This window comes from Notechis scutatus, chromosome 1, assembly GCF_049901735.1.
Source record: "Notechis scutatus isolate UNSWTSFEM ecotype Mainland chromosome 1, rNotScu1.2, whole genome shotgun sequence".
Taxonomy (NCBI): Eukaryota; Metazoa; Chordata; class Lepidosauria; order Squamata; family Elapidae; genus Notechis; species Notechis scutatus.
The window spans coordinates 258,702,710-258,966,577 of record NC_142009.1 but is presented as its reverse complement, the minus strand read 5'-3'; the positions used below and the strand labels follow the sequence as shown (position 1 = coordinate 258,966,577).

Genomic DNA, 263,868 nt, shown 5'->3' with positions numbered 1-263,868 from the left:
TCATAAACATAGCATTTCCCCCCTAACTTTTGCCTTTGGGAAAATAAACTTTTACTGAGCCCGTCAACAGGATACTTGTAGAAATCCCTACAGCTACTGCTGCTTGCTAAGTAGCAAGTGTACAGGTGAAACTCAAAAAATTAGAATATTGTGGAAAAGTTCATTTATTTCAGTAATGCAACTTAAAAGATGAAACTACTATATGAGACTTACTCATTACACACAAACCAAGGTAGTTAAAGCCATGATGTGTTATAATTGTGATGATTATGGCTTACAGCTCATGAAAACCCCAAATCCACAATCTCAGAAAATTAGAATTTTACATGCAATCAATAAAACAAGGATTGTACATAGAACAATATCGGACCTCTGAAAAGTATAAGCATGCATATGTACTCAGTACTTTGTTTGAGCCCCTTTTGCAGCAATTACTGCCTCAATGCAGCGTGGCATGGAAGCTATCAGCCTGTGGCACTGCTGAGGTGTTATGGAAGATCAGGATGCTTCAATAGCGACCTTCAGCTCTTCTGCATTGTTCGGTTTCATGTCTTGCATCTTTCTCTTGGCAATGCCCCATAGATTCTCTCTATGGGGTTCAGGTCAGGCGAGTTTGCTGGTCAATCAAGCACAGTAATCCCATGGTCATTGAACCAGGCTTTGGTGCTTTTGGCAGTGTGGGCAGGTGCCAAGTCCTGCTGGAAAATGAAGTCAGCATCCCCATAAAGCTCATCTGCGGAAGGAAGCATGAAGTGCTCCAAAATCTTCTGGTAGATGGCTGCATTGACCCTGGACTTAATGAAGCACAGTGGACCAACACCAGCAGATGACATGGCTCCCTAAATCAACACGGACTGTGGAAACTTCACACTGGACTTCAAGCATCTTGCAGTGTGTGCCTCTCCATTCTTCCTCCAGACTCTGGGTCCTTGGTTTCCAAATGAGATGCAAAAGTTGCTCTCATCACTTTGGACCACTGAGCAACAGACCAGGTCTGTTTTTCTTTAGCCCAGGTAAGATGCTTCTGACATTTGTTGTTCAAGAGCGGCTTGACAAGAAAAATGTGAGACTGAGAGACCATTTAAAGGCCCAGGATCCCTTTGCAGGTGTTATGGCTTAATTAGCTGATTAGAGTGGGACACTTTGAGCCTAGAATATTGAACCTTTTCACAATATTTTAATTTTCTGAGATTGGGGATTTGGGGTTTTCATGAGCTGTAAGCCATAATCATCTCAATTATGACACATCATGGCTTGAACTATCTTGCTTTGCATGTAATGAGTCTGTCTCATATATTAGGTTCACCTTTTAAATTGCATTACCAAAATAAATGAACTTTTGCACGATATTCTAATTTTTCAAGTTTCACCTGTAGATTGTACTAAAGGAATATATGCTAGTTACCAGCTAGGAGGCTAGAGTGTGATAACCTAGAGATTAGATGAGAAAATAAATGAAGGGGATGGGGGAATAGTACTACTACTAAAGAAATAAAAATTTAATAAACCAAAATAAGTTATTCCAGGCATTAGCAGCATGAGAGAACACATGAAGAGAAGACCAGGACTCTCTCAGAAAAGGAGGAAAAATAAGAAATGAGCAATGGAACAGAAAATTGTGTGACTTAAAACAATTCAATGGCTACAGTGTATTTTAGGCCATAGCTTGTACAAAATTAACTCCTCTTATTTATGTACCAAATAATAGCTATATTCTGTTCCATGAAAGAACATTGATAATTTTCTAGTAGAAGCTTTCACGGATTGAGCTTCAATCAGGTTCAGGCACAACAACCAATCAGAAACCAGTTCTCACCAAGCTGCACCAATTGGAAACCAGCTTGACTAAAGACCAATAGTAACAGATACCCGGCTATAAATACAGGAGCCCAATCAATCCTTATTCAGTTGCTTGTGTTTTGCATAGTGGACAACCTTGCCTCTAAAGATGCCAGCCACCGTTGCTGGCAAAATGTCAGGAATTCTGTCCAGCCTACAGTCACTAACTCTGAAGCTTAACATTGCCCAATAATAATTATTTTTAAAGAAGAAATTGAACTCTGACAGAATCTTACTGTCCTGTCTTTCTGTTAAAAGAACAGACATCTCCTTCCAGAAACCATTTTTGAATAATCCAGGCAACAAATAATCCAGTATTATTTGTAATATAAATAACCCTGTTTGTAAATGGATAAATTCTAAATGTCTATAGTTTAACAATGTTAATTTCTTTAAACCTTACTATTTGGGAAATGGCATTTGTAATTATTGTACCTTAAATATCCAAAGCTCATTAATAAATGTGTGAAGCCTAGAATATAGGAGAAAAAAAAATCATTGCCAAATTGGATAGCATTCATATTTGAATACTGTCATGGATAATGGAAATGAACCAGTTCAGTTGCAATACTGTTGTGGATTTGACCAACGCAATGGAATTACATCTACATACAGTACATGTAGTGGGATTCCTCAGGATTCTTTCTTGGGCCCAGTGCTCCTGAACATCTTCATAAATTATCTAGATGAGGGGTCTGAATAGGTATTTATAATATTTGCAGATGACATTAAGCTGGGCGGAACTGCAGCACTTTGGAAGATAGACTCAGAATTCAAAGGGACCTTGACAGACTTGAGCATTTGACCCTATTCAACAAAATGCAGTTCAGTGGTAAGAAAAGTAAGATCCTGTACTTAGACAGGAAAAACCAAATACTGTACACAATGGACAACACCTGCCCAACAGGTAGTACCTGTAAGTGGAATCTAGGTGTCTTAGTGGAACATTGCTTAAGCATGAGCCAGCCGTGTGCTGCAACTGCCAAAAAAAAAAGCCAATGCAATCCTAAACTACATCAAAGGAAGAATAGCATAAAGAACACAAGTAGTACTGCACTAGTAAGGTCACACTTGGAATACTGTATGCAGTTCTGGTCACCACGATACAAAAAATATGCTGAGGCCCTAGAAAGAATGCAGAGAGAGCAACAAAGATTATAAAGGATCTGGAAGCTAAACCTTATGATGAATAGCTGAGGGAAATGGGTATGTTTAGCCTAGCAGACTGAAGGCTTGGCATGACAGAAGAGCTGCCTTCTAATACTTAAAGGGCTGTCACAGGGAAGGGAGAGTCAATTTATTCAAAGCACCCGAGGGCAGGACAAGAAACAATGGGTGGAAGCTAGTCAGAGAATAATCCAACCTAGAATTAAGGAGAAATTTCCTGATTGTGAGAACAATTAGTCAATGGAACAGTTTGCCTCCTTAAGTTGTGAGTACTTTGGAGTTGTGAGTATTAGTGGTTTTCAACCATTTGTTTAGAGTGGAATAAGAACTCTTGCCTAGGGCAAACAGTTGTATAGAAGATCTCCAAGGTCTATTCCAGCCCTATGATTCTGGCACTGCATACACTGTATTAGTTCAAGCATAATAGGCCCAAGTAAAGCTTTGTTTGATCAAAATGCATCTCCTGAAAGGGCCTCAAGAATTTCTTACAGAATGTTCTTTAGGGCTACCAGCAGTTGGTTATTTTTAAATCACAGCCCAGAATTAGTCCCTAAGAAGAAATACTGTTATTTTTCTTCACTGTGGCCTGCCTGCCTACCCAAGAAATGTCAGAATGCAAGAACTGATAACAATTAGAACTTATAGCAAGGATAACCATGAGTTGCTCACTTGTTGTCTGCCTGCCTTCTGGATGATAGTAGAGTTTGGACTTAGGACCCAATTCTCATTACTGCTCTGGGGGGAAAAAAACAGTCATAGTAATGATGTCATCACTTGCTTACTCAGCCACACTTTCCACTCCTTTGTGAAAGGGAACTGATAAAAGGAGACATATCAATTACTGACAGATATTTTTTTATTCGGATGCTGCTCTTATCCTTCCAGCTAAAAATGCAGCAAGGATGTGCGGAAGCTGCCAATGCTGATAAAGAGGTGATGAGAGACTAGGGTGAAGAGCAGTGGATCTTGCTCAAAGACCCCATGAAAACTGAATGGGAGAGAATCCCAATAGTACTACCATAGATGGCTATATGAGTAAATATGAGTAAAAGAATAACAATGTCCTAATTGCATCAGTTGATCAAAACGTAGGCTTTCACTTTCATCAGTGAGGCTTATAGTTTTAAAAAGGGCAAGAATGCATCCCTCCATTTTTTGTACCTGTGTGTATTTAGTGGGGTTATGTAAAAAGGGTGCTTTGAAGTAGGTGAAAGTTCTTGGATTGAGATCACAGTGCCAAGATGTTATATACTCGATATACTTAAAGGCCAACATTTTTGCACTGGAAACTTAGGGGGGAAGCCACTCAATTGTTCTAGTTTTGCAGTAAGATATAAGAACCGCTTTTCCCACAAAGAAGAACAGCACTCCTGAAAGAAAGTGGGCCTAGGAACATCAGGAGAAAAATAAATAATAATAATAAAAAAAACCCTGAGATTTCAGGAAGCTACACAGATGGGAATAGTGGATGAAAGGAATGAGTCTACAGTTGCTGTATAGAATGAGATGTTATCAGGAGAACAACTTCAGGCTATTGTGATCCAAAGGAAAGATAAAGAGAGCTCATAAAAAAGCCAGCAGGGTGAATAAGGAGCTGTCGGATGTCCTGAAAACCAAAAAGGAAGTGAACAGGAAACAGCAGGACATACGATTACCAAAGTCCATAGGGAAAAGCTTTTGTCATAATTTCACTTGAAATTTTGCTTGTGCAAATTTACTTGTTTGGAACTCCTTCAAAATTCAAAAAAGTTCATCTTTCTTAGACTCTATATGCTGCTATTAATTACTGGAGAAATTAATTAATTATTTCAGTTTTGAGGCTACCTGACTCCATAGTGACTCATTTAAAAATTTAAATGGAATTTAAAGAAACCCAACATACATATATAAGAAAGAATGCAGATGATTACAACCAAAAACCAAAGTGGCTCAGCCACCATCCTAGCTCAAGATAGGGGAAAACAACTAGGTCAGTAACAAGTTGCAGACAAGTCAACAAGGAAGGAGCAATGTGGAACTCTGGCTAGTACATATGTACAGGCAGATCCAAAAGCTTTTTATAATAGCAAGTAAGTGTTTTATTTATTTGTTTATATAGCTGCCCATCTCACAAAACAGCTTTTATTAACTTCTAGCATGTCAAATCACAAAAAGAAGCCTGCAATAATTTAATTTTGATCAGTACATTTTGGAGAGTCAAAGTAATGCCACCAGATTCTAGCAGGTCATGGAATAATTATGGAGTATTCCAGAGTGTTCCTCTTACTTTTTTAGGATAACATGTATTTATTTGTACGACACTGGTTTCCGTCCTATTCCTAGCTGTAAGTATTGCAGTCTGCCCAGAAGTTGAAGTTTCATTTGAATGCATGATAATTCAGGTCTTAGCTAGATTTCCTGGATAAGCTGCAACCACAGCCTGTGGTGGCAGGAATATTTTTTCTAAACCTCTGGTTCTGAAAAGAGGTATTTTTGACAAGTACAGTTACAAAGTAACAGTTACAGTTGACAAGTGAAGTTCCAATCTTCAGAGTACTGTAAATAATTTTATTGTAAATCTAATTGTAATATTAGATTAGATGACTAGAAGCTCCTTTAAGTAGGGGACAAGATGAGTAAGCTCTTGCAAAGCTATTCACCTCACTGCAATTGGTGTATTTATTTGTATTTAAAAAACCAAAGGGTACCATTGGTTTCAACCCGATAGGATCTGTTTCAGAATACCCAGGCACGGAGGCAGAAAAGCTTAGTGCTGCACTGTGCAACGTCATTTCCAGAATCCTGGATATTGATTTTCCAAGCTTCTCCCAAAGAAATTTCTTGCATTATTAGGCTTGAACTTCAGTTAAACACTTTGCTATGTATTAATTGTACACAGAACTGGATTTTTCTCTTTGAACACAAGAGGAACTAAAACCTAGGCTGCACATGGGCTTATTAAAGTGTTTATGTGATAAAAAGGAATCATAGCCAAGAATTCTCTTCTGCAGTTAACAATGTGATATACTGCACTGCAAACAGCCTTAAGGGGCCAGACAGCACATAGTATTTAATGTAACATTTGTAGACATGTACCTACATTACAATTCTCATGTACAAACATGCTGTTTGATCAAAAAATTTAGTTTACAAGTGTTCACACGAAGAAGGCATTTCCAAGTATTTATTGTCAAATACTGTCCATTTATCATTGAGATGATGATTTCAAATAAAGGTAGAAAAAGACATTGCAGTATTTGATCAGTGATCATCACATTTCCACCACAGGCTTTGTAAATTTAGTATGTAGACATATGAAATGAAGAGTTTGAAAAGTATGATTGAGATGTGATACCCAGTGAGATTGGGTAACATATTAAAAAGATCACACATTCAGTTATTGATGGAATCAAAGATATGAAGGATTCTTATGCTTCTCTGAAAATACAGACAGAGGATCTGAAGAAACTGAACACTGCTTTCCCATACTTCAGAATTGTCCCATCTGAGATTGCAGGGCTGTATTCCGCCATGAAGTTCCCAAATAGTCTTCAAATTACCATTACTCACTGAATTGTAATTTTTCATGTGACAGAAGTTGAAAAAAACATTTTCATTATCATCATCATCATCCTATTGTTATGTCTGCAGGTGCAGGGTCCACTTTTTGGATCAACGAATGCCATCTTGCATGTTCAAACAGCATCTGGGTTATGCCTGCATTTTGACAGATATGGCTATAGATCCATTGGTTGCGATAAAAAGACTGACCGACTGGCTTGTTGCCTGGGCCTGACATTGGTTTGGTCTGTGTTCAGCTCAACACCACCCTGACGGTTGGGCAGTATCCAGTGGCAACCATTAGAAAGAGCAGACCTCACTGCTAATATTTTCACTTACATTTATTTCATTTATTTTATTTGTCAATCGCTTACAAGGTAATATGTATCAATATAAACATGAATAAGAATACAGAAAATAGGTACGAATAAATGGGGACAATAGGACAGGGACAGTAGGCACAATTGTGCACTTATACACGCTCCTTACAGACCTCTTAGGAATGGGGTGAGATCAATAGTGGATAGTTTGAAGTTAAAGGAGTGGGGTTAGAGGATGTAACAACAGAGTCAGGTAGTGCATTCCAGGCATTGACCAGTCTGTTGCTGAAGTTGTACTTTCTGCAATCAAGTTTGGAGCGGTTTACATTGAGTTTGAATCTGTTATGTGCTCTTGTATTGTTGTGGTTGAAGCTGAAGTAGTCATTGCCTGGTAGGACATTGTAGCAGATAATTTTGTGTGCTTAAATCTAACCATAGGCAGCGTAGTTCAAGGTTGTCCAAGCCCAAAATCTCAAGCCTGGTGATATAGGGTATTCTGTTGCGAGCAGAGGAGTGTAGTACTCTTCTTGTGAAATACTTCTGGACTCATTCAATTGTATTAATGTCCAATATACAGTGCAGATTCCAGACTGGTGAGCCGTATTTGAGTATTGGTCTAGCAAAAGTTTTGTATGCGCTAGTTAGCAATTCAATAAATTCAATATTTATGTATGTTCATGTACATACAGTATCTGTTGTGTGCTCTTGTATTGTTGCGGTTGAAGCTGAAGTAGTCATTGACTGGTAGGACATTGTAGCAGATAATTTTGTGTACTATGCTTAGGTCCAACCGTAGGTGGTGTAGTTCAAGGTTGTCCCAGCCCAAAATTTCAAGCCTGGTGATATAGGGTATTCTGTTGCAAGCAGAGGATGTATGTTCATGTACATACAGTACATGAACAGAAATTAACCACAATCCCAGCCATATTCATTGTCTTTGTCTCCCTGTAGAATAGATCAACAATAGATTGTTGAGTTGCACCTAAATTTAATGCCATTATTCTGTGGATAGACAATAATGTATATTGGTTAGCAGATTGTAAAATTTCAAGGCCACCGAAATTATGGAGCTCAATAGGATGATTTTTTATTAGACATTCTCTCTCAGCCAAACTCACTTTGTACCTTGTTTGGATATGAGGAGACCCCCATGTAAAATGGACTTGATTTCTCAGAGAAAAAAAAGATGTAAATGCAATGAATAAATAATCCCATGTCTTTAAAATGTCATTGCTAATGTTACACTGCACCAATCAGATAGAATCAGAAACCTATACCTGAAGTATATTTAAAATAATTAGACATACCTAAACTATGCATTTTTTATTATATTGATGTGGGGGAAGGTTCACAACTTAGAGCTATCTTTGTATCTTGCCTGTCACAAAACATGGAAAGATACTTTGCCATGTTTGGATTTCTGTGTGCTTTATTAGCAATCAAAGCTTTGCCTTAAGAAAAGGAGGGGAGCACAATGAGGAGCTAAAGTATGTTAATTGTCTAATTATGTAAAAACTGGTTTAAGCAGGAATTGTGTATAGCATAACACTTAATATAAAAACCGTCCATTGAAATGTGAGAGGTATAGAAGAAGGCATGGCAATGAATAATTAGTATGTAGTGTTCCATCGTATAGGGATTTTTAAATTAATTTCCTATTGCAGATATTCAGTTAGGTGTGGGTTTTGACAGGTTTTTTGTTTTTTTTACTTCTAGCCTTCAGCTCAAAACTGTGGTTTTTCCTCTTGGTAGGATTTGTGTGCTTTAAATTGTGGTGTAATAGAACAGCTATTCAGCCAGCCAAGTTTTTCTAACATCTACAACTAGAGAAATTGCTTCCTATTATGTTATTGCGGAAAGAACATAACATGACTGCAAGTTTCTCCCTAAGAAAGGTGAGCAATGCATCCTTAGAACTACAGTCAACAATACTATAAATAAGTGCTTTTCTGCTTGGACATCCAAGCTTCATTCATCCTCCTGGGTGACAGAAGTTTTAAATTGTTAATTAGTGCCATTTTAGCTTAGCCTAACAATTCTGACTCCCTTGTTTAGTTCTTAGAAGCTGTATGAAGTGGTTGTTCCAGTAACTGACCAGGCAGCCTATACATTGAATAAATTATAATTATTTGTTCAGTTTATCTGCTACCTTTTCCCTACCGTGTTTCTCATATAATAAGGCCGGGTCTTATTTTTTTTTGAGCCCTGAAAAAATGGCTAGGCCGTCTTTTCGGGGGTGACTTAATTCCCCACCTTGCATCTTCAGGCGGGCGGGCAGCGACAGCTTGGATGTTGACCTTGGCGTTGGTGGGGCACTTAGTATCGGGGTCAACGCAGGCAGCACCATATCCGGGTGTGCAACAAAAGTACTTCCTAACGGCAAGCCCCCCCACCATTCCCCCCCATTTCGCATGTTTTAATATAGGCCTTAATTTGGGGGGGAGGGGCTTAATTTCATTTCATGCCTATAAAACATGCTGGGACTTCCTATTGGGGGAGGCCGTATTGTTGGAGAAACAGGTTGGTGCTCAAAGCAGGGTCACAGAACAACCACTACTCCAGTTTTCAAAGCACCCTATTGAGACGAAAGTCATTCCAGATCATGATCACCCTGTTATTAGACTTCCCTCTCAAATACTTCCCTATCCAGGCTCTCAAAGAATATTAAAATATCTAAACTTGATCTGAGGATGCTATGACAACCATATATGATTTATTTTATATTTGAGGTACCTCCTACCGTGTTTTAGATTAGCGACCCTCAACCTTTTGGGCACCAGTTCTGTGGAGAGAGGTTTTTCTGTGGACCAAAGGGGGCACGGTTTCATTTGCTGCCTGTATCCTGCAGATAGGGTTTTGTTTTCAACAGCCTGGTTGCTGGCATGCCATGGACCGCTGCCGGTCCACGGATCAGGGTTGGGAGACATTTTAGATAATCTTTACTTGGACTAGGACTTAAAGCTAGCACCCAGTTCTCCCCAACACGGAGCCCCCAGAATATCAGCAATTATTGGGCATGTTTCAGTGTTGATAGGTTTGGAAAGAGTTAATTCTAAATCATGTCTACAGCTATGTGGGATTATAGAAGTATTCACCATTTTCTGCAGATGGAGAATGGGACCTTGCTGAAGTAATTTTTAAGACTTTAGTACTTTTTTTTTTTTTTAAAACAAGTTTTATTAAAAGTTTCAACAACAAACAAATCATTACATATTAAATCTTTCCCTGTCTTTCTACAATAATTTCCCCAATATTCTCATAAAACACAAACAAACACAAACAAACATAAAAAAATCTTTTAGTAAAGTACCTTGGCCCCAGTAACCTCTCTTTGCATGGGCTAAAATAATAGCGCATATCACTCTTCACAATTCTATCTTATTTAATCCATCTTAATTAAATCATTAAATTTGTATCTTTTGCCCATTCATTATCCCTCTATCTCTTCTTATAATAAAAGAATTTCTCCTGAAATCACTAATCAGAGTATGATGCCTTTCTATCCTCCCCTAAGTTAGTAAAATTAAAATTCAACATAACAAATACCCAATTTGGTTCTGCTTGGTACATTCTATCCACCAAAAATGTTTAAATACATTGTATCCTCCTTTCCTTCGATATTTTATTACATTTCAAAAATCAATCATTATTAAATCAATCATTATTAAAAACTTCAACATTTCAATTTTAAACTTCAACATTTTAATTTCTTATTAAATCTTAAACCATTCTAATTTACTATTTCAAATATAAATGTTACAATACCATCTTCTGTACCTTAGCAGAATCTTTCTTACAGAAATTTATATTTCATCCTTTGTCTCTAAAAAAATCCCTCTTCTCCCATCCAATTTTAAAGCTTTGAGGCTTTTCTCCGCCTTTCCCCTTTCTTTCTTCCCCCACCAAATCTTCCTACCCCCTTCTTCTTCTAACCTCTGCCTTGCTGGGATCCCTTCTCTGTTGTGTTCCCTTTTTCTCTTGTTTGTTATCATTATATTTATTTTGCATCATATTTTTCTCTTTCTCAAATGTTTTTTTAAATCTTAAGTCCTTCATTTTCCTTGCTCTCTTCCTTCCTTCTTCCTTAGATAAGTTTTGGGATTCACTGAAGATGGCGTCTTCGTCTCTTTCTTGTTGTTCTTCTTCTGTTTCCATCTGTTCCATTGTCTGTTGGTAATTGACCAGCGCCATTTCTAGAAATAGAAAAGCTTTTTCCATGCCATCTTTGCAGGCTGCTTTTGTTTGCTCATATTCATCCCTCAGGTCTTCAAAAGGAAAGCCATTATAAATAAATCTTTTCTTTTCTTTATTCCTCTTCCTTCTTACACCAACCAAATATTCCGAGAGAAAGGCAAAACAATCCCAAAATCCACAATCCTCAATAAATCCAAGCAAGCCAAAATTCCCCCTTCCTCTTCCAGGGTGGTATCAAACAAATAAAAAAAAAGAGTCCAAATCTATATTTTAAAGCCTTATTGAGATTATATTTCTGTCCTCAAGTCTTCAAGGCATCTCCTCCAACAAGATCCAAATTTATATATTTTCTTTATCCTCTCCCTTCCGGCTTAATTCCGTCGGGGAGGAGAGTAAACTTTCCTTCAGCACCTCAAAATAGCCGCTTTTTTTTTTTCTCTTGTGGAAAAAATCATCAAAAACCATCTTTTCCAGGAATTAAATTAGATAAATCTCAAAGCCCTGGGTCAACCAAGAAGAACTTTCACTTTCAATAACTTTCTCTTCTTCCTCCTGCGCATACTTGCCCGGCTGTCAACTTCTTTGTGGCGGCCATTACGGACCGCCGCTGCACCGTCCTGGTAAAAGGGGTTCTGCCGGCCAGGAGGGGTCTGCAACACCCCAAACCCTTCCTCCGGATCCCCTTACCTTCAGCTACCCCTGCAGGGCAGCCTTGCTCCGCACCCGTCCGGTCGGAGCCCCAAAACGGCTAGCGCGGCAGGGATCGCGCAGCTTCGCGAATCCCTACCGCCGCGAAGCCGACAAACGGAAACTCCAAAGACTTTAGTACTTGAAAGTACTGTACAGTTGAAAAATTAATAGAACAGGCTTGTAGACCCTTCCAGCCTTTAATTCTTTACAGAAATATATTTTAATTTCTATCATATTAAGTAGATCCTAACAGTTTACTTTTGCCCATTCAAGTGCCTTTTGGATAAAAGTCCCCCCCCCCCCCCCACATGGGATTACACCATATTTTCAAAGAGCTCTTTATTAGTTATTTTCTTTCCCAGCTTATCCTATGTTTCTACATTTCCAAGGTTCTGTTTTGCTATCTTTTTTTTTTTAAAGCACAAAGCAGTTGGCAAGGGTTATACTTGTCTGTGCTAGCATGGAGGGATGTGGCTTTGGCAGAAGAAGAACACGTTGCCTGAGGTTCCTTAGGTTTGTTTTAAAATTTTCAATGGAGAAAATTTGGCTGTGGAAGCACAGTTCCAAGAGGTTGGTTTTGTATAACCAAGTCCAATCAGGGATATAAGGTAAAAATAGTCAAGACAACACAAGCATGCGATCAAAAATTCACCCCTTTTTATTACCTATGTGCAATGCATATAAATAGGGGCAGAATTTTCAAGGTTGAGGCTGCTATCTTCCCTTTTTTGGCTCGCCTCCAAAGACACTCCTACATCCAATTACAGGTTATCATAAATGTAATTATAGCACAGCTGTGCTTTTTTAAAAATCTAACTCAAAGAACATTATTAATTGGGAGGAGACAGTGGTTAAGATTGCTTTTGTATAAAATGAAGCCATTGAGATACCATAGATATAGCATGCTGCACATAAAATAGAGTGTGCTGTTTGATCTAAGTTATATAGACATAAAGCAGGACCCCTGGAATATTTGATAACTGCACAGAGAAAGTCCCACGTTGAAAATTACAATGTGAGTCAGGGCCCCACAGAATCTTTTTGTTGCTCCAGTGCGATCCAAAGTGGGTAAGGCCCACAAATTGATGACCATTTGTTTGATATTTTGCAAGATTCTTTGGATAATTGAATTGATAACACAACCACTTTAAGATTTGTACCCATGATTTCACTCTACTCAGATGCTCCAACTCTATCCAGTTTGGGATTATGCAAAATCTGATACATCAATTTAGAGGACCAAAGTTGTTTTGTAGATTTATTTATATTTATTCATCACATTTCTACAATGCCCATCTCACCTAAGTGACTCATGTTTTCATGAGGAAACAGCTTAAGACCATGTCCCACTGTTAGCTATTAGCATATGGTAGCTTGAAAAGAGTCCATATTATTTTTTATTATTACTTTTCACAACTGAAAATTAAGCTGTTACAGGCCATTGCATTCTGAGTTACTGGAAAATACATGAGCCTATTAAGATGAACATAAGAAAGATACAGGAATATTTCTTATGTTCATCTTAATAGGCTCATGAATTAACTGTCTATGTTTATATAGAAACTTAAAGGCATGCAAAATTAGGAAAATCTTTAAAGTAGAACTTTGCAAATTTGACTACAAAAATTTGGTAAACTATTATGTGAAAGCAAAATGTTAAAATGTTTTCCTGTGTCACTTTGCTGCCATCTAATGAGCATTCATTTCTGCAGCCCAGGCACTAGTTGAGGGCCACCTTATCTTTAAAATTATTTGTTGGACATGAGCGTTGGGTACAGTCCAAAACCAGTGAAATCATTTTTGCTTTTCATTCTGCCATCTGCTCTTCTCTTGGTCTTCTTCCTTCCAATAGCAAGGAATGCAGGGGAAAAGGAAAATGATTCTCTCAGGGTCTAAGTTAATAAGGCCTTCTGAGCTAAGTACACACTTAGGCTGCCTAATGCTGATATGAAACTTAAATTGAAAAAGATTCTATCAGACATTATTGTATTTTTTTAAATATCTAATTTACACAGTACATTTAAATTATTGAAAACTAATATAAGTAGCTCATCTGTAATAACTCCAAACTGTACCGTCAGTAGAAATTATATTCCTACATACTGCAAGAGGAACAAGAAGCTATTTATGATGCAGAAATAAGATTTTGCCTTCTTGTTCCTTATTACATACTATCAGCCCATCCACAGCTTAGAAAATAGAAATGAAGGCAAAACTATAAAATCCCATGTATACTTTTGGCTGGCTCTGATTTTAAATTGCCAAGAAACCCAAGAAATTCAGACAAGGCACATTTTATTTCTTCACACTTGTTGCAAGGAAAGCCCTGGCTGTGTTCCCATCTAAATATATGAAATGGACTTGTCTGCTTTTCCCAAGCTATTGCCCTCTACATGAATGGGGACTGCAATTTCAAAAGATCTCCAGTCATATTGATTAGGATTTGTAGCCCTAACATATCTGAAAGGGACCAAACCAAACAGATAAGAACTGGCTCAAATTGTGTTGAAATTTGATTCTTATAAGAGTCTTGCTGAGATCTGGCTTGTAGTTAGCCTTTAATAGTAAATCACTTAGGCAGCTGAATTCAATTGAATTAAAATTCAATGTAATATAAATTCCCATTATTTTCCAGGGCAGATAAACAGTCTTCTTTTGTGAATCCTTAATTCAATGCCAGCCCAATCTCTTCTGACTGATCCTGACTTTCAATTTCTTTCACAGCTTCTTCAACATAATCTGCTGCTAAATTCATTCGACAGTTCCTGAGAGCTTTTATTATATCCTCCACCTTTGCTCCCTTTCCTTTTGATTTTTGCCATTCTACAAGTGATTGCATCAATTGTTCTTCCAAATTGTAGGGATTAGCAACCATAATCTTTTCTAATTTGGCATCTGAAATTCCAAGTGTTCGAGCAAGCGTTTTCCAGTTTCTTCCAACATGTTCACATATGACTTCAAATGCTCTCTTCAGTTTATCTAGAAAGAAAAGCATACTATAAAATAGATGAATTGCAGTGGGACACTTATGCATCATTTATGTATCAGTGTTATCCCTTCCTTGTCCTTCTCCAAAATTCTTGTTGCTTAGGGGTTCAACATTTATTCAGATTGGAATAAGGTCCATATTACCCATTACCATCCAAATGAAGTATGATATACAAATTCCGCTTAATTTTTGACAGTCTCGGTGTCCTATTCTAAGACAGCAGGTATGTTCTGGGGAATTGTTAGGAATCTTTAACACCTTTTCAGGGGGCCTGTGAAGTCAAATATATACGTATTTTTAAAGTTCTGTTTCAGTTTCTAATATGGTAAATATCGATAGCTATAACCCACATTGCTTGCCCCAGCTTCTGCCCACCTAGCAGTTTAAAAGAATGCAAATGCAAGTAGATAAATAGGTACCACTTTGGTGGGGAGTTAACAGCATTCTGTGTGCCTTTGACTATAGTCATGCTGGCAACATCACCACATAAGTGTCCTCAGACAACACTGGCTCCCTCAGGTGGGGCATGGATATCAGAAACATTATGGGGCTATTCATGTCATCTTCTACAAGCTTTCTGGGAATCTCAGAAATTTTGTTCTTAATCAACACTCTTCAATCGTCTTTCCTGATTTGGCAACCTCCTGGGAGATTAGTCCAAATTAAACAAGTGAGATTCATTATAGAACTTCCACAGGTTAATGATTTTAAATTTATTACATGTAGTCCTTGATTTATTTCTAGTCATAATTAATGTCAGTCTTAAGTTGGGTCACCCATGTGATTGACCGGTTTTATTTCTGTAGCAATCACTAAGCGAATGCTGCAGTTGTTAAGGAAACCAATGGTTCGCAGTGGGCCTGGTTTTGCCAAAAACTGGAAGTAAACACTGTTGTTCAACATGATGTGACGGGACAATGCAAATGGCTGTAAATACAGCCTGATTGATGAGCACCTGGTGTGATCACATGACTGCAGGGGAGGCAGTAACCATTGGAACGTCTAATTTGAGTCGTAAATGTGCCCAGGGAGGTCCATTATAACTGTGAATGGTCGCAATGTGATCAGTATTAAATCAAGGACTACCTGTATTAGCTGCTCCCTCCAAAAGCTGAAACCTATTACTCAAAAGGTTCCGTTACATTTTTAAAAATATAAAACTCCTGAGAAGGATTGAGCAAGATGCAAGGGGCAATTATTCAATAATATTCTTTCTCCTATGTCTGTCTTCTCTCCTGCAGTTACCTGAGGGGCAAGACAACTCTGGGCAAGGGAAGGTGGGATGAGATGCCAAGAACCAACAGTTAATATGGAGCAGCTTGTTTGTGTAGAAAGTTAGCACCCATCCCTCTCTTAGAAGAATGCAATATTTTGATAAATATTAAAATAAGGCAGAATATTATATTTTCCTGGATGAGAAAAATTGAGAAACATGTTTTTTTAGAGGGAGAAAGCAGCCCCCACTTTTCTTAATAGCTCTCAGCAGATGTCAGCACTTAAGAGCTTATTGAAAGAAGCCTAGTATCTAGGTAGCTCTATTCATAGGCAAAAATTCCCAGCAGCAAGGTCTAAACAAAGGTAGGATTAGCCCTCAGCCACAATAGGAATTGCCCAATCCCTTTCATTGCATCACAGTCCAAACTTCAACCAAACTTAGCTCAGACAAACACCTAGGATTTGTACGTTGCCAATAGAGCCAGCTATGACCGCTACATAACCCCTATATGGCCCCATGGGAATCTGACAACAGCCAATAGAACACATGTTCTTGAACAGGAAGCTCAAGTGCAAAGCCCAAGAGAAGGTATAAATATCCCCCACTCTCAACTCCATGTGGTCAACTGCTCCAATAAATGGACCCTCTTTCCAATCAGCCTCCAGCCTCCATTTTGTCTCCTGTGACTTTCTCCTGGCTTGGAACTGAACTGATGGATTTTCCTTCCAACACTTGCATAGAAGCAAGGTACCTTTTGAACAAGGCACCTTAGACTTACACATTCCACGGAGTATTCCTGATTCTTATATTTCACAAAAATAACCCCAAAGTGTCCTGTAGCACCTATAGAGCCACCTTAATGGCCTGAGTATTTACCAAAAAGTAAATCCCCTCATAGCCAGTGGGATACCTTGCAAACTAACATATGGAGATCTGCAGCCCTGCCTCTCCAAGGACCAAGGCACCTTTTTTTTTTCCAGATCAAAAAGAAAAAAGAGCAGCCTACATTTCTGTTTATCATCTGGCTGATGATCTGGATCACCATCCGCTGTTTTGATGTACTGCTCCAGCTGGGTTAGTAGATCTTCTCTGTGCAGACATGTAAGCATGTGTCTCAAAGCCCCCACATCATTGTACGCAATTTTTTCCTGTTCCAGGAGAATCGTGAAGAGCTCGTTGCCACTGCTCACATCTTCCAGTTTTTTTTTACCAATATGGCTCCTGCAAAGAAATTTGAGATCTTTGAGCTCCGCGGGCGACAAGGCCCTTGAAATCGAGTGCAGCAAATCCAAAAAGGGATCCATTGCTGGAAACCTAGAAAGAATACAGGGAAGGTTCAGAAGTTTTTGTCCAGAGTCAAACTTCAGGCAGTTTTTTTTTTTTTTAAATTTCTCTCTCTTTAATGCCGATTTCCCCCTTTTTCCGGAATCTGCAACTTCTGGCTATCACAACTCCTGGCCAAGCAGAATCCTAAAACGAAAACTACAAGTTCTTGGAAAAACTTCTGCGCGACTACTTGTTTTTTTAGGCGAAACCGCGTCTTTCCCTCCAGCCAACTAGCCTGCAGACTTCTCCAATGCATCCGGTTCGAGCTTTAATAACATGTTCTTTTTTTTTTTGGACTTTTCTAAAGTGCTCCAGCTAACATTTCGCGCGACCCCAACTAGATAGGCTCAATTTAAGAATCTGGATCTTTTTAAAAGAAAAAGAAAAACCTTGAGACTTACTTCCTGCTTCCCTGCGACTTTGCCGCTCTCAGGCGTCACAAGAGGAAAAGGCTGCACCTCCGGAGTGCGCTCCACCCCCGCGTCTTTCTCCAGGGACGGCTCCGGAAGGTGGCGATGCTGCCCAGCTTTTCCCACCAATCCGTTAAATCCGCTCACGGTTTGATTCCTCAGGCGTTGGCGGTGTTGCAGACGTGCAGAAGAGCGGAGATAAACAGGTTGCTTTTAATTGTTAAATAGGAGTATTAACATGTTTTTAAAAAAGGACTTGATGTCGCCTGAAGTCTGGTCTAAAGTATTTCTCTTTTATTAAAGAGCCCGCATAAACTCCTCCGTTACTATGACGAATCTTTAAAGAAGAGCATTTCCGAGTCGCCGTTTGTGTTCTTAATTCCCCTCCATTTTTACTGAAAGATTATTTAATCTTTATCCTTTACTGGAGCTCGGCAGATGTTTCCAGGTGAGTTTTGAGGACGAAATGGTGACGGTGGTTTTGGGGGTAGAAAATGGTACCCTTTGAGATCGACAGCTTCTAGTATTCTCAGTCAGAACACAAGGCAAAAGTTGAAGTTCCTTTAAGCTGAGCTCGATTCTTGGGGACTTCCTGGACCCACATCAGTATCAGCAGGTATACAGCATCAGGACCAGAGGTGGTATTCAGCAGAGAACCCTTAGTGGAAATTTTAAGTAGTTCAGAGAACTGGCAAATATCACCTCTGACTTGCCTTGCCTCCATCTATTCTCTGCCTCTCAGAGAATAAAACGGAGCTGGAAAGCAGGTTAGTGGGCTAGGGGGTGGGGGAATGGGATTTTATTTATTTTATTTATTTTGATTTGTCAATCGCTTACAAGATAATAGGTATAAGTATATACATAGTTATGAATGCATGAAATGGGTACATATAAGAAAAATAAAACAATAGGACAGGGACGGTAGGCACGTTGGTGCGCTTATGCATGCCCCCTACAGACCTCTTAGGAAAGGGTCAATAGTAGACAGTAAAAAAAATATGGAACGCTTCATGAATTTGCGTGTCATCCTTGCGCAGGGGCCATGCTAATCTTCTCTGTATCATTCCAATTTTAGTATATGTGCTGCCGAAGCGAGCACTGTGCTGCCTAAGGTTATTTTGCAGTAACCTTCCCCCTGGAGTGGGGTGGGAAGATTTTACAGTATCCTTCCCCTGCCACACCCACCAAGCCATGCCCACAGTAAAAAAATTTGAATCCATTACTGATCAGGACAATAATGGTGCCATTGGATTCTTTGTTTTCTCAGTTTCATAGTCTAGCTAGCACATTGCTTCTCAACCCCAGCAACTTGAAGTTGTGTGGTCTTCATCTCTCAGATTTCTGCAGCCAGCATGCTGGCTGGCAAATCCTGGGAGTTGAAGTCCAAACAAATTCAAGTTGGTGAGGTTGAACAACAATTGGTCTAGCTCTTACTGCCTCCCTTGGACTTAAGAACACAAGATAACTGTAGGGCGAGGCAAGAAACTTGAAAAATCATATGGTCTCCAAGTATAAACCAGATTTTTTTTTAGGTTGACCACATTCTGTTTGTTTATACAACAGATATTTCAGTATTTGCCATAGTATAGGACCTCAAGGTACTAACAATTGTTACCATCCAAGATGTATGAGTAATCCTAATCCATTCTACATTAGAAATACAAGTAGGTGTTAACACGAGATTCCCTCCCAGGCATATTTAAAAAAACACAAACAAAAAACAGAACAAAACAAAGAGACTTGTAGGCATCTTCTGAGCTGCATGAAGAATTTTCTCTGCAAATTATGCTGTGGCTATTCCTGTTCTTGTAGAAGGAACTAGAATGAAAATACTGGTGCAGCCTTTCATGGTGAGTGTCAATCCAGTGGTGATAAGCTTCTGGGCTAATAGGCCATGATGTAATTATCTGATACAATTTCCACAGTATCATTTTGAAGCTACTTTAATTGCTTATTTACCAGATTTCCAGTATTTCAATTAAGTCTCTCTAGGCTAAATTCAACTTGATCTCCATAATATGTACCTACAATTATCTTGTAAATATTTATTATAATTGGATTCTAAAGGATTGTTAGCATATACTAGATGAAGAGAGAACATTTGACCCCAGATCCAAATTCAGCTCAGATCAAAAAGATTATCCTTCCCCCAGATGGGAAACTGGTCATGTTCCAGATGTTGAAGAACTAGAGTTTACAGAATTCTTCCCACTGACGATGCTGGGCAGCTCAGCCAGAAACTCTATGTTAGGATAAATCATTGAAGAAGCAATGCACCCAAGGCGGCTTCATCTGTCAAGAATATGTAAGATGTACTTGTTGAAGAGCACTTGACTTGCTGGAGAAAGTAAACAGGATGTAATGAAGGGGATCTTAAACTGGTTGGAAAGCAAGTCTGGTTTTCAAGAAAAGTAGCCTGTCCTTTATGAAGTGGTATCTGCTGAAATCCAGGAGAGGGAGCTCATCAAGTTAGAAATGAAAGGAAAATTGTGCCTCTCACTAGAAATAGCTGCAAACACATTGGTGCATGGAAGAAATGGAATTATCATGCCAGGGCACATGACCTCATGTTCTCTACTTGGATGGCAGCCTAGTCAAAATCAGTTGAAAGACATAATAAGGGAGACCAAAGGCCCTAAAGTTACCCATCAGCAAAAAGCATTTGCACAGCAGAAAAAAGGGATAGCAGTTAATTAAAGTGAGAAGTCAAGCGTTTAAATTAATGTTTGTCTACATGATGACATGTATTAATATATTAATTATTACAATAACTCTGTGGATGGAATTCCTTCTTTTTCTGGTGTACATTAGTGGCAACTTTGGTTGAGATTAGATGGCACCAGTTGTTTTTTTTAATAAGTTGCATGTATTTCCTAACAAGGAAGAGCTTTTTAAGAGGAAAGCTCTCCATCCTGGAAACAGGTTTAAGATGCTTTTTAAAATATAGTGCTGCTGACCAAGCAACTTACAATAGGCAGTTGGATGAATCTATGCTTTCTTGAATGTTTTTCCTTTTGAAAAAAGTTCGGGAGGGAGAGAGAGAGAGAGAGAGAGAGAGAGAGAGAGAGAGGGAGGTGCAAGTTTAAGTGATAAAATCTTCAGTAATAAATTGAGATGCATTGAGATTTGTGTACTGGCTACTGTTTTATTCCTTCCTTTGTGCAAAACAAAATAAAGGAGGAAGCCACAGTCATCCATATTTTCCCAGGTATGTGAAACAACAGCTGTATATGTAAAGAAATCACAGCTACTACTGAACTAGAAGTCTGGAAAATCCCCTAATTCTGAATATAGGGTGGGTTCTGTTATATGCTGTTATGCTGTCAAATTCTAACTTGGTACACTTTCTCTGTCATGAGTCATCTCAGGAAGTGCAAACATTTTTGCTTTGTTAACATTCTGTATACAAGGGAGCAGCCTTGCCCATTCCCAGAGAGTGTGTTATCTTCAGTTCTATCCAAACATTGTACAGGATATGACTATATGATTACTCATACTTATCCAGAATAATAATACATTAAAATTAATGCTATACTTCTGTCCCATTCTCCCTACTTTTTTTTAAAAAAATATTGCTCTCTGTTTTAGCAACACCAACTTTCATATTGAAGCTCAAACATAAGCCTCCTCTGTATACAAAGTGCATGCCAAGCATGTATTGCCATTTGCCAAATTCTCAAAATATACATGGTCACCTACTAATATTACCAACAGTGCAGTATGACTATACACATAACTTTGAAGCATGAAAATGCATTGCTAGGTGAACGTTACAACACTAGATAAGCCAAAGGAGTAACTTTTATTGCATAGCTTTAGACTGTATATCTTGCCTTACCTCATGGCAAGCAACATTTAGCTAACAGTGTAGCTAATTTTCTTTTCATTAACTTTATTTTGAAGAGCATTCCATCTGCTCAGCCATAAAAAGAGGTAGTTCAGAGTAGGAAACCTGATGCTTTTCATCCAGATGCTTTGGGCTTCAAATCTCATCCATTCCAGCTAGCACACATTCTGTTATATGGGTGTTTGGTGCTTGTGATACGTTAGTAGGAAAACGCCAGGAACTCTATTGTATATATTCCATGTTCATGTAGCTACTGTTATAACCATCATGGTTATAGCAATAACATTTTAAGCAAGGTGCTGGTGCAGTTAGTTACATTTATCAGCATGTGACTCTCCAGATACATTGGCCTATTTCTGTCTTGCCAGATGGAGGAATTACTTGCCTTCTTTGCCGCAGCACCAACCCTTTAGATCAGGCCTGTCAAACTCCTGGTCCGTAGGCCGGATGCATCACACGCTGGGCATGCCCGGTTTAGCGAAGGGGGAAAAAGTCTTGATACGTCACGTGACACCGCTATGATGCCGTGAGTTTGACACCCCTGCTTTAGAACAGCTGGTGGGCCGCGAGAAAATTTCGGTGGGCCACAGAGAAATGTCCCCCCCCCAGCACCCCCCCAAAGCAATTAATCCAGGCTGTGCAGAAACACAAGGCTGCACCACCCACATGGCCCGTGGGAACCTTCCCCATCCACTCACTCCTTACCTGACAAACTTGCCTCTAAATTGCTATTTTTCCTTTTTCCAACCATCAGCTGTTCTGTGCCGGGAGATTTAGATTAGCTAGGAAGCAGGAAATTATTTGATTTCTTGCTTTCTAGCTAGTCTTTAGATCTTCAGCTCTGCTTTTAAGTACAGCCGAACCTCCCTTAGGACTGAAGGTTCTATTATTCAGTGCAGACTCACAGCAAGCAAATTTTGTGTGACAGACTCAGGTAGCCGATGGCAGATAGATAGATCAATGAATGATTCGGTGAGCAACTCAATCTGCCTGCCTGCTTTGCCTAATTTTGGGTAAAAGTTGCTCTTTTTTTAATAAAAAAATTCAATATTTATATAAATATTTATAATTTACATACAAGCCATGCCCAGCCAGTCACATGACCACCAAGCCACACACACACACAAATTAGGCCAAGCCCACAGAACCGGTTAGTGGTTCCTGGGATTTAAAATTATGAATTTGGTCCAAACTGAGGTCCAAAAGTTTGGCGACCCCTGTTCCAGATGAAAAGAAGTAACAGTGAATGAAGGCATAAATACTGTATATGTGTCCCAGGATAATGACACAAAATTGAATTTGAGTTGGTCACCAGGAGACCAGAAATTTACTCTTCCGACTTTCTAAGAAGTAACAATATTCTCAACACTTATTGAAATACTGAAACATAAAACCCTTTCAATTGACATGTTACATATCTTAACTTCCACACCATTCTCCTCTCCTCTTCAAATGAATGCAGAATGGCATTTTGTTAGAAAGTTTAAATGAGTATTAGTTATAGAAATAAATATTCAACAAAAAAACCCAGAGCTTTAGTATGCATTTACTTTTCTTTTTTAAAAAAAGAGTCCATGAAAAGGAACATTATATAATTTTCTAGATACAACATTATATACAAAATCCTTTTTCAAAAAATGCAGTACAAAAGAAACTATAAAAGAGTCATAAGCAATTATTTTTAATGATCTCAAAAAATGAACATTTCTAAGTATATAGTTCTTATTTTTATAGGAATGTCAATACTATGCCAACATTTTAAGATAATGTTTTATGTTCCTTTTAGTTTCAGATCCTCCCTCTGACTAATTCGGGTTATCCATGTCAACTTCATGTTCATCACCTATGAAATGAACCTAACGTTTTTTGTACAGTACATTCTTCCTAATTTCTAGTGAAACTAATTGAGATATAATAGTTCAGTATAAATTATACCTGAATATATATTAGTTAGGAAGACTAATAGTAATAGAAAAACCAGAGAAGGATTAATTGGTAGTTATGAAAAGAAGTAACTACATCCTACCTTACCATTTTCTTGATTTCCATTTTCTTCATGCCCATTTACAACCACAATCTGTTTACAATTGTAATTTGCTTTCCTCTAAAGTTTTTTTTATTTTGTTTTGGCTAATGAAGAGAAATGAAACTGGTTCCTGTCTTAATACTGAATGTTCTCAGCTGCTCTAATGTTGCATAAAGCTGTGTTTACAAACAGAATTGGTGACAAAATTCCTAATCAAGAATGAGTTCTGATTTTCATTTTTCCTCTTCAAAAACATACGTTAGTAGAACTGCAACAGTGCTTCAGATATGAAGGAGAAAAAAGTGTGAATGCTTATGTAACCACATCTGTAACTTCATAAAGCAGCTATGACTTTCTCTGGCTTGTGTAGTTGTCCTCTACCATTGCAATGCAATTCAAAATTTATTGGACCAGTGGATTTTGCAGATAAGTGGTACATGCATGCTACATGCATGTACGCTCTTAAGAACCTTTCCTCTTCCAAATTCTAAGCACTACTATTTTGCAAGTAGTCTGCTCTGTTCCATTTTTTGGGGGGAGGGGGGGTTATTTTTGTTTTAAATAATTCTCAGTAGTACTTTTTTATACATTGCTTCAAAAAAGTTGGGTAATTGAATTCATAATTAAACCAAGAATTATATAATTGGTGGTTTGCAAGTTTGGCTTTTGTTGAAAATAAACTTATCCTGAGTTTGTGATTAGTGAGTCTGTGGGTATGTTTGGTAGCGGGGGAGATTGAACAGGAGCTCTAAATGCAGGGATAGAAACTATAATTTGTGTATCTATATCTGTATGGACAAATGTTTATTTACATTAGAAAATATATGAACTTTACTGAAGCCTGGAACATATTAAGCTTTAAATCCTTGTATATGGCATCACATCTAACACAAAACATTTTTTACTATTGCAAGAGGAAACAAACCTCCCATCTGCATCAAATAACAAAAAGAAGTGTGAATTTTCATCCACAATATCCAGTATCTTTGGCAGTTGAAATTCACTGGATGCTTGCATATTTAAATCCAAATTCGTGCATACAGGTCAGTATATAAACATAAATTGTTTTACTTGGTATAAGGCTCTTAGCACAGCTAAAACACATTTATTGGATGATGTCAAATATTTTCTTCCATGGATTCTACATCAAGAAAGGTAGACAAGGCTGATTACATTTGGGCTAATATGACTTTAAAATAAGTGCAGTTCAATTTACAAGAAGCAGTTATAAACAAAAGGTAAGCCCTTTATTCAGAATAATCTTTGGCAAGAGTGTTATGTATGGACAAAATTTCATTAACATAATACATTTTCACTTACAGAGAATCTTGGATAAATTATATTTAAAGAGAATTGAATTCATTCATTATATTAAAACTAATAAATATTTTATAATGGAAATTTTATGTTAAATAAATTTGCAACAAACTATTAAAACTGAAATATAACAGTCTTGGGCATTTGCTTTTTGAATAAACCACGCAGTAGGCTTACTTGTAATATACAGATAGTTCTCGACTTACAACTGTTCATTTAGTGATCGTTCAAAGTTACATCACTGAAACAGTGACTTATGACTGGTTTTCACACAACTGTTGCAGCATCCCACTGTCATGTGATCAAAATTCAGACACTTGGCAACTGAGTCACATTTATGATGATTGTTATGTCCTAGGATCATGCGATTACTTTTTGCAACTTTCTAACAAGCAAAGTCAATGGGTAAGATTCACCTTAACAACTGTGTGACTAACTTTAACAGCTACAATGATTCACTTAACAACTGTGTTAAGAAAAGTAGCAAAATGGGGCAAAACTCACTTAACAAATATCTCGTTTAGCAACATAAATGTTGGGCTCAATTGTGGCTGTAAGTCGAGAACTACCTGTACTTCCAAACTAGATTGGTCATCTGTACTACATGACTAATTCGTTATATTTTATGATGTCCTTATATTGCGGCAAGTTGTTACTTAAAATCATGCATTCATGAAATCTGCATGGCTAAAGTGACAGACTCTTGCACAGGTTTTACTTTTGGGGAAATGTAGGTAAGACTGAACGGATGGGATTGTCAAGGAACACATACACAGCGCTGGTATCTATAATTCTGATTTTGATTTCACACATCTTCATTGGCTTATCTCTCTTTAAACCATATGTTTTCAGCAATTAAATACCTTGCTCCTAGGTTCCTGGACCTTGATGGGACAGTGTCCACAAATACTAAGGCTACAACCTAGATTTTAATGTTGAAAAAGCCCAAATCCAAAAATCATCCCAGAAGATAGCAATAGCAATCCACTTCAGTACTGCTGCAAGAAAGCCTCATAGTGTCAAAGCCGACACTAGACACTGATTGTGACTTCAAGGATGCTCTGCTTTTTATCCTAAGCAAAGGGATTGATATATTAGCTGCAACTGAATGGTCTTCCAGGTTTTGGGTTTATAATCCAGATCAGCCTCTTGGATTACCTTGGAAGGAAGGTTGTCATGGTCCTTGGCTGCTTAGACCTGTCAATGTTGCAGTTTGTTCTCAAAAGTTTGGCAAAACTAGAGTATGTGAAGATTGCGTAGTGACCATTAATTGATTTTCCCTATTCCTTCATTTCTCAAATGCGATGCTTGCCGTCAAATGTCTAATAGATACTGCTGGACCTTCAGCATGAATGAAGAAGCAAATACTGCATGCTGATTTTTATCAGGAAGACAATGAAGGTTGAACAACTTTATATATCTGTCCATGAAACACCTGCATCTCATCAACATTTTCAACAATGTAGCATATCTGAAAAATTCTGAATACAAAAAGCATATATATACTTTTATACATAATGAAAGTCATACAACTTCTCAGTTGGAACTATTTTAAAGAGACAAGGACAAACTATGAAACATACAAACATGACTGTCAGACCTGATGAGAGCCATATCATGTATAAATTGGTTCATATTTGCCCTCCATATCAATAGGTAAGGCTCTGTGGATTCCTTCTTCTATCTTGGTTTGCTGATATAAAGGCAATTTTTTAAAGTGAAAATTGGCTTGGAGGACTATCTTTACCAGGATATTATTCCTGTTTTGGCTGGACTTTGATATTCTCAGAACTGCATTACAATATGCTGTTATGGCAAGTCTTAGGATTCACTGACATACAGTAATTGGATTGCTGTTCATAGGTTCCATGACTTCCCAGGAAAAAAAATTGTTATATCAAAATCTGTGTTGTATTTGTTTTCTGTTTAGGACTTTGACTTGCTGGTTTTCTATAACATTCATTTCTACCACTGCCTCCTTGGATTGTTCTACTGCTTTCTAAGATTGTAAACTGCTCCTCCATTACCCTTTCAAAGCAGGCTTAGTGCGAATTAAAATATTTAGCTATTTGAAGAGAAAAAATAAAGCTAGGCTTCATTAGACGTCCATACTATTCACCTTTTCATTGTCATTTCTGGATGCCTAGCAACTAGTGATGAGCACAGGAGAACCTTCCTTTGAAGAGAACTGAAATGCTTCTTAATTCTACTAACCCTTTTCACTTTCTCATTTTTAATCTTATTTAAAAAAAAATAACTTAAAAAAACTCCAAGAATAAAATGCCATTTATTTGACTGTTACCATAATTTAACATCACTAGTGGATCATACCTGGCACCTTCAAGATACTTCCCTGTAATTTACTAGCAATGTGTAAAAGTAATAACTACATTGTTGTATATCTGCTATATTAATTTCCTGTATGGCCTCTGAACAATTGCACCAACTGATTAATATTTTACTATTCATTTATTAATCTATTCTCAGTAGATGGTATAATCTCTTTTAAAAGACATAATTTGGTAATAGTGGATTGTGTGGCACCATATTTACTTTTTTTCTGTTCTGAACTTGCTTCTGATCAATTTTCATAAAACGACTCTAGTATTATGAGATTAAAAAATTGCACAGCTCTGTACTGGCTCCATGATACTCATATCTTATAACCTCTATAATATGATACCTACTAAGAAAGAAAAAGAAAGAAAGAAAGAAAAAGAAAGAAGAAAGAAAGAAAGAAAAAAGAAAGAAAGAAAAAAGAAAGAAAGAAAGAAAGAAAGAAAGAAAGAAAGAAAGAAAGAAAGAGGAAGGAAGGCCCACATTTCACTGGAATGGTGCTCAAATGAACTCTGACCATTTCAATATGAAAGAAAGCAAGACAAATGAATCAGACCTGCAAAGGCAGAGAAGTTGTAAATTTGGAAAAGAATAATATTTAGCTGCCTCGCCAAATTACTTAATATACCGGCTCATGAGAGATTATGAGCTACAATAGCCCTATGATCAGTGAAATGACAGAATCACATTAATTGTTTTAGAAAGATGTAATGTCCTTAAATATAATATGTAGGCTTTACTAGCAGAGGTGACATAGAACCGTAATTGGAAATACATATATTTAATGTGTTCCTTCAACAACTAAAATTCCAGGTTTGTGGTGGGCAGTGCAATTTGCTAGTATTTTTGTGTGTGTGTTTTTGTGTGTGCTCTTAACTCAGGACACTTTTTCTTCAAAGGTCCTTCAGTGTTTGGGGAAATTGTGCTGATGCCTCTTGCTCTTTAGAATCCCCCTCTGGAATGTGCACTAGACACTTTGAATTAGTAAACTAAATGCCCCTCCATAAATTGTTTATCTTTCATAGAAGAAGATATGAAAGACAGTACAGTTATTTGCTCTCATTAATGAGACTAAGATTACAGTGATTTCAGTCTGACCATTCTATTCATAAGAGTAAATGAAATGAAGATGGAAGTGATGAATTGAGGCAAGAATCTCAAATGGAAAACAAAATAATCTTGCTCCCACATTCACTTTGGAGAAAATTCAGGTTATTCAACATATCATCAAGGAAATTCAACAGGATTTCTGCTTGTAAAAAAGTCGGCAGATTCAAGTCAGACCTTGGTTGCCACAGCTTTGCAAAAAGCACTCCACAGTATAGTATTTATTATTATTATTATTCGCATATTGCAAGACCCCAGATGTAGCTTATTAGGAATGGGGGACTTATTATTCCAATAGTTGTAGTTTGGTTCATACATTTTATCCTATTTTAATAAATACGCTAATATAAAATTCTCAGAGAAGAGTCTACAGAATCCTATCTCCTTTTAAAAAATAAAACAGTGACAGCTCTAAGCTAACTATGCAAGTTACCTATCTATTTATATATATAAAAAAATCCCTGCATTATTTTTGTGCAAAAAAGGAAACAAAATTAAAAAAAGAAAACTTGTCAGAAATAGAATATGGTCCTTTCTGTTCGTAAGAACATTATTTCTCACATAGATATAAGCGAAACAGTCGCATATGCTTAAACATGCACCAGGTTGTTAAAGTATGAAGTTCTATCATGTAAATATTGGCTGCTTTGTGAATGGAATGCCCCAGTGTAAAACATCGACTTCTTCTATACCTCAACATGGCATGAGTGACAGGAAGATACACTCCCTCTATGGCTCATTGATGACCTGGGACTGTGACTGTTACAATTTTCACCTCTCCTTTGATCCTTGTCTCTCCAGTTTTCTAGCAGCTGCAGCTTTCCTTGCTCTTCTTTCATGAAGACTTCTACCATGAGAACTTTCTCCTTGTGAATCTGCTGACTAATGTCTTTGGGAATGTCTGGAATAATCCAGTCAACAAAGTCACTCATAAACATAACCAAATTCTGAAAAATAAAAACAAAAGAGAAAAGGTTAACCAAGGCAAAATTATGGTCTGACTAAAAAAAATTCTTTAAAAAAAAAAAGAATATATCAATATATCAATTCTTTTTAAAAAAAGAATATATCAATAGTTTATTAAGAATTCACATATATTTGGGATTCCTAAGAATGTATCGGTACAATGCATAGACTGCTTAATTCCAGAGATCATGTACAGTAGTCCTCAATTTAGGATCATAATTGAGCCAGAAATTTTGGTCATAAGTGGCGACAGTCATAAATTCGGTGATCACACAACCATGATGAATTTCGCAACCGTTTTTTGCAGCAGTTATTAAGCAAACATGGTTGTGAAATGAACGCATTGGCCATAAAGTGAATTCCATGGTTGTTAAACAAAGCCATTGTTCATTAGGAGGCTTATTTGGTTTTTTTTTGCTGGAAATTGGAAGTAAACATTGATTCCTGGGGAAAATAGAACTCACTGTCACGTGAGCTTGGAATGCTGCAAATGGCCATAAATGTGGGTTTGTTTCTGAGCACCCAAAATGTCATCACATAACCATGGGGAGGGTTTGGGGGGGGGGACGCACAGATGTCAGAATACTGAATCCTGGTTGTAAGTGGCTTACGAATGAAGGCGAACATATCTGTCCCAGGATAATGCTGCAGGATCTATTCTGGATCAGTCATCAGGGCCAGAGGTTTTGTCTTCAGAGTTTTGGGACTTGTGCTGGAGGCCATCTTTAGGGAACTGCTAGAGAGAGAAGTTCCCTGAGGATGGGCTCCAGCACAAGTCCAAAAGTTTGGAAGGCAAAACCTCTGGTCCCAGTGACTGACCCAGATTGGATCCTGTAAGTTGCTTTTTCAGTATCTGCTATAACTATTATTAAGAGAGCAGTTTATTTCAAATACAATATATTTCCTTTCCTTTTTCTTATTTCATGCCTACTGTTTTTACATTTTTTCCTATACTCTATATAACAGTTTACCCTAAAATGGGACAGTGTAATGAATATATATATATATATGAATCCGCATGAAACATAAAATTGTGTTCCACAGTAGTCAAACTGATCCCAAGATTAGAACTGAATGATAATGAGCACTAACTATACACTACTGTACTTCATGAAACTAAGATATATTGTAATATATCTTCATAATGTACATACTCACTTATCTCAAGGGCCCTGACAAAACAGGAGTGAATGGAATTCCCTGGTGTCAACTCTAAAATTAATTGTTGTTAATCCTGCTTTCCTGTAAACAACTTTTTAATGTGATATATTACTAAAGTTATTCTATAGTTGAGAAAATTACAACAGTCAGCTATGTTTTTTTTTTTTATCTGAGAGCTGATGCACGTATAGACAATGAAATAAATACTTGGTGTAAGAAGATTAAAACATTAGAAAAAAAAAGTATCAGAGGGTCTTCTTGAATGCAAGCCTAAAAATCTATTCAAAAATAAATCCCATAACATTCTCTATATCTAGGAATACACAGAAGTGGTATTCAGCAGTTCTGACCAGTTCTGGAGAACTGGTAGTGGAAATTTTGAGTAGTTAGGGGAACCGGCAAATACTACCTCTGACTGGCCCCGCCCCCATCTATTTTCTGCCTCCAGAGTCCCTGCTGATTGACTGGGTCTTTTTTTGTTGCCCTGCACAGGAGAACGGAGCTGGAAAGCAGGTTAGTGGGGTGGGGAGGGAATGGGAATGCAGTAATTTTCCTCCAGGAGTGGGGAGGGAATGGAGATTTTACAGTATCCTTCCTCTGCCACGCCCACCAAGCCACACCATGCCCACTAAGCCATGCCCACAGAACTGGTAGTAAAAAAAAAATTGAATCCCACCACTGGAAATACACCCCTGAAATGCAATCCTTGAGAGGGCATTCCAGCTATATCAGATGCACCCCAGCAAGAGAGAGGAGGAGAGAGCTTTCTTTAAAATTTGGAACACCTGATTTTAAAGTATGTTCCTCCAAAGCCAATTCTTATTTACCATTAGAAATTAGGCACCTGACGAGACATCCTAAGAGGGGATTGCAAATTCTGCAGGATTCTGGAAATGGTTCTTCAATAGCACCAATATAATTCAGCAGTGTGCAGCAGCAGCCAAAAAAGCTAATGCAATCCTAAATTGCCTTAACAGAGGGATACAATTGAGATCAAATGAGGTACTAATACCACTCCATAAAGCCTTAGTAAGACCACACTGAGAGCACTGCATCCAGTTTTGGTCACCACACTATAAAAAAGACGTTGAGACTCTAGAAAAAGTACAGAGAAGAGCAACCAGAATGATTAGGGGCCTGGAGACTAAAACATACGAAGAACGGTTACAGGAACTGGGCATGACTGGGCATGGCATGACTGGGCATGGCTAGTCTAGTGAAGAGAAGGACCAGGGGAGACATGATAGCAGTCTTCCAATATTTGAGGGGCTGCCACAGGGAGGAAGGGGTCAAGCTATTTTCTAAAGCGCCTGTAGGTCAGACAAGGAATAATGGATGGAAACTGAACAAGGAGAGATTTAACCTGGAAATAAGGAGAAACTTTCTGACAGTGAGAACAATCAACCAATGGAATGGCTTGCCCTTGGAAGTTGTGGGAGCGCCATCACTTGAGACTTTCAAGAAGAGATTAGACTGCCATTTGTCAGAAATGGTGTAGGGTCTCCCACTTGGGCGGGGGGGGGGGGGTTGGACTAGACTGACCTATAAGGTTCCTTCCAACTCTGATGATCTACTATCTGCTATCTGTTAATTCAGGCAGCGTGCTAAGATAAATATTACAGCTGGGCGAGTCTAATACAGCTGGGCAAGTCTAATTCCCAGATTGAATAAAAGTGGAATACTTTGAACTTATTCTATTTGTTTCTGCTTATCTCACTTAGGCTAATCAAATACTAACATTGTCTTCTGTGGTTTTAGTTGTCTCAACAGTTTTACTAGAATTTTGTTTTATTTATCAGCAACATCATTTAGTTCTGAAGGAGTTGAAACATTCTTTTCATCATTCAAGACCATTCTTACATACTGTTACAAGAGACAACAAAAGGGAACAGCTGATTCCTCATATGGGCAGTCTTCACTCATCTGCTGGTATTCTGGTATACTCACTTGAGAGTCTCTGTGTGCAATGCAACAATTTCTGCCACAGTACAAATCTTGAAGTGCAGTATTTTCATAAAATGTACAATATAATTTTTATTTTACTGTAAATTTTACTGTAAATACTTTTTGTGCAAGAGTACCGGTGTGAAATTTGAAAAAGTTGTTGATACCTGCTAGGCAAACATGATATGGACATGGTATTTTTCAAATACTGTTAGATATCATCATCTCCTAAAAACACTATTTCATGCATTCATTTTATTGTGATATAATTTCTAGAAAAAGGACAAATTTTGATTATACTTTACCTGAAACACTATTACAAATGCTAATCTTGCTGCAAGCACAGCCCAAAAATCTTTTGCAATATCATATTTATTTTCAGACCATGGAGGTTCTCTATAATCTTTGTATCTGAAAAACAGATTAGAATTGAGAATCAGAAGGTTCTGAGAATAAAGTATCAGTTCATATCAAATTCTATCTATCTATCATCATCTATCATCTTTAACTAAAATCAGTGTGTCAGTTGCTACATTGAGTTTACTGCTGACATGTTGAAAATATAGTTATGCTAATTTCTTTTGCTTTATCAGAATAACATGTTAGTGAATTGCTATATTTCCATGTACTTTGTTGAAGTGACAGGATGCTCTATGTGTTTTGCATAACGTATTTGAGAAAAATGTGAAATCATATTAAAGAAGCAAGCTATCGCAGAGTCTAGAAAAGGAAACATTGACTGAAAATCTTCCTCAGACAAAGGATTGGCCTGCTGTATAGCAGACAAGTATGCAGCCATTTAGTAATACTTGAATGGAAGGACCTAGATAGAAGAATGCCATGAATATTATATGTAAGGATATTACAGTGCAGTGAAACAAGCCTTGGGCAGCCTGCCTAGGGCAGAGACAGCAAACTCATGGTCTTTCATCTCCCAGTAGTCCCAGTAGAATAGCCAATGATACAGATATTGGGGGTTGTAGTTCAGAGGCATCCTAAAAGAATATCAGTTCCCTTCCCAAGGCTGATTGGATAAGTAAGCAGGAAGGAGAATGAAGTCGAAAAAGTGTCTTAATACAAACTTTAAGTAGTATGGTTTAATTTAAAATAATAGGGAAGGTATATGAAAAGAGGTTACACTGGAATTTGGGGTGCAAAGTGCATAATTTCTGAGTATCAAGAAAGCAATTTTGTGGCTTTCAAAATTAGATTCATACAAGATATGGAGGAAATACATTAGAGCAATTCAGAGCTTTATTGTAACATATACGAAACTGAGCAAGTTTACGTGACAGTAATTAATGAATTAGTGAGATTTTATCTCTGGTTTATTTAGAGGTCCAGCCACATTTCAATCTTTGGACTGAAGACAAATCATGGTTTACAAAGTTTTGGCATATAAAGGTCTGCATTTAGGCACGTTTGGAGTGTGATATTTATAATATTTGAAAAATTCAAATAATCTAATAGGGCTGGATATGTTTTTTCAACAGGGTTCTTCTCAATATGCATATGAATCATTACAGCAGCTATGTCTTTTCTTAGCTATTGAAAGTTATCTCTGATGCTATTTCCATATGCATGAAATACTCTTTTGAGGAATTAGTATGGAAATTAGAAGCAGAGGGGAATAAACAGCAGCGACAGCTTTCCATTAAAAAAAATCCTATTGTAATATTGTGGATTTCTGCCAAAGGAATATTAGATTAAGGAGCATGTGGCTACTGGGTTTTTAAAGATTCATATCTGCTAATATGCTTGATTCATTAATGAGATGATTTAGGATAGCTTTATTTTATTGTGTGTATGTACTGTATGTGTGCGTGTGAGAGAGACATATGTTGGCAGAGAGTAGATCAAAACTAATCATAATGGTACTTTTGTGGTTCTAGACCAATGGTCCTCAAACTTAGCAACTTTAAAGAGATGTGGATTTTAACTTCCAAAATTCCTCAACCAATCATGCAGGCTGAGGGATTCTGGGAGTTGAAGTCCTCAAGTCTTAAAGTTGGCAAGTTTGGAGATCCCTGGTCTAGACAGTAGCTCAAAAAAACTGTAATGGAAAAGAATTTGTCTTTTCAAAACGGGGTTCTTCTGGCTCAATTTCTGTGCCTTTGAAATTACATAATTGGAGGGGGGAATGGTGATGTCATAGAAGCAGGGTGGGTGGGAGAAAGGCAGCTTTATCTACAGAAAGTTGGCATTTTTCAATACATACAGCCTAGAATAAACACACCAAAAATTAAAAGAGATTTGATGAGATGCACGACAAACAAATATCCTAGGCATAGTCTAGGCAAAGTTGTTTCAAAGAAATGTCATTATATACCTGCATATTTGCACTGGATAGCCAAGCTCCATATCATCTTTTGGAGCAGTTCCTCCTTGAAAATTGCTGACATTAAAATAGGATAGTGTATGGTTCACGAAGCCATGCATGGTGCCACTCTCACTGTACATATACAGGTACACGAGGCGTGGAATGAAGTCAGATGTGAATGAGATCACAAATGCCTAAGCCATAAAAGTAAAGAATGAGTGCAGATATTCAAGCCACACTTAATTACATAAGCAGACTCAATCGTCTCCTCCCCCAACAGGGATTGACATGAATCAGGCTGGTTCTAACCGTATCATCAGATCAGCAGGCTAATGGTTTTCTTTGCACCATGGTGGTTTGATATTCAATCTTTAAAAGTGCAGCAAATTGAGAATGAATAGCTGAAATTGACTGGGAAGCTAACATCAGGTGGGAAAATGGTTATAGGTATTTCAGCACTAATATTCTTTTAATTGCAAATTTCTTTCAGATAACAGCCCCAAGTTTGCCCTGTTGCCATGCACAATATTTTTGTTATACACATGCTCCCCCCCATCAATAAACAAACAGTGTCTGGGGCACTGATGTTGCTTTTGTTATCCTGCATGCTGGAGGCAATTTTGAATCACTTTGCATTCATTGTTTTGGAATTGTGCGCTTTTTGTGCAAATGCTCCATTTAGATGTTTCATCAAATGCACAAAACTTGACAAATAGTGGATAGTTTTATTTGGATCCAGCAATTTAATATTTTTTTTATCTTTCACAATTAAAATAAATCTTACACAAAACGTTTAGCTGTTGTTTGCAGGGCAGATACCATATCAGAAGAGAGTAGAAAGCTTAATATTTAGAATTACAGTGGATCTTTTCCATATGGATCCACAGAATTGCACAATTTAATGGGCTGTAGGTTTTCCCAGTGATGCTTAAGGCAGTTTGGGGGTCTTTATTGGGCATGTGATATTATTTCATTTTCTCCTTTTTTTAGCTGAAAATTGTGCTGCCAAAATTTGGCCATTTGGCTTCTCTGTCATTTTCTGTGGGGTGATTTCAGAGCTACAGATTAGATGCCTGCTAGTTGCTCTCTTTTGTTTTAGGAAATGTCTTCATGTCGTCAACACCTAAAAACCAATTCCAACTTCCCCTTTTGACCTAATAGAAAAAAGACAAAGAATGCCATGCTTAACAAGCCTAGCAGCAGAAGAAGAGAAGAATTAATGTTGGCATTCAGAAGTGAGAAAGCTACAGTCTGGAAACACAATGGACAGACAGTGAAGGATTGGCAGGTCTTGGGGCCGTACTGCCCCAGAGTTGTTCTAGACCATACAGGAAATAGGAAATGAAGTCAAGGGATAAAGGAAAAGAAGGTAATGGATAGAAAAGATGGGCCTCTTGCCAAAAGAGAGGAAGCTGGAGCCATCTGAGAGGAAAAGTAAAAGATAGAGGCACAGCCATCTGGGAAATGTAGCTGAGGTTAGCCCAAGTGTCAGCCCATCTTTATGGTTGCTTTTCCAGGCATATTCACACTTTCCTACTTTAGCCATTGCAGAATAAACCTTTAAAATAGTTGAGTAGAAATGAGAATTTTGTGTTCATATACTATTTACAGAAAAAAAATACTTACATTTATGATCACAGCCAATTTTCCTACCCCTCTGAGGATATTATACCATATCCCTGAGAAAAGACAAGCAAGCTATTCAAGAGTATTATCGCAAATACTGATCGTAGAATCCCAGACTTGGAAAGGACTATCAAAGTCATCTAGGCCCGGATTTTTCCAACTCTGTTCCACAGAACCCCTAAGGTGGCATGAGAACTGGGGGTTCTGTGAGAGAGCAGAGAGGCAAATGTAAAATTATACTTGAATGCAGCCAGTCTTCTATTCTTATAACTTTGTCCTTTGATCAGAGATTCCAGGGTCTTTTTTCCCCACTGTTAAAGGATCTCTAACAGATGAATTTCCAGCTTCTGTTTCAAAACCATTAAAAAGGAGAACTCACCATGTCAAGAGGAAACCTTTTGAATTGACTGATAACTGATACAGTCAAGAAGTTTCTCCTCATAGCTAGCCTGAATCCCTTTCTTGTAGTTTTAACAGAAGAACAGAGTTGGAAGGAACCTTGGAGGTCCTCAAGTCCAACCTCCTGCTCAGGCAGGCTCACGGATTCTTCTTTTTGGGCAATAAATAATACGCCCATTCCTTCTCCAATGTGACAACCCAGATAGTTGAAAAGTGTTATCGTATCTCTCGTCAGCTGTCTCTTTAATAGGATACATATATTTATATCATTTAATTGGAATAATAATTCAATCCTAATTGGGCTTGGTTTCTAAATCAATCATTATCTCGGTAACCTCCTTTGAACTTCCTCCCAGTTTGTCATTGCCTTTTTTGAACAATGGTGCCCAGAACTTTTTAACACTCTTAAAAGTGGGTCCTCAACTTACAACAGTTCATTTAGTGACCATTTGAAGTTACAACGGATTTGAAAAAAGTGACATGTTCCATTTTTTCAACCATTGCAGCACCCCCATGGTCACATGATCAAAATTCAGATGCTTGGGAACTGACTCATATTTATGATGATTGCAGTGTCCTGGGGTCACGTGATCACCTTCTAACAAGCAAAGTCAATGGGGAAGCCAGATTCAATTAACAACCATGTTACTAACTTAACAACTTCAGTGATTCACTTAACAACTGTAGTAAGGAAAGTCATAAAATGGGGCAAAACTCACTTAAATGTTTCACCTAAAAACAGAAATGTTGGACTCAATTGTGGTCATAAGTTGAGGACTACCTGTAATTGCTTCCTAGGATCTGGGCTGTTAATGCATACATCACCAATAACATCATATACAATGAATAATTTAGATATTATAAATAAATAATAGCAATGATATTATCTGTTTTTTTCATCCTTTCTTTACTTCAATGTTCGAAGCAAAAGATATTTCCTTTAATATCTACTCAGTTTGTCAATTCATTTATTTCTAGATAATATTCCTTCATTTCTACATTCCATTCTATGGGGTAACGTGGAACTTCTTGTCATTTTTCCCCCCATCTCTTTTCGGAGTTTCAGTTCTGCCTTTTGAGAATCTTTTACTGTTTGAACAGGTTAATGGATGCATAGAAGGATGATTCGGTCCTGCTAGCAAATGATGAATTTGATACAACCCTATGTTTGTGCTTTTCATTTAAGTCTTTAGCCTATTGAAGGGTTGGGAGTAAAACCTAGTAACAGTGAGGTTTAGAATGCTTTTCCTAAGGATGTCAAATGGACCTTTTCTCTATACCTGATGGCATGAAGTGAAACTCTTAAGGAGAAACAAAATTTTGTTCAATTTTTCATGCTATTTACACTGATTATTCAAACATCTATAATTAATTACATTGCTTTAGTAAAAAATAAAAGCAGGATAGAAATCAAGAGAAGAATAATATAGCTTTCCTAGCTGTTGAGGTCAGACTACCACAAATAAAGAACACCAGCTGGTATTCAGTAGAGGTTCTGCTTGAGCAGAGAGTGGTTATCTTGCACAAACCAGGACACTCGATTTTCTGCTTTCTAACCAATATTTATAAATTATAGATATTGTATAAATAATTACTAACTTACCTATATCTTTAGCTCTCACTGCAACTGGCCTCCTAAGCTCAGTGACAAATTTCTTTGCATCCAGACGTATCTCAATGATATTGTTGAGCAATGCAAACAAGGGAGCCAATGGGAAGGATGCAACAAACAGGGTTACAAAACCAAACTGGATTACTGAAAATTTAAAAAGAAACTACTGTCAATTACCAATTTTACTCCTGTAGAATTTGCTTTCCAAAAGACAACCTCCCTGCAAATCAGCGAATGCACACTACGCACAAATTATATGTATTTTCTTAAGTGTTTGATCTGTTATACTATTTGCTACTGGTTATTTTATATAAATGTTTTGAGCATTTTTGGACAACATTTCTTTTATTTAACTCCAGGCTGCTCTCACTTTTTACAATTCTCCCACCCAAACTTCCACTAAACTATGAATCCACATATATTCCTAACACAAGAGAAAAGAATGCATTTCATGTAATGGAGGTAAGTCCATGAAAAGGTGGAACCTTGTACATTTTTTTTTTACTTTTAATCAGTTACAAGATTCTTTGTTGTCTTTGCTTTATACTGTATTGTATTGATTTACTTTATTTAATTCATATAATTGCTCAACTCACATACAGTACGTGACTCTGGGCAGCCCATATATTTAAAATAGCAAAAATTATCAAAACCACAAAACCATTAAAAACAATTTGAGCAATTAAAAGGCATAAGCAGAAAACACAGGAGATTCAATCTAAATGTTACACACAATACAACTGTTTTGTGGGCTCCATATTCCCATGGAATCCCCAGGCCCCAAGACAAAATCAAATTTTCAGAAGTCCATTAGGGTCAATCTCACTTCAGGGGAGATGTTGTCCCAAAGACTGGATGTCATGGCTCTCTTCCTAGTTCTGCTCAAATGAAGCTCCTTAGCAAGTGGGACCTTCCTTATGCCAGGCCTGATGAGACTGGTAAATGTAACCGGGAAGAGACAGTCCCTCAAATAACCCATTCCCATGTAGATGTCTATGGAGATTCTCAGTCATCCAGATCATGATTGTCCCAAAGATGCTTTTTTCAAGAGGCAATTGAACTTTCTGGTTTTTCTTTGAAGGTGTTTTACTTCTCATCCAAGAAGAACAGCCCTCTCTCAATGGAGGAGGATGGATACGACATCATCTGTTTCCAGTTTACAACACAGTCCTTTCAACAGTTCCAATAAGGCTCCACACAATTTCCACCACTCAGATGACCCTGATGACATAGACAAACCTCCAGGTGGCCTCAACAATTCTGTAAAAGAATGCAAATGACCAGCTGTTTGCAAGGAGTATAAATCCTTCCATTTCCACCATCCAGTCAGAGCTGAAGAAGCTTCTTGCATGAGAAGTGAAACGTCTTCAAAGAAAAACCAGAAAGTCCAGTTGCCTCTTGAAAAAACACCTTTGAGACATCCCCCATATAGGGCTTTGAAGGTCATAACCAGCACTTTGTATTGAACTCAGAAGCAAACTGGCAGCCAATGTAGCTCTCAGAGCACAGGTGTAACATGCACCAATCCAGTGGCACAAATAACTGCATGGGGTGCTGCATTTCTGCAGCACTTGAAACTTCTAAATGCTCTTCAAAGGCTGCTTGTAGAGCATTACTGTAATCTAGTCGGGATTGGATTAAGTATATGAGAGCTGCACTTTCTGATCAAGGTTACTCCTCTGGAAATTATATGTATCAAATAATAGAAACTTCTTAAAGGGATAACATGTCTTTTATTATTGAATCATTTATTATATGAAAAAAGAACTCAAAAAAGAAAGAACTAGAAAACATAATAACAGTCAGGCTGGATAAATCAATCAATTCTGAATGTCTATGGAGATTCTGAGCTGAAGAAGCTTCTTGGATGAGAAATGTCTTCAAAGAAAAACCAGAAAGTCTAGTTGCCTCTTGAAAAAGCACATTTGGGGCATCCATTTTGAATGGATAATAAAATATTGAATGGATAAAACTCTGGTTCATTGCAGAACAGGTAATCAGCTGGGAAATCCCACTTTAAATAACGGTAGTTTAAGTCTTACTCATTTCCATGTATTCTGGAGTAAGTCCTGCAAAAGGTTCCAGATTATAATCTATTTCATAACGCTGTTTTTTCTTCATATGCTCTTCATAATCTACAGGATTTTGTCGTTTCAGCTTCAAGTACCTTATAAATTTTTTCATTTTCCTATCAAGAATGAGGAAAAGTAATTGCTTTAGATGTCTTATATGTTTTGTAAAAAAAAAAAAATTAGAGATTTGGTTTCCCATTTTAATAAGTTCCTTGATAAAGCAAATTCCCAAATTTTTTGTAGCTGAATGACAGACTTCTATTTTGAGTTCTCTAGTATCCGAAATGGTATTTAAAAAGTCCTGTGAAAATGCCCAAAACTTTTCATATGCACCTCATCACAGTTTTTATGTCATTTCCACTATGACAAAGGTTTTCCTGAAGTTCTTTTCTGTTTAAAGCAAATTATGTTAGTTCACAGGAACAAAAGGCTTTCTAGCTCTATTGGGAAAATAAGAGCTCCAAATGTCTGAAAATTTCTGGCAAAGTAAATGAAGAATAAACAAATTTATTTACTGTCTCCTAAAGACACATGAAGACTTAATTATACTGGTCTATTATAATCTCTATCAGCCTCTACAATCCTGATCAGATCTTCGAAAGTGTGGCCACTGAATAACCATGAAGACTTTATTCTTTGTACTTGATACTAATTTGAGTATTTTGTCCCATTCTATTTATCTACTAATAAGTTGGTTGAACTTGGCCCCACTGTAGATTCATAATTCTTATTTATTAAGTAACATAATACAACACTTTGGGAAAACACTGCTGAAATGCAGACTATAAGATTTACTGATAAGGAAAATAACCCTGAATTTAAGATAATTCACCTTTCAAGGAAAATGGAACAAAATAAATAAAGCAAAAAACAAAAATTCCCTTATCTGTCTCTTTATAATATTCTCAATGAATATAATAGAGCTTAATTATTTTAGAAATAAATTATTTGCAGAGAAAAAATAGTCCTTCAGATAAGAACAAAATGTATTGAATTAATGAAACAAATAATATAGTAACAAAATGAATGTTTTTAAATTTTGGTGTATCCTCAGTCTAACATTTTCTTGCATTGCATGGATGTCAAGAAAAAATATACTTAATTTATCAAGAGATGATATGCAAGCATTTTGAGAAGTTAGCTAATATTTTCTTATTCCTTACTACTTACGGGATGCCAATTTCAAAAAGATTATTCTGAATCAGCTGTTTCCCCAACATTATAATGCTAAGTTGTATACACAATTCCATCAGGCAACCACCAGGAGCACACTAAAAAAAGGGAAAAACAAAATAAAAAAACTGGGGACATCCATATACCCCAACAGAATGTTCATAGCTGTTTTCTAGACACATGAACAAAATAAGGTACAGTTACCTCTTCCATTCGAAGAGAACGAAAAATGTAGACATAATCTCCTGGGCGTCCAACAAATCTAGACAATTTGGAAACAACGGTTAGAATTTGTGTTACAGACACAATCTTTCAGACACTTCCTGCAGTATTTTACGTGCCTCTAAAATCATTCTACAAAGATACACAATGTACAATGGATGATTAATTTAGTTTCAGAAAAAAATACAGAAAAGTAAATCTAGCTATCAGGAATATATTCACTTTTATCAACACAAACATTATCAGTGACATTTTTCAAAGAAGTAATTTGCCTTAGAGCTGGGTTAATTAATGTTAAATATGATTAAAGGAAAGAATAATAAATATCTTGTGGACATGATGAGGAAAATCCAATTAATTCATTTATTGGATGAAATCCTTTCTGTCAGTGAATGGCATTCAAAAATTTGCTACTTCCAGTATCTGTTTGCAGTTCTGGACACTGTTTAGTAGCTGACCTAAGAGCCCTCAGAATTTCAAGAGAAAAAATGCATGGGAGTGTATCAGTAAGACTGCTTTCCCCAACTTTTTCTTTGCTTGTGGAAACCTTCATTGTGGTATTTTCAATAATATTCCTCAACTTGATGATGCCAAACAGTAAAGCTGAAGTCTGCCATTTATTTCTGAAAATGCTTCTATCTGTAACAACTTAAAACAGCGTGAACATCTGCTGAGTAAGCACTCACATTTTAACCAATGAATATGTATTTTGCCTTGGTATTTAGCAATATCCCTTCCTAATGTACACCTATAAGCCAACCATGTTTCTGTTGTGCCCAGAAAAAGTGCTCCTAACAGAAACATAACCAACATTACACTTTGGAAAATGACCATGCTAGCATAATTAATTCAGTTAATCTTTATGATTTTAATACTTGGAGCAGGAGGTATAGCCTGGGGAACTCAAGTAACAATCCCTCTAAAGAGGCTGTCCTTGTTTGAATAAGAGCTCTGGAACAGCATAAAATACTAGTGAAGCAATTAATTAATCTATGCAACTTACCGGCCCTTGAAGAAAGCAACGTAGAAAATGGGGGTGTAAGCATTAACAAATTTCAGAAGGAAGGCCTTGAAGATAAGTCGTTCTTCAAAACTTTTGTCTGTTTTTGGAACCTCTGAGGTAAATGAGATTAATGAAAAGTGACTGGAAGATTAATCTAAAGTACTAAATATTATACAGATAGTCCTTGTTTTAGGACCACAATTGAGCCCCAAATTTTTGTTCCTAAGCAAGATAAGTGAATACTGTACCATTTTATGCAAACACATGAAATGCCTGAATTGATAAGTGAATTGCTGCAGGTGTTAAGTTAATAACACAATTGTTAAGTGAATCTGGCCTCTCCATTGATTTTGCCTCTCAGAAGGTCACAATAGGTGATCACACGTCCCTGGGACATTGCAACCATCGTGAATACATGCCAGTTGCTAAGCATCTGAATTTTGATCATGTGATCATGGGAATGCTGCAACGATCACAAGTGTAAAAAATGGTCATAAGTCACTTTTTTCCCCAATGCCATTGTAACTTCAAACAGTTACTAAACGAATAGTTGCACATCAATGACTACTGTACAGGCTGATATTTATGGCACTGAATATAGAGTCTAGTCTTCATAGAAAAGGTGGAACTAGAAAATCTATTATACTTGGTAATTACTTAGAATAATGTGATCAGAGCTGATACACTACAGTTGTCCCTACAATGTGGTATGTATAATGTCAATCTGGCTTGATTACAAGATTACTAGAAAAGTATTTCAGATTTTTTTCCCTTTCAATAAGGAAATGCATATTGAGATGTGTCTTGACCCCTCTATTTTTTACTTCTTGATTTGTATTCTTAAAGTAAGCAGTGACTGGAAATGAAGATAAATTGTGTTATTTGGTTTGTTTGTTTTTAAATTGGTTCGCCAAGGTGACAAGACTCTAAACGAATTTAAATAATTTCCACACTTAAAATTAAACTGAATATTAGTTACTGAAAGATGTGAATGCCTTAATGCCAAGAATGCTTTTATGTTATTATCTCAGGATTTGTTCCTATGTAATTTTGCTTGCAGAGTCAAAGCTGAATCATTAAGACAGATCATTTAATGAAATCATAATTCTAAGTCAAATAATAGGAGGATATGTACCTACCAATCTGAGTCAGCCATCTAGCTATGCAGCCATATACTTCATCCAAGATTATTATTACCACCAGATTAATAATTACTGCAGTGGCTGTGACAGTCACTCTAACATTCGACCTGCCTCCTGGAGAGGAGCTGATGGCTAAAGCTGCTGCAGTGGAGATTCGGTATATAATAACCCCAAAAACAATAGCAAATGTCAGTCCAATCTGAAAAGGACATAACCAGTTATCAAACAATTAGGTTCACAATATTACTATTACCTGACGTAGTTCGTATGGAAATATTTCAATCACTTGTGCCAATTATAATATTATAAAAGCATGCTCCCATATGATTTACAGGGAAACGGTTATAATCCACATATAATCCAAAACTAAATATTTCTATATAGTAGTGTAGTTAAACTATACTACTAAAGAAAAATATCAGCGATAAAGTTAAACACAATATAGTTAGAATAATTAAGAAAATAGCATAAAATAATGATTATGAATTTTGCTTATGGTTTCATTCACTATTATCCATTTAGTAAAAACCCTGCAATTATATTAATAGACTTATAGAATTGGAAGAAAACTTGGAGGCTTCCGAAGTTCAATTTTCTACCTAAGGCAGGAATCTTCACCTTCAGACCATCCCAGCCAAGTGGTTGCCCATCTTTATTTGAGAATATTTAGTGATAGGGCACCCATGATTATGCTTCCACCTATTGGTTCTGAGAACCACACCATCTTCCTGTGACAGTCCTTCTGTATTGGACTGGAAGTATGGAAGGCTGTCAAGTGCCTTTAGCCTTCTGTTCTTTAGACGAAATAATATCTAGATGTTCATATTGTTAGACTGCAGATCCTCTCCAAATTTATTTGCTCTTCACTACACTTTTTCTACTTGCATTGTGATGATCAAAACTGAAAGAAATATTCTATGTGTGGTATACCAATGCACTATAAAGTGGAACTATAACCTCTTGTAATCTTCACATTATACTTTTGTTGATGCACCCAACATTACATTAGCTTTCTTGGTAGCTGCAGCATGCTGCTGACTGATGTTCAATCTTTGGTGTACCAAGATACTTTCTCTTTCTACCAAGTACTACTGTTGAGCCTATCTTTTACATGTACATCTTTTTCCCCCCTATCTAAATGCAGAATCCTGTGTTTCTTGACATGGAGCTATATTTGTTGGAAAAAGCCCAATATTTAAGTCTTGAGCCTGTCTTTTCAGCCTGTCTTCTGAGCTGTTAGCAATCCTCCCAGATTTGTGTCATCCTCAGATTTGCTGAGCATCTCTCCTTTCCCTTTATTGAACTCGTTTATAAAAATGAATAGAGACCACGTGCTGGGTACAGTTGTGCAACCAACTGCAAATCCATATAGGGAGGGCACCATCCATCCCACATCATTCCATTTTATGAGGAAGGAGGTTATGGCCAATTTTATCAAATGCCTCATTAAGTCTGGTATACCACATCCACAAGCATTCTTTTGGTCTACTAATCTAATCATTTTGGTTTTTTTTAAAGCAGTATAATTTTTAAAATCTGACATAACCTATTTTTAATAAACCTAGCAAACTCTAGTAATCATCTTCTTGCAAACCCCTGCTTAATGATCTGACTTATGATTTTCCCAGGAACTGTTGTCAAGGTAATATCAATTCAACAAAGCAATATAATGTCTTATGTTGCTCCCCTTAATTAGTTTTAAATTCTTGTGAAATTTCAGTAATTTGATAACCTTTTTGTGGACTCTAAACTCCTCTTTAGAGATTAGGTTTCGCAAAATATGGTGTTCAAATAGCACAGTTATAGGGGCACAGATATGTGAGAAAGAAAATACAAGTACAACATTGCAAGCTTTATTATTATTCATTATAGAGTTACAGTTTTTAAATGTATTATTTGAAAAGCACAAGCTGATTAATTAATTTTTGCACCATTTAATAGAACTCTCCCTAAACTGGCACCATGCAAATGTACTGGAAGTTAAGAAATTTGCACTTCCAATGCAGAAGATGGGAAAATGAGAGGAATTAGGAAAAGTTAAATATAACTCCAAAACTAGATAATACTTACCATGAAAATAATGCTCACAAAATTTGTGAAGTATGCTGGGAAACGATCTTTCCATGTCAGTTTTTCTTTTTCAGTCTAGCACACAAAAGAAGAATAACACAAAGCAATTCATTATAGCAATTAAATAAATTGCCTTTTTGATTCTTGCTTGTTATCCAAATTTAAATAGGCAAGACCACAATTAAAGTGCAAAGACACATAAACAGAAGTAAACATTCTAAAAAGAGTAAACAAGTGTCAGTCAATTGACAGGCTTTCATCAAGCTACAGCTAGGCCAGGCAGTCTGCAAATTACTTCAAACAGAACAAATTTGTGGATGAGGCTATATGAGGCTATATGCAGTAGTAACAATTTGGGCAATGGGATTCTTATTTGTTCTTTTTCATTTTGCAGACCCATCATCAATTGTGGAGTTTTCCCAGCTCTTTCATGTAGGAGAGAAATGCAAGGACAAGTAGAGGGTAAAGTGGTAGGGGAACATTTGCTAATGCATAATTGTTGTTTTTTTTATGTGGGACAGATGCAGTCTTAAGGCCAAGCAGCTTCTTCAAACCAGTTCTCTGGAAGGGCTGTCAAAACATATTTAGCCCAAACTAATTTTGGAAACTGGTCCGGTTTCCTTCAGACAATGTTTAGATTGTTTTTCAAAAATGTAATGTAATTTTCCATTTAGAGTAAAGTATTATTAGAATATTTCCTGAAAGCTTGATTTATATCTAAGTCATCACTGACAGGAATGATAGAATGACAGTGAAAGCAAGTAAATTATTAGCAGCATCCACTCTGCTTTTCCCATGTGAACACAAAGTAGCTGTTCTCTCAAAGATAGTAAAGTTTAGGGACACTGGAGTCTGGCAAGCATGAAAACTGGCACATATTGTATTATGTATTTTTCAAAAGACATATGGGCCAAAGAACATGGACTGCAACCACATAAAATATGATGATGGAATTGTATTTGCAAAGTCACAAAGAAGAAAAGATGCCAATGATATGAAACCTGAACTAATAGTATAGTCAGTTTCATGCTTTCTAAACCGGATTTGTCTGCCACATAGTTTTGTCTGATCTCTTCTGTACCTTTAAGGGGGTTATAAAGGAGAGAATAGAGACATCCTGTTGATTCTCTTCTTCATCCCATTAACCTATTGTAAACTTAAATTAATGAAAGTGAGAAAAGGGGAACGAATTGAGAGCTGAGTGGTTGTATATATGTCGGAATCATTTCTGAGTACAGTATTAGTATTCTGTTTGTTCATAATGGCTTTTAATTTTTAGTATGTTTCCATGCCACCCAAATCCCTTTTTATGAGATGGGTGGCTATCTATATTTGCTAAATAAATATGTTCATGGTTCATTGGGTGACCAATTTATTTTTATATACACCATCTTTAGGATCACTTTGTATGTATGTAATATTAAGGATTAGGAAATGATAATGTACAACTCCCTAAAGCTCCTATAAGAAAAATAAGCACTTTTTTGACAGGTATTGATGAAAAGGTGATTAAAAAACTGTATGGATATTTATTAGAAATTAAGCTAGAAGAAGAACAAGTCAAAGAAACAATGATTGTTTGGGGGAAAAATTTTGGATATGGGATTGATTTAGAGAAATGGCAAAAATTGTGGTCTCAAAACTATAAAATGACAACGTCAACAGCATATAAAGAAAAATTGTATAAGATGTTTTACAGGTGGCACTTCCCCCAAACAAGAATAGCAAGAATGTTCAAGAATAAATCTGAAAAATGTTGGAAATGTCATCAGATATCTGGTTCATATTACCATATGTGGTGGACGTGTGCGGATGCTAAAAGATATTGGACTAAAATCCACTCGTGGTTGGAAAAAATGACAAAAAAACACATAGACTTGAAACCAGAGATATTTTTGTTGGGAATTTTACCTGAAATATATAGTAAGGAATTGAAGTATTTGATTGTAAATGTATTAACAGCAGCTAGGATTGTATTTGCTAAAAACTGGAAAAATGAGAAAATACCATTGCAGGAGGAAGTTATTAATGGAATGTGCGGAAATGAGTAGATTGACATTTGAAATCAGAGAACAAGAAGATAAACAATTTTATTAGATTTGGGATTTATTTTATCAATAGTTAGACAATAAAACATGGTAATGAAATATGTAGATTTTTAGAATATAAGGAATATATAAAGATGTATTATTTTTATCATAACTACAATATAATTATAGGATAGGTTTGGGATGATAATATGAATTGTCATAAAATAAATCAAGTAAAATATGGATTATTTTGTAAAACATGAATGAATAATAGTGTAGTCAAATGATTGATTAACGATATTAATGTACTTAGTAATATTTGATTGACAATATGAGAACATATACAATGAAATTGCAAGTGATGACTATGAAGTGGATGCACAAAACAATTTGTAAACCAACCGACACACTGTATGTATATATGTGAAGATGGCTTGATATTTTTATGTTGTGTTTGTCTATGTTTGTCTAAAAAAACAATAAAACTTTTTTTCAAAAAGAAAAAAGAAAGAAAGAAAAATAAGCACTTAATGTTACATGCGCATCACATGCATGTTTTTCCTTTCTCTCATTCTCTCTCTCAAAAAAAAAAGGAAGCCAGGAAACCCCATCAAGCATAAGACATGTGCAGTGTTGTAAAAGCTGCACATCAACCAGTATGAAAGATCAACCATGCAGTGTCATTCCAAATAAAAACCCACCTCAACAAGAGTGATCAAGACAGAAGAAGGGGAAAGCCATATATGTGAATATTACAAAATAAACAAAAGAAAATTGTGTTTTATAGATATTCAGATTCAGAAAATTTCCACAAATGGTAATGAAATGTACCAATTTCATCCCAGCCATGACTCTCTTAACTCTTTGTCGCCATTTGTTAGCTGCCTCTTCTGGCAATTGCTGGCCCTTCTGATGGCATTTGAAGGAAACAGAAAAGGATAATCCAATATGGTTGTTACAAAGCACTGACTTATATGGAAATGAATAAATCTCTAAATAGAATATGTATATGGTAGAATTTAAAAACAAATAAAAGATGCCTATGTGTTGATGTTAAATTTTCTGACAATATAAATAATTATAAAATAGAAAATTCAAAGTAAAACCAGAGAAAAATAACCACAATTAACTGGCAAATTAAAAACAATAGTGGCTACATATCGTGTGAGCATTTTATATCTACATTATTATGTAAAACAGCTGATAGATCATAATGGAAAAAATATATCTGATTGCTAAGAATAAAAAAGGACTAGATATCATAAAAACAATTGATGTTATTTAACTTTCTCAGCCATGATCTGGGTTAACAATGAATAATAGGATGACTGTGTTTGCAGGTGAAACAAATTATTTAGAACAAGGAAATGGAAAGCAAAATGTAAAGAAATCCAGAAAAATCAGTCCATTTCCTCTTACTGCCCACTATCCTTTTTGAGATACATTGAGTTTAGCATACTTTAATATGAATAACTCAACCAATAGCAACACTGGCTTTTTAAAACCGGACTTTCTATATAAATTTCTAAGATTGAAGTGTTTCACCATTTTTGCATACTGTTTTTTTTTAACATCGATTAGCTGATTAGTTATATCAGCCTAGTCCCCCTCAGTCAATTATGTAGTTACATTTTTTTTTTACTCCAAAGTTGTCCCATTCATTATTTATTCACAATTATTTGTATTTATCAGTTTGTTGCCCATTTCTACGTTTGAAAATATCATTTTGGATTTCATCCTAACTAGTCTGGAGAAGCCCACAAACTCAGTTGCTTTCGTATTACTTTCTACTTCCTGTTTGTTTTTTTGAAAGAAATTCTTTCCTTTTATAACACAGTACAACTTTCTATATTTACACTAGAGTATTTGGATAGCATTTTTGTCTAAAAAGATTGACTTTAATTACCCTGGCCTATCTTTGTTGTATTGGGTTCTTCCTTATATTTACTTAGCAGTAGACCTCACTGATTGCTCTTTCATGCCTCCAATTCTTCACAGGGTAGCCAAATCAGTTCTGGATATGATTTTTATCTAGGCAGTTGAATCTTAAATAAAACTGCTGACACTGATATATCTTATATAGCAATAACGGAAAAAATAAAGCATATGTTATACAGAAAATTGGATACAAAATGGCTATTTTGTCTCAACCTATTAGAACCCAGGGTTGCATAGTAAATGGGTGATTGAAAAACATTTTATTTCATTTATCCTCAAAGAGCCAAATTATAAAATATTCTATCACAAAATGTAATTATGATAACCCTCAACCTGGATAATTTCAACAGAGCAACCTAAAACAATTCTATTCAGTATAATCACAATGGTTATTACCTGTATTATAGGTATGAGAACTTGTGGAGAAATTTGTCCTAATTTGCACTTTCCAAACCTATGAATGATCCAGATTATTATACTGTAATCCTTCAGATTTTTCATTCTCTGAATGTTGTCATATAATTTTCCAACTCTTATGTGCCTACACTTTATTCACAATTATGAATATGCATTTTCAATCAGAGGGGATTTTTTTCAAGTGTTCACAAACTGACATAGGAATGAGACCCAACAAATAGTACCTGAAAAACTGAAAGAGATAAATTCACATGATCCTAATCAAGGCAATATGTTTCTGAATAGAAGACATCCTCTAATTTAGCCTTTTGAAAACTGAAGATATCCAGATAGAGAGGTCTTAACTTCAGTTTCCAGAATTCCTCAGCTAGTCTGGCTATTTCTTTTGGTCAAACAAATGGCAACTTCAAATCTCAACAAATAAATGCTCTGTCTTACATATTGGTAAAAAAAAATCAGAAAATAAAATACAAGCTGAATAGACAAGACCTTGTTGATGATCCAAGCTCTGTAAAGGACCTTGGAATACTCATCTCTAATGATCTAAGTGCTAGAGCCCACCGTAACTACATAGCCAAAAAGACATTAAGAGTTGTTAACCTAATCCTACATAGCTTTTTCTCTGGTAATATCACACTACTAACTAGAGCATACAAAACATTTGCTAGACCAATATTCGAATACAGCTCATCAATCTGGAACCCACATTACGTATCTGATATTAGCACAGTTGAGAAAGTCCAGAAATATTTCACAAGAAGAGTTCTCCACTCCTCTACTTGTTGCAGAATATACCTTATGCCACCAGACTTGAAAATCTAGACCTAGAAAACCTTGAATTACGCTGTCTTCGGTCTAATCTAAGTATGGTATATAAAATCATACATTGCAATGACTTACCTGTCAATGAATACTTCAGCTTCAACCATAACAACACAAGAGCAAACAATAGATACAAACTCAAGGTTAACTGCACCAAACTTGATTGCAGGAAATACGACTTCAGCAACAGAGTGGTCAATGTCTGGAATACTCTACCTGACTCTGTGGTTTCTTCCTCAAACCCCAAAAACTTTAACCTTAGACTGTCTACTATTGACCTCACCCCTTTCCTAAGAGGCCTGTAGGGGGCGTGCATAAGCGCATCAACATGCCTACCGTCCCTGTCCTATTGTTTCTTTTATTTTTCTTCCATGTACCCATTTCATGTATTCATAACTATGTATATACTTATACTTATTATCTTGTAAGCAATTGACAAATCAAAGTAAATGAATAAAATTTCTGACAAATCTGGGAGTTGAAGTCCATTCATATGGAGAAGGGCCAGACTGAAGAAGATTGCTGCTGTCACCTGTTAAACTACTAAAAGAACAAATATTGGACCATATTGGTTTCAGTTTGATGAAACATTCTTTCCTGTTTCAAGATGTAATTAAATTCAGTACCTTAGAAATATGGTTCAGAATAATAATTGCCCAGTGTTTTGTGCTACTTTGCCATAAAACGGAATTAAGTTCAATAACTAAAAGTTATGTGATCATCTCGTTCAAAGAACGTATCCACTGTACCATTGGGTTGCTGCTCCAGAACTTTCACAAGAATCACAATTCTAAATGTTTTTACATTCTGACAATAAAAATCTAAATTATGTCTTCAAAATTAGAGTAATGCAGAGTCAGTCATTTATTCAAAGTCAGCGTAATCGTGAAAATTAATATTTTAAAAAATTAGTCCCTGGTATTTTCATAATTGTACTGACTTTGAACAAATGTCTGAATACTCTGTATTATTCCATAGCAGTTTCGAAGCTAACTGCATTTCTTTTCTCTTAATATTTCATTTCTTGATATTCAGTAACAATATCAGAATAGTAATCACTTACAATGAATAATATAAATGTGAAGAATCTTTGCTATGATTTTTTAAAACAAATGTACTTAATTTTTATTACATAAATTTTTAAAACAAAAATATTTTGTTATCTTACCTCTTTATTTCTGTATTCTTTCTTGAGAGATTTTTCTAATACTTTTGCTTCATACTCAGCTCTTGGGTGATCCTGTAAATAAGTCATACATACAGGGAACCATGAGACCTATTAGATATCAATTCAAATTATTATAACGAATCTGAGTAAAGTTCTGCTATAACTTAATTTAAAGTCTTCCTTCCTTCCTCTGAAAATATTGTAGCTTAAGACTATGTGTTCTCTTTATTTTAATGGTGAAGATGCTGCTACATTGAAGTTCTTTCACCAATAGACATAGTAATTTGGGTAGTGTCACAGCCTTGTACCCATTTTCTATAGCAGCAAAAAACTTCAGATTCACAATATGCTGGTTTGCATTGTTTGTATATATGTTAAGTCTTAGCAGGTGACAGCATGTGTCTGATCTTGTCTAGGTCTGGAAGCTAAGCAGGATCAGGCCTGATAAGTGTTTGGATAGGTAATAAGGGAACTTTTGGATTGAGTACTAGAACATGAGATTGAAGAAAACATTCTAGAATACAAAGGCAAATCCTTTAGTTACTGTTGCCAAGACAACTACATGGACATGTTCATGAAATTATCAACTATCAACTGAAAAGAGGCTTCATTTTGTAATCTGTTTTAAACCTGAATGGCCTTTCTGGGCATTGCAAAGAGGCCATATTTGAACAGACAGCATGTTATATATGAGGCAAAGGGTTGACACTACGTTGTTCTGGGTTTAAATGTGCAGTTAAGAGATTCTCCTCTCTATATGAATTTGATCTTAACAAAAAAGGTAATTTCAATTCCATTAATTAAAATTAATAATTTGTAATTTCAGTTTAGTCAGACATACAGAGAAAATGTGTGGAAAAGAATCAGAAATGAAAAGAATGAAATTGGTGAAAGATTTAGAGATTATTTTTAAAAGTGCATTGGACTGAGATTGAATGGATATGGAAAAGCCCTATTTGAGGATATTATAAAAGAGGAAAGAATAATTTGCATTGGAAATTCTGAAGACAGACATGCTGGGGAAAAATGAGAGGAGATTGAAATGCATCTTTCACTCCTAGATAGAAATTATATAAAAAAATAAAACAAAACAAAAATGCCAAACCTTGACTGCCTCCTTCAGGAAACCATAAAAAACACAAAAAACATAAAAATTAAAATTACTTCACTGTTGCAAACTGTATTCCTGATACAATTATTTTAATTTGTGTGAATGTAGGCACTGCATAAAAATTAGGGGTACATCCATGGGGTGTAGGATGGGTTGGTCTTCTGTTGTGTTTATTTCATGGAAATATCAGCATGAAAACACACAGTTACTCAACATCCAGAAAGACTGAATAGTATGATGGCCCAGAACTGATGGTATCAAGCAACTGAACACGTGGAGCGCATTGTTCTCTTACATAATTATTATTGGGATAACAACTTCAAATAACCCTCATATGGCAGTATTCAGACATATTAGAGATTCATTTCTTCACTAGGATTTGAGTGCATACTCAAGTGCTTTGATCGCAGGACTGAATTAAGATGAATATGTTAAGTGAAGAATAAAATACATTCTATTATCAGCAGTTGTCTCAGGTCACTGCTATTGCTACAGGGAACACTGAACATAATCCTGAAAGGTATTTCCTACTACCAGGATACAGTTAATCCTTCCGACAGCTAACAACAAGGTACCAAAAATAAAAGAACAGTTGTCTTATGGTGTCAATGATACCATCCTAGCACTGAGATTTCAACTTTAACGTGTCATTTGTGTTAATGCTTTGGGTCAAAGATCAAATGAATCATAGATGTAGACCAATTAACTGCTGTTGGAGTTTTTTTTAATGAAATCAGTTGTAAAATTTAATATTGGAATGAGACACATGTATTTCTGCTCGAAAAAATAATAATTTTAATTAATTGAGCAACCCTCTTCATAGGTTATACATATTTGTAAAACAACTTTAAAAATGCCCATAATTGTCACTGAAAAAGGGAGAGGTCCTTTTCACTGACACACACATGTGCAACATTAAAAACTGATCAGCTTAATTTTCTCCAGTATGTGTTTATGAAAATATTCAAGATTAACCGATTAATCCATTAAAAGTAAATAATATTAATTCAATATAATTAGCTATGACTTATATGATTTATACTTATAGCCAATTTGGTGCTATAAACTGGGAGACTGTGAATTCAAGTCACGCCTTAAGCATGGAAATGACCTTGAGCCAGTCACTCTCTCTCAGCTCAAGCTACCTCACAGGGTTGTTGTAGTAGGGGAAATTGGAGGAGGAAGGAGTATGTATGTTTGCCACCTTAAGCTACTAATAATGTAATAAATGTGGGATACAAATAAAATACATAAATACTATTAGAAGAGAGGGTGAATGGACTTGACCAGTCCATTCTTTGCCACAGGTTTTTTATAAGCAAAACCTATTCATCAGTTTTAGAGCTTCTAATAGAAGAAGCAGTTTCTGTAGACGGTTTGAGAGGTAGGCCTTTTTCCTAGTGGCTATGTAGTCTCAACATAAAATTAGAAAACATAAACTTGATGTGGGTAGGAGATTGTGGAAGTGGAACAATTGTTGCAAGAGAACGAATGGTTATTCATATTCAAGACTCTATCTTGTCTTCTTTTCCTATAACAGTAATACTTTTAGTCTTCTTTTTAATAAATATATTGTATAGCCCTAAGATTGAATATGAACAAAATCTACCTAATCTATCAAAGAGATCCAGGGCTTTCTACTTATGATAGCATATTTTAAATTTGTCAGGTCAAATGTGTATTTGTAAATAAAAATTTACAATTAAAACTGAATGGCTCCTTTTAATTTAAACAGTATTGTAAACACAAATACCCACAAACTATTTCCTGGGAATCTTAAATTTCAAATAGAATTGGGAAATAAAACATTTTTAAAATGTAAAGACAGACATTTCCCCTTTTAAAATATAAATTAATAGTTCCAGTCTCCACTCAATACGCCAGCCAGAAGCAATATTTAATTTTGAACTCACAGAGAATATATTTGCTCATTGTAAACTTCTATAATCATGACAACTGTATCTTTAAAACTGAACAAATTATGAGTATGTTCACATTTTATAGTTTCTACATCAAGGGAATAATTCTTGAGCTATATATGTTTTAATGACTACATTACTAGGTGTAATCTTATTTCTCCAGCCAAGGCTTCAGGCTTCCATGGTAACAAGACTGAAACTAACACACCCTTCCCAAATTTAGAAATGGTTATGTGCAGGATTTTCCATTCCAATGGTCACTAGCTGAAAATTAAAGATCATTTAGCTAAAGTAACTACCAATGAAACAGCATATAAAAGAATTAACATACTTCTTCTTCTTCAAAACCAGTAAGATCCCATTTGTAATTCAGACGCATCTGTTTTCTCTTCCAGTGTTCCATAAAGGTAGCAGCTGCATAGTTGGAAGGCAAGAAAAAAGGAAGAAGGAAATGATCTCTATCCATCATTTAGTTGTTGCTACTGATCTTAATCTGCACTATTTTCCATTCTGTGAAAATATAAACCCCAAAGTGAAATTGCTTATAACTCAGCCAATTTTAAGACAATGAGAAATATTAATAATTGATTTGAGTCAGTTATTAGAAATTTTAAAAATGATCCAGGCTTCAGACTTTTGCACATCTACAAATATAAAAAAACCAACCATCACTGCAGGCAATTCTACCAGAGCTGATTATAGCTTATTTGGCTTTAATATAAGAGCAGAAATAAATGACAGAATGAGAAATCAATAATTAGAGTGCTCTCTCTTTTGTTCATAGATTAAAATGCAATTTTGGAACAGAAGAAGTCCATTTGGATTGAGATCCTAACACTGAGGAAATTGATTTTTTTTATTCATTCCATTTATAATTTGCCCTTCAAAAATCTTTAAGGTGGTTTAAAACCACCTTTAAAACCACAAGCAAAACAAAATAAGATAAAAATCTATATCCCTGTATAAAACTATAAAGCAAGCATAATACAAAAACAAACCAAAAAATGGACACAAAAATAAAAACAAGAGGAAAATAAAATTGGCTTGTTTTACTTGAAATATCAATACAGTAGTGTTACCAGAGTTTCTCTGGGAAGGACATTCCAAAAAGGGCGTATATAGCAGACCTTTAATACTGCATTGCTTTTTCAATTGGGATTACTCTCAGAAACTATTCCTCTGAAGAATAAAACTTTGGAAAGGAAAGTTATGTCTACACAATAAATTTCCATTAGATCTGAATCAGTCACTACTAAATGCTTTTGATTTAAAGAAACACGAATGATTATTCCACAGATGTCTGGCCTTCATCTACTTTTAAGATTTTGGTTAAATACTCAAGGAAAGCATGGCTTTGGTTTCTCTGTAATTTCCTGTTTACTGACTTGCAACTGTTCCATATCTATAAAGAGGAATTATAGTGGGAGAATACCTTTCCAAAATCATCAATCAACAAATTAGCTAATGATAAAAAATACAGTCAGAATTTGGACTAAAAGTGAGAGGCTGAAGTGTACCTTCTGCTTATCATGACAGGAGAAGAGCTTGTGCAGTGTTTCAGGAGTATACTGCACCTTGATATAAATTTTTATAGCAGTTTTGAAGATTATTCAGTTACCTTACACAAATCAGTAGTATCATGCTAGAGAACCACACCATGGTTTATATTCTTGGTATACCCCCGCTCCCCTCAGTTTCCCTGAAAAAGCTACTTAGAATTTATTTTCTTGGGTAAAAACCCCCTTTGGAACTGAGCAGTTGAATCAAGAATACAGTGAATCAGAAGCTGCAATATTATTTGGGGGCCTTAGGGTATTTATACCTGAACTCTTATCCAACTCTTGCTAGGAGATCTGCTTGAGCAAACTTATTTTAACTCCCTGCACTTCTATCTAGTTCAGTTTGGTTTATTAGTTACAGGGCAATATATATACATGAGGAGCTGAAGTTGGTAACTGAAATGGGATCCAGAAAGCAGCTACATTTTAATTTTCAGCAGGAAAACTATTATAAAACAGGAAATTGTGACAAATTACACTACACACAGCTTGTTTAAAAACACCATACCCAACATTATAGAATGTCTTTGGGACATGGATGTGAATAATGGGAACAAACCCATGGTATACAGTAAATAAATGTGAAATAAGAAATAAGCATGCAGAGAAAAGCTAACCAACCTCATGAGAGTAAATCTGAAGTAACTATGAATAGATATGATCAATACACTATACTCAACAAACCACCAGACTTGGAAAATGAGAGGAATCAGACAAGGTCTCCATGTATCTTAACTGTATGGCAACTCCATGTATCTTAATGGGAGTTTGCAATTTGTTTTTTTTTAGAATGAATAATTTCTATTTTGGTCTTATCCAGTATTCTTAATCAGTTTTGTATATCTTGTATGTAAGTTTAAATATTCCTTCATAATATCAATATTATATACACAGTATAAGCTTCTTTGAAGAAACTATACAACTTGCAAGTTACTTTTTAGTTCTATGCTTACATGGTGTATGATGTAAAAAACAAACTACCTGCCCCACTTCCAGCTCCTATTCTATCAAAGTTCCTATCAATGCCATCTGTTTATAAAACAAGGAAAAAATGCAGCATTATTTCCTATGCTTACAGGAACACCTCAGGCAGCAGGGAAACATTGCTAAAATGTGAAAGAACTGGAAGCCAAAAGCTGTGCAGCATCTTGTAACATCTCTTAGAGCGTTATTCAGACCACAATCTTAAACTTCTGGCACATAATTCAGTGGTATAATATTTGCTTTCCAAACTATCAGACAGAGTCCTGTTTGGATTTGAGAGGTGGAACAGCCTGAGGTATATAAGACAGCATTCTATGTCTGCTTACCATTGCAGTAGAAATGGCAGGATAGAGGGGTTGCTTGACAATATGCTTCCAGGCCCTCTTCCTCAGCAATTCTATTTTCTTGCCTGTCTTTTCCACTCCATTTACTCCATGTTCCCTGTTTCCTATTTATCTCCTATTCTAGTAGCTGCACCATAAAAGAAAGTCCGGATGGACTGGCCAGTTCAGACCAGACTGTCATCCCCCATTGGTCAGCATCTTTTCCCCTTAGTCTGCTAATCAAAACTGAGGAAATATATGCATTCAAAATGGTGTTTAGCTATAGCCTTGACCATCTAGCCATTTATTGCACAGTACACCTGCTGGCATCCTGTTCCTTTAGAATTTGTGTGGCTTATTATGCATGTCTAATTTATCTTCCAGTAGTTCTGAATTGGATCTGGAAATATACTGTTACAGCACATGGAGCACAGCTGATATATGTGTTGTTCTAGAAACACACATAACTGCCTATGCCGCTGTATTTTGCACCAGCTGAAATTTCCAGATACTCTTCAAGGGCTGCCCCATGTAGTGCACATTACAATAATCCAATTGGGAGATGGCTAAGGCATGAGTGATCATAACAAGCCAAAAGTCACCAGGTTGAGTTGGATGGTTATAGAAATTGAATAAATAAATAAATAAATAAAAATAAAATATGTAATATGATTTATTTGATATAATATAAAGGAACAAAAATGGTGTGGTAAACAATAGATTGAAAAGAAGGGAGTGAAGAAGGAAGACAGGGTAAGAAGTATCATTTCCTGTTCCCCTATGAGGAAAACAGAAAAAAAATAAAATACTTTATGGCCAAGTGTGATTGGACACATAAGGAATTTGTCTTGGTGTAAATAATCTCGGTATACATAAAAGAAAAGATACATTCATCAAGAGTCGAGAATCATAAGGTACGACACTTAATGATAGTCATAGGGTACAATAAGCAATCAAATCATACTAGGAAACAGTCAATATAAATTGTAAGAATACAAGCAACAAAGTTACAGTCATACAGTCACCAGTGGGAGGGGATGGGTGATAGGGAGTGATGAGAAGATTAACAGTAATAGTAGTGCAGAATACTACTTGTAATAGTTGAACAGTGTTGAGGGAATTATTTGTTTAGCAGAGTGATGGCTTTCGGGGGAAAACTGCTCTTGTGTCTAGTTGTTCTGGTGTGCAGTGCTCTATAGCGTTGTTTTGAGGGAAGGAGTTGAAACAGTTTACGTCCAGGATGTGAAGGGTCTGCAAATATTTTCACAGCCCTCTTTTTGACTCGTACAGTATACAGGTCCTCGATTGAAGGTAGTAATTGTTATTTCTGCAGTCCTAATTATCCTCTGAAGTCTGTGTCTGTCCTGTTGGGTTGCAGAACCAAACCAGACAGTTATAGAGGCGCAAATAATAGGAAGAAAAGCTCAGTAAAGAGAAAAGACTAAGTAAGTGAATTTTGATATTTTTCCATGATGATTTGCCATTCCTCTGCTTATGTTAACAACTTTCTAAACATGTTTAGTGCAAGATACGTGGCACTATCTTTTAAATCTAATTTTGATTCTAATTTTATTTCAAAATAATCTTGTCATTTAAATGTCTTTAAGAAGATCCAGAAGAGACAAGTTGCAGATAATGTATTCTGACAGGATATATCTGATAATGGGAATATTAATTTGCAATAGTAGTATGTGAGATTAAAACAAAATTAATACAGGTAGTCCTTATTTAGCAACCATTTGCAATTATGATAGTGATGAAAGATTAACTTTGTGACCAAACCTCACATTTATGATCTTATCAGGTTTGTAAAGTAAAGGAAAACTGAAATAAGTTCAAAGCTGTGGCGGCAATGATATATCCTAATGCTTTAGACTTAAATAAAATAGTTAAATATAAAGAATTTTAGACGAGCAAGGAGAATTAAAATCAAACCAAGAATTGAAGATACAAGGAATAGAGATAGATTGGTGGCCATATCTACAAATCCAAACAAGATATAAGAAAGATATAGAGCAATATGGGATATACAACAGGAATTAGATAAAATATTACAGGGACAGAGGAAAAAATGACTACTAAAATGTATAATTATCTCTTAAGATTTTGAATGGAAGAAGAAGCAGTAAAGGAGACCATGATTTGGGCAAAAAACTTTGGCTATAGCATTGATTTGGAAGATTGGGAAAATTATGGCAAATAAATTACAAATTAACATTATCAGCAGCCTATAAAGAGAACTTGTATAAAATGTTCTGGCACGTACCTCTGGCAAGGTTGGCTAAAATGTTCCCTAACAGATCGGCAAATTGTTGGAAGTGTGATCATGAACAGGGAACTTTTTTCCATATGTGGTGGACTTGCCCTAAAGCTAAGAAATATTGGCTCAAAATTAAGAATTGGCTAGAAGAAATTGCAAAACAAAAAATTAAATTGAAACCAGAAACATTTTTACTGAGTATATTAAGAGATAAAATTGGCAAAAAAAATCAATATATCATACTTCATATAATAACTGCGGCAAGAATTGCCTACGTCCAGAATTGGAAATGTGATAATATTCCTTCCGACACCATGATAATAAAAAAAGTTTTAGAATGCGCAGAGATGGATAGGTTATCGATGGAATTGAAAGAGAGAGAGAGGAAATAGAGTACCATGAAATTTGGAACCTATGGTATAACTGGTAGACGTAAAGTGGATAGATGAAAGAAGGATAGGAGTTTTGGTAAGATGAAATAATAATGTGTATAACTATGTAAATAATTATGTAAATAAATATGTGAATATATGCCTTAAATTGAATATAGAAATAACGGTAACAATACTTAGTAATAACCTACACATTTAGAAATATGTCAATGTATGAACACGCTGTAATGAGTGGAAATGTGTTAATTGTGAAAATATGCTCAATAAAGAATATTTTTTTAAAAAATAGATTATTTTGAAAAAAAATTCAAAAAATGTTGTTCACATTTATTCCCAAATTTATTCCCAAATTTAGAATTAAGGTCACTTTCACATTCAGATTTATAATGTCTTTTAGCATCATCAAGTTATTACCATGTGAATATATCTGTAATCAGTAGGGTCTTTATAACCATAATGGCTTTATGACATAATAAACCACTATATATAATTAGGGTAAATTGGTATGAGTCAGACTGTATCAGTACTATCTAAATGATGAATAGTAGTGGCTTTCCAAGGCTTCAGCAGCTTTTTCTGAATTGTATTTGGACACAATGAAATATATAACTATGTCGCAGAAACATCCTTTTGCAAGCCAAACCTGTGACTAACAACATATGTAAATACACAAAAGAAGAAACCATGAATGTCATAGAAAGGCTGCCTCACATGCAATGATGCTTTTCTTAGGAAAGACATGTTCAAGTAATATTTGAAGATCACCTGTGTGGAAATTGTAGCGCACTTTATAGAAAAGTATTTCTTGCTTCATTTTTTGAAATTCAGCTTGAATATGCCATATTTGGGAATGGTGCTTCATACAACGATTCCATGCATTAGATTCTGATCCTGACAATCAGCTTAGTGCAAATATGAACACATGTTTTCCTGTCATGAATTTTGCAGGAGCTCATATGAGTCACTCTGCTGAAATTCTTTGCAGTGGATTCCCTCTTCTGAAATTATAGCTTACTTCTTTGGCCTAAATTTATACCACAATTCCTGAGGCAAAGAAAATTGTAGAGAGCTGCATTAATGTTGGTTTGTGCATAGGGTAAAACAGAAGCATGTCCAATTTCCCTCCTAAGAGTTATATACAAGTTTTACAAAATTTCATGCCCAAAGCGGGCCTGAATGACACATCTGATTTTGAAGTGCCTACATCTGTAGGCAATTATCTTATAGTGTCTTCTTCTGAAGGATGAATATTTATGAAATACAATAATCAGGGGAAGAATCTAAAGAGAAATCTCTCTTTTTCTCCCTCCCTCTCTGTTCTAGTTTATCTTGGAAACAAATAAGGGGTGATACTGAATAGGCATTCCTCCTCAGAAAAAGGAGCGCAATAATTTCCAGTAATCTCCTCTGCAGACCTTATACGATTTCCTGTGACTGATACTTTCCAGCAATAGAAAAACATGAGTTGCATCCACCCACAGTTTTAACATAGTATTTGTCAGAGGGTAAGAGAAAACAGTCACACAATAAAAACAGGAGAGTATGTGAAGAAAGATTTTTCTCCTGTACTAGTTTTTGATGAGGAAGATCACAAGAAATATTTATTTATTTATTTTATTTTTATTTATTTTTGTCAATTGCTTACAAGATAATAGGTATAAGTAAAAACATAGTTATGAATATGTGGATACATATAAGAAAAATAAAAAAAAGAAACAATAGGACAGGGACGGTAGGCATGTTGGTGCGCTTATGCACAGACCTCTTAGGAAAGGGGTGAGGTCAATAGTAGACAGGTTAAAGTTTTTGGGGTTTGGGGAAGAAACCAGAGTCAGGTAGAGTATTCCAGACATTGCCCACTCTGTTGCTGAAGTCGTATTTCCTGCAATCAAGTTTGGTGCTATTAACCTTGAGTTTGTATCTATTGTTTGCTCTTGTGTTGTTATGGTTGAAGCTGAAGTATTCATTGACCAGTAGGACATTTCAATGTATGATTTTATATACTATACTTAGATCGGATCGAAGGCAGCGTAGTTGTAAGTTTTCTAGGTCTAGAATTTTGAGTCGGGTGGCATAAGGTATTCTGCAATAAGTAGAGGAGTTGAGAACTCTTCTTGTGAAATATTTCTGGACTTTCTCAATTGTGTTAATATCAGATACGTAATGTGGATTCCAGACTGATGAGCTATATTCGAGTATTGGTCTAGCAAATATTTTGTATGCTCTAGTTATTAGTGTAATATTACCAGAGAAAAGGCTACGTAAGATTAGGTTAACAACTCTTAATGCCTTTTTGGTTATTTAGTTACAGTGGGCTCTAGCACTTAGGTCATTAGAGATGAGTACTCCAAGATCCCTGATAGAGTTTGGATCATCAACAAAGGCTTGACTATTCAGCCTGTATTTTATTTTCTGATTTTTTTTGCCAATATGTAGGACAGAGCATTTATTGTTGAGATTTGAAGTTGCCATTTGCTTGACCATTCTAATACACAGTCAAGGTCTTTTTGAAGGGTAGCAGTATTGTCGGTGGTGTTGAATAGCTTTACATCATCAGCGAAGAGAACACAGTTGCTCTTGATATGATCACAGAGGTCATTTATGTAGAGTATGAAAAGAGTTGGTCCTAGAACACTGCCTTGGGGGACACCACTTTTGACAGGTACAGGATTTGATAGGACGCTCACAATTTTGACCATTTGTTGTCTGTTTGACAGGAATGCCTCTCTCCAGTTATGCAGGTGTCCAGAGATACCGTAAGATTTTAGTTTTAGAAGTAGCTTGTCATGTACCACTGAATCAAAGGCTTTACAGAAGTCTATGTAGATTGCATCTATTGCTTTGCCCTTATTGAGTTGTGTAGTCCATATGTTTTTGAAGTGTATGAGTTGCAGATTACATGATAGTTTTTTCCTGAAACCAAATTGTTTATTACAGAGTAGGTTGTTTGTTTCTAAGTGGAGGATGATGGATTGGTTAATAATTGATTCCATGACTTTACAGGTGATGTAGCATAAAGAGATTGGTCTGTAATTTTCAACTAGGCTGGGGTCTCCCTTTTTGAAGATGGGGATGACCGTGGCTTGTGACCATAGTTTTGGCAAGGAGCTGGTCCTGAAAGATTTTTCAAAGATTATGCTTAGAGATTCGGCTATGGCAGTGGATAGCTTTTTTAAGAAGTAGGCACATATTCTATCCGGTCCAATAGATAGAGATGGTTTTAGATTGCGTAGTGCTTTTTCAACATTGTCTTCTGTAAAATCAATATGTATTAGATCATTGTAGTTGTCTGTGGTTCGACTAGGAAATACTGGGCATGATCCATTGCTGTTTACAAATACTGAGCCAAAGAATGTGTTAAAGAGGTTGGCTTTAATAGTGTTGTCGTTGCAGTCTTTACCATTAGGTCCTTTCAGAGGTGGGATGGACCTTGAGTCTTTTAGTTTGTTGTTTACAAAATTGTAGAAAACTCGGGTGGAATTGGTCATAGAAGTTTTTCTTCTTGTTTAATGTGATAATTGGTGCATTCAGTTTTTATTTGGTGGCATAAATTTTTGTATCGGCTTTTGAAATTGGCAACGTGACCAGATTTGTTTTTCTGCCAAAGTGATTTCTTTTTGGATTGAAGCTTCCTTATTGTTATGGGTAATTTGTTTTTTTCTGGTTTTGGCCGTTGTCAATGGTACATATAGTTTGATGACTCTTTTGACTTCAAGTAAAAATATTTTGTAATGTTCTACAGTATTGCATCCAGTGAATAGAAATTGCCAATCAAGGGATGAGAGATTGTTGTTTATAAGATCATAGTTGCCTTTTTTGAAGTTATAATTGGGGATTCCGTTGTTATTAGAGTTATATACAATGAATAGGCTCAGTGTATATATGGCTACTGGTGAGCAAGATCAGAAAAAAAAATAGTTGTTTTACAGTGTTTGTGTTGGACGGCTACCTTTTGGTGTCTGAACATTTGCCTGATTGTATCACTCATACCTAGCTCTTCTGGCCCGTAAGAATTACATTTGCTATCTTTAGTCAGCCTGCACTGTGCCTTAGTAAAAAAAAAATTGAGAAAGATTTGGGGGGGAGGGGAATTAAAGTAAAAAAAAAGTTTTAGCCCAAAACTGAGATGAAAATAAAACAGAAATGGATCCATAAGACTACCTGGAAATAATCTGTTCGTTCTCGTTTAAGCATCTTGTCCCAGATGAAAGACTACATTTAACTACAATTGATATTAGATGAAATATTAAACTTAGAATCTAGAGATCATGGACAAATATACTACAAGTCAGAATTCATAAATATTTCTATGAAAGTATTCTGCATAGGAACTACATTGAACATGTCCCTCATAGTTTTATTTCTTCTTCCATCAATTTGGCATCTTCCAGACATGTTGATATGGCCAATATTCAATCTCACAGCTGGGTAGCTCCATGTTTTCATGTAGGATTGCCTAGTAGAACTGCTATGGAAAGTACTTAAATCAATACGATAAGCACAAAATCAGAAAATACTGCCGAACCTTTCTGCTCCTATGTCCTAACAACTGGTATGCGGCACCATATGATTTGATGCTGGAAATAATAAACAACTATCATAATGGCTGTAGCCAATGACAGAGTTGGAATGTACCTTTACTATGTACAAACATTCACATCCAGGGGTGGGATTCAATTTTTTTAACAACCGGTTCTGTGGGCGTGGCTTACTCACTCACATCAAGGCACGCATCTCCTCACCTGGCCTCTCATGACTGTGGGGATGCTGCAACAGTTGTAAGTGTGAAAAATGGTCAAAAGTCACTTTTTTCAGTGCCATTGTAACTTTGAATGGTCACTCCACACAAGCAAAGTACCAGCAAAGGAGGGGGGAAAATACTCCAGAGAAGTTCCTGAGACAGGAAGTCTAGTCCTGCCAAGAATGTAATAAGGGTTAACGGAGAGGCAGTTTTTGTAAGGAACACCAGAATGTTTCCTTCCTGACTTCCTTACAGGATTAGGCCAGTAATTTCTTCTAACAACCAGTTCTCCAAACTGCTTAGAATGTTAACAACCGGTTCTAGCGAATAGGTGCGAACTGGTAGAATCCCACCCCTGTTCACATCCCAGAACACCTTACATCTCAGTAATATGCAAATATCCACCATTGAAACACTTGGATATTTTACCAGAATTTAAGTCTCCCAAATTCATGAGTAAAGAAACTTTTAATTTTTAAAAATTGTGTTTTTCCCCCCAAATCATTTTGCATGATTTTCTATTGCTACAGCATCTCAATTCTTCACAAAAAGGAGATGCCTTCAAAACTGAAAGGGCACCTTGAGTGATATAAACAGTATCTTACTGTTAATGCCCTTAAGTAAGTTTAACTATGATTCAGTGTTGTAGTCTTCTGATCAGATCAAGACCAAGTCTGCAAACAGATATTGTTGACATGCTATACAATCCCTAAGCAGTTTTGTGCCAAGTGCTTCACTTTGTATTCATCCAAGCAACTTTCTGAATTTTAACTTTCAGTTCAGAACATAAATGTAAATGTGACAGTTTTATAACAGAAAGACCAAAAAGGGACAGCACAGATAATTAACTGTTGATGACACATTGTCCTACTTGTTCTCCATGTAAGAAAAGTTAAACTCAAAGTCAAATGAAAACTTCAAGCATGTTCCAAAATGATATAAGCATTCTTACCCCAGAGAGCCATGAAGACTGAGAAGAAGACAGTGGCTGGATTATCAAAAAGATGGCTAGCCCGAGCAGTGGCACAAGCAGAGCTCAATTTCCAATAGCTACATGTTCTGTCACATAAGGGACACATGGTGATATTGTTTCTCTCGTCACACATCTCCATGCTGAGGAAAAGTAAGCAGTAAATGAAAGGTGAACATATCCTTTCCTTTGCTTTCTACTGAAACCCTGTTGTGAAATATATACACTGGATATGACTTGAATCTAAGCATATTTATCCAATCTTAATTATTTTAGAGTCATTGTATTACAGCCTCAGCTGCGTGGCATTCACATTATAAATGTAAGTTAAATTTAAAAGGACAGCAGCCAAATGCCATCATGGATTCCTGACAACTGAAAAAAAGCAGATTAAACAATTGGGCTTATTACCCTGGGACATTCTTCTGCACTTAACACTTGGGCATTCTGAGTACTTTTATATTGGTATAATCACTTGGGCTATGCTTTTTTATACTCTATTACTTCATGAGACTGCAGTAGTGCAGTGCACTAAGACTGTCTACTCAGATCTTTTGAAATATAATCCAGTCTTCTAATCACAGAAATATAGTGGTCTAATACTGTATCAAAGGATCACTATCCATTTTTAAACTATGACAGAGTGATTTGAAGCAGGCTGCAGAATCATGCATTCCTGGATTCTCCTTGATCTTTCTCTTCTCTTTCCTTTCCAGCATAAATTATTACTATATTTGTATTATTCATATTTAGCACTAGCTGGTGTTAGTTTTCATCAGGAATTCCTCCCTGTCTGAACAAGGTAAACTGTCTGAACAAGGTAAACTGTCTGAAATAAGAAAGGTTGACGCATGCACATGATCTATGTCATCAGCAAACTAAACTTCATGGTTTGTAATAAGTTTTAGTCAATATGAATAAACTGTAAATAAAACTGTCATTTATCTAGACAAATCTGAATGGTTTGTTTATCTAATCCATCAATTGATGTTTTCACCAGATCATTTCCAGTTACAACAATGTATTTATTTAATGAATTTATATATCACTTTCTTCATCAAATGGTACTCTGATCATGATTAACATTTAAAAAAACCTAGCAGGGTCAAATCTGGTTAATATCAGAGAGAACATGTCCATTAATCATCAGGAATAAAACTTGTCTCAAAGGGAGTCTTTAATTAAATGTATTTCAGAGTTGTGTAATTCTATTTTAATAAATTTAACTTCTTGTGACATTAAATACAGGCCTCAGACTGAAATTATAGTTGATGATACAGTTTGTACAGGTCTGAACACATTAATGTATTTTCTTCAAATCTATTTGATTATTACATTAATATGCTATTATTTTAGGACATTTTTATGGCTGTGCACTTTATGTATTATACTTCATGGCTGTGTTAACATTTTTGGCTAGTGATTTAGATAGTTATGCAAACAAGGTGGGAGTTGTTTTTGGGTGGAATGGTGGGACCTTGAAGACAGTTTTTAAATTTATGTTAAGCTTATTGCACGTTATATGCCATGGTTTCCATGTGTCACAATGATCAGGAATTGTACATTTCAACATTAGCAGTCATAGGAGACTCTGGGAGCTGCAAAGACTGGGCTCAATGACCATAGGTTGACATTTTTCTTTTAAGATAATTCTTACAAGGAGTTTCACAAAATTCAAACAGTGTAAGAGCAGAACATCACAGAGCAACCCCCACTTGCATTGTTCGGAGCTTTGGGGATAAGTCTAGGTTGTAGGAGTCAGTAAAATTAAACAATTTAAAATAATGTATTCCTGAATTCTGTTTATTGGAAAAGATACCGAGTTCTTTTTTTCCCTTCACATATTTTTCAATAATTTTGGAATGCAAGTACTTCATCCATTCCTTTTTATTTATCTAAGTGAAACACAAAAAAATCTTAAGTCTTTCTGCTTAGAGTTTGCTTGTAACTTTTATCACAAAGTTTCATGATGGCTTCCAACTCGTAAATGTATGTTTTGAATTGCAATGCTTAATTAAGCAGTAAAAGTGTCACTTTGATATAGTGGCTTAAGGCAGCAGGCTAGAAACCAATAGATCCTAAGTTCAAGCTTGCCTTAGGCACAAAGCCAGCTGACTTTGAGCCAGTCACCCTCACTCAGCCTGAAGAAGAAAGCAGTTGTCTGAAAATGTTGCAAGGAAACTGCAAGATCTATCTGTCTGTCTTTCTGTCTGTCTGTCTATCATCAATCGATCTATCTATTGATCTATCACTGTCCCTTCCCACAAAAGCTATTTGGCAGTCAAATGGATTAGGGATGAACAGCAATTCCTCCTCAATTTTTAGATGTCCACTTTGCACCATAGCTACTCTGCTGGCTTGTGCTTCCTTATGTAGTGAGAGCAACAGCAATGGATAACTTCATATGACAAATCTTTTCTGCCACAAATAATCCTACAAATAGTTTTTGAAAAAAGAAATAGCTGATATGTGGGTTTTTATTGCTTATCATTTTGGGCTCCATGGATGCCAACTAAGATACTGAACACCCAACACTAAATTATACATGAAAAGGGCAGACTGTGGATATGTCAGTCCCAACAACAGAAGAATGGATAGGAAAAATGGTGGAGCTAGCAAAGATGGCAAAGTTGACTATTTTAATTGGAGAAAAGAATATGTCTGGTTTTGTTTCTATTTGGAAACTACTTCTGCACTCTATACTCAAGACTGAAAAATAAATTAACCTTTGGACTTTTGCTGATTAGTATAATTTGTTATCATAGAAATGGCCAGTACTTGTTAAATTGGTAAAATGAAAAGTTGAAGCTGTAATTATATTTTGTGCTTTATTGGTGCTGAAAAGAGTTGGAAAGCAATGCCCCCACCATTCCCTTATACTTCTCTTTCCCCTTTCTTTCCCTTTCCCATTTTCTTATTATCTTTATTTTCATTTGTATTTTACAACATGAGAATCTCAATACAATTCTGGAAAAAATGGCAGACTGTGCTCTGTTTCTATACACAGAAATGTATAGGCTGAAATGAAATGAAATGAAAGAGGCTGTAAGTACAGGTCCATTATAAAGTGGACTATACAGTGAAATCCCTGTTTTCATCCAGTTAAGAAGAGGCACTTGCAAATCATTTTGTGGCTCTGAGTATACTGAGAAATGAGAATTGATTGGAGCATAAATGTTATAAAGCATTTAGTTTTTGATTTTACTTATTGTACAATATTGTACTTATTTGCATTAGCCTTATATCAGAAACTTTATTATATCTCTGCAACCAAGAAAACTGAATCCTGGGGAAATGCTGACACCTAAGTTCTCATTATTTATAAGCAAAACTCATGGATGTAACAATAAGATCCTGAATTCAAAAATGAATATTGTAAGTTGTGAATATATATAAGAGTATGGTTGCAGAAGGTAAAGTATTAGCTTTCGTCAAAATCATTTAGGATATTTTTCATCATACTGAACATAAGTGAAAAATATGGTTTTGTACAAAGTGCAAATAATTATGTATGCATATTTTACCTTGGTATATTCTCATCAACAGTTGCACAACCATAAAGGAACACGATAATTCCCACAATAGAAGCTGGAATGAGCATTTGTGTATAAACTCCCAGCCAGGCAAAATATAGTCCAATCTTTTCACCAAAGTACTTCCTGAAATAAATTATATGAAGAAAACACTGTATAATGTATCATGGCAAACGTAGCATGGCTAAATTTATGAATTAGACAGCAGGGCTGACTTTGAATGAGGAAATAAATCCTGTTGATTAGCCAAAATGCATTTCCTCTTGGAGAATTCATGTCCACATGCCATTTGGAACAGGTCCAGGACAAAAACACCAAGTAAATACTCCACTCTTGCTTATTAAGTAGCTTTACCTTTCTGTTTCAATAGTTATACTTGGCACTGTTTCGTAGAGGGAACCAGAAGCATACTCACTTTGTGAAACTTGGGACAGGAAAAAAATGGATATTGGTTTAATGGTCCCATAAACAACCTTTCTGATCTTGTGCTATGAATGACTTTATAAGTGATAGCCATCACCTTGAATTGTATCTGGAAGCCTATTGGGAATTAGCACCACTTGCAAAGCTATGGTGTTACATGGGTGTACTTTAGTGTATCCATTATTACATGAGCTGCTGCATTCCAAATTAATTGTGACTTCCACATAGTCTTTATTAGTAGAGCAAAAGTCTGCAGACTTTTGAAACTGGGAAACTGGGAAAGAGCTATCTGCAATTCTAGACACTTACTGTTGTCCAGTGTATACTAAGCATCCTGAACTTGGTATCTTCCAGTTGTGTTGGGAAAACTAGCCTGGAATTTTCTGACCAGAAGATTCAATACATTTAGAGACCATTAAATTCAGGAGAGTTTGTATAGACCACAATGTTCTAGATCAGTATTTCTCAGATTTGACAATTATAGGATATGTGGACTTCAACTTCCAGAATCTCCCCATCAGCATGAAGTCTGCACATCTTAAAGTTGCCAAGTTTAAGAAACACTGTTCTAGATGGGTCAATGGTTTGATTCAATATAAAACAAACCGTTATGGCAGAGGCTCCCAAGCTTCTTCAGTTCATAGTATCTTTTAATATCTTGGTAATAGTTTCATCCCTACACCAAAAGAAATACTTAACAGTTCTGTTTGTTAAGGAGTTACTATAGGTCCAAATTTAAAGTACCACATGGAAGTGCCCTGGTACATTTGCTATGGAAGTTGCTTTTTAATGAAATTCAAGAAAAAAATTCCAAAGTAAATAAACAATATTATTTAATAGCAAGGGTTATAAGGGAAAGTACCCTCCACAGAAAATAGGTGAAATTTTTTGAGACACGTATTGTTCTGGAAACATGAGAACTATTCATATTGGAATTGGTTTATAATATCGCTTTGAAATTATTTTTACCTGATTTTGTTTCCAACTAAGATCCATGCATTTTAGTATATTTGTTAAAGAAGCAAAAAACAAAACAAAAACAAACAAATGAACAACCTCCCCCCAAATCCACCCCAAACTGCACTGTTAAAATGGTTTAAAATCATTGCTTGGTAAATCTGGGGGAAAACAGAGGACTATAGTATGACCAGTGCAATATGAAATTTTATCCTAAACTTAAATATGCTTTATTTTTTGGGGATCTGTTTTTCAGAGGCCACTTTTCATAAGCCGATGACTAGCTATATGAAAGTCACAGCTTTCTGAATACTGTAGCAGGCTACAACTGTTACCCAAAAGCTGTAATCTGCTACTATTAATGCACATATACAAACACATAATAAGTATTTAAAGTAAGAGACAAGTAAGGAGTTATCACTGTTTCTTACCTGACTAAGTCAATTGGTTGATATTTATAAAATACTCCATAACTTGCCCATTCTTCACACAGGAGCTAGAAAAGAAATTTAAACAGAAAATGAAAACTGGAAACAAGTAATTTCTTATTTCAATTCTACTGCTTAGTTCTCAATGTCTTAGTGTCATTATATTTTAATTTTTTATGTTCCACCAATATATTCAGCTTGCATTAAAAATTGATTATGTCTGTGGTTTGGCTCATGGTCATATTCTTGTATTCGTTTATAGAAAAACTAATAAACAGAGAGTAGTGAGATGCAACTGGGGTACTAAAGCTGGGATTGCTAAGAAAGCCAATACCAGAAAAACTCTTAATAGATGTGGATGATGTGTTCATTCTTTTATTCATGAATCTTTATGATGCAGAATATATGCAGTTACTAAGCTAATGTGAGATCCAGTTTGTTGTAGTGGTTAAGAACACCAGGCGAGAAACTAGGAGATCATGAGTTCTATTCCTTCTTCGGCATGAAACCTTGGGTCAGTTACTTTCTCTCAGCTCTAGGAAACAGGCGCTAACCACTTCTGAAAAACTTTGACAAAATCTTGCCGAGAGATTAAATTAGATTAAGGTGTTACTTTGCTATTCACTTTCTTTGCTTTTCTTCAGTGCATAGTCATAAAAAGAAGACAATAAGCCATATATTTAGAATGTTTCTGACATTACATTAACTATTCATGATTAAATACATCCAGTAAAATAATTTAAGATAACGTTATTTTTCAGAGGCTACAGAAAGTCTTAATTTTACATTAGGATGGATACCTCTATTTAAAAAAGTGAGGATGTGGCAGGGCAGTTCTGAACTTAGATCAAAGGTTCTTTCAGGGATAACTACCTCCAATCCTTCTTCAGAGCTTATTGTCGGAATTTTATATGCCACTAAATAACTTTTGAATTCTGATCTGGGGCCAATATGCTTAACTCTAGATTCAATAACTCATACATTTTGAAAAATCCTTTTTATTTTTAGAACTGGTTTCATTTAAACATTTGTACTGATAACAATATGCATGTTGGACTATTCATCCACCAGCAACTCTATTTTCATTCACAGCATACTTTCATGACAGCTGAACTGAATTTTTTATACTATGGAAAATGGTGTAAGATGCTATTAACAACTCAAATATGAAAAGTCCCTGAATGATGAATACATCATGGGAAAACAAGAATGGAAAAGGAATGTGATGAATTTTCTGGGAGATGGTGGTAGTGAAAGTGACTAGGGATTAGGAGCCTAAAAGGTGATTGTGATTATATGAAATCTTGCACCTAATGGAGCTGTACATGTTTTGATGCCTCTTGGAACATGTGCAAATGAAGCTGTTGCATGAAATGGTCCAAGTCTGCATTGTTCCCCCATTTGATGATGTAGCTAACCATGAGATCAGAAATACACATGGTCACATAATTAAGTTAAAACCCCTCTGGACTGAGGTGGAATAGAAAATGATCCCCTCCCCAATGAAATTCTATAATAGTAAGGTGGCCAAGCTTTTTTTAAAAAAAATAATAATCCAGAACCATTTGTTCTTTAGCATAAAAACAGATACATTTGTATTGAAATATGATTTTCCTAAAGCTCTCTAGTAGATCCAGATATCTACCTTCTTATCTGAGTGCTTTACAATCTGAGCTTATTTTATTGTAATAAGATGGCAGGTGTTCCCGATGTTGTTTTTCTATTGTGCATCTCTCCACCATCCTGCAATTTCCCTGGGTACCTGCCTTTCCTTGGAATTGAACACCAGGTAGCGGATTGCTGTAGAGATAATTATATAGTGCAAAACAGGACACCCATTTGCACCACTTATCCACACAGAACTAAATCAAGTGATAGCACTCTACACTTTACTTATCAGGATTTGCCTTGGAAAACAAAAACAAAATCCATTTCTTTTCCATTAGTATTGATAAAAACGGCAGCAAAAAGAAGCACGTTTAGTGCAGAACTATATTTTCTTAAAATAAAAATGTAATGTTATTGCTAGCTTTCGTAACACAAATAATCAATTGTATGAGGGGCCACTATTTCATATAAGGATGATACTGTTGTGTTAATTACCATGACAGGAGAAGTGGCCTTAAGTTACTTGAGTTTTGTTTAATATACCAATCTCCAACATTTCTACTATTAAAATGGTTTCTTTTTGCATTTCCCATCCACTTATTATGTGATTGACAGTATGTATGTGCAGAATATGTCAAGTTTGACGACTGAAGCTTCCAGGAAGTGTGCAACTGGAAATAGATAACTAGGTTTTCATAAAAGCTTTGGCTACTCAACTTGGATATTGCTTATTGTCCAAATATTAGGGGAGTTATTATTGCACCTCTTAGTAAATACAACCAGATACACAAGCTCTAAGAGAAACAATTATGTGCCTGCAGCACTTCAACCTTTTAAAACCAAATTGATAAGTCTTGCTGTATAGCATATGGAGTTCTGCTAATTAACAGTGCTATGCCAGAAACAGTTCAGTGCAAATTCCTGAGGTCTCTGCTCTGAGTTCCTCTTATTGTTGCAAATGCACTTCTTTAGATCTTGGACTTTCACTTAAAAGTTCTGTCTTAAACAAACCTATCCAATTTGTACTAATAGACCAATTAGTTCTAATCCAACTTGTACTAACAGACCAATTAGTTCTAATCCAACTTGTACTAATAGACCAATACAATTCCCCACAGAAGAAGTAAGTAACATCCAGCGCAGTCTGTTATGTGCTTATCCTCACAATCCTTATCTATGCTGAGCTTAGCCAAAACCTGGAGTAAGATCAACCAGAGAATGTTTATAACGTCAACATCATGCCCATTGTTCTCTGATGCTATAAATTAATTTATGTGTTTGTATACTTATTTCATGAAGCTTAGTTTAAATCACATTTCCTTGTGTGTGTGTGTGTGTGTTTGTGTGTGTATCATGTTGATCCATTTGATTTAAATATATATATGAGATATATTTGATATATATTTTACATATTGATATAATGATAGCTGTCTTCCAGTAGCTGAGGAGCAGTCAAGAGGGTTGATTGCACCAGAAGACAAGACAAGAAGCAACAGGTAGAAACTCATTAAAGAGAGATCCAACCTGGGACTAAGGAGAAATTTCCTGAAAGTGAAAGCAATTAACCAGTGGAATAGCCAGCCTTCTGGTATTGTGAATGGCCATCACTGGTTTTCAAGAAAAGATTGGATATTGTGTGGGATGGTATAAAAAATCCTGCCTAGCCCTATGATATAATTCTAAATGATATACAAAGGGATAGATTCACAATAAGCCTAGCACCTTTACTACTATGAGTTCAGGTAATCCCTTTCACCACATTCTTTTAGATATGCTTGTGTCGTTACAGAGGTGGGTACTCACAGTCTTACTTAAGTGCTCTGCCTTCAATGGTATTCACTGGGAGATTCAATAATATTCCTATTCAAAATGATTATGTGAAAATTGAGACAGTTGCATGCACCCCTTTGAAAAGTCAGTCCTTGAGGGATGGAGCTAATATATCCTCACCTCTCAAATTATCATAGTATCAAACTAGTCACGACAGGCAACTATGTGATTCCTATTAAATACCCAATATTGTGAAGTCTCTAAGAAAGTGACCAAATTCTTGCCACAACAGTGGCAGTCAGAACCTGTTGGAGCTGAACAGAGGCCTATTTAGTTTTTGCTGTGAATAAGTGTATATGACTGCATATTGATTTTCCTTTCTTGTTTTTTTGATCTGCGATTGTAAATTCTTCAATAAATCATATCTGCCTCTATCAACAGAGGACGTCCTGTCACAGCTACTACAAGAATTTAAAAGAGCACTTCTAAATACCTCTGCCTTTCTATAAAATATTGGCAACTGTCTATATCACAACACATGATTCTTAAAGTTGACACTTGAACATGCTTCTGTTCCCCTATATCAACTTACTTTTCTGTCATTTGGCTCAACATATTCACCTTCATAATCACCCTTTAAGAAAAGAAAAATGATGTTATTCCACAAGGAATACCCAAATCTGGAATATATTTTATTTGCATCTAGCAATCCTTCCCACAAAAAATGTAATAATGATCCAAAGGTTCAGAATCAGTGAACAATATATTTCATTCTAAATTTTCTGATTGAGTAGATATACTGTATCCCTAAGAACCTAAGATTTGTGTTATGAAAATGTAAGTTATTTTTTAAAGTTTGTGTTAACATTCATTTTTCAAGCATGACATTGACTAAATTGTCACTTTTAAACAAAACATTTTATTTATTTGCTTATTTATTTATTTAAATTATAATACTGCCCATCTCCCTTATAAGGTGACTCTGGATTTTAATATTATGATCATAAACATCCATCATAGAAATGTATATTATTCATGACTAAGAATCTACCAGAATTGAGAACTACCTGCACTTTTATATTGTATTTTGTATATAAAAAGTCACCAAAGAGTGCCATGCATGCAAAAACATAAACATCATTTAATATGTAACTAGAATAAAAAATAAATTGAATGGTTAATATATTTTCCTATTCTATCCATCATCCAAATCTTTATAAGCATAAAAAGATATTAGATATAGTTAAATCAGAAGATAGATAGGTAAGTAGAATATATACTTCTTGAAGGCAGAAAATCAAAGTGAGTATTTGCTGAGTTGGTTATTTGCTGAATTGACTGTATAGCTCTATTTCATGAAAAATGAAAAGAAATTCAGTTTGGGACTAAACCCATAACAAGTTGGCAGATTCTTAAACAAACTGCTAATTTTTAATCTAAATGTACAGCTGGCTGGCTCATGAAATACTGAAGATGTTTAGCATAGTGTCATTCATATCTAATGCATAAGGGATTCTTGTTATCGTGTTCTAGAAACACAAAATATATTTCAAGACTACTTACATCATGCAAGGGATATGCAGCACTGTAAACATTATTGGCAAGTAGACTGGTGATCCCTGAAAAAACAAGAAGAAATAACCTACTTATATTACCACAACTGAATTCTCTCAAGTAATTCCCTCACTTTCCATCTGTGGAGATTTCCCTCTCAAAACTTCAATAATTTTATTAAAGAATGAATCTTGGCCCATTTCATTTGATTCCATATCTTTTAACTGTATGGACTATAAAGTGGATTGATATCAAGAAAAGGAAATTTATAGAGAATCAGAAATCATGATTTTCAAATCAAGACAGGAAGCCAATGAACTTCAAATTAATCAGTATAATAACTTACCTACCTTGAATCTTTAAATTGGATTTGAAAAGCAAGGCCACAGATTTGGAAGGGTAGCAAAAGGCGAGATTGTAAGAAAGAGAAAGCTTGGATTGATCATTGGGGACAGGACGCATCCCCACGCACATCCTCATGCAAACCATACACACACACTCACACAGAGAGTTTTAAAATCAGATTTAAGCTTGATTAGAGAAGCTATTTGGAAAGCCTTTGGAAAGGCCTTGGCATCATACTTACCATATTTATCACATTTTCGTCTTTTATTTAAAAGGGTAGTGTCCTTCTTTCTTCCCTCTCCTTTCCCTGTTTACACATTTGTCTATTAGTTATATAATTGAGCAATTACAATGCTTGTGCAATGGGAGACTCTGGGAAATGTATATAATTCCTTCAGAGGAATCATCTTTAGTTTGGAATTAAATAATGTCAGAGTATATTGATTAGACACACTGGGAGATGCTGAGATTTTGTAGTGAATGAAGAATGTACTTTGATAAAGCTGATCATAGTCCAGCTGTCTATACATTTTTGAAACCTATATTTTATTCCCAAATGTGTTTTTTTTTTTCATTACAGCAGCCAACATTAAAGTAGCAGCTTTCTAATATGGGAATCCTAACAAACTTTGAAGGGATTATGTTACCTAAGAATATACGCTTGAGGTTCCTGATATCCTATTTTGAACACTGGCTTTAATCTAATCAGTAAAACATACAAAAAATAAAAAAAATTAAACAAAGCACTGGGCAGGAATACAAAAGGGTATACCATTGTTTGTTAAATAGTATTTTGAGAAAATGTTTTCAGTTTCCTTAAAAACCAAAATTTATCTTAACAAACAGGTTACTTCACTATAATAATTATTTCTTCTTAATGCAACATTATAACATTTCCAGTTGTATTTTGTGCTAGTTTCCCATTGATTATTGTTGCCAAATGTTCTGGAAGGCATTTATGTGCAATGGTTGGTTTTCTCCTGATAATAATCTAACAATTGGGATATTTCCACAAAGAGTTTACTAGGAATACCAAAACTTTGCCTTTGCTTTTTAAAAAAGTGAAATGATCAGTGCAACTGATTTTGATATTATTTAGAGAATTGCAATAAAAAAAGGAGAACTTATGCATGTACAAGTTAGTCTATTATCAATATTAGCAGCAACCTTGATGAATTTCCCTCTCTAAATCATCTGCCAATATATAGTTGTAATATTTAAAATGGCAAAGTCAAACAGAACTCCCTGGTCATGAAATAATCAGTTTTATTTTCTCAAGCATTTTAGTATATTCTTCTATTTGTGGCTCTAAGTGGCAAATTTAAAACTGGTTCTCTAAAATGACAAAGATTAGCTGCTTCACTTTTAAATGGGGTAATTCTCAGAAGCCTAGATCCTATTGTAAAAAAAAAAAAAATTGAAAAGCCAACCCTGCTCATTTGTTAAACATCATGAGCATAACAACACTACCTGCAGCACCCAGAAGCTGTAACTAAATTCTTCCATGGAGCCTTAAAAGCTTGAAACTATACACCGATATTTTGACTAGAGATTGGCCAAGTACCAACAACAGTCCAAACAAATGGCAGGAAACATTTGTTGGTATAGTATAATTTTCCTCTTTCACTACTGAAGCTGCTGGTTCATTCATTTGAGGGGAAAATATTAATTATTTGAAAACAGAATCCTGGAGGTGTCTTAGGTCAGTTTGGAGATAATGAGCTTCAGAGACCACATTTCACATCCATACATTTTACAGTATCTTGATGCATTCAAAGTAACTTATCATTTTTTCTAACTAATAATTCCTATTATTATTTATGTTAACAGACTGCAAGCATTCACAGTTTTTGATATAAATACATTCCAGGAGATGTAAGATCCATTTACATGCAATCTACTTTGTTAAAATTAGGGGTTTTCCTATATACATATCTGGTGAAAGGAGGTCCTTTATTAATGTAACCATGCCTATTAACTTAGCTTATAAATTATAATCATAATCACAAACTGCTTGGTAAATGCTAGGAAACAGCTTTCTGCTAAGAACTCCTTGATCTTGATTTTTTCATGCTGCAGAAAATATCCTTTTTCAAAGATACCATCCAAGATTTAAAAAGTGTGGGTTGATTCCCATATTCAACAGGTTCAGTAAATGACTGCAATGATATCAGAAAGTGATCTACTACACTCCATAACTCAAAATACACTTCCTGGTCTGTGTAGTATTTGGATATAATCCAAAAAATCTGGAGACCATCCGGTTGAGAAATGGTATCCTAGATGAACCAAACTACTTCAACACATGCCTGTAGCAATCCATGATATGTGTAAAATGTAATTTGGAACATATGTAGACACACCTGTCAGAAAATAGAGGAACAATCTCCTTTTCTTTAACTGCATGGTAGAAAAACTGTTTGGCTTAAGGTGCTCTCAACAAGTACACACATTTGGCCCTTTGAATCTAAATTGCTGTACAGCCCTTTGCCTCCAATTCATTAACAATTTTATAATTTTATTGCAATAAATCAACACCACAGTAGAGAGCCTAGTTGATCTAGTGTATGGGTATCAAACTCGCAGCATCACATTGCCACCATGTGAAGTTTTGCAATGTTTTTCCCCTTCACGGAGTGAGATGGGCGTGACGCATCTGGCCTGTTTGCTACCAGTTTGACACCCCTGATCTAGTGTTAAACCACCAGGCTAGAAAACAGGAGATTGGGAGTTCAAGTCCCACCTTAGCCATGAAAGCCAGGTTGGGTGACTTTGGGCAACCCTCTCTCAGCTGAACCCACCTCACAAAGTTATTGTGGGGAAAACAGGAGGCGAAAGGTGTGTTGGATATATTTGCTGCTTTTAGTTATTTGTCAAAATAATAAAGAAGGGATCCAAATAAATACAATTTTTAAAAAATCAACTCTACAGCTTCCCTTAATGATGTATCTAATGTCATATGCATTTATGCACAGACATGTCTCTAGGTATTTCCTGCAAAGTGTTCACAGCAGCTTACTATGGAAGAAAAACTGCCAAACACACAGAAAATCAGAATGTAATGCCTTGAAATTATGAAATTAATTACTCAGCAAATGTAAATAATGGTTCGTGCTAGGGCTGATTAGTGCTTCAGGTGTGGGGTAAAGGATACAGCTATCCTGACCTTATTTTAAAAAAATATTGTTGTGAAAATTATGTTTTATGAAAAGCTTTGGATTCAAAGAGAAAAATGCCTTCCGGCATGCATGAGTACAAATGCAGCATCTTTTTACAACTGTTTAAACCAAAAGTAACATCTACTGGGATCACACTAAAGCTGAAGAGGGCAGTCACCCAGCCTCAGGAAAAGTTGCGCCTCTTTTAAGGAGCTACAGACAGGTTCCACAAGTTCTTAAATGCCTTTTGCTTTGAATCTGAAGCGTTGCATAGTCTTCATTTTCACAACAGTACACTGAATTAAAAACACTGTTTAATGGGGCCACATAATTAATGAACTCTTTAGAATGCAAGGAATAGAGCTGACACAATGTTCTTGAATGAGATGTAAATATTGTATATGATTTAATTCAGCATGTGTGCTCAGATTTAAGATTTTTCTTTGCTAATTCATTATGTCCTTAGTTTAAAAGATTTTTTTAAATTATAGTTCTTTTTATGATAAACAATAAACTGTCCCATAATATATTTTAAGGATCAGTCCATTTATATCCAAATACACAAGTAGCAGTGATATGTTGATGACATGACATACTTTACACCAGAATTGATACAATCAACTTGATTTGCCTTTAGTTTTCAAAAAACAGTGAATTGCTGGTGTTTTTTTTTTTTGCCAATACATGTATTTATATATGAATAGCATTAATTCAATTTCCCTTTTTGAAGTAAATTCTTTACTGATAAAGAGCTCGTTTACAAAGTGCAAATTAAAATAACGTAATACTGAAATTTAAAAAGAAAAGTCACATACTGAAACTAAATTACAGTCCCCAAATCTGGGTTGCAAAAATCCAAAAAGCCAATATATTAGAATAAATGCCTCTTTGCTTCCATCAGGTAGATTTTTTATAGGTTAGATCTAGAAGCTTTCCCCATACTTTCTAGGGTTAGGGAAGACAAATGACATTTGCTTCTAAGTAAACATGGAAAGGAATACAATACATGTATTTTATATGACAGAAACAAATCCAACAATCTTTGGCATTGATTCTCATAAATAAAATTTATATTAACAGACATCTGTAAGCAATGATTATATCTATAAGAAATTGTTTTATTTATCAACATCTTGTATATATGTTATGAGCTAAAATCATTTCACAAAACATCTTTAAGCAGGTCATCTACTGCATATTGCATCCAGCTTTTTATGTAAAGGTGTAAAACTTACAATCTCTTAAAATACAACCTAAAAACATTCTGAAAGCTAGACTAATTTGAAATTAAATAAATTTTCTTACCCATGCTATATTTTGCTTTGGTGCATGTAGTTCTTTTCAGTATTTCATAAACCTATAGGGAAAATGTTTAATAAACATTAGAGAACAAGTAGCTGCTTTGGAAATGGGAAATAAAATAATACTGAACAAATGCAATTCTGAAGCAAGCAAAATATTAAAAATGTAAAATTCCTATTATGAAAAACAATTATTTTGTACAACTTTGAGAAATACCATTATTATAAGCTATTCCTTTTTTCCTAGGGTTAGAATGTTACGATGTTTCCACAGTATCAATAAATAATTAAATGGGTTGCTATTTGATTATTATTAGATTACTTGCTCATATTGCAGAAGCATCCTATTAACATTTGAAATAATTTTAAACATTGCTGTGACTTTTACATCTGACTATAGGTTTCAGGGGCTAATAGTGCTTGTCTCAACACATAATGCAAACATCACCTATTTATCAATTAGATTTAATGCTAATGTTGGGTGGAGTAATATGTTTCCTTCATTCATTTGTATTCATTCAGTTGGGCTACAAAAATCAAAATAATCAAAGAGATTTAGAAAACTCTAACTATGGTACCGTATTTGCCGGCGTATAAGGCGACTTTTTTGCCCTGAAAAACATGCCTCCAAGTGGGGGGGTCGTCTTATACGCCGGGAGGACTCCGACTCCCACTTCGAGCTTGAGTTGCAGGCGGGAGGGAGGCTGGGGGGGAAGCGGTGTGTTTGTGTGTGTGTGTGTGTGTGTGTGTGTGTGTGTGTGGCGGGTGTCACTCGCCACGCGCTGCGCAACCTTTCCCCTCTTCCTTCCTTAGCGGTGTGGGGAGGAGAGGATTCGAAGATCCTCACGTGCGGCGTACTTTTCTTTTTCTTTTTTTCTTTTTGCACGCAGATTTTGCATGCGGGCAGCTGTAGGTTAAGGATGGGGGAGCCCCCGGGTGGGTTATCAGGTTTTACGGTGCTTTCAACATGTGCGAACGGTGGGAGAGCGGAGAAGAGAGCGAGCGAGCGCCCGCTGTGTGAAATCCTGCCGTCAAAGCAACACTGGGGAGGCAGGGTATAAATTTACCAGGTTAATGTAGCAATGGTGATTAATGCCCAGAACATTGTTTGCGGGTATTGGGGTGTGTGTGTGTGTGTGGTGGTGGTGAGGAGAGGTTGTCCTTTGAATGCAGAAAAGTAGGTGTGACCTTGTGTAGGAAAATAAAGAGATCCTTTTTAGCGTGTTTGGCTTCTTTGCCTCCCTCGTTCGTTTTGACGTGGAGATAATGGCCTTCGGGCGGGAGGGGAAGAAACGGTAGCTGGATCATTTCAAATTTCACTTACTCTCCTGCCTCACTTCAATATGTCTGAGCGACTCCAGATACTGGAAGACTTTTGAATGAAAGTGTTACCTCCATTTTTTTTTTAAAGAGGGCCACTTGGGGAAAAAAAAAGATTCTAAGGAATTCCTTGTTTCTTGATTAAAGAGAAGGCATTGAATATACTGTTCCTTGGCAGCCTTTTCAGTGTCCGGGTTTTTGGTGTGTGTGTGTGTGTGAGAGAGAGAGAGAGAGAGAGAGAGAGATCAGCTGTATTGAGAAGAGAACGTTTCCTGTGTTCTCATTTTATTTACAACATATTTTACGCTTAATGGTAAGCAATGAAAAATATTTTTAAAACTCATTTCTAAACTCCATAGCTATTTGCATATTCTTGGTTCAAAATTGGATTAGCTCATTTCAAAATTGTCCAAAGCAGAAAAGTGCGTCAAAAAAAAAAAAAAAGTGCAAAAGTGGAAGGTGTGTGGAAGAGGGGGTAGTCTTATACGGCGAGTATATAACAAACTCTATATTTTGAGTGGAAATGTTGGGGGGTCGTCTTATACGCCCAGTCGTCTTATACGCCGGCAAATACGGTAGTTCAGATTTTTGCAGCCCAACTGCTGCATTTCTGCAACTACATTTTACTCCCCTTCTTTGCAAACATTGTTAGTTAAACAGATGGGACACTAGAAAAATTATTTCCAAAGAAAATTGAAATAATTTCAGAAATATCTATTTTGGGGGAGGTTAGACAATCCAAGTCGCTAGCTTTTGCATCAGCAGTGAAGTCTGTCCTGCAGAAAGTCTGCCACATTCATTAGCATCTTTGTGATAAACAATTACAAGAAAGAAAATTTATATCAGTATCACCTCATTTTGTTCCGTATAAATGTAGATAATATAACCAGGAAATGCCGTGTTTTTTAAAACTAGGCACAGCAAATTGAATCAAATATGCATTGGTCAAGTGTCTGTAAAAAAAAACAGTCTGTAATGACTGTTTTCAATATAAATGAAAGTATTGACTAATAAGATACAATTGGTACAAGCCCCACACGACATATATAATTCATTCATATATTTATGATTGCAACTCTTCTGAAAGGAAGATTTAAATTATTATAAAACATCAAAACCTTTCCAATCTAATGAGTCACAAAGTGACATATATAATCTCCAGGGCTTAAAAACAATGTCACGTCTTTTTTCTATTTTGTTTTCCTTAATTAAGTCTTATTTGTTAAATGGATGGTACACAGCTGTATTCCCAAGTCATGGAAACCAATTAAAAAAAACTTACCACCTTTCCTCACTTTTCTAATTTGCGGGGAGGGGGGAGCATTCTGGACCAAAAAGAATACTGACAGAATAATCCAACTAATAGTTCAGAAAACAATGGATAGGATTGCAGTTCACAGAGATTTTTTTGGAATGCAGAGTTGTAAAAAAAATTGTATGAAATTGAACAATTAAAAACAACTTTATAAATGTTAACATGTGGCATTAGACAGTGGGGAAAGTGTATTCTTATTAGGTCATTTGCAAGCTATCTCTCTTATATCCTTCTGGGCTGTGAGTATGATTGTCAATTGTAGATTGACTGTACAGTTGTACAACCTGTGATTGTACTTCAAAATATCTCAGTAGCAACACTTTGTCCATCTTCAACTTTCTATTTCTTAAGAAATTAAAATAACACATTCACAATTTCTTTCCTTTTCCTTCCCTTCCTGAAATTTATAAGCTAGCCCTTGATGTATCTCAGAAGGTTTTCTGAGTTAAATGAAATAAAATCTATGTAGAAATAATTGTGTCTTCCCCAATGTGGAAAGATATATGGAAAAATCAATTCTCATACATTATATATGATAAAAACAGTCATTCATTAGCAATATAAACTCTTCATAGCTAAACTAAAAAAAACCTTTTTAAACATAGTTTTTAATAAAATACATTTGTTAATAGTATTAGCTGGCTTGTTTAGTCAAAATAAATGGGAAGAAAACAGGGGACAAAACAAACCAGCAATAGAATATTCTGTTCTTCAGATAAGAAAAGTGAGAGTTGGAAGCAGAATTTATTATGGTATTTGGTATAAGATTACTGATGACAGTTTAGCATATGGAAGAAGATACAGGAAGTACAAAAGGCAATAACATTCCTCATGCAATTTATACAGACTCCTTAGTGCTATAAAACTGACAAAAGGAATCTACTACAAGCTGAATACTAATCCATAGCAACTTTGCTCTGGGTATTGGAGCTTCTTCATAATGCAAATGTTCCAGTTAAACATAAACTATATCACTTTAAAGCAAGATACACCACATGCTGAGAAAGAGCCAGACTGCTACTAAATCTGGCATCCCTTCAGAGCTATTCTCCAGGGCATTTAAAAGTTGATGTTGGCCTATACCAAGTAGGAACTGTCAATTTTTTTTTGGTTCTCAACAAGTGGAGAGAAGTCAACATATGAGGCAAGCATTCCTAATTTTTTCTTGTATCTTCTTCAGAAAAAAATATCTGGGTTCTGAAAAATTATTTTTGGTAAAAGAATTACTGTTGAAGCTGTTTATGAAATCCTTTTGCATATTAAACAGTCCCATTCAAGTCAAAAATTGATTTGCCCCACAACTGAAAAACCAGTAGGCCCGGGATGGGGAACCTTTTATGGCTCACTCAGGAATTCTGGGAGTTGAAGTCAGGGGTGGGATTCAAAAATTTTAATAACTGGTTCTGTGGGCGTGGCTTAGATGGTGGGCGTGGCTTGGTGGTCATGTGACTGGGTGGACATGGCTTGGTAGTCATGTTATTGGCTGGGTGTGGCCAACTCAATATCACTCACATCGAGGCACACATCTCCTCATCTAGCCTTTCATGACTGTGGGGATGCTGCAACAGTCATAAGTGTGAAAAATGGTCATAAGTCACTTTTTGCAGTGCCATTGTAACTTTGAATGGTCACTCCACACAAGCAAAGTACCAGCAAAGGAGGGGAAAAAAACTCCAGAGACATTCCTGAGACAGGAAGTCTAGTCCTGCCAAGAATGTAATAAGGGTTAACGGAGAGGCAGTTTCTGTAAGCAACACCAGAATGTTTCCTTCCTGACTTCCTTACAGGATTAGGCCAGTAATTTCTGCTAACAACCGGTTCTCCGAACTGCTTAGATTGTTAACAACCGGTTCTAGAGAATAGGTGCGAACTGATAGAATCCCACCCCTGGTTGAAGTCCATAAGTGATAGAAGAGCCAAGTTTCCCTACCCCTGCCCTAGAGGACTGTCATCATTAGCTAATCAGAAGCCTGCCTTCATAGTTAATGCTTAACTACAACCTTAAGAGGCAAGCTCAAACCAAAGTTAGATTCTAGCTAGTCATTTTTTAATTGTCAGTGTGTCTTCAGCCATTATACAAAGCTATTAATTAACAAACCGTTACATCATTTGTGTCATGGAATGACAGCCAATGGCAACAATCCATATCTATATCACCAAGAGGAGAGTTTCTATACATCCAGTTCCATGACTATCTAAGTTTATTACTGATTAACATTACAAATTCTGCTTGGAACTACTTTTCTATGCATAGAAAATTATTCCATTGAATTATTCCTTTTTCAGGGAGTGAAAACTTTCAGGGAGTGATTTATACGATGATGTGTTTGATAGCATTTGTTACTTTATATTTCACACTAATTCAACCTAGAGAAATGGAGTTGAATTTGTTTAATATGTACAGTGTACTAAACTATTTTTCTGCAACATACTGTGACATCGTATTAGGCAAAATGCAAAACAGCTGTATTACATTGAACTAACAATATTTCTATATACAGCTTTAAGAGATGAGAAAGCAGGGAAGACCGCTCTCCTTTACCTTCCTATTCTGTTGGGAACCATAAGCTCTTAATTGGAGCAGCCTTCACTTATGTTACAGGATTTTTTGTGAAGAAAACTAAGTTTTTCAGTTGTGGGAATTATTTGTATTAGCAGAACTAGTAGACACTTTCCTACTATCTTGAAGTTCCTTCAGATGTCCTCAGAATTTATTCCCAAAGTCTTCCCAATTCTCTAGAACTGACTTTGGTGGCACCTACAATGGGAAAAGTGGAAAAGAAAGCTTTCCTGCGTGAGCAGCTATGCGCATTCAGGCATACTTTAGTCCTAGATATTTATCCTGCTTTATGACATCAACATGTTTTGCAACATTTCCCAGTGATATATTGCATGTTTATATATTAATAAAATGTCTTAAGACATTTTAAAAATCAATTATTCACCATTACCTTTTCTTCATTTTTCTGGTTTCTAAAAAAATATTTGTTTTGGATTTTTGTGTAATTATTATTATTTTGTTTTGTTTTTTTGTATTATCATATATGTTTGAATTGATTATTTTTCTTTTTTTAAGATTAAAAAAATAAAATATGTATTTTTACGTTGACATAGATATGCAGAACATTTTCTGAATCGAGAATCATAATGCAAAAGAATAGCGGCCTGAGACAAGAACTCAATTTTATTTTATTTCATTTACATTTAATTAACATTAAACAGTTTTACTCTATACTCACATATTTAATGAGTTTCCTCTTCTACCACATTAAAAATTAAGATATGGAGAGATGCATGAGTCAGATTATTCACTTCTGATGTAGATTTTTCATATAGTGAATTATATAGAAATAATGAAAGCAGCTAAAGAGGAATACTATCTTACTCTAATATTTTATAAATACTATGGTACTTACTATGGTACTCCTAGTTTTGCTATCAAAAAAGGAGTCTTTATCAGAGAGGTCAAACCTGTGATAGTAGAGAAGGAAAAGAAAAAATTTTAAAAAAAAATGTAAAGCAATATACAACAGAATCATATTATTTGGTCAAAACTTTACTTCAACAAGTCTTCAGAAAGTTGCTACTCTTCTTTTGAAGAAGAGTTCGAAAGTTTCAGCTATTAACATATACCCAACACATTGCATGTAGAATGTTATGTTCAATATCAACTACTCTTGCTGCTTTCATAGACTTGTGGCTTGAGCCTACAATTCTGAAATGGCTCTCTGCTGATGATCATATCAAAACATTGCTTTTCAAGAAAAAATGTACAGTAGAATCATAAGGGGGTACCCTGTAATTACATTCCTATTACTAAAAGTCATATTCAACTGAGAAATATCATGTAATGATTGCTAAACTGAATACTGTCACATGGAGACCAAATTAGAATATAAAAAATGTCCTGCTGGATCAAATCACTGATCCATCTAGTCCAGCAGTCAATTTTTATAATGCCCAACATCTGCACAAGGAAGCCCACTAGTCTCCCAGTGGAAGTTCATATACTTTAATTCACTGCATGTTGTTTTTCCTTGTAATACAACTTTTATTAACTTTTATCAGATTGCTTTTCTCATGATTTGTATTGTATTCTGCTTGTGGTAAAGAGATTACAAGGCAGACTTGGCCATAGAATGTGATGCCGCTTAGATGCTTTCTCCCTTGAACCACTTTTGGGAAAGTATGGCATACATCCCAATGGATTTTTAATAAAGAAAAAGTAGCCACATAAGACATCTACCATTCTTTTATTAGTCATAGCTTTGGGAATCCAACTATTTGTTGCATCAAGCTTTTTTATGTCTTTAGAAGTAAGCCTGATTGGATTCAGTTGGCTTATTTCCCAATCAGTCAGGACAGAACTACAGCCTGAAACTGGAATCCTACATCTGTTTACTTGGGGGCATTGCTTGAACTCAGTGGGATTTAACTTGCACATGGGTGTAGGATTATTTTGTAAGTCCCTAAGGAAATTCATCATGACAAAAATCTTCCATGAGTTAGGCAAGATCCTGTTTATTTGGGGAAAAAATGATAAATTTAGTGCAAATTGTATTCAAACACAAGCCTACACATTTCTATTAATATTCACATATTTGAGCCTAGTGCTATTCCCAGGGGTCAATTCTGTTTGTTGTAAATGACATTAACTAAAACCAATGAACTTTAGCTTACAAGTGTTGCTTCTCCCTTGAGAAAGGATAGGAAAGTCGTTTCACTGTCTGATGCTTATGTTCTGCCACTTTAGGTTGAATGGGTTCTGTTATTTTTTGGATTACAGAATTGATCTTTTTCAAAAGTCCATGAGGTTGATGAATTTGATACACCTAAGGATTTAAAAAAAAATCTTCATTTAAATCATTTGTAGAACATATCATGTCTTTAAAAAAATTAAAACGTTTACTCAGGATAATTAAAATTATGGGTAGTGGTGTCCAAATGTTGAAATGAAAGGTCAAGTAAAGCTAGGACCATAGGAATATGAATTGTATGCAATCATGGCTCTAATAATGACAGAATGGGCTTCAATAACAGAAATTAGATGATAATTTCCATATTATATAAACTTTCAGTAAGCAAAGAAAAAAAGGAAAAAAAGAAAAGCAAATTTTTGTATATAATATATCCCCTATTACATTATACAAAATTCTACTTCCAGCACCTTGTCCTTGCTAATTTGGATCATATTACTTTCATTTTTCTGGCCAAGGAGACTCAATTCCTTCTGATCTCCTTAATTCAGATTTTCTATAAATGATGGACGGGTTACTTTAAATTTGGAAATATAATTAAAATAAATAACATGTTAAATAGAACTTGATCAGATACTGTTACAAAATTCAAGCCTAATGTTTAATTTTAGTTTTACTTAAAATAAATTACTTTGTACTATAAGGCTGTCTCTTCTTCCATTAGAGATATTTCCCTGCAGAGTCTGGATTCTGCACTTAGTATGTCATTAAATATTGATCCATTTCTCAATTTTGCACCCTGAACAGGTACAGACACATCTTTCAAAAGCTTAATATTCAATCATATAATATTCCATGGTGACAATGGGCTTTTAGAATTGTACTTCAAATATTCATTAGAAATTAAAGCTAGATTCTACTAATTCTTTTATGCTTGTAATTCACATATCCATGTCTATGTATAGAATCATAATTTCACCATAATATAGCCATTAAAATAATTCAACTTCTCAAACTTTCTGTAACAAGAGAAGTATTTGACTGAAAACACAGAAATAATCTCGTTTATATAGACCTACATTAAAATTTCCACAGTAGAGACACAGACCAGAATGTTTTAAACAACAGTTTGTTGTGCCTACTGCTCAGACTCAGATGTAACCCAGACTCACAGGAAAATGTCTCCAATGGAGGAAGAAACAGCGTTAGAGAACAAAGTAATTTATTTTAAGCAAAACTAAAATTAAACATTAGGCTTGAATTTTGTAACTAACTGTATATGATCAAGTTCTATTTATCATGTTATTTATTTTAATTATATTTCCAAATTTAAAGTAACACAAAGCTGTAATAGACAGTTTCACTCATTACACTAAACCCCAAACCTATTAGGTTTGAACTAGAGAGTTAAGTAAACTCACTGAAATCAATGGGATTTAAATAATGATACGTTAGTCATGAATTCAGTAAATTTATTATTACTATGATGATCCATCCTATCCTCTCACAGGATCCTTAGAATTGTAGTCTCATAAACTATGTCTAGGAAAGAAGAAATTTAGCAAAGTTAAGCCATACACAGATTTATGTCTGTAGAATAGCTAATGGCCTTGTTTGCTTTAGTTTGGTCATATTTTTTAAAATCTACTTCATTTAGTATGTAGAAATTTCTTTTTCTTGAGATTTTTCTCAAGCAATGAATTGCCATTCTAAAGATTGTCTTGCTGAGCATCTGACATAAAATTTAACATTTTTGACAACACATATGCACGTTGAAGGCAATAGTGCTTTTATCTGTGGTGTAAGATCAGAAAAAAAAAAAGATAACACTCATTTAATTGTCGAAGACTCTTGGCTACCTTGTATTTCCCAAATATTTTAGACTATTATTCTACAGTATAAATCATATCCAATATGGTTAATAGTCAGAGAAAATTCTAGTTGCACATTGTTAATATCAGTGAAATTAGTATTCTAGGATGGGCTGAGTAGGGTGGCTGATGGCAATAGAAAAAAACCTGTAACTGAATCAAAACAGGCAGCCTCTCTTATGCATGATTTTTAGAAAGACATGTGATAAATATTTATAAGATTAACTACAAAATGGCACCACCTATGTCTACATATCTTTTAAGGAACACATTTCTGCAGTGCAGTGCAATTAACATGCATAAACATTTATATCTTGCAGCATTACAATTCATACATTGCTCTATAAATTGTGTCACAAACTGTACCAAGAGTTTTAGTTAAATATTCTGCTTCTCTTACAGGCAGACAATTTTAATTTATGAAGAGTCTATGAAAAGAAGTTAATGTCATGTCATTTAATTGTTTAGACCTCCTGATGTTAAAGAATATTAAAACTAACCTTTTTTGTAGGCATCTTCAGTTTCATAAACTCTGCTTCGCGGCATAAAACATTCCAAGGAGCATGAATTTTTATAAATCCAAGACCATGAATTTTTGTCTTTAAAAAACAGACAGAAAAATAAACATTTAAACCAAATAAACACACAATGCCATTTGTTCAATTTCATTTATATTGCCCTGCAAGTTTTTCTTCTTTAAAAGGAGAACATAATGATTATAGGGCAAATAAAAGAAGGCTGATGGAAGATATATAGACCAGTTAAAACATTTTGGTGGAAGTAAACACAACTCAGTTTAAATAATATGCCTTAAATAAAGCTCTAGAAATCAAGACTAACATTAAATGGTACTCTTTTCAAATGAAATACTGCTACTATAAAAAGTTATTGACCTAAATCTATCAGTTGAACATGGCAATATGACAATTCACCAGAAACAGTTGGCTACAATTTATTACTCATTTACCCTTTTCAGAGGTCCCACTCATTGTAATTGTGAAATTTCAAACTAATTAATATCTTCAAATTCCTTGTCTAATTGACAAGATCATTGTTTTAATATTAATTATTTCAGATACATCAGACCCTCTTATCATTCAAAGTATTAGTGCTAATGGATTTCCTGGGCCATCCAGATTTTCTTTTTTAAGACAATTTTCCAAAGTCTGTGCAAGTTAACCCTTCTAAGACAGGGGTTCCCAACCTGGGGTGCTCGCACCCCCTGGGGGTGCGAGACAATATCCCAGGGGGTGCGAGAAAAGTCCAGGTAAATAAAAGGATATTGGCTATATGTTGGCATTTTTATTTATTATTTATTTCAGGGGGTGCGAGGTTCGAGTGAAATTTCTTTAGGGGTGCAGGGCGAAAAAAAGGTTGGGAACCACTGTTCTAAGAAGAAAAGTTCCAGAGCTAAGATCTCTTCTGTCTTTGATTTAATTGCCATTATTGCTGTGCTGGTTTATACAAGCATAAAAGCTTGTTTTCATATTGCTGCTCTGAACACCTGCTTACAAGAAATACATTACTCAAGAGACATAAGTAGCTGCCAATCTCAATATGGCAGAGCTTCAAAAACATGTAAGGTATTAGCTTACTTCATGGAGGAGAATTTAATTAATTTAATATATGCTTTCCTTGAAACAAGCTTTTACTTTTATCCAATATTAAGGTCAGCAATAAGGTTTCAGTGACAGCCAACCACACAATTGCAAGAAATTATTTTGCCACATATGCCATTTTATCTTCCTGTGAACATCACCAGACATTTGTTTATGTTTTTGATGTTACATGTTGCTGATTAGTGTCTTACCATATAATTTGATTCATGCTTACTTGGAAGACAGTCTCACTGAATTCAATGGCTTAATTCAATCTTATAGATTCAGACTTATACTCAAGAAGTTACTAAAGGATTATAGTACTGAACTCTAAATGCTCTAAGTTTTTCCTGGGATTAGGTCCTATGGAATACAGTAGGACTTACATTGAAATATATATTCAGTTGTACAACTGGTATATCAAATGCCTTCAAATAAACTATTTATTTAACTCATATAAATTGTAGTTAACTACACAATTAACACTGTGCAGTTCCAATTATACACCAAAACTAAAAAAAGTCATAATACATTACTAAAGATGACTGCTCATACGTTACACTGAATTCACTGAAGATTCTTTCTATGTAAGCATTTATAAAATAATGCAACTTTATAAATAATCTCTTAATGTTATATTCAAAGAAGTAGGTTATTTCTTTTTAAACTATTCTTATAATTATTTATTTATTAAATATTATTAGTATTGCCTTCAAGTCAAGTTTTGACTCCTAGTAACTGCCTGGATAAATCTCTGCATTTTTCTTAACAAGTTTTTACAAAAGTGGTTTTTCACATTCCTGGGCTGTGAGAGTGATTTACATAGGGTCTGGACTGATTATAAAAAAGGTTTTGATTCATTGATTAATTGTTATACTGTTGGGCCATCATATGTTTGGAAACAACTGATATCAATAAAAAATTAGAATGTTTATAGAAAAAGTAATGGAACAGTGAAAGCCAGAATTGGTGGTTGGAAGTGAAAAAGACAGGCTTGTCAACATTAGGAGAATGTCTTCTATGGTGACATATTACCACCCTTTTTATTTGCTATGATCCCACTTTCACTGATTTTGAGAAAAACAAATATTGGTCAAAAATGCTAATAAAATCTCACATTTGTTTTACATAGATGATCTGAAACTTTATGGAAAAGCAGAAACTGAAATACAGTTATTAATGAACATTATAAGACTTTTTAGCACAATGGTATTTGGCCTAGAGAAATGTGCAGTAGCAATAAATAGAGGTAAAATCACAAATACAAATATAAATTAAATGAATGGCTAAATCATCAGGAGCCATCAGGATGGAGACTACAAGTATCTGGGCCATTTACAGTTGGATAACATCAAGCATGCACGAGTTAAAAATGTGATTAGTAAAAGATACATCCAAAAAATAAGAACATTGCTAAAGACAAAATTAAATGATGGAAACACCTTCAAAGCTTTTAATTAATGTATTTATTTAAACATTTATATAGCTGCCCATTTTATACCAAACTCTGGGCAGCTCCCAATCAAGAATTAAAACAACATAAAAACCATATGTTGAAACTATTAAAACCATAAACATTAAAAACAAAAACCTGGCATCAAGACAAGCTACCAATACCAACATGTAGTTACCAATACCCAGGCCACAACTGTCATACGATACAATGCTAGAATTATTAACTAGTTGCAAGTTGAACTAGATAGTTTGAACTGAAAAACAAGAAAACTGATCACTATTCATTATACATTAAATCCCCATAGTGATATTGACACATTACAGCTGCCTACAAAAGTGGAAGCAAGGTTTACTTCAAGTCAAATACACTTTTGCAGAAGAAAAGCATGCACTACACTAATTACATAAAAAACAGGCAAGAATGAGCATTGATGCAAGATAAAAATTGGAACTCATTGAATGCGCAGGAAACAAGACATGAATACCAAAATATTATGAAAATACAAGGAGAATACTGGCATGGAAAAATATTACATGGTCCATTTGTACAAAAGATTAAGGGGAAAGTGAATTAAGATAACCCCTAGCAACGGCTGACAACTGAAACAGTCAAGAAAAGAAACTGAAGGCTTGATTTTGTCTGCTCAAGAGCAAGTTATCTGAACTAATGTAGAGGGAATCTCTAAGCTACACCAACAACTTGCTCATGTATTTGAAAGTCTTGCTGCTTATAGTCAGCTAGACCAAAATAGATAACTGATTATCGATTAATTGATGTTTTAATTTAGCTAGCAGACATATTAGGCTAGCAAAATACTGTGTTCCAAATACAGCTTTTTTTCTGAAACAGATATATCACACTGAATAATCAAAGGTTCATATAACTTTCACCCAATATAAAATTAAAAGATTTTTACTATTCACTTTTCCCTTAGTACATCGGAAGTCTGGCATGATAATTATTCTGATGTCAGGTAAATTAGAGTCACTCCCATTGAAATACAGATGCCTAGTTTTTCTATTTTAATTACCCTGGCACTATTTCATTTATATCTCAATTATTAATCAAGATGTTTTATTTAACAGCTATATTGTACTACCAATTTCTAGTCACAACCTAATTCCATTTTGGAACCCAGCTTTTAATTTAGAATATTTGCTAAAAGGTTCCCATCAATAAAGAGAAGCTACAATAGTGGTATCAATATTTCTTTTTCACAGAGATTTGGAATTCCTATAATCTTTAAAAACGACATGAAGTCTTTAATCCTTTTGAACACAGTTTTCCTTAAACATAGGAAAATGTTACTACACAATTATAAATACAGATGAATCTTTTTGTTTAAAATTGTCTGCCCTATTCCTGTACACAATGCGATGCTAATGTGTTGTTTAAAAGGAAGCAAAATGTCAATCAGTATCTTTCATATGTGAAAACTTACACTGTTGAACAGATACAGTATGTTACCAAACCAATCACTTATTGGTTTGGGTTGGAAAATATAACTTACATTTCTTCATTCTCACAGTAGGACAACCTTTTTCTAAATTTGTGGAATTTAAGATGTGATTCTAAATGCCTTTGGAGTTCTTGTCATACTTCTAGGGTCATTTATATTTTATATTTATTTATAACATTTATTAGGTGCATATTTTACCATAACTCTGGAAGGCTTACAGTCATTAAAATATGTCTATACATACACATTAAAATATAAATAAACTAAAATCAAATGTGGGAAGAGTGGGGGCAGTGTGGGAGGAGATGGGATCTGTTGTTATTCGATCAACCACCTTATTGTGCTGTTCCCCCATTGGGGCCGCAAGCCAATTGGCAGAGCTACATTTTTAGGTCCTTATGAAAGGATAAGAGGGTTGGGGCCAACCTTACATGATGGGGGGGAGATGTTCCAGGGGGCAGCAGCCACAGCAGAGTAGGCTCTCCTGAACTCCACCGGCCAGAATAATTGGGCTGACAGGATCCATAGCATGCCTCTTCTACTAGCACGAGTGGGACAGATCAATCCCAATGGGGTGAGACCATCCCTCAAGTAACCTGCATAGGATAGATTTATATCTACAACAGCATCAGTTTTTTAAACTATATTTGAAAGAAAGTGTGTTTAATTAATTTGTTTACCTGTAACACTTAAATCATTCTTAGAGCTCTTCATGTTTAAAACTACTTTTCAGTCCATAAGATTTAATTCAATGATGTACAGAACAAAACAATGAGGTTCATTTTATATCTTCCATATAAGGCCAGATCATATGATCAAAATCAATAAGTTGGGGATATGGTTTGAGTAAGCTTAAGAACATAGGACTTAATCAATATGTGTTTGAACGTTTGTTAGTAACACAGCTCTCAAAGACACAGCTTTTGTCATGAAATGACAAAAACTTTTATTTAATGTAAAGGCATTTCTATCAATGATGGAATGTCTCTCTGTCTCTCTCTCTCCCTCCCTCCCTCTCCCACACACCCCAAACTTTTGACAGGGCATTATCACAGTATACATATGGCCACATGAGTGGACTAGTTGTATTGGATATCAAGGCTTGTATAAAATAGGGAAATCCTATAGGAATAGTATAATAGTTTATTATAAGAAAGAATTTATAGTAATCTAAATTAGTTGAAGTCCTAAAGGAAAGGAAACGAATTTGGCAAGATTAGGCAGATTTTCAGAGACAACTTGTAAAAGTGTGTATTTCTTCAGGCATTCTACTGGGATTAGAGTGTACTGGAATATTTCTACAAAACCCTAGGCCTTGGTCTTATTTTAGTCAATATGACTCTTGTTTTTTAGTTACTCATCTTCACCCTTGCGTGACTATCCTTGCAAAAGGCCACTGGCAGAGAGGGACACATCCCTTTGGGAAATAATACTGTCAAGTCAAAATATACTTCCGTGGGAATCTCTCTACTTGTTTATTTTGGAACCCTGCCCCTTGAAGAAAAGCATATTCTCCCACCTATTTATCTCTCTATTGTACAGATTCATACATGGGCTGAAACGACTATGAGCTAAGGTGAATTCTTCTGAATACAACATTAGAATCCTTCAATATTGCCCTTTATTTGTGTTATTCTTTCAGAACTAATTTTTTTGTACAGATAGAATAGTAGTTCCATTGAAATGGGTACCTATCTTAAAATATTATATCATGATATCACTGTAAGTTGTGGCTTTGTCCCCAAATTCAAAGTTATCCAGGGAAACTAATGCAGAGATATATATTCAGACCAACAGAAGAAATACCTTTTTTCTGAATGTAATTAAACTGCCCTCCTATGAAGAAAGACTACACTAACCGAGCCTCCTTAGCTTTGAGTAAGAGCCAGTTGGTATAATGGTTCCAGGCTAGAAACCAAGAGACCGTGAGTTCTAGTCCAGGCTTAGGCACAAAGCCAACTGAGTGATCTTGGTCCAGTCACTTTCTTCAGCCCTAGGGAGAAGGCAATGGGAAACCACTTCTGAAAAACCTTGCCAAGAAAACTACAGGGATTTGTCCAGGCAATCTCTGTGAATTAGACACAATTCAACAGAAAGAAAGAAAAAAGGTAAAAGAAAGTAAGAACATGATAGTTATATATAAATTCATTCATGTCCATAGATAATAGGCAGAGAAGAAACTTTCCTCATTATTACAATTTTAGAAGTTTAAGGTATCAATACAAGCAGTTTCAGAACCAACAAAGGAAAATACCACAGCACAAACTGTGGAATTGGTTACCAGTATTTGTAATGGTAGCCAATTTCTGCCATTTTAAAAGAGGACAGAAGAGGTTGATGAAAGAATAGGCTACTAACATTGATAGGCTCTTTAACCTTATGAATTGTAGACAGTTTACTATATGCAATGGTGGTTAACAAATGATGGGGATCTCTATACTCCAGTCCAGCTTTATGAATTTTCCAAATGCATCTAGTTGGCCATGAAACATTAGACTACCTGGACTTATGATTTGATCTACAAGTGTCTTTCCTATGTTCTTATCTCTTTAAAATTGGAACTCAGAATATGTAATATAACAAACATTTAAAAAAATAACTTTTTATAGCCTACTTAGAACCTTTTATATTTTATACCCAATACAACCCTGTGAACTGTTGCAGAACCTGAATATGAGGGGAATCTGCATTCAGTAAATTTAGTATTGTTTCTTTTCCCAAGCTTATTAAATATATTATGAAAGGTATATAGTATTACATACCATGAATGATACACAAGGCACTGTCACTACTGTTGTCCCATCTGGATATGGACCATATGTATTGTTTCTACTTCCTTCCACTTCTTTTTGTAAGCAAGCCGAAAACATTGTTATTTATTTTGGCAATGACATTGTGGTGAACTAACCACATTCATTTGTATGCATATGTTTTGATATCTTTTTGTATTGCTTTAGATCATACATTGCATTTTAAATTCTATATAAGAAATGTTAATATTGTACAATGTGGGGATATGCATATCATAATTGGGAGAATAAAAATATTGTAAATGAACAAAGTGATTAGATTCTGTCTTCTTATATATTGGAGTTAACATGGGTTTCAAATGAAAAGCAGTACAGTACTCCTCAACATTATGAAGCATTATATTTGATTTATATATTTGGTAAAAAAAAATTATAACCACCATCTGCCCAAGTGCCCAAATTAGTTGTCCCAGATATAAATAGATTATGCCTCATTTCATAATTTAATCTCTTTCCCATAACACATGGATTTAGTTGTACCACCAGAAATTCCTACCATTTCTGAGAAAAACAGCTTAATTACCATTATTTAGCTTTTTTCTTCTTTTAACGGACATACCACATTTTGACTAATTTCTTTGATGAGTTAGGAGATACCTTTAAAATTTATGAATTCATTGTTCTTTACTCAAACTCTAAATACTTGCATGTCTAAATGTTGCAATGCTAGGCGTCCTAAAAGATATTGAGACTAATTCCTGGTAACTACATGGACAAGTCTATGTACATATTTTGACAAATAGTCAAATGCCATTTGACAACTTTTTCCTGCTTCTGTTGGGATTTTCCCATCAAACTTCAGCCAGCTTGGCCCTGTTTAGCCTTTTCTAGATCAATCACAGTTACCTAATGGCTCCTACCTGGTCCATTGTTGGCTGAATGCTAATAACATTCAATAGCTGGACAGTATATATTATTCCATTATATTTTGATAGAAGACTTGAAAAAGCTTAAGGTAACTAATCAGTTTCTCATTTTATAAAATGATCACTTGAGATGTGATTATTTGAAATGAAAGCCATATGCCCTTATACAGGTTTGTTAAATATAATGGCTCTAATAATATACAGTGGTGTTCAATTTGCATTTTTGTGTAATCAGTTTTAAGAGGAAATCCATTATATACTGTGTTTCCCTGTAAATAAGACATATCCCAAAAATAAGCCCTGTACCTTGGTAAATATAAAATATGGATGCTGAAGGCCACATGAAAAAAATATATTAAAGACTAGTTTCCAAGTATGTTAGAAAAAAATATGCTTAATTGCACGGGAACCTATGAAAGCTTTGAGATTCTCATGAACTTTTCAGCAATCAATCAATATACTAATAATTTTTGTACGCACAGTAAAAGAAAAGAAAAAAGAGTAATTACATCTTCATCTCTTTCCAACTCAAGGCCAGTCTGCATAAGGTTGCTTTCATATTCTTCTCTACGGAATCTCTTGTCATCTTCATGATAATCTATGTGAGGTGCACTTTCATCCATGCTAAGCTGCCCTCCTTTTCCAGGAAGTGGTTTATCTTGCTTAACGCTCCGAGGTCCCAAATCATTGAAATGGATTCGCCGAGTGAGTGTCCTACTAAATGAAGATTTCTTGTAGTGGTAAACGAGAATATAATCCACTTTTCTTTTGCCATCTCTAAAAAAAAGTCCATATTTGCAGTTGGCATCTGGATCTTGTGAGAATGAATTTAATAGCTGTAAATGAAATAAAAGAGATTAAAATAAACGTTGGCATTAGACATGAAAATACTTAAGGATTAAATAGTTATTTTCGGACACAGCAAAAATCACCAATTACAATCTTGCCAGACTGTAAATTTACAAAACACTGCTCTTTAACATTTAACTTTGTTGATGGGTCAGGGACCTGAAATGGTAAATAAAGAACAAACAAATAATAAGCCATCTGAGGTAACAGATGACTTCACTCATTTGTTTTGCACAGTAAACTGGCTTTGTGAAATCTCTGTATGTTAAGATCTCAAGATACTGCATCCTGAAAATCATTAGCTGATTTTCAACTAGAGATACAGATCGTGTTAAGAGCTTTGGGTTTTTTGTTTAATAGTGTCTTAAACATGTGTTGAGATCACATGCTTTACTCTACAAAGAATATTTGTCTTTTTACTACTGACAAATACATTAATATTGCATCCAAATACTTGTCACTTTTCTTCATCATCTGGAAAAGAGATCAGTTTTAATAGAGACTGAAAGAAACCAGCTGGTCATACAGCTCAGCCAAAAAGATCCATGGACTTCGGCCAGTAAGGGACCAAGGTTCAATTTTTTGCTTTATTCGTGATTCTTTCTCATGGAAAATTAAAATGGAAATACAACTGTCATCCTACCCCCTGCAGTTTCGTGATAACTAGAAGTAGTATTGCAATTAAAGTTTGCATTTTTCAAAAGATACGTGCTCTTTAAAAATAGGTTTCTGAGTAGAAAAATGTAAGGGTTATGAAATCCCAATTTATCTTCCATTAAAAGTATTTGTTGCTTTTTTGTAGATCATGATTAAGGAAGCCATGGCTTAGTGTAATGTATGGGCACATTTAATGTGGATAAACTAAGTTTACTCAGAGATGTACAGCACGATGTGCATCTGATTTACAATCCCTAAAACAATTATGACACTTAGGATTGTTATTTTATCCCCTCAAACTCTCAAACTAAAATGTAGGTCACATGATAGAACTTCTAAACAGAAGATAGCTTTCAAAATGCTGAAGTATCAAGTTCTACATAAATAGATGCACCTGTAAAGACTTTCGCAACTCACTACATTAGGAAAATTTGATACCTTAGAATCACCATATGACTAAAAAAGATTGAGTTACTTTGGGCAGTGAAAACTCATGCTGATGTTTCAGATTGGGAATGCCACTTATAAACCTACTTATCCTTAATTAAACAAAGTATTTCAAATCATTACTTTATTAGACTGTAAGAAAAAAGAAAACCATCAATGCTTCCAAGTTTGCATGTGTGGTCTTTCTCCAGAGACCACTTTCTATAAATTGGACTGAGGCATAAAAAACAGATGCTTCCTTTTTAAGGGAAAAAAGTTTAATCCATCTTTTTTTTTATACTTTTTGACAAAGATACCCTGGCCTTTTGAGTCTGTGAAGTGTTTTTGTTTAAGAACTATAGTAAGTTTTAGTATATAAATTTTAGCTAAAGTGACTAAAATGCCTTTAAAATCTGGAGTAATAGAATTAGTTGGGTTTTTAAGATTATGCTGATTCACGATGGAAGACTGCATATAGACAATTAAATTTTTTTGGTGATCTATTATAGATTTCAACTTTGTTTCTTTGCTATTTATTTCTTCTGTTTTTGTACTGTAGGGATCATATAGAACAGTTTTAAAGATTTTTAATCTTTTTATTCAGGGTGTGTGCCTGCCTCTCCCTCTCTCCCTCCTTCTCTCTCTCTCCATACACACACACACACACACACACACACACACACCACATAAACACAATTTACTTTTCCATTCATTATCACTGACAATGTTTAATTAGCTTTTTGTTACATGTTTTTGTATTGCTTTCATGTCATGTTTTCTTATTTATTTATGGCAGTAAGAAACCCAGGCAGATTTCTCCACTGGAAAATCATGGTTGTTTCAAGTCATCTAATACTCTTTCAAAGTATTAAATCAAACTTGTGTTCAGTTCATAGTTTTGCAATTTATAAAAAATTAAATAAGGGCACAAGATTTTATTGAATGCAAGTTGGTTCTTTTTCAGCTACATTGTTTCATCCAATTCCCTATTGCTTGTAAGAATTGTCTAGGGGTATAACAATATCAAATCTAACAAACATTGTACTCCAGCCACAATTGGAGTATACTGATTAGTTTTTAATAACTTTTTTATGTCCCTAACTAGCGTACCACAGTACAATTTGGACTTCCAAATACTTTGAATCAATAGAAAAATGTTACTTCCATATTTGGCTCAATGAATCATTCGTGTAATCCTTTCAAAGAGCTGTTCCCCACACTGTTAATTATAAATTACCATGGCATTCACAATTTCCAATGCTTACATATACCACCCATTCTGACCAAATCTTGTAGATACAGGAATATATTTTTTCCCCTTTAATGTTTGCATCATGAGAGAGAGACATGGAAGGGTGCAATTATACAACCTAATTGCAACATGTGCCTCTAAAAATATTTTTTCCAGATTATTACATTATGTTGTTGTTACACTGATTTCAAAATTTTATTGGAAACCCCAAAGTTAGTTTTGAAACAAAACCTTTGTCCTTAAAAAGAACATATAAAGCCTGAATGCATGTGCATTCAGTTATTCTTGCCAAATGCCATGTAAATTCACCAACTGATAAGTAATTATTAATGGAAAGGGTACAAATATTTTCTCTCTACCATTCTGAAAGGCAATTCAAGTTCTATGACTTTGCAAGTCATAGTTCTTCTAAGTTCTTCTCTTAATGGGATATTTAGATGTTCTATCAAGAAATAAAACATTGTGTTCAAATTTGCTTAACCTATTATCTTTTTTATTCTTAATTATATTAGTTTACCCAATCACAAGACCTTATCCTATTTAATAGCAAGGTTTTTTAACCATGCCATTTGTACTGTTATAACTTTGTCTTCCCTGCATATATGGATTTCTAAGCCTATTAACTTCATTCTTTTATTTGTATTTGTTTGATTTATGTCTCCGTTTTTTTTCTAGGACTACATGGCACTCCTTTCTCCAGCTTTTTTATTGCTCCAATACTTTAATTGCTATTTCTTGAAAGCTTTGCCATTCTATTTGATATGTTAAAATTTGATTTTTAAACAAGGAACTTTGAAAATTGATTATATATACAGAATTGGCTCATGATTACATTAAGATTGTCACTTTGTTTCTAATCATAAGTTGCAAAATAAGCAGAAGTTCACAGGTTCATAACTTACCACCATTACTATCACAAAATATATGTGCCAATAAAAATTATTGCCTTTGATATTCTCAATCTTTAAAGCAACATAGCTTAATTTAAAAATTCAAATTAGACTTCCCTTTGCATGTGTGTAGGTTAAATACGACTAACAATTTAATTTTGATAAATAGTCACATATTTTTGAGGATTGCATTAATGTAAATATTAAAAAATCAATAAGATTAGCCTTACTTTGAAAAGTTATACAAAGTGGGTACTTAAAAGATACAACTGAGATCAGGGAAAAAATCAGAAACTATATTATTTCTGTAATGCAATTTAGATGCAAAATACTTACCTACATATTTTATGTTTATGCATATGTATGTGTTTATATGTGTGTATACACAGAACAATTGTAAACACACACACACAGAGATGCCTGTCTTTTTCCCCAAACGGTTCTTCAGAATGATGCTGTTCCAAAGAGAAACTTTTCATTCTTATTTTTTATAAATGACCAAAAAGCTATGCCACTAACACCAAAGCCCTGCCTTTGGAAGGAAGAGAATACTGTGAGCTGTACAACATCAGCCACGAAATTGCACGGCACTAGGGAAATTAAGCTGCATTACCTAAGTAGCTCCAGAACACACAGACCAGCTGAGCAAGCGGCTCTTCTACTCACCGTACTTTCCGTGCGAACATAGCCGATGTCTTCAATAGCTCTGATGTTGATGATATGGATTCCCTTCTCCTCAGCAGGTAATGTGGAGTATTTCTCATTCATCCTCATTGTTGTTTCATTAGAAGCATCTCTGAAATTTTCTGGGAGAAACTCCACCCCATGAAATGAACCGTCAGGGTCTAAAGAAAAGAGAAACAGCTTAGCTTAGAGCTTTTCATGACATCTCTTTTCCAGCTGGAACATGTCCAGGTCTGCCTCTCCCCCTATCTTTTGTTTTCTGAAAGGACCTCCCCTATCTTCTCTCCCTTATGCTCCCCGGCTCTACTCTGAACACTTGTATGCTTTGCCCAGGTTCCTTCTTGGCATTGGCTCAGCTAATCAGCACGGTAGAAAAGATTCTGTGTCACAATATAGATGCTGCCAGACTCTTTAGACTGCAGTAGCAGCTGAATGAATTGAATGTCTAATTAATTGTTTCACAAACAGCCATTACAAATTCATTGTCCTCAACACACAAACAAATAATAGTAGCATATAAGCAGAACAAAACAGAGACCCACACGGAATATGCTGCATGCTTACTTACCTACACAGCCATACCGTATCAATAATGTTATAGTCAGAACACGAATTGAGTCAATTCTGTCAATTGTAAAGAATTATGAAATTTGAAACAATGACAATCTGCCAGTGTATACACCTGAGCCCCTTCTGTTACAAGTGTTAACAATGTAAGATGTAAAGCAGAACAAACATAATGAATGGGAAATCATAAAAATATGATATGTACTTATTTATGATATGGTTTAACCTACAAAAGTGTAATAGGGATGCATTATAATACAGCTCATTTTTCTCAGTTGTCAGTATGTTACACTAAAACAATACCTCTATTGTGAATTTTTTTTGAGATTGCCATCACTCCTTTAGTCACTATATGCAGTGGTGGGATTCCATTTTTTTTAAACTAACAGTTCTGTGGGCCTGGCTTGGTGGGCTTGGCTTGGTGGGTGTGGCTTGGCGGGCATGGGCATGCTTGGTGGGCATGGCATGGGAAGGATATTGTAAAATCTCCATTCCACTCCACTCCACGGGTAGGATACTGTAAAATCCCATTCCCTCCCCACCCCACTAACTTGCTTTCAGCTCCGTTCTCCAGTGCACAGCAACAAAAGAAGACCCAGCTGATCAGCTGGGACTCGGGAGGTAGAGAATAGATGGGGGTGGAGCCAGTCGGAGGTGGTATTTGCAAGTTCTCCGAACTACTCAAAATTCCCACTATGGGTTCTACAGAACCTGCTAAATACCACCTCTGACTATATGAGGGTAACAGGGTGATTCAAAGCTCTTCACACCTCAAGTAATCTATAATCCTGAATCTTACATTAAGAATGATCTAATGGTCTAATGAAGATGGTATTTTAAAAGATCCAGAGAAGATTAGACATGCATAACTTGCTTCTCAAATTATTTTTCCCCATGAAGTACAATGTTTGGATCACTGCCAGGCAAACTATCATGCAACTACTGGCAGCACATTGACTCTGTATCAGAATGGCCAAACAAATGGCAACTTCAAATCTCAACAAATAAATGCTCTGTCCTACATATTGGCAAAAAATAATAATCAGAAAATAAAATACAAGGCTGAATAGTCAAGACCTTGTTGATGAACCAAACTCTGTCAAGGATCTTGGAGTACTCATCTCTAATGATCTAAGTGCTAGAGCCCACTGTAACTACATAGCCAAAAAGGCATTAAGAGTTGTAAACCTAATCCTGCGTAACTTTTTCTCCGGTAATATCACTCTACTAACTAGAGCATACAAAACATTTGCTAGACCAATACTCAAATACAGCTCATCAGTCTGGAACCCACATTACGGATCTGATATTAACACAGTTGAGAAAGTTCAGAAATATTTCACAAGAAGAGTTCTCCACTCCTCTACTCGTTGCAGAATACCTTATGCCACCAGACTCGAAATTCTAAACCTAGAAAACCTAGAACTATGCCGCCTTCGGTCCGGTCTAACTATAGTATATAAAATCATACATTGCAATGTCCTACCTGTCAATGAATACTTCAGCTTCAACCATAGCAACACTAGAGCAAACAATAGATACAAACTGAAGGTTAATCGCACCAAACTTTATTGCAGGAAATACGACTTCAGCAACAGAGTGGTCAATGTCTGGAATACTCTACCTGACTCTGTGATTTCTTCTCCAAACCCTAAAAACTTTAACCTTAGACTGTCTACTATTGACCTCACCCCTTTCCTAAGAGGTCTGTAGGGGGCGTGCATAAGCGCACCAATGTGCCTACCGTCCCTGTCCTATTGTTTCTTATATTTTTTATTTTTCTTACATGTATTCATAACTATGTTTTTACTTATACCTATTATCTTGTAAGCAATTGACAAAAATAAATAAATAAAAACTTTCCTTTATGATATGCTATGAGGAACTATATTTGGGACCTTCTTGTAGGCACATGATAGAATGCTCTGCAACAGTGGGTTGCAGAATCTTCATTCTAACACCTGTTGAATTGATACAGCATCAAAAAAATTCATGACAATCTATGAATCCAATCTGCCACAAATAAAAATATATGACTAGAACACTAATTGAAACTTTTTTAAAATTGCGACTGTAACTGGAGCTGATGTCTATTTTTGAATCAGCACATTATAGTTTTAAAATTCTGGAAAAAAATATTGCTTGAGCAAAATATTACATAAAACACAGTCAGCTGTGTTGAGCTGTTCCCAACTATCTCAGAGATCTTGCGAAGCTTGATAGTAATGGCTCAACAATTAATAAAATTGAGACGATCGGGTCAAGAATAAGTTTTTTTTCCCTTCTAACTGGAAAGGGTAAATCTCTGTGTGCTGTATCAAACCCCACTTTGAAAAAGCAGATAGGACCAACCTCCTAAAAGTTGGATACTGAGGCTAGTTGCAAAACTTTCGGGGCAGGGATAGCCTGACATCAGTTCTCTGTGCTCTACTGACCTCTTGGCTGGATTTCTGCCATGAGTTATATGTGGGGCTATTTTGGAAGTTTTTGAAACTTCAGATAGTCTAAAATAGAATTGTAATATTATTAACTGGAGCTGGTCTAACCCATATTATGATATTAAGTCAGTGCTCTGCCAATTGCATTGGCTTTCTCGCTCCCTTTTTTCCCCAGGCCCAATTTAAGACTGTAGTGTGAATTTTTAAAGAACTGAGTGGCTTATGGCCAAAATAGCTCAAGAAATGTTCCTTCTTATGAACTAGCCTGATTAATTAAATGCAGGAGATTTATACAATTTTATAAGGAGGATGTTTGTGGAATTCTTGAAAGAGAAGAACCTTTATTCTAAATATTCCCAGGTGTGATGACCCAGGGTGGGATACAAAACAAACACAGTCACAGAAAACAGGTGAAGTTTGGTTCCAAGCTCGGAATATCTTTGACGGAAGACAAAAACTCCCACACAGTTACACGAAGAAGGAAAAAAGCAACATAAACCAGGCAAGATAAGGGCTGGAGGATGTCCACAGATAACACACACTGGGAAAGACGCCAAACTCAGAGAGGAATTACAGTTTCAACTCAGATATTTACATGATTTGTTTCCAGCATTTGCCAGTACGCAGGTCCAAACTCTTATTCAGTTTTCACACCTGCAGCCCATGAAGAGGATCAAGGCCCTCTCCTCCCAAGGAGACCATGTCTCTCTCTTATCCTCTCCTCCCTGCATGCCCTAGGATGGATAGGGGATGGGCCTGAGTCCTCCTCTGACTGCTCAGCCGACCTCTGCCCTTCCCCAGCCTCCTCCACAACCTCCGGAGCCATACTTCCACTCCCTGTCGGCTGTTCCTCTTCTTCCTCAGAGTCAGTCTCCACCAGGGGCATGACACCAGATCTGCAGAAGTAATCAACTTGTTTCCTTGAGTTCATACTTTTAATATAATATGAATACATAAAACAAATTAACTGAATAATTTGCAGTTTCATAGGTACGTAATTTGTGCAGGAAGCTATTAACCCATAATTTGTATCCACAATTATTTTACACCAGAACAATCTATATTTAAACAAACTGATAATAAAATATACAAATTTTCCCTACTGGTAATTTGTTTAGATAACTCTGAAACTAAACTGTGAACCAAAGCAAGTTCACCCTCCGGCAGAGAAACCAAACCATTTCTTCTTCTAGATCTATTATACTTTGGCTTGAAAGTAATAGATAACAGATAACGGATAATCAGAGTTGGAAGGCACCTTGTAGGTCAGTCTAGTCCAACCCCCCCGCCCAAGCAGGAGACCCTACACCATTTCTGACAAATGGCAGTCCAATCTCTTCTTGAAAGTCTCAAGTGATGGCGCTCCCACAACTTCCAAGTGCAAGGTGCTCCATTGATTGATTGTTCTCACTGTCAGAAAGGTTCTCCTTATTTCCAGGAGGTATTTCTGACAGTGACAGCTCTCCCTCTGTCCCTTCCTCCCCCTCTCCTATCAGCAACAGAAGAGAATCAATTACAAATGCTTTCTGGATTGGTTCCATAAAACAAATGTAAAAGCTGACCTGTGACCCCTGTTGGAAAGATGTAAAGAGACAGCTATGCTTGCACATACTTGCTTCCGAACTTTATCTGGTGTAATATTGGTGCATTATTATTGGGTTAAATTGGAGGTCTACGGTTGTCCCTAATTCCAATGAACATGCAAACAACATGATGAATCATGATCCAGGTGCATATTTAGTTATTTATCTTAAATACAACACAGAAATAATGGCCAGGGGAACATATATAACCTCCACCTTGGTATTGCATTTGGTTGGAATAAATTATATTTGTATTAATATGAAGAAATTTTAATCATAACAAGATTATGTGGGTTAACTCAAATAAAGTATCATCCCAACCAAATCCTTTCAGAATCAACTCCAAAAAGCTGCATATACAAATTTTTGAGAATAAACTCATTTGGGATTAAGAACGTATAATTGGATTGCTTGACTGCTATCCTAGAGATACTTGAAGAGAAGATAATAAGACCATGTGTACTGAAAGTTCAGACATTATGATAATTAAGAAGTGTTTTTGAACAAGGTGTAAAAATGAATTGGTTTTCATATTTGCAAATACAATCTAGATTTGATAAAGATTTTAAAACAGAAGGTGTCTATGATAAATTGACTGATTTAGATAAAATTTTGATGGATACTGATGAAAAGGTAATTAAAAAAAATTATGGACCTTTATTAGAATTTAAATTGGAGGAAGAACAAGTTAAAGAAATGATGATTTCTTGGGGGGAAAATTCTGGATATGGGATTGATTTAGAGAAATGGCAAAAATTGTGGTCTCAAAATTATAAAATGACAATATCAACTGCATTAAAAAAATTGTATAAGATGTTTTACAGGTGGCATCTACCCCTGACGAGAATTGCGAGAATGTTTAAGAACAAATCGGATAAATGTTGGAAATGTCATCAGATACCTGGTTCATATTACCATGTGTGGTGGACATACTTGGATGCAAAAAGATATTGAACTAAAATCCACACATGGTTGGAAAAAACGATAAAACAACACATGGACTTGAAACCAGAGATATTTTTATTGGGAATTATACCGGAAATATACAACAAAGAACTGAAATATTTGATTGTAAATGTTTTAACAGCGATTAGAATTGTATTTGCTAAGAATTGGAAAAATGAAAAAATACCTATGCAGGAAGAAGTTATTAAGAAAATTATGGAATTTTTGAGAATAAACTCATTTGGGAATAAGAACATATAATTGGATTGCTTGACTGCTATCCTAGAGATACTTGAAGAGAAGATAATAAGACCATGTGTACTGAAAGTTCAGACATTATGATAACTAAGAAGTGTTTTCATTGTTGCTTCACTATGTATGTAGAAAGATCTACTACTGAAGACTTAAAGAAATCTTACCAGTAAATTCTTTGTACCTGAGCTTATTCCAGAATTACAGTTAAACTGACTGGAATTAACAAGAATTGTGATCTGTTTGGAGAATATTGTATTGTATTTTGAATAAATTAAATGTTAATTTCAATATTACAGTAACTTTTTAAATTGGACATGTTACTTAATTCACAATTAAACACAATTATTTTATGTATAAAATGTCTTTCTAAAACTTCTAGATTAATCATTTTGTTTTCTCAATCAAATTTTGATAATAATGTGTTACTTTAGAATACAGCAGTGCCAAAGAGATAATGACCAGTAGTTGTCTGTTACAAATGCACACACACAAACACACACATACTGTATATAGATTCTTAACATTCTTTAGTATTCTTAATTGGTAAAATTGTACAAAGAGTAGATGCAAGTAAGTAAACTATAAACCTTTCATTCAATAATTATATAGTGAAACATTGTAAGATTAAGTGAATTTCTGGAACCACACAGGAAATTTTTGTTAGACAAGTATTTGGTCAATCCGTGAACACTAAATCCATCATTTTAATATCTCTACTTCCCCTTTTCTAACTTACTTTATGTTCCATAAATATCACAAATATTGTAAAATAAATAGTGTAGTTTGGACTGCATATGTGCTTGTTCCATCAAAACCAACTAAAATTGCTATTGGCTGATCCTTCCTCATTGTTGTCAGCCATTCAGTCATATCCAACCCATGGCCACTCAATGGATCAGCACTCTCCATGATTCTCTGCCATGGTCATCCTGGTGTCTTTCTTTATAGTGTCTAGACAATAGGTACAAAAGTGGCCCCTTTTTTCCGCTGATCACTCTCAGCATGAATGACTTTTCGAATGAGTCAGCTTGCATAACATGATCAAAGTAGGACAGCCTCTGTTTGGTAATCTTAGTTTCAAGTGATATTGAAGTGATCCTTCCTATGCTTATTGAAAGAGCCTGAGTCACATTACTCAGAAAGTAGGCCTTAAAAGAAGGGTTATTTTACCCTCAGCAAAAATCCTTTTGTCATCATCTGTACATGACAAAATGAAGAGACATTATTCTTTCTCTGAACAAAGTAATTCCATTGTCATTCAATTTTTCTGATAGGAATTGGTTCTCACAAATGTTTCAGTAGAACAAAGTATATGATTGACGAGAAAGAGAAAGAATTTTGATGAGGCCCTGAAGAAAAGATGGCTAACCTGGTGAGCCTGATTAAGCCTACAAGCTAGAGCAGAGGTATCAAACTCAAGACCCGCAGGCCGGATCTGGGCCCTGGGGTGTTTAGATCTGGCCTGCAGGGCAGCCCTGGAAACTGCGAAGGACAACTTTAGCTTTTGTTTCACAACTTCAATAAGTGTAGCTCACTAGGTAGCGAGAACAGCAGCAAGAAATTACTACTGTGAGTCATAACACAGGGATTATATTTACTAATATTATATGATGACAGTTGGCATAGCATCCTTCTTAGAGATCACTCAGCAACAATAGTCACTTTCAGATTATAATTCATGATTGAATATCTTAATTTTTTTATATAATTAAAAGTAGGAAGTCATAAGCAAGCATGTGAAAGTAAAATAGCAAAGATATATGATCTCTGTAGTGGTAATCATTTTATAAATGTCCTCCTCATTAAGACAGTATGTGGATAAGACATAGAAATTAGAGATTAGAGAGATAAAATAGAGATTAGAATAGCTCTCCTCAATCAGCTTGGCTGCAGAAAGCTGATAGAAAGCCAATCATATTGTCTATTGAATATAAACTGCATGTACAAATGTATTAATAATACATTATTTATAAGTATTTGCAAATATTTTTAAGTATGCTCTGAAGAAACAAGAGATATTAAATTAAGTTGGAAGTAGAATAATATTTCCTCAGAGATTTATAGAACACCCACCATAATGATGTTTCAAAAATGTTTGAAAACCTTGCTGTCCTCCAGGCTTTGGGTATGGTAGATGTTGAGCTCCTGTGGATTGTTTTTATTGTTATGTATGGTTTTCCCTTCTGGACAAATACGATGTGTTCCATAATTTTTATTGTTCTTTGCTTTTAAAGAAAACTGCTTTTTAGTAAGGTGGCCTCTAAACTCTAGAAATAAATAACTAGACCCTTTAACCCCAGGCTTTCTCCCTGAAGCAGGTAAGAGATTATAAGATTTCTTCATGCATATGCTTGGAAATACTTTGATGCTTAGACTATGATGCACCTTCAATTTAAACATCAGGGAATAAAAACAGATGATGCAGAATAATTGCTGTTTCCTATTAAGTTATTCCTATGCATGTTATTTGTTTAGACTTCCAAAGATTTTGCTTCAGTTCTTCACCAATATGCTAATATCTAAATTGAAGGTTGCCAACCTGATGTCCATCAGATTTGAACATACCTGTCCAAATAACAAAATTAACATTTAAGGATTATAGAAGTTTATTCATTCAATTTATATAGTTGCCCATTTCAACAATGAGTCTCAAGAGTTGCAGTGCAGTATACACAGACACACAGATACACATTTTTCTGTCTCAACAAATGCATCTGAAACTGGGGAGACATAAAAGTATCAGGTTATCTACCATGGTCTGAACTGGGTGCCCTTTGCACCAACTCATCTACAATAAAAATCCTTCTCTTGATGTTCCCAGCAACAATGACCCACACAATCTCCAAAATTCCAATTGTATCCATTGGCCTAAAATATTAGGCTCTAAACTTTTCCTTGAGAGAATATGTGTCTTCCTATTTTGTCCATCATATGCCTTTTCCAATTTCCTTTTTCTAATTCACATTATATAGCTCATGCTAGTTGCTCTAATTAACTTCTTATATAAAGTTGTGATCCCTGAAATGTTCCATTTTCATTGAATAGTCTTTCACAATTTGCATCTCTCTAGAAATCCATGCCAGAATAGCCATCAACTGTATTGGCAGGTAGTCTAAAAATTATAATTCTAAACATCTGGAAGTCTGCACTAAACTGAGTATGGGAATGTAGGCCTGTTATAAAATCTGAAGAGAATTCTGAATTTAAAAGATGGATGAAAAAATGTTCATTAAAAGCATCAAAGTAAATGTGTATTTTTTGTACCTTCCAACAAACAAATAGAAACACATATGAGAGAACAATAAACAATCCAGGATATACAATTGGGACGAATAGCTATGGCAGGCAGAGTAGATTGCTTCATTTCAATGGCAGTGAACACATAAACTCTGGACTTATATATATGAAATCCAGATGTCCTCTTTGTCCTTACTTTTCTAATGTAACCAGCAACTTGCATCATTTAAATGCAACTTTACCCACAAATGCAAATTTTTCTTTGCTTAAAAAATGATAAAGTAACCATAAAAAGAAATTAAACAATCTCCTTAAGATAAACTACCAGGAAAACTGTAATAAGGCCTGCCTCTTGTCAAAAGTTATTAGGGAACAAATGTGACAGACTTGTTTGCAAAAAGACATCACTTGTACATAGGACATATTTAAGGCCTGTCAGTGATTTTCCTCTGTTGATAGGCCTGCTTATTCTTAAATATACACATCCTTTTATATTTGAATTAATCTAGTGCATTGCACAGAACAGTGATTTATTTGTTGAATGAAATAACATGGCTTTCCAGTACCTAAATTTGAGCCCCTGCACATTACAATCTTTTGTTTACTGAGATTATAAAAGACTAAGGTCTTAAACTAAAACCACTCTCCTTATATTATTTTTCCTTTTACATAAGAACTAAAGTCAATAAGGCTTTGCAAATCAATGTATACAAAAATAGGATTGTTTCACCTAAAAAAAAAAGTTTGTTTGATTGATATGTCTAAAGTAGTTATTCTTAACGAGCCTAAGTAACACTACTGATCAAACAATTGCATCCATGTGACAGTGAAGACAGCCATAAAATATTGGTAGTAAAGGAAAAAATCTCAAGTTTTCCAATATAAACCAATCCTGCAAAAGATAAACTAGTATTTTACCTCTTCCATGGCACTGACGATCTAAGAACCACTATTTGTTAATTAGATCAACCTTCTCCACTTTGTTGCCTGTCTGCCCTCATATTGGCTGGGAATTGTAGGAGTTGAAACCCACCACATCTCCAGGAAATCAGGGGGCAGAAATTCCAGCATTTTGTTTCTAACAGCAGCTAGCTAGTCTAGCAAGGCATGACAGAGGTTCTCTTTTGATTGTACCATCAACTGTGTAATCAAAATTTGGTTGATTTTGAAAGCACAAAATTCTTACCACAGTGGATAAACACTCCCTTGCAAGTGCATTTTGTTTGCTCTAAAATTACTAACAGTCAAATTTACTCAAAGTCCTAATAATTTTGCAGCTTGTGGGAGTGGGCGTGGCCAGCATGTGACACATCCAGCCCGTGGGCCAGGAGTTTGACAGCCCTGGTCTAGCCAGTTTATACAATAGTTAAGGTGCCAGCCCATAAACTGGCAGTATGTGAATTCTAGTCCTACTTAGGCACAAAGCCAGCTGTGTAACCTTGGTCCAATCACTTTCTCTTAGTCTTAGGAATGTGGCAAATTGCTCCTGAAAAACCTTAGGAAAACTGCAGGGACTTGTCCAGGCAGTCTCCAAGAACTGGACACAATTAAGCGGAAGAAGAAAAAAAGCTAAACATATGACATATCTGGTAAACTGAAAACATCTGAACATGGGAAGACAGTGAGATGAAGTTGCTCTGTACTATAATTAAAAAGGAAATTGTGCCAAATGAAAAGTTTACTGGAGAAAAAATGTTTTTGACATTCCTCATGGGACTGACCTCAATTGTGAATATTCTTTTGCAAAGCTCCTACAATTGGGTACCTAAGCATAAAATTTTTAAGAATCCCAATTTTATAAAGAGAGGAAAAATAATATCTTAATGCAATCGTTAGGATAAGCAAAGAACTTGGTATAATCCTATCTATCCCATTTCAAAAGAATTCATGTGAATTAACAGAGAAAGGCTAAAACCACAGGATTTTGCTATCAATGCCATCAGGAGAGAAATTTTAGTAAAACCTCTTTTTTTTTGCAGTTTGTGGGGAAAAAGGGTGTGCTTTATTAATATTTGCAAAATATTTGAATATGGCAAACTGTTTCCTTTTTGTCTCATTTCACGAATTAACTTTCCTCATAATACTGAGAACTATCTCAAGAAACACATAAGTAAATTTATTTTTAATATCTATAGTAGTATCTGCTAATCAGATCCTAAGTTAAGCCACTGTTAGAAAAGAAAAGATTAAAATTAGCTATTCGTTCAGTTCCTATATAATAAAGAGATTAGGGAACTCTGAGAGTTGAATTCAAATCTCCCACCAAAATCCCATTTTGATGATATGTAAACACATTCTTAAATTTGTGTTTTCCCTTTTTTAACTCATTTCCCCTTATACAAGTAGTTCATTATTTCCCCCGCTTCATTCTAGCTCTAAAACAAACCACAGTTCACAATTTTATAGGAACAAGCAAATTCTGATTTCCTTAAAACCTGAATTATAAGCAGAAACGAACTGCCTTCCAATCCTGATTCACAATGGAAATGAAAATCAAGGATAAATTATGTTTGATAGAAACCAAGGAGGGGAAAAGGGAAATGCAAGCTCAAAGATTCTCAAGACTCATTCATATACAAGTGTTAATTTGATATTATGTTCTAAGCTAGATCTATGTATTTGACTTTGAGCTAAAACTTGGGTTAAAGTATACAGTATATTAGAATAAAAGCAGAACAGAGAAGCCAGCTGACTGTTCAAATGCAAATATTACACTGCATATTAATATTTTAAATAAGTATGCCCATCTTACAACATTATCAAACAAAATTATGCATAATCATAAAAAATCAATGACATGATTGATCCCAAACATTATTTATTTGCACAACAATAGCAATAGCACTTAGACTTATATACCACTTCATAGTGCTTTACAGACCTTTCTAAGCTGTTTACAGAGGCAGCACATTTCCCCTAACAATCTGGGTCCTCATTTTACCGACTTCGGAAAAATGGAAGGCTGAGATAACGTTGAGCCAGTCAGGACTGAACTGCTGGCAGTCAGCAGAATTATCCTGCAATACTGCATTCTAACCACTGTGCCACAACAGCTCGCCACCACAAAACTGCCTGATGTAATTGCCATATTTTTAGGCACTTTTTAAACAAGTGCAGTTCTTGTGAATCAGACATACCACAACTAATATTAGGTACACCTAGTAATATATACTTCTCTGCTTACTATATTGCTTAAAGAGATTTACAAATCTTCATGTCTACATTGTTCACAATCATTTTCACATATCTAGATTCACTATTCACAATATTAATGCATATTGAGCTACACCTTAATTTTAAAAGCAAATTCTGAATTTGCAGAATATTGATTTTTCAGCAGAGATCCTGAAAATCAGGATGAGTAAGGCAATGGAATATATGGACTAAAAATTGACTTAACACATTAGCAGGCACCTTCAGCCAGGGCAGACTATTTTACAATGTTTTCTTTCTTTAACTCTACATGGTAGGCGCACACAATCAACACATATAAATTGTATATAGTACTGTATTCTATCATTTTAATGTCTGGCTTTTTAGTTTCCTTTAGAAAAGTTCATTCTAGCCAAGCAGATGCACTAAAATAATGAAACTGCTCCAAATCCTATTCATGTTCCGGACAGACTACAAACTTCCATTCCCCTGTTTATACAAACATGCATATCCTTTTTGAGCATGTGTCACTGTTTTATCTCCATTTCTGTTAAAAATAAAATATGAAGTCTTCCAAAGTAGTGGTAAGGAAAAGATAGAAAACACGGAAATAGTTGTACTTTTACATGAAGTCAAGAAGAAAACTTGAAAGCATGCATGTCTAAATGAAAGAATAAATCCATTAATTAATAAACCTGCTATTTAGGAGAAAAAATGCCAGAATATGATTTCAACTAAATTTAGCCTGATATGGACAGATCTCTCCAAAGTAATATCCTGCAGGCATGTCAGTCATGTTATCAGAGAATTCTGCAAATTGTAGTCCAACATACCTGGAGACCCAGGCTTGGGAAAGACTAAACAAAAAAATTCAAGTTCTTTTTTTTTTTTTTTTGCTTTTACTGAATCTTGTGAACTCAGAGTATGAAAATTGAAATTTCATGACAGATGAAAGGATTGTTATGTTCAGAAATATAGTGGTTGGCATCATTTAGCTTAGCCATTTCAATAATGACATTTTATATTTGAATCTCCTGCCCCCAGCAATTCAAGATGCAGCTCGTTAAAATTTTACATTTACTGCCAAATGAATCTACTTTTAATTTTCTGTTACATTTGTTATTTTAAAAATGCCTATTAAAAAAAATATCCATTTATCACATTGTGGGACTTAGATACAGGGAGAAGATAAATGCATTTTAATACTGTTGAATAAATAAATCATTAAGTTAAGCCAAGAAACTAAGTCAGTGAAGAAAACAGTGTAGAGGATACACAATATTCAATGTACTACCAAGATGGTTGTATGTTAGCAACAGAGTTTTAATGCACAGCTGAGTTAAAAAAAATCAAGGCTCAGTTGAAAAACTAATATGAATTTCAATACCTGTCACTGGAAAAATGAGACAACCTCCTTTCCTGAATTTTATCTTATACCTTTGAGATTAAAATAAGAGAAGCTTCCAGGTTGAATTGTACCTGCCTTGATTTTTCTGGAAGAATATGGCACTGTATACATTAGTGCAAATTGGCAGTGGTTGACCAAGAAAGGAATTTGGAGTCATGGTAGACAGATTTATGAAAATGCCAATAAGTATGTACTTTTTAAAAAAATGCAGTTTGCATATTTGGAATAAAAGGGACTGGAAATATAATTGCTGATATGATACCCTTATATAAATCTATGGTCCAATCGTATTTGGAAGATTGTGTAAGTTCTGGTCACCACATCTTTAAAAAGTTATACATATTGTGCAGAAGTAAAAAAATAATAAAGACAAAATCAACATTATTAGGTTCTTGGAACAGCTGCTCCATTAAAAATACTACAACAATTAGAACTTTTTAGCTTGAAATTAAGGAGGAAATGGAAGACATAACAGAAGGCATTGATAATAGGGAGGAAATTTCCTCATTCACAATGTTAGAATTTGTAATCATTCTTTAAAATTAAATGCAGATAGATTCAGGAAATGTTTTCACTCAGCATAGATTTAAACCCTGGAATTTTCTTCTAAACAGTTGTGGAATTGTCCCAACTGGTTGGCTTTAAAAGAGACCAAATGCCTTCGGTTGGCCATGGTGAGACATAGAATCCTGGATTTCATGGGCCTATGGCTTTAGCCAGGAGACCTCATCATATATCCTTGATGGAATTAAGTAACAGAAGGATTGAACAAATAATGAAGAATTGTAAAGAAAATGAACAACTACACGTTATCCTTGGCTTATAACAGGGCACTTAGTAACCATTCAAAGGTACAATGGCACTGAAAAAAGTGATTTATAAACATTTTTCAAACTTATGACCATTGCAGCATCATCATGGTCCTGTGATTTACATTCAAATGCTTGACAATTGATGCATGTTTATGACAGTTGCAGTGTCCTATGATCACGTGATCACTGTTTACAACCTTCTGACAAGCAAAGTCAATGGGGAAACCGAATTCACTTAATAATCGTGTTATTAATTTAGGAACTGCAGTGATTCACTTAACATATATGGCAAGGAAAGTCATAAAACGGGGCAAAACTCAACAAATTTCTCAGCAATATCAATTTTGGACTCAATTGTTGTCATAAGTTGAGGACTACCTGTATTTCAAAGATGAGAGGTTATGGCAGAGAGTGAGTATTTAGGTGCTTTCTTTTCTGTATTATTCAGATGATCATCCTCTTCAAAGGTTCTAAAACTTAGTTGCAAAGAGAGAAAAGTATCAAACGTATTAACTTATTAAAAACCCAGTCAAGGTAAAAAGTAGGAAAGGACGCTATTAAAAAATACTTTCCAAAGCTCCTGCTAGTTTCATCTAGCATCCTTAACTCCTGAACTGCAGCAAAGTTGAGTTGAAAGTAAAGAGTTGACATTGAAGATGAAAAGGGGACAGCAGTGCTCTGAGAATGGTGCTTTCCAAGACAGATGGAAGGGGGACATCTTTTTCTGATCATATCAAGAATTTCAGTGGGCTTCTAGCCACCAGTTTCCTCCTGAATAAGCAGGAATCAATAATGCAAAAATGGGGGTGGGTTGGCTTAAAATCATTTTTCTAATTTTATCTGTACCCTATTCTTTTATATAAACTGTTCCCTTTTCAAACAAAGGAGATTTTTCTTGCCAGGACAGTCCTCATATTTTGCAAGAAATAATGAATGCTAAATGGGATTGCTTTTAAAAGACAACTTCAAAACTACTGCCATCGCCTATTAAGCACTGTCTGTCATTAAAAAAGTTGTTACTTGGAATCAGGCCTTAAAATGAGCTGATATTTTTTTTATCCTCAACACTTTTGAATATCTAAAACATTGCTTTTCCCCTGGCAATGTTGCAGTTGCTTGTTTTCACCAATATGCCTATCCTACTTGAAGAATGACATCTGCATTAATAAAGCTGACAAACCTGGATTTGCAGAAATCTGTACAAATGCTAGATAGCAGGAGAGAGCAACAGAAAGTAACAGTCCCTTGCACATGCATCAAATGCTTTATAATTTATTACTGAAAAATGTATTTTTCAAATAAATAAATAAATAAATTTTAAAAATGGACCGATTTAAATCATGACAACTATATGATGGATGCTTACACTTTTTCTATTGGTGAATACATAAGAGTTCCAAGTTGTCTTGTATTCTCACAATTCAACATGCACACAATATTATTTCTGCTATTGTGCTATGCTAACATCTTTTGATGCAAGTTTTTGAAATATGTTTTTGAGAGAGGGAGGGAGGGAGGGAGGGAGGGAGAGAGAGGGCTTACATCATCTTCCAAATGAAGTGCTTTGACTCACCTCTCATGGTAAAATGCATTAAGCTCAGGCCCAACCACTTGCCAAATATCATTATTGATAAGGGTAACAAATGTAAAGTAAAGTAATGCATAAATCTTCTCCCATGCTGACATCAGCACAAATTGCTGGAAACAGGTTAGACATTCATCTGACATTCTGCTTGCCTGTTAAAAAGCCACATCTCTTTTCTACATTAAAATGCTGTTGGAGGTTGCCACATTATTAAGTGTTAAGGCCTAGAGTTTATTTCTGCATTTCTATTACTTAGTGTTGAACTCAGAAGTTCACAGAACATGTTTTGAAAGATTAGGTCATACCTTTTACATTCATACTTCCATACCTCCAACATATATAATGTTATTTAGTTAATGGAAACGTGTCAAATTTCTAGAAAATATTTCTCTTTTTAAAGTTGTGAACCTAAAAAGAAAGGGAATCCTGAATTATTATTTTTTTCAAATTTGGGTGAAACCTGAAATAGGTATGCTAACCGGCTTTCATTAGGAAGACTGTTGGTTCTTAAGATTGAGTAGTCTGTTAAGAATTAATAACTAGGAGTTAGTTGAAAATATTCCTCTGCATTTAAAAAAGATACCTAAGAAAACCTGGGGGATTTACTGTGACGTCCCTGCCTCCAATTTAAAAATCTTTCACAGAAAGAAAAATGAGTAAGTAGTTTGTTACTTGAACAGAGCAGAAAGAAAGTAAGAACACCTTGGAGTCTCAGTAAAGACCAAATGTGGACTTGTAGCTTTGGTCTCAGTAAAGACCAAATGTGGACTTGTAGCTTTGAGTATATTTTCATTCAAGCACATTTTAAGAACTGCAAAAACATAAAAGTGCTTTAAAGCCCTAAATCCTAGCTGATTCTAGCAGGACACTCATTTCTTCTAGGGAATTCTAAAATCCACAGAAATGCATAAACAGGTCATAGTTCAGTGCTTTCTCAATTGTGATGTTCATACTCTGAAACTACCCACTTCTCCTGAAGGCTAAGTTCACTTCCTTTTTGGTAATATTTCAACATCTAGTTAAGGGAAAACCCACCCAGACTCCTGCTTCCTGAACGTATGTCTGCATATCTCTATCTAAATTTCAGTGTCCTTCTACAGCTGAGACCGCTCAAGGATGGGTAAAAAAGCTAGACCCAGGGAAGTGATGTTTATCCTTAATATTCTGTCTCAAAATGTGGCAGGAAACAGAAAGCAACATTGATGGACAGCCTGAAATGATGTCCTTTGTGCTGGTAACTCTGTGATTCCAATTTTGCTGGTTTCTTATGGGTTTCAGCCTTCAATCTGATTGCTTATCTCTTTACCTATTTCTTAGTCCACTTCTGGCTTGTTTGGGACCCAGAAATTCCAGCCTCCACAGCCATTTTTTTTCTTTTTGAATGGTTTAAAGCCTTGAAATTGACTAGTCCATGCCTCATTTAATGTGTGCAACTGAAAGTATAATTGTGTTTAGTTCTTGTATTTATGTAACCTGCTAGGTAGAATTCCTTTCCATTCCTATTGTTCCCATGAAGGAGCTACCTGATTACTACTTCTCCTCACATTACATTCTTAGGGTAGTCTTCAGCCCCACATCAACCCACAGAACTTCTCCAAGTTCCAATTCTTTAGCTGGACTTACCCAGGGGCTGCATCTTGGCTAGTCAGATCCTGACTAACCACCAGATGGCACTCAAGCAATTAAAAAAAGGTACTCATTGCTGCCACCCTGAAATCAGTAGGTAGAACAACTGACCAATCAATCAACAGTTTTAAGTTTGGGTTGTTGTTTTTTTTAAAGTTCATTGATTGACCCTACAGAAAACTCAATTCTTTTTTTCAAAGAAAAATTAAAATGCAGTCTGTAATCAGAGAATTGTGCATGGCAAATGAAGGAGGGTTTTCACATGCTGGATAGGATCTGGATGGAACTGGATTTTTACTGAGGGAACCACCAATCATCACCCTTAAAATATGCTAAAACTTTCTGGAAGCATTTGAGCAGAAACTCATTCCAACTGTGCAGCAAGGATTATCTTGTATGGGTAGCAACATTTCAGATATTGGCTTTAGGGTGGAAGGGAAAACTAGTAAAGTAGATACACAGATGTATTGCTTTAAAATCCTCATCATTTACTAAGCGGTGTTGCTTCTTGTTACATATCGTGAAACTTGATGCTATATGCTGGTTTCATAGCATTCATTTTAAGCTTGATATAAATAAAATTATATCTCATTAGCTACTCTATTTTGTGGGAGAGAGGTTTGGAATATAAAGAGTTAAATAAATAACATAAACTAAAAATAAGTCATAATCCTCAAGCTTTCTTCCTCCCAAAGAAAACAAAAAACAATGAAGCATTGGCCTGGAACTTGTCACAGAAAGGGAAAGTAGCAAAACAAAACAAATTCAGAAGACAGCATAATCAGTATAGCCAGCAGTTAATTCACACTGAAATTTTCTCAATTTTCTTCAATGAGTTGCTTTTCCAGTCCATTAGTACTCCCTAAAATTATTCTTAATTAAAGTTTCTCTGCAGAAAAGAGAAACAGATTATTTTATTTAGAAAATAAGATAACCCAGCTTATAAGGCCATGGCCAATGTTACGGTTCTGCAAAGAAAATATTAACATAATTATTTCATAAGAAACAGATTCCTAAATAGAGATTTTAGCAGACTAAAGTGCACAGACACGGTGCATACCATTCATACCAGATAACCTGAAGGGTCTGTATTGCAGACAGTCCATAAAGGAATTCATGGATGGAAAGGATAAGAATTCTTATTTATCTTATAAGACACACAAGGTCAGAGAGAGCACAGGAAAGCTGTATATACTTCTAGGAGAGATGGACAAAAATTCTTTAATCCCTTGACTGCATACAGGAGATTCCTGAGTTCTCTATAATATTAACATGATAATCATCGCTATGGAAGTTATTTCTTCGGATAATTCAATCACTATATTTTCCATCAGTGTCTTGTTCTGAGATTCTATCTAAACTATTCTACTCAAAAGAATAGTTAAAACTGTATCGATGTAGACACATCCTATCTTTAAAAGCAAAACCATATACAAGATAATCCATTTCCATTTATCTTATAGTTTTATGGTTATCAGAGGTTCTCCAGCAATTATGTGTTCTCTAAATCAGGGGTCGCCAACCTTTTGGACCTCAGGGACCACCAAACGCATAATTCTAACCAGTTCTCTGGGCGTGGCCTAATTTGTAGCTGTGGCTTGGTGGTCATGTGACTGGCTGGGCATGGCTTATATGTAAATATTACAAATATTTATGTAAATATTGAATTTTTTATAAAAAAGAGCAACTTTTACCCAAAACCAGGCAAAGCAGGCAGGCAGATTGAGTTGCTCACAGAATCATTCAGTGATCTATCTATCTATCTGCCATTGGCTAGCTCAGTCTGTCACATAAAATTTGCTTGCAAGCAAATTCATAAAATTTGCTAGCAACACACTCACAAAAGTAACTCACAACACGCCATGTATGTAAATATTGATTCTTTTTATATAAAAAGAACAACTTTTACCCAAAATCAGGCAAAGCAGGCAGGCAGATTGAATTGTTCACAGAATCATTCATTGATCAATCTATCTACCATTGGCTACCTGAGTCTGTCACATAAAATTTGCTTTCCGTAAGTCTGCACTGAATAATAGAACCTTCAGTCCTAAGGGAGTTTTGGCTGTGCTTAAAAGCAGAGCCGAAGATCTAAAGACTAGCTAGAAAGCAAGAAATCCAACCATTTCCTGCTTCCTAGCTAATCTAAATCTCCCGGCACAGCAGAACAAATGATGGTCGGGAAAAGGAAAAATAGCAATTTAGCAGGCAAGTTTCCCTGGTAAGGAGTGAGTGGGAGGGGAGGGTTCCCGCAGGCCATGTGGGCAGTGCAGCCTTGTGTTTCTGCGCAGCCTGGATTAATTGCTTTGGGGGTGCTCTGGGGGTGAGATTTCTCTGCAGCCCACGAAAATTTTCTCGCGGCCCACCAGTGGGCCACGGCCCACCTGTTGGCAACCGCTGCTCTAAATAGCTGAGCTTCAATAAAAGTATTCCAAATATTGCTTTTGGGTGAAATGAAAGAGGAGGACAGGGAAGAGCATTATAACAAGAGCCTTTTCTCCCAAACCCTAACCCTATATATATAAGCAGAAGTTAGGAGAGATGTGCAGAAACTTGAAAAATGCCTTTATTCAAGCACGGACACAGAATCGCACTTCCTTCCTTCAGAGCCGCAACTGCTACATGAGAAAAGTGAAAATGAGAAAGTTCTTATTAATTTAATGAGAAACCTGTTCCCTATTACATACTTCATGTCACCAGTTATGTATTGTGATACACGAGTTTTCTTAAGCTGAAAAAAAGTCTTACTGCGAGCATGACCAACTGGACTCAATTATATTCTTTGCTGGAGCTCATAAAACAAGTAGGGAAACAGCAGTTGTAAGCCTGGTGGTTACTTAGACCTTTGGATTCTACAATAGCTCATAAGAAAAAAATAAACTGCTATATGAGTATTTAAGATTGATTTCCTAGAAATATCATTAAGAATATAACTTCTAAAACTATTAGTTATACCAGGCCTTCATTTATTCTACATTATTATTTTATTTAGAATTCACTTTTCTCCTGTGGAATTAATCACTATTTAATTACCCCAGAAGTAAAGTATAGCATGTATTGTTTTAGAAAGATATGCCATATCTGATATATCCTTCACAATTAATTAATTTGTCTTAATGACCTATCCATTAAGCACATTAAAATTATAGACTGTATTAATTATATTTGTTTCTAATTTATGGTGATTTTATTGCCTTTTGTGTACCTTTGCATTCTACTGTGCATTTATTGCAGGGGTGTCAAATTCACGGGCAGCGGGCTGGGTGCATCATGTGCTGGCCACGCCCACCATCAGTTTAGCAAAAGGGAAAAAAGTTGTGATACGTCACATTGTCATAACAAGTTTGACACACCTGATCTACTGGATAAAATTATTAATATAATTTGATTTCAGGTTATTACTCTAAAAGAATGCCATTAAGTTTCCATTTTTCCTGCTGGTCAAAAATGAGTGATAGCCTCGGTTTAAAATTTAGCAAAGCATGGAATGTGGGAATAAGCTACATTCTTATTTACTGACACTATAATCTGGTCTAATTAGCACTGATACATGTATGCTTTGATTTTTATTTCAATTTAAAGAATGGAAGATAAAGAACTAATCTGTATCTGAATCATTTCACCATAGTACAACAGGAACTCTAATCTTACATAATCAGGATATTACAAATACAACTGGTAGAAATAAGTATGCCAAATACGAATTTAGCATCAAACAAATTCACTATCATCACTAACACATATCCTGTACCAACCAGACACTCCAGGGATGTAAGAAAGATATACCACTATACATCATGGAACAAAAATGTCAAAGTCATATGAATATTTCCAAGATAGGACAAACCCATCAGGTCCATGAGAAGGCATGTGCTAGGTGTCCCATCCAGTAAGGAATGTCATCTGACAGTATCCAAGAGGAGGGCCTTTTTGCCACTGTATCCACTCTGGTCCTGTCCTTATTTGGCCATCTGGAAAGGCTTGAAGATGGCTTGCCCGGGATCCTGCAGTTGTTGTATTGTCAGCATGTTGGATTGCAGATTTTTTAACATGCCTTTAAAAATAGGTTTTACTGTTTTATTATTTTTGTTGTTACAATTTTGTTTGTTTATACTGATTTTATTTTTTTAATGCTGCGATTTACTCAGTCATGTATGTGAGATGGGCAGCCATATAAATTCAACAAACAAATACATGAATATTTGAGCATCCTTCTCAGCTGCTTGCAACCCTCTACAGGGAGTTGCAGCTCTCATTTTGAGAACCCCTAGTCTACAGAACTGGTATGCTTATTCTATTTGACCTAACAAAATAAAATAAAATAAAGTTTCCTAATTTGGCATCCTCCATTTGTGAACTCCAACTTTTGACATTCCCACACCTTGGTCCTTCTGGCTGGAAACTCTAAAGTCCCTAGTCCAACTCAGGCACAAGGAGGGCATAAGTTAGGGAAAAGCCCTTCAGAGAAACGTTTATTGACATTAATTAGTGTTGTATTTTTTTGGCTGCACACTGAAATACAGACTACAGAAACTCCTTCACTTTGTTTAGGTCAAAGAGAAAGTCCTGTGCCAATGGCTATATTAAGCACATTTCACTAATGAAAAAAAAAGAGTAAAATAGACATGATGCTGAACACACTATTAAAAACAACATCAGCTTTATTTTTAATGGAATTGCAAACATAAGGCTGAGGGGTGGACAGAGGCAGGGTTTAAGTCAGTTATCCTCTGTGGCAATTTGACAATACTTGGACATAGTAAAGGGGATGTCCTATTGGCACCACCTGAACTTATTTCTTAAGGTTACAGCTACAAAAGGATGAGATTTTATTTAGGATCATAGCTGGGAAGAGAGGCATTCCTCCTTCCTTCTTTACTGGAGTTTGAAAAATATTGCTCCCTTTATTTCTATTAAATACAAAACATTTTTACAAGAAACATGTTTATTTCAGTCCTAGTCAACAGTCATCCAACTAATAGCCAATCAGAATCAGGGCTGTTATTAGATACATTAATTTTTTAAAATAATTTATTTTTTTCAAAAACCTCATGGGGTCATGAAGGGCTAGAGGGTAAATTTATCTTTTAACCTTTTCCAATTCTCCATGAAAATAAGTAGCTAAAATCTGCTATCTTCCTTCTTTGACAGCGATAGAATTTTGTGGGTATGGGGTAAAAGGAAGCCCATGCTAGTAACTTAGAACAGAAGCCCCTAATCCTTTGGGCAGCAGGAACTGGTTCCGTGGAGAGAGGTTTTCCCCGCAGACCAGAGTGGGCACGGTTTCATGTGCTGCCTGCAATCCACAGGTGGAGCTTCATTTGTTTGTGTGGCCTGGTTTCTGGCATGCCGTGGCCTGATACTAGTCCATGGACCCGGGGTTTGGGACCCCTGACTTAGAATATATTCTGGCCATTCCTTTTTTACACTTGATGATTTTGGAGCATAAAGTCTTGAGCTTGGAATTTGATGAAAGCATTACAAGGAGAAGAATGCTACAGATAACTGAATCTACCAGTGTAAACAGAGATTGAGAGATTATCTGGACGGGGGGGAAAGCCAGGAGAACATCAAATTTCAATTTCTTTGTGAGTCAAGTTTTCTTTAGTATGATATATCATGAACCATAAGCACTGGAAAACAAACCATTTATTATTTCCACATTATCAATCTCTGCTTATGAATATGACAGAAACAAACGGTGTTGCTGTAGGTCTCTTAGAACAGGGGTTGCCAACCTTTTGGACCTCAGGGACCATCAAACTCATAATTTTAAATCCCGCGGACCACTAATATGAATTTTGACAATGGCTTGTTGACGTTGGTGGGAAAGTCAGTCTCATATTCCAGAGCTGCAGAAGTCACAGGACTGGCCCTTTGGTCATCCCAGAGCAGCTGCTCCTCCACCGGGGTGCACCGGCCTGCCATGGACTGGAGGAGCTGCTCCAGGATGACCAAAGGGCCAGTCATGTGACTACTGAAGCTCTGGAATATGGGACCGACTTTCCCACCAACATCAGCAAGCCACCCTGGGACGGATTTCCCTCCCCCGCCGTTAGCCTGACCTTCCAGTTCCAGCTTGCATGGCTCTACTCAAGGTAAGGTTTGCACTCTGCCAAAGGGTGGGGGCTAGCGGGTGGGCGGGCTATGTGGGTGGTGCAGCCATGTGTTCCCGCACAGCTTGGATTAATTGCTTTGGGGGAACATTTCTCTGTGGACCACCAAAATTTTCTCACGGACCACCAGTGGTCCCTAGCCCACTGGTTGGCGACCACTGTCTTAGCATAAGCATTATGGTTCTGGAAAGGATGCTCTAGGACAGGGGTCCCCAACCGCCGGTCCGCGGACGGTACCGGGCGCGGAACAAGCCTTACCGGGCCGCTGGTTGCTGGGCGCCGCCATCTTTTTGGAAAGCTCACCGGAGCGCTGTTTCGTCATAAAGATGGCGGCGCCAGCGCTTCGATGAGCTTTTCGGGTAGAAAGCCATTTCTACCGAAAAAGCTCACCAGAAGCGCTGGCGCCGCCATCTTTTATGAACAGCTCGCTCGGTGACATCCACCGGAAGCGCCTTTTCGTCATAAAAAGATGGCGGCGCCCAGTTGAACTGCCTTGATACCGGGCATGCGCGCCAGCTGATGTCGGAACCGGGCGGCGGCGTCGAAAAGGTTGGGGATCCCTGCTCTAGGAGCTATTTTCCTTTATAGCCAAGGTCAAGAAATAGTCATGGTAGGGACACTGGGAAAGCCCTTGATTGTAATAGGGCAAAGTAACACAATTTGAAAGTTCATTAGGGAAACTCTTTCCTCTAAACCCCACACATCCTGGACATAAACTGTTTCAACTCCTCCTCTTGAGATGCTGCTATAGAACACTGCATGCCAAAACTCTTTCCCTCATACCATCACACTGCTGAACATTTAATTCCCACACTACTATCTTTTGTCTAAGGATATTACCCATGTAGTATGATTTATTACTATTATCCTTCTAATCTGTTCTATTACCTTCTCTTATTGGTATCTTATGATTATATTACTCTGTTGTTTGTATGTACACTTAGAGCTTATGCACATAAGACAAATTCCTGTGTCCAATCACACTTGCCCAATAAAGTATTCTGTTCTAGTCTATTCTTGTAAAGTTGGTACCCTAATTGTTGAATCAATGATTGGTTGTTTCTCCTCAGTGTTGGGCGATGTTGTTTTGAAATGTTCCACAATAGTCTTACTTTATTTCTTATCTATCAAATCAAATCAACCTTTATTACAGTCAAATACCAATATAAAGAAGTGAGGGAAGAAGAAATTTAAAAATATAAAAATACAATAATAATATAACATAAATCTAAAAGAAGGGCTAAAAACAATAATGAACATAAAAAACACGGCCAACTAAATCTACTTAATGATATAATAAATCTTATACAAAACATTATAATAATGATCTAAATACTCATTAAAACTGATTTGTACAACCCTGGCAACACTGCATGTTGTAGCAGAGTTGGTAACTGAGAGCAGCATGGAATTTTGCACCCTAGATAGTTATGCAATAATGGTAAAATGAGACCAATACAAATGTTTGTGTAATATAGGGACAGGAGAAATACATCTTGGGTTGTAATGGTTCACATATGTAAAGTATTATTTCAGAAACAGATTAGGAACTTGTGTCTTTGCTCCTTGTTAGTTTTGCTGTGGCATTCTACAAACACCTTTACTCTGGTTGCTGTTTAACATCCATATGAAAAATAACTGTGTGGTCTTAAGATTTTGAACATCATCATCAACATACAGCTTACTACAACACCCAACTCTATTTTATTTGAGTCAGATAAATACAAATAAGATTGATGCTTGAATACAACTGTGGGGTGGATGATGGAGAGCAGAGGCATTTTCAAATAATTACTGGTCTACTGATAGTGTGAAATAAATTTTAATGAGTACTATATTGTGTGTGCGTGTGCGCCTGCCCATGCATTCATGTTTTTAATATAACATTTGAATAAATTGTACCCCCACCCCCAAATTAATACATATCAATCACACTGTTTCCTTTCAGGGTAAGCAATGTTATGTAAAGCAGAGAAAAAGTGTCATGATTCTGAGTAATGCTCCCAACCAATTCAAGACTCTGAGGCCTTGGCTTCCTCAAAAATCCTGTTTATTGAGTACATCATATTGGCACGGTGAAATGTGAAACTAATGGTGAGTAAGTTTTGCGGGTTTGGCATAAAGAATAGATACTGTCGAACCCCCTTGTGTCACAGGTCATGTTAGCCAACCAAGCAGGTGATGAACTTCTCAGCACTCCCTCCTGCCGTTGCTATGGTACGTTGATCTGGCCTTGGTTCTCAGGATCCTTATTGTTACTATGTCTGGCACATCGGAGGAAAACATCCTACATTCCAGAAGTCCCCCTCCCTCTCCATAGGTATGGCAACTAAGAAACGAAGCAAGAAAAATATGGCTTCAGCTAGAGTCGTTTCGAGAGTTGACAATAAGAAAGAATAAGTAAGATAAAAAGAAAGGGAAATATCAACACTATTCACTCTATCTCTTCATAATGTTTTATCATTGAAAACCCATTCTCCTACCACATCACTTCATAAATGTTTTTTGTTGTTGAAAGTTCTCCTTTGTCTTTTTTTTTTTTTTTTTTGAGAATCACATAAATTCCTTCCAATCACATATTATGATGTCTTCTGCATTTCAACCCATTCATTCTTCCTTCACAATTTTCCTTTTCAATACTGGGTATGCAGATAGCTATCTGTATAAGCAAACTATCTCTTCTTTTGCATTGATCACCTACTCTTTAAGTAAGCCCACTGTCATTCTTCCCTTAACTTTTCTTGTTCCACCACACATGCACTTCTGAGAGGTATTCTATTCCCACTGCATTCAATTTGGCATTACCAATTCTCACTCACAAAATAAACCAAAACCCATTCTTTTACATATAGACATTTTAGCTTCTTTCAACTCCTTGCAACAGATCACATGCAACCTACTTACTTTATTACTATTGTTTGTATGTCTTAACATTTCTCCATCTATTTTTCTATCCTTAGTAAACATTCTATCAAAATTCACACATTTGTCTATATATCTATCTATCTAACTGAACACCTCTGCTCTGTCTTGCAAATAGCCTTATGAAGTGTTTGAAAATTACTGGTAGATTTCATTCATTCATTCATTCATTCATTGTCTATAGAGGTCCATCTCATCCAATGGATGAGTGACTCTATATAGCATATAGTTCTAAAACTATAAAAACAATAACATTTAAAACAATAAAATAAACAAAAAAGAATATATGCAGCAGTTGATAGTTTACCAATTAACAGTAAACCCAAGAAATGGGGTCCTTAACACATTTAAGGCCCCTTATCAACTTTCATGTAGCAAACTACAGAATTTATATCATTCTCTGGAAGAGACTCTGATTTCTAATTAATATATAAAGTTAATGATATATATGTCTGTCTGCCAGCTTCAAGGATAAAAGTAGGGGTCTAATTAAATTAAAGTAGTTATTAATCTTTAGTCAGTACTGATTAATGGTTAACACGAGGTACTTAATCATTTCAGTATGTGCTGCAAATAGCTATCTGTACACCCAGTATAGAATCGGAATAAAGATAATAAAGCTATAGACTTATCCTGGAAGTTCTAATTCAGGGTAGAACTGGATAATTTTTAATCTTAGAAAATATCTCATACAAAGAAAGTTAGAGGAAATGAATGTGATATCATTTTAAATTCATACTTTTTTCATCCCATTCTAAAGGAACATTTCACTATTAACAGTATCATAAAAACCATAGGCATGGTTCTGAAAATAACTGGCTGTTAGGTCTGGTTTCTGAAGTTGGACTCAGGGGAAAAGTTGGTTCTGCTACTTCTGTATCATTTTACAACTTGCACAGCAATGTCCTTCCTCAGCTAACTTGATCTCATTTCTGGATTGGTATTGGACTCTGAATGGCTTCGGTGTAACTTTCCTGTGACCGAGTTCAGAGATTGTGAACAGCTCAACAAATGAGGCTGGCCTTATGCTGTATAGGTTTTGTTTCTTGACTCAGAGCAGATACAATGTGATCCAAGGATGGGGAACATTAACATCTGTTCACTGCTGTAGAACTAAGCTGTGCCTTCTTCTTCAATAGCAGGAAGGAACCTATTTGATTGATTCATCCTGGATTCTAATAATTCCACTAACAGATCCGAAAGGGAATTTTCTGAACCAATACAGTTCTGTTGAGGCCATGATTACTTGAAAACTTGGCAAGGGCAGCCTTTACTTGCTTACTAATTCAGGAAAGCTCAATGATTTCTTCAGAAAATCCAGGTCAAAAAGTGGAAAGGTGGGAAGTGAGATCAGGGCAAAGCAATAGACGCAATCTACATAGATTTCTGTAAACCCTTTGATTCAGTGACAAACTACTCCTAAAACTACACGACAAACTACTCCTAAAACTAAAATCTTATGATATCTATGGACACCTGCATAACTGGATAGAAGCATTCCTGTCAAACAGACAACAAATGGTCAAAATTGGGAGCGTCCTATCAAATTTTGTACCTGTCAACAGTGGTGTCTCCCAAGGCAGTGTTCTAGGACCAACTCTTTTCATACTCTACATAAATGACCTCTGTGATCATATCAAGAGCAACTGTGTTCTCTTCGCTGATGATGTAAAGCTATTCAACACCACCAGGCATGATATTCCCCTCTGAAAAAAAACCTGAAAAGTAGCCAGGAGTGCCTTTTCCTTCTGACCTCGCCCTCCTCCCCAAATCTAATCATCCCCCCCAACGCCGACAGGACCCTGGAGGCACCGGATCCTAATTGTCAACGGTGGGAAGGGAGTAAAAAAAAAAAGGAAAAAAATTCAGAATTGTTAATCAAGGGAGCTCCGGTTCCAGTTGCCGCTCAAGCTTTTTTTTTTTTCCCTCCGCGCGACTTCCCACAGGGGAATTTTCCGGTAAATGAACATTGCTTTCACTCTCCGGAGGGAGCTGCAGCCGTCTGGCTCTTTCCACACCTCCGCATCCCCGGTGGCAACATACAGTCATCCTTGCACCTTAGCTGAATAGCTCTGACCATTCACAACAAAGTCACACTTATCTCCGGGGAGACACACTCCATTAGAAGAAAAAGAAAGAGAAAGAGGCAAAACTTTGCAACGAGGTTCGCTTCCTTCCCACATTTGCTCCTGCATCTCCACTGCCCGCCCTGCGTGCGCTCTTTCGGGGCCAGCCAAAAGAGACCCCGTGCCGCGCACCAAGAAATTGCACACACAACACCAACACATACACACCCTTCCTTTCCAGCCGGTGGGTGGTCGGTCCGAACTGGGCAGCCGCTTCCCTGCTCCTGACTCAGGGGGCCTCCAAGGGGAGGGGAAGGAGGAGGAGAAGGGGGGGAGGGGGGGCAATGAAAAATTGGAATTCCGATTTTAGTCGGAAGAATATCATGTATGCACCACAGACAATACTGCTACCCTTCAAAAAGACCTCGACTATGTATCAGAATGGTCAAACAAATGGCAACTTCAAATCTCAACAAATAAATGCTGTTTTACATATTGGCAAAAAAAATCAGAAAATAAAATACAGGCTGAATAGTCAAGACCTTGTTGATGATCCAAACTCTGTCAAGGATGTTGGAGTACTCATCTCTAATGATCTAAGTGCTAGAGCCCACTTTAACTACATAGCCAAAAAGGCATTAAGTGTTGTTAGCCTGCCTAATCTTACGTAGCTTTTTCTCTGGTAATATTACACTACTAACTAAAGCATTCAAAACATTTGCTAGACCAATATTCGAATACAGCTCATCAGTCTAGAACCCACATTACATATCTGATATTAACACAGTTGAGAAAGTCCAGAAATATTTCACAAGAAGAGTTCTGCACTCCTCTACTTGTTGCAGAATACCTTATGCCATCAGACTTGAAATTCTAGACCTAGAAAACCTAGAACTATGCCGTCTTGGGTCCGATCTAAGTATAGTATATAAAATCATATATTGCAATGTCCTACCTGTCAATGAATACTTCAGCTTTAACCATAACAATACAAGAGCAAACAATAGATATAAACTCAAGGTTAATCGCACCAAACTTGATTGCAGGAAATACGACTTCAGCAACAGAGTGGTCAATGTCTGGAATACTCTACCTGACTCTGTGGTTTCTTCCCCAAACCCTAAAACCGTTCACCTTAGACTTTCTACTATTGACCTCACCCCTTTCCTAAGAGGTCTGTAGGGGGCGTACATAAGTGCACCAACATACCTAACATCCCTGTCCTATTGTTTCTTTTATTTTTCTTATATGTATCCATGTATTCATAACTATGTTTTTACTTATACCTATTATCTTGTAAGCAATTGACAAACCAAATAAAATAAAATAAAAAAATAAAAAATAAAGAACTATAAAGCAGCAATATTTGTCTTCTCTCATGTAATCCTCTGATTGCTGCCGACTTTCCATTTTTAGAGTTCTTCAGACACTATCAGAGAAAGGATAAGCTGGAGGAATGTGCCAAGCCACTGTGGAGAATTTTCAGCGCATCTTGAGGATAAAATGTTTTGAGTTGACTTGGAATTAGATGACAGCTAGGCAAGTCCAAGAAAGATGATTTTGCAAAATTGTTCCTTCAAGGACAAAGGCAGAGTCCTTGAAACCACCAGTCTTTCCATCTGTGGACTATACCCCTGGTCCTATCGGTTGGTAAAAGCCACTACGGTGATAATGGGTCACTAGCAGAGGTGCTAATTCAACCGGTTCGCACCTATTCGGGCAAACTGGTAGCAGTTATTTGGCATGGGTCGCCAAACTGGTGGAAATCCCTGGCTGGCCACGGTCGCCCGGTCGCTCACTTGCGATCACTCTCCTAGCTTTCTGTTCCCCTCTTTCTCCCCGGGGAAAAGGAAGAAAGGCATGGACGCTGCAAGTATCACTTTTCCCATGTGAGTTAAAGTGTCTGGAGTGAGAAAGAGTGCAGAGAGAGGATGGGGGTGAATCGAGCCTTGGAGCACTTTTGCAACGTAAAAGAAATGCATTTTGGAAGCAGGTCCTTTAAAAATTTCTCCAAGGATTCCCCATGGACATTGCAAGTATAGCTTTCCCCTTGTGAGTTAAAGTGCTGGAGTGAGAAGGAGTGCGGTCTGACAGAGGGGTGGGGGAATCCACTCAAGCCTTGGAGAAATTTAAAGGAGCTGCTTCCAAAATGCTTGTCTGTTAAGTGCTCTGTGTGTGTTTGTGTGTGTGTATGAAAGAAAGAAAGAAAGAAAGAAAGAAAGAAAGAAAGAAAGAAAGAAAGAAAGAAAGAAAGAAAGAAAGAAAGAAAGAAAGAAAGAAAGAAAGAAAGAAAGAAAGAGGAAGGTAGAGAAAGAAAGAAAAAAATAGGAAGTGAGAGAGATAAAACTTTGTGCTATTATTTTTAATTGTTCCATTATTTATCATGTGTTAATATTTTACATTGTCCCTACACCTAGCGTGATTTTTCTGCCTTTCTTTTGCCCAGGGCTACCACATATTTTTCAGGGTTTACATGCATTCAATGTCAATAGTCCAGAGCATAAAATACACATGTGTTTAACAAGAGTTGAAAGGGACCTTGGAGGTCTTCTAGTCCAACCCCCAGCTCAGGCAAGAAAACTGAGGATGCCAAACTCTGAGTAGAAACCCTGGGCAAGGTGTCAGAATAATACTTAGAAAGGACCTTGGGGTGAACCCTATGCCATTTCAGAGAAATGGCTGTTCAGTCTTTTCTCAAAAACTTCCAGTGATTGAGCACCCAGAACTTCTGGAGACAGGCAGTTCTACTGGTTAATTGTTCTCACTGTCAGGAAGTTTCTCCTTAGTTTTAGGTTGCTTCTCTCTTTGTTCAGTTTCCATCCATTGCTTCTTGTTAGCATTTTGCTTCTTTGGAAAATACATTGTCCTCCTTTCTTTGTGGCAGTCCCTTAAAAGCCTGTTGCCTATCATACTCTTGAGTAAAGCATAATAATAAAACCAACTTATTTTTGGATTCCAAGGTCTGAGTCTTGTAATTTCCTGCAACATTTATGGCGACTCCGCCAGGACTCAGAGCGATATTTCACTGAGGACAGCACGGACCGACCGGTGCCCAACCTGGGCCGTCTCACTGACCCTTCAGCCAGAAGGGGCAGATGGCACTATAGGGGTATCTGGTGGACAACCGACCAATCCAAGAACCTAAATGGAATCAAAAATAAGTCACGAAATAACACCAGCTGGGAAGAAGATGCCTTCAGGCAATTATAAGTATTGGGGAAGTGCAGACCCACTTGTTTTGAGAGTGGAAGAGGGGGCCTGATCACCCCCCTGGGCCCGGAATCAGTGAATCCTAACTAGGCCCTAGTATTGTGTGGGTGGTTAAGCCATTGCAGTTCCTGTTGGTGACCGTTGGAATGTCCGGCATCACAGGTCAGTGGCAGTGTCTAGAAATGGGTGGTGGAGGAAGTGTCCCCTGGACACCTCTTCAGTGTATGCTGAGGAATTTTAAGAAGGGAACCCCGAAAGCAGTTTTAATCTAGACATCATTTCAAAAGTCCACCAAATTGTTACTTACCCAGATAATGGTCACCCAGATCAATACCAGTATATTGACCAGTGGCAAGTAGTAGTAAAACAAAATCCTGAATGGCTTCGCAAATGCTGAGTCGAACTCATGAGGGTCTACATGGCCCAAATGAATAGAAATCCCAGATCTCAGATCAAGGCGAGTCAGATTAAAATCAAACCTGTCTTGAAAACTGAACCCTATGAAGAAGATATTGCCCCCCCCCCCCCAAAAAAATGTTGATGATGGCAATAATCAAGTTCCCAGGGCAGGAGCGCAGGGAATACAAAAGGAAATGCCAAAAACAGATCAAGGGGTTAGGCCTAAGGAACCTCTTCAGCCCCCAATGAACCCTTGGTCTGAATGAAGACAGGGGGCATCTAGATTTGTAGTTACTAAGTTGTTGGCTCCCCTTTTCTGGTGATGTTATAAATATACAAGGGGTTGATGGCTCTGTAAATTGCCACCCCTTTCTAAAGCCCCTGAGATGTTCCCTGAACAGAAGGGACATTGAACATCAATTCCGATACATTTCCCAAGTGTCCCATTCCCTTATTGGGTTGGGACATGTTATGCAAAATGAGGGCAACTTTGTCATTTGAGGAAGATAAAATGGCGCTAGTCATGAGGCATTCTCCAAATGAGATGTGGCAAGTAATGGTGGCCCAAGAGGTTTGAGTCCTCGATATTTGGCAGGAGTTGGATGTGCAGCAATTATGGGCAGAAGATAATCCGCCAGGATAGGCAGTGCACCATGCACCACTAGTCATTCAAGTGAAGCCTCTGGCAGTACCTGTTCATCTCCAGCAGAGAAGTTACCCTCGCCCCATTGCACAAGCAATTCAAGACAAAGAGGAGGGGAAGTTACACAAGATGGGGAATCTCAACAAGAATGGGGAATTCTTGTAGTTGTTGCAGCTAACTTTCTTGCTGCAGGAGGTGGAGCGAACCCTTAGGGGTGACTCTAACACGTAAGGGCGTGAAAATACCCATTAGAGCAGTTATTGAGCCAGTGGAGTGAGGAAAACCTACTCCCCTGGACTAAAAGTTTACAGTAAGTAAGAACAGAATGATAAATTTGTGCATTCAAAAATGGCAAAATACATAATTGAGGGACCACAATACAGGTGGGATCATCTGGGGGAAACAAGCAAATGTTGGTTGGGTAAATTAGAACAATACTTAATCAAGAGACCTACCTTAAAAAAAAATTGAAATACCGCATCTTAAACCCTGGTATTTCGTAAACTGGGAAATACCTGAGCTCACAGCAGATAGTAAAATGCTTTTGGCTAAAGAAGAAGAACCGCAAATCTCCTTAAGGACTGGGAAACAGGTAAGGTTGGTGTTATATTTGGAAACGGCATAGGAATGTTTATCTGGAACTGGTAAGATTAGGGCCGTGTTCTCCATGGAGCCCATTGACATTAAGCTGGCCACACCCACTCAGTCACGTGACCAAGCCATGTCTACCCAGTCACATGACCCCCAAGCCATGCCCACAGTCACATGACCACCAAGCCACACCCACCAAATAAGCCACGCCCACAGAACTGGTAGTAAATATTTTTGAATTCCACCACTGGTCACTAGGTCAGAATGGTGGTAAATGCATCCATAAAAGTACTGCCATATTTGAAAGAGGCAATTGTTTGTCCCATCCTTAAAAAGACATCACTCAATCCAGGTGTTTTGGGTAACTATCAATCTGTTTTTAATGTTCCATTTTGTTAAGAAGGTGGTGGGCCCATAGATATGGAGAGCCCCAAAGAAAAATATTATTTGAATCTGTTTAAATTGGATTCAGGCTGGATATGGCAACTAGATCACAGTGCTTAATTTTGTGGATATCCCTTGGTAAGACCAGGATAAAGGGATATGCCCATTTGGTTCTATTTGACCTGTCAGGTCTTCAGTACTATAAATCATGATACCATTCTGGTCTACCTCTGGGGTTGAGAGTTGGCATACTGCAATGATCCTTCCTCTGGAAATCAATTTCAGTCAGTGATAGTGATTGGAATGTGGTCTAGGCTATAAAACCCTCCATTACAGAATGCTACATGTCTACTCTTTCACTTTGTGTAGATTAACATCTACACAAAGTCACTAGATGTTATCCACCAGAATAGGGTGAACTATCATCAATATTCAGATAATACTCATTTATATATCTTGATCATGTGCTGAACAGGAGATGCAATCAATGTATATCAGTGCCCAGAGGCTATGCAGAATGAGCCAAGGTGGCACAGTGGTTAGAGTGCAGTATTACAGGCTATTTCTGCGGAGTGCCAGCAATTTGGCAGTTCAAATCTTACGAGGCTCAAGGTTGACTCAGCCTTCCATCCTTCCGAGGTGGGTAAAATGAGGACCCAAATTTTGGGGGGCAATATGCTGACTCTATAAACCAGGGGTCATTAACCTTTTGGACCTCAGGGACCACCAAACTCATAATTTTAAATCTTGGGGATCACTAATATGAATTTTGACTGAGGGTGGTTTGATGACATTGGTGGGTGGGAGAGAGATCTGATCTAACCTCTCTCCCTCCCTCCCTCCCCCCCTCTCACACACAAACACACAGAGGCAGGGGTGGGATTCAAATTTCTTAACAACTGGTTCTGTGGGCATGGCCTAATTTGTGGGTGTGGCTTGGTGGTCATGTGACTGCCTGGGCATGGCTTATATGTAAATATTATAAATATTTATATAATTATATTTTTATAAAAAAAGAGCAACTTTTACCCAAAATCAGGCAAAACAGACGGGCAGATTGAGTTGCTCACAGAATCACAGATACATTCAGAGACCTGTGAGATCGGCTACTGAGCCTGTCACATAAAATTTGCTTGCAAGCAAACTCACAAAATTAATTCACAACACACCATGTATGTAAATATTGATTTTTTTATTAAAAAAAAGAGAGAGCAACTTTTATCCAAAATCAGGCAAAGTAGGCAGGCAGATTGAGTTGCTCACAGAATCACAGATTCATTCAGAGATCTATCTATCTGCCATCAGCTAGTTGAGTCTGCACTGCTTCAGTCCTAAGGAAGATTAAAAGCTTAAAAGCAAAGCCGAAGGTCTAAAGATTAGCTAGAACGCAAGAAATCCAATGATTTCCTGCTTTCTAGCTCATCTAAATCTCCTGGCACAGAACAACAGCTGATGGTTGGAAAAAGGAAAAATAGCAATTTAGCAGGCAAGTTTGCCAGGTAAGGAGTGAGTGGGCAGGGAGGGTTCCCGCAGGCCATGTGGGCAGCATAACCTTGTGTTCCTACGCAGCCTGGATTAATTGCATTGGGTGGTGCTCTGGGGGAATGACATTGCTCTGCGAACCACCAAAATTTTCTCGCAGACCACCAGTGGGCCGCGGCCCACCAGTTGGCGACTGCTGCTATAAACCACTTAGACAGTGCTGTAAAGCAGTATATAAGTCTAAGTGCTATTGCTATAGATAGGAAAAAACAGACTCTGGGGCATTCTCAGCCTGACAGAATAGCAATAGATTCAGAAAACAATTGATATCAATTATATTTCATTTTTGGTTCTGTACAGGGTCATGTTGACTTATAATTTCAGAGTCCTCTTGGACTCTCATCTCTTTGTCAAATAGCAGCTATGGTTAGAGTGGCTTTCAAACTTCCATATTATGTGCTAGTTACAACCATTCATAGATCAGGAGATCCTACCTTTATCACCTCTTAACTGCAGTACTCCAACCCAGCTGCTTTTTATATCATGATGTCTATTCATTAAGTGAGGCAGCCAAATGATTGCCACACTTGCACTTATTCTTCGTGTCACCAATGCAGTCATTAACCTCCAGTGATCGTATTGGGGAAACAGAGCAGGCCACTCTGCATTTCAGCCTCCTTGGTGGCCATGTGGCTCTGTCACAGAAGTGTGTACCATTTTGGGAGCAACTTCAATGAATTGTAGCCCCTCCAAAATGGTGCCTGCGTCCAAGTTGTGACCTCAATGAATTGCAACCTCAATGAATTGTAGCTGTGTAGAAAGGCTGCGTGGCAGAGCAGCTGCTTCCAGGAGATCCACAGTACCACAAAAAGTAAGTGGCCGATTGCTGATGGGGTGTGTGTAGAGATGGGTATGGGACTCAATAGGATAGGGAGCAGGCCCAAGGGCTGCAGAGACCCAGTGGGATGGGTTGGAGGTGGGTGGGGGGAAATAACAGCCCTGCAATCAGTCATAAAGGCAGGACGATTGCCAAGGGCCCAAATTTTGACTATGGGAATGCTGCTGTGGCCATAACTTGGGCATCTCTTGCTTTTTGCACAGAGTTCAATCAGAATCTCTGCTGTTTAAAAGTAAAAATTATCCCTTCCAACTTGTCCCAACTAAATGGAATCTTCTGTTTAAGTTTAACATTTTCTCTTACACAGTATTCTAATTGGAATCTCTTTAAGTACAATTCCATCTGTGTTATCAAATCTCAGCTTAGTATTGAAATGCTGCTACAAAAATTGATCTTTAGTCTTCTTCCGGGCAAACTGCACAAAGACATCCCTTGGAACATTTCCTAATTTTGCAACTCTTGTATTAATCCTCTAAATCTTACTGACCTCTGTCTAATTGTCATTTTCCTCCCAATCCAGAAAATTCAGACAGAGGTTTAATAATCTTTTCTCTGATATTCTCTCCATGTTCTTCTGGAACTGCTTTAAATCTTAAAAGATTTTTTTTTCTCTCAGTTCCAGTAATGCCAAATTGGCAATTATGTCTCCACTTCTCTATTTATAACTTTTTTCTTACCTTCCAAAACTTTCATACTGTTATTAATTCATTTTAGATCTTCAGCCAATTGTTCTACAGATTCTTCATTCTTCTTCTTTTATATCCCATTTTATTTCTGCAAATGCTACAATTTCTTGTTAAAACATCCAAATTATTGGCAGCCATTACAGTAATCTTGCCAAATTCCTCAACATTTTTGCAATCTAGTAAAATGACCTTATCTGGAAGTTGTTCTACTGAACCTCACCTTCCTTCTCCTAATTTTGGTACTTTTTTTTATAGTGGCCACTATGAGAAAGTATGTTAATTACAAGGGTGAAAGCAAGAGGGAAGTTCCTCCTTTTTGTTCTATTTTTTCTATCTTTAACACCCAATTTAGTCCAATTAATTCTCTATAGTTACACTCCCACAGTTTGGCTGATATTACCCTTATCTTCTTGTTCTGTAAAATTCACCAATTATCTTTTTCCTTACTAATAAACAATCAGCATTCCATAAGAAGGTCTGTTCAGTTTGTCTAATTATTTGTCTAAATAATTTGTCTAAATTTTACAGTTCTGAAAGACGGTTCCATATATATAAAAGAAAGCTTCTGTTTTCTAAAATTATGATGCCCTTTAACCTAATAAAGGACATATTAATTTATTCGGATCACAATGTTCTTAAACTTTTTGTTTCTAAATACAAATTTTAACATAGTATCTTTTTCTCTTTTTTATTCCATAACATCTTTTTATTCTTACCTTCTCTTTATATTGTGGTGTTTAAGAAAGTGAGAGGTTTTTTTTACTAGTCATATATCCATAAATGCTGCACAGCAGTCCTGAGTGCATTGATATTCCCTTGTCTCTCAAATCACTCAACTCATGAAATTCAAGAAACTTAATTCCTTTCATCTCCTCACAAGGAGCAGCTATCAACAGTGTAAGTGGCTTGATCTCTTCTTCCTCTGGAGGAATCTGTCTCCTGGCTGCCTATTTCAGTGGTTCTGTCCCAGTTCTGTTCACAAGGATAACTTATCTGCCAAAGGTCCTTACCAGAAAGCCCTTATATGGAACTCTTTTAATAACGGTTATGAAAAACTCAGAGCTTTTCTAGCAGCTGTCCAACTAATGAGAATATTAATTATTGGGTCTTTTTGCACACAGCCTTAAAATAATGGTAGGCAACACTGTGCCCTCCTAATATTTTAGATGTCAATGCACATAAACTCCAGCCAGCATTGCCAAAGGAAATGATGAATTATGGTTCAAAATTATCTACCCATACTGCAAAACCCAAGTTCAGCAGTAAGGGGATAGATTGAAACTCCTGTGGGTTTTTTTTAAAATTCACCTTTCTGTCCTTGCAGAGTTCCCCCCTGCAGCCATGAGATGAAAAGTCTAAGCTTTACTTCTATTTTCAGTCTAATTTAGTAGTTGTCTCAATTTATTGGATTTATTGTGATTTCAGGCCACACGTCCATGTCCAAAACCCCAAATTCTCCTGAGTACAATGCTGTACTGCTGGGTAACTTCATGCCTGCTATGGGAAAAAACAACATGTTAGAGCTGCTGTTACAGGGTATTGTTGCAATGTCTACTGCAGTAATGGTACTTTGGTACCAAAAATGGTAGTTTATAATAAAACATGGTTGCAAGCTGGCTAACCTTTCTTTTTCAACAATAGAAAAAAAAATGAATTGTGGATTTTGAGAAGTTTTTGAGAAGAATGACATTCAACACATTTCCCATTCCTGCCCATCAAACACAATTAGGCCTTTAACTTGCTCTGAATTAGGATTAGAAGTCACAACTACTGATGGGGCAAATACAGGAATGCAGGTTCCTTAGAAACATGATAACATTTGTTATTGCTTCCCTGGCCTGCTCCCAACCAGTATGTCACACATATTCTGAAACTTCTCAAGGAAACAGGAGGATCAACATAAACTAGGGCTAGAAATAACATTCTAGTTTGTCTCACAGGGTAACATGCCTATGACTCTGAAGGATTATGACAGAGCAGGAAAGTAGTCATCTCATTTATCGTTTCAGTGAAACCACAAACTCATGAAAAAGAATTCCTGTGACTCAGAGGGACACAATCACCATATTCTAGAACAGTTTCCTGACTCTTTAATACATCTAAGTGGTTTACAAAAATCCCACTAAATGCAATGTTTTTTCATGTCTCCATGGCAGGACCAAAGCTATAGCTCAGCACTTACTAAATTAGCCTTCCCAAACCTGGTGTCCTACAAAAGAGGACACTAATGATTGCTGGCTGGGAATTATGGGAGTTCAAGGATACCAGATTCAGACATTTGTGCCATATGTTGTCTTATATTTCAGAACACACTGTACACCACAAATCAGAACATTGCCAATACTGACTACTAGAAACAAATAAGATGAGTGGCAAACAAGTCTAATAATAAGTAAATAAAGAAACAGGGCATCAGTAGTCTTTCCAGTTGTTAGACTCCCGGCTACCTACCATTACTAGCTAGCATAATTAATTACTGTATTTCCTATAGTCCGACAAATTTTGGAAGGTCATTATTTCTCTGTTTGCAGATACCAGGTGTAAGTGATCACTATCAAAAGAAATACTAAAAATCTGAAATTAGTTCGTTCTATGTCCTACGCAGATAAAAATGATACAAAATGTGCTCATTTCAAGATTTTGTGTTGATTCTTCAATGAACAAAAATTACCTTTCTTCTTTCTTACAGATTATGCAGTTGTTGGGTGATTTACAAGGTTAGAACAACAACAACAAATATTCCAATTCTCAATTTGAGACAAAAAATATGTAGAATGGACCTTTCAATGAAATGCATTCCCACCCCCCACTTTTATCATATATTCTCTGTAGCTTTTTCAAAATACTATATATAAGGATAGGTATTACATCCTCCGCCCCTTCTGCAATTAGAAAACATTTTCTTTTCTATGATAAAGAACCATAAGTCATATAGATGGGATCATGGGGAAGTCAGTAAGTATTGATAATAAAGATTGGAACAGAGTAAGATATTCATATTATCAGAGCAAGCATCAAGCCTATCTCTGGATCTAATAATTTATGTAACCCATATTTATGAATATTCATAGAAAGCAATTAAGTTGTTTTGTGTTGTTTAAAATATATCTACAGACCTTTCAGTAATGGTCTTTATGCCATGGTACTTGGCTAACAGTGAATGCTACACAACTATTCTGTAGAACCAAATCTAGATCTTTTAAAATGTACATATTCTATTAGCTAGGAAAAATACATCTCTTCTCTTTTGGAGTATATCCTACATGTTTAACACATAATATATAATTCTATGTGGTTTGGGTTACAAGTACTTAGTTGCTTATTTGATGTTCTACAGATCTGTTGATGCATATGACTAGTTCTCTGTACCTTGTACCCATTGGACCAAATATTAATAATTAACGCCCTTCTAGCTGACTTGTCTTTTTCAACAAAACCTCTATCTCTTGTGTTAAATTTTGATAAGGGCCTTTTTCACACCGACAATCAGAGTTATAACTACTATCCCAAAAAGTGCCAGTGAGCAAACCACAGCTGATTCATATCAGGCTAATTTTCTTAAGTGCCCCTTGTCTGCACTTTCCTCTCCTCTAGCCTGAGAGATTTGATGAGCATACAGCGATACTTTTAGATGTGGGCTGAACTCCAATTTAATATTTGGCTGCTTTAATAAACAGCTTCAGGATACTGGTGGCACTTCATTTTACAGAAGGAAGTAAAGAATAGGATTCCCCATTCTATTCTTAGAATCAAACAGCCAGATTTGGCCTCTTGATTACAAAGCAAGGAATGTATAAATGGTGTCATTCTAAATTTACATTTCATTTGTATACAGTTCAGCTGGCCAGTTGCGTTTCTGCATATTCCAAGTTAACTACTGAGTTTTGAAAAATCCTGGAAAGAAACTAGAACTGCACAATGATTATCACGTGTTGTGCAGCTCTGAAAAACATAAGAGATATCAAAGGATGATTAAAATGTGAATGTGCCATCTTTATCAATTAATTATGGGGAATATGGACTCAGTTCTAAGATTCAGTTTTCTTTTACTTTAAAAAATTCAGTATCTTCTCAATAGCCCCTCATCTTGGCTTCACCAGAAGTATTTTGCCATCCTATTATGAATGAAATTCATGATGATCTCATTACTTTTTACTTCTTTAACAAATAACCATCACAGAATTTTACCCATGTACAGGTAAAATTACTTACACACACACGCACACAGAGAGAGAGAGAGAGACAGAGAGAGAGAGAGAGAGAGATCAGTTCCTATTATCAGTAGCTAAGTCCCACGTTCATTTTATACAGTTATAAAGGAAGTTGGAGCACAATTCCCTGAACACTGAACACCACAAATAATGACTATGTAATCATTAGTAAATACATATGCAACCATGCTAAATAATCAGCAGAAATATAGTTAGTGCCATTCATATTTATGACAGCTGTTATTTGCATGGTGACGTTTCAAATAACATTCATACGCGAATGGACAGAAATGCATCTGAAAACATTCCTTTTGTGGGTCATAGGCGCAATAGAAACCAATTAACCAGAGAATCGTCCTCGAGGACGTAAGCTGAGCATCTAATGCTTGTCCGATATTAAAACCCCAAATTCATTTAAAAAAAGAAAAAGCAAAACTGGCAGGACTACAACGCAATGCCATCCTATTCCACTTATGGGGAAGGTCCAGATGTTTTCGATGGGAGGGTTTTTGATCGCTCGCACCCCGAGAAGAATAACTAAAGCTAAAAGAGAGACCGTACAGGTCCCTGCTGTTGCTGCCGCCGCTGAAGCCCAAGCTCTACACTTCCTTCCCAAAGGAAACGAGTTAACACTTACATGACGCGCGGGCCATTCTGTGGAGGTGAATCCCATCCTCATCCATCTCGAGGCGGCTGAACTGAAAACTTGGGAGTAGAGAAAGAGACGCGTCCTGGATATATATAATATATATATATATATTTCCCCCTCCTTAGTTTGGTTCCCTTTTCTCCCGCCGGGTGCGTTTTATTCAAGACAGCTCACAACCGCATGGCAGGCAGCAAGCATAACTTGCCAAGAAGCAGTTTAATAGTTCACGCTCGGGAATCCATTTCCCCGAGGCAGCCCGAAGGTAGGGATTGGAGGGGGGGGGGGAGCGGCAAGCGGGAAAACGGGGCGTTCCGCCTCAGAAGGCGAAATTCTGCAAGGCGAGATTCCGCTGCTTTACCCCCGGACACGTGCGCGCGCACCAGGCGCCTACGAGTATAACCTTGATTGCCTGGGAGCCGGCGGTTTGAAACTGAGACGGGTCCCGAGATAGGAGGAACTCCCTGGCGTAGAGAGAGGTGGGGTGGGAATGGCTTTTAAAATAGCCACGCCGCTACTGCGATCGCGGAGACTGGGAAAGGAGCCAGCCCTCCACGCGATTTTCTGCCGGGGAGGAGGAAAAGCGGCGGCAGCGGCGAAACTGGACGACCTTCCACTGGGAAATGGGAGCGGGAGCCGGAGCTGTTAGCGCTTTAGTTGGTGCGGCTGGACCCTCTGCCTTTCTCCTCCTCCTCCTCCTCCTCATGGTTGTAAGCCATGCCCTTCTAGGACGGCCGCCAATGCAAACGTTGCGAACTCTTTGCTTAAAGGAGGGCGGGAAAAGAGGGGTGGAGGCGGAGAGCTGCTGCCCGTTTTCCTGGTACCGTCTCGCGAAAAGAAAAAGAAAATAAAAATCCCAGCTCTTTAAGCACGCCAGTCCCATTTAGGCTCCGATGACTCGGAGACAACGCCTTTGGGTAAAACTTTGCTTCTCTCACATCTACGCTTAGCGGTCTCGAAGTGCGGACTTGGACCTCACGAAATTTTGAGTGGCCCAGAGACGGGGGGAATCCGACTCAGCCTTTTCTTCCTTTGCCAAAATCCCGATTTGCGGAGCTGTTTTGAAGCGTGCCCAAAGAAATCTCTAAAGGCAAATGCCTGAAGGAACGTTTGCACGCTTCAGTTAGATACACTCTAACCATCTGACCAAAAAAACAAAACAAAAACCCCATCATATTGAATCCTTGCTATTTCCCCCACGCCCACCCACCCCCATAATAACACTATGTTTAGACTTACAATCTCCTCTCACAGTTAGCTTCCATTTGCCTTGCTTTTAGTTGTTTCTTTTCCCTTCCCCCCTTTTGTTAGGTGTTCTTCTATGCCTTCTGGTACCAACCTTGCCTCCCTTGAATAAATGGACTTACAGGATCCCAGCTATCTCTACTGATAGCCGCATGGACATTGGGCTAATAGAGAAAGTGTTTGAAAAAGATTCCATGGATACCTAGAGGCTACAGAGCATAACACAGTAGCCGGTGGAATTTTTGATCCTTCTCCAGCCTCCCGGATGAAATGATGCTATTCTGGCTTTGAGGAAATTAAAATGGCAGCGTCTACCCGCAGTCACCTATTATTTATTTCAGAGTTTCTCCTACTCCCGTGGTGCAGTAAAGGTCATCCAGAGGATCCAGTAAAATGGAAAGAGAGGAAACTCCTTTTGTCTCATTGGGACAAGGAATAAACAAGCAGGTTCTCATTTCCAAGGAGAGCTTCTTCAAGACTTGGCATTTTGGCATTAATAGATATGAGAGAAACTGAAGGAAAGCACTAATGGCATTGCACAGAACAAGACTATAGAGATTTGATGTTTGTCAGCATAATCCCCTTTAGATGCATTGATACAACAATTCCTGGAAATCTCAGCCAGCGAAAGAAATCTAGGGCTTGTAAGCTTTTGGAAGAGGTTGTTGCATAAGAATGAAACAGAATGCTTTGGCCTTACAATAAACCCTGTTTGAATGCCCAGAGAACTAGTGTGGACTATTTCAACATGTGTGAATGTATCCTGAATGTTCTACATGAGGGAATTGCACCCATACATTTTCTAAGTGACAGGTTAGTGCTTATGATCATAGATATTGTAGGACAGTGATGGCTAACCTTTTTGGCATCCCAAAGTGTAAGCGTGCCCAAAGCATAAGTGTGCACGTGCATCCCCAAAATGCAATGCGAGTGCATTCTCTGTGCATGCACCCCACCCCCGTGCATGTGTGGCAGAGACCCAAGGACCAGCTGGCCGGCACGAGGCATGCGCAGCGGAGCTGAGCTGGGGTGACAGCTCGTTTTCCCACAGAGAGGGCTCTACGTGCCACCTCTGGCACACATGCCATAGGTTCGCCATCACAGTTACAGGAGGAACAAGACTCAAGATAAGGACAAAAGGTTATCAGAGCATTCAAGCTACCAGGACACTGTGTAACAGACCCCAAAGTCACATTTTGAAGACCAGGGACGTTAACTCTACCACTGAGTAAGACCGTTGCTAAATTATGCATCAAAAGATTTTAGACTATCTCAAAAAGTCTTAACCAAACATAATGGATTTTACCAGTTTGCAGTTGTTAATTGATAAGGTACTTATAATCTGTCTCTCAGATAACCAGTATCTGCATAGCTAACCTGTCTTCCTCTCCCACCCCTCAATTAAATCTAACATCGGTCCAGTCACTCTTTGTATCTGGTGAAGTGGGCTGAAGCTCACAAAACCCGATATTGTTTCATAAAATTTGTTAGTTGGAAAAGGTGCTGCCAGACTTCTGATTGTCATTGTTGTGTTTCTTTCGTATATTATTTCACCATTTTGTTTTTATCACTTGGGCTCAAAACCCACACAGCATAAGATTGGCATATTACCTCTGTTCAAGGGGGATTTATTATTTCAAGGGGTGTTTGCAGATGAACCGAAGAAAATTACACCTGTTAGTTTTAGAGAAACTCAACTCAAAAGTGGGATAAGGGATCTTCGTATCTTCGTGGCTTGGATAAGCTAATAGGTATTATATGGTCAGTGTTTTAAAGTATTTTGGTTTCACAGTATAAGTGACTTCTGTTGAGATGGTCGAAACTGCACATTAAACCTGAGACAGGTGTAGCGGTTAAGGTGTTGGACTAAAATCAGGAGATTATGAGTTCTAGTTCTGCCTTAGGCATGAAAAATTGGCTGGGTGACTTTGGGACAGTCATTTTCTCATTCAGCCTATCCCTAGCTCCAGCCATAAGCTGGTTAGTCAATTCTTATTGCAATCAGTGGTTCAACACTGGATTAATCTGAAGAAAGCTGATCCTGCATCAACACTGGATTAATCTGAAGAAAGTTGATCCTGCACTTGCAAAAAATAAAAATAAAAAATCCTAGGAAGAGAAAAAACCTTCAGTCCAATTCGTCACATAGGCTTGTTATTGTAGAGAAAATGGAAAGTGAAAGGAGTATTGGTGTATTTGCTATTTTGAGCTGTAAATGAAAAAAAAAAAGGTGAGATAAAAATATAAATAAGCCCTCCGTTTTTTGAAAAAAATATTAATTAGCACTAATTTATTTATTCTTTCAAAAAAGCTACCCAAGGCATGATCTGGACATATGCACAAGGAATGGGATTTAATATTTTCTTCCCTTGCAATTTTTTGACACCAATCTGCAATTAGCTGCTGTTTAATTCAACATAAAAATCTCTGAAGGGCTGAAAAAGTTGAATAAGCTTTCATATGATACAATGTTTTGCTAAATTGAAGAAGGTCTGTGAGCAAGTTTTATCTTGACTAAGTTTTTTATATGAGCTTTAATGATAATGCTGCAAAACATCTCTGTTCTAAATGGATGTAAATCTGATGCTTATAAAGTAAGCCTTTAAATTATTGTTTATCATTTTTAAAATTTCAGGTTATCATAATCCTAGAAGGTCAGACCTACTCTTTACTTCACATCCATTTCACATCCGTGCAGTCCATAGAGATCAATAGATGAAATATACTTGTTTTGTGACTTTTGAATATAGTTAAGGGTATACCATTTTAACAGGACAACTATTATATTCATGGATATTCAGAATCCCAGCAGTTTCAAGTATGGATTTTACTCTAAACTATATGGCTTTTCACAAAAGCTGGATTTGTTTTTCTCTTGCTTAACTAGGTAAAAAAAAATGATAATGTCCTGGTCATTATATTTAGAGCAGGGGTGTCAAACTGGCGGCCCACAGGCAGGATGTGTCACACGCAGACCACACCCACCCAGCTCCACGAATGGGTAAAGCATAGTGAAACGTCATGTGATGCCGCAAGTCAATCAACCCATGATTTAGAGGCTGAGGGATAATAAAAGAAGCCGTGCTGATATCAATTTGCAATTTGCATTAGGGAGTAACTTACTAAGTCTGAAGTACTTAAAGGGAAGGGGGAAAAGAAAGGGAGAACTTTGGCAGCTTCTGATATTTTGTTAGTGCAAAAGCTGTTCAGTAAAGTGAAATCCAGCTAGGTTGGATCACAGAACAGCGAGCAATTAAGGCACCTGGCTAGAAGTTGGGAGGCTGAGTTTTTGTCTTGCCTTAGGCATGAAAACTGATTGGGTGACTTTGGGCCAGTCACTCTCAGCTCAACTCACCTTACAGGGTTATTGTTATCGGGGCAATGGAAGAAGGAAGGAATATTAGGTATGTTTGTTACCCTGAGTTATTTATAAAAATAATACACATGGGATGTGTGTGTGTATACTAAACAAAATAACGAAACAGCAGAGTACATTCCTTTAGTTTCCAGTGTTATCAAATCATCAGGAGAGAATCGGGAGGCTCCTGAAAGCAGATCAAAGTGTGTGAGAGCTACAGGGAAAGAAGGGAATATCCAATTGAAGAATCCCAAGCTCTATTTTTACCAAAGGATAAGCAATATAATTTTCTTTTTTAGGAGTTTTGTGTTCTGTCTTTAAGGCTTAATCTACTTTAGCTAATCAATAAGGTGGATCAGATGGCTGAATAAACAAGTGGGGGGAAGAATAACAAACCACTTAAGCAACCAACCCCCCCTCCATAATACACTTTATTTAAAGTGCATTTCAAGATATTGTCCTTATTAAGTAAGGCAGTCTTTACAATTACAACAAAGGAGCCTAACTTGTGTCTGCTTGGTTTTTTAAAAGCAATATCTCCAACTCTATTTCAATACAGAGTAGCTTCTCCTACACAATTGTTTCCTCTTCAAACCTGCCTCTAATTTATTTTTTAACTTACTGATATATTTCATCTTTCTCCCAGGTTTATAGGTAGTATCCATAGTTTTCTCCAATCCATCTCTCCTTTTCATCACCACTAATGGGATAGGCAAGTATTAAGAGAATGGTTTTCCAAAATCTGCAAACAAACTAAACGGCCAAATTTGAACCCAATCCTTTGTCTCCATTCCCTTCCCTATCTCAAAATTGTGTAGTAAGCCTGGTTTTCTTCATGCTTCTGCCCTCGCTGTGTAAAAACCTGATAATTTCAAAGAACTGAAATATGTCAGGCTGTTCTGCAAATGCCCTGGAGTCTCTCCACTCCAGATTGGCTGCAACATTAAAAGAGAATGAGTGAGAGAGAAATCCCTTACAGTAACGACGCCTTTTTGTGCATCATAAAACTCGAGGAATGACATCCACAGATAAATATAATAAATTAAGACGAGACTACCTTAAACAAAGCGATTGCAGGGAGAACTGACCTTGGGCATTTGAGCAACGGTGTGCCCCTGAATGATAGCAGCAGCTGACATGCGCAGGAAGAATTCCGCATTAAAGGTCACCAATATACGATGCCAGCAGACTGCAAAAGAAAAGACATCAGCTACTGAAAAACCACAGGCTGCCAGCCCAGGAGAGAGGAGAGGTTGAGTTTTGAACCACATCCTGCGTGCTCTAGGGAGCCAAGATCATGCTCCATTCCTCTACCATTAAGGACTGTTACAAACGAAGTGTAGTTAAAAGACGTTCTTAAGAAGCTCTACAGAGCAAAATGTTGAGTTCTCCTTGCTCTTTCCAAAGTGAAGTGGATGGTTAGAAGTGGAGGGTTGATTGATGTTGATTTAAAGGAAATAACTTTAAACTTTGGTTTAAAGTTGAACCATAATAACTTTGGTTCTTAAAAAAAAACAAAAAAAAACCCTCCCTGCCTCTTTTTGTAGAGTATTGTGTGATTATTTGCTCACCTGACTTAAGTTTGGTTTTTCTTTTTCTCATTTTTCCATAAACGGCTAAGCTGCTCTGCAGGAGGTGGTCTTGTTAAATACATTGGCACTTCTTGAGCTCTCAAAAGTCTAAACAGACAGTCAACAAGGCTGCAACACACAGAATTCACTCATACAAAAACCAAGCAACTCTTGTTAAGTCAGAGATTCAATGATGTATTCTCTTGGACCCATCTTGGCAGCCAGTGTCTCTAATGTGCTCATTGCTTACAATGCATAGGTCTGACGTAATTTAACTATTATTAGTATAGACGCAGTTTCTATTACCACCATTACTATTTGTTTTTTAAAGAGAAGTGATCAAGAGTACCAAAATGAAAGAAGCCAATATTGGAAATCATTTTTTGAATATGGTAGTATGTATATTCAATCAATCAATTGATCATAAAATGGAAAAATCTAACGCAAGTAATATTTTCAGATGGGAAAAAGCACTCAGATGTCATGGAGTTTTGCTCTAGATATCAAGAATAGAAATAATCTTTTAGACAAGATGGGCGGCACAGAAATCAAACAAACAGAGAAATAAATGTTGGGCTGTTCCTCACTACCCATGTTTGAACAAGCAGGATTAGCATAGGATTTGACTTTTGATTCATGGGGATGAAAGTGATACTATATGGAAACAGCAGAAAAAAAGATACTGCCAGGAAATACTTGTACCAAAGCTGAGTGCAAGAGGGATCACAGCCTTGTCACACAATCAGAGTAAGGACGTTCTTGATTGCTGAATGAGTCCATCTCTAATAGCATATAATGCCTTCCCCCTTTTCTTTCCTACTCTGCTCAGTTTTTGGACCTTGAGTTATGAGAGAGCCTGCTTTGTTTAATCACTGCATAGAAACTCATTGTTTTATGGTTTGTAAAATTGAAAAAAATAATATATTGACTGTAACCTAGAAAAACACTTCTTTTGTATTCATACATGCACAGAGAGATGAAGTGGAATATGAACATTTCCCAATTAAAGGACAGAAGAAACAGAAATATTAACCATAGTGGATCAGGAGCACAGAATTAACTTCTGTTTTCCTTCCTCTGTGAAAAGCAGCATCTAAAATTCTGGATGTGTAAATAACAAGTTTTTTTTTCCTTGTGCAGCTTGCGGTCATCAGAATGGTCTTCCCTTTGACAAGATACTACTACTTCAGCTTTAACCTTCATCTGAAATACAGTGCTGACTACACCTTCTTTTTCCATAAGGATGGGAAGTGGGGAAGCATTTCACTCCATTATAAATTCCTCTAAAATCTGAAATGAGACAACCCAGAAAACATGCACCAAGAACTAAGCCAGAGAAGGAAACTTTAAAATAGCTGATACCAGAGTTAGTATTAGAAATACTTGGCAGATGTTTCTACTGAGGCTGTCAATATTTGACAACATGGCAAATTCTCTGAAGAAAAGAGCTTGAATATGGTTAACAATTTATAGCAATAGCACTTAGACTTATATACCTCTTCACTGTGCTTTACAGCCCTCTCTAGGCAGTTTACAGTCAGCATATTGCCCCCAACAATCTGAGTTCTTATATTAGTTTGTTTGGATCCCATCTTTATTATTTTGACAAATAACTCAAGTGGTGAACATATCCAACATACCACCCTCCTCCTATTTTCAAGAACAACCCTATGAGATGAGTTGGACCAGGGCTGTCAAACTTGTGACCCCCGGGCCAGACGTGTCATGTCACGCCCGGTTTAGTAAAGGGGAAAAAAGTCACGATACGTCACATGAAGACAGTATGATGACGTGAGTTTGACACCTCTGAGTTGGACTAAGAGACAGTGACTGGCCCAGAATCACCCACCTGGCTTTCATGGCTAAGATGGGACTTGAACTCGTATATAGTTAATTTTTCATGTTCATAGTTTTTTTAAGATGCATTTTTCTTTAAAAGGGAACAGTAATTGGTAAAATTGTATATAAAAGGCAGTTCTTAAGAATATATACATGAGATGTATTCTAAAGAATTTTTTCAATAAAATATGGAGGACAAAATATTTGCAAAAGGGTAAATGAGTCAAGCTTTATTTTAACACTCATCATTCAATTACTATAAATTGTGTAGTTCACTGTGCAAATATGAATTTAGATAAGTTTTCAAAATGCTCATTATTTACTTTATTAGAGCCTGAGTACAGGATGTTCTAGATGTATGATAAATTGGATCCTGGCTTTTGTGTATGTGGGTGGGTTTTTCCCCCTCCTTGTACAAGTGAACTGAGGCAAAAGTAAGGTTGCCTTTTCAAAGCAAAGGATCCTTTTGTCAGCCTAAATCCCTGCCTGACGGAATGCATGGCAAATAAAATATCATACACAATAAATGAAATTACTTTAGAGAAGCTTTTTTACATCATTTACTGAACTATTAAGAACAATCTTTAAAAGCCATTGTGCTCAAAAACAAATGTTTTAATTCAAAACCAAAGCTTTGCTAATCTTCTAAAGCTAAATTGTGGCCGAGACTTTTCCGAATTTAGTTCTGCTCTTTCAGAACATGGCCTTTTACAATTTCCCTTTCAGAATAACAAAAAACAAAAACCCAGAATGACAGAGTTGGAAAGACTTTGGCGGTCTTTTAATCCAACCAATTCTGCACAAGCAGAAGATTCTATGCCAACCCAGGCTCCGAAAAACTGCCCTTGGAGATTGGGGGTGGCCTTCTCAACACAGGTCACTGTAACATAAAGGGGAAATTGATAAAAAAAAATATTGGGGCCTATGTGCTCGCACGGGTTTTGCCTTTCTATTGGTACAAGCATCATTCCCAAACATAATCTTGTCTCCTTAGTCATACTTTAGTCGTTTTGCCTCTCTTCAGCTGTATTGGAGATTTGGAGAATAGTAGGTACTGAGTTCGGCCATAATGCAGTTAGTCCTTGACTTACGACCACAACTGAGCCCAAGATTTCTGTTAGGTGAGACATTTGTTCAAATGAGGTTTTCCCCCTTTTACAACCTTTCTTGCCACAGTTGTTAAATGAATCACTGCATTGTTAAGATAGTAACATGGTTGTTAAGTGAATCTGGCTTCTCCATTGATTTTGCTTGTCAGAAGGTTGCAAAAGGAGATCACAAGACCCCAGGACACTGCAGCGGTCATAAGTATGAATCAGTTGCCAAACATCTGAATTTTGATCACATGATCACGGGAATGCTTCAAACTGTGAAAAATGGTCATAAGTCACTTTTTTCAGTGTTGTAACTTTGAATGGTCACTAAATGAGCTGTTGTAAGTTATGCACTACAATTAAAAGGAAATATAATTTTTCCTTGATGTGGCACCACTGCAAACTGAAATCACTTTGAGCTTTCTACATAGTGGGAAATATTAATAAATTAGTTAAATCTAACCTAAACATTCTCATTAATCTGAATATTGGGCATACACTGATGATTCTAAGGGGGATACAAACATATATTTTACAGAATTATATTTAGGATGCTACTTATTACCTTTTTAGGGCACAGAATCCTAGTGGACTCATGAATAAAAACACCTTCAAGAAAAGATCTAAGTAAGTTTCATTTGTTTTCAGATAAATGCATATATATGAAAAAATAAGAATACATGCATACATGCAAACATACATACATGCATACATAAAGTACTGCATTATTGGAGTGCAGGGTATAAGTTATTGAAACAATAATCTATACTGAATACCTACCCTTTCCTGGATATTCTCCACTTACCACTTTTCTAAAACAAACTTTTTGAAAATTTGTTGTATGAGTCAAAGAATAATAAGCCCAACCACCCAATCACCATAAGAGAAATGACAGTGATTAAAAGGTACAATGTGAAGTGCTAATATCATTCTGTTCAGAGTTCTGGAAAATTAACAAACAGTTACAAGAATGGGTAAGTATTCAAATCAAATACAGTAGTCACAATTAATTATTTTTCAAGCACATATTACACTGACATGAAATTATAATAAGCTGTTCAGTACATTTAATCTCTTCTAGGGATGTCTGAAAGGTATGTTAAACAAAATCAAGATGGCAGCCATCAAAGTCCTGTCTGTTTTTTGTTTTGTTTTGTGCATCACAATGTACATAAGAAATAGGCAGGGCTTTGACCTTGCCATCATAGTCACCATCTTGACTTTTTTTTAACCCAGTAGACATCTGTGATCTCTTGTATATTGAAAGAGTTTCTTAGATTAGTCTATTAGGAATTCCATCAAGAATGTGTACTGTCCATAAATTGAAAACTGCCATCCATGGTAAGCCTTATAGTACATTAACAAACCAAGCTTTATATATGCATTTCTGGTTTGCTTTTCCATCTGGAAAAGTAGTTTACTTTATATGGTATAAGAAACGTCACAGGTTGTGACATTTTCTTACAGCACTTTACCTCTTACGATCTTAAAAATAGGGAAATACTGGGAAATGTTATCTTAATATTGTCTGGATTGTTATCTAGGACAAATAAGCATTAAACCTATGCTCTGTCATAACTGTTGTTATTTGTATATTTGTATTATTGTTTGAAAATTCCTTATTTGGGAACTGGTAAGTTATATTCTCATTTTCTACCCTAGTAATCAAATTTTCCTCATTGTATTATTGAAAGGTGCCAAAATGCCATTCTTTCGAGGATTCAATTTTCCCGCTGGGAGAGCTCTGGCACAAGGATACAGACAACTGCTTGAAAGCTGGTTCTTTTTATTTTTCAGGAAGGCGGGGGACAGCGAGAAGTCTGCGTTCCTGGGCTAGCTAGCTTCTTATGGTAAGTCCCTGGTTTTTTATACCCTTTTCTCCCTTTGTAAGTTGATTTTGTGTGAATGTTTGTATTTGTGCTTAATGTTTCAAATTCTGTTTAAGTTTGTCTTTATTCTCACCGGAGGGCAAACTCCGCAGGGTGCAGAAGGCAAACTCCGTGGGGTGGCCAGATTGTATTATTGGTTTTCTCTAATCTTTTAGCTTTAAGATAGTTTTTCATATTTGTTCTGTGGCAATCTCCTGTCTGTCCCTTTTGTAATTTATATTTTGTGTCTTTTGTCTGTTTGTTTTGCTTATTTGGTATGTCCTGTGTTTGTAAGGGTTTTCTAAATTATCTGTTTCCTTTTCCTATTTGTCTAGTTTTCTTAATTACTTAGGCTTTTATTTACAGGGATTCTTTAATACCATTTTTATTTGATTCCTTTTCCTATGTAAGTTTTTTTTTTATGGCTGACCTGATGTTCCCCTTGGGCTTTTCCTGTTTTTGTGACACTACTGTCTTCGTGAAGTTCCCTTTCCACAGTATAAACTTGTATGTTGAAAATACAAAAAAATCCAAAATACAAGTATTCTAATAGAAGTACAATATGTTATGTTGGTCTTTTCCCTCTCTCTCTTTATCTTTACACATCAATAGTGGAAATGACCAGCTCATAGTCATCCAGGAAACTTCATAGCTGAGTATGGATTTAAACCTAGATTTCTAGAATCATCGTTCAACGTATTGATGTAAACTTATTACTTGGATTAAAGTATTGCTTGTGTGTATTGGCCCAGGCCCTTCCTTCACCCACTATATATAAAATGATATATACAAATGGGTGCTAAAAAATAAAAATGATAATGCAACTTAGCAATGAAATATTATTTAGGAGCCACACAGCTGAGAAGTTTTGGAGGTCATCCTAAAATATTCAGAGGGCTGTCCTTTTTTAGAATGTCCTGGAAGCTTTTTCTGTGGGCGAGGCACAGGTAACTAGTAATCAGCTCTGGTTATCTGTGGTTTAGATAGAGTTATAAATGAGGACTGTGTCTTGGTCAGATCCACACCCAATTCTTTTTAAAAAGAAATCTCCATAGCAGTAACAAAGAAAGCACAATGACTCAAGTACTATTTCTGACTCATAATCCTTCAGGAACCCTCCTTAATTTCTTCATGGTTACCCTAAGACACTGTCTGCCTGCCAAGTAGGTGGAAATAACTTTCTTATCATTTTGCAATCTTATTCTTTACTAATATCTTCAAAGGTGAACAGCTCATAATGTAAAATGTATGAGAGAAACAGAGAGATATAATCTAATTGGAAAACCAAGTGGGAACATGCAAACTGTTCCCTATGCAAACTGTTCCATGCATGGAGCAACCAGTTTCAGGTGATCCTTCTCTAGACTGAACTACGTCTGATATAGGCTTAAACCTAATACAGGAGCATTTGGGATGGATCTGAAATGTGTGTTCTATTCAGAAGCATTGAATACAGAAATCAGGAAAAAGAAACCCAAAGCCATCACTGGTGGTAGTGTTGGTACATGGAGGGAGCTAAAGAGGTGGTAGGGAAAGGAAATTATTGTGAAGGAAGTTGAGTTCCCTTTTGAAAAAACCACCTCTGAGACAAACATAACCTGGATGTTTGAGAATTTCCATGGGTTTTCTGTGGTCAGTCTTGTCTGTGTCATTGTTAAAATCATCAACTGGACTTTTCCTTTTTGAAGAACACTTATAATTTCAACCCTGAAGATTCGTAATTGCTTGTTTATTTCTTTATGGCCTGGCTGTGGTATGGGTTCAAGTCAGGTTATATTATCCTCAGCAGGCTAACTTCTCTGTCTTGTCAGCAGTTTGAACTTTTAAAACTTTTCTTTCTAGAACCTAATCTGTAAATCCCCAACTTCCCTTGACATGTCTGATATCTAAATAAAGCAATTGAGATGCTTCCACTCGCAATATTTGAAGTGCCCTTCTGGCTGTTAGAATTAAAATAACACTAAGAGAGACCCATCTTAAAAAGCTACAACAAAGGTCTTCTTCTGATACGATCTCAGCCACACTAGCTCTATGACTTTCTTCTTTTCCTCCCCACCTCACTGATGTATATACCATAGTCGTGACCATAGTGGTGAAACATCATTTGACATCCTTCCCCAACAGAATAAATTCATATGGATATTTTGTAAGATGATATAGAATATGTGCAGGATTTCAGGAAAGTATTTCAGCTGAGAAACAGCTATTAGTGTTTTATTGATTTTTACAGGCATAATAAATATTTAATGCCTATATTCTTTTGTCTTCTCTCTTTAATAGTTCCTTTGAGTTGTAAGAACCTTTTAATATATGAATATTCAGCAAATACATGTACTTTAGTTTGGCTTTAAGAACACAAGACAATGCACCCTTACAACAGTATGTCCAATGTTGTATTAAATTTGCATTAAAAATCCCAAAGAAATGTAATTGATGATCAAAAGTGATGTTTTTCATACGTAAATGTACCTAACAATTGTTGCTATATAAAAGGCTGCTATAAAATAAGATCACAGTTCAATATCTGAAAGACTGTATTGGCCATAGGTTGGTAGCCCACAAGCTAGGCGTGGCCTTCACAGGTCTCTAATGTGATAAATTCAGATGTCTGAGCTGTTTACCAAAACCCTTTACTGGTAAATTTTGCTGCCATTTAAATAAAGATACTTGCTAGGATTTAATAACATGACCAATTAACCAAGTAGGAACAGGTATAGTCCTTTATTAAAAATTCATCAAGTTGCATGCACATTATTTAGTTTTATATTGCCTTTCCTAGCACGTTGCTTCCAAAATTCATTGAGCAGGAGTCAGAGTAAATTGGTCATAATTAAGTAATGGACCTTGAAATAGTCATTAAAATTCATTCTCATTGATTTTGATGGCATTTCTGACAAGTCAGAAATGGATAATTGATGTAACATAAACAAACATTTTTTTTAAAAAAATGCAGCATTAAAAGAAAATAGCAGAACTAAGAAACAATAATATCACAATTCAACCTGATGGTAGGTTAAGTTAAAGCCTTTAAAAAAACAACCCACAAAAGTGATAAGTAAATATGTTCCTTATTCACTTAAAAAAAACATGGCATTTTAATCCTAAATCATATACAATTCTGCATAGTTGTGAAAATGTGACACAGTTACCCAGACACATATCTCAGCTATTCAGTTCGTTGCAGTGTGGTTAACTTTGAAAGGGTCACATACAGGAGTGACCTGTTCTTTGCACCACCTTATCAAAGTAAATCACAACCTGTTGGCAGACTGGAATGGGAGAACACAGTTTGCACAAGAAGTGAGAAGATGGCATACAGGAGCAGAGAGTTAATTTTTTCTCACGGTTCCAATCCCCTAATATTATCGACATTGTTAGAAAAGGCAAAAGAGGCTGCATGAGAGTGTACAGATATACATCATATACACATGCTTAGGATAATGAGGGAAGACTGTATGTATGACTGTAGGTAAGGGCTGTGGCAACTCTAAAACAGGCATAGGAATGCTTCTATGTAATGTTTCTATGGAACGCTTTTGAATGTAGAACATATTAGACCTGCCATGTCCCTGACAGCATAGCCTTATTCCATTGCCTATTCTGGCTATAGCATAGCCACTAGCAGGTGTCATTCATAGCAAAAAGGTCAAGGGCCAAGCAAACATAGGCACTTAATGATTGCCCTGTGACTATGTGAAGTTGTAGCAGTGTTGAAAAAGTAACTTGAAAGCTGTTTCTCGCATTAATAACTGTCACAGCATCTCTGTGATCATAGGATTGAGCTTGGGTACCAATGAGGGTTGACGACTGTTGCAGCATCTCATACTCATAGTTGCCATTGGCATGCTTCATAGCTAGCTTCCAACAAGCAGAGTCAATGGAGAAGCTGGCAATAAAATATCAAGGCGCAGTCGCATGAGGTCATGCTTAATTATTGCAAAATTTTTATGTTAATGACAACAAAGGAAACAAAGTCATAAGTCCTTCATGATCACATGGTGTTTCCTTTAAAGACCATACCGCTTAGTGATGGAGTTGCCAGTCTCATTTGTGAACATTAACCAAGAACTACTGCAGGTTTCCAGTTAGTTTTGTAAGTATTCTCAGCAAGCTGGCCAACTCATGATTGAAGACAAGTTTCTGAATAAAGTCCAGGTTGAGTTCAGGACAGGGTGAGCTATTATAGACCTTGATCTAGTACTGCACCATCTAGTGGGGGAAAAATCTAACCAAGTTGTCATCTTTCTTGATTTAAAGGTGGCTTTTACTCAATTCCCAGGGTAGATGGGTTCTTAGCAAAGCTAACCACTCTACAGGTTGTCCTCATTTAGTGATTGCCCCTTTTAGCAACTGTTCCCAGTTATGACAATTTACAACCAATCTTGCATTTACTACCCTTGCAGTTCTACAAAGCAAAGGAAAGCTGAAATAAGATCATAAGCATCATTGTGATTTCACTTAGTGACCGCTTCACTTAATGAATGAGCTGCCCATCCCAATTGTGAGGACTACCTGTAATTGATTGAAGGTTTCCAGTTTGGATAATTAAAAACACTCACACATAGGTTAAATGCATTCTGTGACATATTTCTGCATCAATCCCAACTGAAAAAAGAAAGAAGGATGTGCAATTTATTCATTTGTTAAATTTATCTGCCACATATCTCACTGTGGGACCCCTCTAGGCAGCTTACAACAACAAAAAGGAAGTGTAAACAGAGCAGAAGGAACAATAAAATAAACAATGAAAAGGAGCACAATGAGAATACATCAATATGATAACAATTGTCCCTTCTATTTATTGTTTATAAATTCCCTAACTCAAGCCCTGATGGTATAGTTCTATTCCATATAACACTAAAGTTGAGTTACACTATAACACAAGTATTTGCTTTTACCAACTGACTGGCCAGCAACACTCATCACTGGAAAATAAGCAATGATCTCACAGAACAAACTAAGGCCTTCAAATACCTGAGAATTATTTTCTAGTCCTCTGCTTCCTGGAGGGAAACAAAGCAAAACGTCATTGATGGGATCCAAAAAATTGTTAATACAATTCTGTATCTGCTGGCAGCAGAGGTAACAATTATATACCCATCACTATTCACACCCACAAGTCCAGTTGGTCTACTGGTTAAGAAAGCAGGATAGAAACTGACTGTTGACCTTGAACCAGAGTAATTCTCTCTCAGCCCAACTCACCTCACAAGTTTGTTGCTATTGTTGTGGAGAAAATAAGGGGAGGGATGTGTGTTGGATATATTGACTGTCTTGCGTTATTTGTAGAAATAATAAAGGCAGGATATAAATAAATAAATAGAATGACGTATACTTATCAAGACTGACACATTCTCAAAGCCATCAAATTCAAACTTTTGAGTTCCTCAGTATGCATCTCTAACTCTTTAGTGTGATTGGAACCAGAAATAACTTCTACTGTGTCCCATATTGAGACTGTCACCTTAAATGCTAGTCCAAACTGATCTCTAACCTGAGATTTCTCATCTTCTTGACACAACTGGATACAGTATTGGATGAACGGTATTGAATTGGACCTTAGAAGACACAGTCGGTCAACTTAATATTTTATTTCATTGGAGGTGGGAATTAATTTGGAATTGAAACAGTTCTCATAATTATTCAAGTTCCATTCCCTTCTCCCCTTTAAGATTTGGGATGGGATTAATGTTACTATTACTTTATGCTAGCTATATCAGATAGCATTCTACTTGGTGAGACTCAATAACTTGCCTTCAGAGTTACTGGAAGTGAGATTTCGTTCAGGACTAAACTTGTCCTGCTGGCTGGGTGACCTTAAGAATCACCCATGGTTTATTCTGCTGCCCTTTCCACATGGGTTAGAGTTCAGAGCTGTTAGTCCCCTGCTGCTAAACTGTTCTGGAAGATCAGGTTATGTAAGAGTTGGTTCCCAGACTGATAGAATTGCCATTATGTAAACAGCCAGCTGCAAGCTTCCCTGTTGGTACAGAAGGGACCTGCCTCCCCATGAGATCATAGGAAGGCTGTTAAAAAGAAAATTGGAATGCCTTTGCCCAAAGATACATTGGTTCCAGATGGGAAATAATTTAGTTGTTGAAATTCTTGTAATCCCATTTCATTTATTTTGATGAATCTTGTTAAAGAGAACTCTGTGAAAATTATGCTGGGCAAGGAATCAAGGTCTGTTTTAGGCAGCTGTCCCAAAACCTGACAGATGAGAAGAAAATGCTATGGCTTTTGATGGAGAAGCACGCGGACTCTTCTACAATGTAGCTAAATTTTGTGTTTTTGCTGCTCACTACACGGAGGCTAATAGTTAAGATTTCTCACCTCCCCATTTAAACACATACCTCTCCTGTACCCTGGAAGAACTTGATCTGTACAGCCTGTGTTTGTGAATTTTTATAACTTTTATTCCTTTTATATTTCATGTCCTGCAGTACATCTGTGTATGTGTATATATTCCTTTGGGACATGAATCATTTTATGAGGTTGATTAACTGTAATAAATGTTAATTAACCCTCAGGTACTACAACAAATAATTCAGGAAGATGAAAACTCTTCCAGTCATTCACATCTTTCATATTCATCAAGAGTAAGAATTCTCAAATTCAACAGAGAGGGTACAGAGGAATATTTTTAGAGAGAGTTTTCCACAATCAGGACATCACCATGGAGAAGGCCTGGCCACCACCTGCCCAGAGCAGCTAAGAGCTGGAATAAGACTTCTGAGAATTTTCTGAAGGGACATGTGGAAGAAGCCCGCTCTTTCTGTCATTTAGAATTACACAGTAAATATCTGAGTCCCATAATTGGAGCCTTCTAAGGAGTATCCATCTATCCTCTAAAGACAGGGTGAAATGAACAGTTTATGCTCTCTACCATCTCTAGCAGATCTTTCTTCCTGCCAGAATGCAATTGCTTTCTCTCACACTCGTTGTTAAGTGCCAAAATACACATGATGTGGGAGTCCCATGATTTCATCTCCTGATATTTTTGTTTTGATTTGAAAATAGCTGAGAGCCACTGTCAGTGAGAGAGATATTTAGATTAGCCATTTTGTGGAGGGCAGGGTTATAAAACTCCCCCCTCCAAAATAGAATTGCTACTCCAAAGAAATGTAAGGATCTTTAACAACCACTGACTTTAAAATATTTGACTATGCAACGGTGTTGCAGAGATGGGTTTTTGAGTTCTGACTGAGATTTTCAGTGAAAACAGTCTTTTACAAAATCTGGCAAACAAACACGGTGTTTTTAATTTTGCTACATAAGAAATGAGGTTGTGCTACATAGAAATAAGGTTGTGGAATGCTGTAGTTATCATTGGGAATAATGTTTCATGGAAATATGAATGAGGCACCTGTCTAAGACTCTGTAAAGCAGCCTACATGTATTTCCAGGATTTCATGATGTAGTAACTTTAATGAGTTGTAAGCAGTGTGGCATTTCTTGCCTTTGCATATTCCAAAGCACCTCCTCAAAATCAAAACTGAACTACTGCACTAATAAAGACTATAATATGCACTTTTTAAAAATAAAAACAAACATATAAATACATATTTGTATATTTCTTGTCATAGTGCCAGATTTGGAGAGAAAGAAGTTGCTAAACGTTGGATTGTATGAAACACAAGGGGGAGCTATTGAGAAGCTGATTATTCTCAGCTTCATCAGATAATGCTTCTACTAAGGCTACCACTTTAAAGGGGTCAACGAGGCAATAACATTAAAAGTGATGGGGACTTTGGTTTGTTCTCTAATTTTATATGAACTGATAAAAAAATCCACATTACATGCTTCATGTGAAGTATATGAGCAAATAATGAAGTCACAATAAGTTTCTCAATCCAGTAACCAATGAAACCAAATAGACACAAACCCACATTGGTCTGCAGGGGAATGTAGCAGAGGTGGTATTCAGCAGGTTCTGACCAGTTCTGGAGAACCAGTAGCAGAACCGGCAAATACCACCTCTGACTGGAGATTTTACAGTATTCTTCCCCTGCCACGCATACCAAGCCACGCCCACAGAACCGGTAGTAAAAATATTTGAATACCACCACTGGAATGTAATCACAACTACCTAAAGAATAAGGAACTAAGTGTTCATTTCTATACATGGAATGAATTTCTCCTACAAAATTCACACATGCTCCTCCTAGTCTAGTAGAAACCAGCCACTTCAAGAAGAAACTCTGAAATGGGATTGTATATTCATTTAGATTGGATTTTATCATTAGGTTTTTCAGGGCTGTATTTGCCATATATTTCTTTAACTCCCATCACAAAGCACAGTTTGTAGACAGAAAAGGATTACTGCAATCTTAGACAGGAGAATTAGACTGGCCATTGGATCTAACCATGTAATCATAGTGCTTCTGCTGAACTCCAACTCCAATAGTCTTGATAATACCATAGCACAATCAGAATTTGTTTTTGTATATATAATACTATTAACATATTGGCAAAATTTTACTTGTGGTATACTTTCCAAAATTATTGAATTATGCATACAGCATAAGCAAAAGTTATCATACTACATAAATATTATACAAAGCTATAACCCTATTTATACTTATATTCCTCATCATGTCCAGGCAGGAGGAACTAGTGGAAACCATGAGTTAATTGAAGAACCCTTGTTGTTATTGCTGTACTACAACCCTGACAACACTCAACTGGAGAGACTTGTGCAAACAATATACACTTATAATTCAAGAATCGTGAGACACTACCCAGGAATTTTTGTATACTAGAACTGAAAAAAATTCTATTCCTTCCAAACAAACATCTACTTGTAGTTCTCCCAAGCTTTATTCATTTCAGCAGCATTATGTTTTCATGTAGATGGGTAGGTATATCACTTTATATGTACAATCATTTTGCTGCTGCAGCTTTTAAACAACTGGGAATCAGAAGACCAGTAATGACCTACTGGAAATCATTAAGAGACCTAAGCAATAAGTCCAAGATCCACCCACCACTTGGTACCTAAAAGCTCTTCCCTACTGGGCAAGCTGTTTGCATCAAGTTCATAATCAGATAAGTATCCCCTGAGCTCCTATTTATAAATGGTGTTGAGCCAAGCCCATTATATTTTTCTGGTTCCTTGCTGGTTTATGTGAAATCAGAGCACAGCTGGTCTTTTCATTTGCAATACAGCAGTTTGGTAGAACTTGGACTCTTTCCTTTTCCCAATGAGGGCAACTGTTGCCTCATCTAGCTTCCTAGCTCTTAGCTTTATGTCCTGTTTCTAATGCCTGTATGTATTTCTCTGTCCTCCTTTCAGCTGTCCAAACAGCGTGCAAACATACAAATGCTGATATGCTTTCATGGGGATGTCATTTTTATTTAATGTTTTTAAAGCAGTGCTCGCTACCTAGAATTATGATGTTAAGATGAGAGGCCATATCAATTGAAATGAGTGCATAAATTCCACCTTCCTACCTTCCAAGATGATTTTAAGAGGAAAGGCAGTTTTGTAAGCTGTGTAGGTTTTTTTTCCTTAGCAAGAACTTAGCTTTTCCCCTCCCCCACATTTTTACAAGCAACCAGTGATGCATAATATAAGCTACAAATGTCAAAGGCAGAGAGAGCCTAGCGATTTATTTTATTTCTGTTTTTTCAGGATCTATAGTAACCCACCAGATAGAGTGGGTGGGGGTGTATGTGTGACAGGATTTTTCCTGCTCTCTCTTATTGGTCTGTTGAAAAAAAAAAGACAAACACTGATTGGCTCAAAGTGTGGACTTCTCAATATTTTGAGATTCCTAAAATTTAGATGAACAAAGCTCATCTTGAAATTGCTTTAGGAAGAGAATGGAATGCCCTAAAAGTTGCAATTACAATTTCAAATATAATGTAAGAAGCCTCTCTTGCTTTGCTTAGGACACATTAGCACATTTGCAGTTTTTTTCAGTGTTAAATGTTGTAGTTATGTGTGTCTTGCTGACCAATCTGGATCATTTCACAATTAGGCAATTCCTCACAAACACACCCACAAGCCTTATTTTCTCCAACTTTCTTGGAAACGAACAAAAAAAAGGAAAGGAAAGATTGATATCACTACAGGGGACAATAAGAATGGAATGGACAAAAGACAGAACAAAAGAGAATTCAGATTAAGTGCATTCACACAACCCACATTTCTTTGTTCATCTCAATCTACCTTTTTAAAAACTTTTGATTTCTGCCCTCTTTCTACAGGTCTTGGAGCTTTCCATGATTGGCCGAGTAAACTCAGGCAAACTGCCATATAATAATAGCCTGAGTTAAGAAGCTATTACGCAGATGCATTAAATTTTCCATAGGATTAATATACCTATTCACTAAAGAGATTCAAACAAGAACTGCAGCAAAACAAAGCTTCCAATCCTGAAAAACGCCGAGCCCGCTTTTTCTATCAATGCCATGATCTCATTGTCATAACCCCTGCACCTCCAAAATTTTATTTATTTATTTTTATTTATTTATTTGATTTGCCAATTGTTTACAAGATAATAAGTATAAGTGTATACATAGTTGTGAATACATGAAATGGGTACATATAAGAAAAATAAAAGAATAAGAGAAACAATAGGACAGGGACGGTAGGCACGTTGGTGCGCTTATGCACGCCCCCTACAATCAGCAAGAAAGAAAAACCATGGGCTTCTCCTTGTTCTCACAATGGCTAACTTTCCTGCACAGCTTTAGGTTGTTTCCAGTCTTACACAGCCAGACGTGTGTTTCCACCAGAATGCTACTTTGACCTCCCACAATCCCCTTTCCCTTCCCTAAATCTATTTTAATAGGCATAGATTTGGGAGACCTACAGGTACTATGGGAGGAGTGTAAATCCAGTGCCTGCAGCAGATTTCACTGTATCGCTTTAAACACCAGCACACTGAAAACAGCACTTCTACCTCCCACATGTGCACACCAACACCAAGGAGGGAGCTCTGAAACAGGCACAGTCCTGTTTGTGACATATGTCCCAGCGGTACTTTGATGATTTCCTAACCATCCCAGACGTTCTGCCTCATCCTGTGAAAGGATGCAAGACTACACATGGCGATGACCACAGGATCTGTTTATTATTTCCAGTGTTACTAATAAAATATGTTTATTCCCTTTGGAAAAAAACATGTACTATTATGAACCCCGAGGGCCATCCTGTAATTTATTGTTCTGGAGTTGTGCTGTGGCCCTATTTTGCTCTCTTGCCTGGGTCCCACAATTATTTTCTTAAGTTGTAAGGTGTCTGATTACCTTAAGGATTTTCTATCCATTTCCTCAAATTGATTTTGCACCAAGAAATAGAGTCGGGTTTTGTTCTCTCTTAGGACAATTAATTCTATACATAAAAATTTAAACATAACTACTTGTACGTTTTGCTCTCCTGTGCAAGGTATTGAACTACTTCCAGTTCCCCTTGCATTTATTTGGAATTGGCAACTTTTTATCTGACATTGTTACATTTTTTCTCACAGATTCTATTCCCTACAGGGCCACAGGTTATTCCTTACGACTGCAATATTTTATCCACTTATTATCCACTATTCCAAATTATGTGAGACTTACTTTGTTTGTGTGGGCACACACAGGATTGTATTTTTAAGTACACTCTAAACTTAAAAGAGAGAAGGGTTTGCCTCTAAATCAAAGGAGACATCTGTTCCTAACAGAATCAATATTTTAAATTTTGACACTGTGTGAAAAATCAAAGGAAGCTTTTTAAAAGTGGCCAAGCAATCTATTTTAATTCTGAAAAGATCGAACACATTGCAAATCCCAAGTCATTCACTTAGAGGAATGCTTGTTCCTTATTTCAACACTTTCAAAGGAAAAATGAAGGTTAATTCTTGCTTACTGGGATGGTGGAGAGAGAGAGAGAGAGAGAGAGAGAGAGAGAGGAGAAATCTAATGCTACTGATTATTTTATTCATCAGAGTATTTTGTACTATTTAGGTTACCTTATTGAATTATGGGACCATTACTTACCTATACACGCTTCAAAAGAAAACATCTCCTGTTAATTTTGAATTGTAAAAAGAAGCTGATGGCACCTATGCTTTGTATTTTAAGTTCCAGTGGTTTGCAATTTTAAAATGCTCCATCTGTAGCCTTGAGAGGAGGAGAGTTATGTCAATAGCACAGTTTTTAAAATTTAATAGAAGTGATCCTCACACAATTATATAACCAGCAGAACCATCTTGAAGAAAGATATAGAATGCCACAAGAGAAGTTACTTGCCACAGGTTCAGGGGGAAAAAAACCATTTCTATGTCTGTTTTAGAGTTACCACTCTGATCTTAATGGAACAAATGTTATTTCCTTTTTTAGTGTGACCTTATTTTCTTTTATGTTTCATTTAGATCTAAGTCTGTATAAAAAAGCTGCCTCCATTTAATTTAAAAATGGCCAACATATGTAAAATAAAACAGGCATTTATTATTCTGCAATATACATATCTTTGAAGGAAAGGTTACCTGTTGTTTAATTATTTCTATTTTTGACATAGTGTTAGTTATTTCTACTAAAATAATCTGAATGCATTCAAATAGTCCCTACAGTTACAGGCTCTGGTGCTTAATAAAGCTAAGTTTACATGGAGGAAACATACTCTGCTGGCTTTTAGAGAATTAAATATATATGCATACATACATACCTGTATATATGTATCTATGTATATTTAACAGAATAGTAACCCATCCCAACCGCAAAGGACTCTGGGTAGAGTGCACAACACAGGAAAATAAAATAAAATATAACAATAGAACCAAAGCAATGAAAACCTTCCTATGATATTTTCTGTTCATGAAAATGACCCATTTCTGCTTGTAACTCCTCACCTCCATGCCCCATTATGGGCAATTGAATAAAATGTCAATATCTGATTAGTGATTTATATTAAAGCATCCTGACATTCTGCACGAACAGTTTCATAACCAGTAGTTCTCATCCACACATATGGTTCTCCAGTTTTCATGGTATTTAGTTTTCACATATGTTAAAGTGTTTTGTGGCAAGGTCTTTAAACTGGCATTCTGTTGATGGCAAAGGAAACTTAAAAAAAAAACCTTGCCATAAAACAAATTATACTCTTTTCCCCTAGTAAATGATCTGTGATTTTACATAGACAATATTGTAAATGGATAGTGATACTAAAGGAAAATACCCGAAAATAGAAGGAAACAAAAACAAGATTTTTTTAAAACTACAACTTTCATTCACAGAAGGCATAATAATAAGTCACTTGTCTTGCTGACTTACCTATTACTGAGTAAAATACGCTCTCCAGAATCATAAATTGAATAGTTGCTTTCCAATAATCCTCTCTGAAATGGGATTATTGCAGAAATGAAACACCAGAAGTTGAATATTTAAAAAATGAAGGAGAGGTGTGGCTCAAAATTCTGAACAGAGCACACCTTTGTACCATTAGAGACACTTAAAATCATAATTGGCCAATGACACATGCTAGTATTTATAAAGAAAGCTCACTTTGCTTTAACCCTAAGTTTAGTTCCGGGGTTACAAACTAGACAATTTTTTAGCCTTGCAAATAGAAAGACACTACAGTTCAGTGTTGAAGTACAGATTTTTCTATACCTGCTTATTGTGGAATACTCTCTTTCAAGTCACAGGTGGCAAGCAATGGATTGCTTTAGCCAGTTTGAAAAGGTAACTCTAGGCTACATGGAGAAATAACTTTTTAACCCTATGCTGGTCTTGCCTGCCATTCAAAGCATTTACTTCATTCTGTCTTTTGATTGTACCAGATTTGAACCTCATGCAACAGGGCTAATGGTGAGGGATTTTGGAAACTTGGAAAGAGTAAAGAACATGATACAGTGCCTGGTCATCATTTGGACAAGGCAGTAGTAAATTGATCCTCTGTTTTTTCCAAGGATGGAAAATATTCAATGCTGTGAAAATATTCAATGTACCTACAAAGAGCAGATTCATGTAGGCAATGATATTACCTGTGATTTAGACTTTTAGAAAGTCTAGAAGAAATTGGATAGGAAGAATTCTGACATTTCTGAGCTTTGTTTTTGGAGAAAAGTCCTGAGAATACATGGACAACCAAGAAAACAAACAAACAAATAGATCACTGAAGAAATCAATCCAGAGTTCTCACTTGAGGTACAAATGACCAGTATCAAATGATCCTATTTTGAATGCATTATGCATAGACTAAGCTCCCTGGAGAAGCTAATCTGGGAGAAAAGAGAAGTAGCAAGGTGGACAGTAGCAATGGAAATCATTATTGGAAGGTGACATGCCACAGAGTTTGGCAATGCAATCTGCAGGATGCTGGGGACCATCATCCACATGTGCTCACCTCAGGTTTAAATTATAATTATATAATATCTATTATTTCAAAATCTGTCAATTCAGTGGTATATAAGATCCATGGTGGTGCAGTGGTTAAAATGCAATATTGCATTTTAATTCTGCTGGTTGCCAGGGGTTCAATTCTCACTGGCTCAAGGTTGACTCAGCCTTCCATCCTTCCGAGGTTGGTACCATAAAATGAGGACCCAGATTGTTGGGGGCAATATGCTGACTCTGTAAACCACTTAGAGAGGGCTGTAAAGCACTATAAAGTGGTATATAAGTCTAAGTGCTATTGCAATTGCAATATTGCAATGTTTATTTTAGTGAGGGAGCAGGATTTCTGTCCAAAACCCTGGCCTGATGTTATTATAATATCAAGAAAGCTCTTTGCTTCATGCTTCTGCTTCTTCAGAGATCCATCTGCTGAGACAAGCTGCATTTTGAGTTTGTCAGTCAATTATTCCAATCATAAGGACACAGTTGCAAAGGCATCTGGTAGTAACATGATGATGTCTTGTAATTATGTAAATGACAATAATAGAATTTGGGTAACACACATGACATCATTTCCATAACTACTGTAATCTCTTTCCTCATGAGACACATTGCTCCGCTTATCCAAGTGTAATTCAGAACTTCTTTTATATTTCATTGAAATTTCTGTTTTGATTGCTTTAGTTTTCTAGGTTTTTTTAAATGCTCACCATTTTCCATTCCTTTTTTAAACCCACTGTGATAATCTTAAAACATAAAATAACCCCAATGAGGATACCACATTGTAAGCCATATACAGGTAGTCCTTGACTTACGACCATGACTGAGCCCCAAATTTATGTTGCTAAGTGAAACATTTGTTAAGTGAGCTTTGCCCCATTGGTGACTTTTCTTGTCACATTTATTAAGTGAATCACTGCAGTGGTGTTAAGTTAGTAAAACAGCTGTTAAGTAAATCTGGCTTCTCCATTGACTTTGCTTGTCAGAAGGTCACAAAGGGGGATCATGGGACTCTGGGACACTACAACTGTCATAAATATGAGTCAGTTGCCAAGTGTCTGAATTTTGATCACATGATTATGGGGATACTGCAATGGTCGTAAGTGTGAAAAACAGTCATTAGTCACTTTTTCAGTGCCTTTGTAACTTTGAACGGTCAGTATACGAACTATTGTAAGTTGAGGACTATCTGTGAAATGTAACATTGTGCACTCCTATATATCATTTTTACTAATTGCCATCTTCCATATATGTTGGATAATAATTCCAATAACTCTTAATCAGTGTAGCAAAACTGATAAGCATAATTTGGATATTTAGCAAATATCTCTGAGGAAACTGTATTGAGAAAGCCTTTACTTGCTCACTCCTGGCTAAAATGGGTTATTTGCTTGCCCATCCAATTAAGAGATAACTATATTAGCAAACTGCCTTACAGGAAACTCTCCTGAAATAATGATTTGTATCCAAACTTCTTGTTTCTACTTCTAAGTATCCTAGGATGCTCCTGCCCAACAGATTTCATCACACCTGAATAAAATAGGTTGATAAAGAAGTAGTAAGTCACTGTATGTGCTGTATTTATATTTATTTATCAACTTTTGAAATTGGCTATCTCCCTTACAGAAGGCCTCTAGGCAGTGTATAATAATGGTGTTTACAATATAGTATGCATGTGTCTATAGCAAGGCTCTTCAAACTTGGCAACTTTAAGACTTAAGGACTTCAACTCCCAGAATTCCTGAGCTAACATGACTGGAGGAATCCTGGGAGTTGAAGTCCACAAGTCTTAAAGCAGTCAAGTTTGAAGATCCCTGGTCTATAGAGTATAATCTCTCTATATAAGTGATTCCTGTTAGTTATGATCCATTTTATAAACCATCTCACCCTTATTTCAGAAGAAACAAACTACATGGAGGTCCAATGAGAAGATGGTTAGAAGAAGATAGAATGGAATGCACATGGGTTCCTCTCCTCCCCCAATGAGATTTGGGGCCTGCCTCCCCTGCCCGCCATTGCAATTAAGTGAGGCACAAACAATGAACATCATCCTCTTTTGTCTCCTATTATATTTCCCTTTGTCTCCTAACCCTCATTACGTTGCATTTAGTTCACCCCAGTTCGTCCTGAACATGTTTAGTTTAAGCAGATATTTCTAGCAGTTGTCCACAAGCAGGTAATGAAGGCAGGAATCCCAGAAAATATCAGCTTATCAAATTGGAACATGAAACATTTTGACTATCATGGTCACCGACTTTTATGCACATATCACTATTAATTTGTTTCATGTCTTGTTAAAGCTGCCCAAGTAAATGGCCATCATTATCCCTCATGACAGTGAATTCCAAAAGTTAAGGACGTGTAATGTGACAAACTGGGTTTTCTTCTGTCATAAATGTGCTGCCAACTGATTTCACTAGCTGTCTTTGAATTCTAATATTATGACAGACGAATAAAAATGCCTGTCCACTTTCACCATCCGCCACATTGTTTAAACCCTTCTTATGCACCTACTCAAAGTCCTCTTTTTATTGCTTTACTAGATAAAACAAGAGTGAAGAAACTTAAAAAGTTTTTTAAAAAAAAACCATAGGGAAGGGGAAAAAAGAAAAAGGAAAAAAGGAAACCTACAAATGCATGAGGTACGTAGGCGAAACAATTCAGCCTAATTTTTATTCAGCCTACTTTTAAAAACATCACTAAACCTCGACCAGACAGAATATTATAGATCAGTCTTTTCTTTATGGAGAACTACTATCTAGTATCTACCTAACATGGGACTCTGACCCTTTTTCCTGCTTTTTTCCCCCTGCTTCCAGTAACAGTCATTTTTATGTCAAGCTTCAACCAGAGTCTTTATGTATCCAGACATGAAGAATTTGTCTACTATGCTCACTTTCACCCAGATAGATACATTTAGGGGGAAAAAAAACCTGTGATTTAGAGATTCTATTCATCCCATTAGGAAGAACTTAATATATAATGCTGACATGAATAACTGACATGCCTACAGGTAGTCCTCAACTTATGACTGGTTGCTTAATAACAGTTCAGTGTTTAGACGAGCCCTGAAATGAGCATTTATGGCTTGGTTTCAAAGTTCCAATGTTTGGACCCCCCCACCATGGTCACATGACTGTATTTTGGGCGCTCCGCAACCAGCTCACATGTACAGCCATTTGCGGTGCCCCACAGTTCCATGACTCTGATTTATTAAGTTTTTGCCAGAAACGGATGTTTACTCTGGTTTTCCGATAAAAACTGTCCCATAGCAAACAATGGGTTTGCTTAACAACTGCAGCACTCACTTCATGAGCATTAGAAAGAAAGACAAAATGCTATTACTTCTCAGGCCTGTGAAAGAGTTCTAAAATCAGCCTTGCATTAGATCAGGGCTATTAAACTCCTAGCCTGCAGGCCGGATGCATCACGCGCTGGCCACACGATGCCTGGTTTAGCGAAGAGGGGAATGCATCATGTGATGCTGCCGTGACAAAGTGAGTTTGACAGCCCTGCATTAGACTACTTTAATGGGCAGAAGGAATAACACTGAGGGACAGGAAGAAGAGCTGCAGCCAAGACAATATTCTAATTGAAGAAATCTGAATCCAAGGCAAACATGTATTTTGAAAAAGTATTTTAGGTGTGACTCTCCATAATTGTCAATAAGGGAGGGACTGGAAGAAGTACATTCAGATTTGCAAGACTGATGTCAGCCCAGATGTCTGGGCCATGTTTGAAACCCGAAACACATAAGCTAATATTGCTTTTATTGTAAGATTATAGAAACAGAGTTTTGTAAGTCTGAATATATTTCCTCAACTAGGGGAGAAGAGTCATTAACACTGAATCTGTTTAATCTGGAATAGACTCTTCTAATATACCCAATGATCTTGATGGGAGTACTGGCAAATACAAATATTATTAATTTACCTTGTCCACCAAATAGAGGTTTCTGCCTATAAAGGTTAGTATACTGATCCTTATCTACAAGCATCTTTGCAAAGAAAATTAGTTGAGGACAAGAATTTAATTAAGTGGAAAGGAATCAGTTGTGGGAACAGTGATTTATGAACCAGCCAGTGCATGTCTGAATCTTCAAATTGCCCCATAAAGAATGCAACAAACTCCAGGCAAAATCTTAATGCTCCCCTTTGTTTCCACACCAGAACAAAAAGTCCTATTTCTAGTTCTAATCCCAATTCTTACTAGAAGCCAGGTCTATCCAGGCTTCGTATGTGTTGAATAAGAATTTATTTCTTTGCTATACCCCTCAAGAAATGTTCTCTTCCATTTGGGCCTCAAAATGATAACTACTAAAACATGACTGACATCATTATCTTTCCCCCAGAGAAGCTATTTTTGGGGACTTTTAATAAATTCCACTTTTTATCACTGACTACAAATTATTGTTGAGTTGATTTTTCATTCTTTCTCTTGGATCTCCATTAAAGTATTATTTAATAGAGACAAGGGAGAATCTCTATAAATCTATCCAAGAATCATAGCCAGCTTCTTAGAGGAAGAACCTTGGAAATGGACAAGAAACAATGAAATGTGTTTTCTTGTAACCATTTGAAACATCATATTTCATGTCTGTATTATAAGCAGAAGGGAAAGCTGTATTGCCTTATTTGGACAAAAAGTCCTACTACGAACAAATAGCACAGAATTACCAGCCATTCTTCTGTTACAGCTGCACAATATTTATTAATTGCACTAGAAGTAGTTTTCACGCTAGTTTTCACACCAGAGTAATGCTACTGGTTTTTAGAACTAAATATTGAAAGGATTAGTTTAGAGATAAAGTTCATAACCTCTGTTTTACTTCAAAAGAGGCACAGAGTTTCTTACAGTGTAACCCAAACTTCAGATGTTTAACAAAAGGATGTTGAAACATAATGCTTTTCTCCTAAGACAATTCAACATTAACAGTGATTTTTTTTTTTTAGTTTTGTATATGGAATATCTAAACTTATTATGAGTCTCTCTTTGACACTAATTTGATGTGATAAATAATTCTTTATACTTTTTTTATTGAAAATATCCTTGAGAGTCATTTCACAAATTATGAAGTGGAATACTCAGGTTTGCCACTGACAATATATTTGGTGGTAAAAATAGCTGGTGATATGTACCAAAGGTGGGGAATAAAACTGTTTCTCTAAGGGAAAAATTAAAATAGCCCTGGTTAGGTTAGATGTGTTAGACCCTAGATTATAAAACATCATCATCAAGCTGTGAACTAAAAAACTGAAAAGAAAAATACAGCTAATTACCTTCTTGCATGGTCAATATATAAGAGGTTAATTATACCCCAAGTCTCCTTATTGTGATCATGATTGAGCAGTATTTTGAACTTTTTTGTTTTTTGAAATGTCTGAAGATTTATTGACTAGTATTTTTGTCTGAAATCCTCCACTACTTTTATTGGATTTATTTATAATTTGATATTTAATAGATCATACGTATGTGAATGGAGCTAAGCCTGTTAAGAAAATCCTGATTATGAATTTTAAGGCCCAAAAGAACAAATACAGTATATTATAGAAGCTTAGCGCTGCAACAGAAACTGATGTTTTTGAGTTTTCTTTTATTGGAGGAAGAGATGTGGAAGACTAGATTTTGTGGCTGGAAATATGTTTCCCAATGTTGTTTAAAAAAAATTAAAGAAGCCAGTACTTTAATAGGAAATTAGATTCATATAATGGGATCTACTGCTCTAGTTGTTTTAATTAAAATGGCAAATGTAGTCACAGGCTCCATCACTTTTGGAGGTGTGTGTAATGTCATGACACCAATACTAATGGGGTGAGTCTTGTGGCATAATGGCAGAATATTGTTTTGATCAGAGCAGCTAGTTTGACACAGAAACAAACATCCTACAGAAAACTATATTCACACATGTTGATCCCTGATTTGCTGAGTTATTACTGAATGAGCTGGATTCATACAAGATGTCAAGACAAAATGAAATAAATCTTACTAGGAAATAATAGCAAATACTAATAGCTTGGGTTTTAGATTTTGGCATCTGTATTAGGATGCTGGTGAGTACACCAAGGAAATCCCATGGGTTTAGTTTAGGAAAGTGGGAGAAAGGTCAGTCAGTCAGTAAGTAAACAACAGCAAATAAATTCCATGTTTTTGCCAAGAAAATGACATGGATATATCCATGTAATCAGCACAAGCCAAACCCGGTATCAGTGATACTTTATTTTTAATGAGTAGATCATTAGTTACTTTAGTTGCCATAGGTTGAACATCATAATATGATCTGAAATACGGCTGCAAGCTTAAAAATATGGATCTAATTAAGAAATCATTGTGAGTCAACAAACTATAAAAAGGTAATTGATATATTGGTTGATCTAAACAATAGATCCTTTTTGTATAGTATTTCCAAACTAAGTAACATCAGGCCAAAGGCAGTAATGTTTTAAATATTGTCTTTCATTAATTGCAAATATGGTATGGGGTGACAATGGCAGTTGGGGGGAATTGGCATATACTACTTCTGAGGAGACTGCCACAAACAAGAAGGAGAAGTTTTCTTTCCTCTCAGCCATGAACCAGACAATTCTCTCTTCCTTCTAACAGCTGCAGTGCTTAGAAATACATTCCCATTGGTATCAATAGAAACTTTTTCTGAACCACATAGTCACCCAAGCGAGGATAGTATAATAGAGATTTTTATATGAAGGGAAATATTGATCTCTTCTCCCATATGCTGTGGTCAGGATCAGAATTGGAGTTCCTTCCTACAATTGTCACTCTTTAAAAAAAAAGATTGAGTTGATTTTCATGCCTCAGAATGCATAGCTTGGCCTTCAGGTGAAACACCGTTGACCTTGCCTGAGGTTTCTCTTCCTTTTCCCTGGAACCGACAATAAATGAACATGGAATTTTAATACAGCAAAGAAAACATGTGCTTCAGCCCTGAACTATTGCCCTTCCAGATCAATAATGTTGAATGATAATTCTAAAATCCAAGGCATGAAATGAATCTTTATGTTCTGTCCCTATTATAAATGTCAACTTTCTTCCTTCTTGACATTCAGAATCCAGGCTCAGATTTTGAAGCTGAGTAGAAACCAGGCCACTAAGCAAACCAGCCATTCCCAAGTCAGATGTTCCATTGTTTCTCCATTCCATGTTTGCTTTTTCAATTCTGATTCTACACTCCAGAGATACTGTTCATGCTTTGTCCTCCTGAACTGTTAGAAATTTTCCCTTCAACACCATTTCTGTAAGCAGGTGGGTGTATCCTTTTTGTTTTCAAGGAACCATCTCTGCTCCAACCATGCCTTCACTCAGTCTTCTGAATTCATTATTATAGATAGCATATAGATATTTTCATTTGTCCCTCAGCTTTTTGGGGGGTTATTTTTTGGTTATAGAAGTTTTTGCCAAAATGAACATGACTGCCATAGCATTTGTTTTCATCAACTCTGGAGAGCCCCCTACCCACTACAGGTGGTCTTCAACTTTTGTACACAATTGAGACCAGAATTCCCATTGCTAAGTAAGGAAGTTGTTAAGTCAGTCATGCCTGATTTTAAATTTTTTTGTTGCCACTCTTAAGTGAATCACTGCACTTGTTATGTGGATTAAGAGTATATGGCTTCCCCCATTGACTTTGTCAGAACTCATTGGAAAAGTAGCAAATAATAGTCAGATGAAGCCAGACAGCTACATTCATTGTAGATACATGCTACTTGCCAAGTGCCTGAATTTTGATCAAGTGACCGTGGAGGTATTGTGGAGATCGTAAGTGTGAGAATTGATTGTAAGCAACCTTTTTTTTCCCAGTGCGGTTGTAACTTTGAAGAATTGCCAAACACATGATTGTAAGTCAAAGACTACTTGTACAAACATCCTTTTAGGGGATGTTATACAATCAGTTCGCTACTGGCTGAAGTTCTGCTCCAGCTGGTAGAGCTTCAAATCTTTAATTGCTTTTCATCTTTTTCTCCTCCTGTCCTTCCTAGCCTGGTTTGTCCTACTTCCATATTATTCAGCTCAATTTTCCTACCTACATTTCAGATGCACCTCCATCAAGCTGTTATTTCAGTAAAAAGTCACCTACTCATCCAATGTGTGAGAAAACAGTGACATTTAGAAAACTAAATAAAATCTTTGTATTAAATAAATAAAATCATATTACACACATGAATAACTGGTGTTAAAGTAAACAAGTCGATACTTGCTCCATGTGATAATGGGGGCGGCAATTGATTGAATTTCTCACAACACAAAGAAAGATTATGTGGAGAAGGTGGTGCAGAATTTCATCCTGTTTAAGCCATGACCAAGCCCAGTCATGCCTTAATGATAATAATAATACTAAATAAAATAATAATAATGACCAGTCAATTGCAAAAGGTACCTTTACTTGGAACAGATTGCATCCTGTGACAAAACCTTTAACACCCTCAAACAACAACATCTGCCTGTACCAGGTCCATCCATCTGTCCTTCCTTCCTTCCTTTCCTCCCTCCCTCCCTCCCTCCCTCCCTCCTTTCTTCCTCAATGGTTTATCAACTTGTAAATTACAGTCCTGGTTGGCTGACATAAAGCACAAGACAAGAGAGGCAATGAATATAAAATCTATAAAACCACAAACTATAATACAATTGATGCCAACTATGATCATATTAACATTCCCAAATATTTTAGAAAGGATTCATCAACTATCCTGTCCCAATTATAGTGGGAAAAATAGGTTTTTAAGGCCTTACAGAAGGGTAGCAGAATATCATAGAGATCAGCTGTTCCAAACGGCAGGTTTTGTAATAGAGAAGATATACTTTTTCAGTCCTGTTAGATAGGACTTTTTCACAGAAGAATACAACCCATACCAACCTATGCTCACCAACCTTCTTCAAGTGTTTGGAAAATTGTAAACTTAAAGAAGAAAACCTAGAATATTGTTCTATTGAATATTGGAATCCTTACTGCATATCAGCCATTAATAACAATAGCAATAGCACTTAGACTTATATACCACTTCACAGTGCTTTTCAGCCCTCTCTAAGCAGTTTACAGAGTCAGCATATAATCTGAATCCTCATTTTACCGACCTTGGAAGGATGGAAGGATGAGTCAACTTGAGCCGTTGAGGATTAAACTCCTGGAGTGAACAATGAGTTAGTCTGCAGTACTGCATTCTAACCACTGGGTCACCATGGCTCTTTAATACAACTGAGCAAGTTCAGAAGCACTTTATAAGGAAAGTGTTGTATTTTTCTGTCCGTAATAGAATGCCTTATACTAATAGGCTTGGAATTCTTGGTTTGGATAGTTTAGAACTGTGATGCTTGCAGTCAGACTTAAGTATCACATACAAAATTGTACACAATAAAACTTTATCTGTAAATGACTTTTTAAATTTTAATCATAATGTAATATATGTGAACCTCTGCTTTACACTTAATGTAAATCACTCTAAACTCGACTGTAAAAAAATTGATTTTTGTAACAGAATTGTCAAAGTTTGGAATATCTTACCTGATTCAGTTGTCTCAGCCATTACCTTTCACAGTTTTAATTCTAACTTAACGTCTGTGGACCTCACCCCATATTTAAGAGGTCCATAAGGGGGCATGCATAAGTGCACTGGCATGCCTATCGCCCCTGTCACATTTGAGTTTCTTATTTTCTTTGTCTGAATCAGTGGTGGGATTCAATTTTTTTTACTACTGGTTCTGTGGGCATGGCTTGTTGAGCATGGCAGGGGAAGGATACTGTAAAATCTCCAGTCAGAGGTGGCATTTGCCGGTTCTCCGAACTATTCAAAATTTCCGCTACCGGTTCTCCAGAATTGGTCAGAACCTGCTGAATACCACCTCTGGTTTGAATTTGTAATTTTTGTTGGATGAATAAATGAATGAATAAAACAAACAAACAAATAAATAAATAAATAAATAAATAAATAAAAACTGTCGTGATCCTTCCACCAATGAACTCCCCATGTTGTTGGGGGGGAAAATGCAGTGGAAATGAATACAAAAATGGGAAAATGTGGCTGTAATAAACCAAGCATATTATGTCTCCATTTCCTTATATTTAGATTCCCCTTCCTGCTACAATTGCCTGTGGATGAATGCAGCTATAGGAAGAGGGAGCAATATTATAATGACATCTGAAAAGACAATAAACACAGAGGAAGTAAAAACAGCTTAATGGCTCTTAGCAGGCAGGAAATTCATTAGTTCCCAGAAAGATCTATAATGACTGCATTTGAGGTCGTTTCAGAGTTTCAAAGCTGTTTCTGTCTTCCAAAACACATTATAGCTTAGAATGTAGTGTGATGCTAGCCATATATACTAAGCTATGATTAAGCAAACCACAGCACAATGTGTTTGCATTAGGTGAGATCCAGGTGAATCATCATTCATTAGCTTCTCTTAATAATCTGCACAACATTCTTTTATAGCAATTGCTTTCATTTGGAACATTTTCCTTTGGAGTAGTATCACTAATTTATGTACACAACATGACATCCTGCTTGAATACTATTGCCACTGTCCCTAATCACTGCTTGTCCTAACTAGCATTATGGATGCAGTTTAGTCAAAGTTGTAATTATCCTGAGTAGGCTTAATAGGCAGCCAGTTTCTTCCCTCATATTTTGATGGCCATTTTAATAAACATAAGCCCTACATTGGATAAGAAATTGTTTGGCTTTCAGCTCATTTCACATAGATAACATACCCAATGAAATTCATGATTGCAACAAGGTTGCCAGAGGTGGGGTGGGGGAATTGGTTATCTACGTGGGGCATCCCTCTCAGAGAACAGTTTGCCCCTAGAGATGAGACTAGTTCCCTCCTTTTGATATTTCAGGGTCTTGTTCTAAAAAAACTTTGGGGATTAAGAACTGCAGGAGAATGTGTGTTGAAATAAGAGAGTTGTGATATTTAATAATGGAATGTTTGCATTTTCAACCTGTTGTAAATTTGTACTGGGTTGTTCTACAATGTAGCTGTGTGTTATAGGACTTAAATCTGATTGAAGCAGCACAGAAGTCATGTAAATAACATACTTTCCAAAATATGCTGTATGCTAAGAAAAATTATGATTGGCTTGATTTGCTTTGGAAATATTGCTAATATCATTCAAAGGTGTCTGCAGAAATCTACCAAGATCCCATTCACTATATCAGAATAATCTTTTAAAGGCATAGTTATAACTGTTAATGATAGGAAATTAGAGCCAGAAGAACATTATATATCCAATAGTGCTACTGGGGGGCTGCAGTGTCTGGTAATCTCATAAACATTATTCTTCTGCCACACACTCATTTAATTGAATTTCTAGGAATATTCATAGTTATTTAATAACTATATTAGAAGAGGTTATCACAAAGAAAAAAAAATTATGACAGCAATACTTGGTGGAAGAAATAGTTCCCTAAAACTATTTTTCAGACCTCACTGATGGCAAAGTTGAAGGAATTATATAATTTTGAGTAAATGCAGGTAGTCCTCAACTTACAGCAGCTTATTTAATTACCGTTCAAAATTACAACAGCATTGAAAAAAGGGCCTTATGATTGTTTTTCACACTTTTGACTGTTGCAGCACCCCCGGGGTCATGTGATCAAAATGTGGATGCTTGGCAACTGGCTCATATTTATGATGGTTGCAGTATCCTGGGATCATGTGATCATCTTTTGTAACCTTCTGACAAGCAAAGTCCATGGGAAAATCAGATTCAGTTAACAATCGACTTAACAACCGAAGTGATTCCCTTAAAAATTGTGGTATGAAAGCTCGTAACATGGAGCAAAATTCACTTAACAAGTGTCTGACTTAGCAACAGAAATTTTGGGCTCAATTGTGGTCATAAGTTGGGGACAACCTGTGTTCATTCTGTCAAAAAAAATAATAATAGCACATCAAAAGGGAAAATAAAGTTTAACTTATGATTGAAAAGGGTATAAAAGATGGTTCTACCTCCAGGGTAACAGTAATGAATAGGAAACAAGTTAGGCTGGTTTTAAAGACTATGTGGATGTTTACGTGGCAAACAGCTTTGTAAGTTTGCTTAAGGGACACGTAATACCTCTTCATAAATAAGACAAAATTTGAGGTACAACTCACCAAGAATTATAAGATGTTGTTGCCTAGTTTTATGTACAATAAAGGATATGTGAGAATCAGTGTTCACATGATTTATTTGTTTATTTAAATTGAGTTTGCCTAAACCATTGCACTGGTGTGCTTTTTCAATGCAGAGAAGCTTGCAGTAATTTAAAACCAAGATTGCAGAGCCCAGGGACCATGTTTGGTTATTAACTTCTTTTCTTTGTAGCCCTCTGAAATTATAGAACCAAACTTCAAGGCTAAACTGGTGAAAAGCATGATTTCTTGCTGGGTTATAAAACTTTCCTTAGGATATAAAGCAAATACCCTCAGCTTCCATGCAGCAGTTCCTGTCCTCTTGCACAACACAACCTTACTTATCTTAATCTTGGTCGCCCAAGCAATATTATAAAAAAAGGTAACATGCCTTCCTCCCAATTTGCAGGGAGAGTCCAGCCTTGAAACTTGATAAACAAATAAAAATTTCTAATCAAAATACTTTCCTACCTCCTCCCCACACAAATACTGACCCTTGTAAGTTTTTTCCGATTTTTTTGTATTTTTTTTAAAAAAGGAATTCTATTTACTGAAAGAGAGGTTTTAGGTATGTGATGGCATGAAAAATCCTCATCCTTCCTAAAGCCAAGGCACAGTTCAGCAGTAGATTTTCTCAGCTGAGGGAGGCTGGAAGTGAACAACTGACTTCTCAGCAGCTCAAGACAAAAGTTTGGACTCTTCCCAACTGAGCATCAGCTCAAATGAATCTGGCAATGCTACAAAGCAAAGTGGAAATTGCAAGGACGTGCCAACCTTTTTCAGCATGTTCTGAAGTCCTTAATGTGAAATTCTTGAAGAGACTGCAGTGCATCCATCCCCTTTCTTGCTATGCAAGATGATGGAGGAGAAAACAGCCTATGAAGATCTTATCGTAGGCTGATTTTTTAATTATTATTGACAGATATATATATTTTCCTTGATTAATAAGTTGTATCACTTTTAGGGATTGGTACTAATAGAAATGTTTTTCCTCCTGGTAATCTTTTAGAATAATGCCAATGATCCCTGATGCCAAGAACGCATCAGATTTTATAAGTTTTTAGTGTTCTCACTTGAAATCTGGCAGGATTTTACTCTCCCCCTTTTTTGGTCTTAAGAACATATAGTACATAATGTGGTCATTTCATGAGACTTCAGCCTTTTAGAACATGTGGTGATTAAGAAAAACTTTTGGTGACTGCAAAATTGTAAGCAATTGACAAAAATAAATAAATAAATAAATAAATAAATAAATAAATATAACAAAATAAAGGAAAGCATTAGAAAATCCTGTGTTAGGTAGAACTTCATGACCTCAGGGGCTTGAGGACTTCATGACCTTAGGGGCTTTGCGCTCCCTCTATTTTCGTGGACGCTGATTTTCTCTATTTGTTCAAAGCTTCTCATTGCATGCAAACCACAATGACTTGCATTTGTCTTGCAAATATGATGAAAACGGGAAACTAAGATTTGCTTCAAATCAGGCACGCAGGATGGGAATGTGATTAGAGGGAGGGAAGGGGAAAGCTTGAGATGTTTTGAAACTTGAAGTTCTTTGAAAGATCTTATTTGGTAATACCTCACTCTAGCAGTTTATTGTCCCTGGTTTCCTTAACCATCAAAAATCCCATGCTTGAAAGCAAAATGGAAATACCAATCAGGAACAATGAAGAGTAAGAGCAGTAGCTGTCTAATACCCCAATCTGAACTAACCAGTTCCAATAGAAGATATTTTTTTTTTTTTTGCAGCTCAGGGTTGAACTGTAGAATCCTTGGTGCTCTCTAAGCTTGATTGTTTGCTGTCATTTCATTACCCAGGGAGCTAACAACCCAGTGAATCATTTTATCTAGCTAATGGGTAATGGAATGTCAACAAGGAAACAACCAAGCTCAGAAAGCACCAAGGATTCCACAAAACCAACCAAACTATTTTGCTTTGCTAGCCATTCCTTTTGTGTAAAAGTGCTAAGCAAGAACAACTATGTGGCTCACTTTTCTTACATCAGCACGACTGGGTCAGACTTTTATTCCCCCCACCCCAGCATCTGTCAGGCTGTGTTGGATTGAGGGCAAAAAATATCTAAAGTGCTCTAAAGGCAGACCACACTTACAGCCTGGCTTGTCAGTGAAAAGAAGGATGATTCCTGCAGTAAGTCTTTGTCTTCTTGGTGGGAGTTCTTTAATTCAAATTCTCCCACACCAGGGGCAAGAATTGTTCTTTCCTTTGGTATATACTGTTGGGTAAAGGGAGGGGAATCTCTCTTGCAGCAATTGCCAGTGCATTTTATGCACTTTTGTTTAGAAGAAATATCCCTGAGGACGTGAACTAAAGTTTAGTGTTACTTGTATTATTTGATATTATTATTAATAATAATAATAATAACAACACCAACATGGTGTTGGTTTTCTGCAGTTGAGCACGTTAGAGTGTAGGTGGGGAATGCACTTTTCTAGGCACACACATATACACAAACACACACACACGTACAGAGTGAGAGATAACTTGTGCTCTTTCTGCCTGGGTGGCTGTTTGTTAGATATTTTCCTTGGCAATAAATGATTGCCAAATGATAAATGATATAGATGAAACTGTAGTTGTAGTGTCTCCTGAAAAGAAAGAACAAATGCCTAGTGGGAAGATTTCCAGCCCCAAACTGTGATAAGCGAGGTTTGCACAAAGAACAGACTGAATAAGAATAAAGTGAAGGTTCAGCTCGTTCAAAGATGCTACCTTTCAGACTGCAAGCTCTTCTATGAATCCTTATTTTGAACTCGGTCCCATTGATACAGGTATCTCAAATAAATGGCATCTAATTGCAGAGAGTGGCATATACTAATTGATATTAGAGATATTAGGCTTCCAAGAACATTTTATAAAGAGAGCAAAAATAAACCTTACCTTAGTGTTGGACACAGTGGCCAGAAGCTCTTTAAATGTCTTTAAATGTTTAAAGTGTCTGCTCTTTATATTCAAAGTTTACGGCCCCACCTTTCTCTTTTAAGGTTCCTTTATCTTTAAACCAGATTTGGATTGGGCAGCCCTTTAAAAGGAAGAAAGTGTCAAATTAAATTCTAACTTTTGGCAGCCCTGCCAGCAGAAAGTTGTCATAAAGTTGTTCTTCCAGCTAGGTGGAGTTTACTTTTGTGTGGTCACATTTAATAGCGCTCTGTGATAGTGGATGAAAGTGCTGGCCATTCAGCACATGCATTTGTTCTAGTAATAAGTGGAAGAACTAATAAATGGGCTTAACCTTTCATTGGTAAAGCTAAGAATTCGAATGATTGACTCTGGGAAATACTATACTGTAAGGTGAATTTTTTTTACTTGTGCCTTTTTAACATATTATGTGGTCAATTGGCTACAGATAGTCCTTGACTTACAATAGTTCATGTAGTGACTGTTCAAAGTTATGATGACAGTGAAAAATGTGACTTATGACCGTTTTTCACAGATACAACCCTTGTAGCATCTCCATGGTCACATGATCAAAATTTCAACGCTTGGAAACTGACTCGTATTGATGCCAGTTGCAGTGTTCTGGGGTCTTGTGATCCCCTTTTGCGACCTTCTGACAAGGAAAATCGATGGAGAAGCCAGATTCACTTAACAACCATGTTACTAACTTAACAACTCTAGGGATTCACTTAACAGCTGTGGTGATAAAGGTCGTAAAATGGGGCAAAACTCACTTAACAAATGTCTCACTTTAACAACATACATTTTGGGATCAGTTATGCTTGTAGGCCGGGAAATACCTGTAATGTGCTTTCTCAGCATATGATAGAGATTCATTTGGAACAGGGTTTCCCAAACTGTGAGGTGAACCTGCCTTGACGAGGTGTAGACAAAGTCCAGGGGAGGTGTGAAGAACCTTTTAGTTACATTGTTAAAATAAATTCACCATTCCCAAAGTTTAATTGTATTGTTTTCATCATTCACTTTGATCATTGGATATTTAGGGAAGATGTGTACATTAATCTTAGACTATAGGAGATGTGATGGCAAACAGTTTAGTAACTGCTGATTTAGAGTGATACAATCACATATTTCACGTTGGGTACAAATGAAATGAGGTGGTTTTTTAAATCTCTATGCATCTTGCCATATTTTTTTTGCTGTTGCTCTGGTTAATAATAATAACAAGACTTGAGATTCTAGGCTTAGACAACCTTGAACTACTCCGACTAAGATTGGACTTAAGCATAGTACATAAAATCATATGTTACAACGTCTTACCAGTTAATGAATATTTCAGCTTTAGCAACAACAACACAAGAGCACACAACAGATATAAACTAAATGTAAACCACTCCAAACTCGATTGCAGGAAGTACGATTTCAGCAACAGAGTGGTCAATGTCTGGAACTCACTACCTGATTCTATTGTCACCTGCTCAAACCCCCACTCCTTTACCCTCAAACTAACCTCTATTGACCTCACCCCATTCCTAACAGGTCTATAAGGGATGTGCATAAGCACACAATCGTGCCTACCGTCCCTGTCCTATTGTCCCCAATTATTGGTTCCTATTTCTTGTATTTAAACTTATGTTTATTCTTGTTTCTATTATATTGTAAGTTTTTGACAAATAAATAAATAAATATGGTCAGGCTGCGTTCTTCTCTGCTCCTATTGAGCAATTTGGCCTACCATAGGCATAATCCCTCCCTTCTAATCATTAGCCCTATTTTCATAGCCATTTTGACTTGGGCTTCAAGAGAGATTGGCTACCTGCCTTTTGCAAATGAATCCACCTACCTAATACTTGATTGGCGCTGCAGAAAGTGCTATACATATGCCAATAAAAAGTAGCCCTGAGATATGGGTCAAAGATCCAGAACAGCCTGCGATCTGATACTCAGGCATCCTATGGCTAATCTATCCATCTCAAGCACCTGCCCACATTTACCCAGCCCTTCCCATATAAAAGAGAACAATTGGTGGTTGTTTTTCCTGTTGGCAGTTGATACTCGGATGTGGTGGTGGTGGGAAATGTAAATAACACAGGAGGACTCCACCTATTACTTTTCTTAAGTTGTCTTGCATGAAACTGTGAGGCAGCAACACTCACTGGCCTCACCGAGGGAGAATAGGGCTCAGTAGTTGAAGCAGCACAATTTATTTTATTTTTATTTTATTTTTATTTTTTAAATTTATTCTTTAAAAACAAAAAATACAAAAATCTCATTTCCATTAACAGTTATTGTGTCATTATTGTGTCATTGTATATACATGTTTCTTATTTTGTGGAGCAGCACAATTTAAACTGGCATGCTTTTTAACAACTGGCCAAGAGCACATAAAGACAGCTGTGAGCCCTCACTTAATTATGGGTTATGCCAACTAGTTTTGTTTATTCACAATCCATATCAGCAACTTCCATAAAGCAAAGTCAATGTGATGAAGGAATTCGTGAGAGGCAAACACCACACTCAAATGGAATTCACTGAAAAAAGGAGAATGTCACCTAGCATAAGGACTGTCAGTTTTCCTTTCTGGTGGCTAGCTTTGTTTCCTGATGTAGAAAATATCCTAGCAATGCTTGGGATTAACTCAAACATTATAGTAACAGAGTTATTTACCCTCTGTTTATTCTGCTGTTTGAGAATGACTGAAGAATTGTTTTATTTTCTAAATTTAGGTTCCCAGAGATGCTAATCAGAAATAAGGAATGATCTGGGGGGGAAAGGGCACTGTGGATGTGACAGAAAATGTGAGGCAAAGCAGCATTTAAATGCCAATGGAAGAAATGTAGCTCCAGTTGGGGATGTCTCTTTTAGCATGGAAAACACTACCAACTTGTAGAGTAAAGCATGGGAGGTGATAATCCTTCTTCATACTTTCACCATTGGATATCTCAAAATCATGCCTAGCCTAGTGTACATTACACCACAGGAGTTTGGTTAGCAGCAGTTCCCTCCATCTGACTTTCAGCGAGGGTCAAATTGCAGAGGAATTATTTGAGGGTTGGGGAAAATAATTGAAAATGCAGCCTCTCTTCTCTCTTCTGTTGTTCTTCTCTCACATTCAGCTTCTCAGGGCTCCTTTTCATCAGACAATTATGTGGACTTTGTTTCATGCATTTATTTGTAAGATCTATGTTGCTTCTTAAACACCTTCCTTCCCTGAGTTATTGTCTGGTGCTGGAATGATTGTGCAAAGTTTATGATAGGCAATATTCTGTTTTGTTTTTTTAAGTCAAGCATTCTTGTCCAAACAGTTGGCAGCCAATATCCCCATGAAATATCACCTCTTTACAATAGCGTACTTATTCTGGAAACAGGAAGCCATTTGATATATCAGACCTGGCAAAGATAAAACCATCCTCTTTACAAATCTATTTTTAAAATAGTAGTAGAGGGGATGATTCCACATGAGCAGTGGGCAAGCGGGCAGCTCCATTTTGGTCTGCCACTTGCCCAAGTGGAGTGTGTGTACACATGCTTCATTGTTGCTCGTGCAAGTGGAGATTTATTTATTTATTTATTTATTTTATTTGATTTGTCAACTGCTTACAAGATAATAGGTATAAGTAAAAACATAGTTATGAATATATGAAATGGGTACATATAAAAAAAAAATAAAAGAAACAATAGGACAGGGAAGGTAGGCACGTTGGTGCGCTTATGCACGCCCCCTACAGACCTCTTAGGAAAGGGGTGAGGTCAATAGTAGACAGTCTAAGGTTAAAGTTTTTGGGGTTTGGGGAAGAAACTACAGAGTCAGAGTCAGAGTATTCCAGACATTGACCACTCTGTTGCTGAAGTCGTATTTCCTGCAATCAAGTTTGGTGCGGTTAACCTTGAGTTTGTTTCTATTGTGTGCTCTTGTGTTGTTATGGTTGAAGCTGAAGTATTCATTGACAGGTAGGACATTGCAATGTATGATTTTATCTACCATACTTAGATCAGACCGAAGATGGCGTAATTCAAGGTTTTCTAGGTCTAGAATTTCAAGTCTGGTGGCATAAGGTACAACAAGTAGAGGAGTGGATAACTCTTCTTGTGAAATATTTCTGGACTTTCTCAACTGTGCTAATATCAGATACATAATGTGGGTTCCAGCCTGATCAGCTGTATTCGAGTATTGGTCTGGCAAATGTTTTGTGTGCTCTAGTTAGTAGTGTGATATTACCAGAGAAAAAGCTACATAGGATTAACAACTCTTAATGCCTTTTTGGCTATGTAGTTACAGTGGGCTCTAGCACTTAGATCATTAGAGATGAGTATTCCAAGATCCTTGACAGAGCTTGGATCATCAACAAAGTCTTGACTATTCAGCTTGTATTTTATTTTCTGATTTTTTTTTTGCCAATATGTAAGACAGAGCATTTATTTGTTGAGATTTGAAGTTGCCATTTGTTTGACCATTCTGATACATAGTCAAGATCTTTTTGAAGGGTAGCAGTATTGTCCGTGGTATTGAACAGCTTTACATCATCAGCGAAAAGAACACAGTTGCTCTTAATATGATCACAGAGGTCATTTATGTAGAGTATGAAGAGAGTTGGTCCTAGAACACTGCCTTGGGGGACACCACTATTGACAGGTACAGAATTTGATAGGACGCTCCCAATTTTGACCATTTGTTGTCTGTTTGACAGGAATGCTTCTATCCACTTATGCAGTTGTCCAGAGATACCATAAGATTTTAGTTTTAGGAGTAGTTTGTTGTGTACCACTGAATCAAAGGCTTTACAGAAGTCTATGTCGATTGCGTCTATTGCTTTGCCCTGATTGAGTTGTGTAGTCCATATGTTTTTGCAGTGTAAGAGTTGCAGATTACAGGATAGTTTTTTCCTGAAACCAAATTGTTTATTGGAGAGTAGGCTGTTTGTCTCTAAGTGGAGGATAATGGATTGTTTAATAATTGATTCCATGACTTTACAGGTGACGCAGCAAAAGGAGATTGGTCTGTAATTTTCAACTAGGCTGGGGTCTCCCTTTTTGAAGATGGGGATGACCGTGGCTTGTGATCATAGGTTAGGCAAGGAGCTGGTCCTGAAAGATTTTTCAAAGATTATGCTTAGAAGTTCGGCTATGGCAGTGGATAGCTTTTTTAAGAAGTACGCACATATTCCATCCGGTCCAATAGATAGAGATGGTTTTAGATTGCGTAATGCTTTTTCAACATTGTCTTCTGTAAAATCAATATGTATTAGATCACTGTAGTTGTCTGTGGTTCGGCTAGGAAATACTGGGCATGATCCATTGCTGTTTACAAATACTGAGCCGGATAATGTGTTAAAGATGTTGGCTTTAATGGTGTCATCATTGCAGTCTTTACCATTAGGTCCTATCAGGGGTGAGATGGACCTTGAGTCTTTTAGTTTGTTGTTTACAAAATTGTAAAAAGTGCGGGTGGAATTGGTGCATAGAAGGTTTTCCTCTTGTTTAATGTGATAATTGGTGCATTCAGTCTTTATCTGGTGGCATAAATTTTTGTATCAGCTTTTAAAATTGGTAACGTGACCAGATTTGTTTTTCCACCAGAGTGATCTCTTTTTGAATTGAAGTTTCCTTATTGTTATGGGTAATCTGTTTTTTGTTTTGTTTTGGGAGTTGTAGTTGGTACATATAGTTTGATGACTCTTTTGACTTCAAGTAAAAATATGTTGTAATGGTCTTCAACAGTATTGCATCCAGTGAATAGAGATTGCCAATCAAGGGATGAGAGATCATTGTCTATAAGATCATAGTTGCCTTTTTTGAAGTTATAATTGGGGATTATGTCATTGTGATTATTTTTGTGTGGGCGTATGTTGAGACAAAAGTCAATGCTATTGTGGTCACTGCTGGAAAAGGGTTCTTTAGTTTGTATTTCGTAAATTAAATTCAAACTATTGCAGAAGATGTTGTGTTGTTGGTTACTAGTTGTTCCAGTCCCAGATTTGTAACAGCATTGTAGAAGGTTGCGTGTATGGGTTCAGTTGTACATTCATTTAGGGTCCAGTCAATATGAGGTTGATTGAAGTCACCAAGAAAGATAAAAGCGTGTGGGCAGGATGCTGCCCATGTTAGTAGTATTTTTAGCTTGTTTACCTGTTCGATGTCATAATCAGGTGCTCTGTAGCATAGTAAGAATCGAAATGTGATATTTAAGGATAGTTCACAGATGATGGTCTCAGGAAGAGCAAGCTCCTGGGTAACTTGGATGTTTTTTAGATGTAAGGACTTTTTATGGAAGATAGCAACACCACCTCCTCTACGAATTTCACGATCTGATCGGTAAACATGATAGTCTCTTACTGTGGTAATGGAGTCAGGGAGAGATGCGTTGAGCCATGTTTCACAGACAAATATGATGTCGAATTTAGCCATATTTAGTAAGAGGAGAAATTCAGGTATTGTATTCGCAAGGCTTCTTGCATTGAGTAGCTTGCATTTAAGGCCAGCAGTAGTTGGAATTGAGGTAGTTAGGGGCGTGCGTGCCTAGTCTTGGGTGATGGTGGATTGGTTGAGGTAGGGTTGTGGTTGAAGGTTGAAGCTCAGTTGCGGGTTGTGTGACTTACTTTTGATACAGTCAGCATGGTAGTCAATGTACAGGTCCTTCTCTCCACTGTCTAGATGTTTTTTGAGTTCAGTGCGGAGTACACAGGAGCGGGCACGTTGCTGTATGGTTAGGTCAGGACGACAACGGAGGTTCTTATGGTTGGTGTTGGTTTTGGCAAGATGTGCCAAAGGGCTCAAGGCCTGGTAATAGGCTGTGGGTTGGGGGTTGGGGACCCCTGCCATAGGCTATGTCCTTTAGATCTAGTAGAAAAAAAACTTGGGCAGTCAATCCTGCCTACTCTTTTTTCCAAAGTAAATTAAGATTTATTGCTTTGTCTCTTTGGACAACTCAATCCCTCTCCTAAATCATCCAAAGTTCTAAGCATGCTGCAACTCCAAATTGTAACCTCAAGACTTTAGCATCAATTAGTAGTTCATTTATAAATCTTTCTCTAAATATTCCCTTTATGTCTGTCTGTCTGTCTGTCTGTCTCTGTCTCTCTCTCTCTCTTTTAAACTTTATAATATCTTCAGTTTAAGCTGATCATAGTGAGTGGGTGGTCTTAAAAATTGAATACATAAATACATAAATAAAGTGAGTTTTGAAGATGAGTCTTATATTTGGCAACATTTTTCTTCACCGGCTTAGCTCATACTGTAATTTCTCAGGATCATAAATCAACAATATGTAACATCATGAAAGAACCAAATAGATTGCAGCATTGTAGATCATGAAAGCAATCAATGGTATAGGCTTTCCCCCTTTTTTGGCAGCGGTATATTTTCCATGCTTTTAATGCTGTGCAAGCAAATCTCTTTTGTATCATGCATGCCTATAGTTCAAGTAGAAAGTTTGATTTCTTTTTAAGACTCAGAGATTTTCTCCTATATGTAAATTGGCAACCTATTAATTGGATTGCATTAAATATTGAATAACTGGACTTTCAACAGAATGGGTCTTGATTCTCTTTCATGCTACTTTCCTTTTGTATCTGTCATAAAAGTTTCTATTCCACTGGAGCAGAGTTATGCAGGAAAATCGATTCTACTGGTAGATGCTATTTCCCTGGCAGATGAATAGTATATCCAGTACAAGGGTTTGTCAATAGCAGGGGGGCGCGGAATCACAATGTTGTAAATGGCCCATACCAATATTCTTTTACTACTGATACAGTGTTTATTAAAAAAAAATCTTTTTATACTTCGGGGTAAACTATGAAGTATGAAAAGCAGTATTCCTAATTATATGTGTGTAATGTAAACAAGAAGTATCATGGAACATCTGTGATACTAGTAAATCAGGGATTGAACATTATAAAAGTTTAGCCTATTTTTTAAAATATATAAATAGGCATACAAGAAACCACAAGATCCCATCAGCTGGAAGAACAACAAGGAGTAGTTTAGTAATGGCTATTTTGGGAGTATGTTGAAAATCCCAGGAGCCCTCCCTGTTTCCTGTGTACTTTTGGAAAAGCTGCCAATCACCCCTAGACTGAGACTCCCATAGGTTACAACCACAAGCCCAGACTTGACATAGTCTGAAGAGTCACCTCCTTTTCTTATCTTTCCTTTACACAGGAAATCCATACAGAATTCTGCACATTTTCTTGTTACCATTAAAAGAGACAAAATAATGGAAGTCTTGAAGAGTCCAGCATTTTTTGTGCAGCTGCATGACCCAGGTTGCCGTGCTTATACTCCCACGGAGCTGACCAGTACTCCCTGCAGCTGGTCAATGAGAAGATGTAAAAAAAAACCACACACACCAGGACAGCCACACCCATCTTTGTTCTTCCTGCACTGCATTTGCTTGTTGCCAGGGGATTTTAAAAGTCAACCTGCCTCTGTGTAGAAGAGTGTCAGAATTACCTCTGAGAATGCCTGGAAAAATTGGGAAATTGCCTGACATAAGGAGAGAGGAGGTATTTTGAGGAACAGAATGGTACAATGAGACCAGAAACTGCTTCACCTGTAGCTCCAGAATAAATGTTTGCAAAGTAAGGTCTTTATTATATTTCCTCTGGAGCAGCAGCTAAGCCAAAAGGAAACCAGTACAACTTGCAAAGACATGTGCAAGTCCCTCATACTCATGGGGACCCAGGGGAATGACACCAATCTCAGATTAGTGCAACTTTTTTTAATGTAGAAAACTTGAATTCCTAGTGAACAATGGGTTAATTCTTTTGAAGGATGTGTTGTACCTTCTATTATTTATTTAGCAAATGGCATATCATACATGGATTAGCAACATATATTAACATTTCATTTAGATTAGTAAAACACAATAAAATATAAATGTTAAAAATATCTATGTTCAAATGCCAATGTCTAGGCCATCTAACCATTGAAGCGCAATGGTTAGATGGCCTAGTTTATATTTTAAAAAATCAGATCCTGGACTAGTATATGCCCTCAGCTTACAGAAGGACACGTGTGACATGGGACCTGTTGTGGCCTATTGGCCACTGGACCCTCCAGTAGCCAAATCAGATGAGGCATGGGAGTCAGGGCAATCATCAAGGCAATCTAAGAGCTCCGAGGGGAAAGAGGGAGTGGAGCTGTCAGAAATAGAGACAGAGGCGAAGACTGGGCCATCCATCAGCCTCAGATGGCGAATCAACAGCCCCCAGGTCTGGAGGTGGCTGATGAGGAAGAGGAGGAACAGCTGGGTCCAGTGCCTGATGTGCAGATGCGCAGAAGGCAGAGGGGAGGAGAGCAGTGGAAATGTATGGGCCGGTTCTTGGGATGGAAGAGCCACCACTGCTAGAAAAACCCCACCCTAGCTCTGGGGATAAAAGGCAGGGGACAGAGATGAATAGGTGTGGCAGACAATTATTGATCTCCCTGCTGGGCAGACTTGTTAGCCTAATGTGTGTGTGAGAGAGAGACTTTTTCCGGGGCTGCTGGTGCTTCTAATAAAGGGAGCATTTAGTTAACTACAGAAGGTTTGTCATGTTTGGGAGCCAGGTCAGAACAGAACCATGCATTCACACTGAGGGGAGGATACTATGCCCCCAGAAAGTCCTGGCAGGTGCTGTGTGAGGTGCGAAACCTATTTAAGATTGTCCATTACTGACATAGTAGTTCAAAGCTTGGCACCTTTTTTGTAGGGTCATTTATATGTCTTCCTAGGTCTGGGCATTCAGTGATGCATTTGGCTTTCCAGTTGTACTTGCACTACTTGTCTATGGTGGAACAAGCCACAGATTGAAGCCCCTTTGAAATGATAACTTAGAAAAGCAACTAATTATACAATCCCAATTTAGGAATAAATTAGGACTACGGTATATCAGCTACAAGGATTCAGTTGAGTGGTAGATGGGAATAAAGAGGTCCAGTAGCATTAAATCTTTGTTGTTCAGATTTTCACAATCCAGATATGGTAACTCCAAGTAGAGACCTCATTAGCGATGCTCCATGGCAAGAACATTGCTCAGAGCTCTCTTGAAATTCATTTAAGTGCAAATCTGAGGCACAGTTGGAAATGTTTTGGCTGTAAATTGTAATGAGAGAGTAGGTTCCTTTCCAATTCACCATTAGTATAATTAAAGAATGAGAAACCATGAGGGTACGATATATGACCTTCAAGCATGCAACTCATATTTTGTAAAGAGTTGGCAACGTCCAGATCCCTACAAAAATAAAAGCAAGACAACTCTTCCAAGATAGGCAAGGCAGCTTTCTTTAAACAAACAATTATCTTGTGTTCAAGACAAATTATCCATGAGCCTCTTTTCAATGTAGAATAGAATAGAATACCTTTAATACCTTTACAAAGACAATGAAATTTGAAAGCTACTCCAGCACAGTGTCCCAAACACCACATCACAATCACACTACAGAGTATTTAAAAATTAAAATAATTAAAATAATAATTAAAAACCTAGTCTAAAACCTATCTAAAACATATAGTAAGTTAGATAGTTTAAAAATGCCACTATATACTAAATCACATATGCGTTGTTTGATTCAAGACAATTATTGCCTTGGAAAAGAAACTATTTCTCAGTCTATTAGTCCTCATTTTAAGACACCTATAACGCCTCCCTGATGGTAATAGTTCAAAGTATGAATGTCCAGGATGAGAATGGTCTGTGGAGATTTTTTTGCTCTAGAGAGGAGTCTTCGCAATCTCTTCCAAAGAAGAAAGAGAGCAAACGATGATTTTCTGTGCTGTGTTTATAACTCTCTGGAGCATCATCTTATCCACTACAGAGCATCCAGCATCCCACACCATTACACAGTATGCCAAAGTGCTCTCGATGGTAGAACGGTAAAAAACAACCAGCAACTTCTCATCCAGACCACCTTTTTTTAACAGCCTCAGAAAGTGCAGGTGCTGTTGGGCCTTCTTTGCAGTGGCCATAGTGTGGACTGACCAAGTAAGGTTGTCAGAAATATGAGTTCCTAGAAATTTAAAACTATGAACTCTTTCCACACAATCTCCATTGATATATAGTGGGAGAGGCTCTGCTTTGCAGAAGTCTATAATCAATTCTTTGGTCTTTTTGATGTTCAGGGCGAGGTTATGACTCTTGCACCACAAGACCAGTCTGAGAACCTCTGACCTATATGCTGTCTCGTCTTCTCCTGTTATGAGTCCCACCAACGTGGTGTCATCTGCAAATTTTATTATAGAGTTAGTGGGACAAGAGGGAGTGCAGTCGTAGGTGTAGAGTGAATACAAAAGGGGGTTCAGCACACAACCCTGTGGAGAGCCAGTGCTGAGAGCAAGAGTGGAGGAAAAATAGCTGCCAATCCTAACAGTTTGGGGTCTGTTAGTAAGAAAGTCCTTTATCCAACAGCAGATGTGAGAGAAGAGGCCCATTTCTAGCAACTTCTTAATCAGTATATCTGGAATGATGGTATTAAAAGCTGAGCTGTAATCAATGAAAACCATCCTTACATAGCTCCCACTATGCTCCAGATGTTTCAGTGCAACGTGGAGAGCCATGGCAATAGCATCCTCTGTGGATCTGTTATTCCGATAGGCAAACTGGTATGGGTCAAGGTTTGATGGGAGGCAATCCTGTATATATTTTAAGACCAGTCTTTCAAAACACTTCATAATTATGGGTGTGAGAGCTACTGGTCTATAGTCATTTAAAGTATCAGGAGAGGGCTTTTTGGGAGCTGGAATAATAATGGAAGTTTTGAGACAAGATGGAACAATGGCTTGTGTAAGAGAAAGGTTAAAAATATTTGTAAACACACCTGCGAGCTGGTCAGCACATGCTTTGAGTACCTTCCCAGGTATCCCATCAAGGCCAGCAGCCCTTTTCACATTCACTGCTCTAAGCACCTGCTTCACATCATACTCTTGTACTGTGAACAGTTGAGTACTGGTGGTTTGTAGAGACAGTGTGTTCGAAGATCTATTCAGTTTGAATCAGGCAAAGAAGCAGTTCAATTCTTCTGCCAGTGATGTGTCCTTATTGATCGATATGGGGTTGCTGCCCCTGTAATTAGTGATGTGTTTAATTCCATGCCAAGCTTGTCGTGGATCATTATTTGTGAAGTAGTCCTCAATCTTCCTTTTATAGTCCTTTTTTGCCTCCTTGATGTCCCGCCTCAGTTCTGCTCTTGCCTTGTTATACCAAACCCTGTCCTCAGACCTGAATGCCATATCATGTGTCCTGAGAAGTAATTGCATGTCCTTGTTCATCCAGGGCTTCTGGTTTGGAAAAATCCAGATGCGCTTATTCACAGTAACCATATCCACAGAGGTCAAGATGTAAAACAGTACAGTTTTTGTATATTCCTCCAAATCCTCTTGTTCAAATAAATTCCAATTAGTATTTGAGAAAGAATCCTGCAGCTGATCAAGCGCTCCTTCCCGCCTTGATGAGTTTGATTTCAGGCTTAGTTTTCCTTCTGAGGAGGGTGTATGCTGGTATAAGGAACAGTGATAAATGATCTGAAAGTCCCAGATGTGGAAGGGGCACTGCTTTATATGCATGCTTTACACTAGAATACACATGATCAAGTGTGATGTTTCCCCTGGTGGCACATGTCACATACTGAGTAAATTCAGGAAATACAGTCTTTAAGCATGCCTTATTAAAATCACCAGTTATTATATGAGCCCCATCAGGATAAGCCTTAAGTTGTTTATTTATTGTAATATGCAAATATGCAAGTGAAGTATTAATATTTGCATCAGGAGGTATGTAAACAGCTGTAAAAATCACCACTGTCAGTTCTCTAGGTAGATAGAAGGGTCTGCACATGACTGTCATCACCTCTAAATCAGGAGAGCAGTATCTGTTTATAACACGGCTGTTGGTGCACCAGTTATTATGAACGTATAAACAAAGTCCACCTCCTTTAGTCTTACCAGAGTCCTTACTATGGGCTTGTCGGTAGATGGTAAGACATGCCAGTTGTAGTGAGGCATCGGGAATAGCTGAGTGAAGCCAGCTCTCTGTAATAACTATCACACAGCAGTCCTTTATCATGTGATTGCTTGCTGCCATCAGATTAATCTCATCCATTTTATTGAGGAGTGACCGAGCTTTTGAGAGAAAGATACTTGTCAATGATGGTTTGTGTGGCTGTCTTTTTAAGCGAGTTAAAACTCCTGCTCTGCAGCCCTTCCTCCGCCTTCTCTCTCTGCGCCACCTGTGCCATTTAAATGATCCCATTACAATCCATGGAGATCCTCGTGGTCTTGCTATCTCCTCAGGAATACTGTGAGTCCTCTGAAAATCCAACACAATAGCTCTAGCAGACTATAGACCATAGCATATTAGTTCTTGTCGGCTGTAAACTTCCCCCATGCAACAAGACTCAGACACATATATCACCAAACACACGCACCAAACCAGAGAGTGAAAAGCCGCAGCAACCGAGTGCGCCACCATTTTTAATGGGTTTAGGATGTAGGATTCAAGTTACCAGTCAATTGTGATGTTAATTTTTTTCTTCTTCCATTCAACTGTGTTTGATTCTTAGAAACTACCTGAAAAAATCCTTGTCATTTTCTTGGCAAGGATTTTCAGAAATGTTTGCCATTTCCTCCTTCCTAGAGCTGACAGAAAGTGATGGGCCTAAGATCATCCAGCCGGCTTTGTCCCCATGGAGGGACTAGAACTCACAGTCTCCTAGTTTCTAGCCTGATGCCATAAACTACCACTTAAATGCATCTAATCTTAAAAAAAACATGGGTTCTTCACTTCGTTCCTATTGACTTACTTTGTTTCAGAGATACATTTTTATTTGTTTAATATGGGGTGGAATCTTAAAGTCCTTGGGCTGGCAACCAATTCAGGCTTCTGGTAAGGGAATCACTTGTCAGTTTCCCTGGCTCAAACTTGGCAGAAACCACCCAGACAAAAGATACAGCAAAGCTAAATAAGGATCTTTATTGCATACTAGGATTAAGCCATTGTAAACAGTTGATTGCTCTCTGTCAATACAAGTCTGCAGTTCCTTCTTATAAGCATGGCAATTTAAACCCTGTGTTTTCTTTCGCCACCTTTCCCATGGCTTAACAGATACTCTACCTTGCTTTGAATTTCTCAGATCTGTAATACCATTCCTATTCTGGGAAGTCAAGCTTCCAGTGTAATTTTTACCTAGCAGACTGCTGGAGGGGGGCAGGAAGAAGCGGGGGGAGAGAGAGAGAGAGAGAGAGAAAATGTACCCAGTCTCATATACCATAGTTTTAATTGTGGCCCTGACTAGCACATGTTTTGTCTTACATTTTAGGATTTATTTAAATATTCTGTACATTCTGGATTGTATCCAGTGGTCAATCTAAAGCAGGGGTGTCAAACTCACATCATCACAGCGGTGTCACATGATGTATCAGGACTTCCCCCCCCCTTTGCTAAACCAGGCATGGGCCTGGCCAGCATGTGACACATCTGGCCCACGGGTCAGGAGTTTGACAGCCCTGATCTAAAGGATGGTGAAAAACGCTTCTGCTACTTAAGGTGCTACTTTGGGGACATCTTTCAACATTCAGAATGAGCTCATTTTCAAGAGGTATAAAGTGGGCACCCTGTGTGGGCAGATATTAACAAATCCTGGAGCTTGGGTAACCTGCCCCAGCAATAATTCAGAATTCAATATAATCCCTCCCTTCATGCCCTTGGAACAAGTGAATCTTCTCTCCATTTTTCACGTCACATATATCCCACTCCTTAAACAACGGGTCTAGACTTGCATTAATTAGGAATAATATTGAAGCACCCACTCACAATTTGGGAAACAAACAACAGAAAAGACCTTGTTGCTAGGGAAAGACTTGACTCACTACTCCTATCCAATTAATCTGTAAAATATGTAAGCAAAAACAAACATGGAAGCACTGAGAGAAAAGATCCCATTTGGCAAGAGAACGATAGCTTTACAGGAAGGAACGTGTTTTCAGCATTTCAGCATGTTTTGATTTGATTAGGATAGTAACCAGTTTTATATTTTTGGTTTTCTTAAAAATACGACACATAGGAAATATATTTTAGGGCAACCTTCACCTCCCCCAACCTTTCCCAGGTTGGTAGCATGGCATGGGGGGGAGGGGGGATGAGGGGATGGTTTTGTGCAAGGGACAGGTGCGTGTGTGCACATGCACAGGTTTATTTGTGTGAGCAGTTCTGTACAAATAGCGCTTGAACTGTCGCTGGCACAAATGGGGCTGCAAACGCTGACGCCTGCAGCTCGTGTGAGTGGGGATGGTTGTGAATAGGCCACAGCCTGGTAGTGGGCCAAGGCCCATAGGTTGGGGTACTTTTTAGGGTACTTGGCAGCAAGTATTGACCTGTTGATGGCTGAATTCTCAGCCAGTGCTTGCTAATTCCGTATGAATACATTGTTATGTCCAATACATGGAGTGGTAGTGATGTATAAAGATAGTTTTAACCCATTTACCTCTATGAAGATTTGCTTTATGCAGCCAGTTGACCAAGCTATGTTCTGTTATTTATATAAATCTGCTTGTTCTTTTGTGTATCAATGTCCTGCCGCTATCTTGTCTATTGCATTTCCAAGTGTAACAAGCTGTACTGACCACCCACAGGGTCTAATTAGCAGCTGCTAACTTCTGATGTTAAACAGGAGAGAGAGAGAGAGTTTAAAAGATGTTGCTGAAGGACATCATAGATCAGTCTGATCTTCAGATACAACTTCCACATAATCTCTTGCTAAATTACAAGTGCTGCAGAATCTTCATTAGTTTAGTCTGTTGCTGTTTTGATCTGAATCTGCCTACCTGGAATTTATGAGACTTATACTGGTTAAAGTATTTTGGTCCTTGGCCTCACTGAATAGGTCTGGGAAGGGAGCAATAAGCAGTTATCCATACAGTCCTAAACCAGAAGCATCTGGTAAACAGGAAGCAAGACAGTTTCTCTGATCTGGAAATGTAATGAAAAAAAGGATCTCTGGTCTTAGTTTTGGCTTGATAAAACCAATTTTTCTAAAAGATGAGATGAATATTAGGGCATCTGCTAATGATCCCAAATCACAGACACCTTTCTTCACACCAGGAATGGTGATTCATCAGATACCTTGCCTCAGACCAGTGATCCCCAACATTCTTTATGCCGCGGCCCGGTATCCCCAACCTTTTTTATGGCGTGGGCCGGTACCGGCATTAGCTGGGCGCCGCCATCTTTTTTTGATGAAAAAGTGCTCCCGGTGAGCTTTCTACCCGGAAAGATGGCGGCGCCCAGCAAGCCAGGGGCCCGGTAGGACTTGTTCCACGGACCGGTGGTTGGGGACCCCTGCCTCAAACCATTTAAGCACTTCAAGTAAGAATGAATGCCTTTGTGTAAAAGAACCCCGCAACTGGTAAGTTTATCCAAGAATGGTGATATACAACAGCACTAGCAATAGCGCTTGAACTTATATATTTACAGCACTCTCTGAGCAGTTTACAAATATCAATATATTACCCCCAATAATCTGTAATAATAATAATATAATAATATTATATATATATATAATATAATATAATATAATAATAATGCTCAACTTTGTATCTTTTCCAGCAGAGGGATCACTGCTCCATCCAAAGAACAAATTGTATTCTCAATTAAACCTTGGATTAGTTTGTTTATTGATCAATAGGGCCCCCTTATCTGGACTAAATCTTAATTTTACCAACCTCAGAAGGATGGAAGATTGAGTCAATCTCTAGCCAGTCAGAATCAAACTCCAGACTGTGGACAGAGTTAGCCTGCCATACTGCATTCTAACCACTGCATCACCATGACTCATGGTAATGCAATAAGCATATGATTAACAGTAGTTCTCCATTTTGATGTAGTGCAAGGGTCTTCAAACTTGGCAAGTTTAACACTTGTGGACTTCAACTCCCAGAATTCCTAAGCTAACATGACTGGAAGAGGAATTCTGGGAGTTGAAGTCCACAAGCCTTAAAGTTGTCAAGTTTGAAGACCCCTGAAGAATGTTTAATAAGTTTTAAAGTTTTAAAGATAAGCTCCACACAGATAGAATTACCAGATATCCGGATAGGCAAAGGAAGACAAAGATAATTGGATAGAAGGATAAATAGGGAAAAGAAGGACACACTGTTTAATTTTCATGGCATCTGCAACAAAAATTTCAGCAAAAAACTTTATATATACATACAGAGAGAGAGAGAAGGAGAGAGAGGGAGCGAGAGGGAGAGGGAAGGAGAGGGAGAGAAAGAGAGAGTATACAGAAATACTTTTTCCAGCATTGCAGTGGTGGATTATGATGTTTCTGAAAGAGTAAATGCTATGCTGTGGTGAAGACCGATGGCTGGGTGACAAGCCAATGCCAATGGAGCCTCTCCAGACAAGGAGAGATTGCCCACTTGTGTTCCAGATGGCTACTCCTTACAAGGATATCATGGATTGCAGTCAGTTTATGTGCAACTTATGCCCAATTTATGAGTGTTAGGAAACACAGGAATGACAACAACCTCACAGTTACACTGGAACCTATAAAGTCCCAGAATTTGCTCTCTAAAGCAATTTGGAGTACCAGAAGGAAGCAAAGAAGGGTGAAAAAAAAGTCTTCTTATTTTGTGTTTGATGGAATGGCTTTTTACTAGAAAAACAGTGAAATCTATGAAATGATGGACAAAGGTAATACATTTGAAACATTTAAAAAGTATCTTCAAGGAACTGGGAAAGAAATTTACAGCTGCAATAACAACATCAATATCTGTTTATGTGAATTAATCATTTAAAAGAGATCCCAAAGGAGTCAAAAGATGAGATGGAAAATAATTGGAAGAATTTCTATGTTGACTGAATTGAATGTCAAACCAAATTAAAGTTAAGGTAGAAATCTTAGAAAACAAAAGAGAAGTTGTAGAAAATAAAACAGAAAAAATGGCCTGCTATAGGACTTAAAAGAGAGACCTGTTAAAGTTTAAAAGAAAAGAATGGGAGGAAGAAGAGATGGATGAAGACTAGTCTGACAATAGTATCTTAATGTCAAATTAAAGAATAAGAATGTCAAACTATTGCACAAAAGAAAAGACTAACATTGAGTTTCTTGATCAGGGATAAGGTAATATATATTCTTATAAAATACTAGAAACCCTTTATGGACTTTTTGCTAAACTTGGATGGAAGTCTTAATGATTTTTAGATTTGCTGATGGAAAAGTTTTGAGCTTTGGGAAGAAGTCTTCTAGGTAATATGACATAACTTCAAAGAGGGAAGAAAAATACTAAATTTGCTTGTAACTACTACTGTAGTTACTACTACTACTAACTACTGCGATCAGAAGTTACTTCTTTAAATATCTTTTTTCTGATTTTTCTCTTTCTCTTTTATTTTCTGCACTTTCTAGTTCTTCTTCTCCTCCTTTTTTTCTAATTTCATTTTGTTTTATCTGTGATTACTGCTAAAATTTCAATACAAAGCATTGTAAAGAAGAGAAATATATGAGGTTATGTAATCTGCAGACTTCAGTGATGATAGATTTGAGGGGGTGGATTAAATTGATTGCTGGAATCAGGAACTAAATTAAATAACATAAGTCTAGGCTGTCAAGTCTGTTGACAGACAAGGGAAAGAAAGTGGCAAACCATTTACAAGGTCATACTTTCTAAAGGTTTGAATGACTGTGTTATGAAAATAGTTTACTCAGAAAGCTGGATAATATTTAATTTTAAAGCTGTGCCTGCCCAATAGAGGACAGGTGGTATCTTGTACACAGAAAGCATGATAGAATAATCTAGATTCAGGGGTCCCTAACATGCGGTCCACGGACTGGCACCACTCTGTGCCCACCTGGAACCTGGTCACGCAAGGGAGCAAAACCCCATCTGTTCATGCATGTGATCCAGGCAGTACATGAAACCATGCCCCCCTGGTCTGCTGAAAAACTGTGCTCCATGGAACTGGTCCTTGGCATCCTAAAGGTTGGGGCCCCCACTGATCTAGAGGATAAGTGATAAAGTTATGAATCACTCTAGGTACATATACTGTATATTCCCTGAAAACCTCCAGCAAGAACATTAGATGAAACTAGATAATGATACCCTCACAACATTTGAACATACGAGAACAGCTCCAAAGCAAGTGCATGCTCAACTTTGTATCTTTTCCAGCAGAGGGATCACTGCTCCATCCAAAGAACAAATTGTATTCTCAATTAAACCTTGGATTAGTTTGTTTATTGATCAATAGGACCCCCTTATCTGGACTAAATCTTAATTTGTTAAACAAGTTGTTTAATTTGTTTAGGAGTTGCAATGCTCCAGTCCATCTAGGTTCTTGTAAGAAAAAAGATTTGAAACTGATCTATAATATGGAAGGAAGATTTAGGTGCTGTAGTAACAGACAAATTCCATGCTTAAAAGACAAAGACCCCAACATTCACATTTAATACAGGTCTCACTCTAGTGCTAACCTGATGACTAAATAGCTCCCCCCCCCCCGAATATCATTCGCTAGGAAAACACATCTGTAACATGTTTCTTTTCTGTGCTTTGTGAAGGAATTATTTTGCATGGGGAGACATCTACAGTCTGAAGTGGTACAACTCAGGAACATGCATACTATAGCTTTTGTGATATAACATGTTTATACAGTGGGCATTTTTATTTTCTTTGAAATATAATGAGCAGTATAAAATCACAACAGAACCATATTTATAGACACCAACTCATTAATTTGTATTTTCATCTTATCTAGAAGAAAAGTTTGAGAGTCTAATGGAATACAGATGAAAATAAATTCCCACAGCATCTTGTTTTCTCCATTTGTAGGAAAATGCTCATATCCATTGCCATTGACTTCAATGCACCTTCCCTGGGGACTGCTCTTTAGTCTTTGGGATTTAAAAAACAAAAGCACAAATAAGTGATCATTTTCCACATTTTGCTCAAACTCTTCCACTATCCTCAAGGAGCTAAGCATGTATTATTATTTTGTACTCAATTATTGCTAATATTTGATTATTTTTAGAAAGTTCAACGATGTATTTTTGTTGTGTAAAATAGTCTCATTATAGAAGAAGAAGAAGAAGAAGAAGAAGAAGAAGAAGAAGAAGAAGAAGAAGAAGAAGAAGAAGAAGAAGAAGAAGAAGAAGAAGAAGAAGAAGAAGAAGAAGAAGAAGAAGAAGAAGAAGAAGAAGAAGAAAGGGATTTTGACAACAACAATATGTAGAATGACACAATCTTTCCCCTCTTGCATTTAGTGGAGTTAAGATCAATAGAACACACACACACACACACACACACACACACACACATGTATATATGGGATTATGTAAGGAGATGCAAAAATGTTCAAAGCATGCAAAAATGTTTGAAGTTTAAAACTTTGATACTGAGTTCAAAAATGGGTCCTTCTGAACCTCCCTCACGTTTTTGCCCTCTGGATGGACATTTCATATTAAACTTGTTCAATCCCAATATAACTGGCCTGCCCCACCCCCCGAAGCCAGCAGAAGGGCATGTGGAAGAACCTGTCGGTCAAAGAATTCTGGCTGATGAGATGCAGGAGAAGAGCCTTTTCTGCTGTGGCTCCCACCCTCTGGAACAGTGTGTCCACCCCCAAAGTTAGATCCACACCAACCCTTTTGGCTTTCCATAAGAGCCTCAAAACATCGCTCTGCTGACTGACCTGGGACCACAATGGAGGTGTGCCACTCTGGAAGTGATGAATGGACTAAGATCCCCATGTACACCTTGCTCCCTTCCTTCCATCTTTGTTAATTTTTAATCAGTGTTAGTGTTACTACTTATTGTTTTAATGTTTATATTGTTGTTTTATTGATTGTAAGCTACCCAGAGTCACCACTAGGTGTGATGGGCAGCAGTTAAGTTTAATAAATATATAAATAAACTTGAAACATTCTAAATTCAAAACATTGCACATAACTCTAGCTTCAAGCCTCTAATTTGTTGAGGGAAAATATATTTCATGCTTCCAATAACATATTTTACTTTGCTTTGTGCCTTTGTTAAATAAACTATAATACACCTATTTTAAAACAACAAGACTTTAGTGATCTCATGATAATGTAGTAGTCAGATGTAAGATATATTTTTTTCTCTGATTAGTGTCTTTAAGATTACAGCCTGAAATACAATTTCAGTATACTTTACACTGAGGTTAAAGCTTCCCTCACCCAGACATTTTGGAAACTGAAATGCTCCCCATGGTGGAAGAAATTGGAAGTATTTCTTAGCTTGTGGGAAATTTTCTTTAAAAACACCTTCTCCTTAAATAGATTTGTGTGAAGCTTTGATGATTGAATTTAATTTGAAGATTTTTATTGAATCGTGCCTTTGCTTTTTAAAATGGAAACTGAGAGTGTTAATATTGAATGGCATGCCTTTGAACTGCTTCAGAGAGAGATTTGAAGATCAAAGAATTTATTATCTACTGCTTTCTGGCTTCAAACATTGTTGCAGCTTTACAGACACAGTTGAGGGAAGAAGTAATTGGCATAATGAGATCTGGGGTACCTGAGATAAGGAGGTAGGTGGATAGCTAGACAGAAAGGCAGATGGTCACTCAAATCATGAGTTTTGTCACCTCCACTAAGCTTGCCTTGGCGAGTGGTTCTGCCATTTATATCTTATTCTTCCATTAGAATTCAATTAACTGAGGGAATACAGACAGCAAGATGTTTAGTTTTTTTCTACTGCTTCAAATAACCCTGATTTTTTCTTTCTCATGTTGTCTTACCCCAAATCCATTTCCTTTGCCCATTTTCAACTCTTAACTATTATTTTTTTCTGAACCACACTATAGCTTCTGTTAGGCAGCAGTGCTTTAACCTTTTCATTCCCCCTTTTTTAATTCCCCAATCATTACTTCCCTAAATAAAAATGGTTTTCTTTGAGGAGTCCTTGCTGTGCTCAGAGAACTACAAACATACTCCTCTATTGTTTTGTTGTCTTTCTGCTATTTCTCTGTCTCTAAGCAGATCTGCAATTGCCACGTGGCCTGTCACCAGTACAGGATGCTCACTCCTTCCTGAATGCAAGAATAAAGGATGTCTTCTTTGTAGTCCCAGCTCACTGCAAAGGCATCCTGTGTCCTTGGGACTACCAGCTTCAATTCCTTGGGGTCTTGTCCTGAATATGTGTCTTCTTCATTATGAGTGGGTTTGTTACTGATACCCACCATTTGATTACAGAACATATTTCAATAATTCCATATAGCATAAAGTAAGTACTGTTAAGTATGGAGAATAATGGAGACCAGACATCTGACCAGTGACTTCAACTCTTTAATAACAGTAAATAGAACAGAACAGAGCAAGGCTATGGGCAGCAGTAACCCTTTTATAGGGTTAGCTGCTACCTTATTACCCAATGAGATGAGCAACAAGTTCAAACTAATAACCAATAAGAATAGTCCAAATAGTGGCCAATCAGGTACTAGTTCTGTCCCAATCCAAAGTTGTTGTATAAGGACCAATCAAGTGTGCAGGTTTTCAAACCCTGATTTGCATCCAAGTTATTAACTTTTATTGATTCACAACACCCCTCAACCTTGGGTTCCGTTTGAGGGGAGCTGTAATAAAATCCTCAAGATAGACAGGCCGTTTGGTCTGCCTGGATGATTTCCGAGGCTCCACCGGTTTTGGTCTAAGGTCCGGTTCCGGTGGAGCGTTTGGATGATCTTTATTAAATTCTGTTTTGCTGCACGGTGATTCCGTGCTGCTTTCACTCTGGTTGTCTCCGCTACTCCGTGTTTCTTCGGGGTTTTGCAGTTCGGTTTCCCCCGTATTAAAGTTCCCTGAAAAAGTCAACTCCCTCCCCGCTTCACGTTCCGGTGTCTCGCTGGGCCGTAGGGTTTCCGTTGGCCTGCTATTTGTCATATCAAAGTCAATTTCCTCGATATTTCCTCCCCCTTGAGTTGGTGAACCCGGGGAGTCATGGGCGCTGGGTGGTAATCTCGATCGGAGTTGGTCTATGTGGCGTTTCCACACCCTCCCATCGTCTGTTAGCAGGCGGTACGATCTAGGCCCGGTGAGGTGGGTAACGGTTGCGGGTATCCACAACGGGTCGCCGGAAAAGTTTTTGGCAAAGATTAAATCGCCTACCTTAAATTCCCGGCATTTGCTGCTGGAGCCGAAGGGCTTTTCCAGTGCGAATGCGGGTGGAGCCGGTCGAGGTGCGATCGTAGTTTCCGCCCCATAAGAAGTTCAGCGGGTGTTTTGTTGGTCACGCTGTGGGGCGTGATATGCTGTAACAAGAGAATTCGATTGATTTTCTCGTCGATGTTGCCGAATTCCATTTTGTGAAGGATCTTTTTTACAAATTGTACCATGCGTTCTGCACGTCCATTGGCCGCAGGGTGCGCGGGCGAGGTTAGTGCATGGCGGATGCCCCGATCAGCAAGATATTGTTCAAAGGGTAACGCAGTAAACTGTGGGCCGTTGTCCGAGACCAACACGTCTGGGAACCCATGTGTGGCAAATAGTCTGTTTAATTTATTGATAACTGAGTCCGTTGTAGTTGTGTTCATTTGATGAATCTCGAGCCAGTTAGAATAGGCGTCGACAGTAATAAGGAAAGTGTGTCCTTTGGTAGGCCCCGCAAAGTCAATATGAATACGGGACCATGGTCCCCTCGGAGTTTCCCATTCGGTCGGGATTGCTTTAGGCAGAGCGTTGCTGACGTCCTGGCAACGTTGACAAGTAGCGACCCAGGCCTCGATTCTTTTGTCGATTCCCGGCCACCAAGCATAGCTGCGTGCAAGTGCTTTCATCCGCACGATACCCGGATGTCCTTCATGCAATACCGCCAAAACAGTTTGTTGCAATTTGCTAGGGATTACAACTCGATCGCCCCACAAGATACAGCCTTTCTGGGAAAACAGTTCGGTTTGGCAGCTTTTGAAAGGCGCCCATTCCGGTGCTATTTGGTCTGTCGGCCACCCCCGTTCAACCCAGCATAGGATGTGTTGCAGAACTGGGTCACGTTTTGTTTCAAAGGCAATGTCTCTAGCCGTCAATGGTGGCATATGTAGAGCTTCGATCTGTAGTGTTGAGATGGTGGGGGCTGGATCTACAACAGAGTCTGGAAGCGGCGTTCTGCTCAAAGCATCAGCGTGGAGGATTGATTTCCCCGGGCGATGTTGCAAGGTGTAGTTGTAGGCTGCCAAGAATTCAGACCAACGGGTCATTCTGGGGGACAATATATACGGGGTTGGTTTATTACCCGCAATGATTCCCAGTAGCGGTTTATGATCAGTGATTATTGTAAACGCACGGCCATAAACATATTCATGAAATCTTTTAACTGCAGCCATAATAGCTAAAGCTTCTTTGTCCAGCTGACTATAATTTCGTTCAGCTTTAGCTAAGGTTCACGAAAAAAACACGATGGGGGCTTCCGCTCCATTTGGTAATACGTGGGCCAGAATTGCTCCCACCCCAAAAGGTGATGCGTCACACGTGATAGTGAGCAGCAGAGTCTCATTGTACTGCATAAGTACAGAATCAGAAGTTAGCAGTTTCTTTACTTGTTGGAAAGCACGTTGTTCCCGTTGTCCCCACACCCACGTTGCTTTTTTGTCTAATAGTCTATGCAATGGTTCAGCTACCGTTGCTTTGTGGGGTAAAAAGACATTATAGAAATTGATAAGTCCAAGGAACTCCTGTAGGTCTGCCTTGTTCCTTGGAGTGGGGGCCTTTTTAATTGCCCGTAATTTGTCTTCGGTGGGATGGATTCCTTGGCTGTCCAGGAGATATCCCAGAAATTCTACTTTTTCGGTACATAACTGGCATTTATCTTTTTTTACTCTGAGGCCTGCATTTTGGAATCTTCGTAAAACCTCTCTGAGTCGTTTTTCTAGAATGTCTTTGTTAGGTGCGGCGATGAGTACATCATCGAAATATGGGACAACGCCTTTTATCCCTTGTAACAACCTTTCCATTAAACTCTGGAAGATTCCAGGGGCGACGCTTACCCCGAATTGGAGCCGGTTGCATTTAAATGCACCCCTATGCGTTACGATCATTTGCGCCTCGGCTGTGGTTGGATCTACAGGCAATTGTTGATACGCCTGGGCTAGATCTAGTTTGGCGAAAACTTTCCCGCCACCCAGGGAATGGAGCAAGTGTTGCACTACCAGCACTGAATATGCACTTTGCTTCAGTGCGTGGTTTAAAGTGACCCGGTAGTCTCTGCAAATTCTTAGGGACCCATCAGGCTTGATAGGCGTCACTATCGGGGTTTCCCAACGGGCATGGTCGGTGGGTTCCAGTACGCCCTGCGCTATTAGCTTATCGAGTTGTTCGTCGATTGTAGGCTTCAAGGCGAACAGCACCCGACGCGGCTTAAGGCGGATGGGTGCTATTTCAGGGTTCAAGTTAAACGAGATCGGGGTCCCCTTGTACTTGCCTAGTCCGTTCGCGAAAACGTCTTGGAATTCTTGCACGAGTGCTTCCTCCCAATCGCTGCTCTCGGCCCTGTGGACTCCGGCTACAGTGATTCCGAGCGGCTCGAACCATTGAAGGCCTAAAAGGCTAGGCCTGTCGCGGTCCACGACAGTCAGTGGTAGTGCGACGGTGCGGTCCTTGAATGAGACCTGGAATCTGCGGGACCCGACAACGGGAATTCTGTTACCCTGATAGTCTTTGAGTATAACCCTTTGAGGGTTAAGGTCTTGGCGGCGAATCGTTGGAATGAGCTGTTGGAGCGTTTTCCACGATACCATCGAGAGGGAAGATCCCGAGTCCACTTCATTCACACAAGGTTTGTTTTCGATGGCGACCTTTACTCAGATTTTTCCGGCATCAAGGGATGTAGCGTGGCCTATGGTGATTGTTTGGTGGGTCTCTTCCCGCCGGTTTCTTCGCGCCTGGTGGAAGTGGTGGACGGTTTGTTTCTGTAGGAGTGGTTTCCCCATTGGTGGTTCAGTTTTTCTCGGTGTGTGCCGAAGAATCCTGAAGACTGGCATTCGGCCTGTCAGGGTTTGGAGTTCTGTTTGCTTATGCAAACCTTTGCGATGTGACCTCGTCTCCCGCAATTGCGGCAGAGTGCGTTGAGGAATTTGCAGCCGGATCGTGGGTGATTGGCTCCACAGCCGGCACACGGTCGAAATGAGTGTTGTGTTGACTGGTCTCGCTCCGTTCGAAGTCGGTTGACCTCTTCCTCATCGCTGTCGGACGGGGACTCTAGGTCTTCGTGGTGAGTTGATACCGGGTGTCTCTCTGAGCGAGGCGAGGTATCAGTGGCGAGTTTACGTAGCGGTACGTTGGTGCGGCGCATTCGGGCTGCCGACTTCTTGGTCGCGTCCGCTGCCGAGGCTTCTTTAAGGGCATCGGTGAGGCTGATGTCCCCCTTAGCCATAATTTTGCTCTGGATCGTGCCGTCTTCTAGGCCCAGAACCAGGCAGTCCCGGAGGGCTTCTTCTAAGTCTGCGAATCCGCAGAGGCCTCCCAGGTTGCGGAGGTCCGCGATGTAATTGGCAAGGCTTTCGCCTTTCTGTTGATCTCTCTGGTAATATTCGTGTCTTCTGACTAAGGTTGGCACGGTGGGCGCGTAGTGAGCCCGTAGTAAAGGCTCGAGGACGTCCCAGTCCATCTCTTTTACCTCTGCTGGCTTGGCAAGTGACTTTGCCATTTTAAACACGGTAGGCCCGCAGTGAGTTAGAAAGATAGCTCTTTTTTTCCCGGTTGTTGCATCTTTCAAATTGTTGGTCTCCAGAAACATCTGGAACCGATCCATGTATGCCTCCCAGTCTTCGGTTTCTGGGTTGAATGGAGCGGGTGGTACGGCACCGCTGGCCATGTTGCCGTTGATGGTGCGTGTTCGACCACGTGCTCTGTTGGTTGCTCTGTAGGTTAGTCAGCTCTTCGGTCTCCGGATCCCACCCTCGTCGCCAGTGTTAAGTATGGAGAATAATGGAGACCAGACATCTGACCAGTGACTTCAACTCTTTAATAACAGTAAATAGAACAGAACAGAGCAAGGCTATGGGCAGCAGTAACCCTTTTATAGGGTTAGCTGCTACCTTATTACCCAATGAGATGAGCAACAAGTTCAAACTAATAACCAATAAGAATAGTCCAAATAGTGGCCAATCAGGTACTAGTTCTGTCCCAATCCAAAGTTGTTGTATAAGGACCAATCAAGTGTGCAGGTTTTCAAACCCTGATTTGCATCCAAGTTATTAACTTTTATTGATTCACAACAAGTACTGTATTACATAAGCAACCATTCTCTCTCTCTCTCTCTCTCTCTCTCCCTCCCCCCACTCTCCCACTCTCCATCTTCCTCTCCCCCCTCTCCCCCCTCTCTCTCGCACACGCACAGATTTTTTTTTAAATGGCAAAAGGTGCACATCATTACCTGAAAAAGTTAATCTTGCCAAGAAGTCTGCCAGGTCAGAAAAGTAAGTGACCAGATAGATTCTCCCATCTTTAAGAACTTAATTTTTAAACAGTTTTTGAATATGTCTGCTTTTAGATTGGAATAAGACCGTTTCTGTGTTGCTTCTGCATTGCTTTTTCTTTCTTCATCTCTGCTATCTTGGTCTTAAAGGAAGTGGAAAGGGAATGTTTTAAATATTTTGCAGAAAAACCCCTGATCTGTCCAAAGTTTAGCAGGATCAATGACATCTACCATATTTTATCCCATTCTGCCAGAATCTTAGTTGATACTTCTATCACATCAAATTTCAAATTAATGAAAACAAATATTGATGCCTTCAAATACTGAACTTAGTTTGAATTAGGGATGATTAACAAACCCTAGTCCTTAGTTTTTAATATAAAATTTATTCTAACAACCTAATAACACAGCACATACCTGCACAAAACCCACCAAGCATATGTGAACTCTAACATGATTTAAGAGATAGGGTGAGATGCTCAATGAATGTGGTAAGCTTTCATTGGTCATAAGAATGACATGCTAACAATATCTCAAAGTGTTACAGAACTGAAATGAAGAGTTACATCAGTGAAATGCATGCATATCATTCAGTACATTAAAGTATAATATTGTGATTACTATAATATATTATAGTATAATATAGTATAAATCTCATTTTCTTTCAAAGGAAGGAACAGGAAATTACAAATATAAAAAATAGGGTTTTAAAATATTTAATGTACATCCTAATAACTCATACATGAAATCTATGTGCTGAGGACCTTTTTGTCACTATAGAGTAACCTCCCCTATAAGTAACCTCCCCTAACTCTATGTTTCTGCTGTTAAGGACAAAGGTACCTGTAGAAAAAAATAAGAATGATTAAGAACATAAATTACAAAATGAGAAAGGCATTTTTCATTCACCAAGAGTTCATCTTTTTGACTATGCTATAAGTTTCAAATAAGTTCTTAGATCAGGAGTCGTCTTGCAGAAACAATAATCCCCCTTCTTGTGTAAGAAGGAAAATGCCAACTATATTGTAAAAGACTCTAACAGGCAATGAATAAAAATTTGGAAAGAGGCAATACTTGCAGCAGGAGGAAATAAAATGTGTCATGAATTCTGTAACAGCAATTCTATTGCTGTTTTTGAAAGGCAGGGGTGTCAAACTCAAGACCCGTGGGCCAGATGTGGCCCACGGGTTGCTTAGATCTGGCCCATGGAGCTGTCCTGGAAACAGCAAAGGACCGGCATGCGGTGCCTCTGCCAGAGAAAAAGGACCTCCGTTTTCAGCTATGACAGCCTCCTGCCGCCCTCTGCCAGTGAAAACGGAGCTTGTGAGGACCATGTGTGGCTCTCCCAGGCTCTGTTTTCACTGGCAGGCGGCTGCAGGAGGCCATAGAGCTTGTCATACTGTATGTGAGTAACCATCTTCACATTTCAAGAAACACTCGAAATTAGGAATTTCATAGAAGCATCATGCCAGGGCTTAGTATGAAAAACAATAATTAAGGAAGTTCCATCTCTCTCAAGATTTTTGGCCCTGTGCTGGTTAACAAGATCACTTTTGAGGTTATCTAATGGAAAGGATCTCTCCCAGTTAATAGGAAATGTAGGCTTCATTTCTTTGCTTAGGTATCCATTAATGATGAATTATATCCTGTTTTTCTACAGCTAAATCTTTCCAAGGAAACTTAAAAATAGTATCACAATACAATCGATACACAAATAATCAGTACTTTTTCCTCACACACAGTGGGAAACTAGTAAATGACTGTTGGGCAACTTAAAAAGCATTCCTCTACAAAATACTATTCTTTTTCATGGACAATAAATCTCTGCATCTTTCTCTTACCAATTTTGAACATAAAAATGGCAGGAGGCTGGAACTGACCACTTTTTCTAACTGCTACTTCACCATTTCAGATTTAGCTCTCTCCAGCTGCTTTTCATTAAGAGGAAAAGAAAAAGAAAACAAAGACATTGAATTGGGTATTAAAATCAAAGAACTGCATATGGTATGTAATTTGCTTGAAATGGTGCTTTGGAGGTTTTGTGGCTGACTGATCCATTCCCATTTATTTCCACTGACCATGTAAAGTTGTTCATTTGGCTGGTTTGTCATCTGGTGTTCTTAAGCTGTGTTTGTGGTTAGAAATAGATGTGTGGGCAGAGCTTCACAAAACCTTTAGAGATACAGCATTATCATTTGAATGTTCAATGATCTGAGGTCTTTTGAAAAACAGTACTGTTGACATAACACTATTATGGCAATCCTAAAGTAGCCTTCATCTCATTGCATAGTCCTTGGAATTCTTAGCCTGTCATTAGATAATCATGTCTAAAATCTTAACACATTTAAGAATCTGAAGAAACTTTGGCCAACTAAGAGGGATCTTTAAAAGGCTGGCATGTTACTGATCTTTTAACTTCACTCTTCTTGCTTCTCCCTCTGGATTTAAATGCTTGTGGCCTTTTCTGAAAACTTAGTGCCACAGTGGAAAGACTACAAAGGCCACTAAACATGAATAATCTGAATAAAGCTCCGTGTTTATTGGAAGCTCCACATCTTCAGGTGAGATGACATGGAAGGAATTCTGACATCATGCCCCAAAGTGGAGTTGGTCTGGAGTTCATTATACTCCAAATTACTCTTCAAAACTTCACTGTACTTCAGTCCATTGAGTATAGATGGTTGCATGGAAAGAAGCCCTCCCAATCATTTGAGACTCTCCACCATAATGTCTAGGCAACAGTGATAAACTCTATTATCAAGTTAATTGAAAGAAGACACAATTATAGAGAGAACATGAATGTTTCTACTTCGTTTCAACACAAGGTGGCAGTTTCTACATGCTTCCATGTCAAGAAGAATTTCAGTTTGACTATTTAATGCTTATCACTGAATAGACTTTAATCATAATGAGCTCTTCCGGGATCTATTTTTATCTGGAAAATGTAATGTTATACTAGATCACCAGTTCTTTTTAAAGTTCATGTCAACTATACCCTTATTAAATCTTCATGTTTGAAGATTTCCCCCCACTTAAGTGGGTTGGAAGCCTACTTTTCTATCAGTTGAATCTTTCTCATTTATATTGTGAGGATATAGCATTAGGTGTTCACAGAAGTTAATATTATAATAACACTTTGTGGTGTATTTGTCCAGAAGGAAGATGATCCTAGATATAAGACATTTCCCCCCAAAGAAATAATAAATACAGAAAAATACATTTATCCTATTCAGCTCCACTATCTTGTCAGCTGGGATTGCCATCTCCTCTTAAAACTAATCTGGAGATACCCTTCCCCCAACCAATGTATGTGGCCACTTGTATGAATGTATTCGTGCATATATACATGTGCATTAATACTAGCCAGAAGGCAGAAGCTATATTCAAAAAGGGTAGAGCCATTCACTGAATTAATAACAGCTAATATTAGCTGTAATGTTAATTCATCATTAGGCAATTCTTTTCATGCACAAACTAATTTCTCACACAGCAACACCAAGAGGTTGTGGAAATCTGAGTTTGGAAAGCATACATCTATGCATGCTTCCTATATAGCAAGGCCAATTAAATTCAATACCCTCTGATGGTTGCTGTGCTAGAAGTGAATCTGTTTGTCTCACCTTGCTGTATATAAGCTGAATTGGTTTGGAGAGGAGATTCTTGGGGTGTTGAGCTAACTTTTCCATCTGTTTGTAAAAAAGGATGATTTAATAGTTTGTTCTGGGATGAAGCACAAAGAAAGCTACACAAGGTTATCCTTTTGTTAAGTCCCATTGTGTTCAGCAGCCTTTGAACATCCTGGTAAGGATATTTCTAGACGTATTCAGTCAGTTTACTAGCCCTCTCACAAACATAAACAAGTCATGATAGAAGATAACAAGAAAAGGGAAAAAAGACAAAGTGATTCCTCATTAATGGAACACAAATGGCTTCTTTCCTCATCTGTCTCCATTTAGCCAGTGATTTGTAGTAAATTGTAGAGAGGGGATGTTCTGTATTCTGTACAGTGGTGGATTTGTCTTCTGTAGAGATACAGATAGAAAAACTCAACAAGACGTCCATAACAAAGTACATTTATTGGTTCATCAGGTATCCTCATAACTCACATTTGTGACAAAGTTCTTCTTTAATGACCAATCCTTTGTATATCTGTCTTGTAGATAAAAAGATGATTATCTTCTATCCTTTTTCTCTCATCTCGTGGCGATAGAGGTAGAACAGTTACCACGAGTCCGTGAGTTCAGCCAAGAGTGAGGAAAACTCCTCCTATCCTTCGAGGGTCAATTTAGTGACCAATCAAGATTATAGATATTGTCACGTGATATGGACTACATTTCCCAGGATACCTTAACTACATTTACCATGATGCATTCCCTTAAGGGGACAGCTCACAATTGCTACCTGGGATCCAAATCCCATTAACTCTAAACTGTCTGGACAGCACAGGGGAGGAGGCAAAAATCATTTTTATTTCATTTTATTTTATTTTACTCCTTTATAATTAAATGATTATTCTACAGTCATAAATTTAACAGTTTTAATATTTCTATCATATTAGAAATTAAAATTTGGTAATAATTTTGGGTACCTCCTTAAACGGTTTCACAAGTTGCATGCAGCCCTGGATCCTGGATGAAAAGTTTGTGCTTTTCTTTAGAATTTATTTATCTTGATATAGAGGATATATATGTATAGAGGTCATGGAAGAAAATTGCAATCAGGCAATCTATGAACTGGTACAATCCAAACATGGATTTATTCTTCCATATTTACTTATGAAATGCTATAGAAATGTATTGTAGGGGTGATTTATTACACTAATAGGAAATCTAGCAGCAGTTGCCAAAATAATCCTCAGTTGTAACTTCACAAAAATAGATAACCCTCCTTCTTTATATATCTAAAATGGGCAAGAAAATGAAGCAGAATTTTGTAATCCTGCACTGCACATATATAGATTTCTCATTCAAAAGTGGAATATTTTCTGGAATTCTTCAGCCTTCCTTCTAATAAATATTACAAATCAAATCTCTAAAGGACTTGTTCTTTGGATTAACAATTTCTAGTCTTGTTTGATAGGAAAGGAAGTTTGACAGGCAACCATCATAAGGGAATGTCTTCCACTGTGTCTTTTCAGATCAAGAAATGAGGGCAGCGAAGGAGGATTTATGAAATAACCATGTATTTATTTTGCTCATTTATCAAAGACTAATCATTTTTACATCTCTGTCATAACTAAGGAAATCAACACAAGGACATATTGAGGAATCAAAGGCATTTCCACTTGACTATAGAAAGACTTATGCAGATTGATCTGGTGCTCAGCTTCAATACTGCCACACATCACCGTTGCAGAGACATGCCATCTCTTTTAAATATTCCACATCAGCATTTTGTAAATATCTGGTGACAGCTTAGATTCACAGGAATCCCCTTGAGTCAAAGAGTGAACCAGGCCTCCTACTGTTATGGAACTGATGTAGCATGTGACCAGCTATTGTCAAAACAACAGGGTACAACTTGGGAGAATGTAAATTATTTCAAATAATGATTAATCCTAGCAGATTATTCTATTGACATCAAGATTAAAGTTCAGGGATAAACTCTTACAAACCGCTAAAGAAATTTCCAGCCCCCATGTATTAGTGAGTTCAGTAAGAAGTGTGGGGGAACCAAGCAATTTTTTATAGTACAGGTGTCAAACGCAAGGTGTCACATTGCTATCGTGTGATGTATTCCATTGTTTTTTCCACTTTGCAGAGCTGGGGTGGGCGTGGCCCGGGTGTAACGCATCCAGCCTATGGGCCACTAGTTTGACACCCCTGGTTTATAATATCCAATGGGGATGGGTTTGGACTAACCTTAGTATTTCTCTCTTTGGTCAAGTGATTGGAGGTCCTCTCTCTCTTTTTTTTAAACTAAATTTAGGGCCTCTGTAAAGTGGAATAGAGCAACCATAGTTGATCTCCTCTGTTGCTTGTTGAGATTGCTAGTGACGAAGATGGCCAATTAACTTGCAACTGAAAGATAAAGTGGTACCAGTCCAGAAGGGATGAGAAACAGCTGCTCCCTTTGACTATGAATAGCCTGGAGTCAGATAAACTACCTTTCATACAAGACCCATAAATTTAAGAAAAGTAGAGGCATCACCTGGTGCAGAAGAAATTATCCAGTTAACCTTTTAAAACATTTTGCCACTTGCCTACAATACTAGACCTTTTAGATAATTCCCTTCAAGTATTAAACAAAGCCAGTTTTGCTTAGCTTTCTGGATTAAGTTTGGCTCAGTGTTGTTACCTGGGTGGGCAAGCTTTGCTTTGGCTACTTTATAAAAGGAAAGCCTTTTCTCTTATTTTTTTTTAAAGAAAAACAAAGGAATCTGCTTACTCAAAATCAAACAAAGTTTATTACACCAGCATTTTTGTTATTGGTTTTAATTTACATAGTTTAGTACAGTTGCATTAAGCACATCTAATATAGCTTATCACTTTTAAATCAGATTGCTATGTATTGGCAACTCTCTATCCTATTTATGGTCTTTAATTGAGGACTACTTGAGTTGCCTCATGGAGAAATTATGTTCTTCAGGAGCCAACATTAGAGTATTGTGCCTCTGAAAAGGTTTGGGGAATTATTTGCTGAACTATGTGGAACAGCAAAGCACTTTTGGAGATGCATGTACCGTATGGGTGTATGCATGCAGAGGAGGCCGATATGGATTCTCATAATGCGGAGAAGTTAAATGTCATATTTTTGTGTTGAGTTATGTTGAATAAATCACCCATTATTTCACTTATTTCTGGAAAATGTATTGAATCATAAAGTAAGTCCATAGTCCACAGTAAAAATATAAACCATCTTGGGATTTACAAGCATTAAAACTAAAGTTCACAGCTGCAAGCAAGAACAGTGCTAACCCTAAACACCGTGTTTGGTTTGCTCTAAAATACTTACAAAGCTGATCTGACTCATCTTCAGGTAAAGGAAACAGTATTGTCAGCTGAATAATTTTTCACTTGAATGCAATCAATGCCACAAGGTGGCACTGTATGTTTCTGAAAAGTTCTTACCACAAAAATTACTATTTCCCCCCCAATTTGCTTAGGATGCTACTAAAGACAACATTACTATTGATTTTTTGCTAACTGCGTGGTGCTATATTATATAGCATTTGAATAATGAATATAATTCTACATGTATTTTATATTCTGTACAAGGCATATACTTCCTTTTCCTCCCTCCTTTCTCCCTCCTCTCTGTCACGGGAAGGTTAAGAGTTCAGTGTTGGAAAAAGAACAAAAGTGTGAGTACTAAGGGCTAAGGATCCTGAAAATACTGATTAGAAAAATTGATACTGTCACTGGTTCCTTCCTTTTAGAACGGGACTGAAAAAGCCAATTCCTATAACTATGTGGTAAAATGGTAGATATTATTTCCCTTCAGAATTCGCTGCACCCTAATTTTTTTTGCCATTGAGAAATCACATTCAGGGAAAGGTTTTATTTGCAAATAATGGAAATCTGAGTGCTTTGCTGAACCTCCAAGTCAATAACATAATTAACATACTAACACAGTAAGGATCAATAATGCATTGTGCTCATTTTTTGCTATACAATTTTGGATGCTTTCTAATGATAGTAATGATTTGGTAACATGCTGAAGCAATAGTAAAAGAATATTGCATGCAATGAGAAGATACTAATGTTTAACTTGGTTATATTTTGATTTATATTTGGAATCAATTTAATGTCCAGTGGATGAAAAAAAGCAGGGAGAAGAGAAAGAAAGGACAATGTTGCCTGGAAAAAATAAAATAAAACTGGTCATCAAAAACCATTAACTTAAAGAAGTCATCCGATATCCTATTCATTATTTTATTCTTAAGTGGTGATTTTTCAGAGATGTTGTATCATTATAATGTTTATGTGAAATTGCTCTGTCACATCATTTATATGATCAAAGCATTTTTCTTTGCCACATCTTTTGACAATAAGGTCTCCAACATTTGGTGAACCTAAATGAATTGTAAAATAACTAACAGGTCATGTAACTTAAATCAGTTTATGACACCATGTGTTCCCATCATCAACCCTTGTTATACAAGATATGTTAATTCTCACACAGGTAAGACTACTTACTTTTTATTGCCATTAAATGCAACATTTAAGTTAATTGTTAGCACATAGGTATTTATATGTCCTGTGAAGTCGTATAATCTGGAAGATGAAAGAAAAGTGTTTTTCAAAAACTATACTTGCAGCTCAATGGTGAAATCTTTCTGCATTGACACATTGCTTCAAGAACAGCCATTGTGATTCATTTGCATTTTACTTATAGGTTAAGAATGATACACAATGTTTAGTATGTGTGCTTTGTATATTCAATATTTAGTGATGTCTGTCTTGTGTTATACACAAACATACAAACACATATGTTTTCTAGAAGGGAAAATTATTAAAGTTTTTCTCTCTCCCACTGGAACAAATAGAGGACCATTCTTGAAATCAATTGCAGCTTGCAAAAAGGTAAATCAGAGAAAAAAGAGTTTGATATAAGATTGGCAGTTATATAAATACTTAAAATAAATAAAACAATGAAATTGTCTTCCCTACACTTTTGTCCAGATCAGTAGAAGTCTGGCCAGAAGTTGTTCAAAGAGATTCTTGTCTGCATTAACAGAATTATTCTGTTTAGCTTCAATCTGCTAAAGCAAATCCTTCTAAACACAATAGAGTTTATTTTTGAGTAGATATACATAAAATTGCAATTTAAGAAGTCATTGACTGGAGAGGCCACAGATGAGCTATTAAATTTGGTTATTCAGTAGATTAATTCATCCACCGAGATATCCTTACCTTCCACTAATTATTAGTGGAATAATTAGTGGAAGATAAGGATATATCGGTGGATGAATCTGTGAAATGCAATGTTCAGAGTAAGAACATTTTGTTTTAGAACAGAGAACATAGAATAACTGTTGGAAAGGACCTTGGAAGTTTTCTAGTCCAACCTCCTGTTCAAGCAGGAGACTCTATACCATTTCAGATAAATGGTTGTTCAGTCTCCTTTTGAAAGTCTCTAGTGATGGAGCACCCACAACTTTTGAAGGCAAGCTATTCCATTGGTTGATTGTTCTCACTGTTAAGAAATTTCTGCTTAGCTCTAGATTGCTTCTCTCCTTAGATAGTTTCCATCCATTGTTTCTTCTCCTGACTTCAGGTGCTTTGGAGGTTGACCCCACATCTTTGTAGAAGCCCTTTCAAGTATTGAACCACTGCTATCATGTCTCCCCATATCCTTCTTTTCATTAGACTAGACATATCCAATTCCTGTAATCTAAATATTTAAATATAAGTATTTAAATGTTTTAAATAAGGCCATCCTCAATGATCTCAATGTAAAAACTCACTTTGAAAAAGGCATACCAACTTTCATTTCCTGAGTTCTGATGAAATATTTGGTAATATCCTTATGAATTATGTTCATAATTATGTGCTTGTTTAGTAACATACTGTGTATTCATATGATTTATCTGACTTCAATGAATCTGTTACAAATGGATAAAATTTAAAGCTATTTGATATCATTAAAAAGTTCTTTACTCAGGGATTTTTTAAAAAAATTATGGACAGATCTAACCTATATTTAAAGTTCTGGGAGCCATTACACATTTTTCTTGTAAAGGCACAGCTTAAGTTACTATTGCTGATGATTCATACTAAATAATAACTATTTGCCAAAGATGGCTATAATTATCGTTAGTGTCTTGGATGTTTGCCTTTGTACCAGACAATATTATGTCATATCTATATGCAAACATAGAATGTTTAGTTTGCATTTAAGTTAAAACCCTTGCAATCAATCCATACACCTCTCCTTTCGTACAATTTGTGCTTAATTTTGCTTCTTGTATCTTTGTAAGACAGCCAGTAGTTACAGAGGCTCTGACTGTGATCAAGCAGGTTTCTTAAATGTAGGCTAAAGGTTTCATTCAAGTTCTCTGGGGGAAAGGGCAAGAGAATACTGTAGTTTTCTTAACTAGGTGCTGTTACAATGCAGCTTGAAAAGGAATTTAAAATGTAACCCTTATGTAAAGTGTTCTCTGTGTGTAGCAGGAGTGGGGAGAAGTGGCTATGAGAAGGAAACAAAGGACATCTCATATTGAGCCTTGGGCTGGAACAGCTCCACTTTTATTGCACAAAGTCAGCAATGTTGGAGAACTATGCCAATTTGTTTCCTGGTCAGCTCTGGCTCAGTTAAAATGGCAATAAAGCTATGGATTTCCTTTTGCAAAGTTTCAAAAGGCTGAAGGCAACATTTACCTCATGGTTCTTAGGCTTTGGCTGCCATAGTAAACCATTTGTGGGCACGAGTGGCTTTGCAGCTCAAGCTTTCTGACTCGGGGTAGGGGGAAACCAAACAAATGTTTATAATATCAAATGAGGAGGGGTCTATTCCCCTCTTTGTTCAAAGTGGTAGAAAGCCCTCTGTTTTGCTAATTTCAAGACCTGTGAAAACTGGTATAAAGCAGCCTTGCGGACATCCTTTGTTCCTTGTTCTAGTACAGGAGTGTCAAATTGGTGGCCCACAGGCTGGATGCATCATGTGCACACTGCAGGCCCATCCCAGCTCTGTGAAGGGGAAAACATTGCTGAAACCTCACATGATGGCAACGTGACGTGGCAAGTTTGACACCCATGTCCTAGTATCTTGATGGTAATGAGGATGCTTACAGATTAATTTTTGACTAAAAGATAAAATGGTATCAGTGAGGAAGGGATGAGAGACAGCTGCTTCTCTCAACTATAAATATCCTATGAATAAACTACCTGTCACTTAGGACCCTTAAACATAAAAGAAGCAGAGGGAGGGGACTGGATCATTTTTATGGCCTCCTCAAATGTTTATATTTCATACTTACCAGCCCGTGTTCCTCAAAGAGGGGCTCTGAGCGGTGTACAATATAATCAATAAATTAAACTTTAAAATCAGATTAAGTTTTAAAATTTTCAAATGATAAAACATTACAAAAATCTCTGAAGATGAAGCATTCCAAGATGGTGGATTATCAGTTTTTAATACAGGCGGCAGAGGTGTGTGTGTGTCTCATGGGGCCAGATAGTTGCATGGTTGTGTGGGCCCCTGTGTCCCCCACAGAAGACCAAATAGTCAAGTTTTGCAGAAGGCCAAGGAGACTGGGGGCTCTCCTCACTTCTGAGGGCAAGATATTCATTCCACAATACAGGGGAGTGGCAGAAAGACCCCGCCAGTCAAAATTCTTTGACTGACATGGTCTGCAGATGTCTTTCCTGCCTGAACGAGTGGGATGGGCTCAGGCAATGAGGTGAAGCCAGCTCTATAAGTTGTCTGGCCCTATGCCATGTAGGGCTTTACAACCAACACTGTGAATTGGACCTGAAGGAAACTGGCATCCAGTGCAGTTCATGGAGCAGAGGTGTTATGTGCGCCCTTCTTTGGCCACTCAGTATGGCTTGGGCAGCTGCATTCTGTACCAATTGAAGCAATTGATGTTACTTTGAATCATTCAACTTTTACTTTATACCTCCGTGATGGCGAACCTATGGCACGTATGCCAGAAGTGGCACACAGAGCCACCTCTGCTGGCATGCAAGCCATCGCCTGAAACAGGTCCACTGTGCATGCGCGCATGCCTCCCGCCAGCCAGCTGATTGTCAGGTATCTACCACACAGGCGCGGGGGGGCAGAGCACACATGCGCATAGGCGCATGGTGCATGCGCATTGGGCGGGGGGGGTCGTGCACGCATTGCATTATGGATGCAGGCCCGCATGTACATGCACATGCTCTTTCAGCACGCGACTACGAAAAGGTTAGCCATCACTTTTATACCTCATTCTCTGCCAGTTGTTGTGCTTTAAGAAATAACTTTATCAAGCAAGTTTATATTATTGTATGAAACTGATAGTTATGACAACTTTAAAACGAAGATCTTCTGGCATTTCCATTGACTATTTCATTTCATACACTGTCCAGAATATTATCCTGGGATACAATACAGAGATAAAATATACCATCTCTGTATAATATACTGTAAATCCACACAGAAACACAGATTTGCACATGTACACAAAATCAGTGGAGAAAGGTGGAAGTAGTGAATGCAGACAGAACATATATAGGTAGTCCTTGACTTAAAGCCACTCATTTTAGCAAAAGTTAAAATGGCAGTATGGCACTGGAAAAAGTGACTTACAACTGGTCTTGCACTTATGAACATCAGCATCTCCATGGTCACATGATCAAAATTCAAGCACTTGGCAACTGGCATGTATTTATGATGGTTGCAGTTGGGTTCATGTGATTCTGGGGTCAAATCTTCACTATTTGTGACTTTCCCAGCATGTTTCTGATAAGCAAAGTCAATGGGGGAAGCTGGATTTGTTTAATAACTGGTAAAAAAAGTCATCTGTAATGATAATTACTTTATTGAGAACACCACAGACAATAATTGCTACAGATTCTTGCATTAGGGAGCCAACTAATATTGTATTGTGCTAAGAAACTGACTTTATTCTCTTGAACTTTTTAATGAATATTGAAAGTTATAATTCCCACATCTGATGGAATGCTTTAAAGGATCAAACAAATAATCTAATTGTTTGCTGTGATGATACTTTGCAAAGATATATAATTGTAATTTCTATGACTATGGTATTAAATTTGGCACACATATTATTTTTATTCTTTGAAATTTAAACTACATTTCGTAAGGGTCATATTTCTTGACTTGAAAAGGCAAACTGCAATGAAATTTTCCAGCTTAACAATCAAAAACTATAGAATTCAAAGTAATGTAGAATATTATTATAAAGATTTACCTCTACAAGAATGATGAGAAATACTTGTAAGGAGTTTACAAGAGAAAACCCAGTTAAATTCCTTTAGCATTTGAAACTCAACTATTGTCATGCCCCTGGTGGAGACTGACTCTGAGAAGTGGAGGAACAGCCAACAGGGAGTGGGAGTGTGGCTCCAGAGGTGGTAGAGGAGGCTGGGGAAGGGCAGAGGCCGGCTGAGCAGTAAGAGGAGGATCCAGGCCCATCCCCTATCCATCCTAGGTCACGCAGGGAGGAGAGGATCAAGGAAAAGCGAGGTCTACTCAAGAGGAGATTACCATGATCCTCCTCGTGGCTTGCAGCTGGGAGCTATGTATATAGGTTTGTAACTACGCAGTTAGAATTGCTGGAGTCTACGGGCAACTATATAAGCGAGAGAACATTGATGAGGAAAAAGTCAAACAGTATCTACAGAATGCTAATTTACCTAAGATACCTAAAGAGACTGAAAAAATGTTAGAAAGCAATATAACAATGATGGAATTAATTGAAGCACTTAAGAAACAAAATAATGGGAAAGCACCAGGTCCAGATGGGCTTCCGCAGAATTCTATAAAAACACTACAAGAATCATTGAGCATTCCATTGCTAGAATTCATGAATGAAGCTATGTCAAAGAAGATGATACCTAAAACATGGTCAGAGGCTTATATTACACTTATTCCAAAAGAAGAGGCTGATCCACTGCAAATTAAGAACTATAGACCTATTTCTTTACTAAACGCAGACTATAAAATCTTTGCTTCAATCTTAGCAGAAAGACTTAAAAATATTTAAATAACTTTATTCATCCAGATCAAAATGGATTTCTGCCAAAGAGACAAATTTAAGACAATATGAGAGTACTCCTGGATACTTTGGAATATTATGAGGCACATCCTGAAAAGCAAATGGCTTTGATATTCCTAGATGCCCAAAAGGCATTTGATAATGTGAACTGGAGATTTATGTTACTACTATTGGAACAGATGGGTTTTGCCAGAAAATTTATTCAAGCAATAGAAGCCATATATCATAAGCAAATGGCAAAGGTAATGATAGAGGGAGAATTCACAGATTTTATTAATATAAGAAAAGGTACAAGACAAGGATGCCCCTATCACCTTTGCTATTTGTATTGACTTTGGAAGTGTTGAATAGAAATATTAGATATGATAAAAGCATAAAAGGAATGAAAATTAAAAAGGAAGAATTTAAACTGCAAGCCTTTGTGGATGACTTAGCCTTTATTTTGGAAGACCCTTTAGAAACAGCTCCAAAACTACTGGAAAAGATAGAGGCATATGGTGAGGTGGCTGGTCTGAAAATAAATAAAGATAAAACAAAGATTTTGACAAAGAATATGTTACTAAGACAAAGAGAAGAACTGGCAGACCTATTGAAAATTCAAGTCACGAACAAGGTCAAGTATCTGGGGATATATTTGACATCAAGATGTAGTACATTAAAAGAGAATAATTATATTAAACTTAAACAACAGATAGCCTTAGATTTGAAGAAATGGAAAAATCTACAATTGTCATTAATAGGAGAATCTCAACAATCAAGATGAATATCTTACCCAGAATCTTATATTTGTTTCAAACAATACCAATTAGGCTCGGAAAAGACTATTTTGAAGACTTAAATAAAATTGTGTTGAAGTATATATGGCAAGGTAAGAAAGCGAGAATAAAGCTAAAACTTTTACAAGATGCTAGAATTAGAGGAGGTTTTGGTTTGCCTAATTGGGAGTTGTACTATCAAGCTGCAAATTTGATGTGGGCCAAGGAATGGATAACATTAAGAAAGACCAGATTGTTGACATTAGAAGGTCATGATTTGCTGTTGGGTTGGCATGCCTTTTTTTAAAAAAAAACAAATTTTATTAATTTTTAAAGACAAACAAATCATCATTAACCATTACATACTTAAACCTTTTTCCATTATAAATTTTACAAGTCAAATAAAACCTTATTTTATACAATATAATTCTATTTTAACTCTTATTCAATTTCACTATTATTATTTCATCTATTTCTTTCTGACTTGGTTACCATTATTCTCATTCTATATTTCTGCAAGGTTTTATTAATTCTCCCAGAAACATAAACACACAACACACAAACATATAAAAAATCTTTTAGGAAAGTAACTTGGCCCCAGGTATCTCTCTCTACATGGACTTCAATTATATTCATGCTCATCTTACATGTCCTTACCTATTTTATTTACCATTCTATGTCTTCTATATTAGCTTCTCCACACATTTCACTCTTCTTAATTCTATCTTAATTAATCCATCTTAATTTGAGTCATTATATTTGTATCTTTTGTCCATTCTTTATTATCCCTTTGTCTCATTCCTTATAATAATTAAAAAAAGGATTTCTCCTGAAATCACTAATCAGAGTATGATGCCTTTCTATCTTCCCCTAAATTAATTAGATTAACATTTAAAATAACACCTAATACCCAATCTGATTCTGCTTGGTACATTCTATCTACTATTTCTTTTTAAAATAAAAGAAAAGTAATAAATCCAAAATGATTAAATACATAGTTAAATAATAGATCTAAATATTGAATCTTATAACATTCCCATTGCCTTTTCCAAAGACAAATGCTACAATAATAATTTTATAATAACATCAATACCATAGTCATATTAAACTCTTTAATTAAAACTCAATATTCTAAACATTCCCTTTAATATTTTATTAAATTTTAAAATCAATCATTACTAAACATTTCAACATTTTAATCTCTTATTAACTCTTAAACCATTCTAATTTTCTATTTCTAATACAAATGCTACAATACCATCTTATGTACCTTGCAAAATCTTTTTTAAAGAAATTATACTTTACCCTTTGTCCCTAAAAAGATTCCTCTTTTCCCATCTGATTTCAAAACTTTGTGGTTTTTCTCCACCTTTTCCCTTCCTTTCTTCCCCACCAGACCTTTCTACTCCCCTTCTTCTAGCCTCTGCCTTACTGGCTTCCCTTCTCTGTTGTGTTCCTTTTCCTTTTGTTTACTATCATTATATTGATTTTGCACCTTATTTTTTTCCCTTTCTTGAGTGTTTTTTTGAATCTTAAGTCCTTCATTTTCCTTCCTTTCTTTCTTCCTTCTTCCTTAGTTAAATTTTGAAATTCATTAAAGATGGCTTCTTCTTCTCCTTCTTCTTCTTCTGCTGCCTCCATCTGTTGTAATGTTTGTTGATAGTTAGCAAGCGCCATTTCTAAAAAAAGGAAGGCTTCTTTCACACCATCTTTGCCATTTTTTTGTTTGCTCATATTCTTTTCTCAGTTCCTCAGCAGAAAAGCCATTATAAATCTTTTCTTTTCTTTTTTCCCCCCTCTTTCTTCTTGCAACAACCAAGATATTTCAAAAAAATAGAACAATCCCAAAGTCATCAATCAATCCAAGCCAAGACAAAGTTCTCACTTTCTCTTCCTGGGGTAGTATCAATCAAAAAAAAAAAAAAAAGAAAGTCCAAATCTGTATCTTAAAGCCTTATTGCAATATATTTCAGTCTTCAAATCCTTAAGGCATCTCCTCCAACAAAATCTTAACATATAAATATATTTTTAGTCCTCTCCCTTCCCACTTATCACATAAAGCCAGTTTTTACCTGAAAAAGACAGGTTTCTTAGTATCCACTTGTTGATTCCGTAGGGAAGGAGAGTAAACTTTCCTTTCAGCACCTCAAAATTGCCGCTTATTTTCTCTTCTGGAAGGTATCATTCAAAAGCCATAATTTCCAGGAATTATGTTAAATATGTCTTAGAGTCCTGGGAACCAAGAAAAACTTTCACTTTTCAAAGGCTTTCTCCTCTTCCTCCTGCGCATTCTTACCCAGCTGCCGGCTTCTTTGTGGCGGCCATTACAGACCGCCGCTGCACCGTCTTGGGAAAAGGGGTTCTGCCGGCCGGGAAGGGGGTCTGCAACACCCCCAAACCCCTCTCCGATCCCCTATCTTCAGCCACCCCTGCAGGGCAGCCTTAGCTCCAAACCTGTCCAGATCGGAGCACCAAAAGCGGCTAGCGCAGCAGGGATCGCGCAGTATCGCGAATCCCTGCCGCTGCTTGCGACAAACCGGAAGTCGGTTGGCATGCCTTTTTATGGTATAAGGGAACTAAAACACAGGGTTATTTTAGAAGACATTATATACGGGAGTCTTTGTGGCTAAATTGGGAGAAGATCAAAAGACAATGTTATTTGAAAATTCCAGTTTGGTTATCGACTATTGAAGCATTTTCCTATCCTATAATTTATAAGAAGGAACAAACAGTTAGATATGGGGAAATATTGGATGAAAAGGGTGAACTTAAATCGATGCAAAATCTAGGGGAATAAGGTATAAAGATGAATTGGTTTTCATATGCAAATACATTCAAGGTATGATGAAGATTCTAAAACAGAGGATTTTATGATAAACTGACTGATCTAGATAAGATTTTGACAGGTACTGATGAAAAGGTGATTAAAAAATTATACGGTTATTTACTGGGAATTAAACTAGAGGAAGAACAAGTTAAAGAAACCATGATTGCTTGGGGGAAGAATTTTGGATATGGGATTGATTTAGAGAAATGGCAAAAATTGTCGTCTCAAAATTATAAAATGACAATGTCAATAGCTTAAAAAGAAAATTTGTATAAGATGTTTTACAGGTGGCACTTTTCCCGACAAGAATAGCAAGAATGTTCAAGAATAAATCTGAAAAATGTTGGAAATGTCATCAGATACCTGGCTCATATTACCATATGTGGTGGACTTGTGAGGACGCTAGAAAATACTGGACTAAAATTCGCATGTGGTTGGAAAAAATGACAAAGAAACACATAGATTTGAAACCAGAGATCTTTTTATTGGGAATCTTACCTGATACATACAGTAAAGACTTGAAATATCTGATTGTAAATGTATTAACAGTGGCTAGGATTGTATTTGCTAAAAATTGGAAAAATGAGAAAATACCATTGCAGGAAGAAATTATTAAGAAAATATTGGAATGTGCTGAAATGAGTAGATTGACATTTGAAATTAGAGAACAAGAGGATAAGCAATTCTATAAAATGTGGGACCTTTTCTATCAATGGTTGGATGATAAAATATAATAATAGAATATTTAGAATTTTAGATAATAATGAATATATAAAAAGATATTTTTTCTTTTCTTTGTTATTTGATATCATATCTATAAAATGTTTTTTTAGGATAGATTTGGTATGACTATATGATTTGTTATAAAATAAACTAAGTAAATTATAGTTATCTCGTAAAGTATGAATGAATAAAATTATAGTCAAATGATTGTTTAATAGTGATACTAGGATATGCAATTTTTGATTGATAATATGTGTTATTATGTAACGTAACTGTAATTGAGACTACGAAATGAATGCACAAAAACGGGTAAACCAACCGACACACTGTTTGTATATATTTAAGAAAGAAAGCTGATGTTTTTATGTTTTGTTTGTTTTGTTTGTTTTTAAAAACTAATAAAATTGTATATATAAAAAAAAGAATTGCTGGAGTCAAAGTTAAGTGTTTACTTTGAAAGAGGTTTGTCTTTGCTGGAGTTCTTCCCATGGACTCTCCTTGGTTATTTTCCTGGAGTTTACGATTATCTTGGCTTGCTTCGGACCTCTTGTCAATGCAGTTTGTTTTGGTTTTCTTTTTGCCTCATCATTTACTTTTGTGACTTTAAACTGTGCCTAATAAAACAATGAAGTTAAGTTGAAAGCCTTATCAGACTTTAATGTATGTTTTGGGTTTGGGGTTATTTTGAGAGACGACGGTTCATCACATTTTGACTCCAGCCACCCCTTCAACTTATTTTTGCTTTTTGTGGGGTGACCATGGATCAGCTCAGAGCAGAGATTGCCCAGTTAACCCAGCAAGTGGCTCTTTTGACTGCACAGGTGGCACAAATGCAAGTTGCCCGGCCACGCCGAAAATGCCCAGTGGCAGTGCCAGATAAATTTGATGGTTCGCTGGCCCAATTTCTAGCATTTTTTGGGCAGTGCCAGCTTTACATGAGCCTTCAGCCTCCCTGCACTTTCCCACTGACCGGAATAAGGTGGGGTTTTTGATTAGTTTGTTGTCAGGCTCTGCAGCACCCTGGGTGATGCCTCTGCTGACCCAGTCCAACCAGGTGTTGGACAATTATGCTGAGTTTTGCCATCAGTTTCAGGCCATGTTTGAGGACCCTGTTCGAAGCCAAACAGCAAACAGACATTTGAGAGAGTTGAAGCAGGGGCATGGTTCACTCATGGCTTATATAGCTAGTTTTCGGGTGGTTGCTCAGGATGTACAATGGAATGAGGCAGTACTATTAGACCAGTTCCAGGAGGGTTTGTGGTCGGAGCTCCTGGATGAGTTGGCGCGCACTGAATGCCTTCGCACCCTTCAGGAGCTCATGCATCTGTGTCTTCGTATCAATGCTAGACTTCAGCAGCGACAGGAACGACGACGGACAGAGACTGTATCTGTTTCCAGCAAGACAGCACCCTTGGTGGAAGTGAAGGAACCCATGCAGTTGGGGGATGGCTGCCCATGCCTGACTCAAGTAGAAAAGGAAAGACATCGTCGTGATGGTTTATGCCTCTATTGTGGCAATCGAGGCCATTTTGCAGCCAAGTGTCCTGTTAAGACATCCACAGCAGCGACACCTGTGGTGGCGGGAAATGAGCATCGCTCGGCCTACGGGGGTCTGTAGGTCGGGGTGTAAAGTCCTTAGGCCCACCGTCTTCACCAACCTTGCCATCCTTGTCACCTTTGACATCTCTACCACAATTGTTATTGGTGAAGCATCTTGTGCTGAAAGCAAGTGTGTTCATGCCTGGTGTGGGAGCGGTGGAGATCCAAGCCTTGGTTGACTCAGGGGCCACAGCCAATTTCATGGATGCTCATTTTGTAGAGCAGTGGTTCATTCCTCAGCAACAGGTGTCCCCGCCAGTAATGGCAGAGACAATTGATGGTTGGCCCCTTCATTTGGGACCTGAGGTTGTTGCAACCAAACCCCTTTGCATGCATATTGGGCAGCATGTGGAGAAAACCGTGTTCTACGTTACCACAGTGCCGCATTTTCCGGTGGTGCTGGGTTTGGAGTGGTTACAGGCCCATGATCCACAGATTGTCTGGTCGTCTGGAGCTGTGCAGTTTCTTGATAGGAAGTGTGCCAACCATTGCTTGTGCTCCTGTGCAGGGAGTGTGGCTACGCCCATGGACCTGGATCTACCTGTGGAGTTGGTGGACTTTGCTGATGTGTTTGGGGAGCGTATGACTGTCCAATCGACTTGTTGCCTGATGCAAAATTACCGGTGGGTCAGATATATTCCCTGTCAGAACTGGAGTTGGCCGCGTTGCAGGATTTTATTGACAAGAACCTCCGGAAAAGGTTTATCCAGCCTTCTACCTCCCCATTGGCTGCACTGGTGCTTTTTGTAAAAAAGAAATCGGGGGAGCTACGTTTGTGTTGTGATTACCACAAGTTGAATCACAGTGAGGAATCGGTACTCGCTTCCCCTCATCCCTGAACTGATTGAGTGGCTTTGTCAAGCTAAGATCTTTATGAAGTTGGACTTGCGTGGGGCCTACAATCTGGTTTGCATTTGTGCAGGGGACGAGTGGAAAACAGCTTTCCAGACGAGGTATGGGCATTTTGAGTATACCGTGATGCCTTTTGGATTAACCAGTGCCCCAGCTGTGTTCATGCATTTCATGCACGATGTTTTCTGTGATTTGTTGGATCAATTCATGGTCATTTATTTAGATGACATTTTAATTTACTCAGACTCCCTGCAGATACACTGGCAACATGTGCGGCTGGTGTTGCAACATTTGCATGATAACCACCTGTTTGCTAAGCGTGAGAAGTGTCAGTTTGCACAAACTACAACTGACTTCTTGTGACATCATATTTCACCTGCCGGGGTGGAAATGGACCTGGAAAAAGTACAATAGTTGCAGGCGTGGGAAACTCCACAGTGGGTTAAGGATGTGCAACGACTGTTGGGGTTTGCGAACTACTACCACACATTTATTCCTCACTTTGCTGCCTTGACTGCTCCCCTTTCTAAACTGCTCAAGAAGGGGGAGAAGTTCCATTGGGGTGCTGAGGAGCAAGCAGCTTTCGAGGCATTGAAAGTTGCCTTTGCTTCCGAACCTATCATCAAATACCCTGATCCAGGCCAGCCATTTGTGGTGGAAACAGATGCTTCCTATGTGGCTGTTGGTGCGGTGCTCCTCCAGGCCTATGCTCCTGCAGGCACCTTGTTCCCGTGCACTTATTATTCTCAGAAGTTGTCGGCTCCAGAGCGCAACTATACGATTTGGGACAAGGAGCTATTGGCAGTTAAGGTCGCTTTTGAGACATGGCGGCACCCACCTGGAGGGGGCTCATCACCAAATTGAGGTTTGGACGGATCATCGCAATTTGGAACACCTATGTACAGCTCGGACATTGAACCAGCGTTAGGTGAGATGGTCCTTATTCTTTGCTCGATTTGATTTCTGGGTGACCTAGGTTCTGAGTGGATGGAATCAACGCACCGATGCCCTATCTCAAAAGCCTGAGTATACCCAAAGGGAGGATAAAATCTTGCCCTGGAGAGTGATTCTGTTGGAGTGGTTTGCAGCCACCGAGGAACCTGTGGACCTCTGAGTGAGGATTCAGGAGACGCAGCGGCAGGACCCATTTGTGGCAGCTCGACGTCAAGAATTGGATGAGAATGTGAGACAAGAGACTCCTTGGGCATATATTGGGGACCTATTGCGGTTCTGTGATCGCATTTACGTGCCTGGAGGTCCTCTTCATGACCTTATCCTATGTCAATGTCATGATAGTCCAGCAGCAGGAAACTTTGGGGTGTTCAAAACACTGCATCTCATCTCTAGGACATTTTGGTGGCCGAGACTTAAACATGATGTGTCAGGATATGTGGTGTCCTGTGGGATCTGTCGCCAAGCCAAATATGCTCCTGGTGCACCCCCTGGTCTCTTGCAGCCTTTGCTCATACCAGAATGACTGGGGGGGTGCCACAACCATTTTGGTGGTGTTGGATATGTTGACTAAAATGGCCCACTTTATTGCATGTGCAGGTCTTCCATCAGCCAAGATAACAGCTCAATTGTTTATCTCCCATGTTTTCCGGTTGCATGGGTTACCAGACCGCATGGTATCAGATCGGGTGGTACAATTTACGGCACGCTTCTGGCAGACCCTACTCACGAAACTGCAGGTTCAGGCATATCTGTCGTCTGCTCATCACCCCGAAACTGATGGGGGGGGCAGAGAAAGTGAATGCTATTTTGGAGCAGTACCTCTGCTGTTTCAGCAATACTCAACAAGACAATTGGGTGGAAGTGCTGCCGGTGGCAGAATTCGCTTATAACAATGCTCAACATGCATCCACCCGTGTGTTCCCTTTCTTTGCTAACTATGGGTTTCATCCATGACTTTTCCCTTTAGCCCCACCTGATTCCCCAGTTCCGGCAGTGGATACGTTCTTGTAGGAGTTAAAAGCTGTGCACCACATGGTCTGCGATCAACTAGAGAGAGCCAAGGAAGACTATAAATGGTTTGCAGACTGACATCGTTGCGATGTTCCGCCTTTAGTGGTAGGTGATTGGGTTTGGCTCTCTACTCAATATTTAACAATGATACAATCATCGAAAAAGCTCGATCACCTTCTGGGTTTCTATCAATAGCTGGAGTCTGGTGTTGAAGTTTATAGAAAAAAAAAGGTGATAAGATTCTGGAGAAGAGAGTTATAAATTTTAACAAAAGCCTTGGATAACTAAACAAGGTGCAGTGTGCTCTTTTTACTTTTTTTAAGCTGGGCTATTTCTTACTTTAACAAACCCCCTCCTTACTAGCTTACTTTTTGTAATAGCTATTTGGAACTTTGGCCTTTTGGAACTTTTTTTTTGTCTTTCTTTTTGTTTTTGAAGTCTAATTTTTATGTTTGCATTTTATTTTAAAGGAAAAGCTTTAGTATTAATGATTTCCTTCCTTTTTCTTTTTTCTTTTTTTTAAAGGGAGTAGTCTCTTTTCTTTTTTCTCTCTCCCTCCCTTGTATTTTTTTTCTTTTTCTATTTACCTTCCATATTGTTTTTTTTTTTGTGGCTTTTTTTTTTTTTTTTTTGTTATGCATCCTTTTATACCTGAGACTTTTTAATTGGATTAAGGTGTTGAAGAACCTGAAGAACATCTCTTTTCTCTTCTTTAGTTTTTTTATTTTTTATTTTTCTGCCTGTTCCAGTATTTAACATTTTTTTCTTTTTGTGTGCGTTTTCTCCCATTTTTGAGTTTTTACTGCTATCCAACCAATCGATTGGATTAAGATATAAAAGAACCTGAAGGAATTTTTATTATTATTGTTATTATTTGGCTTCTTTTTTTCCACTATTTTTACTTGAAATTACAATTAGTTATTTCACAAGTGGATTAAGGTTTAGAAGAACCTGAAGATTTTGAATTATCTGAAATGAGTAGGAAACTAACAGCCCCTGGTTCCTCAATGTCTACTTCTTCCTCTTCACCATCTGGAGGACAACGCTCAATACAGATGATGTTACAGCAAGAAAAAGAACAGGAAAAAGTGACGCTGCAGATGATTATGCAAGGAATTCAAAATATACAAATAAGAACAGAGAATATTGAAAAGAGAACAGAGAACATTGAACAAAGAACAGGAAAAACTGATAAAAAGGTGGAGAACATTCAACGAATGATGATGGAGTATGATGAGAGATTCCAAAAAATTGAAGAAGAAGATAAACAAAGAGATAAGAAGATTGGAGATATTGATAGCAGATTAACTGTGGTTGAACAAGACAAAAGTGGGATGTTGACATGGGAGATGGACAGATCAGAATTTTATCTCAGATTCCAAAACAGAGAGGAAGAAAAGGGACAAAACCTAGCTGAGATAATGATAGAAATCTTGGCTGAAGCTCTGGAAATAACTAAAGAGAAGATGATGGATGGAATAGACAAGGTTTATCGAGTCTTCACAAGATATGCAATGAGAAATAGCTTACCAAGAGAAGTTCACATCAGATTTACAAAGAAAGCCATTAAAGCGCAAATATTGCAAGTGGTAAAAGAGAAAACATTGAAATATAAAGACAAGGAGATTGTGGTCTTGAAACAAGTACCCAGAAGAGTGAGAGAGATGAGAAGAGAATACCGATTTCTGACTAAAATTTTACCTTAAAAAGAGGTGAATTATAGATGGCTGATTCCAGAAGGTTTAATGTTCACATGACAATAAAGGAGACATAGAATTGACTCAATTGAGAAAGCTGAATTATTTTATACAGAATATTTTGGAGGGAAAGAGGAAGAGGCAGAAAAAGAAATGTCACTAATTGAATTCCAAGAGGACTGCCAAATAGTGATTGAAAAGGAAGAAGGTGCAATAGGCGGAAAGATGGAAGTCAAAGAACAACGTGAAGCAAGATCTATGAGAGCTGCTAAACCTAACTACAAAATATAACCATGGAAGAGAAAAAACTGATTACAAGTAACATAAATGGACTTAACTCAGCTGTTAAAAGAAGGAAAACTTTCCATAAATTAGAGAAATTAAAATTTGATATAATCTGCCCACAAGAAGTACATATTAAAAAGCAACATGAACAATTGCTGATTCAGCCAAAATTAGGGAAAATATTTACCTCTTTGACACAATGCAAGAAAAGAGGAGTGGTTTTATACATTAAAGATATTATCCCAGTGAAATTGATTTATACCGATGATGATGGAAGATTACTAATGGTGGAAATAATGGACACTCCATAATGGAGTATAAAAACACTCCTGATTGCAATCTATGCCCCGAATGACAATCAAGAAGAATTTTATAGAAAATTACATATGAAAATAATTGAACTGGACTATGCTAATATAGTTATGATGGGAGACTTTAATGGAGTTATAGATAATAAATTGGACTATACAGTACAGAAAACAACAAAGCAAAACAGAAAGACTCTCCCTAAATCCTTTTTTAAAATGATAGATGAAATAAATTTAAAAGATACATGGAGAGAAAGAAATGCTAAGACTAAACAATACACCTTCTATTCAAACAGACATTTGTCATGGTCCAGAATAGATATGATATGGATGTCAACATAATTGTTAGCTAATGCTCAAGAAATAAATATTGAAACAAGTACTTGGGCAGATCACAATCCAATGACAATTAAATGGAAAGGACAAAGAAGAAGATCTAGATGGATTTTAAATAATACTATACTAAAAGAAAAAGACTTCACACAGAGGATGGAGAAAGAACTGCCTTTTTTCTTTAGAGAAAACAAAAAAGAAGATACATCAATGCAGAATGTATGGGATACAATGAAGGCATATGCCAGAGGCTTGATAATAGAAAAGAAGGAAAAGAAATACCATGAAAAGGCTAGCCTCTAAGGCATTAGAGAATGAGTATAAAGGACTTGAAAAAGAGCTACAGAAAATGCCACAGAAAAAGGACATTAAGTTAAAAATAGATATAATTAAACATAAAATGGGTCTAATAGAAAAAGAACTAGCACAGAAAATCAGAGGTGCGAAACAGAACTACTTTGAAGATGCAAATAAACCAGGGAGATGGTTAGCATACAAATTGAGAAAGGAGAAAGAATCAAGGAAAATATTGCAATTAATAGATGTCCAAGGCCAAGTTTGTTATGGTAGTAAAGAGAAGAAGGAAATTATACGAGATTATTATGGGAAACTATACACACAAGAGAATATTGATGAGGAAAGAGTTAAACAGTATTTACAGAATGCTAATCTACCCCAGATACCTACAGAGATTGAAACAATGTTAGAAAGCAATATAATGATGATGGAGTTAACTGAAGCACTTAGGAAGCAAAACAATGGAAAGGCACCATTGTTGGACTTCCGGCAGAATTTTATAAAACACTACAAGAATCGTTGAACCTTCCACTGCTAGAAGTTATGAATGAAGATACCTAAATCATGGTCAGAAGCTTATATTATACTTGTCCCAAAAGAGGAGGCTGATCCATTACAAATCAAGAACTATAGACCTATTTCCTTACTAAACACAGATTATAAAATTTTTGCTTCAATATTGGCAGAAAGACTTAAAAAATACTTAAACAATTTTATCTACCCTGATCAAAATGGATTTCTGCCAAAGAGACAAATTAAAGACAATATGAGAGTAATCTTGGACACTTGGAACACCCTGAAAAGCAAATGGCTTTGATATTTTTAGATGCACAGAAGGCATTTGATAATGATAATTGGTGATTCATGTTATTACAGCTGGAACAGATGGGCTTTGGTAAAAAAATTATTCAAGCAATAGAAGCTATATATCATGACCAAACAGCAAAGGTAATGATAGAGGGAGAACTGATAGACTCTATTGATATAAGAAAAGGAACAAGACAAGGGTGCCCACTATCACCTTTGTTGTTTGTGTTAACCTTGGAAGTGTTAAACAGAAATACTAGAGAAGAAAAGGATATAAAAGGGATGAAAATTAGAAAGGAAGAATTCAAGTTGCAAGCATTTGCAGATGATCTGGTTTTCATTTTAGAAGACCCACTAGAAACAGCATCAAAATTGATAGAAAAGATAGAGGTATATGGGAAGGTGGCTGGTTTGAAAATAAATAAAGACAAAACAAAGATCTTGACAAAGAATATGCTATCAAGACAAAAGGAACAACTGGCGGATGTACTGAAAATTCAGGTCACGAATAAGATCAAGTACTTGGGGATACATTTGACAGCAAGATGTCATACACTAAAAGAGAATAATTATATCAAACTTAAGCAGCAGATAGCGCTAGATTTGGCAAAATGGGAAAATTTACAACTGTCATTAATAGGGAGAATATCAACAATCAAGATGAATATACTACCCAGAATTTTATATTTGTTCCAAACAATTCCAGTTAGGCTTGGAAAAGATTATTTTGAAGATTTAAATAAAATTGTGTTGAACTATATATGGCAAGGTAAGAAAGCGAGAATAAAATTAAAACTTTTGCAAGATGCCAGAATAAGAGGAGGATTTGGTTTGCCTAATTGGGAGTTGTATTACCAAGCTACAAATTTGATGTGGGTTAAGGAATGGATAACATTAAGAAATACTAGATTGTTGACATTAGAAGGTCATGATCTGTTGTCGGGGTGGCATGCTTTTCTACGGTACAAAGGAACTAAAACACAGGGGTATTTTAGAAGACATTACATATGGGAGTCTCTGTGGTTAAATTGGGAAAAGACTAAAAGGCAATGTTATTTGAAAATTCCAGTCTGGCTATCAACTATTGAAGCATTTTCTTATCCTATAATATATAAAAAGGAACAAACAGTTAGATATGGTGAAATATTGAATGAAAAGGGTGAACTTAAATCTATGCAAAAATTAGAGGAACAAGGTATAAAGATGAATTGGTTTTCATATGCGCAAATACATTCAAGGTATGACAAAGATTCTATAACAGAAGGTTTCTATGATAAACTGACTGATTTAGATAAGATTTTGACAAGTACTGATGAAAAAGTGATTAAAAAATTATATGGATATTTATTAGAAATTAAACTAGTAGAAGAACAAGTTAAAGAAATTATGATTGCTTGGGGGAAGAATTTTGGATATGGGATTGACCTAGAGAAATGGCAAAAATTGTGGTCTCAAAATTATAAGATGACAATGTCAACAGCATATAAAGAAAATTTGTATAAGATGTTTTACAGGTGGCACTTTTCCCCGACAAGAATAGCAAGAATGTTCAAGAATAAATCTGAAAAATGTTGGAAATGTCATCAGATACCTGGCTCATATTACCATATGTGGTGGACTTGTGCGAATGCCAAAAAATATTGGACTAAAATCCACACGTGGTTGGAAAAAAATGACAAAAAAGCACATAGACTTGAAACCAGAGATATTTTTATTGGGAGTTTTGCCAGAAATATATAGTAAAGAATTGAAATATCTGATTGTAAATGTATTAACAGCGGCTAGGATTGTATTTGCCAAAAACTGGAAAAATGAGAAAATACCATTTACAGGAGGAAATCATTAAGAAAATATTGGAATGTGCTGAAATGAGTAGATTGACATTTGAAATCAGAGAACAAGATGATAAACAATTTTATAAAATTTCAGATCTATTCTATCAATGGTTAGACAATAAAACATGGTAATGAAATATGTAGATTCTTAGAAAATAATACAAATATAAAGATGTATTTTTTTCTTATTATATCTATAAAATGATTATAGGATAGATTTGAGATGATAATATGAACTGTCATAAAACAAATTAAGTAAAATATGGATTATTTCGTAAAACATGAATGAATAAAAGTATAGTCAAATAATGATATTAATGTACTTAATATTTGATTGAAAATATGATAATATATACAATGTAATTGTAATTGAAGACTATGAAATGGAAGCACAAAAACAATTTGTAAACCAACCAACACACTGTATGTATATATATGGAAGATGGCTTGATGTTTTTATGTTTTGTCTGTCTATGTTTGTCTTAAAAACCAATAAAAATTTATAAAAAGAAAAAGAAAAAGCTCGATCACCATTACTTGGGACCTTTTCTGGTAAAGGCGGTGATCAATCCTGTGGCTTATCGTTTCTCCCTGCCATGGACCATGAGTATCCATCCTGTTTTTCATCGTTCCCTGTTAGTCCCTGCCTTGGCCAACAGTCCGCATAGACTGGCTCCATCACAGCTGGCCCCAGTAGCCCCTCTGGGAGAGGAGGAGTACAAAGTGGATAGCATCCAAGATTCATGCCAGTTGTGAGGTCGATTTCAGTATTTGGTGGCATGGACAGGTTATGGACCAGAGGACTTCACCTGGGTCGATGCCACTGATGTTCATGCTCCTTGTTTGGTCCAGGACTTTCACGCTCTATTTCCTCAACGTCCTCGGCCGCCTGGTCCTGGGGGAGGGGGCCCTGCCCCTGGTGTCATGCCCCTGGTGGAGACTGACTCTGAGGAAAAGGAAAAACAGCCAACAGGGAGTGGGAGTGTGGCTCCAGAGGTGGTGGAGGAGGCTGGGGAAGGGCAGAGGCTGGCTGAGCAGTAAGAGGAGGATCCAGGCCCATCCCCTATCCATCCTAGGTCACACAGGGAGGAGAGGATCAAGGAAAAGCGAGGTCTACTCAAGAGGAGATTACCATGATCCTCCTCGTGGCTTGCAGCTGGGAGCTATGTATATAAGTTTGTAACTATGCAGTTAGAATTGCTGGAGTCAAAGTTAAGTGTTTACTTGCTGGCGTTCTTCCCATGGACTCTCCTTGGTTATTTTCCTGGAGTTTATGATTAGTTATCTTGGCTTGCTTCGGAACTCTCGTCAATGCGGTTTGTTTTGGTTTTCTTTTTGCCTCATTATTTACTTTTGTGATTTTAAACTGTGCCTAATAAAACAGTGAAGTTAAATTGAAGGCATTACCGGACTTTAATGTATGTTTTGGGTTTTGGGTTACTTTGAGAGACTACGGGTCATCACTATCAAAGAATATCTAACTTATTTAAGTAATAAATATAAAACCCATATATTTCACACACATCATAAAGATTTCTATTTGTAATTTAAGAAAATAATCAAGGAACAGTCATGAATATAATATAATCTTTTTCTGGATCCAGGATCTAGGTATCTGCCAGGTACAAAAATGGCAGCAGGGATTTTGCTGGCAGTATTGGAGAGGGAGTGTATTTGAATGTATTCTTCCTTGGGAGAAGAATGGGTAGCTGGATCAAACCCTGGGTTTACATCTAGCATTTCACAAGCATCCTCCAGAAATGTTACCATGACAGCTCACAGAATCCTCAGCCAAGATGGGCCAAGAGACAATCTTTCCCTTTCACTGGCCATCAAATAACTGAAAATATTGTTAAAAAGCCCAGAATAAAAAGCAAGAACAAACGAAAGAAGAAAAAGACGACTGTATTTGTTTCTCTAAAGAATTGATCATAGTTACTCCTGGCAACTTTCTGGCATTTTTTATTTATTCATTTACCCATTGGGATTTATTTACCACCATGATCTGAAGATTCTGAGCACAAATCAAAAACAGAAACCAACTAGTGCATACCACTGCTGCCTCTGCTCCTGTACTAATGTTTCTTAGAGATAAAACATTGATAAAATATGTAGGACAGAGCATTTATTTGTTGAGATTTGAAGTTGCCATTTGTTTGACCATTCTGATACATAATCGAGGTCTTTTTGAAGTGTAGCAGTATTGTCTGTGGTGTTGAATAGCTTTACTTAGATGGTAATATCACAGAGATGATTTGATCTGTAAGCATTTGATAATTTTAGGGCATGAATGGCACAGTCTGTTAAGGGGGGAAATTGTAACTGAATGGCAAAGAGCTCCCTGCCAAAGCACCTAATTCAAGACTAAACAGATGAAGAGTTTGAGATTACAGGCAGCATCAGTGAACATGGCATTTCCACATCCGATTCATCAGCCATACGGAAGTTGCCATCAGACTAATCTTTCACTCAGTTGTGAGGCTGGCTGGGAAAAAGGGGGTAAGATCACACCCTGTACTTCAGATCTTAAAACGAATACCATCTATCTTGTTATATATACACATGTATATTTAAGTGGGAAGGCTGGTTCTCTGCCTTTAATCATATCTAAATTGCTGTTGTTGCCACCAGATTGCATATGTTCCCAAACTGGTGTTGCTGCCCGGCTATTAATTCTGGTTAAGCAAAGTTAATAAATGGCTAAATAAAGAATGTTGATTGGTCCACTCTAAGTACTGGGTTGTTCCTTCTATTTCCTAAAATAAATCATCTTATTTCCTCTATTACTTAGCTAGCATTTAAGCACTTTGAAGGATTAAAGCACATTAGAACTTATACAAGGGGTGTATTCCGATAGGAAATGTTTGTAGTGGTCATATAAATTACCCACAGTTATCCAGAATAATTAAGAACAGCTTGTGAGGTTAAGCAGCATCTCACAATGCACAGTTTCCACAGTTAGCTCAAGTACTGGAATTACTTGCCAACTGAACCTTCATACTATATAATGTTTACTGAATAAATGGATCAGATTCTATTTCATTTGTCAATAGCGGCAGCATTAATTTCATGGCAAGAAAAAAAGTCAGTCATATCTCTATTTATATCTAATGTTATTTGGTTGCATTTCTGCAGTTAACTGGGAAAAAAATATCACTCCTTGCATCACCATACAATCAAATTTATCCACATATTGTACAAGGAGGAAATTCAGGCTCTGAACTATAAAACAGCAACAACAACATAGGATTGGAAGGACCTTGAATCCATCCCATTACCCAAGGCAGGGATCTTCAGACCATCCCATACAAATAGATCTCCAAACTTTGCTTGAAAATCTCCATTAATGGATCATCCATAAATCCAGGACATTGTTCCACTACTTAATAGACATCATATTCAAAAATCCTCCTTATTTTTAGTTGGCTCTTTATAAAACTTCCACCCATTGGTTCATGTTATATCCTGGAGCACTACAGAGAATAAATCCACATTCTCCTCCCTGTGACAGATCTTGTGAGTACTGTATTACAAGGTGACTCTCATGTCTGTCCTAATTATTATCTTCTTTATGTTAAATATGCCCAGTTTTTTAAAATCATTCTTCATAGAATGTAGCCTTTGGACCCCTGAGAGTATCTACTGTTCTGATCAGGACTTTTCTCAGTTTCTCAGTATTATTTTTGAATTGTGATGTCCAAAGCTGGACACGGTGTACCAAATGCAATTTGACTAGTGTCGCAAAGAGTAGAACTCTCACTTCCTATGACCTAAAGCCTATACCTCAAATTAGGCTTACATTCAGCTCTTTTGGTAGTTGCAGCATACAGCAGGGCCATGTTTAACCTGTGATCTATCAGGACATTTGGATACTTCTAAAAAGTACTACTGTCAAGTCACAAACTATTTTGTACTTGGGATCTTTTTCCACCCTGTACTTATGTGTGGAGCTAACATTTCTTGCTATTCAATTGCATTTTGCTGGGTAGGCCACCTTGTTTAAATTCAGTTCATTTGAATCTTAACCCTACCTTGGAATGAACAATCCCCTTCAGTTTTGTGTCATCTGCAAATTTGATGAGCATCCCTTCTATCTACTTGCTGAAGGCATTATAAAAATATTGAAGAACACCAGGCCCAAGAGAGATTCTGAGGTACCTCATTGCATTCTCCCCTTAGCTTATTGCAATCCATTTTCTTGAAATCAAGAATGATAATCTGACTACCTAGAGTTCTTTTTGCTTGAAATAGGATGAATTCTAGGATTACATGGACATTCTCTGTCAAGATTCCTACAACTTTCACTTTCTCAACCATATTTTCCGTTAAAGGACCAGCAGTACCAAATTCTTCATAGCCATTAGCCTAGCCTAGTATCTAAATGAAAATGGTGACATAAACACATCCAAAATATTTGTTGTGATGGTGATGACTGATAATCCCACCAAATATGAATAATGCCATGCATACTGCGCTAACTAACACAATAGCATTCCAGATATCAGAAAACCGCTCCAACTGTTTAGGAATGAATAAATGAATTCCCAACAGATGTTTTATTATTCATATTTGCACAAACTGTTTTGTTAATCTAAAGTTGCATTAGGGATCTCATTCTAACTTGGAAAGGATTAAAATAAACAGATCCATCAAAAGACTCTGAAGTCCAGCACCATACCATCTTGATACACTTGGCTAAATATGCATAAGCAACTGGATACCAAGTAAATTTTATTAAAGCAAAAGGATGTAAAGATGGCCTTTTAAGCAAAAACTTTATCATTGCTTCTTTTTTTTTTTTGGTAAGACATGCAGTCTACCATAGAGAACTCTTGATCATATATACAGTATAATAACGGGCAGTACTGAATTCTTCATAGCCATTAGCCTAGCCTAAATGAAAATGGTGACATAAACACATCCAAAATATTTGTTGTGATGGTGATGACTGATAATCCCACCATTATTTCCTGAGCCAGTTTGGGACCATTTTGATATTTTTTTTTCAGGATTTAAAGGGCAAGAATGAGAACAGGAAGACTCAACTGCACTCCTGCTCATTTTTAAACCCCTTAAATGAGATATCAAAAGAGGAAGATGCTTCTGTTTTCAACACACCCTTTTGCAGTCATTATCCAGAGTTCCAGCCAGACCATCATGCAAGCCATTTCCTCTAAATAATTCTCACTTGGAAGTTGCATAGACTATTTCATATTTTTACCCTAGAGAAGCTCATAAGTCCTTCCAACAACCATCTCCCACCAAACACTAAAGAAAATGTGAGCCTCTGACCCTGCCAGTCTCCTAAGGAGGGTGATATGTCTCCATTATAAAGCATTGTTTCTGTGATTTAATGCTCAGTTTAATCTGTGCTTATCAGTGCCATCAGTGCCATGTTTATAGCAAGGTGTCATGACATGATGTTGAAATCATGACAAGCATGCATGTCTCCATAGGCCCGGAAAAGTAACACCTCTCTTTCAAATAGTGTATTTTGTGAAAGTTTTATTACCCTTGTCTACTATGAATCCAGGCTATAGTGCATAAGACGGTACTTAAACATATTGAGTGAGTAGTAAGCTCAGACACTGTGAAGAAAAACTGGAGGAAGAATGCTGTGTAAAATTTCTTGGTTTTTTTTTTTTTTTAATAAAGGCAAAACATGACTAAAGTTAAAATTATAAATAGCATGCCGTATACCTCAAAAAGAACTATTTCAAAGAGTCATGGGTGGAAACAATTACTGCAACAATAGACAGTTCTTATAGACAGCTCTCTTCAAACCCTAGTCGATCCTAATAGCTTGACTTACCTGTGAACAGTGGAGTTCACTTCCATGGGTCACTGCTAAAAAAGGAAGGCTACTAAAAAGATCTAACTTTTGGGGTTTCTCATGAAAGGAAGAGCAAATGACAAGGAGAGGAGATTGGTTACTTACATCTGAACAGTTTGAAGGCACTAGGTCGTGACCCAAATTGGACATTCATTAGTTGAGCTGATAGGTCGCCCTGACAAAAGACAAATTCAGAGCAGTAAAAATTGTATAGCAAGTCTGGAAGACAGTCTGAATAGCAGTCACTACAAAGGAGGCTACTAAGATTTTTTTTTGACTCCTGACATGCTTTGGTAGGTATATAGACTGTGCCACTTTAGTCTTCCCCTTACAAAAGAGAGGCCTTTGAACAAGCCGAAAATGCTTGCCTTTTTTCTCTGGCTCTCTGTGAGTTCAGAATCCGAGCCCTGGCACTCACGTCACTGATGCATGACCAAAGCAAGGGAAGCTACACTTTAGCAACACACTAGATTCTTTGCTTTCGTCTTTGTCGAGAAGCCGGCCAGTGTTCTTGGCCATCATGGTAAAAAAAAAAAAAATACAATAAAGGTGTTGTTGAAGCCTGAGGATGAAGCTGGCATTACGAAATTGCAATGGTGCAGAACTAATCTGCGTCCAGACTCTTCCTGTGGGATAACCCACCCCACCCCCATCCTCAAACCAAAGTAATCTAATCTGGGATGGGAAATTTCTCGCAAAGGTTACCCAGCATTTATGGATGGCCTGAATTTTTTCACAGTTATCTGAAGGTTTCCACTGGGCCATTTTTGGTCATTTGATGTGGCAATTAGCATGTGTGTGTATGTGTGTGTATGGGGAGAGGGGGCAGTTACTTTTGTGCCCTGGGAGACAAAACAAGACTGTTTCAATAATGACATGGATGCCTTGAACAGAAACAAAGTGAGACCTGCAAACATTAAATTGCTTGATGCTAGTTGTCCTTTACTACATTTTAAGCAAAGTTGTGCTTTTTCCCATGAGAAAATGAAAAGTGCAATGCCTAGTCATTGAAATCAATTAGTAAAATGCCCCTTGATTTTAACAGAGTAGATTGAACTTCCAAGACAATAAAATAATATAATTCATTTCAATTTTCTTTTATGTTGCATCCCTCTTTATAATGGAGAGATAAGTTGATCTCTGAACTAATTATCATTATAGAATATTAACAAGTAATGACTGTAAGTACCCATAATGATATGCAGCTGCTCTTGTTCTGACATCAAAAGAAAGTTAAAGAAGCTGTAGCTAGAATAATTGCAAAACCCAAATATAAGATATAATTCAGTGGTGTCGATCTTTGTTTATTTTTAAATGTGGTAATACATTACATAACAAATCAGAAACAATAACTTCTGAATAATTTCAAATATTTTAATGGTGGTTATTAACACAAGAAAATCTCAAGAAATGATATTAAGTAGCGCTCATATAGGGTGCATTTAATTTTTTAAATTCAATAATGGCCCATGGAAAGAAAGCTTTTTTGCTTTTAATTGTTGCCAATTCATTATGTGAAGAAGCAAAACACAAATTCTATCATCTAGGAAAGGACATTGTAGGTCTTAGAAGTGATAGAAAAATATTGCCAGGAGAGCCAGCAGGTTGGTGTTGCTGTTATAATCTGAGAACAAATTGCCATGTTTGAAATCCTATATTTCAAATCCTGTCTGAATCTTGATCTGCAGAAGCTAAGTTCTCTGTTTTTTATCCCCTCTCTTTTACATTTCTCTGCAGATTAGTTGTTTTGTTTCTAGCATATGAGTGTCTTTGATTGTTTTTATTTTTTCTGTACTGCTGCACCAAATTGGGATACTATTAGAAAATATTTTTCTTATATGCAGAACCAAAGTGGCCCAGACATTGTCTTTTTCCAATGGGAATTAGTAAATGTTTCTAGGAATGGAAGGAGGAAAGGGTCTTGAATAAAGTTGTGGCAAATTTACTGAAAAATACATACTATATATGCCTAGAAATGAGAGAGAGGGAAGGGGGAGAGGGGAGAGAACGAGAACCTCTTAAGCTATGATGGCAATCAAGACCAGGATTGCTATTACTAAGCAATATGGTGTAAAGCAGGGGTGTCCAACCTTGGCAACTTTAAGCCTGGAGGACTTCAACTCCCAGAATTCCCCAGACAGCTTTGCTGTCTGGGAATTCTGGGAGTTGAAGTCCTCCAGGCTTAAAGTTGCCAAGGTTGGACACCCCTGGTGTAAAGTAAGATGTCACAGGCTGCATTACTTAGCTACGAAATCCAGGTGGGCCTGCTTGCCATCATAACCAAGACATGTGAGTCATTAAACAAGAAGGAGAGACTTTATTTAGAATACCTATTTAATAAAAGTTGCTTTTTAAATGCTAAAAAAGAGGTCCATTTTTCCTGATTTGTGGTTGTGAACTATGAATGAATCAGAAAGGACACTTTCTTCACTTCACTTTAGCTAGGATGGACTTCTTTAAAAAATAGGTTGCAAATGTGGATAGGAAATCCTGCACTGCACTATAATGAAGCAGTGATATTGTGAGTTTGCTATTCCACTTTATGAAGTAATGACCACCTTGTGGGTTTTAAAGCTTCTAAAATGTTATCTTGCAGCACAACCAAGTACTGCAGAAGCTACATTACTTAGTTGTGCTATAAAATAACACTTTAGAAGCTTTGAAGCCCACAAGGGGATTATTACTTCATGAAGTGGAATGCAACCTTCCTTCCTTCTTGCTTAGCTACCTTTAAATGCATGCAATTCTAGTAATAAACTATTTTCTCTATAAACTGGGCTTTGATTTTTATTTCATTCAAAGACGGAAAAGGACACTCTCACCACCACTGATATCTTGGTGACTTTTGCAAAAACAGGGGTTTTCTTTCAGAGATTCTAAGTGCCATCTTGTTGAATAAACATTTTGTCATGCATATTAGAGTTTCTTTGGAAAGAAGTTTGGAATCAGCCAAGAGGTCGCAATTTAACAATCATAACAGTTGGCAGAAATGGTAAGACTCCATTCTCATCAATCAAATTGAGAATGAAGTGGCAAATTGCCTCCGCACTGGAAAGCTACAAAGGCAATTACTTCAGTGGTTGTCAGTAGAAATGTCACAGGATTTCCCCAGGGGCATTAGGAAATGTTTTCTGCTTTGTTTTGTTACTTTGAATACCGATTATTTTATCGATCATCAAAGAATTCCTCTAAGCTTCCTGTTCTTCCTTATAATCCCAAATGAAAAATTCATGAAAACAGTGCTTGTGATAAATGTTGCCCACACTTCAAATATCAAAACAAAATGCCATCAGATTGAATAGAGGTATTCTGAGCCCATTATTGACAAAGTTCATGGGATTTATCCAATTCTTTGAGGATACCTGGTTTTTATTGATCCTGCTTAATGGTATGAATTTAATTTGGAACAAAGTATGAAAAATCGATCATTCATGTCAGGAGTTGCAAATCTAGCATTGCCAATTGTAGAAGATAGAAGTTATTGGTATAAAGTTTTTAAGGGTTTTTTGCTCTATTTTAGGAATATGTTTCAACTCCTTTATTACACAGATGAATATTTTTGATCATAACAAGTCTTAAAATACATTTTAAAAATAGCTGGAGGGGGATAAATGGAACTAAAACACTCTGCAGAGTTTTTTTTTAAAATTGTTTGAAGATTTCATATTTCAGGAAAACACTCCACAACAAAGCTTTCATCATAATAGACAACTCCACATCAGTAGGAAGAAGGAAGGAAAATTGCCAAAATACAATTAAATACTCATGCTCCAAAAGACCATTTGAACGATTGCAGTATGCAAAGAGTTTATTCATATAACTCCTTACGCAAGAAGGGACATCTTCAGATGTAAAAGGGGCTGAAGGCAGAGATAAAAAGAAAGAAAAGGAAGAAAATACACAATATATCAATCAGGACCTCACGGATCCTGGAGTCCTTGTACATATCGTTATTCAGTAATCAGTTTCTTTCTCCCTCTTGTCTCAGTTGGACTTTGCTGTAAATTAGAGTGGAAAACTTATCCTCAGGACAGCTATTGGCAAAAGACATTGGGAGTGATAATCAGCAACATCTAAAGGACAACAGGTTCTTTAATATAAAAGAAGTACAGAGGAAACCATACATACTTCATAGCTCTTGAATGGACAGGGGATTAACATGAATTGCTGGATTATGCATTCTTTCTCCTCAGTACGTGTAGTCCTTGATTTACAATCATTCATTTAGTGAATGTTTGAAGTTACAAAGGCACTGAGAAAAAGTGACTTGTGACTGTTTTTCACACCTACACTGACCATTGCAGCAGAGTCATGTGATCAAAATTCAGATGCTTGGCCAGTGGTTCATATTTATGATGATTGCAGTGTCCTGTGGTCATGTGATCACTTTTTGCTACCTTCTGTCAAACAAAATCGATGGGAAAGCCAGATTCGCTTTAGAACTGTGTTACTAACTTAACAACTGATGGCAAGAAAGGCTATAAAATGAGGCAAAACTCACTTAACAACTGTCATGCTCAGAAACATAATTTTTGGGCTGAATTGTGGTCCATAAGTCAAGTACTACCTCTAACAGAGAGAGGACAAGATACAAGTATGGGTTTATTTCCTTGTAGCAATTAAAGATAGTCCTCCCTTAACAATGAATCATTTAGCAACCATTCAAAGTTATGATGGATCTCCCCAGAGCTACATACAATCCAGAGTTGCGGCAATCACACATACAAAGATACACACCACAGTTCATGTGGTTGCATTTTGGGTGCTTGGCAACAAGCTATTATAACAATTAGGATTGTAGACTTGGTTATGCACACACAGTTGTTTAGAGGAAATATTTCGCTACTCAGAACATGTGAAAAAGGATTAGCATGTGGTGGTATTCTACCGGTTTGGCCCAGTTCTGCCGAGTCCATAGCGGCAATGAGCAGCGGAGACTGAACTGGTTCTCTCCACTGCTCTGCTGTTGGGCCCACTCACCCACCTGGGCTCACATACTCATCTTTATCCTCTGCTTTTGAAGCGCAGCTGCTTTGCGCGGCACAGAGGAGTTCCACGCAGCAGCTGCTGAAGCAACTGGGAGAGTGCAGGCTTGCAAGAGGTGAGTTGGAATGCCTCTGCACCTGCACAAACGCCTCTTCCCCTGTGCAATGTGAGTGTTTGGTGTGCGCACACAAAGTCACAGCCAAGCGCACCCACCAAGCCACACCACTGAACTGGTGGTAAAACTTTTTGAATCCCACTACTGTCTATAATAAGTCAGCCTGGCAACCGAAGATGATCAGGGCATCCTTCAATATATAGATTCTAATACCATTCAAGTGGTTGTTTTAGAAATAAGTGCATTTGTATATATTTTAAATGTCAATCTTATTTTTACTATATAGATTACAAAGCACTGTAATCTATATAGGCTACGTCAATAAATAGACTGTGTAGTTTATACATGACACCACTCATTCCCTCACTTTTTTAGTTCAGACTATGTATTAATTGAAAGACATGGTTTGCAATTGTGTCTTTTCCCCTGTTTCTTTAATGCAAAAATTGGAGCTGTCACTGGAAAATAGTAGGATTTGGGCTATTTGCAATGGATCATCCTTTGGCAACAAAAAGCATGTGTGTGAGTATGCGAGTGGGAGAGACTGTAGTGGAAGTAAAATGACATGTTCTTAATGTTGGTTGATTTCCTGCAGTTACTGTTGGATTAAAAATGACTTGTTGATAGTTATGCCTATATGATTTGAACCTAGTAATTTTAATTTTCTTGGGTAGGGAACCAAGTAGGGAGCTCCAGAAACTCACAGTAGTTTAATACATCTGTATTAAAGTTTTAGCAAGCTTTCATCATCATCACCACCACCATCATCAAAAATCTGGACTGGGAGGCTCAACGGTTAAGACACTAGGCTTGTAGCTTGTCGTCTGGAAAGCTCAGGTTCGAGACCTGAGTGCCATGTGATGGGGTGAATTCTGACCTCATTCCAGCTCCTGCCAACCTAGCAGTTTGAAGTAGATAAATAGATTCCTGTATGGTGGGAAGGTAACAGCACTCCATGATGTCGTGCTGGCCATATGACCATGGAAATATCTTTGGACAGTGCTGGCTCAATGGCCTTGAAACAGAGATGAGTCCCACCCCTATAGATGGCAATGATTAGTGGAGTAAAATTTGCAGGGATTCCTTTACCTTTTTTTTTTTTTTTTTACAATGGACTAGAACAAAGTAATGTAAATATGAATAACTGGAATGTGTGAATTAATATTATATGTGGTAACAACAGACCTAACCTAAACCTTCTTTGATAACTTCATGTAAGAAAAACAACAGGTTTGAAATAGCTGTAGGACATATCACAGTTGACCTAACATACTGACTGTAGATTGTTAAGCATAGAGAAAAAACTGTCCCAACCTTTCCCAACCTGGTAGGTCCCACATTTACTGAATTATACTTGCAGTGACCCTTAGCTAGCATGTGCATTGGCACTGCCTGGACTCAACTAGGTCTGTGGTCTGACACAGATAGAGGGAAGCAAATGAGGAAATCTCATCTTACTGCATCTGAGGATGCTTAATTGTTATCAATGTCTTGGCAAAGAGAAAGGCATGAAGAATCTGCCATCTCATAACTGATGGCCCTTTCCCAAAGCATTGAAGGTGGGGGGGGAGGGCGAAATGGGGATCGTTTTTCTTTGGTGCACTGGCTTTGCTGGCATAGCACTGTTATTCTCCCATGCAGTTTGACTAAATCAAGCATCTTGTTAGACAAGACAGATGACAAGGCAGAGGATGGCTGGACAATGGTGAGGTTTTACCAATACAAAAAGGAAGAATCTGCTGATCAGTTAGGAAAAGAGAGGACATGGCTTCTCTTGTGAGCCATTTTCGGGAGGGGGGCGGGGGGAAGAGAGAGGACTTTTTCTTTGTTCTGTCTCTTTCATCTAGGTGAAAACAATCCTTGCTGATAACATTTTGTTTGTATCTTGAAAAGGGCCAAGAAAGTGATTGACACAACTACTGTGCAGATGGTTCCAATGAATACTTGGTATGTAGGCCTTTCTTTCTAAGAGGATAAGAAGGAATGAAATATTCACAATTGCCTTTGAAAATGCTATGAGCTCTTGCTTTCTAAGCAATTTTCAAGAGCATTTCCTTCACCAGAATGAATGATGAATGGTATCCAGTCCCTTGAAGAGTTATAGATACCAGGGTGGGTGTTTTCAGGTGGTAGCTTTAATTTTCTGGAAACCTTGATAAACTTTGATAAATTGGTGGCAAGAAAGTATGAGCTTCTGAAATTTTATATATATGTATGTGTGTGTGTGTGTGTGTGTGTGTATATATATATATATATATATATATATATATATATATATATATATATATATATATATATATGTTTTCTTAAGTTTTGTGGTACTTACATGTATGGTGTTCGGCTTGGTTCGGGTATTTTCCCACGTCATTGTAGTTCTTTTAAAGTTGTAGCTTTCTGCTGAAACGTTGCTACAACTTTAAAAGAACACAATGCGGAAATATCAACCAACCACTCCAATATCCATGCAAGCTAAAAGCTATATATATATATATATATATATATATATATATATATATATATATATATGTTTTCTTAAGTTTTCGGGTACTTACATGTATGGTGTTCGGCTTGGTTAGGGTATTTTCCCACGTCATTGTAGTTCTTTTAAAGTTGTAGCAACGTTTCAGCAGAATCTCATCTGCCATCATCAGGCTTCTGTATTGAATACAGAATATTGAATACAGAATTGAATACAGAATATTGAATACAGAACTGTATTGAATACAGAAGCCTGATGATGGCAGATGAGATTCTGCTGAAACGTTGCTACAACTTTAAAAGAACTACAATGACGTGAAAACTCTCTAACCAAGCAACACTCACTCATATATATATATATATATACACACACACATATACATATACATACACAGGATAGATAGATAGATAGATAGATAGATAGATAGATAGATAGATAGATAGATAGATAGATAGATAGATAGATAGATAGATACTTCTACTCTGAGAAGCACAAAGCCGAAGACACAAGCCTGAAGATGATGAATGAGACTTCATCGAAACGTCGCCTAGATACTTCCAATTTTACGTGGGAGAAAACCCGAATAACCAAAGATCCACATACAAATACCCGCGAAAACCTCAGAAAACAGATAGATAGATAGTATATATAGAGTATATATAGAGCATATATAGAGTATATATAGAGTATATATAGAGTTTGTGTGTGTGTGTAATTGTTAAGATACACACACAAAGCATAATATAACTACAGTATTTCCAACAATTCCTAGTATTGCCATTCAGAAGATGGCCCTTAATGTTTTGTGTTGTATAAAGAAAAGACATGGAAGAAGTATCATATGGATGGAGGATATTTTTGTCTAGATCCTCTACATAATTCAATAAACAGAGCTGCTTTGAGAATCCAAATACAATCATGTCTTTTAGCAATGAACCTATTTTTATCACAAGGTCTAGCCAGATCTTGACTAATAGTAAAAAGCTGAGCATAATTGGACTTAATTAGTATATTTGTTAAAAAAACAACAACCTATAACTATGAGCTAAAACGGAGAAATGAAAGAAGCATCCCAGGAGGCTGTAGCAGACTGTATAGGTATTATTGCTAAAAAAACTTCATGAATATATTCATCCCAATAACAATTATGCTTACCTTTTTGGAAAAGTTTAAAAATCAAATCACTAAGAAATGGCTTTTCCAGATGTAACAAATTTATATTTTTATTCAAAAGCATAACTTCCGACTATTGGTTGTATGGAAATGTCAAATATAATGCAGTAACTCTATAACTTTTAAAGCACCTATAAAGTCATTTAAATTGGAGAACTGGAAATTGTGGTGATCTTTTTTTCAGATCTATTCATTTTCTGACAACAGGAATGGAGAAAGGAGGTTTGTTCTCCTTTCCCCTTTTCCTTTGACCTCAAGGGTTGGAAAGTAACTATATCAGCTCAAATTCCAGGTACGTATTTTGAGAAAAAGGTTGTTTAAGGTTCTTCTGGATTCAAGAGAACTCTTGACACCTCTGGAATACCATTTTAGGCTACTGCTATCAGAGAAAATATTAATGGCGAAAACATGTGAGGTCCTTGGTGCTCTCTGAGCTTGGTTGTTTCCTTGCAGGCATTTCATTACCTAACTAGGTAACATCATCTGTGCTAGCAGTGATGTTAACTAATTGGGTAATGCAACACCTGCAAGAAAACAATCATGCTTGGAGAGCACCAAGGACCTCTCATTTCAATTCTGAACCAGAAATATTCTCATGTACGGGCCAAATGTGTTTTGTAGTGCCACACATAAGCATTTATCCAATGATTCCTAGTTAGTTTTCAGTCACAGTTTGGATTCAGTAGCAGTTTGGATTACCAAGGTAAATTTGATTAAATGGCTAATTAAACAAGATAGTTACAACCTTCAATCAGTGATTAGCACTTATTATTTCATTATTAAAGAGACCTAATTCAGTAACTGCAGAATGTAATTGTGCATTCTGTAATGATGTAATTAATGAAACTGCAGAATGTAACTGTGCATTCTGTAATGGTGTAATTAATGTTCGATTTATTGTCATAATCCATCTCTATCCTTGTACAATAACGTACCATGGAAAGATAATCTCTTTCTTTTGCCTGTTCTTTTCAGTTAATGTCCTACTTAAAAAGTGGAAGTCATTTAAGAAGTAATCACATTCCTTGGAGGGATTTCTTTCTAGTAGTCACACAAATCCAGCTCTCTAGCTTCTGACATAGTTTAGCAGACGGTTTCTGCAGCAGGTTTGTGATTTAATGGACAGCAGCTGCGGCAGAAAGGATTTTGACTCTCCTCCTAGTGGCATGCACTCAGGGAGATGTTCCAAAGTTGTTTTATATCGTGTTACATAGCAACAAAATATAGAAAAGCCTGTCCTTCTCTTTTGGGACTTGGGCAGTTGAGAGACAATAAGAATTAGAATTACTAATAAGGAACTAACATCTAAAAAGGAATGACAACACCGGATACTAAATGATGAAAGTCATATCAATTTGATTGTAAGTGCATTAAGGATATGTTTAGTTAAAGCTAGGAAGTGGTTCAGAGCTTAAATCTTCACTTTCCATTCTCACAGAAACAGAGAAAATAGCTAACACTTAACCTACTACTCATAAGCAGATTCTATTTATCAGCACTTTTGGAACAAATTGTATCTCTTGGGAGAGACAAACATTAAGGACATTCTACCCATCAGCATGAATTTGCACAGATGTAGAGTTATCCAACTATTTTCTTTTTGAAGAAGCAGCTCCTTTCCCTGGTGGAAACATCCCTCCTGAATTGGACAAAAGAATGGCCAGCTGGACCCAAAAGAGTATCCCAGAGAGCCATTCTCTGTCCTTCAATTCATCCTGGGCAGGATAGAGCTACTACAACCACAAGCTGGCTCATTTCTTTGCTGTTCTAGGTTTTGATCCCATGGTTCAGTTGGTTACTTGATTTGTAGACTCAACTAGGCTGAGCAATAAATCTTGGCTTGCTAAGAAATCTTCAGGTATACCAGATCAAGGAGCAGTTTTTCAATATGTTACTCAAGGACAGAAAATCCTAGATGTAACAAAGCTTAGACAATATAAAGCTATATTATTCCTAAAAGTAACATTCAAATCCAAGTGCCTATGTAAGATAATGAAAGTAGGATCTGGGAGAAGCTGCTGTCCATTCAATTTTTCAATAACACTTCTGTTCATGATAACTGAAATCTTTAACTCCATTATAGACCTGTAACTTTCCATTATAATTAGGAAATAGGTTTTACAGCTATTTCTATAGTACAGTTCCAATTCTGGTTAAAATGCAAAGCAGAGTAGCTAGTATGGAGACACAAGATGGCGCTCCTGTGGCAAAAAAAAAATCACAATGCTTTGTTCAGCTTTCAGGTTTCTTATGATTTGAAGAAGGACTGAATGAAGTTGTACAGAGCACAAGAGTTATATGATTCAATTTCACAATCAGGATTGACTTATTGTGCTGGTTCTGGATTGTGTATTTATGATAATGCAGCAAAGAAAGTAAATCTTTGATGTGCACACTGCATTGAAGACATGACATAACCATTTTGTTCAGAAATGAAATTTAGGGTTACACCAAATTTCCACAAGTGAATGCACACAGATTTAGAGTTATACAACCTTTTGCTTTTTGAAGAACCACTTTCTTTCTCTAGTACTAATTTCTATAAGAGAATGGCCAGTTTGAACCTATGACATGTGAACAGATGCATCTATAAAGCCTGAAGGAAGAGGTGATCCTAAATTCTGGTCTCTGGAAAAGAATAGCGAAGTCCTAAAGAGAAATGACTGTAATTTAAGGAGGCAATCTCAGGACCAATTTTACATAAGTAAATATGTGAATAACTCAATAAGAACCACGTGCAATTGGTAGGTGGAGAATCATAGAAATCAAAAACAAAATTAGGTTATGCTTGAATAAATCCAGCCTACTCTTAGGCAGACTGAGATGATTGCCCAGGAAGCAACTTCGGGGTTTTCTTCACTGTCATGCAAAGCAGTAAGTTTTTTTTCTTATTATATTTTTATTACTAGTGTGGAAAGAAAGCACTTGTGAAATGTCAGAATACATTTGAGTGGCTTTGGATACTATTCATCTTGATTGAGGGGGCAGAAATCATTGTTGCTTTGCCTCAGGCAACAAAATCTTGGATTGCCTGGATCCTTAGGGGTAAAAGAAGAATAAGTAGCTTGGTTGTAGTAATGGCCTAAAGCTTAAATGGTTGGGAAATTATACGAACTGTCATTAAGATATATGACTTGATGTGGCCAGTTGTAATTTAGAAGGTTAGTAGATGAAGTCAAATATCCTGTAGAACATAAGAGGAAATTTAAAATATATTTAAGGTCACATAGCTTTGCCCAATGACTTCTGATATTAGGATTCAGTATATCGTTTGGGATTGTATGAAATACTGTACATGTTTTATATATTTATTTTGAAAGAATGTATAATAGCAGTTATGTTTGAAACCTGTATAAATAATCCAGCCATCCTTTTATTTCTTTGTTTTAAAAAGTTAAACACAAATATAAGAATTCTGCAAAATCTAAGAGCTCATCTGGGCCAGTATTCTGCTTCCAAAGCAACCAGGAAGCCAACTTGTTAGAAGCCCGCCAATGTTGGACTTCACTTTGTGTTCCTCAATAACTGCAAATTGTTAGTAACTTTTAATAAGGTCCCTGAATTTCTGCAATCTCCTTTCAGTGGTGGCTTTGACCCATCATTATAGAAGTGAATTTCATTGTTTATTTTTACCTGAAGAAAATATAAGCTATTGTTAAAAAAAAAAGTCTGCAATACGTTCAGAATGGAATGTTTGTTTCATTTGCAATTATTGATAAAGACTCATAGAATAATAGAATTGGAAGGGACCTTGGAGATCATCTAGTCCAACCCACTGCTCAAGCAGGAGACCATATACTATTTCAGACAAATGGTTGTCCAGTTTCTTTGTGAAAGCCTCCAGTGATGAAAGGCAATCTATTCCACTGGTTGATTGCTCTCACCATTAGGAATTTTCTTCTTAGTTCTCAAGAGTTCCAGAGACTCGAGAGTTCTTGCATTTGTGCCAAAAAAATTATCATCCAAAGGTCACTTCTTCTGATTTCCTAGATCTCCACCATATAAAAAGAAGCTGAATCTTACGTTCTTTTTAAGTGACTTGCTTATAATCTTTGGAATGAAGTGGGTCATAAACACACGCAGAGTTATCCTGAGGTAGATGGGCAGCCAATAAATCTTATAAAATAAATAAATGTATGCAAATCCCCAGTCGCAGCATCTTATGTATAATATTGTTAGAACCTGTTTTAAATATGGTTTACCTACAACTGAAAATGATTCATGCATTTTGGTGTTCTGGATGAAAGAATGATAATATTCCTCTACTCCTGAAGACCAAGAATGATGGCTGCAGCTGATTTTATTTCAAGAAGTGATATTTAATTAATTTAGAATAAAATGAGTCAGAAATGGGGAGCCCCGTCTTCAAATTAGTTCATTTATCTAAACAGCCAGTACTGTACTTTAAGTGAGTGGGTGTTATTCATTGCAGTGCCATTTTTTTTGGCAGTACAAATTACTTAACTTGCATATTCCTCAAAGTAACACATAAGAATAGAATATTGTTTCTATTTTAATATAGTGCTGCTGATCAACTAATTAAGCCCACAGCAACCCTTCAGTGCTGCCTAGTGAATGTGCTACAATGTTGCTTTTTAAACCCAATTCTTGCAAGCCCAACCTTCTTTCGGATGTATTGCTTCACCTATGCAAGAGCAATGAATAGCAAAACTTCAAGGGATTTGTTTCAGTGATTGTACAATGAGCTTCTATTGATGCTGTTCATTTAATAAAGTTTTCAGAACTTTGAATCAACAAGAGATATGCCCACATCAAAGAGAACAAAACCCTGGTCTTTTAAAAGCAGTTGACAAAGAAGGATGTAAGACATTTGAAAACTGGATCACTTGCCTTTACATGTAGAGATAAAGCCTTAACCCCGAAATGGAAGATCTACATTGAAGGTTCACCTGATAAAATGATTGCAGGATAATATAAATTATTTATTTGAATGTATATTCAGTTATTTTGCTATTATAACTTTTGTACCCTGTTTTTAAAGTTCTAGAATAGGATACCCAAATAACAAAATGTCAGGACCATCACAGAATGTCTTCATCAAACTAAAAAATAATAATTGATTGCGTATCAGCTGAAACAGTAACAGAGTTGGAAGGCACCTTGGATCATGTAGTCATCTAGTCCAACACCCCAGTCACACAGAAGACCTCTACTGTTTCTGACAAATTGCTGTCGAGTCTCTTCTTGAAAGCCTCCGGTGATGGGGCACCAACAACTTTTGAAGGCAATTTGTTCCACTGGTCAATTTTTCTCACTGTTAGGAATTGTCTTCTTAGTTCTAGGTCGGGGGTGTCAAACTCATGGCCTATGGGCTGGATGTATCATGCGCTGGCTATGCCTACCCTTGGTTTAGCAAAAGCGAAAAAAGTCATGATACGTCACATGACGACAACGGGACAACACGAGTTTGACACCCCTGTTCTAGGTTGCTTCTCTCCTTGATTAATTTCCAATCATTGTTTCTTGTCTGCCTTCAGGTGCTTTGGTGAATAAGTTGGCCCCCTCTTCTTTATGGCAGCCCTTCAAGTATTGGAAGACTGCTATCATGTCACCCCTGGTCCTTCTTTTCACTAGACTAGGTGTTGTACGGACCAGGTTGAAGACTTAGCTAGTCAGGGACACAACACTAGGTATACCCAGTTCCTGCAATCATTCTTCATATGTTATAGCTTCTAGGCCCCCTTCTTTGTTGCTCTTTTCTGAACATTTTCCAAAATCTCAACATCTTTTTTGTATTGGGCTGACTAAAACTGGATGCAGTATTCTAAATGTGCTCTTACTAGGGAGTTTCAACCAGTCCACCTGGTTTGTAGCAGCTTTTTTTCTGCAATAATATCATATCCTTTCAACTGAACATTGATATTCTCTTCAAAACTGTATTTCTATGATATCCCAGTAATCAAAAAGCTTCAAGCTGGTTGCCTATTCTATCCACTGCACTTAATACCACCTTAATTCACAAAAGGATCACAGGAATGAAATGACTGGGGAATCTTCCAGCTATCTTGTAATTGTTCGGTTTTGTTCTGACCCAAACCTTGTTCAAATTAAATAGACACAAACTGTGTATAAAAGCAAACCTTTTTTGATGCGGCACTGGGAATTCACTGCATTACCAGCCAAGAGACATTTAAACCTAATTGTCCACTATCAAAAGCAAGCCCTTTCAAGGTTGCAAAAGGCTGCCAAAAACAGAAGACTAATTACTGATTAAATATCCAGCAACAGAAGTTTCAAAACAAACTGGAGTAAGCAGGGCTTCAATGAGGACTCTGAAGCTAAAGAACTTCTTTGCTTTCTGCAAAGAACACATCCCCAAGGGCTGGTTTTTATCCCTTATGGGAGGGGCCATCACCTTCCAGTCTTACTCCTGAGTCGCCCTTGCTGCTTCAGCTGCTCTTTCCTTCGAGCAGCCCTGCGCATATGCACATTGGGCACAAGCTCCCCGGGGTCCTCTACGTCACTGCTGCCAGACTCCACAAGCCCTAAAGGCAGCACCCCACTCTCTGAGAATCCTGGCCCCATTCCTGCATCACACGCAGGCCCCTCATCCGAGTCCTCACTATCAGAGACCTCTGCCATCCACACCTGCTGCCAGCAAGCCATAACAGGTTTATAAGGGAATTTAAAGCTACTATTTTCAGTGGGCAAACATTCATAAGCATTTTTAAGAACTGCAGCTTTAAACAAGAAATTTAAACAGGCTTTCGCACTGTGGGCAAAAGCAAGGGATGAGAATTATTCAGAGAGCTTTAAATTACACCAAGTTGTGACAGTCTACATCTAGGTTACATGATTCAAAATACTTTTTCTATTCTGCCTTTTGTTGGGCCTCTTTGATTTATGAACATAGGCTTCTTTTTGATCTGGCCATCGCTTGTCAGTCACTGGTGTCCCACCCATGGACATCTGATTTCTTTTTCATCTCATGACATTGGCAGAGGACTCTTTAAAAGATAGAGGGAAGGGTTGGGGCTGTCACATAAAACCAGCATTGCTCAGCTTTCAATATCTCATTGAGCCTCTCACAGCTTTGATATTTTAAGTAGGTATCAAAATAAAGGAGCAACTAGTGACTGGAAAGGTAATGCAGCATATTAGGCCAGCTAATGGCTCAGAATGTCCTAGGTAAACCTGTTGAAAGCAGGGCCCCTTCCCATGAGTGCTATTTAATTTCGGTGTAAGGATTCCACCGGTGAGTTGAACCTGCTGTCTCTCCTCTTGGTTTAGCTTCTTTTGTTCTTGCTCAGTAAGTAAAATTTCATCTATAACTTCAGTCACAGGCTGATCCCCCCCTTTTTTTCATTTGTATTACTAGAGGGTACTATGTATGTATATTGTCTCCTCGTATCTCTGTGCTGCACTCCCTCCTCCTTCATAAGGTGCGAGTGAAATTAAGATAAGGAAGAATGACATATTGTATGGCACAGCTTCTGTGCCCTCATTGTAATGCCACTCTTTTTAAAAAAAATAACAATAAATTTTATTAAACATACAAAAAAAGAAAGACATTTAAAAACAACAATGAACGTGGTGCATACATCCTGACACACCGAATTGTCTTACATCAGTAAATAATAAATATAGAAAATAATACAAATTTACATATATACATAAGCTTTAATCATCTTTGAGATTCTTGTTCCTTCCTTTTTTCAACCAGTGGTAAAACTTCTCCCAAATTTTATAGTAATCAGATTTGGTCTTATTTTTTAATTCTTGAGTTAATTTATCCATTTCGGCGCACATCCAAATTTTCCTAATTATTTCCAACTCATCTGGCGTTTCATTACCTTCCCATCTTTGGGCATAAGCT

The 263,868-nt window shown here is 37.0% G+C and overlaps 2 protein-coding genes, 2 long non-coding RNA genes and 1 other non-coding gene across 19 annotated transcripts; 1 reads left to right on the top strand and 4 right to left on the bottom strand.

The window, feature by feature from the left end:
- Positions 1 to 12,980: 12,980 nt before the first annotated feature.
- On the bottom strand, positions 12,981 to 17,727 carry FADD (Fas associated via death domain). Its single transcript, XM_026664734.2, has 3 exons — positions 17,683 to 17,727; positions 16,962 to 17,269; positions 12,981 to 14,729 (listed from the first exon to the last, which is right to left on the bottom strand). Exons 2-3 carry the CDS (start codon positions 17,257 to 17,259, stop codon positions 14,416 to 14,418), a joined length of 612 nt encoding a protein of 203 aa, XP_026520519.1. The 5' UTR covers positions 17,260 to 17,269; positions 17,683 to 17,727; the 3' UTR covers positions 12,981 to 14,415.
- On the top strand, positions 17,269 to 20,459 carry LOC148133339 (uncharacterized). The gene is made up of 3 exons (XR_015746681.1): positions 17,269 to 17,897; positions 17,995 to 18,139; positions 19,845 to 20,459. It is a non-coding gene; the product is annotated as an uncharacterized LOC148133339 (long non-coding RNA).
- LOC113410324 (U6 spliceosomal RNA) lies at positions 18,684 to 18,790 on the bottom strand. Its single transcript, XR_003370654.1, has one exon. It is a non-coding gene; the product is annotated as a U6 spliceosomal RNA (small nuclear RNA).
- A 2,608-nt stretch (positions 20,460 to 23,067) lies between the features above and the next one.
- ANO1 (anoctamin 1) lies at positions 23,068 to 170,380 on the bottom strand. 14 transcript variants are annotated; one of them, XM_087951137.1, is made up of 29 exons: positions 169,995 to 170,380; positions 168,723 to 168,845; positions 103,879 to 104,057; positions 99,648 to 99,974; positions 91,450 to 91,548; positions 89,062 to 89,213; positions 87,798 to 87,852; positions 81,751 to 81,802; positions 77,529 to 77,594; positions 76,952 to 77,007; positions 75,981 to 76,022; positions 72,014 to 72,078; positions 70,194 to 70,328; positions 66,652 to 66,812; positions 55,772 to 55,854; positions 53,516 to 53,527; positions 52,411 to 52,482; positions 48,897 to 48,974; positions 46,036 to 46,110; positions 43,963 to 44,164; positions 42,824 to 42,935; positions 41,803 to 41,860; positions 41,596 to 41,696; positions 40,396 to 40,541; positions 38,345 to 38,497; positions 36,343 to 36,395; positions 34,726 to 34,910; positions 32,702 to 32,807; positions 23,068 to 29,272 (listed from the first exon to the last, which is right to left on the bottom strand). In XM_087951137.1, exons 2-29 carry the CDS (start codon positions 168,745 to 168,747, stop codon positions 29,012 to 29,014), a joined length of 3,111 nt encoding a protein of 1,036 aa, XP_087807263.1. In that variant the 5' UTR covers positions 168,748 to 168,845; positions 169,995 to 170,380; the 3' UTR covers positions 23,068 to 29,011. The 14 variants fall into 14 exon arrangements, with proteins under 14 accessions (XP_087807263.1, XP_087807271.1, XP_087807265.1 ...); XM_087951145.1 differs by lacking the exon at positions 168,723 to 168,845 and adding an exon at positions 151,451 to 151,551 and having other exon boundaries at positions 169,995 to 170,363; XM_087951139.1 differs by lacking the exon at positions 53,516 to 53,527.
- A 32,821-nt stretch (positions 170,381 to 203,201) lies between these two features.
- LOC148133338 (uncharacterized) lies at positions 203,202 to 217,748 on the bottom strand. Of its 2 annotated transcripts, XR_015747334.1 has the most exons (4): positions 217,603 to 217,748; positions 215,338 to 215,424; positions 213,455 to 213,639; positions 203,202 to 205,962 (listed from the first exon to the last, which is right to left on the bottom strand). It is a non-coding gene; the product is annotated as an uncharacterized LOC148133338 (long non-coding RNA). The 2 variants fall into 2 exon arrangements; XR_015747335.1 differs by lacking the exon at positions 215,338 to 215,424 and having other exon boundaries at positions 205,702 to 205,962.
- Positions 217,749 to 263,868: the final 46,120 nt, after the last annotated feature.

Excerpts from the sequence above, each read along its gene's own strand:
- ANO1 (XM_026664740.2), bottom strand. The coding sequence starts at position 145,796 with ATGGATGAGGATGGGATTCACCTCCACAGAATGGCCCGCGCGTCAT. Across the intron at positions 87,853-89,061 it reads TCAAGGGAGAAGCAACACTT|GTTTGACCTCTCTGATAAAG; the intron begins GTAAGCTAAAGT and ends CTACTATCACAG. Across the intron at positions 38,498-40,395 it reads TCCAGAATACATGGAAATGA|TAATCCAGTTTGGTTTTGTA; the intron begins GTAAGACTTAAA and ends TTAAATTTTCAG.
- FADD (XM_026664734.2), bottom strand. The coding sequence starts at position 17,259 with ATGGATCCCTTTTTGGATTTGCTGCACTCGATTTCAAGGGCCTTGTCG. Across the intron at positions 14,730-16,961 it reads GCCAGATGATAAACAGAAAT|ATAAACTGAAGAGAGCATTT; the intron begins GTAGGCTGCTCT and ends TTTTCTTTCTAG.